This window comes from Bufo gargarizans, chromosome 6, assembly GCF_014858855.1.
Source record: "Bufo gargarizans isolate SCDJY-AF-19 chromosome 6, ASM1485885v1, whole genome shotgun sequence".
Classification (NCBI taxonomy): domain Eukaryota; kingdom Metazoa; phylum Chordata; class Amphibia; order Anura; family Bufonidae; genus Bufo; species Bufo gargarizans.
In genome coordinates, this window is record NC_058085.1 from 60,469,415 (window position 1) to 60,757,772 (window position 288,358).

At 45.6% G+C, this 288,358-nt stretch overlaps 3 protein-coding genes and 1 long non-coding RNA gene across 7 annotated transcripts; 2 read left to right on the plus strand and 2 right to left on the minus strand.

Annotated features, from left to right (window-relative positions):
* The first annotated feature begins 32,181 nt into the window (after window positions 1-32,181).
* On the plus strand, window positions 32,182-202,595 carry ACSF2 (acyl-CoA synthetase family member 2). Its single transcript, XM_044300135.1, has 16 exons — window positions 32,182-32,310; window positions 106,142-106,337; window positions 107,565-107,693; window positions 110,964-111,017; window positions 124,400-124,518; window positions 139,686-139,848; window positions 155,978-156,076; window positions 156,158-156,306; window positions 160,265-160,353; window positions 168,068-168,144; window positions 192,408-192,515; window positions 193,130-193,281; window positions 194,233-194,374; window positions 194,458-194,568; window positions 196,760-196,828; window positions 198,648-202,595. The coding sequence occupies exons 1-16, from the start codon at window positions 32,219-32,221 to the stop codon at window positions 198,696-198,698; spliced, it is 1,800 nt and encodes a 599-aa protein (XP_044156070.1). The 5' UTR covers window positions 32,182-32,218; the 3' UTR covers window positions 198,699-202,595.
* On the minus strand, window positions 177,658-186,515 carry CHAD (chondroadherin). Of its 2 annotated transcripts, none has more exons than XM_044300138.1 (4): window positions 185,482-186,515; window positions 184,461-184,624; window positions 183,890-184,016; window positions 177,658-178,333 (listed from the first exon to the last, which is right to left on the minus strand). In XM_044300138.1, the coding sequence occupies exons 1-4, from the start codon at window positions 186,256-186,258 to the stop codon at window positions 178,310-178,312; spliced, it is 1,092 nt and encodes a 363-aa protein (XP_044156073.1). In that variant the 5' UTR covers window positions 186,259-186,515; the 3' UTR covers window positions 177,658-178,309. The 2 variants fall into 2 exon arrangements, with proteins under 2 accessions (XP_044156073.1, XP_044156074.1); XM_044300139.1 differs by having other exon boundaries at window positions 177,660-178,333; window positions 183,831-184,016; window positions 185,482-186,506.
* A 44,122-nt stretch (window positions 202,596-246,717) lies between the features above and the next one.
* Window positions 246,718-248,650, minus strand: LOC122941809. 2 transcript variants are annotated; one of them, XR_006390524.1, is made up of 3 exons: window positions 248,531-248,650; window positions 247,937-248,032; window positions 246,718-246,983 (listed from the first exon to the last, which is right to left on the minus strand). It is a non-coding gene; the product is annotated as an uncharacterized LOC122941809 (long non-coding RNA). The 2 variants fall into 2 exon arrangements; XR_006390525.1 differs by lacking the exon at window positions 248,531-248,650 and adding an exon at window positions 248,206-248,515.
* A 20,167-nt stretch (window positions 248,651-268,817) lies between these two features.
* RSAD1 (radical S-adenosyl methionine domain containing 1) lies at window positions 268,818-284,988 on the plus strand. Of its 2 annotated transcripts, none has more exons than XM_044298875.1 (9): window positions 268,818-268,988; window positions 269,759-269,892; window positions 270,838-271,042; window positions 271,807-272,172; window positions 276,378-276,441; window positions 280,978-281,125; window positions 281,583-281,637; window positions 283,002-283,105; window positions 284,230-284,988. In XM_044298875.1, the coding sequence occupies exons 1-9, from the start codon at window positions 268,872-268,874 to the stop codon at window positions 284,357-284,359; spliced, it is 1,323 nt and encodes a 440-aa protein (XP_044154810.1). In that variant the 5' UTR covers window positions 268,818-268,871; the 3' UTR covers window positions 284,360-284,988. The 2 variants fall into 2 exon arrangements, with proteins under 2 accessions (XP_044154810.1, XP_044154811.1); XM_044298876.1 differs by having other exon boundaries at window positions 268,858-268,949.
* Window positions 284,989-288,358: the final 3,370 nt, after the last annotated feature.

Here is a 288,358-nt window from a genome sequence, read left to right on the forward strand (position 1 = left end):
GCCGGAAAGGAAAAGAAAAACGCTAGTGTGAAAGTACCCTAATCCAGCAAAATCCCTGTTTAAAAAAATTCTTGCGACAATATCCTTACAGTTGAGTTGGAGGCTTTGTGTTAGAGTCAAAAAATGGTAAGATGACAGATACCATTGTAAGTCAATAGGATATGCTATCCTGCGCATCAAAGAGAACTGCATACTTGATAGCATGAATCTTAACACAGCCTAAGGGCTCATGCACACAAACGTATTTATTTTTCACATCCGATCTGCATTTTGTGTGGGTCGGATGCTGACCCATTGACGTTGTCCGCATTCGTAAGTCCTTCCCGTGGCATGTTTAAAAAAAACTAACATGTTCTATACTTGTCAGTTTTACGGACAAGAATAGGACTGTTCTATCAAGGGCAGGACGTTCCATTCCACAAAATGCGGAACACACACTGCCATTATCCGTGTTTTGTGGACCGCAAAAGAGGCTATGGTCATGTACATACTGAAAAACGTTTGTGTTTAACAGATCCGGCAGGGTGTTCTGGCAGACAGAGTGTCGGAGTTCACGGGATCCAGTCAGGCCCCCAATTTACCTTCAGGCCCCAGTGAATATAATGGGATCTTGGGAAAGGGGTGGGGATACGGGCACTTTGTCGCATAGGTGTTGGGTTTTCAGACGTAAAAAAATCATTGCATTTTTAATCCCAAGCTTGTAAATTTACGCAGTGGATTTCCAAAACGGATTTCGCTCTTTGGAATTTCCACTGTGGATTTGCAGTAAATTCTTCAGCTGTAGAAAATCCACATCGTGTGGCCTAGCCTTAATAAAAGCATTTATTCATTTCAATCCAGTGAGTACAACAATCATAGCAACTGTACCCTGTGAATGTACGGTTCATATAATGACTCTCCAGCTTTATGGTGACATTGGCGTGTTGTTGTTGTCGGTTTGAACGTGCATTTCCCCTTTAAGGTGTGTCTCCCTGCGGTTTGGTGAGCAAGGGGTTAATCCTCTAGCTAGTGGGGATTTAGGCGTGTCCTGGGTGTGGCCACTAGCTTGACTTTATCTGTGGCTTCCTGGCTGGGGGCAGTGGTACTCCAGCCTTGTTTGGTGTTGGAGTTCTGCTCCTTTCCGGGGTGATTCTGCCCAGTCCTTGAGGGCCACCTTGTTGGACATAAATTGTCTTTCTTTTGTATGCTCCTTTTTCCCTACCTCACTTGTATGTTAGGTGTGGGTTTCTGTTCAGGGTGTATTGTACGTCTTGATTGTTGTTACATGTCAGGGCTGTTGATGGTGTTTGTCCCTGCCTGTATGTAAAACATTTTTCCTGAGTATTCTGTCCTCCGGAAGGTGGTTGGTTTCTCGGAGGGGTGAACCACAAACCTGTATGCAGCGTTGCCTCGGGCTGCCATGCACCTTGCGGCATGGGGGTCCTGGCGGAGTCTGGTGTGCTGGATACCTGTCTTAGTTGGTGATATGACGTCCTGTTTGGTGTTAGGGCTCCTGTATGTATGCACGGGTTCCAGTCGTGGAGACTTTGGCAGGTTAGTGTGTTGTCTTGTGTTCTTACCTGCCGATCCTCTTGCTGTGTATGGTCTCTCCTCTTCCCTGCTACTAGGTCTTTAGAGACTCCTGTTCTTCCGTGTCTTGGATAAACAGGAGGTCTCTCCCCTGCTCCTATGTGAGGGATTATCAGGGCAACTCAGGGTCCCAGGTTCCCAGGGTATGAGCCGTCCTACCATCGGGGTCTGCTCATACGGTGAGGAGTTAGGGAGAGGATTAGGGACTCTATAGGAGGTGACCTGCTTCCGTTTTCCTGGCTTCTTGGCCTAGCAGCTATCCTTTATCCTGTTACATTGTATGGTGGGGGGTTTTCCCCTACTCCCCACCGTGACAGGAAGACTGTCATTAGTTTGGTCACCTTTGGAACGGGACACCCACATGTGCTGTTGCAAGGTCATAAAAGGACGGAGCTTTTACCTGCCAGTCTGGTGACGTGACAGGACAGTAGTGGACATAGACAATTGGCCATGGGCAGCCAGTGGGATCGGGGGACCTGCAAGAAGGTGGAAGAAGACAAACGAACTCCTAGAGTCTGAGACTTTTGTACTGTTGTCATAGATGAGGCTGAAATTTCTTGAGCACAGATAGTTTATTGTAGACTCAATTTCTGTTTGGTTTCAGCGGTGTAGTGGTTCTCCTCCGGTGACGAGAGGCCCTTACATACTGTATGCACAGTCAATTATGTAATGAGTATATTATGCCTGCCTATCAGGGCCTCATAGGCTCTCATACTTGGCAGACCCAGAGGCCTTTGTTTGACCTCCGACTGCCATAGCAATGAATTGGCACGTCTCGAGTGGGGTGGATGCAGGGTTGGACTGGCCCTGACCACCAATGGGCCCAAGCTCTGACAAAATAATGTGCTCCTTATAATACAGGGCTCCTAAGGTCTAGCAGAAGATAAAATAATTTAGGACTGACTTTGGGAGCAATAACCATAAGATATCTTATCAAACCTTATAGATGATAAGTCCTGAATATGCAGTGATAATAAAAATTACTTAAAGGTTAATCTGGATAGGTCCTGTACTATGTGCTGCAAGCATGCAGCTGCTTAACCCTGACTGTGACATCACTGTGTATACCCTGTACTGTGATGTCACTCACTGTGCATGTTAACCCTGTACTGTTAGTCACAGTACAGGGTTAATATGCACAGTGATGTCACATACAGTACAGCCAGGGTTAATCTTTATTATCGCTTGCATATCTTGTGTTCTAGGGGGCCTCATGTTCGAGTTTCGCCTAAGGCCTCACAAAGTCTAGAGCCGCCTCTGGTGTCACAGTTGAACTCAGGAGGGGACCTGTGGCTGCTGGCCAGCTACATAAGTACCTGATTAATCAATGCCGAGAGCATAATATCATTGTGTACCCGGCCCGTGGCTGTGAGGAGGGCTTGGGGGCACCTGAACATCGACCCACCAGGAAACTACAGAAAGTCACAGAGGAGTAACTTGAATCTTCTACGGCTCTACGCAATGTAAAATATGTTACAGGGCCCCCAGGTGCCATTGATAATACAGGTGTCTTCCTGAAGGCTCATTTAGACGAGTAGATAATGCAGGCGACCAATGACATGAGTGACCTAACGACACAACACCCATGATAACGAAAAGCATTTACATGCAGGGAGTATTGTGCCCAAATTCCTTCATATTTGATCATATACTCACTTAAATGATGATCATTGACTGTGTTCATACAGGTCTAATCATCAGCGGAAGGTCGCAAAATGCACATTAACAGTACCACAATTCATTAACGACAAACGATAATTTACTTATTCAAATGAGCCTTAGGGCTCATGTGTCTGTTCCGTTTTTGTTTTTTTTGCAGTCTGTATGCAGAACTATTCTCTTAAACGGGGCCACAAAAAAAACCTCAGAAATGACCCAGTGTGATTTCCGTGTCCGTATGTCTGCATGGCCGTTCCTCAAAAACGTGTGCATGAGCCCTTAAGTGCACAGGGACCTATAAGTCTTCTGAGACACAAAGGTCCGGGGGCAAATGCTCCTCTGTTCCCCCTATAGCTATGGCCCTAATCACAGACTTTAGCATGACCTTCTATACACGGATCTGATTTACAAGATTATTTTGAGTGCATTTAACCCATTCTCTACCAGTGCTGTACATGTACGGTGCTGGTGCGATGTGCGAACATGGCGCCCGCTCGCACGTGCAGCGGGCGTCATGGCTGGCAGATCTTTGCTGTTTCATACAGCAGAGACCTGCGGCTAATTACCGTGACCAGCAAAAATGCTGATCATGGTAATTAAATGGTTTAGATGCCGTGACCAAGTGAGGTCACGGCATCTACAAGTTCGCGCTTCCAGGCTTGCTACCGATGCCCCGTGTGGCCAAATGGGGTATCAGTACTTGCGCTGAACACCTTCAGCCTCGCCACCAGATGGCAGGCCAGGATAAGAAATTAGCAAAATTGACTTTCAATGGCAATGTAAAAATCCCTGAAAAAACTAATTAACTAATAAGCTCATATATGAGCCACAGAATTATCACAAAAAATAAAAATATTAAAAAATATATAAAAATATATAAAAGTTTAAATCACACCCCTTTTCGTATAATTAAAAAATAAATACCTAAATAACAATAAATATAAACATCATGGGTATCACCGCAACCGAAAATGCCCATACTATTAAAATAGATATTTTTTTTCCAAAACAGCGAATGACGTAACGGAAAAAAGGGTCAAAATGGCTGATTTGTCATTTTTTCATTGCTTCTCTTACACCAAAAATGTAATAAAATGTCATCAAAAAGTCACGCACACACCAAAATGGTATCTATAAAAATTACAAGGGGGCGTGGCCATATTCCGGGAGAGGAGGACGTGTCATCTGGAAGCTCCGAGCCCGTGATCACAAGCAGCCCACAGCAATCCATTAAAAGCCTCAAGATTACACTTCAAAGTGTTCCTAAAGTCTCCACAAACTCTAGATGTCCCAGAAGATGACAAGAGGGAGGAGAAAGGGTACAAGTCCTGCAAAACTCACTGCCTTTTTCACCCATGTGCCTCCAGCACCTCAAGATGGCGCCGATTCCCACCAAAGCAGTCAATCTCCACCGGAGTCAGCCAGCTACAACAGACAGAAAAACAGCTCTCCAAGCAAAAGAGCTCCGAAACCCATGCCTGGAGTTTCCTACCACAACTCTCCCATGGTGGCTAACGCTCAAAATCTGGTGAGTACAGCTACCTCACCATCGCTACTAATCTCATTAATATTACCAATCTCAATACCGCCATCTCCAGAGCAGACCTTCAGCTCATGTTTAACAATCTCAAAGACTCTATACAACATGACATTAAGGAGGCAATAGTGTCTCTCTACACTGACATAACAGCTATAGAAGAACGCACCCGGCACTTAGAAGACAAAATGGAGGAATCTGTAGTGGCGCACAACAGCTTAGTTAATGGCCACAATATAGTTGAGGATGACCTAGCAAACATCAAGCTAAAACTAGCAGACTTAGAAGATCGGTCTAGACACAATAATGTTTGTTTTAGAAATATCCCTGAAAACACCACAGACTCTGAACTGAAAGAATTCATTACAGATTTGCTGGTTGCTTATCTTCCTGACACTCCCAGCTCAGACCTGGTCATTGACAGGTCCCACATGGTCCGCAAACCGAAATCACTGCCTGATAGCGTTCCACGAGATGTATTAGCCAGGCTTCATTTCTATCATTTGAAAGAAGCTGCTATGAAAGCAGCAATGAACAAACCAGAGGTTCCTGATAGATTTAAACAAATCTTGCTCTTTACAGACCTCTCTCCAGCAACTCTCTCAAGGAGACGAGAATTCATATCCTTCATCAAAATTCTCAGGATGAATAACATTCCATACAAATGGGGTTACCCTGTAAAACTACTAGTGGCACTTCACACATCTTCAATTCTCCAGAAGACGTTAAAAAGGCTCTCTGCAAATGGAACATCTTTCTACCACAAGATGGCGCTCAAGACAAAGATTCCTCTGGTTCACCTCCAAGGAAGAAACCAACGCTGTTGTCCCAAGAATGGTCCAAGGTTCGACCCAGCGCCGCCCAAGACATCGTTTAGAACTGAAAAAAAAAAAATAACCTCCTGCTGCTGTAAGATCTCGCGCGTGCGCACAGGGCTCTGAGAGGCTTGCGCCAGAGTGCAGGTCATACCTGGGTTGAGCGAAGTGCCGGCGCATCCGCACTTCGCTTTTAGAATCCAGATCGAGAAGTCCGCACGGGCGCATCAGGCAGAGCCCTGTGGGCACGCGCGAGATCTTACAGCAGGAGGAGGGGGGAGGGAGGGAGAGCGAGAGGCGGCACAGAGGATTAGGAGGCGGTGCAGAAGTCTGGAAAGGCGGCGGAGGGTGCGGCCGGCACCTTGCATCCCTCGACATCCCCTTGGGCACCTTATTTCTTTGAGTGACAGGTTAGTAAAACCTGTTTTTTAGCAAAATAAGGCTACGGATCACATTTAGAAGCCCACATTAGGAATCCTGATGAGGCCCTGAACATCAGCCTATGTTTAGCTGACAGGGGTGAAACCTGGTGACAGAATCCCTTTAAATATATGTTACATTCTGTCACCATATTTCAAAGCACATTTCTTATTCTTTGTTATGGTACTTAAGATACTGTCCCTCAATGTGAAGGGTTTTAACAACCCCTTGAAGCGCTCTACATTGTGGGCTGAAATAAAAAAGCAAAAATGTGACCTTTTTTATATTGAAGAATCCCATCTGATCCAATCTGACTCCCACAGGTTTCACCATCAATCCTTCACTAATATATATTTTACTCATGCTAAGCAAAAGAAAAAGCGGGTTATAATTGGCTTTAAAAATACTTTAGCCTTTCAATGTCACAATACACTCATTGATGAAGAGGGCAGATGTATCATCTTGGTATGTTCTATTAACAATGAGCTATACACTATATTTAATCTATATTCTCCAAATAGTCATCAGATTCATTAAATAAGTACTTCAATCAGCTCTCAATAACAAGGTTCTTTCTTAATATGCAGAGACTTTAATATATCCCCCGACCCCATGATAGATAAGAATCCCTCCCCCGTTCACCAATCTGGTAGAGCAACCCTTCGGGACCTTCTCTTCCAAGAAGGGCTTCACGATATATGGCGAGCTCACCACGCCAACGAAAAAGACTTTACCTTTTTCTCCAACACACACAAGTCTTGGTCTTGCATAGACCTTTTTATTTCTGATAGATGGCTTTTGCAGAGGGTCTTGAGTGTTGAGATACTTGGCATATCCTGGTCGGCCCATGCGCCAATTCTACTAACCCTATCCGAAACCACAAATACTCCCTTTTCTGGATGTGTGCTGTCTGAAGGTGATTAGTACGACAGACTAATCACAGGGAATCTGTCACCTGGTTTGAGCATATTAAGGTGTTACTACTGCCATGTACAATGCGATACCTTATTTTTTGCTGTAGTCTTCATTTTGTGTTTCGTGGTTTCATTAGTGATAAAATCCGTACTAATGCCAGACACCTCATTATGGTGTGCACATAAAGCCTACATTAGAGGTCACTTTCTAAAATTAGCTGCTACTCAAAAGAAAACTAGAACGGCAGCAGTCAATGACCTATTACAATACATCCAAAAATTGGAGGATGAACACAAAAATTCTCCCTAAGCTGAAAGAAGCTAGATACCGCCTATATCTTCTTTTACAAAATAAATATGAACTTCACTTTAGGAAATTAAAAATTCATTATTATTGGCAAGGTAATAAAGCATCTAAATTATTAGCTAACAGAATTAAAAAGAAAGAAGAAAAATCCAGGATACAGTATTTACTAAACAAAAATAACAAAAAGATAATTAACCCTAAAGACATTTCAGAAGAATTTGCTAATTGTTATTCCTTCTCTGATTTAAACCTAAATTATCTGTCATGGCTAGGAAGATCAGCAGCAATTAAGATGACTATTCTGCCCAAGATACAATATATCATGCGTAATGTTCTACAGTCTATCTTAATCCACCAATTATGAGGGAAAAGGAAATCAAGAGTCAAAGCCTCAATCTTATTTAAACCCCTAGCTCAAGGAGGTATTCATTTTCCTTCTATTAAGCACTATTACAAAGCCATCATATACGACCAATACAGGTATCTATCTAGCAAAGACACATCCAGAAAATGAGCGGAAATAGAATCACACTATATAGGTCCCAAACCCATAGAAATGCATCTCTCCGCCCACTCCTTTACCAACACTACATTCAGACAACCTCATTTGTTTGCATTCCTTACCCAAGATTTGGAAATCATTAACCATTTTAGAGAAAGCATTTCCATTATCTCTTACCTCAGCACCTCTAGAAATATGTGAATTATTCATTCCAAATCTAAACATTAAAAACTGGATCGAATCAGTCCTATATTCAATCTCCCAATTATGGATCAACAATTCACTTGTGGATTTGAACTATATAAAACAGTCTTTTAACATACCCAACAAGGACTTGTACAAATTTCTCCAAATCCGTCATTTACGTCTCTCCTCTAAAACCCCTGATGTTACTCCTATCTCGCTCTCCCTATACGAATGGAGTAACTCTAAGAAACCTTCTGATAATAGTATTACCAAAGATTACCAAATTCTTAAAACCCCAACTCAAGACCCACTATCCCAGCTAATGGACTTGTGGCAAGCAGATCTAGGTAAACAATTCTCCGAGGAACAATGGAAGGTCTCCTTTACGGTAACCTGAAAATTCTCCAAATGTGCGGGCCATATAGAAACGTCCAGGAAAATATTACCGTATATAGATGGTATTGCACTCCACAATATCTTAACAAAATATTCCCAAAGAGTCCTTCAACCTGTTGGAGATGCAATAATTCAGAAGGTTCCTTCATTCACATTTGGTGGGAATGCACTAGAGTTCGGAGGCTGTGGGAGGGGGTTTTCCATCTTATCTCGGTGGTCTGTCAGGTCTCAATCTCCCCTACCCCAGAACTGGCATTATCAATGGGCCTAGAGGACTTCCCTTATGATTTCCAAACAGTAATATTACATTTTCTAATTGCTACCAGACACACAATTGCAAATTTGATACTTTGCTAAATATTAAAAGGATCATAAGATGAGTAAATAACAACTGCTGGTATGAAGGATCTTGGGCTTCATCCTTGAACTCCATAAGGACCTTTGAGAGGAGATGGAAAATCTGGATCTCCAATAGTTACTGCAACTTACCTGCTCCATTATAACTGCTGTTTGGGCCTGATGCAATCATGCTTCCGGTTGGGCAGCCTCTCATACAGACTTATTTTGTGAAGAGGAATTCTTTATTCTTCTATTCTCAGTTTTTGTATGCAGGGTTGCTTGTCAGATAGGATGACCTTTTATTAGTATAATTTAGACACTTTTACAAAGTCTATTTAGGATGTCAAGCTTCATCTACATTTACATTGTATTTTAATCCTTGACCTGTGATGTTTTTTCCTTCCCTCCCCTTCAAATTCCTTACACCCCCCCCCTTATTCCTTATTTTATCTTGTGTTATCACATGTTTGCATAGTAAACAATTGTACCTACCATATGGTGTAATAATGTTTACATCTCTGTATTATACTTTTGAAAACTTTTCAATAAATACGATTGTTAAAAAAAAAGTACAGATTTTTCCTAAAAAAATTAGCCCCTATACATCTCAGTAGACATAGGTATAAAATAGTCATGGGGGTCAGAATATGGTGATGTAAAAAAAATATTTTTTTTAATCAAAGTTTAAATTAGTTTTTACACTATTTTAGACATGAAAAACCTATACATCAAGGAGGGTAAGGACCCGGCTGCCTGCACTAGTTACCGCCCCATCTCATTACTTAATGTTGACCTTAAGTTATTTGCGAAGGTACTGGCCACACGTTTAGCCCCTTTACTACCTGATCTAGTACACACCGATCAGGTAGGTTTCATTCCTTCAAGGGAGGCGAGAGACAATACCACAAAAGTGCTGAACTTGATCCATCACGCTAAGATACAACGCTCTTCCCTTTGTCTCCTATCCAACGACGCCGAAAAGGCGTTTGATAGAGTGGGATGGCCTTGGTTACTTGCAGTGCTGAATCATGTGGGCATTGAGGGTCCGTTGTTGACATGGATCCAGTCTCTTTATTCCTCTCCCTCGGCATCCACAAAGGTTAATGGTGTGCTCTCGTCCCCCTTTGATATCAGGAATGGAACCCGCCAAGGGTGCCCTCTATCACCCTTGATTTTTGTTCTTACCCTAGAACCCCTACTTAGGACGATCAGGAAAAATCCTGATATCTCGGGTCTGGTAGTGGGCGATCAGGAGTTCAAGATAGCGGCATATGCAGATGATTTGATATTTATGATTACCAAACCCCTAGTGGCATACACACAATCCATGGGGCCCCGGCGCGAAACTGATCCATGGGGCCCCCTCCCAACCTGCCTCCTCCGCTGTGCTGGCCTGTAAGACTGAGCCATGCCAATGTATAGCAGGGAAATCTAGGACATTTCCCCTAAGTGCTACCACACAGTACTAATGCCCACCTTGTGGCCCCTCACAGTCGTTATGCCCAGATATGTGCCCCATCATAGTAGTTATGCCAGATTATGTGCCCCTCACAGTAGTTATGGTAGATTATGTGCCTCTTCACAGTATTTATGCCCAGTCATGTGCCCCCTCAAAGTAGATATGCCCAGATGTGCCCCCTTAGAGTAGGTATGTCAGATTATGTGTCCCCTCACAGTAGTAATGCCAGATTATGTGCCCCTCACAGTAGTAATGCCAGATTATGTGTCCCTCACAGTAGTTATGGCAGATTATGTGCCCCTTCACAGTATTTATGCCCAGTTATGTGCCCCCTCAAAGTAGATATGCCCAGATGTACCCCCTCAGAGTAGTTATGCCAGATTATGTGTCCCCTCACAGTAGTAATGCCAGATTATGTGCCCCTCACAGTGAATATGTGCCCCTCACAGTATTAATGCCAGATTATGTGCCCCTCACAGTAGTTATGGCAGATGATGTGCCCCTTCACAGTATTTATGCCCAGTTATATGCCCCCTCAAAGTAGATATGCCCAGATGTGCCCCCTCAGAGTAGTTATGCCAGATTATGTGCCCCCTCACAGTAGTAATGCCAGATTATGTGCCCCTCACAGTAGTTATGGCAGATGATGTGCCCCTTCACAGTATTTATGCCCAGTTATATGCCCCCTCAAAGTAGATATGCCCAGATGTGCCCCCTCAGAGTAGTTATGCCAGATTACGGTATGTGTCCCCTCACAGTAGTAATGCCAGATTATGTGCCCCTTACAGGATTAATGCCAGATAATGTGCCCCTCACAGTAGTTATGGCAGATTATGTGCTTCACAGTATTTGCGCCCCCTCAAAGTAGATATGCCGAGATGTGCCCCCTCAGAGTAGTTATGCCAGATTATGTGTCCCCTCACAGTAGTAATGCCAGATTATGTGTCCCCTCACAGTAGTAATGCCAGATTATGTGCCCCCTCACAGTAGTAATGCCAGATTATGTGCCCCTCACAGTAGTAATGCAAGATTATGTGCCCCTCACAGTAGTTATGGCAGATTATGTGCTCCTTCACAGTATTTATGCCCAGTTATGTGCCCCCTCAAATTGGTTATGCCAGATTATGTATCCCCTCATGGTAGTAATGCCAGATTATGTGCCCCTTACCGTAATTATGGCAGATTATGTGCCCCTTCACAGTATTTATGCCCAGTTATGTGCCCCCTCAGAGTGGTTATGCTAGATTATGTGCCCCTCACATTAGATATGCCCACATATGTGCCTCTCACAGTGGTTATGCCAGATTACGTGCCCCCTCACAGTAGTTATGCCTTCATATGTGCCCCCCCTCACAGTAGTTATGCCAGATTAGGTGCCCCCTCCAATTAGTTATGGCAGATTAGGTGCCCCTCAGTAGAGATGCCCACTTTTGTGCCCTCTCACTCCAGTTGTGCCCATCAACCCCCCCCCCCCCCCAGTCTGCAGCGTTAGGAAAACAAAAAAAACATACTTACCTTCTTCCCTGATGACAGGAGGCAGATTTCAGGGTTTTCAGGTCTCCTCCCACAGCCTGTAGCGCGATGTGGGGCCAGCAGGGGGAGCTCCTGAGCTCTGAAGATCAGTGAAGCAGGGAGGAGAGAGGTTTCCCTGCTTCACTATGGAAACGTGTAGTGTACGGGAGGGTAATACCCCGTCACTACAGAAGGGTCACTTGTGTGCTGTCGTTCCCCCTGTATTTATGGGGAGGTTGGTATAAAACATCTTGCTAATGTAATGCTATGTACTTCCTGTTACTGTGAAATGTGCATGTGCAGGCCGGCTAGGGGTGTTATTCCAGCTCTGAGTCACTAGAGGGAGCTAGGGAACCCTAGTTTATATAAGGCCCAGTCAGGGAGTAGAAAGCAGCAGACAGTGGGAGAAGGAGTAAGAGATGATACTGTGTCTGAGTCAAGGCCAGGCCATGGGCCTGTGAGAGTAAAGCAGGCCTGGAGCCTGCCGACTAGGAGAGGGTAGTATAGGCCCTGTAACCGGGTTCCGGATCCAAGGAAAAGGTTCCCCTCCTGAGTCATTAGCAGTTTTAGCCGAAACATCATATTTAACCAGCCGGGACACAGAATAAGACAGAGGCCAACCTGATGAAGCAAGAGGTACTCAAGGTAACAGAGGAGGTACTCGATAAAGACAGATTCAAGGATACGCCAGAGATAGGGCATCAGACCTTGGAGAATAAGTCACATGTTTCAGGACCAGTCAGGAAAAGAGTGCAAGCCGCCTGTACTGCAACTCCTGTAATTAACACTCTGAAATGCACCTTGCTATAACCAGCCAGTCTGTAACTTCTATGAATCAACTGTCTTCATATGCAAACCAACTGTCTTCAATGGAACTGCGCTTCCAATTATGTCCATGCATGATTATTACTGAAAACCAGTAAAGTTCCAGTTTTGGTTGGCTATCACGTGGTTACTCCATTATTCCACATAACCTTACACGGCGTGTCACCGTTTAATTGACACTGGCGTCACGAAGATTTACGTACTGCCTGTTCCAGTATCTGCCCAGATTGAAGACGACAGTGAATCCCAGGTTAGTGGGTTACTCTGCACTACAAAGCCCAGCATACCCAAAGCTACACTACTGACCCCCTGGGACACTGCAAACGGAACTGCCTGGCCGAGTGTCAGTGAGTGCGCGCTCCCCCCCACCCCCCGCACACCCATATTATACATGTAATGGAGGCATGGAGCGCTCTGATGGGGCCCGAAATTGCCACTGTACTTTATGCTGGGCCCCATTAGAGTGCTCCACAGGCGACCGGGCCCTCTGGAGTGCCGGGCCCGGTCGCAACTGCGACCCCTGCATGTATGCCAGTGCAAACCCTGGATCACCTTCCCTAACCTAATAGCTGAATTTAAGGCATTCCATAACCTATCCAATTTGAAAATTAACTTACAGAAATCTGAGGCTCTGAATATATCCTTACCAAACTCCCTTGAAACCGACCTAGCGACTTTCTTTCCGTTCAGATGGACAACGGGCGCCATTAAATACTTGTGTACAATGATCCCCAAAGATCTGAAGGAGATATATTGCAGGAATTACACCCCTCTCTTGAGTCGGATTAGGGAAGACCTTAAGAGATGGTCCAAGGGCCTATATACTTGGTTTGGTCGTTGTGCCATCTTTAAAATGAATGTTCTCCCGCGTCTGTTGTATTTATTCCAGACTCTTCCCATTTACGTACCAGCTAGTTTCTTTGATACTACACATCGTGACCTTTTTAAATTCATTTGGGCGGGAAGGAACCCGAGACTGACCAGATCACTGCTCCATGTTCCGAGGGATAAGGGAAGGTTAGGGATACCTGATTTACGGAAATATTACGCTGCTTCTATGCTTCAACGGGTAGTAGACTGGTGCCGACATGCTCCATTCAAACAATGGATCCCCATTGAACAGCTTTCATCCCAGACCCCTCTGGCTCACTTACCATGGACTGATAGAAGAACCCCCTCTACAATCTCTATTCACCCTATCATTGGGCCAACTTTAATTCAATTCCACAAATACCAACATGTCCCCATGATCCTTCCAAAACCATCCCCAATGTTTCCTATCCTGGAACACCCAGACTTCCCTACAGGTTGTTCGGGGGGCCCATTTGTACAATGGCGATCGAGTGGTAGATGTCGTGCACCTTTCTTTAGAACCTCCGGACGGTGGTTCACATACGCTGAATTGTCGGTACTGTCCTACCCCTGTGCCCTCGGACCATGGAGATCTAGGCAACTACATCACTTTCTCTATCCCCAGGTTTTGATAGATCTCTTACGCAATTTGAAAAAACGTGCATAGGCTTAGGAGTATTCCTCCATTCTCTCTCAGAACTTTCTAAAGCACTAGTATTACCCAAAGCGGATTTCCGCCCTTCCTACACTGACAAGTGGACTCAAGATCTGCAAGTTGATATCTCCTCCGACCAATGGTCCAAACTGTTTCAATTGGCTCATAAATCCTCCATTGCCAGTAAGTACCAAGAAGCCACTTATAAAATACTATCAAGATGGTATTATGTTCCGACCCGTCTCCAGAAAATGCTGGCGTTATGAGACATCTCAAGGCTCGTTGCTTCATATTTTCTGGCAATGTGAAAAAATCTAACGTTTCTGGGAATCAATCCATAAGTCCTTGGCAACAATTTTTTCTTTTTCTGTACCAAACACGCCAGTTTTTTTCTTATTATTTCTTTCGGACTTACCCCCGAGCTTACTCCGCCAGTTCTGCTTGCGCCATTTGGTCATTGCGGCTAGGTCCTGCATCCCAGCGAAATGGAAATCTCCTGTTCCACCATCCACTGAGCTCTGGGTACAGAAAGTGAAAGAGATCCGGAGAATAGAGGAGCTAACGGTGTTCTTGAAGAACAATCATAAAGCTTTTATTACTACTTGGACTTGGTTTGTCTTCCAAGACTCCTTGGAATACCAATCCTTGCTGGCTTGAAGGGGTTATTTTTACTACTGTTATCTGCTTCGTCTCTTACCTTATGTGCCCTACCTTTCCTCATGTGTGTTAGTCTTGTTATCCCCCTTTATCTGTTCAGTTATTTTTATGATTCTTTCCCTTTTTTGTCGGATTAAGTTCTGATGTTTTGTACTGCTCATAGAGTGGTTGTATTTCTTTCTCATGCTAGTCCTTTAATATGACGGCTGTCATACCTTACATACATTTAGACCTTGACGACAGGATGTAAATGTGTTACTATAATTTTTTGCTGGCCAGGTGCCAACATATCTATCCTGTTATATGTGGATTAACATGATGTTACCTTAACCATATTTCTGAAAACACACAAATAAAGAAATAAAAAACAAACAAACAAAAAGTATACATATGGGGTATCGTTGTAATCGTACTGACCCAGAGAATGAAGGGCATGGGTAAGTTTTGCCGTAAACAAAACGTTGTGGGAACGAAACCCGTAAAAGGGTGGAGGGATTGCGTTTTTTTTTACAATTCCACCCCCATTTGGAATCTTTTTCCCACTTCCTACTAAATTTGGTGCCATAATTATGGTGGCATTAGAAAGTACAACTTGTCCCGCAAAAAATAAGCCCTCATACAGCTATGTGACCAGAAACATAAAAAAGTTATGGCTCATGGAAAATAGGAAAGAAAAGTGAAAATGCAAACACGAAAAAACCTCCGGTATTTGCTGACTGTTGCTTTATGTCATATAATTTCCTGAACATCTTAACATAGACCAAAACTAGTCTCCTCCCAAAGGCGGCTCACAAGGTGATAAGGGAGGGTTGTCACGGTCAGGTGAGGCCTGGCTGTTGTAGGTTAAAGGCGATATGGCATAACGTCTGTAGTTCTGTGTAATAGGTAATCTGGATTTCTAGAAAAAGATACAGGTCAAGTGCACATTACCTGTCATATAGTCCATGGAGTGCAGAACTTGGGTGCTATTACATGGAGATACATAGCTGTATAGATCATGGAGTATATCTGCTGAGTGTTATATACTATATCGGGATTCACACTGGTAGGCAGGGTAAGCGGACGCAGTACAGAGACAAAAACCAGTTTGTAAAGCAAAACTTCAGTGTTTATTCACACATAAGCAGTGTCGGACTGGGGTACCTAGGGCCCACCAGTAAAATTTATTTTGGGGGCCCACCATACGGATACATTCAAATATAATAAATAATTTAACAAGTTTTTTATATGAACATAGACCGGTTGAGGTGCTGTACATTGAATATATGTATGTAGGGCAGTAAGTCTACTGTGTTATGTGCCACTTGTGTAGGGGGTGGGAGACTAGGGGCCCACCCTGCTCAAGGGCCCACCGGGGGATTCCCCTGTACCCCTGTGGGCCAGTCCGAGCCTGCACATAAGGTATAGCACAAGATACAAGTCACTTTGCAGTCTTGGTGTTTGTTCACACACACGAAAAGTTCACAAGCAAGAAAGTCACCTTATCTCCTGGGTGTTAGCTCACACCCTGCTGGCAGTTCTGCCTTGTCAAGTCCATAAGCAGGCTTTAGGGGGCCTGTTTCCCCTACATCCGGGTCTCAGCCCTCCAACTTGGCACAAGCCTCAGATCCCAACACAGAGATCCCCTCTGCTGATCCCAGCTGTCTTTTAAAGGCAGCTAAGTTTTGCCAAAACCCTGGACCAGCACCTGAGATCCAGTATGGCATTTGACCCCACCTGGCCGCCAATCAGTCCAGCAGCACACACTGGGAGGAAAATACCTGTTTTCCCAGACAATACCCTTCACTGTGTCACAACTACTACTAGTCTATTACATGGGGATACATAGCAGTATAGATCATGGAGTGTATCTGCTGGGTGTTATATACTACTACCAGTCTATTACATGGGGATACATAGCCATATAGATCATGGAGTGTATCTGCTGGGTGTTATATACTACTACCAGTCTATTACATGGGGATACATAGCAGTATAGATCATGGGGTGTATCTGCTGGGTGTTATATACTACTACCAGTCTATTACATGGGGATACATAGCAGTATAGATCATGGAGTGTATCTGCTGGGTGTTATATACTACTACCAGTCTATTACATGGTGATACATAGCAGTATAGATCATGGAGTGTATCTGCTGGGTGTTATATACTACTACTATTCTATTACATGGGGATACATAGCAGTATAGATAATGGCGTGTATCTGCTGGGCGTTATATACTACTACCAGTCTATTACATGGGGATACATAGCAGTATAGATCATGGAGTGTATCTGTTGGGTGTTATATACTACTACTAGTCTATTACATGGGCATACATAGCAGTATAGATCGTGGAGTGTATCTGCTGGGTGTTATATACTACTACCAGTCTATTACATGGGGATACATAGCAGTATAGATCATGGAGTGTATCTGCTGGGTGTTATATACTACTACCAGTCTATTACATGGGGATACATAGCAGTATAGATCATGGATTGTATCTGCTGGGTGTTATATACTACTACCAGTCTATTACATGGGGATACACAGCAGTATAGATCATGGAGTGTATCTACTGGGTGTTATATACTACTACCAGTCTATTACATGGGGATACATAGCAGTATAGATCATGGAGTGTATCTGCTGGGTGTTATATACTGCTACCAGTCTATTACATGGGGATACATAAAGTGTAGATCATGAAGTGTATCTGCTGGGTGTTATATACTACTACTAGTCTATTACATGGGGATACATAGAGTATAGATCATGGAGTGTATCTGCCTGGTGTTATATACTACTACCAGTCTATTACATGGGGATACATAGCATATAGATTATGGAGTGTATCTGCTGAGTGTTATATACTGCTACCAGTCTATTATATGGGGATACATAGCAGTATAGATCATGGAGTGTATCTGCTGGGTGTTATATACTACTACCAGTCTATTACATGGGGATACATAGCATATAGATAATGGAGTGTATCTGCTGGGTGTTATATACTACTACCAGTCTATTACATGGGGATACATAGCAGTATAGATCATGGAGTGTATCTGCTGGGTGTTATATACTGCTACCAGTCTATTACATGGGGATACATAAAGTATAGATCATGAAGTGTATCTGCCTGGTGTTATATACTACTACCAGTCTATTACATGGGGATACATAGAGTATAGATCATGGAGTGTATCTGCCTGGTGTTATACAGGGAGTGCAGAATTATTAGGCAAGTTGTATTTTTTGAGGATTAATTTTATTATTGAACAACAACCATGTTCTCAATGAACCCCAAAAACTCATTAATATCAAAGCTGAATATTTTTGGAAGTAGTTTTTAGTTTGTTTTTAGTTTTAGCTATTTTAGGGGGATATCTGTGTGTGCAGGTGACTATTACTGTACATAATTATTAGGCAACTTAACAAAAAACAAATATATACCCATTTCAATTATTTATTTTTACCAGTGAAACCAATATAACATCTCAACATTCACAAATATACATTTCTGACTTTCAAAAACAAAACAAAAACAAATCAGTGACCAATATAGCCACCTTTCTTTGCAAGGACACTCAAAAGCCTGCCATCCATGGATTCTGTCAGTGTTTTGATCTGTTCACCATCAACATTGCGTGCAGCAGCAACCACAGCCTCCCAGACACTGTTCAGAGAGGTGTACTGTTTTCCCTCCTTGTAAATCTCACATTTGATGATGGACCACAGGTTCTCAATGGGGTTCAGATCAGGTGAAGAAGGAGGCCATGTCATTAGATTTTCTTCTTTTATACCCTTTCTTGCCAGCCACGCTGTGGAGTACTTGGAAGCGTGTGATGGAGCATTGTCCTGCATGAAAATCATGTTTTTCTTACCTTGCAGACTTCTGCCTGTACCACTGCTTGAAGAAGGTGTCTTCCAGAAACTGGCAGTAGGACTGGGAGTTGAGCTTGACTCCATCCTCAACCCAAAAAGGCCCCACAAGCTCATCTTTGATGATACCAGCCCAAACCAGTACTCCACCTCCACCTTGCTGGCATCTGAGTCGGACTGGAGCTCTCTGCCCTTTACCAATCCAGCCACGGGCCCATCCATCTGGCCCATCAAGACTCACTCTCATTTCATCAGTCCATAAAACCTTAGAAAAATCAGTCTTGAGATATTTCTTGGCCCAGTCTTGACGTTTCAGCTTGTGTGTCTTGTTCAGTGGTGGTCGTCTTTCAGCCTTTCTTACCTTGGCCATGTCTCTGAGTATTGCACACCTTGTGCTTTTGGGCACTCCAGTGATGTTGCAGCTCTGAAATATGGCCAAACTGGTGGCAAGTGGCATCTTGGCAGCTGCACGCTTGACTTTTCTCAGTTTATGGGCAGTTATTTTGCGCCTTGGTTTTTCCACACGCTTCTTGCGACCCTGTTGACTATTTTGAATGAAACGCTTGATTGTTCGATGATCACGCTTCAGAAGCTTTGCAATTTTAAGAGTGCTGCAAGATATCTCACTATTTTTGACTTTTCTGAGCCTGTCAAGTCCTTCTTTTGACCCATTTTGCCAAAGGAAAGGAAGTTGCCTAATAATTATGCACACCTGATATAGGGTGTTGATGTCATTAGACCACACCCCTTCTCATTACAGAGATGCACATCACCTAATATGCTTAATTGGTAGTAGGCTTTCGAGCCTATACAACTTGGAGTAAGACAACATGCATAAAGAGGATGATGTGGTCAAAATACTAATTTGCCTAATAATTCTGCACGTATTGTATACTACTACCAGTATATTACATGGGGATACATAGCAGTATAGATCATGGAGTGTATCTGCTGGGTGTTATATACTGCTACCAGTCTATTACATGGGGATACATAGCATATAGATCATGGAGTGCAGCTGCTGGGTGTTATATACTACTACCAGTCTATTACATGGGGATACATAGAGTATAGATCATGGAGTGTATCTGCTGGGTGTTACATACTACTACCAGTCTATTACATGGGGATACATAGCATATAGATCATGGAGTGTATCTGCTGGGTGTTATATACTACTACCAGTCTATTACATGGGGATACATAGCAGTATAGATCATGGAGTATATCTGCTGGGTGTTATATACTGCTACCAGTCTATTACATGGGGATACATAAAGTATAGATCATGAAGTGTATCTGCCTGGTGTTATATACTACTACCAGTCTATTACATGGGGATACATAGCATATAGATTATGGAGTGTATCTGCTGGGTGTTATATACTACTACCAGTCTATTACATGGGGATACATAGAGTATAGATCATGGAGTGTATCTGCTGAGTGTTATATACTGCTACCAGTCTATTACATGGGGATACATAGCAGTATAGATCATGGAGTGTATCTGCTGGGTGTTATATACTGCTACCAGTCTATTACATGGGGATACATAGCAGTATAGATAATGGCGTGTATCTGCTGGGCGTTATATACTACTACCAGTCTATTACATGGGGATACATAGCAGTATAGATCATGGAGTGTATCTGTTGGGTGTTATATACTACTACTAGTCTATTACATGGGCATACATAGCAGTATAGATCGTGGAGTGTATCTGCTGGGTGTTATATACTACTACCAGTCTATTACATGGGGATACATAGCAGTATAGATCATGGAGTGTATCTGCTGGGTGTTATATACTACTACCAGTCTATTACATGGGGATACATAGCAGTATAGATCATGGATTGTATCTGCTGGGTGTTATATACTACTACCAGTCTATTACATGGGGATACACAGCAGTATAGATCATGGAGTGTATCTACTGGGTGTTATATACTACTACCAGTCTATTACATGGGGATACATAGCAGTATAGATCATGGAGTGTATCTGCTGGGTGTTATATACTGCTACCAGTCTATTACATGGGGATACATAAAGTGTAGATCATGAAGTGTATCTGCTGGGTGTTATATACTACTACTAGTCTATTACATGGGGATACATAGAGTATAGATCATGGAGTGTATCTGCCTGGTGTTATATACTACTACCAGTCTATTACATGGGGATACATAGCATATAGATTATGGAGTGTATCTGCTGAGTGTTATATACTGCTACCAGTCTATTATATGGGGATACATAGCAGTATAGATCATGGAGTGTATCTGCTGGGTGTTATATACTACTACCAGTCTATTACATGGGGATACATAGCATATAGATAATGGAGTGTATCTGCTGGGTGTTATATACTACTACCAGTCTATTACATGGGGATACATAGCAGTATAGATCATGGAGTGTATCTGCTGGGTGTTATATACTGCTACCAGTCTATTACATGGGGATACATAAAGTATAGATCATGAAGTGTATCTGCCTGGTGTTATATACTACTACCAGTCTATTACATGGGGATACATAGAGTATAGATCATGGAGTGTATCTGCTGGGTGTTATATACTACTACCAGTCTATTACAAGGAGATACATAGAGTATAGATCATGGAGTGTATCTGCCTGGTGTTATACAGGGAGTGCAGAATTATTAGGCAAGTTGTATTTTTTGAGGATTAATTTTATTATTGAACAACAACCATGTTCTCAATGAACCCCAAAAACTCATTAATATCAAAGCTGAATATTTTTGGAAGTAGTTTTTAGTTTGTTTTTAGTTTTAGCTATTTTAGGGGGATATCTGTGTGTGCAGGTGACTATTACTGTACATAATTATTAGGCAACTTAACAAAAAACAAATATATACCCATTTCAATTATTTATTTTTACCAGTGAAACCAATATAACATCTCAACATTCACAAATATACATTTCTGACTTTCAAAAACAAAACAAAAACAAATCAGTGACCAATATAGCCACCTTTCTTTGCAAGGACACTCAAAAGCCTGCCATCCATGGATTCTGTCAGTGTTTTGATCTGTTCACCATCAACATTGCGTGCAGCAGCAACCACAGCCTCCCAGACACTGTTCAGAGAGGTGTACTGTTTTCCCTCCTTGTAAATCTCACATTTGATGATGGACCACAGGTTCTCAATGGGGTTCAGATCAGGTGAAGAAGGAGGCCATGTCATTAGATTTTCTTCTTTTATACCCTTTCTTGCCAGCCACGCTGTGGAGTACTTGGAAGCGTGTGATGGAGCATTGTCCTGCATGAAAATCATGTTTTTCTTACCTTGCAGACTTCTGCCTGTACCACTGCTTGAAGAAGGTGTCTTCCAGAAACTGGCAGTAGGACTGGGAGTTGAGCTTGACTCCATCCTCAACCCAAAAAGGCCCCACAAGCTCATCTTTGATGATACCAGCCCAAACCAGTACTCCACCTCCACCTTGCTGGCATCTGAGTCGGACTGGAGCTCTCTGCCCTTTACCAATCCAGCCACGGGCCCATCCATCTGGCCCATCAAGACTCACTCTCATTTCATCAGTCCATAAAACCTTAGAAAAATCAGTCTTGAGATATTTCTTGGCCCAGTCTTGACGTTTCAGCTTGTGTGTCTTGTTCAGTGGTGGTCGTCTTTCAGCCTTTCTTACCTTGGCCATGTCTCTGAGTATTGCACACCTTGTGCTTTTGGGCACTCCAGTGATGTTGCAGCTCTGAAATATGGCCAAACTGGTGGCAAGTGGCATCTTGGCAGCTGCACGCTTGACTTTTCTCAGTTTATGGGCAGTTATTTTGCGCCTTGGTTTTTCCACACGCTTCTTGCGACCCTGTTGACTATTTTGAATGAAACGCTTGATTGTTCGATGATCACGCTTCAGAAGCTTTGCAATTTTAAGAGTGCTGCAAGATATCTCACTATTTTTGACTTTTCTGAGCCTGTCAAGTCCTTCTTTTGACCCATTTTGCCAAAGGAAAGGAAGTTGCCTAATAATTATGCACACCTGATATAGGGTGTTGATGTCATTAGACCACACCCCTTCTCATTACAGAGATGCACATCACCTAATATGCTTAATTGGTAGTAGGCTTTCGAGCCTATACAACTTGGAGTAAGACAACATGCATAAAGAGGATGATGTGGTCAAAATACTCATTTGCCTAATAATTCTGCACGTAGTGTATACTACTACCAGTCTATTACATGGGGATACATAGCATATAGATCATGGAGTGCAGCTGCTGGGTGTTATATACTACTACCAGTCTATTACATGGGGATACATAGAGTATAGATCATGGAGTGTATCTGCTGGGTGTTACATACTACTACCAGTCTATTACATGGGGATACATAGAGTATAGATCATGAAGTGTATCTGCTGGGTGTTATATACTACTACTAGTCTATTACATGGGGATACATAGCAGTATAGATCATGGAGTGTATCTGCTGGGTGTTATATACTACTACCAGTCTATTACATGGGGATACATAGCATATAGATCATGGAGTGTATCTGCTGGGTGTTATATACTACTACCAGTCTATTACATGGGGATACATAGCAGTATAGATCATGGAGTATATCTGCTGGGTGTTATATACTGCTACCAGTCTATTACATGGGGATACATAAAGTATAGATCATGAAGTGTATCTGCCTGGTGTTATATACTACTACCAGTCTATTACATGGGGATACATAGCATATAGATTATGGAGTGTATCTGCTGAGTGTTATATACTACTACCAGTCTATTACATGGGGATACATAGAGTATAGATCATGGAGTGTATCTGCTGAGTGTTATATACTACTACCAGTCTATTACATGGGGATACATAGCAGTATAGATAATGGCGTGTATCTGCTGGGCGTTATATACTACTACCAGTCTATTACATGGGGATACATAGCATATAGATTATGGAGTGTATCTGCTGAGTGTTATATACTACTACCAGTCTATTACATGGGGATACATAGAGTATAGATCATGGAGTGTATCTGCTGAGTGTTATATACTACTACCAGTCTATTACATGGGGATACATAGCATATAGATTATGGAGTGTATCTGCTGAGTGTTATATACTACTACCAGTCTATTACATGGGGATACATAGAGTATAGATCATGGAGTGTATCTGCTGGGTGTTATATACTGCTACCAGTCTATTACATGGGGATACATAGCAGTATAGATCATGGAGTGTATCTGCTGGGTGTTATATACTACTACCAGTCTATTACAAGGGGATACATAGCATATAGATCATGGAGTGTATCTGCTGGGTGTTATATACTACTACTAGTCTATTACATGGGGATACATAGCATATAGATTATGGAGTGCAGCTGCTATGTATCACAGATACCCACCTTTAAAACTGCCCAGAATAGTGCTATACACTGCCCATTTGTGCCAGTGACATCATCGGGCTCACTGCTAGGTAGAAGTCTCGGCCTAGCACACTGATGTGAAGCCTGGTACGTCACCGGCTCACAACAAACAGACCTTGCCCTGCGAGATGCAGCACAAGGCAAGGGGAGCATCGAAGCAAGGAAATGCTCTGATACTCTACTCCTACATGGTAAAGGAGTGAGGGGAGCTTATATCCAGCATGAGCCCTGAACCCGGACAACCCCTTTAAGGGTTTATCCAAATTATAAAAGATCCCCTCCAATGTCTGGGCTCCTCGTATGCATTATACTTACCTGCGTCACTCCACACGTCGATCCCTGCACGGCCGCCGCTGCATCTCTCCGTAGCGCGGATCAAAACATCTCACTTTTACGGCCTATTTGCTTTTATTCACCGGCGGCAGTGTAGGGATCTAGAGCGACACGGGTACCGGGGAGAAGATAAGAGTAATCCATACAAGGGGCCCAGGCATTGGGGGGATCTTTTAGAATTTAGATAACCCCTTTAAGGTTTACACAGTTATGGAGACCATCTGCTGCAAAACACTCAATAGCCTTTGGAAATCTGCCATAAAACTGCAGTCCTGCCCCTTCTGCGTCTTCATAAATCAGTGAAGTGCCAAGAGTGTAGAGTTACAACGCAGCATACCTCTGCCTTCCTCCCTTTCCTGGTGGCCTCCTCGAGTTTACATAAGATCAGTGTAAAAATGCCAGAGAGCTGCAGTAAAGGTCCTTCCTCGCTGTTAATCTGTCATGGAACTGACTATCGCTTTGGCCTTGCAATCTGTTGAGGAAGTCGAGCAGTCGGCTCTTGTGCCAGTGCGCAGCAGCCATTCTCATGGGAATAATCAGAATTCAGTGAGTTTAGATTGTAACTGATCAGTAATGAGACCAGAACCAGGAAGCCTGAGACATCAAGTTACATAGCAGTAATCGTTTAAAGGTCTATTCCAGGATTTTACATTTTGATCGTCAGGATAGGTAATCAATATCTGATCGGTGGGGCTCCTACCAATTAACTGATGAAGAGGCTGTGGTGCTCCACTGAGTGCTGTGGCCAGTGACATCACATCCATCGGTCACAGTCCCATTCAAGTGAATGGGTCTGGGCTGCAATACCAAGCAGAGCCACTATACAATGTACAGCGCTATGCTTGGTGTGTTGTGGCTTCTTCAAACTGCAGATCAGTGAGGGTGCTGCAAGTCGGACCCCCCCCCCCCCCCCCAATACTTTTTTAAGGTAGGGTTCCCACAAAGATTTTTATTCTCTAACCTGTTAGGTACATGATGTAATCTTTTTACCGGTGACTGTATTTGTGAGTTATAACCTCCCTTCTGATCCTCAGCTGTGTCATGTGACCAGCACTCTGACTCTCCAACTGACACAGGACAGGAAGTCAGTTACTTCTCTATTCATTCCTATGAGACGGACATTGAGGCTCTCCTAGAAATACCTAGAGAAACTGACTTCCTGTCCACATTTAAGATGCTGTGTTATATGGAGCTCAGAATGCTGGTCACATGACACAGCTAAGGATCAGAAGGGAGGTTATAACTCACAAATACAGTCACTGACAAGAAGATTACCTTTTCTACAGTTTACACCTATCACCTTTCTAACAGGTCAGAGAATAAACATTTTTGCAGGAGTGCCTCTTTAAGACTGTGTGTCACACCTGTGTCAGAGGCTCCACTAGGAGCCCCCGTGGCAGATTCTGCCACAGTCATGTGTTATAAACAGAAACCGCGACAAACATGTGATCAGAGCCTGACTCATCTTCTAAGAAGTGCTGACATGGGCAGAACCACCATCAGGGCCCCAGGCATTAAGGGGCCCACACTCAGGCAGGACCAGGTAGGACCAAAAGGGAGGCAGCAGAAGGTCCATGGGCAATGAGCGCTTTCATTGTGGCCAAGGGGTAAGGTTAGGAAATTGTCATTGGGGTGGGGTGTGGGGTGCCGGTTTAGTTTTCGTCTAAGGCAACAGAAAGGCTAGGTGCACCCCTGGGCTCTATCAACGTACAATGTGGGTTCCCAAAATGGTTGCCCTATGGTGCCATATGATGTGGGCCTTAGTGGCTGAAAAAGATCATATCATCCTCCTTCATTTCAAAGCCATTAGGTGGCTATGCTTGAGAAGGAGCACAAGAGCCTTCTTCAGGCAGTTCACAAATGTACACAACAGGGTATAAGATGGAGGATGATATCCTACTGACTTCAAAGGCCTCAAAATGTTCTCGTATGGGGCCTAGGATGAAGCTGTAGTTCTGATGCCCACTTCCAGCACCGGAGCTACTACCGAGTAATTGATCTGCAGGGGTGTGGGGAGTCGTACCACCGCCGATCATTTCGATGGGCTAGCCTCACGGTAGGCATTAATATAAAAGGATTGGAAAACCCTTTTTCAAGGCTCATGCGTATCCGCAAAACACAGATACTGGCCGCGTGCGTTCCGCATTTTGCTAAAAGAACAGTCCTATCCATAACGGGGATAATAATAGGACACGTTCTATTTTTTTGCGGAATGGGACTGGACACAGAATGTACGCAGAGTCATTTCCGTTTTTTGTGGATCCATTGAAGTGAATAGTTATGGAAAAAAAATACGTCTGTGTGCAGGAGCCCTAAGACAGACTGAAGTGCCCGTGTTTATTGCCGAGGACCGTTTTACACGCGGCATGTTCTGCATGTGCCACTTGTTTGTATTCAATGCGGCTTCTTCAATGAAAGATTTGGCGTAAAATGTGAAGGACTTTCCAAATATTTGCTGATTACTGACAAAGCCAGAAATGAGAACCTCTGCACTTCAGAAAAAAAGCCACCAGAAGAATTTCCGAGGCCTTCCGAAGGCGGGAGCGTCCAGTCAGCGTCCTGAGGGAGCGTGGACAATATACGTGACGCTTTCTGATTACAGTCACATAGATTATAACGTCAGGTATATTCCTTCCGATATGGGAATGCGTCAGTATCTGTTCAGGGAAAACTGATGGTTTTACACGCAAGTTCAATCAGTTTTTTCGGTTATTGCATTCAGTGTGATCATTTTTTCAGTCCGGATTGCCTGCATTCTTTAGGCTACTTTCACATCTGCGGCACAACGATCGGGCAGAGAATGCCGGGAATCGGCCGGACACAAACAGCAGCGCCGTTTATCACGCATCATGTCCGCGTTCAGGAAAAATCGCAGCATCTTCTATATTGGTCCCAGCAGAACCAAATACCACAGTGCAGCACAATATACCGCCCCAGCAGAGCCAGATACCACAGTGCAGCACATAATACTGCCCCAGCAGAACCAAATACCACAGTGTAGCACACAATACCGCCCCAGCAGAACCAGATACCACAGTGCAGCACAATATACTGCCCCTTCAGAACCAGATACCACAGTGCAGCACAATATACTGCCCCTGCAGAACCAAATACCACAGTGCAGCACATTATACTGCCCCAGCAGAACCAAATACCACAGCGCAGCACAATATACTGCCCCAGCAGAACCTAATACCACAGTGCAGTACAATATACTTCTCCAGCAGAACCAGATACCACAGTGCAGCACAATATACTGCCCCAGCAGAACCAGATACCACAGTGCAGCACAATATACTGCCCCAACAGAACCAAATACCACAGTGCAGCACAATATACTGCCCCAGCAGAACCAGATACCACAGTGCAGCACAATATACTGCCCAGCAGAACCAGATACCACAGTGCAGCACAATATACTGCCCCAGCAGAACCAAATACCACAGTGCAGCACAATATACTGCCCCAGCAGAACCAAATACCACAGTGCAGCACAATATACTGCCCCAGCAGAACCAAATACCACAGTGCAGCACAATATACTGCCCCAGCAGAACCAAATACCACAGTGCAGCACAATATACTGCCCCAGCAGAACCAAATACCACAGTGCAGCACAATATACTGCCCCAGCAGAACCAAATACCACAGTGCAGCACAATATACTGCCCCAGCAGAACCAAATACCACAGTGCAGCACAATATACTGCCCCAGCAGAACCAAATACCACAGTGCAGCACAATATACTGCCCCAGCAGAACCAAATACCACAGTGCAGCACAATATACTGCCCCAGCAGAACCAAATACCACAGTGCAGCACAATATACTGCCCCAGCAGAACCAAATACCACAGTGCAGCACAATATACTGCCCCAGCAGAACCAAATACCACAGTGCAGCACAATATACTGCCCCAGCAGAACCAAATACCACAGTGCAGCACAATATACTGCCCCAGCAGAACCAAATACCACAGTGCAGCACAATATACTGCCCCAGCAGAACCAAATACCACAGTGCAGCACAATATACTGCCCCAGCAGAACCAAATACCACAGTGCAGCACAATATACTGCCCCAGCAGAACCAATACCACAGTGCAGCACAATATACTGCCCAGCAGAACCAGAATACCACAGTGCAGCACAATATACTGCCCCAGCAGAACCAAGATACCACAGTGCAGCACAATATACTGCCCAGCAGAACCAAATACCACAATGCAGCACAATATACCGCCCCAGCAGAACCAATACCACAGTGCAGCACAATATACTGCCCCAGCAGAACCAGATACCACAGTGCAGCACAATATACTGCCCCAGCAGAACCAATACCACAGTGCAGCACAATATACTGCCCCAGCAGAACCAAATACCACAGTGCAGCACAATATACTGCCCCAGCAGAACCAAATACCACAGTGCAGCACAATATACTGCCCCAGCAGAACCAAATACCACAGTGCAGCACAATATACTGCCCAGCAGAACCAATACCACAGTGCAGCACAATATACTGCTCCAGCAGAACCAATACCACAGTGCAGCACAATATACTGCCCCAGCAGAACCAAATACCACAGTGCAGCACAATATACTGCCCCAGCAGAACCAAATACCACAGTGCAGCACAATATACTGCCCCAGCAGAACCAAATACCACAGTGCAGCACAATATACTGCCCCAGCAGAACCAAATACCACAGTGCAGCACAATATACTGCCCCAGCAGAACCAATACCACAGTGCAGCACAATATACCGCCCCAGCAGAACCAAATACCACAGTGCAGCACAATATACTGCCCCAGCAGAACCAAATACCACAGTGCAGCACAATATACTACGCCCAGCAGAACCAAATACCACAGTGCAGCACAATATACTGCCCAGCAGAACCAATACCACAGTGCAGCACAATATACTGCCCCAGCAGAACCAAATACCACAGTGCAGCACAATATACTGCCCCAGCAGAACCAAATACCACAGTGCAGCACAATATACTGCCCCAGCAGAACCAATACCACAGTGCAGCACAATATACCTGCCCCAGCAGAACCAAATACCACAGTCGCAGCACAATATACTGCCCCAGCAGAACCAAATACCACAGTGCAGCACAATATACTGCCCCAGCAGAACCAAATACCACAGCTGCAGCACAATATACTGCCCAGCAGAACCAATACCACAGTGCAGCACAATATACTGCCCCAGCAGAACCAAATACCACAGTGCAGCACAATTATACTGCCCCAGCAGAACCAAATACCACAGCGCAGCACAATATACTGCCCCAGCAGAACCTAATACCACAGTGCAGCACAATATACTGCCCCAGCAGAACCAATACCACAGTGCAGCACAATATACTGCCCCAGCAGAACCTAAATACCTACAGTGCAGCACAATATACTGCCCAGCAGAACCAAATACCACAGTGCAGCACAATATACTGCCCCAGCAGAACCAAATACCACAGTACAGCACAATATACTGCCCCAGCAGAACCAAATACCACAGTGCAGCACAATATACTGCCCCAGCAGAACCAATACCACAGTGCAGCACAATATACTGCCCAGCAGAACCAATACCACAGTGCAGCACAATATGCCCAGCAGAACCAATACCACAGTGCAGCACAATATACTGCCCGCAGAACCAATACCACAGTGCAGCACAATATACCGCCCAGCAGAACCAGATACCACAGTGCAGCACAATATACTGCCCCAGCAGAACCAAATACCACAGTGCAGCACAATATACTGCCCCAGCAGAACCATACCACAGTGCAGCACAATATACTGCCCGCAGAACCAATACCACAGTGCAGCACAATATACTGCCCCAGCAGAACCAATACCACAGTGCAGCACAATATACTGCCCCAGCAGAACCAATACCACAGTGCAGCACAATATACTGCCCCAGCAGAACCAATACCACAGTGCAGCACAATATACTGCCCCAGCAGAACCAATACCACAGTGCAGCACAATATACTGCCCCAGCAGAACCAAATACCACAGTGCAGCACAATATACTGCCCCAGCAGAACCAGATACCACAGTGCAGCACAATATACTGCCCCAGCAGAACCAAATACCACAGTGCAGCACAATATACTGCCCCAGCAGAACCAAATACCACAGTGCAGCACAGTATACTGCCTCAGCAGAACTAAATACCACAGTGCAGCACAATATACTGCCCCAGCAGAAGCAGATACCACAGTGCAGCACAATATACTGCCCCAGCAGGACCAAATACCACAGTGCAGCACAATATACTGCCCCAGCAGAACCAAATACCACAGTGCAGCACAGTATACTGCCCCATCAGAACCAAATACCACAGTGCAATATAAAATAGCACCGCCCGTGCCACAATGTGAAACTGTATAATTGTCCTGATGACAGCAATACAGTTGCGGCCCCTGGCAGGGTGCACAAGTGCATGTAGATCCTACATGAATTAAAGGGGTTGTCCTACTCCCATTTTCACCCAGGCAGCCCCATTGATATGAGAATCGGAGCATTTCATGAATTTCGCAGGGCAGGGACTTTTTCTGGAGATCCGGTGACGTACCAGGCTCTCATTAGGACTGTTAGCCGGGGCCTGGGTAAAAAAAAAATCTGACACCCTAACGAAACCCAAACAAATCCCATTAAACTCAATCTGGACTGTTCGGCTCTGTTGTATTTGGCTATGTGCCGAATCCAGCACTTATTTCCCCAATTTATCTCTTATATCTTTGGATGGATTGGAGAAGGCATTTGACAGAAGCATTGCAACCAACTCCATCACTCCCCCATCCAACATTATACAGAAAGACCCAAAAATAATAATAATTCTTAAATTGCTCTTTTCCGTTGATCCCATCTCCTAGAAAAGAAAAACTTACCAAAACAGTACCAATGATCATCCCTGTCGCTGCAGCCCTTATGTGCCTGTATACCCTGGACAGGATCGGTCACTGTCCTTGGCAGTATACAGCACACGACCACTGAGGCCAGTGATTGGCTGCAGCAATCACATGGAGTATGGGGGCACAAGCAAAGCCCGGCAAGGGGGACTGCGTATCGGGGTTGTAAGTAGCGGTAATAGGGGAGTATATGCTATTTCATGTTATTTCCCCCCCTTTTTCACGTTTTCTGTCATTTTGCATCCAATTTTTCAAAACGCTTGCCTGTTTTTTTAATTTTGTCAATTTTATTAGAATTTTTTTTAATGACCTCAAGCGGAGTGATTCTGTGCAAATATTTGCAACTTTTTAAGAAGATGCGGGTCATAAAGTTGACGAAAACACACGCATCACTTTAAAATCATGGCGGTTTCATCCAGACGATACAAAAAATCAGCGCAGATGAAAAAGTGGCACAAATATTAAATAAACAGTACACATCACATGTAAAAAAAAAACTGAGAAAAAAGTAGCGCTGGAAAAAAATGATAGCAATAATAAACGGGCGCCATAGTTTTTCAAGGCGCCATCCATGTATGAAAAATTTCTCAGATGTCAACTCCTTTACTGCAATTACTTTTCCCTTTTTAGTCATTTAAAATTAGTTTATTAATAATTATTGAATGTACTCATCTTGTGTCATTTATTAACACATTCATCACGTGACAGGAGCATAGCAAACACTAGGTCCCTACTCTGAAAAATATAGGGTTAATCAGCGCCAGAGCCTAGCCTGGACGCTTGCCCGCACTGAGCTCCTGCCAACCGTCTCTCCCATTTCGGATCCAAACTTTTGAGACGGTCCCTAAGTGACCTCTAAAAGTAAGGTAACCCAACAAGGGGGCGGGGTTATTCAAATAACTCCTCCTTATACAACAATCAAGAATCCGTCCAGGTAACGCCCACTGTGGGCGGTGTTAGCGAGTTAAGGGTCTGGTTTATTTAAAGGCACCGAGGGCGTTTTCTCTGTGGATAACCTGCTGGGCTCGGTATACGGGTCTGATGGCGCCCTTATGGTTGATGCAGATTCTGAGTCGGAAGGCTCTGGGACTTGGGGTGAAGAGGGTGTGGTGTCGGGGTATTCACCGGGGAAGGTAAGTGAGCAGCTGATCCTTGAGGACCCTGGAGTTTGCAGCTGGCGACCCTTATAATGTATTGCTTTACCTTGACAGTGGGGTTTCCATGTAGTTTTGCATTTATAGCTGATAGCTGTACAGGAGCTGTCCAGGCTATGCCATAGCGGGATCAACATGACGATGAAGGCTGGCACCATAGAGAATAGATGGCAGAGTGGGCACTGTAAAGAGTAACTGGCAGCGTGGTTACTGTAGAGAGTAGATGGTAGAAAAAGTAGATGGCAGATGTAGAGAACATCTGGCAGAGAAGGGGGGCTATAGAGAATACATGGCAGAGAATGGGCACTGTAGAGAGTAGCTGGCAGAGAATGGGCACTGTAGAGAGTAGCTGACAGAGAATGGGCACTGTAGAGAGTAGCTGGCAGAGAATGGGCACTGTAGAGAGTAGCTGGCAGAGAATGGGCACTGTAGAAAGTAGCTGACAGAGAATGGGCACTGTAGAAAGTAGCTGGCAGAGAATGGGCACTGTAGAAAGTAGCTGACAGAGAATGGGCACTGTAGAAAGTAGCTGACAGAGAATGGGCACTGTAGAAAGTAGCTGACAGAGAATGGGCACTGTAGAAAGTAGCTGACAGAGAATGGGCACTGTAGAGAGTAGCTGACAGAGAATGGGCACTGTAGAGAGTAGCTGACAGAGAATGGGCACTGTAGAGAGTAGCTGGCAGAGAATGGGCACTGTAGAAAGTAGCTGGCAGAGAATGGGCACTGTAGAAAGTAGCTGGCAGAGAATGGGCACTGTAGAGAGTAGCTGACAGAGAATGGGCACTGTAGAGAGTAGCTGGCAGAGAATGGGCACTGTAGAGAGTAGCTGGCAGAGAATGGGCACTGTAGAAAGTAGCTGACAGAGAATGGGCACTGTAGAAAGTAGCTGGCAGAGAATGGGCACTGTAGAGAGTAGCTGACAGAGAATGGGCACTGTAGAGAGTAGCTGGCAGAGAATGGGCACTGTAGAAAGTAGCTGACAGAGAATGGGCACTGTAGAGGAGGGGTGCACAACCTGCGGCCCGGGGGCCACGTGCTGCCCCCAACTATCTGGTAACAGACATGTATGTCTATGTCTTGTGGCTGCTCACATTCATTTTTCATGTATTCTGGAGGTATAACTAGATATTTATGATATATACTGTGTGTACAATTCACCATACATACAGTATTTCACTTGTTAATACCCCTTTAACTTTTATTTTCAGCCCTTGGGGTTCCTTCAGTCTGACAATGTGGCCCCCACCCAGAAAATGTTGTGTACCCCTGCTGTAGAGAGTAGCTGGCAGAGAATGGGCTCTGTAGAGAATAGCAGGCGGAGAGTGGGCACTGTAAAGAGTAGCTGGCAGAGAATGTGCACTCTAGAGAACATCTGGCAGAGAATGGGCACTGTAGAGAGTAGATGGCAGAAGAAGGGCATTGTATAGAACATGGGTCAGAGAAGGGACACCATAGAGAATAGCAGTCAGAGAGTGGGCACTGTATGGAGTAGCTTATGTAGAGAACATCTGGTAGAGAATGTGCACTGTTGAAAGTAGCATGCAGTGAATGGGCAGTGTGGAGAAAAGCTGGCATAGATTGAGCACTATAAAAAGTAGCTCGCAAAGAATGGGCACTGTAGAGAGTAGCTGGCAGAGTGGTTACTGTAAAGAGTAGCTGGCAGAGAATGGGCACTGTAGAGAGTAGCTGGCAGAGTGGTTACTGTAAAGAGTAGCTGGCAAAGAATGGGCACTGTAGAGAGTAGCTGGCAGAGTGGTTACTGTAGAGGGTAGCTGGCAGAGTGGTTACTGTAGAGAGTAGCTGGCAGAGTGGTTACTGTAGAGAGTAGCTGGCAGAGTGGTTACTGTAGAGAGTAGCTGGCAGAGAATGGGCACTCTAGAGAAGAGATGGCAGTAAAAGGGCAGCTCATAAAGGGCACTGGCAAAAGGAGTACTGTAGAGGAAAGGTCGCAAAGAATGGTCACTGTGTAAAATAGATGGCGGAGAATGGGCACTGTAGAGAGCAGCGGGCAGTAAAGTACAGTGAATGAGTCGTCTCTCTTATTGTGATATTATTCCTGTGTTGTCTGTGAAAGATTATACATTATGGACGTCCCGACTGATGCATCATATTGGTTAACTTTGAGAAATTGAGTTTAACTCTGGTAAACGTAGGGTTACACATGTTATACTGTATGCATGCCAGGATGACCTGACGGGAAACCACTGGGTAAAATGGCAAGTGGTTCGCACTAGTGCCTTGCAGCGCTGGGGTCCTAAGTGCGGATCCGACCAAGCACAACATCTGCATGTAGTCTGTATGTTCTCCCCGTGTTTGCGTGGGTTTCCTCCGGGTTCTCCGTTCTCCTCCCACACTCCAAAGACATACTGATTGTGAGCCGCATTGGGGACAGTGGGATGCTAATGTCTGTAAAGTGCTTCGCAATATAGTAGTGCTATATAAGTGCATAAAAAAAAAAAATAATAATAATGGAAAAGGTTTTATTGTAGTAACCCGTGTCAGGCAGCTGTTGCAAAGGCTAGTAGGAATATGGGGCTGCAGATTTGTATGACGAGAACATAGTTCTATCGCCTCACTATTTAAACACTACACACTGGGGGATTTTATCAAAGGCCATACGGGTGGAAAAGTCACACAAGTGGCTTGTTGCATAAAAAATGTGTAACTTTGTGTCATTTTACCACAGTCTCATTGTTTCTGAAAAGGTGGTCAGAGCACATCTATGGCAAGCTCATTAGTTGGTAGATCTGAAACAAGGTCTTCAACTGTCATGCGTCATTCATAGTGCCGGTCTCCTCGTATTGACGGAAGAACGTTTTGGGCCCCCGATGCCTCTTTTATTTTACAGTATTAAAGCAGAATGCGTAAAAAGGGCACAAAAACAAGAGCGGAAGCCGGTAAGAAAGCCGTGGACTTTCCATGGTAATGACTCCTTAGAGAAGCCTTCACTCTCCCTGGTGATTACTTTCACATTCTCGGTGTGATAATATGCGGCACGGTTATGTTTGGGTTGTTACTTAGAAACGAGAAGCCACAGACGGTAGGTGACACTTCAGATATTGGTGACGTCACTCACTGTATTAGATAAGGGTTGGTGGTGGACATAGATGTGTGCCAGAAAATCTTCCGCTCACTTTGCAGGCGAGGATACAGGTCCCTGGTGCTGATCAGGGATTTCCTAATGTTTTATGTGTTGGGCTTTATATTATTATTTTTCATGTGTTGGATGTGATATTATTATGTTTGATGTGATAGTTACATAGTTAATACAGTTGAAAAAGGCATAAATCAATCAAGCTCAACCAAGGGATAGGTGGGGACGCGAATCCCAGAAGAAGAGCTAGGACAGACAAGGTCTCTTCTATGTCCTCTAGAACCAACATATAGTACACTAGTGAGACTCAGATTTCTACACGTTTTCATAAGCATTAGTCATTTACTTTTAAGAATTCGTCTAAACCCTTTTTAAAACTGTCCCCTGTTCCTGCTGTGACCACGTCCTGAGGAAGTCTATTCCACACTTTCACAGTTCTTACAGTAAAGAAGCTTTGACGCTTCTGGAAACTGAACTTTTTCCTCTCCAATCGGAGGCAGTGCCCCCTTGTCTTTTGAGGAGATTTTACAGTGAACAGTTTTTTTCCCGTATTTTTTGTATGGCCCATTTATATATTTGTATAAGTTAGTAATGTCCCCCCCTTAGACGTCTCTTCTCAAGACTAAATAAATGTAATTTTTTAAATCTTTCTTCATAACTAAGACCCTCCAGGCCCCTTATCAGTTTAGTCGCTCTACTCTGTACTTTTTCCAGCTGCAGAGCATCCTTTCTATGGATTGGTGTCCAGAACTGGACTGCATATTCCAGATGAGGCTACACCAACACTTTGTAAAGTGGTAATATTACATCCCTGCCCCGCAAGTCCATGCCTCGTTTAATGCATGACAATATCCTGGTGGCCTTAGAAGCAGCTGATTGACATTGTTTGCTGTAATTTAAGGCTACTTTCACACTTGCGCTTGATCGGATCCGCTCTGAACGGATCCGATCATATTAATGCAGACGGAGGCTCCGTTCAGTACGGATCCGTCTGCATTAATAACTTAGAAAAATTTCTAAGTCTGAAAGTAGCCTGAGCGGATCCGTTCAGACTTTCAATGTAAAGTCAATGGGGGACGGATCCGCTTGAAGATTGAGCCATATGGTGTCATCTTCAAGCGGATCCGTTCCCATTGACTTACATTGTAAGCCTGGACGCAAGCAGCGTTCAGCTGTCCGCCTGGCCGTGCGGAGGAAAGCGAAGCGGAGGCTGAACGCCGCCAGACTGATGCAGTCTGAGCGGATCCGCTCCATTCAGACTGCATCAGGGCTGGACGGAAGCATTCTGCTCCGCTCGTGAGCCCCTTCAAAAGGAGCTCACGAGCGGACAGCAGAACACTAGTGTGAAAGTAGCCTAATCTACCATCTGAAAGGACACCTACATCCTTCTCTATAAGTGACTCCCCCAGTGCTACATCCTCTAGGACATATGATGCACAGAGATTATTACTACCGAGATGCATAACTTTACATTTATCCACATTGAACCTCATTTGCCAAGTTGATGCCCAATCACTCAGAGTGTTCAGGTCAGCTTGTAGTTTATGGACATCTTCCATAGGGTTCATGCACACGACAGTCTTGCTTTTTCAGTGTTTTGCGGTCCGTTTTTTTTTACGGATCCGTTGTTTTGTTTTTTGTTTCTGTTGTGTTTTCGTTTCCTGTCCGTTTTACTGTTCCGTTTTTCCGTATGCCATATACAGTATACAGTAATTACATAGAAAAAATTGGGCTGGGCATAACATTTTCAATAGATGGTTCAGCAAAAACGGAACGGATACGGAAGACATACGGATGCATTTCCGTATGTGTTCCTTTTTTTTGCAGACCCATTGACTTGAATGGAGCCAAGCACCATGATTTGCGGACAAGAATAGGACATGTTCTATCTTTTCACGGCACGGAAATACTGAAACGGAATGCGCACGGAGACACTTCAGTATTTTTTGCTGAACCATTGAAATAAATGGTTCAGTATATGTTCCGCATACTGAACTCCAAAAACGTCCAGTATACTGAACTCCAAAAACGTCCAGTATACTGAACGCAAAATACTGTCGTGTGCATGAGCCAATAGACTGTACAGTTCTACACAGCTTAGTGTCATCTGCAAAATATGTTTTACGTGTTGGGTTTGATATTATTGTTTTATGTGTTGGGTTTGATATCTCTTTTATCTGATTTACTAGGTCATGGGGCAATAAACAGTAGCTCTCTGGTGTCTCCTTGACATCATGGCAGTAACTAGTCAGTATAGGATTGCAGGAGGCTGGTGCATCGGCAGTTTTATATAATTTACATAAGTGCTTGTACTGGATCGTAAGCAAACAGAAAAGCTCTCCTCCTGTCGGTGCACGTGTCTGTAGAAGCCTCCGGAAGCATTAGCAATCTATTTCAAGGAAAGATCAGCACCAGGTTACTTTAACTTTTTTAATTGACCGCCAATGGTTCTTGATAACACTCTCTCACGCGTTTCAGACCTGTAGGTCCTTATTCATATCCTGAAAACTATAGCCTAGCTCGGCCAATAACCTCACTTGTCCCAGATGTTAAAACGTAACTTTTACTGTCTATATTTAAGAATCCTAATAAAGTGAATGTGAGCTAAAGAGGGTTAAAACTATCTAATGCCTTGTTGGTTATGGGACTGGTATGTTGTGATAGCAATTACCAACGGGGGTGTTGGTCACACACTGGATCTTGTATAAGCAAACAGTGCAGCACCGTCCTATGTAGTTTGGTGATTCTATGTATTAGCCACTGTTCACTCTTTAACAGGTATCGCTGACGCTGTGCTGCATTACTAACTCTAGCCAACAAGTACATCCGAGGCTAAACTCTGCCCCCCCAACATGTTTCGCCAGCTAATCTGGCTTCATCAGGGGTTCCGTACAGCATTGAATTAAAACGCTGCTCCTGAACCTTATAAAGGCTGACTCCACCTTAACAGCAGGTTGGAGAACCAATGAGTGCAAAGGATAGAAAGAGGTAAGTTTATCATGTATCATCCTGCCAATTAGGGGCCTAAACGTCGCAATGACACCCACCGCCGTCATCCAGGTGGGTGTATTGTCGGTGTGCTGATGCGCGCCCGATATCTGCGTCTGGACTTACCTAACCCAAGCGCCAGTATATTACTGCGCAAGAACTTTAAAGTGCCCTCGGAGTAAATGCTCACAATGCGCCTGCGTGAACACTTAGTCTACAAAGGAGCTGCGCTTGGACTTACCTACTTCGAGCGCTGATGTGTTGAACTGCGGCTGCACAAGAACTTTGGAATGCCTCCGATCTCAGTGCACCTGCGTACACACTTAGTCTGTAAGCGCACCGCTCCACCTCAGTGCGGCTATATACTTTCCCTCCCTATATGCTATATATAATAATGTGGTATGTAGATGTATGTTTTATTGGCTCCGCTTTATTTATATCCTACTTTGTTTACGGGAAAGCAAATAGCTCTATCTCCTGATTAAGTCCCGCAGGTGCGAGGCTGTTTAGATTATAAATACAGTTACTCTCATTTCTGGACATGAATTTGATGTAATCACCCAGTTTTATTTGTTCAATACCCCCAAATTTCCCTCCATGTTTTTCTCTAAAATGGCGTGAAGGTGGGTGACCATCAAATTTTTTATTTATATTCCTTATATGTTCACTTATTCTGATATATAGTGGTCGTTTTGTTCTTCCCACATTATAATTTCTCACCGGGGCATTTAATAAAAAATAACTTCACTTCAATGACATGTAAGGTGACTCTTGATTTTATATGTTTTTTCTGTTGATTATTAAATTCCATAATGGGTTTTTTACGTTTCAAAAGTTGGCATGCTTTACACATTTTGCAGGGAAAACTTTTTTTTTTTTTTTTTTTTAATAATTTGGCTATTTTGGTTTCCACCCATAATTCATTTTAATGGAAGGAGCTATTAGGTTCCCCAGATTTTTTGCTTTCCTAAAAATGAAACTAAGGTGTTGGGATAATTTATTTCCCTACAACTTTATCTTGCTTCAAAATGTCCCAATGATGTTTTTAAAAAAAAGTTTCTCCTTTTCATGATATTGAGTAATTATAGGGACTTTGAAATCAATTTCAGGCTTTTCTTTACTTGCCTTATCTCTAGTCACCTTTTGTAGAAGCGTATTGCTCTCAATTGGCTTTACTGCTTGTTTTTTTTTTTCTAGTTCATTTATTTTGTAACCTTTTTCTTCAAATTCCATGTGAAGACTACTTGCCTCTTTTTCAAATTGTTCTACTGTTGTACAGTTCCTCCTCAATCTAATGTATTGGCTGCAGGGGATATTGGTAAGCCATATGGGTAAATTACAAATGTCTAATGAGATAAAGCGATTTGGTTTGGAGTATGTGTGGGTAAATATTAGATTATTCTGAATCATTATGGTTAGGTCTAGAAAATGTACTTCCTTCTTGCTAAAAGTAGGCGTGACTTGTAAATAAGTCATTTTTATTTATATCCATAAAAAATTCCCAAAGTGAATCCCCCCTCTCCATATAAAAACAATATTGTCGATGGACCTCTTACAGAGGACCAGATTTGCGCCCCCACCTTCCCATATAGAGATTAGCAAAACTCAGCACGAATCTGGTCCCCATAGCGGTCCCCCACGTTTGCAAATAAAAAACATCCTTAAATTAAAAAAAAAATATATGATTTAAAATAAACATTATGCACTCCCCAATGAATTGGATTTGTTCCAGTGGTAATGTATTCTCTTTATAAAAAAAATATTCAGTGGCTCCCTACCTTTATTATTTTCTATTATAGTGTAGAGGCATGTGACATCTAAAGTGCCTGAGATGTATTCAGGTTTGCACTCTATGGTCTCCAAAATGTGTAAAATATGTTTGGTTTCCTTAAAACAAGCTGGGAGTTTTTGGACGTGGTTTTGAAAAATAACGTCCACATATTTGGACAAGTTTGAAGTCAGACTTCCAATGCCCGATATTATTGGTCTCCCTGGCGGGTGGCGTCCAGATTTGTGTACTTTTGGCAAATAAAAAATATTGATGTTCTAGGATGTTGGATATTAATATAATTTGCCTCTTCTATAGTTAAAATGCCCTTTTTCTTCCCATTCCATACCAATTTATTCAATCCTATACTATATTGCTGTATTGGATTTGATGTTACTTTTTCATAAGGTTTTTTGTCACTCAACAGTCTCATAGATTCATTATGGTATTGTTCATTGTATAAAAAATGCAGGGCGGAGAATCACACCATTATTCATCGGTAACATTCTTATACTTTTCTGTTCCTATTTACTCAAATTATGAGTAGCTGTCCTTTTTTTTTTTTTTATATATATTTTCCTTAGATCCCTCAAAACCAGAGTATTAAAAGCTCTTAAAGCGTCAGAATATTAATTTATCGGATTAAAATTTGATTTAATCTTCAGGTTGGTGTGCAAAAAAACCCATCATTTTTCTCATTTTTATTCTTATTTTTATTTTCATCGTCTTTATTATTTTTGATCTTGCTTTTTTCATTTTTCTTTATATAGAAATATTTCTTCGGAGCAAGATTACGTAAGAATTTTTTCATACCTATAAATGCATCAAATGGACGAAATTGGGCAGATGGTGCAAATTTTATTCCTTTTTGTATTAATTTGGTGTCACTTTTGGTTAATACATATTTACTTAAAAGGAACTTGTCATCAACTTTATGGTGACCTCACTGAGGGCAGCATAAAATAGTGACAGAAAAGCTGATGTCAGAGGTGTGTCACTCATGAGCTAAAAGTAAGTGGTTGCTGAGAACCAGCATCATAATCATTGCAGCCCGGGCCTTGAGAAGTCAAATCTACCTGAGAAGAGTCCTGGTTATACATAATCTCCTGCTCTCTCACCCATCTGCTGATGACTGGCTGTTATCTCCTAGAGAGGAAGGGAGAAAACTAGGTAGAAGATGTCAGTCATCAGCAGGTGGGCAGGAGAGCAGGAATTCATGAATAACCAGGACTCTTCTCAGGTGGCCATGACGCTTTTCCAGGCCCAGTCTGCAAGGATTGTGATGTTGGTTCTCGGCAACCACTTACTTTTAACTTATAAATGACAGACCTCTGAAATCAACTCACCTGTCTTTACTTTATTCTGCTGTCAGTATGTGGGCAGCATAAAGTTAATGACAGATTCCCTTTAAGTTATATTTTTTTTGTCCAGTTACTTCAATCTCCTTTTTGGAGATTTTCTTTCCTCTTGTCCCTCTTTTTGTTCTTTTCTTGACGGTCTAGCCTGAAAAAACAAAAATTTAACACTTTTTTTAAATCGTGATTCGGGTCTATTCATATTCCTTTTAGGTATAGGAGTTTTATTTCTAACTTTTCTCTGAACTGCAGCACTATACCTTCAACTACCTCTGGTTTTAAATTTATCCCTTCCTGATTTTCCTGTTCATTCATGGACATACTTTCCAGTGGACTAAATTTATTAGAATTTTCCAGAAGACTGTTCTATTTATTGTTTTATCACAAATATAATAAGTGGATACGATTCGACATAACTGACATTAAGTATGGAGAATCATAGATAACTAATAATGACATCAAGAACAAAGTCTCCTTCCCATCCCCCTCCCTCCCCCCAAACCTGTGCGCCTATCCCAAGAACATGACACCCTGTGAGAACCTCAAATGCTAGCCAAGACTTGAATGGATGTGCGTCCATGAAGAACTTCGTACAAATACCATGTAGTCTGCTCAAAATGTGAGATGAGTTTAGATTTGATGGAAGTGGAAAGAGTTTTCATAAATAAAGACCATTTTTCAAAAAAAGTTTGGTCAGTTTTTCCTTATCTGATAAAGTGAATATCCAATCCATATTAAACAGAAAGGTTATTTTAGCTTGGATGAAGGGGATAGAGGGTATTTCAGGATTAAGCTATTGATGTAAAAGGCTTTTTCTAGTAGCAGCCGCCCAAATGTGAAGTAGAGCTTTATCTTGTTTGGCAAAACCATGTTGTTCAGATAAGATGTTAAAAATTGCCCACTAAGGAGTTGCAGTAAAGGTTATAATGTAAGTTATCAATAAGTGAGATTGAACTTGCTCCCAAAGATCTTACTTGTGTGCAACCCCACAAATGATGGTATAAATCAGTATTGGGCTTATTACATTTAGAGCAGGAGTAAGGTACCGTCAGGAGACATCTTATTTTTAGTCCTTGGTGTTATATACGCCCTATGAAATATCATAAGAGCCATATCCGTATAGCTGCTGACTGGGGGGTGTTTGTGTGTTTTCAACGTGGCCTATATTAATGTTTTGACTTCCAAGTGTGGGAAGTCTTTGATCCATTTCCCCGGACCTGTGGTGGCTACGTCCCAATCTATTAGAGGTCTGAGAAATCTGTAGATAGTACTAGTGGAGGAGATCTGAGATCAAACTCTTTTAAGGAAAGTGTTTAGGCATGCCCGTCTTGAGTCTCCTGGAATATTGTTCATAGAACGTTGAACAAAACTATGTGTTTGTAGATATATAAATTTGTTATGATTAAATGCCGGGAACCGTTGGGAGGCTTCCGTAAAGGAGAGTATAGCGTGGTTAGAGTTTAACATATCGAGGATCCAAATACATCCCTGTGATGCTAGGGTGGTACATATCCTGGGCGGTTTACCCCTTAGAAATCCTAGATGACGCAAAAAGGGTTGAAAGAATGTGCGTGTACTATCTAATTTGCTAAATTTTCATACTTTGTGCCAGGCCTGTATAGTGTTCCATAGAACAGGGAAATATCTTATATTTGAAGGAAGTGCAGCTATTGGAGAGTGCATGAGTGCCAAAAGGGAGATGTGAGGAAAAAATTGTTTTTCCATACCTACATCGCATCCAATCAATAGCATATCTAAAATTTTTTACAAAAATGGAGTGGCTCTACTACTCCGTAGGATGGAAAGGTGCTCAGTATCTAGGTGTGAACTCCAAACACCAGAAAGTAAAGGATTTCAAATAATATTGGAGATATGGCACTCAGTATCTGGGAATTTTGCTCAAAACAAGTCGCTTTATTGATGCAATAAAATACTTAAAATGTCATACAAAGTACGTATTTTGTACAGAAATTAAATAACATAATAATAAAAAGTCACAATTGACAATATAAAAATCACTTATAGTGTATATAAACACACATCAGACAGCAAATGGGTACTTGTCTGTAATCTGATTGAATGGGTCCAGAGAGTTAAATTCTCAGCACTAGAGCACTGAATGTGTTATTGCTCAATAATTTTCAATGAGAAATTGATCGAATGTCACCATTCATTCGGTATAAAATAATCACCGATTATCATTAATGTAGTGCAGTCGCAGGATTTTCGGATTTAATAGTAGAAGTTATTCCGAATATGCATATATCACAGTTCATAGAACTTATCGGATTAGAGTTCAGAAGTTGTTAGCTCTAGGTGGCGTCCCACCTTTTTTCAAGCTATTTAAATCCCTTACCTCCACTTCTCAATACGGTTTGTTCAGTCACCGTTTCCTCAGCGTCCCAAATATTCGATTTCTCCTTGCTTGTAAATCAGAGTGTATCACTCTGAGGAGTTTTCGAGCTTGATGTAGGACGAGTTGATCACTTAGGAGGTTATTGGTAAGGGAGGTGTAGCTGTAGATCTCCTTGCGTACGCCAAAAATGGTGGTAATGTGGGGTCCAGGTTCCTCCCAGACGCGTTTCGAAGTCCCAAGGGGTGCTGACTTCTTCCTCACTGAGGAAGAAGTCAGCATATCTAAAATTGGTAGCCAAGTTGTATAGTGAAATGTCTGGGAAGTTTAGACCTCCCAATATTGGAGGTTGTTGTAGTTTGTAAAGGCTAATATGATTTCTCCATCAAGAATTCCAAATAGATCGTCTAAAAGTTCTTTGGAGAAATGTAATATCTGATGCGAGGAGTAGTAGGGGGAGAGTTTGAATCAAATAGAGTAGTTTAGGGAAGGCTTCCATTTTAAGAAGGTGACAGCGACCAAAAAAGGATAGTGTAAAATGTTGCTAGGATTGAATTAAGGAAGTGATTTACTCAATGAGAGGACAGTAGTTCAGCTTATAGTGCTGGGTTGGCTGTCAATTTCACCCCTAGGTAGTAAGGGATTCAGGATGCCATTGAAATGGGAATGAGTTACCCCAATAGTTTCTTGCAGTGCCAAAGATAGGAAGTGCTTTCCGATTTATGGAAATTAACTTTAAATCTGGAGATAGCACCCAAAAATGCTATAATTAGCATTATCTCCGGGATGGCCTGACGTGGGTTTGAGATGAATAATAGTATGTCATCAGCAAAAGCTAGTAATTTAGTTTCAACTATTCCTGTACAAATACCATCAAAAGAATGAAGAGATTGTAGGACTCGGAATAAAGGGTCTAGGGCTATATTAAATAGTAGTGGAGATAATGGGCATCCCTTCGCCTGCCCACTTCAAATGAAGAGGAGCAAACAGAGTTGACCCAAATTGTCGAGCGAGGGTTATAATACATAATCCGGACAGCCGTGCAGAATATGGGGCCAAAAAGTCGTAGCTGAAGGATTTCCTGGAGATATCCCCATGACACTCGATCAAAAGCCTTGTCAGCATCCAGGCTGACTAGGATATTCTTAGTTTGTCGATGTGCTCTGCTTGATGATATCGCCAAAATTGCTGTTCGGATGTTGTAAGTAATAGATCTCAACACAAAGCCAGTTTGTGAAGGGTGAATGATCTCCGAGAGGATTGTTTGAAGTCTGTTAGCCAAAATTTTAGTTAATATTTTAAAATCTGTATTTAAAAGCGAAATGGGACGGTAAGACTTTACCAGTAGGGGATCTTTACCCGGTTTAGGGATGACCATTATGCAGGTATCCTTAAATCCATCAGGAATATTGCTCGAAGTGGTAATGTGGTTATACAGTGAGCCGAGGTGTGGGCTCAGGGTTGTATTTAGTATTTTATAATATTCATTCCCAAAGCCATCGGGACCAGGTGCTTTAGAAAGTTTGAGAGATTTAATAGTGGCTGTAATTTCTTCGTGACTAATAGGGGCGTTTAAAATCAGTTGATGGTCATCTGACAGAGCGGGCAAAAGATTAGTGTTTAGAAAAGCGGACCCTGGGGGAATATCGTCTGAGGGTGCAGAATATAAAGATTCAAAGAAGGATTTAAATTGTTCTCCAATTTCCATAGGATGAGATATGAAAGAGCCCATATTTAACTTCAATTTGGAAATTCTGTTAGCAGTACGAAAGGGTTTGATGAGGGAAGCTAACAATCTGCCAGGTTTATTACCCCAATGGAAAAATCTGTGTATTTGGTAATTTACATCTAATAATGCTCGCTCATGGGCAACTGCCTCTATTTTAGCATTTAAATATTGTTTAGTTTCAGGAGTATTACAGAGCTTAAATGTTTTGTATGCCTGAGTAAGGGTTTTCTGGGTGGAGGTCAACGAGGCCATTAGTTTTTTCCTTTTATGAGAGACATAGGAGATGATCTTTTCTTGAATAACTGCCATAGAGGCGGCCCAAAAATGGGTAATATCTTCCCTGTGACCCTCATTGTCTGAGGCATAAGTTGACCAAAAAACAGAAAGCATAGCTTTAAAATCTTCAGAGTGAAATAGGTAGGAAGGAAAGGGGCATTTTTTGGAATGAGGGATAGGTGTAGTTAGGGTTGATTAAAAAATGACCGGTGCATGGTCTGAGATATAGATATCCATAATTCTGACTGATTTCAAAAGGTGTATGTAGGTGTCTGGGATCAACCAATAATCAATTCTTGCATGGGAGTTATGGACATGTGAGTAATGTGTGTAATCAGTATCTGTGGGATGTAGCAATTGCCAAGGGTCTACTTGATCTAAATGATCAATGAGTGTTTGGATAGCACTAGTAACAGTAGTGGGAGAAGATGTATTCTGCTGAGATCTTTCTAGTATGGCATTGTGAACATCATTGAAGTCTTCCTCCCTACTATGACGTTATTAACATCCCAGCCGGCTATAGCCATCAGCAGTGATGCAAAGAAGGCCCTATTGGAGGTATTAGGTGCATACACATTTACCAGACAGTAAGTTATACCTTCAACAATAACCTTTACCAGGAGGTACCTGCCCGCTGGGGCCTCAATAGCCTCTAGTATTGCGTGTTGAATTAGAGAGCTGAATAAGATAGCCACGCCCCTCATTTTCCTAGAGAAGGAAGCTTCAACACAAGTTGGGAATCTTTGGTTTCGTAAAGGGGCATGTCCCCATTTAACCCAGTGAGTTTCCTGCAAAAATACAATGTGTGATTTGAGTTTATTTAGATGGCTTAACACTTTTTTACACTTAATTGGTGTATTGAGGCCATTAACATTCCAGGTACACAAGGTTAGGGTTGAAATAATGGACGCAGTAATATTGGTAGTACTGGTCATTTAACCAATTCCAAGAAGCGTCCAGAATTGGTATAAATATAATGAGAAGGAGAGGGAAGAACACCCGTCCCAGCGAGCAGGCATCCCCCCCCAGCAACCTATGAGGTCCCCGCAAAGTAAAGCGCACAGGATTCCCCTCTGAATGCCCAATAAAAAAACAACAAACTATCATCGCGCTGCACATCAACTTGCAGGAGCAGCACCGTGGTAACAGATAACAAAACATACAGTATTACCGACTCCATAACTGGTGTAGATTAGATAACCTAGGTAAAACAGGCAAAATATTAACCTTACTTCAAAAGTCCCTTATGGCCCCGCTGAGGTAGGTGCGGCAGGAGAAGCAGGTATAGCTCAACCTGAGGTATGGATGTGGGCGAGAGCCTTCTGGGGGTCGTTGAACACCTACATCTTGTCGCCCATGGAGAAACGGAGGATGGCAGGACATTGAAGGTCGAATCGAATTGATTTATCCAGTAGTCGCTTACAGACCGGATTGAAAGCCCTGCTTTTTTCTGCCACTGTTGAAGAAAAGTCCTGAAATGGGCGAAGTTTGGAATTTTCGTAGCTAACTGTAGATGCTTGGTGGAAGGCTGCCATAATACTAAATTTATCCTAATAGTTGAGGATCCGAAAAATGCCAGGACTTGGTTTTGAGGAGTTGTCATCACGTGAGGGTGCCCACTCTGTGGTCGCTTTTCACCGGTATTTTTAAAGAGGAGCTTCCCAACTTAAGTTCCTGAGGTAGCCATTCAGATGTGAACCATAAGAGTTCGTTGGCACGTAGGGATTCAGGAACTCGAATGAGCCACAAATTGTTACGCCAAGATCGGTTTTCAAGGTCGTCCACCTTGTTTTGTAGGGTAACAAGCAGTTGCTCCCTTTCCTCCATTTGTTCACGACAAGCATGGACCGTGTCCTCTAAGGCTACTTTCACACTAGCGTTCGGCTGTCCGCTTGTGAGCTCCGTTTGAAGGGGCTCACGAGCGGACCCGAACGCTTCCGTCCAGCCCCAATGCATTCTGAGTGGACGCGGATCCGCTCAGAATGCATCAGTCTGGCGGCGTTAAGCCTCCGCTTCGCTCAGCAGGCGGACACCTGAACGCTGCTTGTAGCGTTCGGGTGTCCGCCTGGCCGTGCGGAGGCGTGCGGATCCGTCCAGACTTACAATGTAAGTCAATGGGGACGGATCCGTTTGAAGATGACACACTATGGCTCAATCTTCAAACGGATCCGTCCCCCATTGACTTTCAATGTAAAAGTCTGGACGGATCCGTTCAGGCTAATTTCACACTTAGACATTTTTTGACAATATAATGCAGACGGATCCGTTCTGAACGGAGCCACCGTCTGCATTCATATGAGCGGATCCGTTCAGAACGGATCCGACCGAACGCTAGTGTGAAAGTAGCCTAAGTCAGAGACTCTCTGCTTAACGTCGGATAGGCGAGTATTATGAGCCGTTACTTGAGATACAATAAGGTCCAGAGAAGACTGGAAGGCCGCCAGCCTAGTATCAATAGTTGGCATTAGTAGTTCAGAGATGGCTTTGGCTGTCGCCTTTGAAGTATCCATAATGGGGTCTGGAGTGATATTTACTGGAAAGGATGGAGTTTGACTGTGGGCTAGAGTCCAAGAACCTTAAGTAGTAGCTGAATTTTTCCCCACGAACTTATCCATGTGTCCACAGAGTAGCGAATACTCACTGTAGAGGTCGAGCTTTAATGTGAAAAAAATATAAAAATCTGGGGGAGTCGCGGGATAAATTGTATTACATGAAAAATAAACAAAAGCTCCAAGAGCGAGAGGTTGGGTGCTGAGTACATAATGTTAATGGCTGATGCAAGTAATTCCCTCAAAAAGAGGATCTAAGAATGGGCATGGTAGTAAAGTCACGTCGATTTTGTAATATGCTGATAAATAAGCCCCACTATAATGTCAGAAGGGTTTCCTGTAGCTCATCTCCAGTTTATTCATATTTGAGACATACCCTGGGTAAGGTTTATCAAATTGTTTATTTACAGATGCCTATGCAGGCGTTGAACCTATCTTGTCCCAGGTGAAAATTTAATACTTCACTTTTATTATTATTTGGGTTAAAATACGTGCTTTATACCTTTATTTAATTTTACTTGATGAACCAAATAATAGAAAAAGATTAAAAATACAGTAAACACTCCACTGCGTGGTCAAATGATGCTCGGTGAGTCAGGAGGGAGAGCACGTGCACTATCTCTCACCCCTCTCACTTCATATCGCTTGCAGTGACACCTTCATCTAGGCGAAGTTGTGGGAGCTGAACTCACTCTTCCCACTTCTAATACAGCACATGGATAATACCATATGTTAGCTGACCTCTGTCTATCCCTTTGGTGGTGCACACTGCGTACATAACATTCACGGTTTGAATACCGTATCACACTGCTAAACTACTCTAGCTTTGATAAGTAGGCTGGCCGGACTACTGCTAACTAACTGACAGTGGAGTGGATCGCTGATTTAAAAGCTAAATCTGCCCCCCAACATGTTTCACCAGATAACTGGCTTCTTCAGGGGATTTGGGCAGCAATGAATACCCTATCAGACTGAAAGTTTATATAGGGGTACTGTGATTGACAGACTTTGCACCCAGTACAATGAGTGACTGAGTACCTGTCATCTGCCTGCGACTGTAACCACATCCCCATGATGAGGTCAACTACCAGACTAATAAAAAAATTAAAAAAATAAAAATAAAAAGTGACATGAGCTACATCATGTGTCTGTAACTACACCCCCATGACGAAGTGAGCTACCAGTCTGCACCATCTACCTATATAATCATCCCTGTGTGCCATCGTCCAAGTCGCTTCCTGAGAGCGTCATCGGTGACGTCTTGCCCTTCCAGTAGCTGCGCCGACACTTAGAACGTAAAGCCTCGTTTTATTGGACTGCGCCTACGCGCAGGCTTCAATTCTAAATGGGGAGATTACTGCACGGACAGCGGCACTGTAAATTGAACCGCGCATGCGCGCAGACTTTGATTCTCAGCAAGGAGAATACAGCGGCTGCACAAACACTTAAAGGGGTTGTCCGGGATTGGGGAGATTGGAGTATGTGTAGAACAATGCCCTAAATGTTACAATCGTACCTGTCCTACCTTTACCCGACATTTCTAATGCCCAGTTTTCAAATCTCCAACTCTCAGCCGGAAGCGCTGTTTTTCCAAGACTCGGTGACGTACCGGGTCCCTTTCTGCCGAGTGAAGCCTCTTCTTCCGCTTCCCAGGGAGCCCGGTGACGTCACCCTCAGCCACATGAATTATTCAAAGTGCCTGGATGGGCGGTAACAAGGCGGCAACCAACCGCGCTAAGCCACGCCCATCCGGTCGGGTGACGTCACCAGGCAGGGCACTTTATTATGAATGAAAGAGGCAGAGCACTGAATATTAATTAGGGGGTGGAGTCACGGCGGAGATGAAACCACGTGATACCGCGCTGTGCTGGGAACCACAGTGCAGTGCGGCAGGAAGGTAGGAAAAAATAAACATAGGTGTAAACAAAGCGTGGGGGAACTGTATGAGCCATATAGAAATTGTGAAAATACTTAAAAACATATGGGGGGACCTTGATTCAGCTGTTAATAGGGAGTACACAAAAAAAAAAAAAAATTTGATCCCGGACAACCCCTTTAACTTTATGGTTATACTTATAAAGTTATGGATTGAGAGCAATAATAAAATCATGATACCAACCGACCTGGAGGGAACGACCTAACGTCCATTTCGTAGTTGCTTCTTCACAGGGCACACCCACCCATCAAATCAACCCCCCTTATAATATATCATTGCTGATTAACATACGTTTAAGACCACTTAAAGGGATTCTGTCACCTCCCCTAAGCCAAAAAACAATTTTAAAGCAGCCATGAAGCACAGCTTACCTGGATTAGGCTGTGCTCTTTTATCTTGAAATCCGTCCAGCAGTTACTGCAAAAAACGACTTTGATTGATATGTAAATGTGTCCTGAAGGTGCCCAGAGGGGCGTTTTTTTCTTCTTAGAGAGCCCAGTACCACCCCTCTTTCAGTGCCCAGCCCGCCTTCCTTGTACTGTCTAACCGCCCCCAGCCTGCCACAGCCTCTCCTCCCTCTCCCCCTCCCTCACGCCAAACGAACTCTCGCACAGGCGCAGTACCCACTGAGGGCTGCGCCTGTGCAATCAGCAGGAGACTGAGGGCAGCAGCTTCATCTTCGTCTGCTGACTGAGGGAAGAGCGAGCATCGGACGTCACTGGGCTCGGCCCATGCCCAGTGACGAGGATGAAGCTCCTGCCCTCAGTCTCCTGCTGATCGCACAGGCGCAGCCCTCAGTGGGTACTGCGCCTGTGCGAGAGTTCGTTCGGCGTGAGGGAGGGGGAGGAGAGGGAGGAGAAGCTGTGGCAGGCTGGAGGCGGCGGTTAGACAGTACAAGGAAGGCGGGCTGGGCACTGAAAGAGGGGCGGTACTGGGCTCTCTAAGAAGAAAAAAACGCCCCTCTGGGCACCTTCAGGACACATTTACATATCAATCAAAGTCGTTTTTTGCAGTAACTGCTGGACGGATTTCAAGATAAAAGAGCACAGCCTAATCCAGGTAAGCTGTGCTTCATGGCTGCTTTAAAATCGTTTTTTGGCTTAGGGGAGGTGACAGAATCCCTTTAAAAAATGGCAAAAAATCATATTTTACATTGTTGGATCTTAACAAGGTTCCAAGTAGAGCTTCAACAAGTAACAAGAAGAAATGAGAGGGAGACAAAACATTTTTTGAGCACTCGATTAATAAAAAATAACTATTAAACTGAAATAGGCTGTTTTTCAGCTGATCAAAAGTTTAGGACCACATGCCTTCAAAAGGCCAAATCTGTGCAAAGATGTGGATTCATTGTCATTTTCTGTCAGGTAGTCACACGTTGTGATGGCAAAGGCAAAAAAACTCTACCTTTTTGAACGTGGTCGGGTTGTTGAACTGCATAAGCAGGGTCTCTCACAGTGCTCCATCGCTGCCGAGGTGGGACGCAGTAAGACATACTGAGGGTTATGTAACAAAAAAGTTAAGTGGAAGACCCAAAAAAATTTCATCAGCACTGAGCCGTAGGATCCAATTGACTGTCCGTCAAGACACTGGACGATCCTTGACTCAAATTAAGGCCCTTACTGGTGCTGACTGCAGCCTCAGACCAACAGACAGCATCTGAGACTGAAAGGCTTCAAAAACAAATAACGTCTTTAAAGACCTCGTCTCCTTGAAAGCCACAGAACTGCTCGTTTGGACTTTGCAAGAGAGCACCAAACATGGGACATTCAAAGGTGGAAGAAAGTTTTATTCTCTGATGAGAAAAAATGTAACCTTGATGGTCCTGATGGTTTCCAACGTTACTGGCATCACAAGCAGATCCCACCTGAGATGTTTTCTACGTGCCACAATGGAGGGGGCGCCATAATGGTCTAGGGTGCTTTTTCCTTCAGTGAAACAATGGAGCTTCAGGAAGTGCAGGGGTGTAAACCGGCCGCTGGCTATGTCCAGATGTTGCAGAGAGCATTCCTCATGACTTAGGGCCCTAGTCTGTATGGTAACGACTGGGTTTTTCAACAGGACAACGCTACAGTACCCAATGCCCGCAGGAGAAGTCCCTTCTTCCAGGAGAATAACATCACTCTTTTTGCCTACCCTGCGTGTTCCCCTGATCTAAATCCAATTGAGAACCTTTGGGGATGGATGGCAAGGGAAGCTTACAAAAATGGACAACAGTTCCAGACAGTAGATGGCCTTCCTGCGGCCGTCTTCACCACTTGGAGAAATGTTCCCACTCGCCTCATGGAAACGCTTGCATCAAGCATGCTGAAACAAATTTTTGAAGTGATAAACAATAACGACGGAGCTACTCATTACTGAGTTCATGTTTGGAAGTTGGATTTCTGTTTTGGGGGGGTTTAGTTTTATTTTGAAGGTGTGGTCCTAAACTTTTGATCAGCTTAAAAACAGCCTGTTTCAGTTTATTCATTGTTTTCATTAAATTGAATGCTCAAAAAATGTTTTCTCTCACTCCCATTTCTTCTTGTTGCATGTTGAAGCTCTATTTGGAACCTTGTTAACCACTTCAGCCCCGCTAGCTGAAACCCCCTTCATGACCAGAGCACTTTTTACACTTCGGCACTACACTCCTTTCACCGTTTATCGCTCGGTCATGCAACTTACCATCCAAATGAATTTTACCTCCTTTTCTTCTCACTAATAGAGCTTTCCTTTGGTGGTATTTTATTGCTGCTGACATTTTTACTTTTTTTGTTATTAATCAAAATGTAACGATTTTTTTGCAAAAAAATGACATTTTTCACTTTTAGCTGTAAAATTTTGCAAAAAAAAATGACATCCATATATAAATTTTTCGCCAAATTTATTGTTCTACATGTCTTTGATAAAAAAAATGTTTGGGCAAAAAAAAAAAAATGGTTTGGGTAAAAGTTATAGCGTTTACACACTATGGTACAAAAATGTGAATTTCCGCTTTTTGAAACAGCTCTGATTTTCTGAGCACCTGTCATGTTTCCTGAGGTTCTACAATGCCCAGGCAGTAGAAAAACCCCACAAATGACCCCATTTCGGAAAGTAGACACCCTAAGGTATTCGCTGATGGGCATAGTGAGTTCATAGAACTTTTTATTTTTGTCACAAGTTAGCGGAAAATGATGATGATTTTTTTTTTTTTCTTACAAAGTCTCATATTCTACTAACTTGCGACAAAAAATAAAAAATTCTAGGAACTCACCATGCCCCTCACAGAATACCTTGGGGTGTCTTCTTTCCAAAATGGGGTCACTTGTGGTGTAGTTATACTGCCCTGGCAATTTAGGGGCCCAAATGTGTGAGAAGAACTTTGCAATCAAAATGTGTAAAAAATGACCGGTGAAATCCGAAAGGTGCACTTTGGAATATGTGCCCCTTTGCCCACCTTGGCAGCAAAAAAGTGTCACACATCTGGTATTGCCGTACTCAGGAGAAGTTGGGGAATGTGTTTTGGGGTGTCATTTTACATATACCCATGCTGGGTGAGAGAAATATCCTGGCAAAAGACAACTTTTCCAATTTTCTTATACAAAGTTGGCATTTGATCAAGATGTTTATCTCACCCAGCATGGGTATATGTAAAATGACACCCCAAAACACATTCCCCAACTTCTTCTGAGTACGGCGATACCAGATGTGTGACACTTTTTTGCAGCCTAGATGCGCAAAGGTGCCCAAATTCCTTTTAGGAGGGCATTTTTAGACATTTGGATCCCAGACTTCTTCTCACGCTTTAGGGCCCCTAAAAAGCCAGGGCAGTATAAATACCCCACATGTGACCCCACTTTGGAAAGAAGACACCCCAAGGTATCCAATGAGGGGCCTGGCAAGTTCATAGAATTTTTTTTTTTCCGCATAAGTTAGCGGAAATTGATTATTTTTTTTTTTCTCACAAAGTCTCCCTTTCCGCTAACTTAGGACAAAAATTTAAATCTTTCATGGACTCAATATGCCCCTCAGCAAATACCTTGGGGTGTCTTCTTTCCAAAATGGGGTCAGTTGTGGGGTGTTTGTACTGCCCTGGCATTTGAGGGTCTCCGCAATCATTACATGTATGGCCAGCATTAGGAGTTTCTGCTATTCTCCTTATATTGAGCATACAGGTAATGAGATTTTTTTTCCTATCAGCCTAAGGCTACTTTCACACTAGCGTTCGGGTTTCCGTTCGTGAGCTCCGTTTGAAGGAGCTCACGAGCGGACCCGAACGCAGCCGTCCAGCCCTGATGCAGTCTGAATGGAGGCGGATCCGCTCAGACTGCATCAGTCTGGCGGCGTTCAGCCTCCGCTCCGCTCGCCTCCGCACGGACAGGCGGACAGCTGAACGCTGCTTGCAGCGTTCGGGTGTCCGCCTGGCCGTTCGGAGGCATGCGGATCCGTGCGGATCCGTCCAGACTTTCAATGTAAGTCAATGGGGACGGATCCGTTTGAAGATGCCACAATGTGGCTCAATCTTCAAGCGGATCCGTCCCCCATTGACTTTACATTGAAAGTCTGGACGGATCCGTCCCAGGCTATTTTCACACTTAGCTTTTTTTTGCTAATATAATGCAGACGGATCCGTTCTGAACGGAGCCTCCGTCTGCATTATTATGAGCGGATCCGTTCAGAACGGATCCGCCCGAACGCTAGTGTGAAAGTAGCCTTAGGGGGGTTAATTCAATTGTACAGAGCCAATTGAATTAAATATACAGACACCTTCTTATACCAGCGTCTGGTTCTGCGGGAAACTAAATACGGAGACAACATCTGGTCATTGAAGTCCACCCCTCCCATGTGAAGGTTATAGTCGTGGACTGAGAGGGGCTTTTCAATGCCACGGGTTGCTCGCTCAATTTGTATTGTCGTGTCTGCGTGAATGGAGAGCATGTAAACGTCACGCTTGTCTCTCCATTTCACCGCGAGCAGTTCTTCGTTACACAGTGCGGCCCTCTGCCCCCTTGCAAGACGGGTGGTAACGAGCCGTTGGGGTAAGCCCGCGCGACTAGTTCGCGCGGTACCACAGGCGCCAATCCGTTCTAGAAACAAATGCCTAAAGAGGGCCACACTTGTGTAAAAATTGTCCACATAAAGATGGTACCCCTTGCCGAATAAGGGTGACACCAAGTCCCAAACTGTCTTCCCACTGCTCCCCAGGTAGTCAGGGCAACCGACCGGCTCCAGGGTCTGATCTTTTCCCTCATAGATCCGAAATTTGTGGGTATAGCCTGTGGCCCTTTCACAGAGCTTATACAATTTGACCCCATACCGGGCGTGCTTGCTTGGGATGTATTGTTTGAAGCCAAGGCGCCCGGTAAAATGTATCAGGGACTCGTCTACGCAGATGTTTTGCTCTGGGGTATACAAATCTGCAAATTTCTGGTTGAAATGGTCTATGAGGGGCCGAATTTTGTGGAGCTGGTCAAAAGCAGGGTGGCCTCTGGGACGGGAGGCGGTGTTGTCACTAAAGTGCAGGAAACGCAGGATGGCCTCAAAACATGCCCTGGACATGGCAGCAGAGAACATGGGCATGTGATGAATCGGGTTCGTGGACCAATATGACCGCAATTCATGCTTTTTTGTCAGGCCCATGTTGAGGAGGAGGCCCAGAAAAGTTTTAATTTCGGAAACTTGGACTGGTTTCCACCGGAAAGGCTGGGCATAAAAGCTTCCCGGGTTAGCGGTGATAAATTGTGTGGCATATCTGTTTGTTTCGGCCACAACTATGTCTAAGAGCTCCGCAGTCAAGAACAGCTCAAAAAATCCCAGGGCCGAACCGATCTGAGCTGTCTCAACCCGAACTCCAGACTGGGCAGTGAAAGGGAAAACTACGGGTGCGGCTGAAGTTGGGGAATGCCAATCAGGGTTTGCCAGCACCTCTGGGATTCTAGGGGCTCTACGGGCACGTCTTTGCGGTGGCTGCGACGGGGTCACTACTGCACGTGCCACCGTACCAGCTTCAACTGCCCTTCTGGTGCTCGCTACTTCACCAGGTTGTACGGCAGTGCTGGTACTAGGTCCAGGGAGGGCTGGGCTGCTGGTGTATGCCTCACCACGTAATCCGACAGCACCAGCCCCACTCTGCTGCTCTTGAAGCGGATCCTGCGCAACCTGTGGTCTAGCGACACGGGGCCGGGTACGCCTGGTGGTATCAGGGACCACCTGAACTTTGGGTCAGAGAGCCACTGCTTTCTACAGGTTCGTATTCTGACCCGCTGGATTCATCAGATGAGGGTTCCCACTCCTCATCCGACTGGGTCAGAAGCCTGTAGGCCTCTTCAGAAGAATACCCCCTGTTTGACATTTTGGGCAACTAAATTTAGGGGTATTCCCTGAGACTACCCAAGAAAAAAAAAAGCAAGCCTGTCTTACAAAGGGGAGGCTAGCGAAGTACCGGAGGCCGCTGCGGTTGATAAAAAATATCAAAACTGATTTTTTTATCGCCGCAGTGCGTGTAAAGTGATTGTGCAGTGATCAAAAAAAAAATTTTTTTTTGTCACTGCGGTGGGGCGGGCGTGGGCGAACGCACGTGTGGGCGACCGATCAGGCCTGATCGGGCAAACACTGCGTTTTGGGTGGAGGGCGAACTAAAGTGACACTAGTACTATTATAGATCTGACCGTGATCAGTTTTGATCACTTCCAGATACTATAAAAGTACAAATGCTGATTAGCGATACGCTAATCAGCGAATAACGGACTGCGGTGCGGTGGGCTGGACGCTAACTGATCGCTAACTACCTAATCAAGGGGCCTAAACTATACCTAAAACCTAACGGTCAATACCAGTGAAAAAAAAAGTGACAGTTTACACTGATCACTTTTTTCCTTTCACTAGTGATTGACAAAGGGGTGATCAAAGGGTTAATTGGGGTTCAGGGGGGTGATCTGGGGCTAAAGTGTAGTGTTTGGTGTACTCAGTGTGAAGCCTGCTCCTCTGCTGGATCCAACCGACGAAAAGAACCAGCAGAGGAACAGGCAGCCATATAACAGATCATATTTACAAATATGATCTGATATATGGCTCTGTGATTGGCTTTTTTGAAAATCATCAGCTTGCCAGCCGCGATCATTGGCTGGCAAGCTGATGACGAAATGGTCCTCTTCGAAATGCCGGCGCGAACTGCGCATGCGCGGGCCGCATAGCGCGTCATCTCGCGTCTCGCGAGATGACGCGTATATGCGTCGTTGTGCGCAGCGCCGCCGCCTCCGGACCGCACATCTGCGTTAGGCGGTCCGGAGGCAGTTAAGATTCAGCCATGCTAAATAAGATTTTTTGCAATTTTTCAAGTGGTCTTCAACATTTGATCAGGACTGTATAATAAGTCCACCGGCTAGTCAGGTGCGCATCCTAATCAAATAAACACGCACCTGGACGTCTACAAACACCGCAATATCGCGGTGCCCCATGAAGAACCCATCACCTGAAATCTCGCGGCAATACACCAAACACCGCGATGACATGGCGCTATGTGAATGATCTATCGCCCGAAATCTTGCGATATTATGCCAGACCTCAGTGTGGGGCATATCACACGTGGCACAGCCCGTCAAACTCCGAGCCAGGTCTCACGACCATCACATGATCAGCCCGGATAGGTATGTTAACTGGACAATAACCGGAAGAAATAAGTTAACCCCTCCCCCCCGTTAACCCCCAAAAAGTCCCAACAAATAATATATGGTACATATAAAAGACCACTAATTTCATGTGCTTTTTAAATTGTTGTATGTGAATATTGTCCTGATGAAGGAGGCTGCAAGCCCTTGAAAAGCGTTGACCAAAATATACCTTGTGTGAAAAGACAAGTCCTGCCTACAACACAGCGCCGAAACAAGTGGTTCCAATACCTCCGGATTTTCCTCCTCATTTCGTCACTGCACAAAATCCATAGGATAGTGCAGTTGGGAACCAGGGCTGCAGTCACGTGAACCTCCCAGATGCTGGTCGGGATCCCAAAAAATTAATTTAGCAGTTGTGACTCTATCACAACACCTTTTTGGTAAGCGCAATCTATTACCTCCATTTTACCTATTTGTGAAACAACACCACACATGAGGAGCTGCCTCCTCTCTTTATCTTTTTTATTTGCAGTTATCAGGACTTGAATCGCCTCCGGTGCCAGGCAGGGATAGCGTGAGGCAGTGGTCTTTAGATGGAAGGTCCGGAGCTCTGCTAAGATGCGGCCATTGCGAAGCGCCGCCTCCCGAAAGTCAAGCTTTCCTATGATTCTTATTAATATGTACTATTGGGGTGAGGGGGATATGATCAGTTCTATCTCTATGATCCTCTTGTGTTATAGCTGTTTCTAAACTCACGTTGTGTATAGTGAAATCCCTACTAATCTCTTCTGTGTCTTCACATACAATTTAATACCGTGGATGAAAGGGAATCTGTCACCGGGAATTTGTGTATAGAGCTGAGGACATGGGTTGCTAGATGGCCGCTAACACATCCGCAATATCCAGCCCCCATAGCTCATCTCAGGTTAATTTGCATATGTTTCAAATCAGTTTTTTTACACAATAGAAGCACGGCCATCTAGCAACCCATGTCCTCAGCTCTATACACAAAATCCCGGTGACAGGTTCCCTTTAAATGTAGATTTTTCTTTCATGTAACTATACCCTTCTCCTATTGTGAGTTGTGGCATTGAGTCCCTCTCAGATTTTAGTTTCTTTTTAATTATTATTTTATCCTCTTTTATCTTGATCCTATTCTTAATGGATCTTGATAATTGGATACTATCTGGATAATCCTGAGTCAGGGACAGGACTCATCTCAGGTTAATTTGCATATGGATCAAATAGTTTTTTTGACACAATAAAAGCACACAGAGCTATGGGGACTGGGTATTGCGGATGTGCTAGCGGCCATCTAGCAACCCATGTCCTCAGCTCTAGACCCAAAATTCTGGTGACAGGTTCCTTTTAAAGACCGATCCAACCAATATATAGAAAGCACAGTCAGTACTTGGCGTTGGCGATGGGAAGTAGATCCTATCCAAATAGGTTTCTCTTTCACTATCGGTGTAAGGCAGGCATCCTCAAACTGCGGCCCTCTAGCTGTTGTAAAAATACAACTCCCACAATGCCCTGCTGTAGGTTGATACCTGTAGGCTGTTCGGGCATGCTGGGAGTTGTAGTTTTGCAACAGCTCGAGGGCCGTAGTTTGAGGATGCCTGCTGTAAGGGATGGCTTTTCCTTAAAGTAGGATATAAATAAAGTGGAGCCAATAAAACATACAGTACAGACCAAAAGTTTGGACACACCTTCTCATTCAAAGAGTTTTCTTTATTTTCATGACTATGAAAATTGTAGATTCACACTGAAGGCATCAAAACTATGAATTAACACATGTGGAATTATATACATAACAAAAAAGTGTGAAACAACTGAAAATATGTCATATTATAGGTTCTTCAAAGTAGCCACCTTTTGCTTTGATTACTGCTTTGCACACTCTTGGCATTCTCTTGATGAGCTTCAAGAGGTAGTCACCTGAAATGGTCTTCCAACAGTCTTGAAGGAGTTCCCAGAGATGCTTAGCACTTGTTGGCCCTTTTGCCTTCACTCCGCGGTCCAGCTCACCCCAAACCATCTCGATTGGGTTCAGGTCCGGTGACTGTGGAGGCCAGGTCATCTGGCGCAGCACCCCATCACTCTCCTTCATGGTCAAATAGCCCTTACACAGCCTGGAGGTGTGTTTGGGGTCATTGTCCTGTTGAAAAATAAATGATGGTCCAACTAAACGCAAACTGGATGGAATAGCATGCCGCTGCAAGATGCTGTGGTAGCCATGCTGGTTCAGTATGCCTTCAATTTTGAATAAATCCCCAACAGTGTCACCAGCAAAGCACCCCCACACCATCACACCTCCTCCTCCATGCTTCACGGTGGGAACCAGGCATGTAGAGTCCATCCGTTAACCTCTTCTGCGTCGCACAAAGACACGGTGTTTGGAACCAAAGATCTCAAATTTGGACTCATCAGCCCAAAGCACAGATTTCCACTGGTCTAATGTCAATTCCTTGTGTTCTTTAGCCCAAACAAGTCTCTTCTGCTTGTTGCCTGTCCTTAGCAGTGGTTTCCTAGCAGATATTCTACCATGAAGGCCTGATTCACACAGTCTCCTCTTAACAGTTGTTCTAGAGATGTGTCTGCTGCTAGAACTCTCTGTGGCATTGACCTGGTCTCTAATATGAGCTGCTGTTAACCTGCGATTTCTGAGGCTGGTGACTCGGATGAACTTATCCTCTGCAGCAGAGGTGACTCTTGGTCTTCCTTTCCTGGGGCGGTCCGCATGTGAGCCAGTTTCTTTGTAGCGCTTGATGGTTTTTGTGACTGCACTTGGGGACACTTTCAAAGTTTTCCCAATTTTTCGGACTGACTGACCTTCATTTCTTAAAGTAATGATGGCCACTAGTTTTTCTTTGCTTAGCTGCTTTTTTCTTGCCATAATACAAATTCTAACAGTCTATTCAGTAGGACTATCAGCTGTGTATCCACCTGACTTCTCCACAACGCAACTGATGGTCCCAACCCCATTAAGGCTACTTTCACACTTGCGCTTGATCGGATCCGTTCTGAACGGATCCGATCATATTAATGCAGACGGAGGCTCCGTTCAGTACGGATCCGTCTGCATTAATAACTTAGAAAAAATTGTGAAAGTAGCCTGAGCGGATCCGTTCAGACTCTCAATGTAAAGTCAATGGGGGAGGGATCCGCTTGAAGATTGAGCCATATGGTGACCTCTTCAAGCGGATCCGTTCCCATTGACTTACATTGTAAGTCTGAACGGATCCGCTCGCCTCCGCACGGCCAGGCGGACAGCTGAACGCTGCAAGCAGCGTTCAGCTGTCCGCCTGTCCGTGCGGAGGCGAGCCGAGCGGAGGCTGAACGCCGCCAGACTGATGCAGTCTGAGCGGATCCGCATCCATTCAGACTGCATCAGGGCTGGACGGAGGCGTTCGGGTCCGCTCGTGAGCTCCTTCAAACGGAGCTCACGAACGGACCTATGAACGCTAGTGTGAAAGTAGCCTTATAAGGCAATAAATCCCACTTATTAAACCTGACAGGGCACACCTGTGAAGTGAAAACCATTTCAGGTGACTACCTCTTGAAGCTCATCAAGAGAATGCCAAGAGTGTGCAAAGCAGTAATCAAAGAAAAAGGTGGCTACTTTGAAGAACCTAGAACATGACACATTTTCAGTTGTTTCACACTTTTTTTGTTATGTATATAATTCCACATGTGTTAATTCATAATTTTGATGCCTTCAGTTTGAATCTACAATTTTCATAGTCATGAAAATAAAGAAAACTCATTGAATGAGAAGGTGTGTCCAAACTTTTGGTCTGTACTGTACATATATACATACCACATGCTATTAAATATAGCATATAGGGAGGGACAGTATATAGCCTAAAGGGAGAGATACAAAGCGCTTATGGGTAGCTTATGCCAGAATGGTATTCATCTCCTATTTAATGGGCTGGTTACCATGGAGATGGATGCCTATAAAACCCCAAGTAGTAAGAACTACACTTATCCCTGATGAAGGAATTTGAGGATTCCGAAACTCGTTGGTAGTGTGGACTCAGGAGGCATCCGTAGACATGCGTGTGTGACCTCACACTAAAGGTCCGTTCTCCTGGAAACAACAGCGCGGCTTCCCCTCGTGCGCACGAGCTACCGGCCGGAGCCTTGCGCTGGAAAAGGAAGCTGAAGACTGCGCCATCCCTTACAGCGAAAGTGAAAGTGAAACCAATTTGGATAGGATCTACTTCACATCGCCAATGGCAAGTACTGACTGTTTTCTATAATTTAGTTTGATCTGTCTTTAAGTCAGCGCGGGTTCAGCTTTCTCAACCATTAGCCTTATGCAATTTTAGGGGCATTGGCGGTTAAGCCTCACAAACCCAGCAGCGACGAAACCAACAGATCGTAACCTAGTGAAGTTTTTACGGCGGCAGCGCTGGTATCTATTGACCTTTTTGTAGTATAGCTATTTATAGCCTGATCACCTACTTCACACGTTTTAGACCAATACAGTCCAGAATTGTTGGCTCAGCATTATGTGTTTCAGACCATGGCAGCCCTTATTCATACCCATAGCAATCAATTTGCGTATTTCAGACCAGTACGGTCCTTGTTTGTAGCCTGAGCACTCATTCTTTCAGACCAGTATGGTCCTTATTCATAGTCGGAACGCTCAACTTATACATTTCAGGCCGTTACGGTCCTTACTTATAGCTTGAACACTCAGCTTACATGTTTCAGAACAGCAGGTCCATATTCATAACCTGAGCATTGAGATTCCAGAGTTCCAAACCAGTATGGTCCTGAGCACTCTGCTAACACACTTCAGACCAGTATGGTCCTTATACATGGCCTGGGCATTCATTTTTTACGTGGCAGACCAATATAGTTCTTATGCATAGCCTTAGCCCTCAGCATTTCAGACCAGTACAATCCTTATTCATAGCTTGAACACTCAACGTATGCTATTGTCCTTTCTCATGGCCTGTGGATTTAATAGGGACTGCTTTGAAACGCGTGAGGTGAGTGCTGTCTTTTTACCATTGATATTGCTATCTGTAAGTTTTTACTGGAGTCCGATAAAGAAATGTTTTTGAAGCAATCGGCGGCTGGTCTTTTTTCTCCCTTTTCCTTAAATTGCTTGTTGCCGCTTCCTTAAGGATAGAGAGATACTGACTGTCGCCAGTAGTAGTGACTTCAACAACAAATGAGTAATTTGTAGGTATTACTACTAGTGTACTGTAGTTTGGTCCTAGAGGACATAGAAGAGACCTTGTCCTAGCTCACTTTAGTTCGGTATGTTGCATATTCCTGTTTCTGGTGTGAATTGCAGCAATAAACATATTTTAACCACATCAATAAAACTCCGTAGCAATGCCAGAAGTGAAGTTTCTTCATAAAAGATAACGCTGCATAATAAAGAAGCCATGCAATAAAGAAGCCATGCTAGTACGGCAGGAGTAACTTGGAGCTATGGTGTTGGAAGAAGGGGGTCTTCCCATTTCCCCTGTTTAATAAATACCTCAAAATGTAATAGTTGCATTTCTTGATGTCCTCCATGTTCCTGCATCATAACTTCTCCAAAACATTCCCACTCTGGGGTGTGGGCGTCACTAAAGCCTATACCCACGTGACTTTGCTGTGGCGAGGTGCCTGATCTGTGCACATTTATTCAGAATAACAGCATCAGGATAAATCACAAAGAGAGCTCTGGATCGCGCAGGTCAAGGGCTCTTTTATTTATAATAACACACTGCCGGGCAGAGGCTTCCGCCTAGCAGTGTGTTCAGTGACATCACCGGCTCTGATGGGCGGGCTTTAGCGCTGCCCTAGCGGTTTTACAGGCTAGGGCAGCGCTAAAGCTCACCCATCAGTGCCGGTGACATCACCGGGCTCACTGCTGGGCGGAAGCGTCCTCCTGGCAGCCCTAAGGACCTAAGGAAAGCTCGGTTTGTCACCGGAACTCCAGAAAATGCCTTTTCCCTGCGCGATTCAGCGCAAGGCAAAGGAGAGCATCAGAGCATGAACTGCTCTGTTGTTCAAGACAGGGAGGCTGCCTGGGTGAAAATGGGGATATGTCTGGGTTCAGCTCTGAACCCGGACAACCCCTTTTAAGGGAGGACTCCCTTTTAACAGGGTCTTCTATATTGACGACCTATCCTCAGTCTCCGACTCCAGTCTTGATGATTTGAGGAGGCCGTGCCACTCCGATGAGCACCATGTCCTCCTCATAGTTTACCAAGCACAGCACTGTCCATTGGATAGTGGCTTTGTCTGGTATTGCAGTTCAGCCCCATTCATGTGTTGTGTGTGTGTGTGTGTGTGTGTGTATGTGTGTGTGTATATATATATATATATATATATATATATATACACCCCAGATTACTACAGCTTCTAATTCAGTCAATTGTAACAGCATTAATTCTTATTCACTGAGCTCCCTCTAGTGGTGGCTGCAGGCAGCCAGCTTTGTAATAGAAGAGAAGCAGGAGATTGACAATGTATTTATGCCAGTTATCTGGTGTGAATACATTGAGAAACATGGTGTTCAGAATGAGGTTCATATTTATGAACGCACTTGTTCCACTTTTTCTGACATGACGGGGGGATGCTGGGAGTCGGACCACCACCGGTCCGATATGCTAAGGATAGGTTGAAAAAAAATGTGATGATTGATTTTACATTTTTTTTGTAGCCATAAAATGGAAATGAATAAACCTGTATCGCTGATGGTTTTTCTTTCCTTCTACTAAACTGTTGCTGTACTGTCTGCATTATAAGTTTTCTAGAGTATAGTACACAATATAAAAATATATACCGTACCTATATGCAGACCTGGTGAAATGTGTTACTATTGTAAGGTGGGCAGTAACTGTGACAAACTCCCCTCTTTTGAGGTTGCCACGAGTGCTTGGAAAGGACTACTTGCCAGCCTCTTACCATGCGATTATGGTCCCATGTTGAATGCACCGGTTTTGTGCAGAAAAGCTATAAGTACATCCAGGCCAAAGAGACTTGTACTAACTTTTAAATTCCTGGTCTAATTCGTGCCATTTTGGGATGTGTTAAATGTCTATGTGTATTGTAAAGGGTGGGACATTGTATGTTTGAGTAAGTGATGTCTGTTACATTGTCTCTCTGTGTGTATTGGCGATTGTCCTCTGTCCTGGAGACAACCGAGTTGTAATTCGATTGTCTCTCAGGACAAAGGGCAATGTGTATTCTCCTGATTATGTTAACCATGGTGTCTATGTGGGTTGTAAACTTTGTGTTATGGGTTAATGTATGGTTGTTGTGGGTGTCTCCCTTGCATGGGAGCAGGGGATAAAAGCAATTGTATTTTTCAATGTGAGGCCTTCCAGTAAAGTATTTCTAGCATTCAGCTTGGGCTAATGTATAGACTTATTTGGCGATACCGGCGATACTAGCGATAATAGCGATTTATTGCTCTGTGGATTACTTGGCTGTGCTATTTCAAGGGGAGAAGGGAATACTAGACGGTGACACGGATGATACCGTCACAACTGGTGGCAAGCAGCGGGATTTTCCCTTCTTTTTCCCTGCACAGAGGATTCAAGGAAGGCACTAGTGTATGGTGCATGAAGGGCAACTCTGGCACTCGTGCAGCGACCCTGGCTATGAAGGAGCTCAAGGCTCAGAGATAGCTACCGGGCAGCGTTCCTATCCACAGCAACATGGAAGAGGAGTTTAACTGGAGGTTGCAGCAGTACTTGGCCCAGCAGGATGGGCCTTTATCAGAGGAGGGCATACTGGACTACAGAGATGCCACTCGAAAGGGGCTGTGGTATGACGCTTTGGAGGAGGTACAGTGGCAGTGCAGAGAGAGTCTTCCCAGTGAGGAACAGAGGCTCCAGGTACTCGTGTCCCTGCGGTCACCCTTCCTAGGAAAGCAACCCTTGGCTGAGTGGGTGACAGAACTGGAGACCCTGAGTTGGAGGGAGTTGTGGCTGGACAAAGTGTACCGGGCACTAAAGTGGTATGCCACCCAGCGCAACCCATGGATGACTAACCACTATCTGCCGGAGGGAGAGGATTATAATGGTCCGGGCTTACTGTGGGAAGCCTTTGATGAGGGCGATGACTTTGGATGCCCCACAGAATGTCGGTTCTGGGACACCCACGACATCAGGGAAACCGAGCTGGACCTTCCCCGAGCGGATGACCTGGGGCCAGACCTGATTCATCTAGTCACCATGGAGTGGGAGCTGGAGCAGAGCTACCGTCAACTGTTCAACCTAGCTCAACCACCATCCCTCAGCCCAGAGGATTGCCTGGAAATTATACCCTCGTTTGCCCAACCAACCTCAGAGGTGAGCAACCTCATAGACTTGTCCTGGGAGGACCCACAGATGGCAGGTGGAGATTGGACCGAGGTCTCTCTACCGGCCCTACAGGGATGCTGGGCCGCCTGCCCAGATCTCCAGCGGCAGTGCATATCACAGGGAGAGGAGACAACCGGTCTCTCTCCCCAGCGGCAACCAGAGTTCCAGGGGGAGGTGATGCTGGGTCCCTCTGCCCTACAGCAACCAGAGTCCTGGGGAGGAGAGGCAACCGGCCTCACCTTCCAACAGCAGCCGGAGATACCGGGAAAAGGGGAACACAAACCCCTCTACACGGGCGCAGATGAGACCGCAGGCTCGGTGCCAGTCCTACAGGGATGCTGGACGGTCGGTCCAGATCCCCAGCCATCTCCGCAGGGATACCAGGAGGAGGAGGTAAGCGAGCCCTCCCCTTCCCAGCTACTTCCCAACCGAGTTCTGGGGGCAGGGGATGAGCCTGCGATACCCACTGATCCCTCCAATCGAGTTCTGGGGGCAGGGGATGAGCCTGCGATACCCACTGATCCCTTCCCAGCAGAAGAGCTGGCATCCGGGCAGAGCGCCGCTAGCCTCTGCTCCACCGACCCCCTTGTTACAGGACTGGCTTGCACCCCCCTCGCCCCAGAAGTGCTGGCATCAGTGCAGAACACCGCTGGCCGCTGTTCCCCAAGTAGCCCCAGCGGTTTGCCTAGCTGCACCAGGGAGACTGAGGATGCGGAACTGTTTTACCACAACCTGGGACCTACAGACCAGTACAGTCCCTGGTGGGTGAGCTACCCTGTTAACTATTTACCGTGGGTGGGAAACTCTGCTAATGTTTCTGTGTGGGGGAGCTTCCCGACTAATCTAGGTACTGACCGACAGGAGGTCAGGTACCTGTTTAGTCTTAACCCCAAAGGGAAGATATGTGACAATCTCCCCTCTTTTGAGGTTGCCACGAGTGCTTGGAAAGGACTACTTGCCAGCCTCTTACCATGCGATTATGGTCCCATGTTGAATGCATCGGTTTTGTGCAGAAAAGCTATAAGTACATCCAGGCCAAAGAGACTTGTACTAACTTTTGAATTTCTGGTCTAATTCGTGCCATTTTGGGATGTGTTAAATGTCTATGTGTATTGTAAAGGGTGGGACATTGTATGTTTGAGTAAGTGATGTCTGTTCCATTGTCTCTCTGTGTGTATTGGCGATTGTCCTCTGTCCTGGAGACAACCGAGTTGTAATTCGATTGTCTCTCAGGACAAAGGGCAATGTGTATTCTCCTGATTATGTTAACCATGGTGTCTATGTGGGTTGTAACCTTTGTGTTATGGGTTAATGTATGGTTGTTGTGGGTGTCTCCCTTGCATGGGAGCAGGGGATAAAAGCAATTGTATTTTTCAATGTGAGGCCTTCCAGTAAAGTATTTCTAGCATTCAGCTTGGGCTAATGTATAGACTTATTTGGCGATACCGGCGATACTAGCGATAATAGCGATTTATTGCTCTGTGGATTACTTGGCTGTGCTATTTCAAGGGGAGAAGGGAATACTAGACGGTGACACGGATGATACCGTCACAGTAACTAAGGGGGCTTTACTATTGTAAGGTGAGTGCTAACTGTAACGGATCTCCTGGCACCCCGACCGGGTACCTCCGTCGATAGATGCTCCTAGTGCTTTCCAAGGACTCCAAGCACTCCACTTGACACCGTACGCACTGCAGACTCAACATGATGAAGGATAAAACAGGAAGACTTTATTGAGGGCTACTCGCCCGTATTTATGCAGGTCCCCATCTGGTGGACACGCCCATAGGGGACCAGAAGGGAGACTGTGACACAGGACAGATATGCAGCAATTCAGGATACACAGACACAACACATCGCCACAATGCATCATGGTTTCCTCCTCTCTGCCCTGGAGACACCCGAGGAGCAATTCAATTATCTCTCAGGACAAAGGGAGATCGCCAATACACATGTGGAGACAACAGGACAGAATTTACCATTTAAACATACAATGTCACACCCTTAAAGTAAACACAGACATTTAACACATCCCCAGATAGCTCAAGTCTGAGTGTATATAATTAGGTGAATAGCACTCAGAATACACGAATACAATAAAATTAGCTATCTGGGTACCCTCACATAACATAAAATACAATTCCAAAGACAGATTTAAGCTGAGTGGCCGGTCTGTCTTCTCCTTTAAAGTTAGTATGGGCCATTATTCTGAGGCAAGAGGCTGGTAAACAGGCCCCTCCAAAACCCAGTGGCGAGGTTGGTTTCGCCACATTAACTAAGGGGGCTTTACTATTGTAAGGTGATACTAAGTAAGGGGGCTTTACTATTGTAAGGTTAGCCCTAATTAAGGGGGCTTTACTGTTGTAAGGTAAGTGCTGACTAAGGGGGCTTTACTATTGTAAGGTGGGCAGTAACTAAGGGGGCTTTACTATTGCAAGGTGGGTAGTAACTAAGGGGGCTTTACTGTTGTAAGATGGGCAATAACTAAGGGGGCTTTACTGTTGTAAGGTGGGCACTAAGGGGGATTTACTATTGCAAGGTGGGTAGTAACTAAGGGGGCTTTACTGTTGTAAGATGGGCAATAACTAAGGGGGCTTTACTGTTGTAAGATGGGCAATAACTAAGGGGGCTTTACTGTTGTAAGGTGGGCAATAACTAAGGGGGCTTTACTGTTGTAAGGTGGGCACTAAGGGGGCTTTACTATTGCAAGGTGGGTAGTAACTAAGGGGGCTTTACTGTTGTAAGATGGGCAATAACTAAGGGGGCTTTACTGTTGTAAGATGGGCAATAACTAAGGGGGCTTTACTGTTGTAAGGTGGGCAATAACTAAGAGGGCTTTACTGTTGTAAGGTTGACTCTAACTAAGGGGGCTTTGCCATTGTATGGTGGGCACTAACTAAGGGGGCTTTACTATTGCAAGATGAGTCCTAACTAGGGGGCTTTACTATTGTAAGGTGGGCACTAAAGGGGCTTTACTATTGAAAGGTGACTGCTAACTAATTTTGACGCAGATTCGCCCCATCATCTCATTGCAAACCTGTACTATTGTGCAGGTAGGCTTAGAGTGCATTGAGCTATGGCCAAAAAGCCTCGCGTTCAGGCGTCCTGCCAGTGAAATAGTGCGCTAATTGGTACAAACAGTACAGACAGCTCGTACGTGTTATGTATCTTTCCAGGAGTGGTAGAAGATTTTAGACTATGTTCACATAGTGGTTACGGCTCATGTTACATGCGTGCAAATGGAGTTTCTGCAACCTCATTTACAGCTAGAAGAAAACTTCTGCCTAGATTTCTCTCAGTGCAGCAGAAAAAAAAATGAATGGAAATACTTGGCAAGTCACCTATTTTGGGCAGAAAATGCAAGGATTAGCCTGCTGAATGACAATGGGGCGAATACTCGCGCCGACAGCAGAATCTATATTTTAAATCCCTCATGTGCACATAGCTTTGGCCTCATGCACACGGCCGTTGATTTGGTCCGCATCCGAGCGGCGGAGTTCTCTTCAATGGGGCCGCAATAGATGCGGATAGCACTCCATGTGTTGTGCGCATCCGTTGCTCCGTTCTGTGATCCACAAAAAATATATAACCTGTCCTATTCTTGTCGTCTTGTCCGCACTTTGCAAGAATAGGCAGTTATATTAAAGGCTGTCCGTGCCGTTCCGAAAATTGTGGAACGCACACTGACGCCATCCTTGTTTTGTGGATCCGCGATTTGCGGACCGCAAAACACACCACGGTCGTGTGCATGAGGCCTTAGGAGGAGATTATGAAACTGTAAGATGAGTAGGCCAGAGGTCGGCAGAGTAGGAAGCGTGTCCGTGGGAAATAAGGCAGTAGTCGCACCTGAAAGAACACCTGATTTGATATGCTTTTTTTTGGTAGACTCTTTTAGGCATTTATGCCCATATAAGTGTGTTTTTAACACCTGGCGTTTTTGATCAATTGCCGCCAGTCTCGATATCACCTGCGCCGCCAGCAGATGCGCCTAATTTATGACGAATCCAAAATACTTTGACCCCAAAAGTGACCCAGGGTTATCAAGAGCGCTGTGTTCAATAGCCAAAGGCTATACAATCTCCGTTTTAGGTCATTTTCCATTTTATTTAAAATATAACATTTATTCTTTTTTTTAAGACCTTTTTAAATTGCCCAAAAAATTAATACAAAATTAAAAGTGACCATATGAGTCTTTTTACTATAAATTATTTTCATGCATTTGAGACATCACTGGGGATATTTACTTCATATCCCCTTGGAGACATGTGCAGTGGCTGTACTAGATTGTATCATTATCTTATTTAGCAGTTAGGCTACTTTCACACTAGCGTTAAAATTTTCCGGTATTGAGATCCGTCATAGGGTCTCAATACCGGAAAAAAACACTTCGGTTTGGTCCCCATTCATTGTCAATGGAGGCAAAACGTAACTGAACAGAGCGGAATGCTCCAAAATGCATTCCACACCGTTCTCATACCGGAGAGCAGCATGCTGCGGTTTGCTTTCTGTCCTGGGATGCGGAGCAAAATGGATCCGTCATGACCAACAATGCAAGTCAATGGTGACAGATCTGTTTTCTCTGACACAATCTGGCACACTAGAAAATGGATCCGTCCCCCATTGACTTTCAATGGAGTTCGTGACGGATCCGTCTTGGCTATGTTAAAGATAATACAACTGGATCTGTTCATAACGGATGCAGATGGTTTATTATTAGGGATGAGCGAACTCGAACTGTATAGTTCGGGTTCGTACCGAATTTTGGGGTGTCCGTGACACGGACCCGAACCCGGACATTTTCGTAAAAGTCCGGGTTCGGGTTCGGTGTTCGTCGCTTTCTTGGCGCTTTTTGAAAGGCTGCAAAGCAGCCAATCAACAAGCGTCATACTACTTGCCCCAAGAGGCCGTCACAGCCATGCCTACTATTGGCATGGCTGTGATTGGCCAGAGCACCATGTGACCCAGCCTCTATTTAAGCTGGAGTCACATAGCGCCGCCCGTCACTCTGCTCTGATTAGCGTAGGGAGAGGTTGCGGCTGCGATAGTAGGGCGAGATTAGGCAGATTAACTCCTCCAAAGGACTTGATTAACTGATCGATCTGCAGCTGTGGATCATTGAGCTGCTGATCCTCAATTGCTCACTGTTTTTAGGCTGGCCAGACCGTTTGTCAGTCACATTTTTCTGGCGTGATTGGCGGCCATTTTGTGTCTTGTGGTGCGCCAGCACAAGCTGCGACCAAGTGCATTTAACCCTCAATGGTGTGGTTGTTTTTTGGCTAAAGCCTACATCAGGGTGAAGCTGTCACACCAAGTGCATTTAACCAGCAATAGTCTGTTTATTTTTTGGCCATATACTACATCAGGGGCAAGCTGCGCCTGTCACCAAGTGCATTTAACCCTCAATGGTGCGTTTGTTTTTTGGCTAAAGCCTACATCAGGGTGAAGCTGTGACACCAAGTGCATTTAACCAGCAATAGTCTGTTTATTTTTTGGCCATATACTACATCAGGGGCAAGCTGCGCCCGTCACCAAGTGCATTTAACCCTCAGTAGTGTGGTTGGTCAAGCTATCACTCCAATTGCATTTAACCAGCAATAGTCTGTTCATTTTTTGGCCATATACTAAATCAGGGGCAAGCTGCGCCCGTCACCAAGTGCATTTAACCAGCAATAGTCTGTTCATTTTTTGGCCATATACTACATCAGGGGCAAGCTGCGCCCGTCACCAAGTGCATTTAACCCTCAGTAGTGTGGTTGGTAAAGCTGTGACACCAAGTGCATTTAACCAGCAATAGTCTGTTCATTTTTTGGCCATATACTACATCAGGGGCAAGCTGCGCCCGTCACCAAGTGCATTTAACCAGCAATAGTGTGGTTATTTTTTGGCCATATCCCAGTCTAATTCTGTCACTAAATCCATACCGGTCACCCAGCGCCTAAATACTAGGCCTCAAATTTATATCCCGCTAAATCTCTCGTTACCGCTGTCCTGTTGTGGCTGGGAAAGTTATTTAGTGTCCGTCAAAGCACATTTTTTGTTCTGGGTTGAAATACAATTCCCAATTTAGCAATTTCATAATTTAGTGGTTTCTGCTATATCAGAGCTATTTGAAATCTATCCCTAAAAGGGTATATAATATTCAAGGTGCACATAGGGTCATTCAGAATAACTTCACACACACACGCTACTGTGCATATCCCAGTCTAATTCTGTCACTAAATCCATACCGGTCACCCAGCGCCTAAATACTAGGCCTCAAATTTATATCCCGCTAAATCTCTCGTTACCGCTGTCCTGTTGTGGCTGGGAAAGTTATTTAGTGTCCGTCAAAGCACATTTTTTGTTCTGGGTTGAAATACAATTCCCAATTTAGCAATTTAAAAATTTAGTGGTTTCTGCTATATCAGAGCTATTTGAAATCTATCCCTAAAAGGGTATATAATATTCAAGGTGCACATAGGGTCATTCAGAATAACTTCACACACACCCGCTACTGTGCATTTCCAAGTCTAATTCTGTCACTAAACCCATACCTGTCACCCAGCGCCTAAATACTAGGCCTCAAATTTATATCCCGCTAAATCTCTCGTTACTGCTGTACTGTTGTGGCTGGGAAAGTTATTTAGTGTCCGTCAAAGCACATTTTTTGTTCTGGGTTGAAATACAATTCCCAATTTAGCAATTTCATAATTTAGTGGTTCCTGCTATATCAGAGCTATTTGAAATCTATCCCTAAAAGGGTATATAATATTCAAGGTGCACATAGGGTCATTCAGAATAACTTCACACACACACGCTACTGTGCATATCCCAGTCTAATTCTGTCACTAAATCCATACCGGTCACCCAGCGCCTAAATAGTAGGCCTCAAATTTATATCCCGCTAAATCTGTCGTTACCGCTGTACTGTTGTTGCTGGGCAAGTTATTTAGTGTCCGTCAAAGCACATTTTTTGTTCTGGGTTGAAATACAATTCCCAATTTAGCAATTTCATAATTTAGTGGTTTCTGCTATATCAGAGCTATTTGAAATCTATCCCTAAAAGGGTATATAATATTCAAGGTGCACATAGGGTCATTCAGAATAACTTCACACACACCCGCTACTGTGCATATCCCAGTCTAATTCTGTCACTAAATCCATACCGGTCACCCAGCGCCTAAATAGTAGGCCTCAAATTTATATCCCGCTAAATCTCTCGTTACCGCTGTCCTGTTGTGGCTGGGAAAGTTATTTAGTGTCCGTCAAAGCACATTTTTTGTTCTGGGTTGAAATACAATTCCCAATTTAGCAATTTAAAAATTTAGTGGTTTCTGCTGTATCAGAGCTATTTGAAATCTATCCCTAAAAGGGTAGATCATATTGAAGGTGCACATAGGGTCATTCAGAATAACTTCACACACCCGCTACTGTGCATTTCCAAGTCTAATTCTGTCACTAAACCCATACCTGTCACCCAGCGCCTAAATACTAGGCCTCAAATTTATATCCCGCTAAATCTCTCGTTACCGCTGTCCTGTTGTGGCTGGGAAAGTTATTTAGTGTCCGTCAAAGCACATTTTTTGTTCTGGGTTGAAATACAATTCCCAATTTAGCAATTTCATAATTTAGTGGTTTCTGCTATATCAGAGCTATTTGAAATCTATCCCTAAAAGGGTATATAATATTCAAGGTGCACATAGGGTCATTCAGAATAACTTCACACACACTCTACTGTGCATTTCCAAGTCTAATTCTGTTAGTAAATCCATACCGGTCACCCAGCGCCTAAATACTAGGCCTCAAATTTATATCCCGCTAAATCTCTCGTTACCGCTGTCCTGTTGTGGCTGGGAAAGTTATTTAGTGTCCGTCAAAGCACATTTTTTGTTCTGGGTTGAAATACAATTCCCAATTTAGCAATTTAAAATTTAGTGGTTTCTGCTGTATCAGAGCTATTTGAAATCTATCCCTAAAAGGGTAGATCATATTGAAGGTGCACATAGGGTCATTCAGAATAACTTCACACACCCGCTACTGTGCATTTCCAAGTCTAATTCTGTCACTAAACCCATACCTGTCACCCAGCGCCTAAATACTAGGCCTCAAATTTATATCCCGCTAAATCTCTCGTTACCGCTGTCCTGTTGTGGCTGGGAAAGTTATTTAGTGTCCGTCAAAGCACATTTTTTGTTCTGGGTTGAAATACAATTCCCAATTTAGCAATTTCATAATTTAGTGGTTTCTGCTATATCAGAGCTATTTGAAATCTATCCCTAAAAGGGTATATAATATTCAAGGTGCACATAGGGTCATTCAGAATAACTTCACACACACGCTACTGTGCATTTCCAAGTCTAATTCTGTCACTAAATCCATACCGGTCACCCAGCGCCTAAATACCAGGCCTCAAATTTATATCCCGCTGAATTTGAATACAATACATTGGGCCAAATAATATTTTTGTTGTTGTGGTGAACGATAACAATGAGGAAAACATCTAGTAAGGGACGCGGACGTGGACATGGTCGTGGTGGTGTTAGTGGACCCTCTGGTGCTGGGAGAGGACGTGGCCGTTCTGCCACATCCACACGTCCTAGTGTACCAACTACCTCAGGTCCCAGTAGCCGCCAGAATTTACAGCGATATATGGTGGGGCCCAATGCCGTTCTAAGGATGGTAAGGCCTGAGCAGGTACAGGCATTAGTCAATTGGGTGGCCGACAGTGGATCCAGCACGTTCACATTATCTCCCACCCAGTCTTCTGCAGAAAGCGCACAGATGGCGCCTGAAAACCAACCCCATCAGTCTTTCACATCACCCCCATGCATACCAGGGAAACTGTCTCAGCCTCAAGTTATGCAGCAGTCTCTTATGCTGTTTGAAGACTCCGCTGGCAGGGTTTCCCAAGGGCATCCACCTAGCCCTTCCCCAGCGGTGAAAGACATAGAATGCACTGACGCACAACCACTTATGTTTCCTGATGATGAGGACATGGGAATACCACCTCAGCACTGTCTCTGATGATGACGAAACACAGGTGCCAACTGCTGCGTCTTTCTGCAGTGTGCAGACTGAACAGGAGGTCAGGGATCAAGACTGGGTGGAAGACGATGCAGGGGACGATGAGGTCCTAGACCCCACATGGAATGAAGGTCGTGCCACTGACTTTCACAGTTCGGAGGAAGAGGCAGTGGTGAGACCGAGCCAACAGCGTAGCAAAAGAGGGAGCAGTGGGCAAAAGCAGAACACCCGCCGCCAAGAGACTCCGCCTGCTACTGACCGCCGCCATCTGGGACCGAGCACCCCAAAGGCAGCTTCAAGGAGTTCCCTGGCATGGCACTTCTTCAAACAATGTGCTGACGACAAGACCCGAGTGGTTTGCACGCTGTGCCATCAGAGCCTGAAGCGAGGCATTAACGTTCTGAACCTGAGCACAACCTGCATGACCAGGCACCTGCATGCAAAGCATGAACTGCAGTGGAGTAAACACCTTAAAACCAAGGAAGTCACTCAGGCTCCCCCTGCTACCTCTTCTGCTGCTGCCGCCTCGGCCTCTTCTGCTGCTGCCGCCTCGGCCTCTTCCTCCGCCTCTGGAGGAACGTTGGCACCTGCCGCCCAGCAAACAGGGGATGTACCACCAACACCACCACCACCTCCGTCACCAAGCGTCTCAACCATGTCACACGCCAGCGTTCAGCTCTCCATCTCACAAACATTTGAGAGAAAGCGTAAATTCCCACCTAGCCACCCTCGATCCCTGGCCCTGAATGCCAGCATTTCTAAACTACTGGCCTATGAAATGCTGTCATTTAGGCTGGTGGACACAGACAGCTTCAAACAGCTCATGTCGCTTGCTGTCCCACAGTATGTTGTTCCCAGCCGCCACTACTTCTCCAAGAGAGCCGTGCCTTCCCTGCACAACCAAGTATCCGATAAAATCAAGTGTGCACTGCGCAACGCCATCTGTAGCAAGGTCCACCTAACCACAGATACGTGGACCAGTAAGCACGGCCAGGGACGCTATATCTCCCTAACTGCACACTGGGTAAATGTAGTGGCAGCTGGGCCCCAGGCGGAGAGCTGTTTGGCGCACGTCCTTCCGCCGCCAAGGATCGCAGGGCAACATTCTTTGCCTCCTGTTGCCACCTCCTCCTTCTCGGCTTCCTCCTCCTCTTCTTCCACCTGCTCATCCAGTCAGCCACACACCTTCACCACCAACTTCAGCACAGCCCGGGGTAAACGTCAGCAGGCCATTCTGAAACTCATATGTTTGGGGGACAGGCCCCACACCGCACAGGAGTTGTGGCGGGGTATAGAACAACAGACCGACGAGTGGTTGCTGCCGGTGAGCCTCAAGCCCGGCCTGGTGGTGTGTGATAATGGGCGAAATCTCGTTGCAGCTCTGGGACTAGCCAATTTGACGCACATCCCTTGCTTGGCGCATGTGCTGAATTTGGTGGTGCAGAAGTTCATACACAACTACCCCGACATGTCAGAGCTGCTGCATAAAGTGCGGTCCGTCTGTTCGCGCTTCCGGCGTTCACATCCTGCTGCTGCTCGCCTGTCTGCGCTACAGCGTAACTTCGGCCTTCCCGCTCACCGCCTCATATGCGACGTGCCCACCAAGTGGAATTCCACCTTGCACATGCTGGACAGACTGTGCGAGCAGCAGCAGGCCATAGTGGAGTTTCAGCTGCAGCACGCACGGGTCAGTCGCACTACAGAACAGCACCACTTCACCACCAATGACTGGGCCTCCATGCGAGACCTGTGTGCCCTGTTGCGCTGTTTCGAGTACTCCACCAACATGGCCAGTGGCGATGACGCCGTTATCAGCGTTACAATACCACTTCTATGTCTCCTTGAGAAAACACTTAGGGCGATGATGGAAGAGGAGGTGGCCCAGGAGGAGGAGGAGGAGGAGGAGGAAGAGGGGTCATTTTTAGCACTTTCAGGCCAGTCTCTTCGAAGTGACTCAGAGGGAGGTTTTTGGCAACAGCAGAGGCCAGGTACAAATGTCGCCAGCCAGGGCCCACTACTGGAGGACGAGGAGGACGAGGATGAGGAGGAGGTGGATGAGGATGAAGCATGGTCACAGCGGGGTGGCACCCAACGCAGCTCGGGTCCATCACTGGTGCGTGGCTGGGGGGAAAGGCAGGACGATGACGATACGCCTCCCACAGAGGACAGCTTGTCCTTACCCCTGGGCAGCCTGGCACACATGAGCGACTACATGCTGCAGTGCCTGCGCAACAACAGCAGAGTTGCCCACATTTTAACGTGTGCGGACTACTGGGTTGCCACCCTGCTGGATCCACGCTACAAAGACAATGTGCCCACCTTACTTCCTGCACTGGAGCGTGATAGGAAGATGCGCGAGTACAAGCGCACGTTGGTAGACGCGCTACTGAGAGCATTCCCAAATGTCACAGGGGAATAAGTGGAAGCCCAAGGCCAAGGCAGAGGAGGAGCAAGAGGTCGCCAAGGCAGCTGTGTCAATGCCAGCTCCTTTGAGGGCAGGGTTAGCATGGCAGAGATGTGGAAAACTTTTGTCAACACGCCACAGCTAACTGCACCACCACCTGATACGCAACGTGTTAGCAGGAGGCAACATTTCACTAACATGGTGGAACAGTACATGTGCACACCCCTCCACGTACTGACTGATGGTTCGGCCCCATTCAACTTCTGGGTCTCTAAATTGTCCACGTGGCCAGAGCTAGCCTTTTATGCCTTGGAGGTGCTGGCCTGCCCGGCGGCCAGCGTTTTGTCTGAACGTGTATTCAGCACGGCAGGGGGCGTCATTACAGACAAACGCAGCCGCCTGTCTACAGCCAATGTGGACAAGCTGACGTTCATAAAAATGAACCAGGCATGGATCCCACAGGATCTGTCCGTCCCTTGTCCAGATTAGACATTAACTACCTCCCCTTAACCATATATTATTGGACTCCAGGGCACTTCCTCATTCAATCCTATTTTTATTTTCATTTTACCATTATATTGCGAGGCTACCCAAAGTTGAATGAACCTCTCCTCTGTCTGGGTGTCGGGGCCTAAATATATGCCAATGGACTGTTCCAATGTTGGGTGACGTGAAGCCTGATTCTCTGCTATGACATGCAGAATGATTCTCTGCTGACATGAAGCCAGATCCTCTGTTACGGGACCTCTCTCCTCTGCCTGGGTGCTGGGCCTAAATTTATGAAAATGGACTCTTACAGTGGTGGGTGACGTGAAGCCTGATTCTCTGCTATGATATGAAGACTAATTCTCTGCTGACATGAAGCCAGATTGTCTGTTACGGGACCTCTCTCCTCTGCCTGTGTGCTGGGCCTAAATATATGCCAATGGACTGTTGCAGTGGTGACTGACGTGAAGCCTCATTCTCTGCTATGACATGCAGACTAATTCTCTGCTGACATGAAGCCAGATTCTCTGTTACGGGACCTCTCTCCTCTGCCTGGGTTCCGGGGCCTAAATATCTGAGAATGGACTGTTCCAGTGGTGGGTGACGGGAAGCCAGATTCTCTGCTATGGGACCTCTCTCCAATTGATTTTGGTTAATTTTTATTTATTTAATTTTTATTTTAATTCATTTCCCTATCCACATTTGTTTGCAGGGGATTTACCTACATGTTGCTGCCTTTTGCAGCCCTCTAGCCCTTTCCTGGGCTGTTTTACAGCCTTTTTAGTGCCGAAAAGTTAGGGTCCCCATTGACTTCAATGGGGTTCGGGTTCGGGACGAAGTTCGGATTGGGTTCGGATCCCGAACCCGAACACTTCCGGGAAGTTCGGCCGAACTTCTCGAACCCGAACATCCAGGTGTTCGCTCAACTCTATTTATTATCACTGAAGTGTCTATCGGTGAAATATGTTGGGGGAGCTGCGTTCACACGGTTTTTAATGTGAAGTGACTATGTTAATATTTGAAGTAGCGCTGGGGTGTGCTGCAGGCCCCCTGCTAGCTCAGGCTAATATTCAATTGCAAGGGAAACATTAGCGATGAGGGATAGAAAGTGATAACATCTACAAGCTTAGGTTTAGTAATATAAGCTCAGAATCAGTAGTACTAGCAATACCAGCACCATTAAATAGTAGTCCACTCTACCCATCGATAAAAGAGAATGTGCAAATGGTAATAACTGAACAACAATCATTAAAGGGGTTGTCCAGGTTCAGAGCTGAACCTGGACAGCCCTCCATTTTCACCCCGGCAGCCCCCCTGACATGAGCATCGGAGCAGTTCATGCTCCGATGCTCTCCTTTGCCCTGCGCTAAATCGCGCAGGGCAAAGGCATTTTTCAGAGTTCCGGTGACGTACCGGGCTCTCCATGGGGCTGACAGGAACCCCGGTGACGTCACCGGCACTGATGGGCGGGATTTGGCTCTGCCCTAGCCAGTAAAACGGCTAGGGCAGAGCTAAAGCCCGCCCCTCAGAGCCGGTGACGTCACCGAACACACTGCTGGGCGGAAGTTACCGCCCGGCAGTGTGTTATTAAACACAAAAGAGCCCGTGCCCTGCGCGATCTAGCGCAGGGCACTGGAGCGCATCGGAGCATGAGATGCTCCGATGCTAGGCTCAGGGGGGCTGCCGGGGTGAAAATAAGGGTATGTCCGGGTTCAGCTCTGAACCCGGACAACCCCTTTAATTTACAACAAAGTTGTTAGCTAACTGCTAAATAAGATACTGATACAATCTAGTACAGCCACTGCACATATCTCCAAGGGGATATGATGTAAAATAATTTATAGTAAAAAGAAAAGACTCATAATGGTCACTTTAAAATTTTAAATCCATTTTTGGGGCAATTTAAAAGGTCTTAAAGTAAATATTGGTTATACAGTCCTGATCAAAAGTTTAAGACCACTTGAAAAATGGCAAAAAATCGTATTTTACATTGTTGGATCTTAACAAGGTTCCAAGTAGAGCTTCAACATGCAACAAGAAGAAATGGGAGTGAGACAAAACATTTTTTGAGCATTCAGTTTAATGAAAACAACGAATAAACTGAAACAGGCTGTTTTTCAGCTGATCAAAAGTTTAGGACCACATGTCTTTAAAAGGCCAAATCTGTGCAAAGATGTGGATTCATTGTCATTTTCTGTCAGGTAGTCACACCAAAGGCAAAGACAAAAAAAACTCTCCCTTTTTGAACGTGGTCGGGTTGTTGAACTGCATAAGCGGGGTGAGGTGGGACGTAGTAAGACAGTCATTTGGAATTTCTTAAATGATCCTGAGGGTTATGGAACAAAAAAGTAAAGTGGAAGACCCAAAAAAATTTCATCAGCACTGAGCCGGAGGATCCAATTGGCTGTCCGACAAGACGGACTGGACGATCCTCGACCCAAATTAAGGCCCTTACTGGTGCTGACTGCAGCCCCATAACCGTCAGACGGCATCTGAGACTGAAGGGCTTCAAAAACAAAAAACGTCTTCAAAGACCTCGTCTCCTTGAACACCACAGAACTGCTCGTTTGGACTTTGCAAGAGAGCACCAAACATGGGACATTCAAAGGTGGAAGAAAGTTTTATTCTCTGATGCGAAAAAATTTAACCTTGATGGTCCTGATGGTTTGCAACGTTACTGGCATGACAAGCAGATCCCACCTGAGATGTTTTCTACGCGCCACAGTGGAGGGGGCGCCATAATGGTCTGGTGTAGATTCAGGAAGTGCAGGGGCGTCAAACGGCCGCTGGCTATGTCCAGATGTTGCAGAGAGCATTCCTCATGACTGAGGGCCCTCGTCTGTGTGGTAATTGGGTTTTTCAACAGGACAATGCTACAGTACACAATGCCCGCAGGACAAGGGACTTCTTCCAGGAGAATAACATCACTCTTTTTGCCTATCCTGCGTGTTCCCCTGATCTAAATCCAACAGTTCCAGACAGTAGATGGCCTTCGTGCGGCCATCTTCACCACTTGGAGAAATGTTCCGACTCACCTCATGGAAACGCTTGCATCAAGCATGCCGAAACGAATTTTTGAAGTGATAAACAATAACGGCGGAGCTACTCATTACTGAGTTCATGTTTGGAAGTTGGATTTCTGTTTTGGGGGGGTTTAGACTTTAAACATTTTTTGGGAGGTGTGGTTCTAAACTTTTGATCAGCTGAAAAACAGCCTGTTTCAGTATATTCGTTGTTTTCATTAAATTGAATGCTCAAAAAATGTTTTCTCACTCCCATTTCTACTTGTTGCATGTTGAAGCTCTACTTGGAACCTTGTTAAGATCCAGCCATGCCATTTTTCAAGTGGTCTTAAACTTTTGATCAGGACTGTATTTTAGGCTACTTTCACACTCTCGTTTTGGGCGGATCCGTCATGGATCTGAAAAAATGGATCCATTACAATAATACAACCGCATGCATCTGTCATGAATGGATACGTTTGTATTATCTATAACATAGCCAAGACGTCATGAACTCCATTAAAAGTCAATGGGAGACGGATCAGTTTTCTATTGTGCCAGATTGTGTCAGAGAAAACGTTTGGCTCAGTTTTATCAAGCGGACAGCAAAACGCTGCAGGCAGCATTTTGGTGTCTACCTCCAGAGCGGAATGGAGACTGATCGGAGGCAACTGATGCATTCTGAGCGGACCCTTTTCCATTCAGAATACATTAGGGCAAAACTGATCCATTTTGGACCGCTTGTAAGAGCCCATGACTGATCTCACAAACGGAAAGCCAAAACGCGAATGTGATGAATACTACGCCTCATGCCCGCTTGAAGTCACCGCAAATACAAAAAAATGAGATATACCACGACACTCTCGTGTCTTCATCATTCCGAATGTTTAATCACCAAATCACAGCTCGAAAAAGACCACACCAGTCAAAACGTCGCTGTGATTTGGCGATTAAACGTTGGAATTATGAAGAAACGAAAGTGCCGTGGTATATCGCTTTTTTTTGTATTTGCTGTGGCGGGGTGCTACGGACTGGCACCTGTGACCGCGGACACCACCACTGAAGGATCCAACTGTTGTGCTGCTACATCTGCCTTTCTGGTTTCTTCGCTTGAGGTCACCTACGTCGAGCTCACGAGACGCTGTATGGTCACGGGTTACCAAAGCGTGACGTTACGCCCTCCAGAGGAGCAGGTAAGGTCAGCTTGGTACAGTTTACAGAGACACCTGCTGTCCACGCGGGTACAGAGAGGCAAGTAGCTGAGAGCCTTTTCACTGCTGCCGTGAAACAGCGCTTTCTCAACCCGGGAAATCTGCCACCAGCTCTCTCGTTTGATATAAGCCCGGTCCGCTAACCGGATTATATAGGGTGAGAAACCAACCCGCGGTAGCTTATAACTATGCCGAAACACGGACGTGGGGATTCGTGATCGAGATACAAGATGGAACAAGATTAAATTATATATTTAATCACCTTAAGGGTGCACTAGATATAACCCAATATATACAGAGAATATATACAGTGGTCTGAGGTTACAGATACAGGTTATATAGGTACAACAGGGTTAAGCAGAGCATAAGTCAGTTACCGGGTAGATGAAAGTTCCTTTGGGTTTTGAGGGTGGAATAGTCCTTGACTGCAGTCATGTGGGGGCAGTGATGTCAGCTGGTTCCCGGTCTCTCCAAACACATTGGCACGATGTGACCCCCTTCAAAAAAGACACTACCCGCTGGCTTGCATGGGCTTATGACCTGTAGCCGGCCACTCCCCTCCCCGCCTATGGGTAGGGTCCACTCCTCCTTCCCTGGTGCTGGCAGAAAATGACCCATAAAACCCCTTAGGGCTCATAGCCCCAGAATGGCGCAGGATGATGGTTCCAAGCACAATTGATCCGCCTGGGTTCCAGCTACAACTAGAGTCCAAGCATGGTACCGTTATTTGGTTTCTGTGGGGAGATATGAGGCCTGAGGCCTCCTGCTGGGGGTTTTCCTGCAGGATTAGCTTGCCTCCAACCTGGCTGGTTGAGGTGTGACTTTTTCCACTTAGGGCCTCCTTGAAGCCTGGACCCCTGGGGCTTCCTCCCTTGCTAACTGACAGCAGATGGCTGGGGGGGTGAGAACATATTTTGCATGTACAGTGACTGTGTACATGCCAAAAGGTGAATCAAATGACAATCAGGGCTGCCAATAAATGATAATACATATTCCTCACAGCAAGTGTGAAAGTAGCCTTAGGGTACTTTCACACTTGCGGCAGGACGGATCCTTCCTGCCGCTATTTCGCCGTGCCGCCGGACCGCCGCTTCGTGCCCATTGACTATAATGGGGGCGGAGCTCCGGCGCAGCACGGCGGTGTACGGCGAAATCCGCCGGACTAAAAAGTCCTGCATGTCCGATGTGACGGTAGTAGAAAATATCCCCGTCAAGCATTCCCTTCTTCCCATGAAAGAAAATCACCCAATATTCCACGAGTAGGAATATCCCTGGAATCACCGAATAATCCACACATGAGTCAAAACTTAATGTTGGAAACACGAGACTAACTTTACTGGCACACAGAACTCACAATTTATGCAGCATAAAACTCCTCCTCTGGGCCCGGCTAGATAATTGAGTTTTAACAATACACACAGCTCAATTGTCTGCTGGCCAGAACATTTACAACTTTTAACACTTTTCAGAAAAGTACTTTCCATCCCACATACAAACATAATTTCAACCTCCCTGTTCGGTACATGAATACATTCATTCTTGACATTTGGAACCGAACAATATAGACCTTAAAATAGCAGGGAGAGAATTAAACTGAAGCATATAGGCAATTGCATCAAAGTCCTTCACAATGGCCCCTCTTTTTCTCCCTGCTCCGGCAACTCGGTTGGACCTTTCCTGGTCCAGTAGGGTTGACGGGTTCAGAGCTTTTAGTCCGAGGTTAAATCCATTTGGCGTGACAATCCATCGGCATTCCCGTTTTGCTTGCCTGGGCGATAATGAATCGTAAAGTCATATGGCTGTAAGGCCAAGCTCCAGCGTAGCAAACGGGCGTTGTCCCCTGAAACCCGGTTAAGCCACACCAAGGGGTTGTGATCGGTGATGAGAGTGAATGCCCGGCCATAAAGGTAAGGTGTGAGCTTTTTGAGTGCCCACACCAAGGCCAAACACTCTTTTTCAATGGTGGCATAGCTGACCTCCCTTGGCAACAGCTTCCGACTCAGGTATGCCACCGGGTGCTCACCTCCATCCTCCCCGATCTGGCTCAGTACTGCCCCCAGTCCAAACATTGAAGGGTCTGTGTGGACAATAAATCTTTTGTTAGGATCTGGGGTAACCAACACCGGAGCATTAACCAGAGCAGTCTTTAGTGCTTGGAAAGCCACCTCGCATTCCGGGGACCACAGGACTTGTCGGGGTAGCTTCTTTCAGTGTATTTCTTTTAAGCAGGGTGTACCAGCCTTCCATTCACTGTTCCCAGTGTCTGCTTGGAATCCTGGTGTAAAGGAAAGTAGAAGGGAAAATCCCGCTGCTGCCAACCAGTTGTGACGGTAGTAGAAAATATCCCCGTCAAGCATTCCCTTCTTCCCATGAAAGAAAATCACCCAATATTCCACGAGTAGGAATATCCCTGGAATCACCGAATAATCCACACATGAGTCAAAACTTAATGTTGGAAACACGAGACTAACTTTACTGGCACACAGAACTCACAATTTATGCAGCATAAAACTCCTCCTCTGGGCCCGGCTAGATAATGGAGTTTTAACAATACACACAGCTCAATTGTCTGCTGGCCAGAACATTTACAACTTTTAACACTTTTCAGAAAAGTACTTTCCATCCCACATACAAACATAATTTCAACCTCCCTGTTCGGTACACGAATACATTCATTCTTGACATTTGGAACCGAACAATATAGACCTTAAAATAGCAGGGAGAGAATTAAACTGAAGCATATAGGCAATTGCATCAAAGTCCTTCACATCCGACTTTTTAGTCCGGCGGCTTTTGCCGTGCTGCGCCGGAGCTCCGCCCCATCCCCATTATAGTCAATGGGGACGGAGCGGCGGTCCGGCGGCACAGCGAAATAGCGGCAGGACGGATCTGACATGGTGAACAGCCTGTCGGATCCGTCCTGCTGCAAGTGTGAAAGTACCCTTAAATAAAAGGGAAAATGACCTCAAACAGGGATTAGATAGCCTTTGGCTATTAAACACAGCATAATTTATGACGAGGTGCAGGCTTCGTTAAGAATTAGATGCATCCTCCTGCAGTCCGTACGCCTAATCAGAAATCTACGACAGCTCAGAGCTGCAGTAGATTTCTGGCTTTATTTACAGTGTAAATGATGATAAATATGTTGGGACAGCTGGTCACGCCACCTTCCCCGTCCTTACGACGCCCCCGCTTCAAAGGTGTTGAAAAAGTGGGAGATAAAAATAAATAAAATAAAAATAATAAATAAATAAATAAATAAAAATTAAAAAAAGTTGGACCTGTGACTTTTAAACACCATTTTTTTAGGCGCAAAGAAGATGTTAAAACTTTCCTATAGTGTTTTTGTTTTTTGTATTTCTTTAAAAAAAATATAGGAATCAGTCATCAATATAGGGAACATCAAACTGTGTAAGGGAGGGCACTAAGAGAACATCACTTTGTGTTAGGTGCACTTAAGGGGGCCTTAATCTGTGTGGGGGGCACTTAAAGGATCATTCTTTTTTTGAATCGGATCATTTTTAGTAATACATTTTTTCCAGTGACAAGCAAATTGCACATCAATTCCCTCAACAGCTATTCCCCCTGCCCCCCCCCCCCCTCCGAGACAGATAACAGATCATCTTGCGTAAACCCAGGCATAAGTAGCAGCAGTACCTACTGTAATGGCATTTAACTCTTTGTCCATTGAGAAGAAGAAGAGTAACTGATACTCCCCAGGGGCAGCGACCGCAGAATATCAACACCAGACATCCATCCAGCATTCAACCAATTACTGTATATTTCCCAAGCTCCTATCAAGAGCCAGCCAAGGGCTGCACACTCCGGATCTATCTATCCATAGGCCCCAAATAGCCTCAAATTTCGAGAGACAGTTTCTTTTATGATAAACCCCCTTTTCCAACCAAATCACTACATTCCACTTTGCTGCCAATGTTTTAGGTGCCTGATATAGCATTCTATTTATTCCTGTAATAACAGGTGACTGCAAATTATCCGCATCAAAAATGCCAAGCAGGCTCATTTTGGGATCAGGAGAGAAATTTGCACTATATACAGTATTTCTCAAATGTAATATGTCATGCCAGTACGCTCTCAAGGCTCCATAGCAGCCTCCGCCTCCCCACACTTTGGACAGCAGGAATTTCTTCTATACCCGGTTTTAAAGAGGAATATTGGAGTCTTGTATACTCTATGTATCATGAACAGCTGTGACAATCTAGCTGCTTCACTAAGGGACAAGTTTGGAGTTAGCGCTAACATTTCTTCCCATTAGTTATCAGTTATTACTCCAACATCCTTTTCCTATTTCATTTTAACCTTAGTCGTGAATTTTTTCAGGAATTCCTCATGTAATGACCTGGTAGACTTTCGAGAGAGCTCCCTTTACTGCTTCCTATTGCCACCACAGTATTAAGCATCTGATTAGTTGTGTACTGTAGCGATGATAATTAGGTTTCCCTGCATATCCCTGATAGAGGTCACACAGGATGGACCATATTGTGTGTTAATAACAGTGGCTAGTAAGTGACCGGCACTCTCACCTTCAGTAAAATACTTCTGGCTCCTAAAAAATTGTTTATCCCCAACTAGATGTTCCTTTAACAGGCCTTGAGCTTCCTTCCAGTTATCAGGCATTTTCCTGCGATGGATTTGCTATATATTTAGATTCAGTGCTCAACACCCTGTTGGACAGCTCTACCCAGAAAGCCCTCCTTTTTGTCTTGTGCTTACTAATACTCTTAATATACACGCCTGTGATAAATACCAGACCTCGTGCCCGCTTGACGTCACCTACGTCAAGCTCACGAGACGCGGTATGGTCACGGATTACCAAAGCATGACATTACGCCCTCCAGAGGAGAGTTCACCCAGACACCCCCTGTCCACGCAGGTACAGAGAGGCAACAAGCTGAGAGAGCCTTTTCACTGCCGCAGTGAAAAGCGCATCCTCAGCCTGGGAAATCTGCCACCAGCTTCTCAGTTTGATATAAGCCCAGTCCGACTGACAGGATTATATAGGGTGAGAAACAAACCCGTGGTAGCTTATAACTAGGCCGAAACATGGACGTGGGGATTCGTGATCGAGATACAGGATAGCACGATGTGATCGCTTTTCAGAAAGGACACAGCCTGCTGGCTTGCATGGGCTTATGACCTGTAGCTGGCCGCTCCCCTCCCCGCCTATGGGTAGGGTCCACTCCTCCTTCCCTGGTGCTGGCAGAAAATGAACCATAAAACCCCTTAGGGCTCATAGCCCCAGACCAGAATGTTGCAGGAAGATGGTTCCAGGCCCAATTGATCCGCCTGGGTTCCGGCTACAACTACCTTTGTAGCTATGTAGTTTCTGTCGGGCGTTATGTATATCTCGCCTCCCGGGCAGCCTAGCATCAGCTAGGACCACGTGGATGTTTGGCTTTGCCCCAGGATCGCAAAAAGAAAACCAAATTATGGGTGGACGGACGATTCATAATTCCGTATGAAATGTAGGTGCCAAGATGTCTTGGAGGTATCATTGATCCTGGGCAAAGGTTGAGACCCCCTGATGGGAGCTTTCCTGCAGGATTAGCTTGCTTTCAACCTGGCTGGTTGAGGTGTGACTTTATCCACCTGGGGCCTCCTTGAAGCCTGGACCCCTGGGGCTTCCTCCTTTGCTAGCTGACAGCAGATGGCTGGGGGGTGAGAACATATTTTGCATGTACACTGACTGTGTACATGCCAAAAGGTGAATCAAATGACAATCAGGGCTGCCGGTAAATGATAATCCAGATTCCTCACAATGCCTCTCATATACGCCTTCATTGTGTCCCACACTATTTTTACATTGGCAGACCCTATATTGGAGTTAAAAAATTCCACCAGCGCATTGAAAATGGTATTGCCCATGTCTACCAACTGGAGCCAGAATAGGTTTAGACGCCAAATAGGTTTTGATTTTTGCTCTAGGTTTCCCATTCTCAACTGGACCAAAATGGGGGAATGATCAGATACACTCGCAAAACACTTACCCCCCAGGCCTAGAATGATTTACAGGAGAGCCCCTACGTTTAAGAACCTCCTTGCCCCCAGCAAGTCGAAACAACACAAAAAAGACATTTCTGCTGGCCCACCCTTACCACCTAAAAAAAATAGGCAGCTACAAATGTGGAAAAAGTCGGTGCCTATGCTGTAAGACTATAACCAATATTTTTTGTCTAATAAAAATGGGACCACCTTCACGATAAAGCATCATTTGACATGCCAATCTAGCTATGTAATCTATTTAATTGAGTGTAGCTGCGGGCTTCAATACGTAGGCCGCACCACCCAGGAGCTACACTGTAGGCTAAACCAGCATAGGCACAACATTCAAAAACATTACCAAAAACATAGTCTCTCCAGACATTGTGCCTCTACATCAGAGAAAGAAAAATACCCGTATCAGGATTACACCAATTGATTACATACCAGAAAACCCATACAATCGGTTCAGTACTTTACAGCGACGTAGAAGTCTACTGGATATACCAACTGGATACCCTTGCGCCACAAGAGTTGAATGAAATAAATGAGACCATTTTTTAGTGTAACCCTTTTTTTTTTTTTCTCTTCTCTTTCTCTTTTGGACATCCTCTTAAAAGAATCTACATCTCGTCGCCTGATATCCCACCAAGAATATTTAATGTTTTTTATGCAATAGGCCCATACACCACAATACTTTAGGCCACTACATCTATGCACTTCTTTGATTGCTGTAGTAGTAGGGTTAAGTGTGGCCCCAGTGTTATATTCCTAATACTATCCCTATGTAACAAACATCTGCAGTTTTACATTACCACCTAAAAGAACTCTGCTAGCTACATTTGTCAAAACTGTGTCTATGACAATCATCCGATACAGTTTCATAAAATAATTGCAATATTGTATCAGTAGTCACTATCCTTGGATTTTAATGAGGTTGATCTCCTGTTTTTTTTTTTTTTCTCCCATCCAACACACACAAAAAATATTTCCTTTTCATTAATATTAAAAATCAGCCAACATCTCCCCCCCCCCCCTCTTTTATCTACTAGTATATGTAATTTTTTTTATCTACTAGTATAGGTAATTTTATGCAACAGTAGGACTTTTATATATATTTATATATTATTACATATATATATATATATATAAAAATATTTTTTTTATAATTTATCAAGATATACATACTTTTTATCTTCTATTTTTAAACCTCCTTTCAACCAGAACACAGAATAGAATAAATCAATATAACCACAATGCTTTACACTACCCCCTGCCCGGTCACTGTTTTTTAAAAAAAAAATCATGAATATGAGACTTATCCACTCGCAAGCATTTTAAAATACGGTGATATTCAACCATTTCAGCACTGCTATATTCCAAAGCACCTTAGAATATAAAATTTTGTATACGAAAAATGGGTTGGTAAGGAAATTTAATGCCTGTTGACAGCTTTCCATTACTTTAGACACACTCCTACTCCCCGCCCCTCTCCCCTCCCCTTGCTCCACCTTGCTTGGCCTCACGCGCCTTTTTTGAGCTTAAATAACCGCTACATATGAATGCTGTTTTATGTTGTATATTGTCCTGATGAAGGGGGCTCTCCGCCCCTGAAACGCGTTGACTGTAAATAAAAAGTATTGTGTTATCAATACTTACCTGCTTCTGACTCCTGCTGACAGCACCATCCTAAAGGTTCAGTTTCTTTTTTACTTCTGCACAGATACACTGCGCAGGAGATAGGATACCTCTCGTATCATGTCCAATAAGGACAGGGATCCCAACGCTAAATCGATTCTGGATAATGAGTTATGTGAGGAAGAGTTACATAAATATTGCCGCTCCTCCCTATGCTTAATCCTACAAAAGGTCCCCCATATCAACTTCCTTTAACAATCTAGCCAGTGAGGTGGGTGAAGAGCCCGGTGCCTGGAGTGAACTTATGAATAGACTTATCCATACACATATTAAAAGTCTGCCATCATTATTACCGGAACACTAGGAAATCTGGCTGTGAACGCCAACACTTTTTTCAGAATCTCGCTGGAGTAAGGTGGGGGGATATATTTTGCTACGAGAATCAACCTGAATTGAAAAATTGAGCAATTAATACATACAAATCTTCCCTTATTATCAATACATGTCTCTAGCCATGAAGGGAATGGTTCTATGGACGAGAATACTAACTCCACGCGTGGGTGGTATATGTGGAATGAAACTCATGCTCCATCCACGCTTTATGTATCAGGTGCGTCCTATCTAGAGTAAGGTGGGTCTCAGATAGATAGAGGATTGCAGGTTGGTATATTTGTAGAGCATGGAAGACAGTGTGTCTCTTAGAGGACTAGCCCATTCCACGCAACAATTTTAAGGGTACCCATCATTAAACCACTTCCACAACTTAATTCTCACGCTGCTGCCTACCCCTGGGGAGCCACAATATGGCCCAACATCAGTCCTATACTCTCAAGTCCCCCACCCCACATAAACCAAAACAGAAAAAATGCATTTTTCTCTATGATAGAGAAAATGGGGTACAAAAATTACCTGAACCTTAGTATAGACCAGGGATCAGCAACAGCACTCCAGCTGTTGTCAAACTACGACTCCCAGCATGCTCCATTCACTTCTCTGGGAGTCCTGAGAACAGCCAAGGAGCTGTGCATGCTGGGAGTTGTAGTATCACCACAGCTGGAGTGCCGAAGGTTGCTGATCCCTGGTATAGACCACAAAGACTGACAATGGATCTGTTTCTGAAATACTACTTGACTTCAGGCCCTGACTTTCCTTAGTATTGTTGTAACCCCGGCATATTGTAGAACAACCTTAACCTGTCAAGGCCGAGGATCAATGGGGGGGGGGGGCCCCCGAACATAAGAGCACTCCCCAAACAAGATATATACTGGACTGAGAATGCCTTTGTGTATTTAAATTCATATTTAACTTTTATTTGTGTCTTCTAAAATATATGAGACAGCGAATGTAGTAGAATCCTGCACTGTAAAAAGGAGGGGGCACACAGGGTCTATAGTTGCAGACAAGGCCTAGTTAGTTACCTAGTCTGTTGGGGGAATATTGGGGAGGAGCCTACTAATGAGGACAGTATCTCACCCTAAGTGCTCACCCTACTTGGCCTAGTCTACTGAGTGTAGATACCTCAGTGGCTGTAGTCGGGGCACTCGTCCCTAGAAGGACGACCCCCAGCCTCAGGAACCTCGGGCCTGTGCCATGAAGCCCTATGCTCTTACCTCCCTAGTAGATATCTTCTATACCATGAACCAACGCGTTTCACCAAGTGTGGACTCGGCTCATCAGGGATATTGGTTAACAGTGCACCGGAAGCAGTGGCCGTGCAGCTGTTATCTTCTCGTGGCAGTGGCCACTCCCCACCCATTCTCAGCAAGAATATAACTATAAGGAACTAGTACATGTCCCTTTTGGTCCTCAGAAGCGCAGATGACCTTCAGATACTATGTAGAAGACAGTCTTTTTTTAGGTGTTGCCACGGGGATCCTTCTCGTGTGCATCGAGCCACTGACACGCCGCATCTGGATTGTCGAACATATGCGTCTTCCCTTTCGCCACCACTCTCAATCTGGCAGGATAGATCATTGAGTAAGGTAGTTCTAGGACTCTCAGCCATTTCTTGACGTCTAAAAAGTGCGCTCTTCTTTTCTGGATTTCCGCAGAGAAGTCAGTGAATAGGGAAATGCTATTTCCATTTATAGTAAGATCTGCACAGTCTTTTGCTCCTTTTTAAAATTGCATCTTGGTCTCTAAAGTGCAGGACTTTAATCAGCAGATGCCTTGGTGGTGCCCCTGGTGGAGGAGGGTGGAATGGTATGCGGTGAGCCCGATCAATAGCGAGTAGAGTTTTTCTCTACCAATTTTCTCAGCAAGCCATTTTTCCATAAATGATACAGCATCTGTTCCCTCCGTTTTTTCAGGCATTCCAATTATTCGGACATTATTACGCCTTAGCCTGTTTTCCATATCATCGGATTTGGATATGAGTAGAGTGACATTGTGTATTACACGCTACAGATCATTCTTCACTGGCGACATTTGATCCTCCACAGCGCTAATTCGACTTTGCATTTCACCCATACGCTCCTTCACTTGCCTTATATCTTGCCTTATAAGTATAACGTCCTCTTTGAGGCTTTCCATGTGGCTATTTACTGAGTTCAGCGACATATTGCACTGCGCCACCGCTGAACACACATCTTTAATGGTGGGTCCCGCCTCTGAAGTAGCCCCTCCATCCACCAGTGCACTAACCTCCTTTTTCTCCACTGGTGCTGAGTATGAGCTGACAGTTTCAGCGGCCCCTAAAAGTCCATGGCTTTGGCATCATCTGGGTCCAGAGCGGTTAAAGGCGGAGTTGAATAGCAGGCACATTTCTCCAGCCCAGCGGCCACATCAGATGACTTTGCAGTCTGCGTGGCGCCTTTTTTCTTTCATTGGCGTGGCGAGAACGCACTCCTTCCCCTCCTTCTCCTTGGTCTTCTGGCGCATCATTTAGCTGCTGAAGGATGGCGATTCACCAGGGGAACAACTACTCTCCCTGGAATGTTTTTTGCGCCTCCACATTTGACCACGGCATCTGAGGGGTTAAAAGTCCACAATCAGCATTACCGCCGGTCGCTGATATTAGGCCTGGTTGTCTGCTGTGTGAGACAGCAGACATTTGGTTGCTATGGTGCCCACTCCACTCCGGGCCCCATTTTTTAAGACCCAACATGTGACGTACTAGGACTTCACATGTCGGGAAGAGGTTAAAGGGGTTGTTCAGGAGTTCACTATTGATGGACTATCCTCAGGATAGCTCGTCAATATCAGATCATGGGAGGTCCGACTCCCGGCACCCCACCAATCGTCTGTATGAAGAGGATGCAGAACTCCAGTGAGCTCTACAGCCTCTTCCTAAACCAGTGAGATCACGTTCATCGGTCACATGGCCTAGGCGTGGCTCAGTCCCATTCAATTCTTTATTATTATTATTATTATTTTTTTTTTTACAATAAACCACACTTCTAATCCCACCTATCCCTTTTATGCCGACCACACAGTATGAATGTCCTCTATAAATGTGCCCTCTAACAATAATGATGCCCCTTAGTGCCCTTCGGACAGTATGATATCCCTTTAGTTCCCCACCCCACACACATACACAGTAGAATGATCCTTTAAGAGGGGGGGCATGGCCTTACCGGGGATGTGAACAGACATGCAGCGCAGAGCTCCTGGATAAATCTCCTGTGCTATCCTTAAAGGGTTTCTACCATCAGAAATACTGTTATGTAGCTGACTGACATTAGTGATGTGCTAATGTCAGCACTACATAACAGTATGTTTTTTACATTTCTCCCTGCAGCCATTCTGCTAAAATACACACTTTTATAATATGCTAATGAGCCTCTAGGTGCTATGTGGGCGTAGATTCAGCACCTAGAGGCTCCATCTACTCACCCTTTATCCTCAACGATGCATGGTACTTGGACATTAATCAAGAGGAGTGGTGCGGGCAGAACGGAGGACCTGGGCTGGATAAAGGGTGACTAGACCGAGCCTCTAGGTGCATAGAGGACATTCATACTGTGTGGGGAGGCACTATTACTGTGTGGTCGGCATAAAATGGATAGGTGGGATTAGAAGTGTGGTTCATTTTAAAAAATAAGAAAGAATTGAATGGGACTGAGCCATGCCCAGACCATGTGACCAATGAACGTGATCTCACTGGTTTAGGAAGAGGCTGTAGAGCTCACTGGAGTGCTGCATCCTCTTCATACAGACAATTGGTGGGGTGCCGGGAGTTGAACCTCCCATGATCTGATATTGACGCGCTATACTGAGGATAGTCCATCAATATTGAACTTCTGGACAACCCCTTTAACCGCTTCCCGACATGTGAAGTCCTAGTACATCACATGTCGGGTTTTTAAAAATGGGGCCCGGAGTGAAGTGGGCACCATAGCAACCAGAGGTCTGCTGTCTCACACAGCAGACAACTAGGCCTAATGTCAGCAACCGGCGGTAATGCAGATTGCGGACTTTTAACCCCTCAGATGCTGTGGTCAAATGTGAATATAATTTTTCCGTGCAACAGTTGGCACTGTGTAGGGCTGCAGTAAACAATTATTTGAGAAATCGAGTACTCTACCGATTATTTTTACGATTAATCGAGTACTCTAATAAGAAAAAATGAATTAATAGACTGTTTTCCTTTATAAAAACTCATCAGTCCCCAACCCCTTTGTTCCCCCCTGTGCAATCAGCCCAAGTGCATCAGTACCCCCTAGTGCCATCAGCTCCGTTCCCCCCAGTGCCTTCAGCTCTCCCCCACCCTGGTGCCTTCAGCTCTCCCCCACCCTGGTGCCTTCAGCTCTCCCCCACCCTGGTGCCTTCAGCTCTCCCCCACCCTGGTGCCTTCAGCTTTCCCCCACCCCGGTGCCTTCAGCTTTCCCCCACCCCTGTGCCTTCAGCTTTCCCCCACCCCGGTGCCTTCAGCTTTCCCCCACCCCGGTGCCTTCAGCTCTCCCCCACCCCGCTGCCTTCAGCTCTCCCCCACCCCGCTGCCTTCAGCTCTCCCCCACCCCGCTGCCTTCAGCTCTCCCCCACCCCGCTGCCTTCAGCTCTCCCCCACCCGCTGCCTTCAGCTCTCCCCCACCCCGCTGCCTTCAGCTCTCCCCCACCCCGCTGCCTTCAGCTCTCCCCCACCCGCTGCCTTCAGCTCTCCCCCACCCCGCTGCCTTCAGCTCTCCCCCACCCCGCTGCCTTCAGCTCTCCCCCACCCCGCTGCCTTCAGCTCTCCCCCACCCCGCTGCCTTCAGCTCTCCCCCACCCCGCTGCCTTCAGCTCCACTCCCCCTTGTGCCATCAGCTCTCCCCCCTTGTATCATAGTCTCTGCTCCCCCTTGTGTCATAGTCTCTGCTCCCCCTTGTGCCCTTCTGCCCTCCTCCTGACACCCAGAGTGCACAGCGTCATTGATTGCTATGACGCTGTGCACTCCGGGCGCCCGGCCATAGTTGCACCCCCACCCCTCAGTGTCACCAACTTACGTTTCCAGCAGGGGCGCCACCGACACTCCATCGTTCCGCGCTGCTCTGGGCCTGACGCCACACAGTGCTTCAGGTAACGGCGTGCGTACGTCAGGAGGTCAGTGCAGCGCGGGACCATGGACATGCTGTGAGTGTCCGGGGGCCCCCTGCTGGAAAGGTGAGTATTCTGAGTGCATTGCAGGCCAGCGGGAGACCACGGAGCGGGAGTAATAGTAAGAGCTTCAGTCCGTCGTGGTCACATGACACAAACGAATCCTTGTGTTGAATTACTCGATTTAATAGTGTACTCGTTGTGGCCCTAGCACTGTGCACACTAGTGCGCTGTAAACCTGGGCTGAGGGTTTATTTTTGCGGCCTGTTAGAGGGGCCGGCCATTAGCGGGCTGTTACACATTTATATCTGTTCTGGAATTCTGAGTCATTTCCTTTCCTAGGCCATTGTTCTCCTCTAGATACTTACTGTGTGGGTGTAACAGACAAGGAACAAGGAGACGATACTGAAGTAACGTGTTTCTACACTGGAGGAAACTTACTTGTGTTGGGTTTTATATTGGGCAGCAGTATGGGGACAGGTCCGCTCCCTTATTAGCCAAAACAGGAAAGAAAACATGGGGCAAATTTAGGAAAACCGTCTAAAATTGGCTTTATTGCCCATAGCAACCAATTACAGCTCAGCTTTCATTTTTTTTTTAGGGCAGAATAAGAAATTAAAGCTGCATCGGGATTGGTTGCTATCGGCAATAAAGACAATGAGACACTTTCATAAAATTCTGTTGCTACTTATTTACTACGAACCAGATTTATGTCCCTATAGGGTCCTCAGGAGACTGTAACAAAAATCAAACCACGGTCACCTGACCAAAAACTCCTTTTAGGGGTCCTATCTATATGTTAAAACTTATTTACTACCATTCAAAAAGAAAAAACTGAGAGAAAAAATTGGACATTTAAGCCCACCCCTTGAACCACCTGACCTGACAACACCCCCATGCTGGTGAAATCAGGACTGTTGGAAAGTATGAAGCTATCAAGGACTACTGTGATATCAAGGACTACAGAAATTCTGTGATATTTTAATGGCATCATAGGGGCGGTTTTAAAGCGATGACTGCTTCTAAAACAAGGGCCGATACACTCCACAAAGTCATCATCTGAGCATGTACCGTTTGGTGAGTCTTATGAACTTCACATCCCCAATGCACTAGGCTAACAGTAGATGCTGAAGGGTACTTTCACACTAGCGTTGTTAGAATCTGGCAGGCAGTTCTGTTGCCGGAACTGCCTGTCGGATTCGGCAAACCGGTTGAAATACCGGATCCGTCTCATCCGTTATCATCTTATTTCAAACGGAATAACGGAGCCAGTATTTGCATTTTTCATAGATCAAAAGAATCAATTTCAGATGCAAATGGTACAGTGGCTATAAAAGGCAACCGAAGGTCACATACCCCTCAGATGCTGCCTCAGAAGATAGCAAAGATGATGCCGGACCACATTCAGTTTGGCTTTCAGGCTCTAATCCTTGTTTTCCGCTGAAGAAGAAGTCTTTGAGACAGACGGCGCCATCGCTATTGGGTGCATCCGATCACTACTGCCAGAATGAGAAGAGGAGCATTCGAAGTTCTGTTTCTCGAACTGCGGAATTATCCGGACAAGTTTCTTAACTACCTACAGATGAGCGTCTTCAATTTCGAGGATCTGCTACAAAGGGTGTCTCATCACATCAAAAGACAGGACACCATTTTTTGTCAAACTATTTCACCTGCAGAACGGTTAATGCTTACCATAAGGTAATTGATTCTGATAGATTTCTGGCAACAGGAGAAAGTGTGATGTCTCTCTATTATCAATTTCGTCTAGGAATATCAACAATTTCCTTGATTGTGAAGGATATGTGCCATACTTTGTGAGAGCAGTTGCATGCAGAATTTATACCACATCCAAGTAGGCAACAGTGGATCGAAATTTCAGAAAAATACCAGTTTCCTTATGGTCTTGGGGCAGTGGACGGGAAACATATATACGTATTATCAAGTCCCAAGGCACTGGTTCAGAGTATTTTAACGACAAAAAATATTTTTCAATTATATTAATGGCCATTGCTGATGCCCAGTACTGTTTTGTGGCAATCTATGTTGGGGCTTATGGTCGAACCAATGATTACATGGTCTTAAAAAATGCTGACATGGGTCGAAGGCTATACAATAGACAATTTGATTTTCCACCACCTCAACCTCTACCAGGTACTGATGCTCCCCCAATGCCCTTTGTGTTGGTTGCTGATGAAGCGTTTCAGATGTGTGGCAATCTAATTGCCGTATTTTTCGCTTTATGAGATGCACCTGATAAGACGCACCAAGGTTTTTGAGAAGTATAATAAGAAAGAAATACATTTGACCAAAAGGTGTACTTTTGGTGGGTTTTCAACTAAATTGTTTCTTATTAAGTGCCAATTTTCAATGAAAAAAAGGAAGTCGACTGCAGCTTCTTTGAGACACTGCCCTGTACAGGTTCATGAGACAGAGCTAAATCTAAGTATCTGACGCCCCAGACTTACTGTCACAAGTATCAATATGAATTTAATTGCACAGACAGTAAGCACACAAAGTAATAAAATACATAAGAGGGATCAGGTAAATAAATGCATTTTTTAAATGTTGGAACCCCAGGCTAAGACATGACATGAGCCTCCCAAGTGCAGTCATATACAAAGACATGCGGTAAAGACTCCTGAAGACAATGAAGAACTCACCTTTCTGTGCTCACAGCCCTCACAACCTGCTGCAGGCGACCAGCACTTGTCATCTGCTGTCCCAGCTGCAGACAAGGACTCTGAGGACAGAAGTCACATGCAAGGACCTGCTATTAATGCCTAGTAGACGAAAGGTTTCAGCAGGGTAGGAGCCAATGGCCGTGTCATCTGCAGAGAGTCACCCCATATGCAGAGGGTAACATCCTTGACACAATGGCATGAATACTGGTCATAATAACAAAAGAGCAACTGGCATAAGACAGACATTCATTCACAACCCTAACTTTCTGCTGGCAGAGAATGTTAACCCTTTTCGAGCACGGTAGAGGTCATCTGTCCTACAGGAAGGAGAGTTCACATAGTGACTATCAAAACGGCTGGCAGGCCGGCAGCGCAACGTCACTCACTCAGTAACGCTCGTAAAGACTACTGTGAGCGGGGCCTGGTGTAATGGAATACAGTGACTGCATTGGGCCCCGCCACGAGTGCAACAGCATTTGATGGCCTCCAGACCCTCCTCCCACCCCGCATGATAGAGGTTTACTGTAACTGATACATCACAGGCCGCACTGAGCAGCATAGCGGCCGGTGATGTATCAGTGTAAGACATTTATAAATTGCACTATTCGCTTTATAAGACGCACTAATGCCACCGCCCCCCCCCCCCCCCAAAGTGCGTCTTATAAAGTGAAAAATGCGGTAAACCTTATTGCAGCCGCGGATTAAATCAGAGCAAACACATATTCAACTACCGCCTGACTAAGGTCAGAAGAATGGTGAAATGCGCATTCGGCATTCTGGTGGCTAAATGGCGGATTTTCACCAAACCCGTTCAACTAAAATTAGAAACTGTTGATGAGGTAGTAAAGGCATGTGTGGTGTTACACAACTACCTACTCATAAAAGAACCGCTACATGTTGAGCTTATCCCTGAAGACAGCGATTTTGCCAGTATTGAAAGTTTTGGACCAAGGACCACTGTAGCAGTTTTCAGGATGAGAGACTCCTTTGCTGAATATTTCTGCTCCGCTGCAGGAAGAGTGGACTGGCAGGACCAAATCATTTAAATTATTAGTGGTTTTTTTCATGAAAAATTTATGTAATTTGAATATCTTCTAGATGCAGTTTGGTTGCGTGGTTATGTGGGTGGGGGGATACAGTAGTGTGTTTATTGATTTTCTAAACCTGTTTTGCGTTGGGAGATTATGTCAGGCCTCTCTTCTCCACAGTAGTCTTCAAAATATAGTGTTGGGAGATTATGTCAGGCCTCTCTTCTCCACACTAGTCTTCAACATACTCTCCCCACGCTGGAGGAGCGACAAATAATTGTGACGCTCTGCCAGAGTTGGGAGATTATGCCAGGCCTCTCTTCTCCACACTGGCGCTAGGAACGGAGCGACGACCTCAGCCCACTGGTCTTGGGGTAACTTCTCCCTCGCGGCCACCTTTTTGAACATCGCCATATAGGTCTCGACATCATCCGAGGGGGACATCTTAGGGATCACCGCACGGACAGCTTTCCGGGTATCGTGGATGTTCTGGGACACTCTGGCCGCTTGCAACATCATGACATGTTGTAATAGCAGCTGGTTAGTTTCCTGCTGCTGCTTGTTAGCCTCCCGCTGCTGCAAGTTAGCCTCCACGAGGGCTTTAACGACCGCCTCCATTTTGTTAGGGTACATAGGTCGTAACCTTGCCGGCTTAAAGTTGGACCTACACTTTTGCCCGGGAAAAAACTAAAAACTTTTCGGCCTTCGGGTCTGCCTCACTGCATTTGCCCGCATCCGACACCAATTGTGGGGTTTTGCTCTGGTAGACAAGCTAGCGGACGCAGTATAGAGGCAATCACAAAGTCTTTAATTTAAACAGTTCGGTGTTTATTCACACATAATGAAAAACAAAATGACCGTTCACAGTCTTGGTGTTTGTTCCCACCATGCAAAATAGAACAAAATCTTCACCTGGTTAGCAGTTTTCTATTTGCAGTCCACAGCAGGCTTCAGGGGCCTGTTTCCCGGCATGCGCCTCTCAGCCCTTTAGCATGCCACAAATTCACAGGTCCCAAAACACAGAGACTCCCCAGCTTCTCTGTCAAATGGAGACTGCTGGCTGGGTTTTATATAGACCAAAAAAGACCTGGCCTGGAGCGCGGGGAGAAGCCACCCACCCAGCACTTTGGCTACTCCCAGTAGGAGCCGGCCGAGATCGGCTTTACAGCCATACTAACAACAAAACAGTGTCAGTCAGCACTAGCTGCCGCTGACACTTAAAAATACCGGATCTTACCTCACCGAGGCCAGGAATCTCGGTGACACATACCTTCCATCAATGACGGCCCCTTGCACTTTCCTACAATGGTCAGCTCAGCAGCAGACCCTCACCCCTAATGTTTTAGAGGGTCACCAGCAGGCCCTCGCCGATAATGTTTTAGATGGTCAGATCAGCAGCAGGCCCTCGCCCACAATGTTTTAGATGGTCAGATTAGCAGCAGGCCCTCGCCCCTAATGTTTTTAGAGGGTCAGTTCAGCAGCAGGCACTCGCTCCTAATGTTTTAGAGGGTCAGCTCAGCAGCAGGCCCTCACCCCTAATGTTTTAGATGGTCACCAGCAGGCCATCAATCATAATTTTTCAAGGGTGTGTATGATGACCTCCTTTATGTGCAATAAAGGGTGTATTGGAGTGCCGGTCCCTTGTAATTTTTGGCAGCCCTTTCACTTAGTGCATAGGCTTTATGAGGGTAGGAGTCCTACTACCTGAACAATTGTACCACAATGTGAATGAGGTCCTCCTTTATGTGATATACAGTTTGTATCGGAGTGCCTCTTCCTTGTAATTTTTGGCAGCACTTGCACTTTATATACAAGTAAATATACAGGAAAAAATGTTTCCTAACAATTTTTCCTCTAAAATCGATTTTATCTTCAGTTTTGTGCTTATTATTGTCAGTCTGTAAAAGTGGCGCACTACTCGGACAATATCGTTCCCAGCAGCGACCTGGGAGTCCAAGACATCCTCCCCATGCTGTTCCCGAACTATTTCAGTGAAGTTTCCATCTATTTCTGACCTTTTCCTAAGAACCAGACACCCTTCCCTCTTCAGAGCAGGGGGTGCCTGGTTTAATGCTCTGTTTCTCCCATTGACTTCCATTGTGTTCGAGCACCAGAGCTCTCGATCAACACTATTTGCCGAGCTAGGGTAGAGGGAGTGGTGAAAGCGGTTGGAGGATAGTAATGAAGAGGAGAAGGAGAAAAGAGGTAAGAAAATAGCCCGGAGGTTTGGATTGGGATGGGGTGAGACTGGGATGGGGGATGGGTTGGATAGGAAGGGGGATGGGGTGACTGGAAAGGGAGATAGGTGTGGGAAGGGGGATAGGTGTGGGAAGGGGGATAGGTGTGGGATGGGGGATAGGTGTGGGATGGGGGATAGGTGAGTGGCGGTGTTGCACTTGCCACAAGGTGCAGTCCACTAGTCTTCTGGCCTCAAACAATTGGCCAGGCGTAAACTGTTCCATCACGGGGACTAACGAATTCAAATAAAGTTGCGCCGGATTCATTTGCAATGTCAACATCGCCCCCTCCTGAAGACGACGCAAATTGTCCTCCAATCTGGCAACTCTATTTGTGAATCCCATCAAGGACTCGTAAACGAGTCCACCTGACGGCTCCTACCTGCCCTCTGGCGACGCATGATGACCTCAAATAATTGGGCTAATTGGGCGATTGTTGCGTCGCCAGGGGGTGGAGGTAACGGAACATCGGAGTTCTGACCAGTTGCTTGAGCAGGACGAGGGGGAACCACTTCTGAGCAATAAAACATATGTGTATGCAATCTACAAATGAAGTACTGTATACTTATAGCACTGCTCCAATTGCCTGTCTCCGAGGTCCTCCCAATTCGACACAATTGCCTCACCGATTTCTTGCCAGAGGAGCCGGGTTGCGTGATGGTCTGTGTGGCAATGGTTAGTGTGGTCCCACCATCTGGATGAGGAGGTTGTTTTCTATCAAAAAAAGCAGACCTCTTCCTCGTCCATTCTGGTTGAGACTCTGGAACCCTAAAAAACTAAGAAAAAAAAAAGTTAAATACAGTTTGAATTTTTTTTTAATTTAAAACACTGATTGCAAATACTCACAATAACCCGACCGCCGTGCGCTCCCCGACTTCCTCTGGCAGAGGCTCGAAGGCCTCTCTGAGAGGCAACAGGACGAGATGGCTGTAAAATAAAATAATTTTTTTTTATTTCAGAACATACAATAACATTTATTTTTGGGGAAAAAATAAATAAAAGTAAACATCTACCATTTGCTGACCTCCACCTCCACTTTCACCATCTATAGTTTCTTCTTAGCCGGGATGCAATTCCTCCACAGACGATGACTGCGAGAAAAAATAAAAAACATAATTAGAATAATGGCAAAATATTACAGTGGGGCTTGCTATAATCCGACATGCCGTATCATATAGGCGAGGAGTGCTCTCGACATCACTTGAAGAAGATATGTCTATTAAATTTTTTTTTTAGATTTGAACATTACACACGACACGCACACCCACGTAAATATTATTTACTTTCCATTTCTGGAACTTTTTTATTGTCTGTGGGCCTGTGTGGCGGGCTGGCGGGCTGTGTGGCGGGCTATCTGGCGGCCTGTGTGTTGGGCTGGTGTCCTGCCCGGAAGGGTGATGTCTGCTGGTAGGCAGAACTAAAAAAATATTAGTTATATTCTTGTACCTATGACTACTACACCTAGCACCCCCTATGTACTTATACTACCTGCAGTCTCTATACAATAGTACAAAGGGACTGCAGATAGTATAAGTACATAAGGGATGCTAGGAGTAGTAGTCCTAGGTACTGCAACTGCTAGCATCCCCTATGTACTTATACTCCCTGCTTTTTCCATACAATAGTACATAGGGATTGCTGGTAGTATAAGTACATAGGGGATGCTAGGAGTAGTATTCCTAGGTGCTGCAACTCCTAGCATTCCCTATGTACTTGTATTGGAACTGCAGGTAGTATAAGTATATAGGAACTGCTTACATTAAAAAAATTTAATGTGGCACAAAAAAACAACAACAACTTTATACTCACATTCAATGGCGTGCTGCCTTCTCCTACGCAGGCTGGAGCAAAGACGCCAAAAGGAAGCTGCGAAACCAGCTCCTCCTATATTCAGGCGCAGACAGGAAAAACGAATTTGGTGACGTGGCAATTTCCGGGAACCCTTGGTACTGGATCCAACATTAATACAGGGAGTGCAGAATTATTAGGCAAGTTGTATTTTTGAGGATTAATTTTATTATTGAACAACAACCATGTTCTCAATGAACCCCAAAAACTCATTAATATCAAAGCTGAATATTTTTGGAAGTAGTTTTTAGTTTGTTTTTAGTTTTAGCTATTTTAGGGGGATATCTGTGTGTGCAGGTGACTATTACTGTGCATAATTATTAGGCAACTTAACAAAAAACAAATATATACCCATTTCAATTATTTATTTTTACCAGTGAAACCAATATAACATCTCAACATTCACAAATATACATTTCTGACATTCAAAAACAAAACAAAAACAAATCAGTGACCAATATAGCCACCTTTCTTTGCAAGGACACTCAAAAGCCTGCCATCCATGGATTCTGTCAGTGTTTTGATCTGTTCACCATCAACATTGCGTGCAGCAGCAACCACAGCCTCCCAGACACTGTTCAGAGAGGTGTACTGTTTTCCCTCCTTGTAAATCTCACATTTGATGATGGACCACAGGTTCTCAATGGGGTTCAGATCAGGTGAACAAGGAGGCCATGTCATTAGATTTTCTTCTTTTATACCCTTTCTTGCCAGCCACGCTGTGGAGTACTTGGACGCGTGTGATGGAGCATTGTCCTGCATGAAAATCATGTTTTTCTTACCTTGCAGACTTCTTCCTGTACCACTGCTTGAAGAAGGTGTCTTCCAGAAACTGGCAGTAGGACTGGGAGTTGAGCTTGACTCCATCCTCAACCCGAAAAGGCCCCACAAGCTCATCTTTGATGATACCAGACCAAACCAGTACTCCACCTCCACCTTGCTGGCGTCTGAGTCGGACTGGAGCTCTCTGCCCTTTACCAATCCAGCCACGGGCCCATCCATCTGGCCCATCAAGACTCACTCTCATTTCATCAGTCCATAAAGCCTTAGAAAAATCAGTCTTGAGATATTTCTTGGCCCAGTCTTGACGTTTCAGCTTGTGTGTCTTGTTCAGTGGTGGTCGTCTTTCAGCCTTTCTTACCTTGGCCATGTCCCTGAGTATTGCACACCTTGTGCTTTTGGGCACTCCAGTGATGTTGCAGCTCTGAAATATGGCCAAACTGGTGGCAAGTGGCATCTTGGCAGCTGCACGCTTGACTTTTCTCAGTTCATGGGCAGTTATTTTGTGCCTTGGTTTTTCCACACGCTTCTTGCGACCCTGTTGACTATTTTGAATGAAACGCTTGATTGTTCGATGATCACGCTTCAGAAGCTTTGCAATTTTAAGAGTGCTGCATCCCTCTGCAAGATATCTCACTATTTTTGACTTTTCTGAGCCTGTCAAGTCCTTCTTTTGACCCATTTTGCCAAAGGAAAGGAAGTTGCCTAATAATTATGCACACCTGATATAGGGTGTTGATGTCATTAGACCACACCCCTTCTCATTACAGAGATGCACATCACCTAATATGCTTAATTGGTAGTAGGCTTTCGAGCCTATACAGCTTGGAGTAAGACAACATGCATAAAGAGGATGATGTGGTCAAAATACTCATTTGCCTAATAATTCTGCACTCCTTGTACATCTCAATGGAAATTAATGCTGGATCCGGCAAGTGTGGCATTGTTCCGGTATTTTGGCCGGGGAAAAAAACTCAGTATAATGTCTCCTTGTGGCCCCCATACAGTATAATGTCTCCTTGTTGGATGGGTATTTATCGTGATATATATCATTATCGCATCATCGCCCAACCCTAGTATGATCTGCTTTAATATACTTAATAAACCACTGAAATTATTCCTTTAAAACCAGATTGGCGTAAAAAATGGAAAAAGGGATATTGATCTTATTTATCTATTTTTCATGGATATCTGTATGGGCTGGAACATCTTTTAGCACAAAAATCATCTGAATAGACATATATTTCAGAGTACATTCACACGACAGCAACAAAAAAAAAGAAGCCCATTAAAATCAGCTAAACTGTCAGTTTTTCATAACCATTTTGCATCATAGTCTGCATCCATTTTCTGATTGGCTTTGCATCCTTTTTTAACAACCATTAAAAATGGATGAATTTCATTGGCACTTTATTTTTCCATCCAAACCCCTGCAGTATACATAATGCCTTCCATAGAGCCCCCTGCACATCCATTGGTCCCCATAGTGCCTCCCAGTATAAGTATTGACTCCCATAGTGCCTTCTAGTATATGTAATGTGCCCTCAGTTTAAAAATAAAATAAAATACTCCTCTCATCCACTTGATCACCTGCTCCGTACTGGAGGCACCAGGACCTGACGCCTCCAGCATCATGTGACATCATGACATCAGTCAGATCATGTGACATCATGGCGCTGGGAATATCAGGTACTGCTGCCTCCAATTCGGAGCAAACTTTGAGTTTCTAGGCTGTAATGAGCCAGTCACGTGCCCTGCACTGTACTCTATTGTGAGGGAGCTGAGATATGAGGGATGTTTTTAGGGTCTCTACACTGTCGGGCGTCTGCCTGTGGAGTGTCTCCATTGAGTCTCTTTCCCTTGCAAAGAAAATCACCACATGTTCTCCTCCAAGTCAGGGTGCAAGCGGCACTCCTTATCTCAGCTTCCTGAACTCCTATGTATTCCGAATAACAAATCTACAGTATATAAAAAAAAATAGCTTTTTAGTTTATTTACTGCCATACCGATTAATGCCTTATTATTTCCTTCACAGCCGTCTCCTCGCCGATCATCCTCCTGCAGAACCAGTCACCTCCATTAGTTATGTCCATGGAACGAGCGTTCTACCATTGACCAGCCGGACTGTGCAGCAGTGTCTGTGGGACACAACCCAGCGTATACCCGATGAAGAAGCCGTTGTAGTTGTCCATTCTGGTACACGGAAAACCTTCAGCCAAATGAGTAAAGATGTATGTGAAGAGTAGACAGAAAATGTGCCAGGGGATGTATGATGGCTGGATGAGAGAGGACTAGATTTGGGAGGGTGGCAAACTGGGCAGTGGCCTGAGCCCCGATCTGCAATCGGGTCCAGTATAACGCAACGCAGATACCACACTGAAAACCTCATCAAATCTGACAACCATCCACACTCCTTGTACGTGAATGGGGTTCACATGCAAAGGAAATTTTCCAGGAGGATTGAATAACCATGGAGCTAATCCTTGGGCGGACCTGCTGCACAACGTAATGTGATGGAGCTGAGACTAAAAGTATAGACTGCTGGTGGTGCTTGGTCACACAACTAAGGTGGTGCCCCCTTTATTACACTTCGGTAATGAAGTTTTTAAATAAGGTTGTGGCAGCTGAGTGCCAGCAGTGGAATTGAAACCCATCCAGTCGTCTGCTTTGGCATGCTGTTAGTTCTATAAAAGTAGTGCATATAAAAAGAACTGCTGTCATGGCTCTTATCATTCATAAATGTGAGTGTTCCTTCAGCTTGTCAGCTATGAGAAATAGCTGAAACCAGAGAGCAACAGCTTCCACTGTAAAAGGAATCATTAGGGGAGATTTATCAAAGGGAAACTGGCTTAGTTGCCCATAGCAACCAATCAGATTCCACCTTTCATTTTCCAAAGGAGCTTTGAAAAATGAAAGGTGGAATCTGATTGGTTGTTAGGGGTAACTAAGCCAGTTTCCCTGTTGCAGCAGTGTTGATAAATCTTCCCCCAAATGTCTTTCTCCTTCACTTGTGACACTAACAAGGTATAACTGGTTTTAGGCGAGGGCTGCATGGTGACAAGTTGTGCAGTAAAAAGGGTTACGGCTACAAGGCGACATTTGTTGCGTGATATTTTACGTAATTTTTGTCAATGGTGTCTTAATACCACATGTGACGTGCTGCTACTGCGACCCATTGTAGTTATTGGGGCCGGACGGCATTCCATCAGCGTCTGGCAATGCCGGATCCGGGAGGCTGTTCCTGGGCCAGAACATCCACAGTACCAGTCGTTTGCTTAAACTTTTGACATGCTGTACTGACATCCCTAAGGTTTCATCAGTGGGGGTCTTGAGATCAACTACTAAAATGAAGGGGGAGAAGCACCCAGCTGAGGGTGGTGTCACTTTGGCGGGCATGCGGTGTACGGATGGATGCTATAAATGCAAAAATGACCTCACTGAGTGTTTTCTCTCTTCAGGTAGAGACCCTCGCTGCAGGACTCCTAGCTCTCGGCTTAAAGAAGGGAGAACGCATAGGCATGTGGGGGCCAAATTCTTATGAATGGGTCCTTATGCAGTATGCAACAGCTCAGGCCGGACTTATTTTGGTAAGATGTCTCACTCCCCTTCTCCCCCTGCCCCAGCAACAATGGGTCCCCCAACGCTCTTTGTGTCACATCACGGCAGCGCTATTGCACCACATGATCGCTGCAGCCAATCAATGAGAGCAGCAGGGGTGTCAGTATGTATGGCTCGTGACCATTGCGCCAGTGTTTTCATGTTGGTACTGCAACGTTGTAAACAGGGAGGGGGATTTAAAGGGGTTGTCCTATGACAACTTATCCTATACACACAGGATTTTATGTAACGAAAAGTAAAAAAACAAACAAAAAAACAGTCACAAGAACAGATGCTCTAGAATGGTAATTTCACGTGTTATGCACTATTATGCAGGAAAACTGAAAAATTTTCTAAAAACTGTTTAAATGGGTTTTCCCGGCAAAAGATACATAAAACTGCTCAGAATCTATGCCTGCTCATAACGCAGACAGCCAAAGATGCACCAAGTTCTGCCCCTCTTAATAAATTGGACACATCTTACGTGCAGTATTTCAGTTTAAAAACCATAGAACAACCCCAATTCCAAAAAAGTGTAAAATGTGAATATCGTATTTTTCGTTTATAAGACACACCCGATGATAAAAAGGAGGAAAATAAGAAAAACATTTTTTTCATCAGACCTCATATCAGGACATTAGATCAGACCCCTATAAATATAAGGACATCACATCAAACACCCCATAAATATCAGGACATCAGATCAGGTCCCCATATCAGCCCTTCATGTCAGACCCCCATCAGACCTTATATCAGCCCTTCATGTCAGACCCCCATCAGACCTTATATCAGCCCACATAGTGAGACCCCCATCAGACCTCAGATCAGGTGAAAATAAAAACCATCTCTTACCTGTCCTGCGCCACGGCTCCTCTCCACCTCCGGCAGAAGTCGTGCTTCCCGGCCTGTGCTGCTCTGTCACCTGACTGCGTGCAGCGTCAGGTCATAGTGCGTGCAGCGTCGGCGTGTAGCGTCGGCCCCAGCAAGAAAGATCGGGGAGTGTGAGTACTACAAGCACTTGCGGCGCTTTGCTCCCCTCTCCCAGCACCTAATTCATACTAGTGAGCGCTAAAAATACGGTAAATGTAAATAAAAACAGAATGCAATGATTTGCAAATCTCACAGGCCCATATTTTATTCACAATAGATCATACACATAGCAGATATTGAAAGGGAGACATTTTACCGTTTCATGAAAATATTAACTCATTTAGAACTTGATGGCAGCAACGCATCTCAAAAAAGCTGGGACAGGACATAACTGCCATTGTGTAGCATCCCCTCTTCTTTTAACAACAGTCTGTAAACATCTGGAGACCAATTGCTGGACATTTGGAGAGGACTGTTGTCCCATTCTGGTCTGATGTAGGATTCTTGCTGCTCCACAGTCCAGCGTCTTCTTTGCCGTTTGTTTCTTTTCATGATTCGCCAAATGATTTCTATGGGTGAAAGGTGTGGACTGCAGGCGGCCAGTTCACCACCCAGAATCTTATGTGAAGCCATGCTGTTGTGAGGGATGCAGTATGTCCCTGAAAGTGACGTTCTCTGGATAGAGCATGTGTCATCCGAAAACCTTTGTATACTGTTCAGCATTGATGGAGCCTTTCCAAGTGTGTAAACTGCCCACACCATAGGAACTAATGCAAGCCCATACCATCTGATAACAAGCTGGATGGTCCCTCTCCTCTTGAATCCTCAGACCATGGCATCTGTGGTTTCCAAAAAGAAGTTCAAATTTTGATTCATCTGATCACAGAATTGTTTTCCATTTTGCCTTAGTGTATTTTAAATGAGATTTGGCCCAGAGAAAATGGCAGAATTTCTGGATGGTGTTCACATGTGGCTTCTTTGTATGGTAGAGGTTTAACTTGCATTTGTGGATTGCACGGCAAACTGTGTTTCTGGGAGTGTTCCATTACAGAATCCTGCCTGGATTTAATGCAGTGCCGTCTGAGTGCCCATAGATTATGAGCATCTAATATTGACCATCGGCCTCGTTACTTGTGCACATGGATTTCCCCAGAATCTCTGAATATTTTGATGATATTATGTACAGTAGATAGTGGGATATTTAAAGTATTTGCAATTTTATGTTGCAGAACATTTTCTTCTGAAATTGTTCCAACATTTTTAGACACAGTTCTTAGCAAATTGGTGAACCTCTTTCCATCTTTGCTTCTGAGAGACTCTCCCTCTCTAACACGCTCTTTTTATACCCAGTCATGTGGCTTAGTTGCAAATTGCCCCTTCTGATATTTTTTTTATTAGTATCGTTTACTTTTCCAGCCTTTTGCTGCCCCTGTCCCAACTTTTTTCCGATTCGTTGCTGCCCTCAAGTTTTAAATGAGTTAAAAAGGTTGACCCATCTCAAACATTGGTAGCATATCACTTGGATATGCCACCAACGTGTGACCTCTGGGACCTGCTCCTATCTCTAGAACAGTACCCGCAAAGTGAAGGAGTGCGGACGGCTCATGAGCAGCCATCCTTAATTCATTTCTAGAGTGGTGAAAATGTTCCACCAATAGCAATATTCATACATGTGTGCTAGCTACAGTGCCCCTATACCCCTTCAGTGCCTCTGTACTCCATCAGCGCCCCTATACTCCGTCAGCGCCCCTATACTCCGTCAGTACCCCTTCAGTGCCCCTATACCCCTTCAGTGCCCCTATACTCCGTCAGTGCCCCTTTACTCTGTCAGTGCCCCTTTACTCCGTCAGTGCCCCTTTACACCGTCAGTACCCCTTTACTCCGTCAGTGCCCCTTTACTCCGTCAGTGCCCCTTTACTCCGTCAGTGCCCCTTATACTCCGTCAGTGCCCCTTATACTCCGTCAGTGCCCCCTATACTCCGTCAGTGCCCCCTATACTCCGTCAGTGCCCCCTATACTCTGTCAGTGCCCCCTATACTCCGTCAGTTCTCCAGTACTCCAACATACTTACTTCCTCCATGTTTCTACCTCTGATTCTTCTAACAGGAGTTTTTATCGTCCTATCAGAGACTGGCACTGGAGCAGACAATTTAGACAGAGAGGATACCAGATATGCTGCATCCAGGCATAGTACCAGGACTCCATCAGGGGTTTCCTGAATCTAGGACTTGGTATGGGGATAGCTATAGATATGTAACATTGTAAGTCTTTCAAAGTTCAGGAATGAACTGCCCACTCTTCTCAATCTAGTACAGAATCTGGTAGGGTGAAGCCTATTCATATTATTAGCTGTATCTCCTTCGTGTATAATCATCTTGTGCTTTTTCCAGGTCTCTGTGAATCCTGCGTATCAAGAAAGTGAGGTGAAATATGTGCTGAAGAAGGTACCGTATATTAGACTTCTCATTTCTTGTATTTTCTTCCAGTCAAATGTTCATGATCCATATCAGATAGCGCTGCTTGTCGATAGGGTTAACAACTTGTGGGAAAAAAACTGATGTGTATACAGAGATACTGTAGGTGATAGGACTGACTCCTGGACTTCAAAGTCCACAATGAGCAGAGATTTAAATGAATGAAATACAAGTTTTACTGAATATTTTTTCACAGAACTATATAATAGCATTCTGCTCAGCTCATCCTGGTCTACAACATGCTGCCTGCAGATTATTTAGCATTTTCATGGTAACAGGTTCCCGGCACTAGCTTGAGTGCTGTGACCTCTTTAAAGGGGTTGTACAAGAATGGGGGGTTTTGGCAATCCTGCCACACTTACCTGTATCGGTAAAGGAAAGCTTACTTACCTGCTTCTTGGTGCTGGCTCTCCCTCCTGGGCTGCGACACTCCGTTGTAAACATCCAGTTTGACATCAGTGATTGGCTGTGGTGGTGAGCGGCTTTTCTTGCGTAATGACAAATGGTCATATGACACAAGGGGATCCGGTCACCTCCACGGCCAGTGATTGGCTGTGACTATGTCAAACGAGATTTTTTCGGTGAGGGAGACCAGCAGAGCATCACAGGTTTGGAGGAGAAGGGGAGCCAGCTTCGGGAAGCAGGTAAGTAATCCTCCCTTTACAGGTCCGGCTAGTTCTTGCACAACCCTTTTAAAGAGGTTGTCTGGCATTTTGATACTCGTGACCTGTCCTCAGAATAGGATCAATGGGGTCTGGCTCCCGGCACCCCATTCATTCAGCTGTTTGAAGAGGCTTCGGCGCTCCAGTGACTTCTGGAGTTTCTTCCTAGGCCTGCAACATCATGTTCATGGGTCACCTGGCCTAGTCGCAGCTCAGTCCCCTTCAAGTGAATGGGTCAGAGGTGCAATACCAAGCACAGCCGCTATATGATGTACAGTGCTGTACTTGGTGAGCTATGAGAACGCTGCGGTGGTCACCAGAGTGACGCAGCCTTTTCAACAGCTGATCCACATGGGGTGCTGGGAGTCGGACTCATAGTTCTATAGTTAATACGGTTGAAAAAAGACATAAGTCCATCAAGTTCAACCAAGGGATAGGTGGGGACGCGAATCCCAGAATGAAGTGAGACTCAGATTTCTACACATTTTCATAAGCATTAATGTCATTTACTTTCAAGAATTCATCTAAACCCTTTTTAAAACTGTCCACTGTTCCTGCTGTGACCACATCCTGAGGAAGTCTATTCCAGAGATTCACAGTTCTTACAGTAAAGAAGCTTTGACGCTTCTGGAGACTGAACTTTTTCCTCTCCAATCGGAGGCAATGCCCTCTTGTCTTTTGAGGGCATTTTACATGGAACAGTTTTTTTCCGTATTTTTTGTCTGGCCCATTTATATATTTGTATAGGTTAATCATTTCCCCTCTTAGATGTCTCTTCTTAAGACTAAATACATTTAATTATTTTAATCTTTCTTTATAACTAAGACCCTCCAGGCCCCTTATCAGTTTAGTCGCTCTCCTTTGTACCTTTTCCAGCTGCAGTGTGTCCTTTTTATGGACTGGTGCCCAGAACTGAACTGAATATTCCAGATGAGGCTGCACCAACGCTTTGTAAAGTGGTAATATTACATCCCTGCCCCGCGAGTCCATGCCTCGTTTAATGCATGACAATATCCTGGTGGCCTTAGAAGCAGCTGATTGACATTGTGTGCTGTTATTTAATCTACCATCTACAAGGACACCCACATCCTTCTCTATAAGTGACTTCCCCAGTGTTACATCCTCTAGGACATATGAAGCACAGATATTATCACTACCAAGATTATTTACTAGTTCGTGGGGCAATAAACAGTAGCTCTCTGGTGTCATCTTGACATCATGGCAGTAACTAGTCAGTATAGGATTGCAGGAGGCCTGTGCATCGGCAGTTTTACCTAATTTACATAAGTAACATATGGTGCTGTTAATCCCATCCTCAATATGATTAATTAATAAATTAAATGATAGAGGACCCAGCACTGAACCTTGGGGTACACCACTTATCACCTGGGACCATTCTGAATACGAATCATTGATGACAACTCTCTGGAAACGGTCCTTCAACCAGTTTTCAATCCAATTACAGACTATACTTTCCAAGCCTATAGACCTTACTTTACCTATTAAACGTCTATGAGGGACAGTATCAAAAGCCTTTGCAAAATCCAGAAACACTACATCCACAGCCAACCATCTGTCCAGGCTACTACTCACCTCCTCATAAAAACAAATCACGTTAGTCTTACAACTTCTGTCCATTCACTTCTATGGAAGAGGCGGGGATTATTTCTTGGTGGTGGACGGACCCCGGGAAATCTGGGGTCCTCCAGCCACAGCGCTCCTCGCTCAGTTCTCGATATAGGTGCGGGTCCCAGCGGTGGGACCCGCACCTATCAGACAATGGGGGCATATCCTAGCGATATGCCCCCATTGTCTAAGATGAGAATACCCCTTTAAGAGTCCTTCAAACATTTTTCCCCACAACAGAAGTTTAACTGGTCTATAATTACCTGTGGAGGACCTAGATCCTTTTTTGAATATGGACACCACGTTTGCCTTGCGCCAATCACTTGGCACTGTACCAGTCCCTAGAGAATCTTTAAAAATTATAAACAGAGGCACAGCAATGACTGAACTGAGCTCTTTAAGCACTCTTGGGTGTAATCCATCTGGACCCGGAGCCTTGTTCACATTTACCTTATTTAACTTATCTTGGACCATATCTACAGTTAGCCAATTGAGTATATCACTGGATGTACTAACAGCCCTAGCACCATAAATATCAGCTCCTTTCTCTTTTTTTATATATACAGAGCTAAAAAAACATTTAGTAATTTTGCCTTTTCGTTATCTTCAGGGACTAACACCCCCTTTACCATTATTTAGGGGACCTACCTGGTCAGACCTTGGTTTTTTAGCATTTACCATATATATTTAAATAATTTTTGTGGCTTTATTTTGCTCTCTTTTGCTACCTGCTGTTTATTTTGTATTTTTGATCATTTTGTCTCCTTTTTGCAGATTTTATTAAACCCTTTGTAAACTTCAAACGCTACAGCTGACCCCTCAGATTTGTATTTTTTTAAATGCCCTTTTTTTGTCTTTTATTGCTCTTTTTACAGTAGCTGTAAGCCATGGGGTGTTTAATTTTAGAAGTTTATACTTGTTACCTAAAGGAATACATTTTTTGTGCAATTACTCAATGTGGATTTGAAGCTCTCCCATTTATCCTCAGTATTATTATGTGACAGTAGCTGCTCCCAGTCTATGCCCTGAAATGCTGCCCTCAACCCAGGGAAATTGCTTTTGAAATTTCGTGTCTTTGCTCTGCCTGACAGAGTTTGCTTTTATAGTTTAGGGGGAATATAATTATATTGTGGTCACTATTACCTAGTGTTTCGCGAACAGTAACATTACCAACAAGCTCTGCATCATTAGAAAGTTACCAGATCCAACAGAGCATCGCCCTAGGGGAGCTTCTACAAACTGGCCCATAAAGTAGGTCCTGCAGCAAGTTGAGGAATCTTCTTCCCTTTGGGGTTGAGGCAGAACCATGACCCCAGTCAATGTCTGGAAAGTTAAAATCTCCCATTATGACCACTGTACCAGCCTGTGCCGCCCGCTCTATTTGGTTATACAATTGAGCTTCTATCTCCTCTGTGATGTTAGGGGGTCTATAGATTACACCAAGTATTATTTTTTCAGTGTTTGTATCTCCTTGAAATTCCACCCTTATGGTTTCCACATCCTCACCATCCTCACCCACAGTTGCCTCTTTCACACTTGTCTTCAGATCACTCCTCACATACCGGCACACACCACCACCTTTTCTATTGATCCTGTCTTTCTGTCACGAGGGTGTCAAGAGCCACGTCTGACTCTGTTATACCCGGGGTCAGGAAGTCGCAGCGGGTGGCTGCGCGCTCTATGTCTAAAGATCACGGTGTTTCTTAGTGTTTGTTTTCTGTGTTTGCCTTGCTATCCTTTTTGTCTCACTCAGGGATCCGTAGCTTCTCCTCCTCAGCTGTTTCTTGTCTGCCACTCCCAAACTCCTTATATTCTCCTCTCACACTTCTCTTGTTGCCAGTTATAGAGCTTCCTGCCTGGACATCTATACTGACCCACTGGAGCTGAGAATCTGGTTGTTGTTCCAGAGTGCTACCCTCCGGATCCCTGTTGGGCTTTTGTTGTCTCCTGTTGTTGCCCACCTGGGATTATATGTTTAGTTTGTATTGTCTGTCCTCCCCTTGGTGTTTTCCTCTAGAGCTAGTGGTGCGGACTAGTGTTCCCACCGCCCTGTTCACTATCTAGGGCTCATCCTAGGGAAAGCCAGGGTTTTAGGCACGTGATCGGCGTACGGGTGAGGAACCCGTCTAGGGACGACAGGGCAGCCAGGTGCCAGACGCAAGGTGAGTCAGGGGTCACCACCTTCCCTCTCACTAGGGCAGGGCCTCCCTCTGTTCCTCCCTCCGTGTCACGTATGTGACAGTTACGCCGATCGTGATATTATAACTGGCCCTTATTTTTTGAGAAAAAAAAAAAAAAAAAATATTATTTAAATTTTTTTTTTCTCTACTTAGAATCCAATATGGATCCTATTGCTGCTTTGGCAAAACAGCTTCAAGGCCTGTCTTTGGAGGTGGCAGGATTGAAGGCGTCTGTCCTCCAACAGCAGCAGCAAATGCAGCAGACCGTAAGCCCAGCGGTTGCTATGGGTAACCAGGTTGTTACAGAACCCAAGGTTGTTCTTCCTGACAGATTCTCTGGGGGAAGGGACAAATTTGTGTTGTTCCGTGAGGCCTGCAAATTATATTTTAAGCTGCGCCCTTACTCCTCAGGTAATGAAGAACAGCGGGTGGGGATTGTTATTTCCCTGCTTCAGGGGGACCCGCAATCCTGGGCGTTCTCGTTACCCCCTGGTTCCCAGGCTCTCCGGTCAGTGGAGGGATTTTTTGGGGCTTTGGGTCTCATATATGATGACCCTGACCGTGTCGCCCTGGCTGAGTCGAAGTTACGGAGACTCCTACAGGGAGATCGGCCAGCAGAGGAATATTGCTCAGAGTTCCGCAGGTGGGCTACGGATACTCAGTGGAACGACCCGGCTCTCAGGAGTCAGTTCTGCTCTGGGTTATCTGAAAGGGTTAAGGATGCGCTGGCGCTGTATGAGACCCCCCTTTCCCTTGATGCTGTTATGTCCCTCTCTATCAGGATAGATAGACGTCTTAGGGAGAGATCGAAAATTCCTGAGCAATCGGTAACCTCTCCCAAGCAGCAGTTAGTCTGTACGGACTTGGATGAGCCTATGCAGCTAGGAGGAACTTCTCGTCAGGTCCGTCCTCCTGAGGTTCGCCGTAGGTGGGGGGCTTGTTTTTTCTGTGGGGGGAAGGGTCATTTCATTAATGTCTGTCCCTCCTTTCCCAAAAACAAAAGACCGTCGGAAAACTACTAACCCCAGGCTGTGCGGAGGATGTCAGCCGGGGGGTATACGTTTCCTCCATACGAACATCTCAATTTGTGTTGCCAGCGGTTATTGTTTTTGGTGTTAAGACGGAGTCTATTTCTTTTTTTCTAGACAGTGGTGCAGGGGTAAATTTGATAGATGCCCATTTTGCCCGCACTATGGGTTTGTCTCTCTGTACGCTGCAGAGACCCATTCCCATATTCGCTATTGACTCTGCTCCTCTGTCTCAGAGAAACCTCACTCACGTTGTCCATAACTTACATCTTCGGGTAGGGGACCACCATAAGGAGCGTCTTTCATGTTACGTTCTGGAGGGCCTTCCCTCTCCTGTGGTATTGGGTCTTCCCTGGTTGGTAGCGCACAATCCAGTGGTGGATTGGCAGGCCAGGGAGATATTGGAGTGGAGTGAGCATTGCAGAGAGAATTGCTTAAATAACAATTGCTTAATCGCCTCCATAGCTTCCCTACCTACATTTATTTCGGACTTTGAGGACGTTTTTTCTGAAAAGGGTTGTCAGAAGCTACCACCTCATCGTCCTTATGATTGCCCGGTTAACCTGATTCCCGGTGCAAAATTACCCAAGTCCAGGTTGTATAATCTTTCGGGTCCCGAGAGACAAGCCATGAAAGATTATATCTCCGAGAGTCTGGCCAAGGGACACATCAGACCCTCTTCTTCACCCGTGGCTGCAGGGTTTTTCTTTGTTAAAAAGAAAGATGGGGGCCTGCGTCCTTGCCTAGATTTCCGTGAGCTAAACCGGATAACCGTCCGAGACCCATACCCTCTTCCTCTCATTCCTGACCTTTTTAATCAGATTGCGGGTGCTAGGTGGTTCTCCAAACTTGATCTTAGGGGGGCCTACAATCTGATTCGTATCAAGGAAGGGGATGAGTGGAAGACAGCTTTTAACACCCCTGAGGGGCATTACGAAAATTTAGTCATGCCTTTCGGTCTGACCAATGCCCCTGCTGTCTTCCAACATTTCGTTAATGATATTTTTAGTCATCTCATCGGCAGGTTTGTAGTCATATACCTAGATGATATCTTAATTTATTCGGCTGATCTGAAAACACATGAAGTACATGTCAGGCAAGTACTGCAGGTCCTACGGACGAATAAATTATATGCGAAAATTGAAAAATGTGTCTTCGCCGTTCAGGAAATACAATTCCTGGGATATCTATTATCTGCTTCAGGTTTCCGTATGGATCCTGGGAAGGTCCAGGCAATTTTAGATTGGGATCTTCCTGAGAACCTTAAAGCTCTACAACGGTTTTTGGGTTTCGCAAATTTCTACAGAAAGTTTATTAAAAATTATTCAGTGATCGTTAAACCCCTTACTGACATGACTAGGAAGGGGACTGATTTTTCTAAATGGTCTGACGCCGCTAAAATTGCATTTTCCTCTCTAAAAGAGAGATTTACCTCGGCACCTGTTCTAATTCAACCTGATGTCTCCCAGCCTTTTATTGTTGAAGTTGATGCGTCGGAGGTGGGAGTGGGGGCTGTATTGTCTCAGGGTCCGTCTCCTGGCAAATGGCGTCCTTGCGCTTTCTTTTCCAAAAAATTATCTGCAGCAGAAAAGAACTATGATATTGGAAATAGGGAACTGTTGGCGATTAAACTGGCGTTTGAAGAGTGGCGTCACTTCTTAGAGGGAGCAATCCACCCCGTCACGGTAATTACGGATCACAAAAACCTTCTGTACCTAGAATCGGCTAAGCGTCTCACCCCTAGACAAGCTAGGTGGTCGCTATTCTTTACCAGATTTAACTTTGTAATCACCTATCGTCCTGGGGCAAAAAATACCAAGGCAGACGCATTGTCTCGTAGTTTCCCTGGAGGGGGTAATGTTAGTGATCCGGTACCTATTTTACAAAGAGGAGTGGTTGTCTCGGCTGTACACTCTGTTCTAGAGGGAAAGGTGTTAGAGGCCCAGGGGGACGCCCCGGCCTCTTGCCCCTCAGAGAAATTGTTTGTACCGTTAAACCTGCGTCTTGAGTTATTGAAGGAACATCATAATTCGGCACTTGCTGGGCACCCAGGGTAGTAAAGCAACCTTGGAGCTATTGTCTCGTCGTTTTTGGTGGCCAAGGTTGCGTCAGGATGTAATAGATTTCGTGTCTACTTGTTCTACTTGTGCACGCGCGAAAGTCTCTCATACACGTCCAGCAGGGTCTTTATTGCCACTTTTCATCCCCAATAGACCATGGACACATCTATCAATGGATTTCATCACTGACTTACCTTTGTCTGCGGGTAAAACAGTTATCTTGGTAGTAGTAGACAGGTTTAGCAAAATGGTACACTTTATTGCGCTACCCGCACTTCCTAATGCTAAGACTCTTGCTCAGGTGTTTATCAGTGAAATCGTGAAGCTTCACGGGGTCCCTTCCGATGTGGTTTCGGATCGGGGAACCCAGTTTATTTCTAAGTTTTGGAAAGCTTTTTGTACCCGTTTAGGGGTACACTTATCCTTTTCCTCAGCTTTCCATCCTCAGTCGAATGGACAGACTGAGCGTACCAACCAAAACCTAGAAACATATTTAAGGTGTTTTGCGTCTGAAAACCAAGAGGTGTGGTCATCATATTTACCGTTAGCCGAGTTTGCCATAAATAATCGCCGTCAGGAATCCACTGGCAAGTCACCATTTCTTGGTGCATACGGTTTTCATCCCCAATTTTGTACTTTCAAAGAGGGGGGGTCTTCTGGGGTTCCCGAAGAGGAACGGTTTTCTTCATCTCTTTCATCGGTATGGCAGAAGGTGCAAGCTAACTTGAAAAATATGAGTGGTAAATACAAATGCATGGCCGATAAGAAACGGTCGCCAGGTCCGGACCTAGGAGTGAATGACTATGTGTGGTTGTCTACTAGGAATATTAAGTTGAAGGTTCCCTCTTGGAAACTGGGTCCTAGGTTCATTGGTCCTTATAAAATTGTAGCCGTCATTAACCCTGTGGCTTTTCGCCTGGAGCTACCTCAGACTTTTAAGATCCATAACGTCTTCCATAAGTCGTTGCTCAAGAAGTATGTTCCACCTCTAGAACCATCACCGCTGCCACCTCCTCCTGTTGTTGTGGATGGTAATCTGGAGTTTCAAATATCCAGAATTGTTGATTCTCGTCGGGTCCGCCGCTCTCTTCAGTATCTGGTGCATTGGAGGGGTTACGGTCCCGAGGAAAGAATGTGGGTTCCAGCGTCAGAGGTAAACGCCAACAGGTTGATTCAGGCTTTCCATGTCTCTCATCCGGAGAGACCTGGTCCTGAGTGTCCGGAGGCCCCTCGTGAAAGGGGGGGTACTGTCACGAGGGTGTCAAGAGCCACGTCTGACTCCGTTATACCCGGGGTCAGGAAGTCGCAGCGGGTGGCTGCGCGCTCTATGTCTAAAGATCACGGTGTTTCTTAGTGTTTGTTTTCTGTGTTTGCCTTGCTATCCTTTTTGTCTCACTCAGGGATCCGTAGCTTCTCCTCCTCAGCTGTTTCTTGTCTGCCACTCCCAAACTCCTTATATTCTCCTCTCACACTTCTCTTGTTGCCAGTTATAGAGCTTCCTGCCTGGACATCTATGCTGACCCACTGGAGCTGAGAATCTGGTTGTTGTTCCAGAGTGCTACCCTCCGGATCCCTGTTGGGCTTTTGTTGTCTCCTGTTGTTGCCCACCTGGGATTATATGTTTAGTTTGTATTGTCTGTCCTCCCCTTGGTGTTTTCCTTTAGAGCTAGTGGTGCGGACTAGTGTTCCCACCGCCCTGTTCACTATCTAGGGCTCATCCTAGGGAAAGCCAGGGTTTTAGGCACGTGATCGGCGTACGGGTGAGGAACCCGTCTAGGGACGACAGGGCAGCCAGGTGCCAGCCGCAAGGTGAGTCAGGGGTCACCACCTTCCCTCTCACTAGGGCAGGGCCTCCCTCTTTTCCTCCCTCCGTGTCACGTATGTGACAGTTACGCCGATCGTGATATAAGGTTTCCACATCCTCACCATCATACATCTATGTGTTCTTCTAGTACCATAGCCTCCAGCTGCCCCATTTTGCTAGCTAGACTTCTGGCATTTATGAAAAAAACATTTTAAATTACTATTATTTGTAAAGTGATTATCCGGGATTTTTTTATTACCTTGGTTGATTTTTGTATGTAACAGGTTCTTGTTACCAGCAGTTTTATTTTTTATAAATGTATAGTTATGCCCAGTCTTCTCCCTATTTTCCTCACTAACCCCAGCCCCCACTAAATCCCCACTGTCCCCTTCTATATCCCACTCTCTATCTACACTATCTACCCCCTTATTAGTATGACACCTCCCCCCCCCCCAGATCCTAGTTTAAAAGCTCCTCCAGCCGTCTAACCATTTTCCCCCCAGAGCAGTTGCACCCTTCCCATTAAGGTGCAGCCCGTCCCTACTGTAGAGCTTGTAACCAACCGAGAAATCGTCCCAGTTCTCCATGAACCCAAACCCTTCCTTCCTGCACCAGCTTCTGAGCCACTTATTTAACTCCCTAAGCTCCCGTTGTCTCTCTAGTCACGCTTGTGGCAATGGTAGTATTTCTGAAAACACTTGGACTTGAGCGTCTCTCCTAGTTCCCTAAAATCATTTTTAAGGACCTTCCATCTCCCCCTGACTTTGTCATTGGTACCAATGTGTACCATGACCGCCGGGTCTTCCCCAGCCCCACCCAGCAATCTGTCAATCCGATCCGCAATATGCCGAACCTGAGCAACCGGCAGACAACACACTGTTCAGCATTCACGGTGTCGGCGACAAATGACCCTGTCTGTCCTCCCAATAATAGAGTCCCCTACCACCAGCATCTGTCTGACCTTTGCTGCACTCCTTTCCCCATCCTTCCTGCAGTGGTCATCCTCCTGGGTGCTAGGAGAAACGCCCTGCTGCAGTATGGCTGGCCCTGGGCTTTCATCCCTAATATCAGCCAAACAGGCATATTTACTTGGGCGTTCCAGCTCAGGACTAGCCTCCCTGGCACTTTTCCCTCTACCCCTTCTTCCTACATTAACCCAACTGCTGACCTGATAGTCCTGATCTTGCCCTCCTCCTCCTCCCACCTCCATTTCACGGACCCCAGTCAGTGCCTGCACAGTGAGGTCTAAGGCTGGTTTCACACGGGCGTTGCGGAAAAATGTGCGGGTGCGTTGCGGAAACACCCGCGATTTTTCCGCGCGAGTGCAAAACATTGTCATGCGTTTTGCACTCGCGTGAGAAAAATCGCGCATGTTTGGTACCCAAACCCGAACTTCTTCAAAGAAGTTCGGGCTTGGGATTGATGTTCTGTAGATTCTATTATTTTCCCTTATAACATGGTTATAAGGGAAAATAATAGCATTCTGAATACAGAATGCTTAGTATAATAGCGCTGGAAGCGTTAAAAAAATAATAAAAACGTTAACTCACCTTATCCCCATGATCGTGTAGTTCCCGGTCGGTCTCTTCTTTAGCTGTGGGCTTGGGCTGAATGACCTTTGGTGATGTCAGATCACATGCTCCAATCACATGGTCCATCACCATGGTGATGGAGCATGTGATCTGACATCACCACAGGTCCTTTAGTCACAGCTAAAGAAGAGACCGACCGGGAACTAGGCGATCATGGGGATAAGGTGAGTTAACTTTTTTATTTTTTTTAACCCTCCCAGCACTATTATACTAAGCATTCTGTAGTCAGAATGCTATTATTTTCCCTTATAACCATGTTATAAGGGAAAATAATACAGTGAATAGACTGTCACCTAGAACCCATGCGTGGAAATCGCACCGCATCCGCACTTGCTTGCGGATGCTTGCGATTTTCACGCAACCCCATTCATTTCTATGGGACCTGCGTTACGTGAAAAACGCAGAATATAGAACATGCTGCGATTTTCACGCAACGCATAAGTGTTGCGTGAAAATCACCGCTCATGTGAACAGCCCCATAGAAATGAATGGGTCAGGATTCAGTGCGGGTGCAATGCGTTCAACTCACGCATCGCACCCGCACGGAAATCTCGCCCGTGTGAAAGGGGCCTAAGCCTCTCTCCAGGTCTGCAATGCCCCTAGGTGTTTCAAGCTGCCTTTTTAGATCCAAGATCTGGACTTCCAAATATGCAACATGCTTGCATCTAGTGCAAATGAATGGCTCTTCAAGGCACGCATACATTACACAGGACACACACTTGGTAGCATCGTCCATGGAGCACATGTTTAAATGGGGATGAACAGTAAAGAAGGAAAACAGTAAATATGGGTTACAATTAGACCCTGTTTGCTGTAGTTGGTTGACTCGCTAGAATCAAGCCAACAATACACAAGGAGAATCTAGCAAACCTTAGTTTCTTGCTCCTTGTCTTAAACTCCTTTTCTTTAAACTCCACTTATTCACAAGCCACGTAGTACAGCAAGCTCAGTAGAGCGACTCCCCACCTTTCAGATCAGACCCTCCAGACATCCCTTTTAATATTTGCCTACATGCCATCTACATAACAGTGGCCATTGCAACCTACTGATATGCTAGGGTAAGAAGTGTTAGACCCCCCACCCCACTAATGTTGGTGGCCTATCCTGAGGAGAATCCTCCAGTAATCCCCTTTAAAATGCAGCTCACATTTCCGTTAACAACCGCAGATGGAGTGAGTCTGGGTGCCATGATAGCATTAGCACAGAAATTGTCTGTTCTTGCCACAGCAGCCACCGTGGGAGGGGGAAAAGGTGGTTAATATTGGAGGGCTCGATAACAGAGCTGGTGCGGAGAGGGGGAGGGAGGAGAGCGGAAAAACACAGCATACCGTGCTTCCTGCGCTTCCAAGGCTCCTGTCATTACCAGCAATTAAGGGAGAGTTCACATCTCTGTTTCATTTTCCGTTCTGATCAGTCAGAAGAACAGAAAAAAACTGATCCTGTAAAAAAAAATATCCTTTGCATCACTTATGCACATTTGGCATCCATTCAAGCTATTTCCATCTGAGATCTGTCTTTTTTAGACAGAAAAGAAAGTTCTGCATGCAGGAGTTTTTTCCTTCTAAAAAAACGGATCTCAGACGGAAATGGCTCCAACGGATGCCAGATGTGCATAATTGATGCCGAAAAATTTGCGAACGGGACGGACAGCCTTTACATATAAATGCCTATTCTTGTCCGCAAAGCGCGGACAAGAATAGGACATGTTCTATTTTTTTTTTGCGGGGCCACAGAACGGAGCAACGGATGCGGATAGCAAGCGGAGTGCTGTCCGCATCTTTTGCGGCCCCATTGAAGTGAATGGGTCCACATCCGAGCCGCCAAAACTGCGGCTCGGATGCGGACCATAACTACGGTTTGTGTGCCTGAGGCCTAAGTTATACTTTCTTGTGGTCAATTGTGATTAGTTATAAATTGGAGAAAAGATGAAGGAATTTCCTGCAGCGGTACTGCAGTGTAATACGGTAGTAGCAAAGCGGATACAATTGTAATTGAATCTGCATGACCTTGACCTGCGGCATGGATTTCTCCCTTTGCAATGCAGAGAAATGAAAACTGCTGTAACCCTGTAGCATTAAAGGGGTATTCCGTGTATATAGAAAGGTGTTTTAAGGTAATATTAAAAGAAACCTGTCATATGATTTGAGACACTAAACTTCCACCACCATTTTATTCTTGTATTTTTTTTTACTATCTGTCTAGTTTTAATACTATATATATATATATATATATAAAAAGCAAATTTTTTGAGGTCCACAGATTCAGTGATATACATTTTAGGGGATATAGGGAACCGTCTGATTTTATACACTCTGGAAATTCTGATGATGTATACATTATAGGTGAATCACGTCATTGCATAGGACTGCCTCTGGTTCTGACTTTTGGGTTATATTCCAGGTTGGCTGTTCTGCCCTTGTGTTTCCATCAGAGTTTAAAACTCAGAGATATTATGAAATTGTAAAGAAGCTTTGTCCAGAGATCGATCATTCTCCAGCTGGGGGAATCAAGAGCAAGACGTAAGTGTGCCATACCATGCGGGCATTGTGTCCGTCAGGAGTCACTTGTGTGTTATCTTCCATTGTATTACAGAAACAGAGAGGTGACTTTATCCTGTGATGGTGCACCTGTGTAATCCTGCGGTAGTTTATTTATATAATCCTGACATGGTGCACTTGTATGTGCACCTGTATAATCCTGCACAGTGCACTTGTACAGTATTATAGTAGTGCACCTGTATAAGTCTGCATAGTGCACCTGTACAGTATTATAATAGTGCACCTGTATAATCCTGCATAGTGCACCTGTACAGTATTATAATAGTGCACCTGTATAATCCTGCATAGTGCACCTGTACAGTATTATAGTAGTGCACCTGTATAATCCTGCATAGTGCTCTTGTACAGTATTATAGTAGTGCACCTGTATAATCCTGCATAGTGCTCTTGTACAGTATTATAGTAGTGCACCTGTATAATCCTGCACAGTGCACTTGTACAGTATTATAGTAGTGCACCTGTATAATCCTGCATAGTGCTCTTGTACAGTATTATAGTAGTGCACCTGTATAATCCTGCATAGTGCTCTTGTACAGTATTATAGTAGTGCACCTGTATAATCCTGCATAGTGCACTTGTACAGTATTATAGTAGTGCACCTGTATAATCCTGCATAGTGCTCTTGTACAGTATTATAGTAGTGCTCCTGTATAATCCTGCATAGTGCACTTGTACAGTATTACAGTAGTGCACCTGTATAATCCTGCATAGTGCACCTGTACAGTATTATAGTAGTGCACCTGTATAATCCTGCATAGTGCTCTTGTACAGTATTATAGTAGTGCACCTGTATAATCCTGCATAGTGCTCTTGTACAGTATTATAGTAGTGCACCTGTATAATCCTGCACAGTGCACTTGTACAGTATTATAGTAGTGCACCTGTATAATCCTGCATAGTGCACTTGTACAGTATTATAGTAGTGCACCTGTATAATCCTACATAGTGCTCTTGTACAGTATTATAGTAGTGCACCTGTATAATCCTGCATAGTGCACTTGTACAGTATTATAGTAGTGCACCTGTATAATCCTGCATAGTGCTCTTGTACAGTATTATAGTAGTGCACCTGTATAATCCTGCACAGTGCTCTTGTACAGTATTATAGTAGTGCACCTGTATAATCCTGCACAGTGCACTTGTACAGTATTATAGTAGTGCACCTGTATAATCCTGCATAGTGCTCTTGTACAGTATTATAGTAGTGCACCTGTATAATCCTGCACAGTGCACTTGTACAGTATTATAGTAGTGCACCTGTATAATCCTACATAGTGCTCTTGTACAGTATTATAGTAGTGCACCTGTATAATCCTGCATAGTGCTCTTGTACAGTATTATAGTAGTGCACCTGTATAATCCTGCACAGTGCACTTGTACAGTATTATAGTAGTGCACCTGTATAATCCTGCATAGTGCACTTGTACAGTATTATAGTAGTGCACCTGTATAATCCTACATAGTGCTCTTGTACAGTATTATAGTAGTGCACCTGTATAATCCTGCATAGTGCTCTTGTACAGTATTATAGTAGTGCACCTGTATAATCCTGCATAGTGCTCTTGTACAGTATTATAGTAGTGCACCTGTATAATCCTGCATAGTGCTCTTGTACAGTATTATAGTAGTGCACCTGTATAATCCTGCATAGTGCACTTGTACAGTATTACAGTAGTGCACCTGTATAATCCTGCATAGTGCTCTTGTACAGTATTACAGTAGTGCACCTGTATAATCCTGCATAGTGCTCTTGTACAGTATTATAGTAGTGCACCTGTATAATCCTGCACAGTGCACTTGTACAGTATTATAGTAGTGCACCTGTATAATCCTGCACAGTGCTCTTGTACAGTATTATAGTAGTGCACCTGTATAATCCTGCATAGTGCTCTTGTACAGTATTATAGTAGTGCACCTGTATAATCCTGCATAGTGCTCTTGTACAGTATTATAGTAGTGCACCTGTATAATCCTGCATAGTGCTCTTGTTCAGTATTATAGTAGTGCACCTGTATAATCCTGCATAGTGCTCTTGTACAGTATTATAGTAGTGCACCTGTATAATCCTGCATAGTGCTCTTGTACAGTATTATAGTAGTGCACCTGTATAATCCTGCATAGTGCTCTTGTACAGTATTATAGTAGTGCACCTGTATAATCCTGCATAGTGCTCTTGTACAGTATTATAGTAGTGCACCTGTATAATCCTGCATAGTGCTCTTGTACAGTATTATAGTAGTGCACCTGTATAATCCTGCATAGTGCTCTTGTACAGTATTATAGTAGTGCACCTGTATAATCCTGCTTAGTGCTCTTGTACAGTATTATAGTAGTGCACCTGTATAATCCTGCATAGTGCTCTTGTACAGTATTATAGTAGTGCACCTGTATAATCCTGCATAGTGCTCTTGTACAGTATTATAGTAGTGCACCTGTATAATCCTGCATAGTGCTCTTGTACAGTATTATAGTAGTGCACCTGTATAATCCTGCATAGTGCTCTTGTACAGTATTATAGTAGTGCACCTGTATAATCCTGCATAGTGCTCTTGTACAGTATTATAGTAGTGCACCTGTATAATCCTGCATAGTGCTCTTGTACAGTATTATAGTAGTGCACCTGTATAATCCTGCATAGTGCTCTTGTACAGTATTATAGTAGTGCACCTGTATAATCCTGCATAGTGCTCTTGTACAGTATTATAGTAGTGCACCTGTATAATCCTGCATAGTGCTCTTGTACAGTATTATAGTAGTGCACCTGTATAATCCTGCATAGTGCACTTGTACAGTATTATAGTAGTGCACCTGTATAATCCTGCTGTGGAGCACTTTTATAAAGATATAGTTATACACCTCTAGAGTCCTACCTTGGTGCATCTCTATAACCCTTGTGTCTGTGGTGGTGCACATGTACAATTCTTCAATGGTGTACGTTTGGTATATAAACCTGCCATGATGCACCTGTATAATCCTACCATGATCCATCCTGCTGTGGCGCACATGTATAATCCTGCCACGGTGCACGTGTATATTCCTTCTTTGGTGCACCTCTATAATCATGAGATATTTCACCTGTATAATCATGTGGTGGGACATTTCCAGAATTCTGAGATATTGCACCTGTATTATCCTTTGGTGGTGCACCAATATAATCATGAGATTTTGTACCTGTATGTGGTGCACCTCCATGAGGGCTCATGCACACGACCGTACTGACTCAGTGACCGAAAATGGGTCCACGATCCGCAAGCTATGGCCAAAGATAGAACATGCTTATCTTTTTGCAGTGTAGAGGCAGAGACCTGAAAGCCCTTCCCTGGGCTTCTGATCTGTGCCTCTGCTCCGAAAAAGATATGTGAAGTCCTATTTTTGGTCGTATCTTCCGGATTGCGGACCCTTTCAAGTAAGTGGGTCCGCATCCACACCAAGGAGTGCGCAGGCCAGTGCCGCCAGCCGACCGGCCGTTTATGGTCCACAATACGATCACCACGGCCATACAGTCGTGTGCATGAGCCCTAATCCTGGGGTGGTGCATCAGTACAGGGAGTGCAGAATTATTAGGCAAGTTGTATTTTTGAGGATTAATTTTATTATTGAACAATAACCATGTTCTCAATGAACCCAAAAAAACTCATTAATATCAAAGCTGAATATTTTTGGAAGTAGTTTTTAGTTTGTTTTTAGTTTTAGCTATTTTAGGGGGATATCTGTGTGTGCAGGTGACTATTACTGTACATAATTATTAGGCAACTTAACAAAAAACAAATATATACCCATTTCAATTATTTATTTTTACCAGTGAAACCAATATAACATCTCAACATTCACAAATATACATTTCTGACATTCAAAAACAAAACAAAAACAAATCAGTGACCAATATAGCCACCTTTCTTTGCAAGGACACTGAAAAGCCTGCCATCCATGGATTCTGTCAGTGTTTTGATCTGTTCACCATCAACATTGCGTGCAGCAGCAACCACAGCCTCCCAGACACTGTTCAGAGAGGTGTACTGTTTTCCCTCCTTGTAAATCTCACATTTGATGATGGACCACAGGTTCTCAATGGGGTTCAGATCAGGTGAACAAGGAGGCCATGTCATTAGATTTTCTTCTTTTATACCCTTTCTTGCCAGCCACGCTGTGGAGTATTTGGACGCGTGTGATGGAGCATTGTCCTGCATGAAAATCATGTTTTTCTTGAAGGATGCAGACTTCTTCCTGTACCACTGCTTGAAGAAGGTGTCTTCCAGAAACTGGCAGTAGGACTGGGAGTTGAGCTTGACTCCATCCTCAACCCGAAAAGGCCCCACAAGCTCATCTTTGATGATACCAGCCCAAACCAGTACTCCACCTCCACCTTGCTGGCGTCTGAGTCGGACTGGAGCTCTCTGCCCTTTACCAATCCAGCCACGGGCCCATCCATCTGGCCCATCAAGACTCACTCTCATTTCATCAGTCCATAAAACCTTAGAAAAATCAGTCTTGAGATATTTCTTGGCCCAGTCTTGACGTTTCAGCTTGTGTGTCTTGTTCAGTGGTGGTCATCTTTCAGCCTTTCTTACCTTGGCCATGTCTCTGAGTATTGCACCCCTTGGTCTTTTGGGCACTCCAGTGATGTTGCAGCTCTGAAATATGGCCAAACTGGTGGCAAGTGGCATCTTGGCAGCTGCACGCTTGACTTTTCTCAGTTCATGGGCAGTTATTTTGCGCCTTGGTTTTCCCACTCGCTTCTTGCGACCCTGTTGACTATTTTGAATGAAACGCTTGATTGTTCGATGATCACGCTTCAGAAGCTTTGCAATTTTAAGAGTGCTGCATCCCTCTGCAAGATATCTCACTATTTTTGACTTTTCTGAGCCTGTCAAGTCCTTCTTTTGACCCATTTTGCCAAAGGAAAGGAAGTTGCCTAATAATTATGCACACCTGATATAGGGTGTTGATGTCATTAGACCACACCCCTTCTCATTACAGAGATGCACATCACTAATATGCTTAATTGGTAGTAGGCTTTTGAGCCTATACAGCTTGGAGTAAGACAACATGCATAAAGAGGATGATGTGGTCAAAATACTCATTTGGCTAATAATTCTGCACGTAGTGTAATTCTGTAATGGTGGACCTATGGTATATAAACCTGCCATGGTGCACCTGTATAATCCTTTCATCATGTACATATATAATCCTGCCATTGTGCACATGTATTATTCTGCCACGGTGTACCTGGATAGATTTTCTCTGGTGCTCCTATATAATCCTGCTGTGGTGCATCTATATACTCCTGCCATTGTGTACCTGTATATTCCTGTCATGGTGCACATTTATAATCCTGCCATGGTGCGCCTGTATAGTTTTGTGGTTGTGCACCTGTATAATTTTACCATGGTGATGCACCTTTATATTTTTGCCATGATGCCCGTTTATAATTTAGCAGTTGTACCATGACGTGCCTGTATAATCCTGCAGTGTTACACCTGTTGTCTCTCCTTATAGTGGGAGTTCCATCCCGTGAGGACTTTCTAGGTCACCATGACATTTTCTGATCATCTGCCCAGTACATGAAAATATCTCTCAAATGGCCAAAATACTTCTGTAATAAACTGTATGCTGTTTAACAGTTCCTCAAAATAAAATACCTCCCCTGCAACCGGTCTACCCAATTTATACCCTTTCAAGGTGATCGTGTGTAAGATGAGCTGATTAACTTAAGAGGTTGATAGAAGTTCATGTGATAACAAATTCTAAATCTTCTTTTGGCAGCATTAGACCAGCAAAATAAAGCCTGTTTAGGCCAATAACCTCACTGGTCCCAGATAATAAAACTTAACCTTTACTACCATTAGTTAAAACACTTTACTAAATATAAGTGGATGTGAGCAAAAAACTAGGTTAAAAGTATCTCATGCCCTGTCAGTGCTGAAGCTTATTTCTGCGTCTGCGATGTCAATCGGGGGTGCCCCCCCCATGCCTTCACATGCTTGAACTCTGCTTTAGCAGGCCGGTGCAGCACCGTCCTATATGTAGTGAAAGGAATAGTGGCAAACAATGTTTACTCTAGGATAGCTTCACTAGTGATTTGCTGCACTAGTTGCCAGAACTGACTCGGACATAGGAATCTAAAAACACTGATTGCTGTCCCCCAACTGGCTTCATCAGGGGTAACGGACAGAGTTGAATAAAGACGCCATCCTTGAACCTTATAAAGGCTATCTCCACCCTAACAACAGGCTGGAGAGCCAATGAACACATTGAGTGTGGGAGGGAGGGTCATTTCCTAAATTGTCCTGCCAATGGAAAGGCCAAAAGTCACAGTGACTCGTATCACCGTCATCCAGATGGGTGTGACTTTGAGATAGATGAGTCCAATACCTGCGCAGAGACTTACCTCCTGCCAACACCGTTGTACTGCCCTGCAGCTGCGCAGGAAATCCAAAACGAGCCGCTCGTCCCAGTGCGCATGCGCCAACACTTAGACTCAGGGCGCACGGACTTAGTCTTGAGCCTCACAGACGAACCGCTCGTCCCAGTGCGCATGCTCGTCCCAGTGTTCCGCTCATCCCAATGCGCGTGTGCCAACACTTAGACTCAGGACGCGCTCCTCCGCCCCAGTGCGGCTGCGCACAGACTTAGTCTCTCAGCGTGGACTATAGGGTTGTGCGCCTGTGTCAACACTTAGGCTGTGGGCGCATCCTTCAACCTTCGTGCAGCTGCGCACGGACCTAGTCTCCCGGCGCGCAGTACTGCTACTGCCGTAGGTCACCCATCCTCAATCCTAACTGGCAGATTTATCTTGGGGCTTGCTGTCATATATACATAGGATGCGGGAAACCATTGCCTATCGTACCCTTATATATAGGATGTGGGGAAACATTCCCTATAGTGCCCTTATCTTCAGGGAATGAACATTGTCTCTATATAATCCAAGGTTCAGAGGCTGGTATATAACCAGACATACAGTACTCAACCTGGCAAAGTCATAGACATACATTCTTCCTGTGTGCTCTTAGCTCTGAAGGAGGCTTTGTGTAGGGTCTTTTTAGGATACCCCCTTTGGTGGAACCTTTCAAACAGAGTATTGCATTCCCTGAGGAACGAAGAGTCATCCGAGCAGTTACGACGTGCCCTAATATACTGCCCAGTGGGTATGATGAGTCTGTCAATGTAGAAGGTTATTGGTAGACGTGGGTTTCCGATATACTTCAGTGTTGATGTGGCCACCAGAGTCAATGGAGATTCTAAGGTCAAGAAATGTTAGAGTGTTCAAGTATCTCTGAAGTGAACGTCATGCCTATATCATTTGTGTTTAGACTGTGCCACTGTGCCGTCCCATAGAATCAGGACGTCATCTATGAAAAATAAAAATAAAATGTGCTCAGTGTATTGTTGAAAGTGTTCAGTGAAAACAATAGTGTTCTCCCACCACCCTAAAAAAAGATTTGCGTAATTTGGTGCACACTACTCCCCATTGCTGTGCCAATTTGCTGTAAATAAAAATAACCATTAAATAACGTAATAGTGTAAGTACCAGCTCACTATGAGCGTGAAATTGAGTGCCCTTTGTGAATAAAAAGGAGGCTGCTGCCTGTATTCCCAGATCATGCCTACTGTTTGTGTATAATGCCTCGATATCCAGGCTGGCAAGATAGGTGTGATCTCGAACCTGAGTCTCCTGTAATCTGGTGCCCACATGCTTGGTATCTCTAATATAGGACGGTAAAGAGGGAACAAAGGGTGAAAGGAAAAAAATCTACATATTGACTGAGTATTGTTCCCAGATACAATGGGTCTACCTGGTATAGGCCGTCTCTGCTTGTGTATCTTGGGAATTGCATACAGAGTTGCAATAGTTGGACAAGGATTACACAGGAATGTGTGTTCATCCTTTGAGATCATATTATCCCTCTTAGCTGCTGTGAGGATGACTCTGAGCGCCTCCTGGTAACGCGCCCTGGGGTTAGTGTCTAATTTTTTTGTATCTCTGAGTTTCCTTTAGCAGCGTCATGACCATGTCCTCATACATTTGTCTCTCCGTAATTACTATATTGCCGCCTTTATCAGGCGGTTTTATTACCAGCTCACTATTAACCCTTAGTTCTGCAAGAGCTGTTATTTCATCCGGATCAAGCTTGTTGTTAACTACAGATCTAGGTGTCTTAATGGTTCTAAGGTCATTGGTCACCAGATTTACGAACGTCTCCCAACTGTGAGAACGGTGGTGTAAATTTGGACCGTGGTTTGAGTGATGACAACGGGGGGGTCTATACACTCAGGGTTGTATTGGTTCTCACAGTCAAGGGATTCTAGAATTGAACTTTATGCAAAGGTAATTCTCTTGCAAAGAGGTTCACATCCTTCACCCAAGAAAAACACTCAAAATTTGGTGTTGGGGTGAGACCTCTTTTAAGTAGCTAATAGTGTTTGTCCTCTAAGCTAAAACTAGAGAGATTAATAATTTGCGAATTATCTGGTTGCATTAAGTTCTGACACTGTAGGCCCACTTGTCCCTGTCTCTCAATTGCAGCTGCACGAAGGTTGAAGGATGCGCCCAGAGCCTAAGTGTGGACACATGCCCATACACTCCATAGCCCACGTTGAGAGACTAAATCCTCGCGCAGCAATCCTCGCGCAGCCGCATAAAGGGTGAAGGATGCGCCCAGAGCCTAAGTGTGGACACATGCCCATACACTCCATAGCCCACGTTGAGAGACTAAATCCTCGTGCAGCAATCCTCGCGCAGCCGCATGAAGGTTGAAGGATGCGCCCAGAGCCTAAGTGTTAACGCAGGCGCACAACTCTATAGCCCATGCTAAGAGACTAAGTCTGTGCGCAGCTGCACTGGGGCAGAGGAGCGTGCCCAGAGTCTAAGTGATGGCGCATGCACACTGGGATGATCGTTTGGTCCTGGGCATGCTAGACTATGGTTGTGTGCAGCCGCACTGGGGCGGAGGAGCGCGCACTGAGTCTAAGTGTTGGCACATGTTCACTGGGACGAGCGGTTCAATTTTGGAGTTTCAGTGTTGCCGCATGCGCACTGCAACGAGCGATTCGTCTGTGAGGCTTAAGACTAAGTCCGTGCGCAGCTGCACTGGGGCGGAGGAGCATGCCCTGAGTCTAAGTGTTGGCGCATGCACACTGGGACGAGCGGCTCGTTTTGGATTTCCTGCACAGCCGCAGGGCAGTACAGCGGTGTTGGCAGGAGGTAAGTCTCTGCGCAGGTATTGGACTCATCTATCTCAAAGTCACACCCATCTGGATGACGGTGATACGAGTCACTGTGACTTTTGGCCTTTCCATTGGCAGGACAATTTAGGAAATGACCCTCCCTCCCACAGTCAATGTGTTCATTGGCTCTCCAGCCTGTTGTTAGGGTGGAGATAGCCTTTATAAGGTTCAAGGATGGCGTCTTTATTCAACTCTGTTCGTTACCCCTGATGAAGCCAGTTGGGGGACAGCAATCAGTGTTTTTAGATTCCTATGTCCGAGTCAGTTCTGGCAACTAGTGAAGCAAATCACTAGTGAAGCTATCCTAGAGTAAACATTGTTTGCCACTATTCCTTTCACTACATATAGGACGGTGCTGCACCGGCCTGCTAAAGCAGAGTTCAAGCATGTGAAGGCATGGGGTGGGCACCCCCGATTGACATCGCAGACGCAGAAATAAGCTTCAGCACTGACAGGGCATGAGATACTTTTAACCTAGTTTTTTGCTCACATCCACTTATATTTAGTAAAGTGTTTTAACTAATGGTAGTAAAAGTTAAGTTTTATTATCTGGGACAAGTGAGGGCATTAGCCTAAACAGGCTTTATTTTGGTGATTAAAAGAAACCCTTCCCAGATAGGGCCGCGTTTGTTTATTGTGAGCTGCATTACATCAGGAGGCATATACGGTATATTGTTTTTGTCTCTATGAGAACAGGAAAGCCTCTCCAAAACAAGGTAGATGTACAGTATGGGGTATTATGTTGATCTGTGATCGGTTCAGTAGATCCGTGGATGGTCTGGGTCTCTTATGAGTGCTTAACACTTTTGAACATGTAAAGGCATATTTTATAATTATCAGGTTCTTGCCGCCTGAACTATGAGCTGCAATGTTTAGAGAACACATTATTTAAAAAGAGCTGGGAATTGGGAGAAGAGTCTGCCGTTAAAGCTTCTCCCTTTTGTGCTTTGCTAGATTGACAGGTCGGTCCCTATATGCTAACGGGTTGAGACTTGTCAATCAAGCAGAGTAGGGCGGGGAGAGGTCACACAGCAGACTCTTCTCCCCGTGCCTAGACTCTTCTCCCTCTGCCCAGACTGTTCTTCCTGCACCTGGATTCTTCCCCCAGTGCCCAGACTGTTCTTCCTGCACCTGGATTCTTCCCCCAGTGCCCGGACTGTTCTTCCTGCACCTGGATTCTTCCCCCAGTGCCCAGACTGTTCTTCCTGCACCTGGATTCTTCCCCCAGTGCCCGGACTGTTCTTCCTGCACCTGGATTCTTCCCCCAGTGCCCAGACTGTTCTTCCTGCACCTGGATTCTTCCCCCAGTGCCCAGACTGTTCTTCCTGCACCTGGATTCTTCCCCCAGTGCCCAGACTGTTCTTCCTGCACCTGGATTCTTCCCCCAGTGCCCGGACTGTTCTTCCTGCACCTGGATTCTTCCCCCAGTGCCTGGACTCTTCTCCCTGTGCCTGGTCTGTTTTTCCTGCACCCAAACTCTTCTCCCTCTGCCCAGACTATTATTCCTGCAACTGGACTCTTCTCCCTGTGCCCAGACTGTTCTTCCTGCACCTGGATTCTTCCCCCAGTGCCCAGACTGTTCTTCCTGCACCTGGATTCTTCCCCCAGTGCCCAGACTGTTCTTCCTGCACCTGGATTCTTCCCCCAGTGCCCGGACTGTTCTTCCTGCACCTGGATTCTTCCCCCAGTGCCTGGACTGTTCTTCCTGCACCTGGATTCTTCCCCCAGTGCCTGGACTGTTCTTCCTGCACCTGGATTCTTCCCCCAGTGCCTGGACTGTTCTTCCTGCACCTGGATTCTTCCCCCAGTGCCTGGACTGTTCTTCCTGCACCTGGATTCTTCCCCCAGTGCCAAGACTGTTCTTCCTGCACCTGGATTCTTCCCCCAGTGCCTGGACTGTTCTTCCTGCACCTGGATTCTTCTCCTAGTGCCTGGACTGTTCTTCCTGCACCTGGATTCTTCCCCCAGTGCCCGGACTGTTCTTCCTGCACCTGGATTCTTCCCCTAGTGCCCGGACTGTTCTTCCTGCACCTGGATTCTTCTCCTAGTGCCTGGACTGTTCTTCCTGCACCTGGATTCTTCCCCCAGTGCCCAGACTGTTTTTTCCTGCACCTGGATTCTTCCCCCAGTGCCCAGACTGCTCTTCCTGCACCTGGATTCTTCTCCTAGTGCCTGGACTGTTCTTCCTGCACCTGGATTCTTCCCCCAGTGCCTGGACTGTTCTTCCTGCACCTGGATTCTTCCCCCAGTGCCAAGACTGTTCTTCCTGCACCTGGATTCTTCCCCCAGTGCCTGGACTGTTCTTCCTGCACCTGGATTCTTCCCCCAGTGCCTGGACTGTTCTTCCTGCACCTGGATTCTTCCCCCAGTGCCCAGACTGTTCTTCCTTCACCTGGATTCTTCCCCCAGTGCCCAGACTGTTCTTCCTGCACCTGGATTCTTCCCCCAGTGCCCAGACTGTTCTTCCTGCACCTGGATTCTTCCCCCAGTGCCCAGACTGTTCTTCCTGCACCTGGATTCTTCTCCTAGTGCCTGGACTGTCCTTTCTGCACCTGGATTCTTCCCCCAGTGCCCAGACTGTTCTTCCTGCACCTGGATTCTTCCCCCAGTGCCCAGACTGTTCTTCCTGCACCTGGATTCTTCCCCCAGTGCCCAGACTGTTCTTCCTGCACCTGGATTCTTCCCCCAGTGCCCAGACTGTTCTTCCTGCACCTGGATTCTTCTCCTAGTGCCTGGACTGTCCTTTCTGCACCTGGATTCTTCCCCTAGTGCCTGGACTGTTCTTCCTGCACATTGACTCCTTTCCCTGAGCCCAGACTGTTCTTCCTGCATCTAGACTTTTCTCCCTGTGCTCTGACTATTCTTCCTGCATCTAGACTGTTCTCCCTATGCCTGGACTGTTTTTTCCTGCACCTGGACTCCTCTCCCTATGCCTCGACTGTTCTTCCTACACCTGACTTTTCTCCCTGTGCCTAGATCCCCCCTCCTTTCCCTCACATAGCTCTCTGTCATGAAGGACCCTGTTGATCTTTAACTTCTGAAATCACCTTTTACCTGGAATGAGTCTGGATGATGAGTCCAGCTCTTGCACAGAGGAAGCCGAGGACAGTACGCCTCGCTTCACTACGTATACCATGAAGTGACCTGTAGTGCCCTTGGCTTCATGTGCGCAAGGCCGCCAGACTCATCTGAGATGATTTCTTTAGCTATCACAGTGACATCTTTAAAAAGCTAAACCCCAGCTGTATAAGAACATGGTGGTGGTTTGGTGGCCTAAACCCAGTGACAAGTTCCTTTCAGATATTTGATGCCATAAACGTTATTACTTCTACTGATTCACCCTTTACTTGTTGGCATCCTGTAGTCCTTCATGACTGGCAGATAAGGTAGATAACTATAACCGAGGTCAATACAGAGGAGACACGTTACTAAGACTAGATTATCATCTGTATTAGTTATATCCAGTAATCTGTTCCAGCCGAGGAGCAGACTACCAGAATTACCATATCTAGCATAGCCAGACACCACGCCGGATCCCTATTCACTGTAATGGGATTGTTGGGTTTCTGGCATGAATGCTGGCTTTCTGATAGAAAAATATTACTGCATGCCACAGCCGTGTCTGACTATGCCGGAAACAGTAGTTCTGGAAGCCTGCTACTCTGCCAGAACAGACTATTGGATTTACTGAATGCAGATGTGGACATAGCCTTACACATTACTTTCAACTTAGGGAATGTTCACACAACAAATTTTACAACTGAATTTTGGCGTGGACAGCCACGCCGAAATTCCTCAAAAAACCCGCCCACGTCTTTTCTGCCTTTCATACACCTCAATCGCAGAACAATGGCTAATAGGTGCACCGCGGCTTTAAGCCGCCGCTCCATGAGCCTCAGTGGTGCCTCCCATTGAAATGAATGGAAGGCAGAAAGGCCGTGGCCGTGGCCCTGCTGTACATGCCAAAATTCTGCTGTAAAATCTGTTGTGTGAATGTCCCCTTACAATTCACATATCAAAATGTCCGTAGAGAGTTATAAGAACTCCTATCAGACACTACGGGCACTAGATGGATCAGTATTACTGAGGGCAGAAGCATGGTGGTATTACAGATGAGCAAAACTAGGAGTCGCATCATCTCTGAGTCACCCTTGCATCATCTCTATGAGTCACCCTTGCATCATCTCTATGAGTCACCCTTGCATCATCTCACTGGATGACGTGACGCAATGGGTGATACATTGCAGCTGCAGGCAGTCACTGGCTACAACAGCCACGTGACCCGTGTCAAACTGAATGTTCATGCAGGAGACCCAGGACCTGAAGAGAAGGAGCTGGAACCTAGCGGCAGGGATCAGGTAAGTATAATTTCCACTGCTGATCTAGCCATGTTGGAGGAGGGGGGTCTCCAGAAAAGGTCCCTATTAGTGAACAACCCCTTTAATGCATTAGAGCTGAGATTGAAAAAGTATAAACTGCTGGTGGTGCTTGGTGGTGGCCCCTTTATTTTGGGTTCTTCAGCAGGGTATATGGTGAGACAGGGTCACATTAATACTGGGTGGTATCTCCCCTTGCTGCAATACAGGGGACCACTCTGGCATGGTAATGGTCATACAGATGCTAGATATCTTCCTGTGGTCATTCCAAGCTCTTTCATCTTAAAACCGTAGTTCAGCCAAGGTGGTTGTTGGCTGCTGTGTATGGGAGACCCATCACCCCACTCAGTCCCAGACATTCTCGAGGAGAGAGATCTAGTGATGGAGCGGACTAGGGGAGCTGCTGCATACCCTGAAGAGCATGTTATGTAGCCCGGGCAGTGTGTGTGTGTGGGGGCGTTATCTTGTTCAAAAACCTCGTCAAGAGTAAAAAAAGTCTGTAGGACTGGTTCTATGATGTCCTGGACATACCAAAGGCTGGTGGCCCCCTGTATCGCAGCAAGGGGGGATACCACCCAGTATTAGTGTGACCCTGACTCAACATATACCCTGCTGCAGAACCCAAAATAAAGGGGGCAACACCTTGTGTGACCATTGACCAAGTACCACTAGCAGTTTATACTTGTCAGCCAGTATATAATCTCAGTCTCATCTCTATCACATTAAGTTTTCCAGGTGCTCTTTTTCATTTTCTACTAGTGTATTGCTGCATAACTACAGTTTTATCATTGTGCAGTATTATATTATGTACTGTATGTTTATATCATAACTATTCCTACATGAATACAGTTTTATCATTGTAGGGTATTGTATTCTGTATTACAAATAACAAGGACGTAATGACCACCACTGCAAGAAAGCCTCTGATTTCTTCTCCTCTGGGGACCCCTTTGTTCTCTTTATCTTCACGATAGGCAGTCGATGTATGATCCTCCTGATCACCACCAATCATAAATTTATAGCATATCACAGGGATCAGCAACCTCTGGCACTCCAGCTGTTCTGAAACTACAACTCCCAGAATTCTCCTTTCAATTCTTTTGGAGTTACAAGAACAGCCGAGTAAGTGTACATCCTGGGAGTTGTAGCTTCCCATCAGTTGGAGTGCCGAAGGTTGCCGATCCCTGGCCTATCGTTTTTCATAGAAAAAAAAACTTTGAAAGGTCTGATAAAGAAAATCCCTGTTAATGTGCCCTGATAGGATGAAGACATGATAGAGTGTGGACCTATTCTAGAGTCCACCTATTATTGGTAAGCTAGAGCTGGAGAATGTATATTGGTCACCACCATCTAGTACAGGGATGCCCAATCTGTGGCCCTCCAGCTGTTGCAAAACTACTACTCCCAGCAGGCCTGGACAGGGCATGTTGAGAGTTGGAGTTTTGCAACAGATGGAGGGCTTCAGGTTGGGTATCCCTGATCTAGCAAATGTCTGGTTTTGATTCTGTGTTATTTGGTGTTTTTCAGACTTCCCGACCTGAAGACTGTTATAGTCTTGGATAAGAAGTTTCCAGGTGCATTTCAGTTCCAAGAAGTAATGGATGCTGGGAGCACTCAGTTTGTTCAGCAGCTGCACAACTTACAGAAGAAAATATCCTGCGATGATCCTGTCAACATCCAGTTTACATCTGTAAGTGAACATATAAGCTGTATGTATCATTGTAAAGACTGGCCATGAGAAGAGTTCACCATCTGGTGGCTGCTTAGGATTGGGCTGAAACCTGTGGGACCCCCATGTATCCTGAGAATGAGGGGGTTGCAGTGCTAAATTCTACATTTTCCATGCACTGGTTTGCTGATCCTGGCCACCCTGCTGAGCAGGAAACTGCAACACAACCCCATTCACTTGAAGAAAGGTGATCGAGATGCCTTCAGTTTTAGGATTCCAGAGGTTGCATTCTCACCGATAAGAAAGTGACAACATATTTGTGCCATCAAGCTGGTGTACATGTCTTTCTCCAGGTTTATTGTTTTTTTGTCTTGCTTGACAAGGGGCATAACTTAGAGGAAAAGGGAATGTGGTCCAGTGGGAAGGGGCATAGCTTTAATTTTCAATATTTCACCAAAGGTTTGGTTCAAAAATTGGTTGAAAGTAAGCCAACCAGGGGGCATAAAGTTAGACAAGGGCATCTAAAGATGTCTGAACTAGATGAAAAACCATAAGCGCTTCATAAAAAATCCACTACTTGCCAAATCGTTAAAAACGTAGCAGGCCACAGCTGAAAGCTGCTTACGCGTTTCGAGCGAGAGCATCAATGTTCTTATGATGCTGCCACATGTGCAGGTTTGGAGCCAAAATCAGGTGTGGGTCATAAAAGGAGAGATAGTATTAAGGGCCAATATTACTTTTCTTTGTTTGAATCGACTTCTGGTTTTGGCTTCAAAAACTGCATGATATATCTGAACGTGTGGCAGCACCCTCAGTGACACCAAAGCCTTGCATTTAAAGGGGTTATCCAACCCTTATAATGCCCCCCAAAATGGCCGGGCCCCTCCTACTGGTTATACTTACTGGATTGACCCCCGCCAATCAGCTGTTTGACAAGGCACCTGCGCTCTGAGTAGTGCCGCTGCCTCCTCGTAGTGACAACACGTTCCTCGCTCTAGTGGCCTAGGTGCAGCTCAGCCCCATTAAAATGAATAGGGCTGAGTGCAATACCAAGCACAGCTGCTATACAATGTACGGTGCTGTGCTTGGTAAGCACAGAGAAGGCAGCGGCGCTCACAGAAGCGCCGGTGTCTCCAGAGGATAGGTCATCAGTATTAAAATCTTGGCAAACCCTTTTAAATGGCCAACTACTTGTAATCAAATTATAAACGTTCCAGTTGGGAGACTGGTATCCAAATTTAGGATCCAGAAAGCCTCCCTGGTATGCAGTTTATGTTCCCAATTGTGAATGCCGCGCCTTGGCGGCTTTCTGTAGTACATCAAGGTTATGTCTATACATTACAGGTAATGAGGTCGGAGAAAGCTTCCCAAGTAGAGGTGGTGATTGGGAACATAAAATTGCATACCAGGGAGCTTTTCTGGATCCTACACTTGGATATCGGGTACGGATACACTTTTGTACTTTCTATATTTTTATTGATTATCTGATATTCAGTATGTAGTTTGCCAATTAAGTATGGATTTAAGAGGTTTGTTCATCTCCCAGGAGTCTTTCAGCAGACCCTCTTATGGTCATACTTACTGGCTCCCCACCTTTGGGTCCTGGCTCCCTCTCTTCCCCCCTGCTGCAGTGCTCAGGTCCCCCTCTGTCAACATCCGGTTTGATGCCACTGCAGCCAGTAACTGGCCGCAGCAGTGACCTGCATTCACCAATTGGGGGCAAATCACCGCTGCAGTCAGCAATTGGCTGCAGCAGTGTTAAACCGTATGTTGACAGCAGGGGAGCAGATAAGTGTGCTTCCCTCTGCAGGTCCGGCTACAAGGGGGGAGGGGGTCTGCCAAAAAAGATGAACCTCTTTTATAGCATTTTGTATTGTGAGAATGTCTCTAAGGCCTCATGCACACGACAGTTGTTTTTTGCGTCCGCAAATTTTGCGATCCGTTTTTTTCCACAGATCCCTTGTAATAAATGCCTTGTCCGCAAATGTGAAAAAAGTAGGACATGCACTATTTTTTTTTGCTGAAGGGAAACACAGACAACAAACGCAGAACACAAACGGATGAACTATCAGCATTTTTTTGCTGACCCGTTGAAATGAATGGGGCCCCATCCCATCAGCAAAAAAAACGGAACGGAGGCTGAGAAAAACAACTGTCGCGTGCATAAGGCCTAATATGTATTTTGTCTTGTATTAGCTGTTACTTTTGGTTTAGAGAGGGTTAAGTAGATGTAATCAGGCCCCGACACCTGGAGCAGGATGTGGTTTGTAATGCACATTGTAGACAACAAGCCTCTGCTATCACTAAGAAAAACGTAGAAACATAAGATTGACTTCAGAAAAAAGACCACCTGGTCCTTCCAGTCTGCCCTTATATTATTTCTTTTTATTTCTTTTTTATCTTAGGCTAGACGTATGTTTAAATTCACTTACTGTAGATTTCCCAGCCACATCTGCTGGAGGTTTGTTCCCTCGGCCTAGGGAAAGCAGTGAGAAGGCCGCAGCGCTACTGCATAAATCAGCGCCTTCTCAAACAACTGATCGGCGGGTGTCCCGGGTGTCTGACCCCCACTGATCAGATACTGATGACCTATTGGGAGGTTAGGTTGTCAGTATTAAAATCTCGGAAAACCACTTGACCTCCCAGTTGCAGGCCTGCATGTGATGGTTTCTGGCATTTCAATTTGATTTACCGTATAAAGCCACATTCACACGACCATATTTTTGCTCCATGTTCGATCCACATTTTTTTCAAATAGGATGCAGGCCCCATTCATTTCAATGAGGCCCAAAAAATGAGGACAAAACATTGTGTGCTGTCTGCATCGAGTATGTCCGTTCCGCTCTCCTGCAAAAAAGATTAAGCATGTCCTGTGGACAAGAATAGGCCTTGTTACAATGGGTCTGCAAAAAAAAATAAAAGCGGATGCAACACGGATTTCACACTGACATGCTCTGTATTTTTTGTGTGGACTGCAAAATACATACAGTCGTCTGAATTCACCACAGAATGTCCATGTTGCATGTTTTTTCTGGGTGGATCCATTGTAACAATGCTTATTCTTGTCCACCAAACGGCAAGAATAGGACATCTTCTGTCTTTTTTGCAGGGCCGTGGAATGGACATATTGATGCGGACAGCAGTGTTTTTTTTTTTTAATATATCCTCTGCACCCTAACTGCCATTTTTTTGCGGTTCTGATGCGGACTCATTAATTTCAATAGGACAGCAAAAAATCTGCGCACTCTCCGCAGCCATGTGACCGTTCCGAGGCCTCCCAAATACGATAGAACAATTCCTATCCTTGTCTGTTTTGCAGTTAAAAAAAACTGTCACTGGAGCGTCCGTTCCAGTGCTGAGCTCCATTCTGTTCCGCTCTCGGGCCCTTTTACACCAGAAGTGTCTACACGCACAACACCTCGGCTGGCCTCAGCGGTGACATGTGACCACTGCCACGAGACCATTCGTTGTAGACTGCATTTTTCTTTTCTTTTAATCCCTGCTTGCACGTATGAAAAAGGATTCCTGTTTTTAGAGAACCCCTTTAACCACTTTGCCCTCCTGCGGGTATGTCGACAAATGTTAATGACTCTTAGAAGGCGGGGCTGAAAAAATTACAAAAAGTGCCTGGGGTGCCAAGGGGTTAACAGACAGAGGAGTCGGTCACAGTAAGCACACCACCATGTAGGGTAGGTGCCCCAAAGCATGATCATATCTTTTCTTGTGAAATCCGGTCCTCTAATCCTGGGAAATTCTTTTTATTTTTGTGCAGATAAGGTTTTCGGTGCACTGTGGGCGGGGCCACTCCGTTCGGTGCACCTGGCATCTCCTTTGTCATTTCTATCAGCTCTGAAAATCTGAAGGGGCTGTCAACAAGACAAGAGTGGGAGGTGCTGGGTGCCATTACTGTTGAGCAGCGGTGCACCAAAAGGAGCAGCCCTGCCCACTGTGCACCCAAAAAGGTATTTGCATGAAAATGAAAAAGAAGCATTTCTCGAGATTAGATCCAGGTTCTACAAGAAAGCTCTTACGAAGCCGATTTCGAGGTGACAGACTCCCAGCTAGTTGCTGGACACCCCATTCATAGACTGTCATGGAGGAAGGTTCTGCAGGAGTTTCTCCGCCGATATAGATTCATCTTTTTGCATGAGAAGCCATTTAGGTTTGACCTTGTCTCTCAGCCGCTGGCAGCAGTCCGAGCGCCAGCATTTGGTAAGTGACTGTAGATTTCTCGTTCAATCATTACTCAGACCCCTGCAGCCTTCCAAGGTCAGGAAGGATCGTTTTCTTACTAAAGTTGGCTTATGGCTGGAACTACGTTCAATTATTTACTCATTAATTGGCTCTGGTCTTCATTAATGCTGGTGGGGAATCTGTATCTCGCAATCATAAGGTTACGCAGACCCAGCACATCTGTCGCTGACCCTTGGACTTTTTACCATCGCCACCATCCGCTCATGCAGTGTTGAGTTGAGTGCAAATTTCTCATGGATTTTACAGCGGATTTGCCACCAAGTGCACCCTCTGTTTATTTCGACATAGAACCGCGCTACTCCAAACTTCCAGTTGGTATCCCGCTTATGAACCAAAATCCACACTTAGTCTACTTTCACACTAGCGTTCGTCTGTCTGCTTGTGAGCTCCGTTTGAAGGCTCTCACAAGCGGCCCCGAACGCATCCGTCCAGCTCTAATGCATTCTGAGTGGATGCGGATCCGCTCAGAATGCATCAGTCTGGCAGCGTTCAGCCTCCGCTCCGCTCAGCAGGCGGACACTTGAACGCTGCTTGCAGCGTTCGGGTGTCCGCCCTGCCGTGCGGATCCGTCCAGACTTACAATGTAAGTCAATGGGGGACGGATCCATTTGAAGATTGAGCCATATTGTGTCACCTATCTTCAAACGGATCCGTCCCCCATTGACTTTCAATGTAAAGTCTGGACGGATCCGTTCAGGCTACTTTCACACTTAGAATTTTGTTTAACAATATAATGCAGATGGATCCGTTCTGAACGGAGCCACCGTCTGCATTATATGAGCGGATCCGTCTCAGACGGATCCGCTCTGAACGCAAGTGTGAAAGTAGCCTTAGATATACGCTAGATGAACATCGTGGCCTAAGGGATTTCTTGATTCCAAATCCATCCTTCTGTGAAGGCCAAAATTGCGCAAATAGTGAAGAACCACCACCAAAAATAAAATAAATGAATGGTTTATTATACTCAGAGACGTAGCAGAGTATTATGCATATCACAAAACCATATCAGTCCTTGTGTGTCCACACGAGGACTGATATGTTTTTGATATGTTATGGGGGGTTTTTTCCGCTAAAAAAAATGGAACGGACACAGAAAGAAAATACGTTCCTGTGCATGAGGCCTAAGGCCCTATTCACACTGTTTGAATTTTGCATAGTTTTCTGCACCAAAATCTGAGCAGAATTTTGATGGGAAATCCACGCATATTGAAAATGCACGTTGTGGAGGGGAAAATGTTCAGAGTACCATTGAAATTGATGGGAGGCCAAAAAACCACATTAAAGGGGTATTCTGGTAGGTACAGGGTATCCCCCTATACACAGGATAGGGAATAACTATCAGATTGGTGGGGGTCCTGCCGCTGGGAACCCCACCGATCATGAGAATGGGGCCTTGTACCCTCTGCAGGCCCCTTTTTGCTTTCCGCACATGTGCACAACCGCTCCATTCATTTCTATGGGAGTTCCGGAGATAGGAGAGCGCTGTACTCTGCTATCTCTCTGCTACCACATGTGCGACCGACCGCTTGGGTCATTTTGTGTGTTTACACAACTGTGAGCACACATCCATAGGACTCGTTAACATTTGTCCGTATTTTATCCATGAAGGATCTGTGTTTCCGTACTTTTTGTCTTCCGTGTGTCATCCGTATTCCACGAACACTGTTAGGGCTCATGCACACAACCGTATATATATTTTGCGGTCTACAAAAAATACAGATGATGTCCGCGTGTATTCCGTATTTTGCAGAACGGAACAGCTGGCCCCTAATAGAACAGTCCTATCCTTGCACGTAATGCGGACAATAATAGGACATGTTCTACTTTTTGGCGGAACGGACATACGGAAATGGAATGCACATGGAGTAACTTCCTTTTTTTTTTGCGGACCCATTGAAATAAATGGTTCCACATACAGTCCACAAAAAAAACCCGAAAGGACACGGAAATAAAATGGGCCAGATTTATCATTAGCTCAAGTCAGAATAATGGAGTGAAAAAGTCACAAGTTTTTGCGCAATCGCTTAAACTGTGCAAAAATTTGCGACTTTTATTGGCTCTGCGCTATGCTCGCCAGTTTTCTGAAAGTGGGCGTGTTTTCTTATGTAAATGAATCTCTAGACAGATTTACTATTGCGACCATTTAAAAAGTCGCAAAAAAATGTGCAAAATCACTCCAGTGCAGACTATGCTTATCTTATGCGACTTTTTACAAGAACATGCAACTTTTTCGTAAAGACGTGCGACTTTTGTAAAGCTGCTTACGGACGGATAAACTGCTACCGTCAAACCACATTTATTACAGTCTTAAAAGGCCGATCATAAATCTGACTTGGCTAAAACTGACTTTAGCCATATGTGAAAGTGGAGTGAGCTGTCAGTCATGATAAATCTGGCCCTATAAGTTTGTGTGCATGAGCCCTTAGGCTGAAAATTAATTTCCAGAGCATGTCCTATCAGTGGTCAGTGAAAAGCAGACCAAACACGGACACAACACTGATGTAGTCAGGCCGGACAGGAGCGCAGCGGTGGGGGAGGACGCGCATGAAGAGGCGTGGCGGCGAGGGAAGGTGAGGTAAGGGTTAAGAGGTGCGGGGGGCGGTATCCAGCGGAGGCGCGAGTTGCCGAGGCAGCGGGGGGCGCGGCAGGAGCAGGGAAGGAGGAAGTGGGCGGAGCAGTGTTCAGTGCGGCCAGGGGAGCGAAACGGACGGCAAGATGTCGGCGCCTGTCCTATCAGTGGATGCCATGCTGGAGCGGTTGCGGCGTGAGGCGGAGGTGCGGGGGCCTGGCTGGCTGCAGGAGCAGGTTGGTGCCTGTTTGGTGTCCCCTGCTCCTGAGATTTCCCCCACAGTTCGGGCTGCCCGGCCGCGGCGTGGGGTTCCGCCGGCGCGCCTAAGCCCTGAAGTCACCCCACGGGCCCGGCGCCGAGTAGGGAGCCCCTCTGTGGACCCTTCGCGGCGGAGAGCGGCCGCTCGGCCTACTGCGAGTCGCTCACGCCGTGGAAGGAATCCCGTCACGCGGCGGGGCCCTGAGCGGAGCGGGACGCCCCTTCCCCCGCTCCCTGCGGCGGTGCTGGTGGATTCCGGACCGGGAACGGCGGACCGGCCCTGTCCCTCCTTAAGCGGGCGGTCCGCTCGGCTTCTGGACGATGTCGTGGTTCCTCGGGCTGCGCTGGGTGGTGACGGATGCCGGCGCAGGTCCAGAGAAGATGGGAGCAGCGCGGATGAGGATCCCCTTGCCGTGGGGGGCGCCGAGGTCTTCGCCCGGGGCCCGTCCAGTGTTGTGCAGAGGGTCGTGCAGGTGGTCCGGGATGAACAGCCGTCGACGTCCAGGATCCAGGACGGTGAAGTGTCCGGTCGGCGGGAGTCAGGATCTGCGGCAGCGGGAGTCACAGCGCCCGCGGTGCCTGGTGAGATTGCGTGGGGCTCCATGTTAGCGCAGGGTTTCCCGGTTGCTGGGGGGGGGGGGTCCATGGGGGAGTTTGGTAGGGGTTTGGGGCAGTTGTTGGGGGGTCTGGCGGGTTGGTTATCGGGTATAGGGGCGGGTGCGGGGTCTCCGTTGCCGGGGTGGGGGGGTGGTACCGGGGTCCGTGGCAGGGTCGCCGGGGGTTGTGGGGGGGTCGGTGTCAGTGGAAACGCAGGCGGGGGGAGAGGAGGAAGTGCAGAGGTTGGATGATAAAGCGCGAGGGGAGGTGTACGTCTGCTTTGAGGGGCCGTTGGGGGCTCATTTGAAACAGGAGGTGAGGGAGAGGATTTGGAAGGGGGAGTATGTGGAGATATTCTCGCTGCTTCCGTTGGAATGGTTTAACCTGGATAGGGGTAGGAAGGATGAGGGGAAGAAGGAGGATGAGGATAAGCGGCGGCATCGGTTGATCCCGCGTACTTTTGCTAATTGGTTGCAGGCGTTTGCCATATTGGCGAGTGTCATTGGGGAGCGGTCGCCGGATTGTTGTTCGGCGCTGTTTTGCTACCAGGACGCGATTGGGGAGGCGTATAGGGTTTATGGGGGTATGGGTTGGCTCCGGTATGATGAGCAGTTTCGGCAGCGGAAGGCGGTTAGGCCCGATATCCGATGGGATCATAAGGACATTGGGTTGTGGTTGAGGGTGACGGCGGCTCCCAGGACTGGGCAGTCCTTTCGGGGGGAGTCCGGGGGGTCTTCCCCGGGTGCCTTGGCAGCGGCGTCGGCAAAGGGGTTGTGTTTCCTATTTAACGAAGGAAATTGCAGATTTGGGGCCAAGTGCAAGTTTAAGCACGAGTGCACGGGGTGTGGGGGGGCCCATGGCGCCAACCGTTGCTTCAAAGGGGGCAGGAATAGGGGCGGGGATGGCGCTGGAAAGGGGACGGACGCCGGTGCGGTTGGAAGAGATGCAGGTGTTCCTAGATAGGTACCCGGATCGGGTTGCGGCTGTTTTGTTGGGGGATGGGTTTAGTTTTGGTTTTCGGATTCCGTCGGTTGTTACGGCGGGGCCTATGGTTCATAAGAATCTTAGGTCCGCGCTTGATCATGCGGATGTGGTGACGGAGAAGCTGTGGAAGGAGGTGGAGTTGGGGCGGATGGCGGGTCCATTCAAGGAACCGCCGATCCCGGGGTTGAGGGTGTCTCCGCTGGGAGTGGTGCCGAAGAAGGAGCCGAATAAGTTTCGGCTCATTCATCACTTGTCTTACCCGAAAGGGGCGTCGGTCAATGATGGTATAGCTCCTGAACTTTGTTCGGTGGTCTATACGTCCTTTGATGCGGCTGTGAGATGGGTAAGGCGGTTGGGGCGGGGGACGTTGATGGCTAAGGTTGATGTGGAGGCGGCATTTCGTTTGCTGCCGGTGCACGTGGAGAGCATGGGTTTGTTGGGCTGTTTTTGGGATGGGGAGTATTTTGTGGATCGGTGCTTGCCGATGGGGTGCTCTCTCTCATGTGCATATTTTGAGACTTTTAGCTCGTTTCTGGAATGGGTGGTGGTGGAGGTTTCCGGTTGTTCATCTGTTATCCATTACTTGGATGATTTTTTGTGTTTGGGGGCGGCGAATTCACGGGTGTGTTCTTTGTTGCTGCACACGGTGCAGTCAGTTTTTGCGCGTTTTGGGGTACCGTTGGCGCGGGAGAAGACAGTTGGTCCGGTGACGGAATTGTGTTTTTTGGGGATTGTTATAGACACGGAGCGGATGGAGTGCAGACTTCCCCAGGATAAGTTGGTGGATTTGCGTCAGGAGATTGACAGGGCCATAGGAGGGGAGAAGATTAGGTTGCGGGCGTTGCAGTCATTGTTGGGCAAATTGAACTTTGCTTGTCAAATTATGCCAATGGGTAGGATTTTTTGTAGACGGTTGGCCGCGGCTACGGCAGGGGTGTCAGCGCCGCATCATTTTATCAGGTTGCGTAAGGAGTTGAAAGGGGATTTGAGGGTGTGGGCAGGAGTTTTTAGGTCAGTACAATGGTAGGTCGTTGGTCATGGAGGAATTGTGTGATAGTGTGGAGTTGGAGTTATATACTGACGCGTCGGGGGGGGGGGGGGTGGGTTTTGGGGCTTATTGCCAGGGTCAATGGTGCGCAGGCGTGTGGCCGGACTCGTGGGTCAGTCGGGGGTGGGTGAGGAATGTGGCTTTGTTGGAGCTTTTTCCCATTGTGATGGCGGTGGTGTTGTGGGGGGAGAGATTGGGGAACAGGAAGGTGCGCTTTCATTGCGACAATCTGGGGGTGGTTCAGGCTATCAACAGTTTGTCCGCATCTTCTCCGCCGGTGGTGCGGCTGTTGCAGTTTTTTGTGTTGCGCTGCTTATCTATTAATGTGTGGGTGGTGGCGGAGCATGTGGCTGGTGTGTCTAACTCAGTGGCGGATTCTCTTTCTCGTTCACAGTGGGAGCGGTTCCGGCTTCTAGCGCCAGAAGCGGAGGCGGTGGGTCTGGAGTGTCCGTCGTGGCTGTGGGGGATCTTGGAGGAGAGGTGATGGGGATGTTGAGGGATTCGTTGAGTCCGGGGACGTGGAGGGAATATGGTAAGGCGTGGGCGATCTGGGAGTCTTGGAACGGGGCTTGGGGGGCTGGGGGCGGTGATGGGGATGTGAGGTTGTTGATATTGTTGGGACAGCTGAAGGGCGAGGGGTGGTCGGTGTCGAAGGTGAACCATTTTATTGCAGGGGTCGCGTTCGTTTTCCGGCTGCGTGGGCTGCGGGATTTGACGAAGGAATTTTTGGTACGGCAGGTTTTGAAGGGTTGGCGGAGGGGCGCGGGCAGGGGGCCGGATTGTCGTAGGCCGGTGTCTTTTGAGTTGTTGGGGCGGATGGGTGACCAGTTGAGTGGGATTTGCAGTTCCGGGTGGGAGTTGGGGCTGTTTAGGGGTGCGTTTGCGTTGGCGTTTTTTGGCGCCTTTCGCTGGGGGGAGTTGGTGTGTGACAGTGTTCGTCGAGCTGGGGGGGCTGAGGAGTGAGGATATCGAGTTGTTGGGGGACAGGTTGTCCGTTCGGATTCGCAGGTCGAAAACGGATCAGGAGGGCAGGGGGCGTCGTTTCATGTTGTTTTCGGTTCCGGGGTGTATTATGTGCCCAGTTCGGTGTGTGCGGTCTTATGGGGCGGGCCTGGTGAGGGACGGGGTTCCTTTCCTTAGGCATGAGGATGGTTCCTTTTTGTCTAGGTTTCAATTTCTGACGGTCTTTCGGAAGTGTTTGAGGGCGTTGGGGGTGCCGGTCAAGGATTATTCTGGGCATTCGTTCCGGATTGGTGCGGCGACTGAGGCCGCTAGGCTGGGCGCCAGTGAAGAAGTGATTAGGAGGATTGGGCGGTGGGAGTCGGTGCGTTTTAGATCTTATGTGCGGCCTGCTTTGTTGTAATGGGATTGGGGTGGTGGTTTGGTGTTAATTATGTTCTTTTGTGTTTACAGGTCGGACGGCGGCGGCGTTGGTGTGGATTTTGGGGCACTCTTATGTGTTTTGGGGTGCGATCAGAGCGGATGTGCGGCCGAGTGGGCGACAGTTGGGTTTCAGTCCGGAGTTGGCTACGGTCCGGTGGTTAGGGGTGAGAGGTATGTTGTGGGGCGGGGTGATGAGGGAGGTGCATCATTTTGTGCGGTTGGACCGTCCCCCGGACGTGTTGGTTTTGCACGTGGGGGGGAATGACTTGGGTAAGCGGCCTTTTAGGGAATTGGTTCGTGATATTAAGTTCGACTTGCTCAGGATTTGGGCTTTGTTTCCGGGGGTGATCACGGTCTGGTCTGACATTGTTCCGCGGAAGGTTTGGAGGGAGGCGAGGTCGGTGGAGAGGCTTAATAAGGCGCGGATGAAGGTGAATAGGGCGGTGGGCCGGTTTATGGCGCGTAATGGCGGGGTGGTGGTGCGGCATGAGGTGCTGGAGAAAGGTAAGGGTGCATTTTGGAGGGCTGATGGCGTGCACCTGAATGCGGTGGGGACGGATCTGTGGTCTCTGGGGCTCCAGAGTGGTGTGGAAATAGCGTTACGTATGTGGGGGGACGCGCAGGGTTGAGGTGGTCAAGCTGCGCGTTGTTGGAGGCGGGGGAGGTCCTTGAAGTGGAGGAATATGGTGGTACCTGAGGATGGGAGGGCCCCGCGGGAGGGGCTGGACTCTCATTGAGGAGCTGGTAGGAACTAATTACGTGGCCATCAGTTGCTGCCTCCGAGCTGGGTTCAACGGCTGGGGGTAAGATGGTGACGTAGGTGTTCCAGTGTTATTAAGTTATTGGGGCTTCTAGGACCTCCCTCGTCATTGGTTAACTTATGTTATTTAATTTGTATGTATTTAAATAAACGGCTGCTGTGGCCGATTAAATCCAAGCAGTGGTGTGGTGTGTTTATTTCTTTGGGGTTTGGGGGGAGGGGCTCGGAGTATGGGGTTAGGTAATTGGGGAGGACCGAGCAAATAGCCAATGCCCTCTTCAAGTCAGGCCGGACAGGAGCGCAGCGGTGGGGGAGGACGCGCATGAAGAGGCGTGGCGGCGAGGGAAGGTGAGGTAAGGGTTAAGAGGTGCGGGGGGCGGTATCCAGCGGAGGCGCGAGTTGCCGAGGCAGCGGGGGGCGCGGCAGGAGCAGGGAAGGAGGAAGTGGGCGGAGCAGTGTTCAGTGCGGCCAGGGGAGCGAAACGCCCACCCACCCTGCCCTGTTGGAGGTGGGGGTAGGGGAGGTGTTGATGTTTGTTGTTTTCTGTGTCGTAGCAGTCGTGGAGGCGGGGGAGGTCCTTGAAGTGGAGGAATATGGTGGTACCTGAGGATGGGAGGGCCCCGCGGGAGGGGCTGGACTCTCATTGAGGAGCTGGTAGGAACTAATTACGTGGCCATCAGTTGCTGCCTCCGAGCTGGGTTCAACGGCTGGGGGTAAGATGGTGACGTAGGTGTTCCAGTGTTATTAAGTTATTGGGGCTTCTAGGACCTCCCTCGTCATTGGTTAACTTATGTTATTTAATTTGTATGTATTTAAATAAACGGCTGCTGTGGCCGATTAAATCCAAGCAGTGGTGTGGTGTGTTTATTTCTTTGGGGTTTGGGGGGAGGGGCTCGGAGTATGGGGTTAGGTAATTGGGGAGGACCGAGCAAATAGCCAATGCCCTCTTCATGTATCCGTTATTTTCACAGACCCATAGATCATAATGGTCGTGTTTGGTCCGTCTGTTTCACAGAAGTAGTGCATGTCTCCGTGATTTGTTTTCACTGACCAATGTGAACAGACACATTCAGATCATTGGGTACGTGCGCTGTCCGCGGAAAATGCAGCTGCTGCAAAAACCACCTGGGAAATTCTCTGTGTGAACGTAGCCTTACATGTGGATTTTGCTGAGGATTGTGCAGCAGTACTACACTAATAACACAATATAGTATTCCAAGGCAGGCATTCATTTTCAAGGGGTTGTCCAAGGCAGTATATTCTCATCTCTTTCTGCTGCGCCATTTTCACGCAGCTGGTCCGCCGTGTTCTGTTTGTTTACAAGCTGCTGCAGTAACATGCAGGTATATGGCACAGTCCTTCATCTCTTGTGCTGTAGACGGCGATGGCCGTATACCAAAAGTGCGCCACAATTCTGACATAAATATCAAAGAAAGCACATTTATCATCCCTGCAGCACATTTATCCTCCAGCCTGAGCCCCTGTGATAAATCTGGTGCGGGTCTAGATGGCCGGATTACAGGACTAGTAAATCCGGGCCATTGAGCTAAATAGTAAAACCAAATGTACCGAGCGCCCTCTAGTGAAAGCTGCAGGCAATAACAACGTTATGTTTTAAATCAGGGATGCCCAACCTGCGGCCCTCCAGCTGTTGCAAAACTCTAACTCCCAGCATGCCTGGACAGCCTACAGCAGGGCATGGTGGGGGTTGTAGTTTTACAACAGCTGGAGAACCACAGGTTAGGCATCCCTGTTGACACGGTCTTGTTCTTCTGCCTTATACTTAAAGTTTTCGCTTGCTACCCAGTGTCAGAACTGTGCATAAGGGCTCGTTCACACGACCGTTGGTGTCCCGTTCCCGTATTGCGGACCGCATTTGCGGATCCGCAGTGCACGGGCTCCGTTCTGTTGTCTCTCCGCATCACGGATGCGGACCCGTTAATTTCAAAGGGTCCGCAAATCCGGAGATGCGGAACGGAAGCATGGAACGGAACACTACGGAAGCACTACGGAGTGCTTTCTGGGGTTCCGTTCCGTGCCTCCACACCACAAAAAGATAGAACATACTCTATCTTTTTGCGGAACGGTGGGATCTTCGATCCCCATGCACCTTCCCCACGGAAGGTGCCCGTGCATTGCGGACCGCAATTTGCGGTTTACAGCACAGGCACGGGACACCAACGGTCGTGTGAATGAGACCTAAGGGTGGTTTCACGTGTGTTTTTTTTGTTGTTGCATTTTACTTCTGGAACAAAAACTGCAGTGTCTGATATGCTGGCCAATTGGAAATCATAAACCGCCCTACACTTCTTTTTTTCCCCATATTTTGTTACTCCCTTGATATTTTATTAAAATCGCAGCATGCTGTGAGTGTGCCTATAGGAGTAAAAAAGTATTTAAAAAATCGTGTGTCTTAAAAAAAATTATTTTTACGAGTCAAGAAAAAGATGTAGTGTGGCAGCACCCTTGTACAACCCAAATCTCTTCTTCCTGGACCACTCTGAGCATGAATAGGTTGGGGGTGGGGAGGAGTAACAAATGGTGAGTAACTCTTATTTCCGGGTTGACTGGAGGTTGACCCTAATATTATTATCAAATCATAGGAGAGAATTTCTCGACTAGTGTTTTATACGCTTGTCTTGCTCTACTTTATTCTGCAGTGAGATGCAATCCTCTTCCTGCCAAGCTCTGCCCTTGTCAGTCTCCCTTTTTCTAGCGTAAAACCACAAAAGGTTGCGTGGTATTTGTGCAAAAAGTTGACACCACTTTACTGGTGACCTGGGGTTGATAAATGATCATTGCTCAATGCAGGAATCCAGTGGAAAAAAAGAAGACTTTTATCCAGCGCTTCCTCCAAAGATTTTCCACTCTATTAAAACCACTTCAGTGGATACATAAAAACAGTAAAGTCCAAATAACCCGTTTCGGGGCTATGCCCCTTCTTCAGAAAATGGACCTTCAGTCCACAGTGGGATGGCGTAAGCTTAGACCTGCGCCAGATTTATCACAGGGGCTCAGGCTGGATGGTGAATGTGGTGCAGAGACGGACACTTTTCTCTAAACCTATACCAACCATTGGTCAGCTTACTTGTAAAACTAAATTTTACACCGGAATTGTGGTGCAATTTTGGCGGACGGTTTACCCACAAGCCACGCCCCTTTTCCATTAAGCTATGCCCTCTCTTTGGACTAGGAAACTTTTGTCTAAACCTAGATTTGCCAATTTTTTCCACTTTTTGGTGAAACTGTCCACTTTTTGGGCCAGTGTCTATGACTCAAACCGAACAAACAATTAGGGCTCAATTCGAGTAAACTATAGGCAGATATGTACGTTTTAAGCAGGTGTGGAAGCGCTGTGCCTACTGAACAGATTTGGCTTACCCCTAAGGGTGTTACTCTGGTAGTCCCCTGCCCTTCACCCTTTAACCTGTATACGGGGATCTAGACTTCGCTGCAGGGGAACCACCAGGCAGCTACCTCCTGGAGTAGTATCAGTTAAGTAGATTGCTGATCCAAGTGGGTCACAAGACACCGGTACAAAACACCAAGGGGTTGTGCAGTGCTACTATTTTGATTATCTAGTATCATAAGACTGGATTAACACAGAGCATTTTACATCATTTTTTTGCTGCAGTTTCGTTGGCTTTTTATAGAGGAGCTGTCCCCTCTCCTGACCTTTTATCTTTTAGCAACTACTTGCATTCTCAATGTAATAACAATTCCGAAACATCTATTTTTATGACTCTGTGCTATACCATTCCTTTATTATTCCTTCTAGAAGTTATGAATTAATTGCTAGCAGTTTACAGTGAAGGTCCTGTTGGGTGTTACCAGTTGGGGGGAGGGAGTCCCTGAAGTTCAACATAGAAGTTCAAAGGAATGGCACAACATAGAGTCATAGGTATAGGCTTTAATTACATGGGGAATTAGTAGGTGATAAAACAGACATGTTAGAAGAGGTGACAGCTCCTCTTTTAAGTCAAAAACATTGCAGCCAAAAGTCTCTAGGAAATTATCAAAAAGTCTACATACATGGCATTTTTTATTTTTTAAAATGAGTATATATATTATTATTATTTTATTTTTTTCTCTCCTTCTTCTCTGTTAAGCTTCTCTATAATGCCAAAAAGCATGTTACAGATGTCACCATTTGAAAATTGCCACCAAAACCAGAGGTTGCGTGTGTATGGGGGCGTCGGGAGGGATAGCTGTTGGACGAACTAGCACTTGGTTCACAGTTGTGTAATGTTTACAACCAGCTTAACCCACTTGTCCTTGGTTTTCATTTTTCGTTTAGGGAACAACTGGATATCCTAAAGGAGCGACCCTGAGCCACCATAACATTGTGAACAATGCGGCTATGATAGGGCACAGGATTGGCTTTGACTGGAAGAAGGTAAGTTAGAGGAAGCGCATGTTATCTGAAAATGTGTTCACACTAACCTACATTCTGACAGTTTCCCTTATCCTTCCCAAGGGACAACGGATAGCGCTTCCTGTGCCTCTCTACCACTGCATGGGCTCCGTTTTAGGCAGTCTTGTAATGGCTGTGTATGGTCCAGCGGTGGTTTTTCCATCTCCAACCTTTGAGGCTCGTGCTTTATTGGAGGCTATTTCACGGGAGAGGTACGTGTCTTTATTTAGACTTTTCTGTCTTATTTGCCCTTTTATTTTACTTCATGCAGTTTATCTGTGTACAGTTTATAAGATTATTGATATATATATATATATATATATATGAAGATTAATCCAAGTAGGGTTGATCCTGCTGAGTAAAACGATTTATGTTCCTGTGTTGCACTGTTTCTGAGAAAAACAACTTTTTATTAATATGTAAATTAAAGGGGTTGTGTCTCTTCAGCAAGTAGCATTTATTATGTAGAGAAAGTTAATACAAGGCACTTACTAATGTATTGTGATTACCCATATTGCCTCCTTTTCTGTCTGGATTCATTTTTCCATCACATTATACACGGCTCGTTTCCATGGTTACGACCATCCTGCAATCCATCAGTGGTGGTCGTTCTTATACATTATAGGAAAAAGCCCCGGCCTCTTTGGTGGGAGTGCACACAGGCTAGTGCTTTTTTTCTATAGTGTGCAAACACGACCACCACTGATGGATTGCAGGGTGGTCGTAACCATGTAAACGAGCAGTGTATAATGTGATGGAAAAATTAATCCAGCCAGAAAAGGAGGCAACATGGACAATCACATTACATTAGTAAGTGCCTTGTATTAACTTTCTCTTCGTGATAAATGCCATTTGCTGAAGTGAGACAACCCCTTTAAGCCTCCGGTGCGGTCCTAAGCCCCTCTGCTCTCCACTTAGAAAGAATTCCGCCGTCCCCTTGATTGACGCGGACCAGGAACACACCCTGTAATCTCACGCCTGCACCTCTGTCTACAGAGATGATTGTGCAGGAACCTGGCTCGGTCAATAAAGGAGAGGGAGGCGCTGGCAGAGAAAGCAGGAGATGGGGTGCCCACAGGGGCTTGAGCCCACCCTCGGTGCACTTAACTGCTTATCTGCGTAGGCATTCAAGTATTTTTTCTGCAGAGTGAATCAACGGATCACTAAGTCAAAGGTATGATTGTATTCAGCTGAGCGAGCCCTACGAGGCATTGTGCCTGGTGTAACTGGTGTGAATTTCTTGGTGACCGATTCCCTTTAAAAAGGATCGGTCCTCTCTCCTGACATGTCGTCTGTCTTAGTAACTAATTGCATCCCCATGTAATAACAATTCTGGAGCATGTATTCTCATGACTCTGTTGTGTTATTCCTCTATTATTCCTAGGATAAGTTATTCATGAACTTCCAACAGTTTGCAACAAAGGTTCGACTGGGTGTGTCCCTGCAGAGTCTGACACTGGCAGCACTGATTGGACAGTGTTATCTTGGGAAGGGACGCACCCTCAACTGGATAAGCCAGCTGGACCTTCGTTCATAACTTCTAGCAGGAATAATATGAGAATGGGACATCATAGAGTCATAAGAATATATTCTCCAGAAATTACATAGGGCAAGTAGTTACTAAGACATGTCAGGGAAGGGGACAGTTCCTCTTTAAAGGGCATCTGTCAGCAGTTTTGTACCTATGACACTGGCGGACCTGTTGCATGTGCTCTTGGCAGCTGAAGACATCTGTGTTGGTCCTATGTTCATATGTGCCCGCATTGCTGAGAAAAATGATGTTTTAATATATGCAAATGAGACTCTAGAGGCAACGGGGGCGTTACCATTACACCTAGAGGCTCAGCTCTCTCTGCAACTGCAGCGCCCTCTGCACTTTGATAGACTGGGCCATTTGCGATGACGTTTACCCTGCCTGGTCCTGTCAATCAAAGTGCAGAGGGTACGGCAGTTGCAGAGAGAGCAGAGCCTCTAGGTGTAACAGCAACGCCCCCATTGCTCCTAGAGGTTCATTTGCATACATTAAAACACAGTTTTTCTCAGTAACGCAGGCACATATGAACATGGGACCAACACAGATGCCTTCAGCTGCCAAGCGCATATGTAACAGGTCAGCCAGTGTCATAGGTACAATTCTGCTGACAGATGCCCTTTAAGACTGGGGCTACATGGCAACATGTGTCATGCAACTAAAATAAGGGTAAAGCTACATGGTGACATTTGTTGCGCAACAAGAAAGTCTCATGACATTTCATGTAAAGTATTTCAATGGTGTGGCAGTGTGACATGTTGCTGCTGCAACGCGACAGTCGCAAAAATATCCAAACTGGATGGATTTTTTTTGCAACTGTCACATCACAGTCACAGCATGTCACACTGCCACACCATTGAAATACATTACGTGAAATGTTGCCATGTAGCACTAGCTTAAGGGTCCATTCACACATCCGCAAAATGAGTTCGGATCCATTCCGCAACGTTGCGGAATGGATCCGGACCCATTCATTTTCAATGGGGCCGCAAAAGATACGGACAGCACACAGTGTGCTGTCCGCATCCACACTTCCGGATCCGCAATTCCGTTCCTGAAAAAAAATTGAAAATGTCCTATTCTTCTCCACAACTATTATAGTGACGGCGAAGTGCGGTCCTCGAAATGCAGAACGCACATTACCAGTGTCCGTGTTTTGCGGACCACAAAACACCTAGGGACGTGTGAATGGACCCTAGATCTGCAGCATGTCAGTTTATACTGCGGATCTCCACCACGGATTTCACTATTTGCAATGCAGTCATAGAGAAAAAGCAGGAATGTAAATGAATAAAATTGTCACAATACCAATTGTCACAATACCAAGATTTTGATTGGAAAAGTATTGTGATACTTGATACCACACAAAAAAACACACAAAAAATACCCACACTTTTTTTTTAATGCAAAATATTGATTGCCCTCCTCACATAATGGACAACATGGAGTTAATGTGAAGTACATGATGGGGTTACCTACTGTTAATGAGGCACATGGTTTTATCAATTTGGACCTCTGTGTCTCCTATCAGAGTAACCTCATCATGTACCTCACATTAACCCCATGTTGCCCATTGTGTCAGGAGGTAGTTGGCAGGGTTACTATTAATGTGCGTTATTAATTTGGACCTCCACATGCTTCACAATAACAGTAAGTGACAGCATCATTAACCCCATGTTGTCCATTATATGAAGTACGTGGCGGGGCCACTGTTGCTATTAGGCCTCATGCACACGACCGTTGTTTTGGTCCGCATCCGAGCCGCAGTTTTTGCGGCTTGGATGCGGACCCATTCACTTCAATGGGGCTGTAAAAGATGCGGACAGCACTCCGTGTGCTGTCCGCATCCGTTGCTCTGTTCCGTGGTCCGCACAAAAAAAAATAACCTGTCCTATTCCTGTCCGTTTTGCGGACAAGAATAGGCAGTTATATTAATGGCTGTCCGCGCTGTTCCGCAATTTGCACACAGACGCCTTCCGTGTTTTGCGGATCCGCAATTTGCGAACCGCAAAACACACAACGATCGTGTGCATGAGGCCTTAATGTGAGGCACATGGAGGTACTAAAGTAATAAGACCATGTGCCTCACATTAATACAGGCATATAGCATGAAGCACCTACCCGTAAAAACAGCAGGAAACATCTCCTGCAGCAAGATCCGTCTGAATGTTGAAGGATAAAGGACCTGTGATGATGTCATGGCCGTGTGACCAGTAACAAGTGCACGGCAATGACATCATCACAGGTCCTTTAACTATCAGCATCCAGCACTGCGAGGACCGTGGTGAGTTACTCTCTCCCATGCCGTTTTATGCTCCCTGATACTCCCCCATAAGGCTACTAAGTGTTTTCATTGCTGGCAGTGGCCGGCCACGTCACAGTGAGGAGGGAGGGAAGCTCTCCCTCCTTCTTATGAGGACATCGTCTCTGGTAGAGACTGATACTAAGCTGTACAATGGCACAGCTTTGTTTAGAAAAAAGGCCAATCCCAGTATCAAATCGAACCTGGTAAAAAAAAAATGTGATACCCGGTGCAACCCTAATGCTGGCTGCACTTCTTTTCATGGTGACAGGTTGCCTTTAAGCCACCTGTGTGCTGTAGGAGACTGTTGACATGTGGTCCTCCTTATGTCTTGCAGATGCACGACGATGTACGGGACTCCGACCATGTATATAGATCTTTTGGCGCAGCCAGACTATGCTTCTCTTACTTCTCATCTCACCCATGGTGTGTGGATTTCCACTTGTAATTAGAGGGCATTTGCTCTGCCGTTTGTTGGCCGTTCTAGTGTCTCCCTCAGATATTTGCGGGGTCCATGTCTGTGGCGCAGCGCCTGGTATTTCTTGCATGTTTTCTTTGGAAAAACTGAATGTAGACTCATCATCATTATGTGCCCTTGTTCCAAAGTTTAAAAGCAGCTCCATCCAAAATACATAGTTCCCGTGTCGCCTTCCGTTTAGACAGGCGGTTTTCTAGCAGGCGCTTTGTAAATAACAGTGAAGACGGCCATCTTATATAAGGCTGTTATCAGAGGTCGCAATAAAGCCTGTACAAGTGTCAGACGCCTGTTCAGGACATTTTACTCCTCAAAAAAATATTGAGGCGTACCAATACGCCTTTAGACCTCATGCATATGCCGGCTCTTCCGTGCATTGGGGACCGCAATTTGCGGTCCCCAGTGCATGGGCAACGTCCATGCATCGGCTGGGACGGATCGAGACCCATTCAACTTAAAAAGGGTCCGTGATCCGTCCGCACTGCAAAAAAATAGAACGCGGCCGTGTGCGTGAGGCCTTAGACCTATTCCTGACATACAGTGAACAGCACAGGCAGAGCAGCTGCGTACAGTAAGGAGCTTTGTTATTGGTTTATTTGGCCGGGTTGCCGGAGCATCATCGTGTCCTGCATCTGGCGGGAGCTGTAAGGAGGAGGGGCTAGCTCCTGGGCCAGAGTAGGGAAGCAGTGCGCTGTCCCTGAGGACAACTGTGAACATAGCGTGGAGTTTTGGAGTGGTGGAAAACTACAGCCCGGACATCCAGTTTGACATGCACTAGGTGACAGCGTGTAATGTGTATAGTGCAGAGTGTGATGTATGTGGTGCAGTGTGTGATGTCTGGAGTGCAGTGTGTGTGTAGTGCAGGGTGTGATGTATGTAGTGCAGGGTGTGATGTATGTGGTGCAGGGTGTGATGTATGTGGTGCAGGGTGTGATGTATGTGGTGCAGGGTGTGATGTATGTGGTGCAGGGTGTGATGTATGTGGTGCAGGGTGTGATGTATGTGGTGCAGGGTGTGATGTATGTAGTGCAGGGTGTGATGTATGTGGTGCAGGGTGTGATGTATGTGGTGCAGTGTGTGATGTATGTGGTGCAGTGTGTGTGAAGTGCAGGGTGTGAAGTATGTAGTGCAGTGTGGCCCCTGGCCACAAAGCACTGAGGGAAGGGGGCCCAAGCTGAACTCTTACACCAGGGCCCATGAGCCTTTAGCTACGCCCCTGATGTATGTGGTGCAGTGCGGGATGTCTGTGTCGCAGTGTGTGACATCTGGAGTGCAGTGTAGGATGTCTGTGGTGCAGTGTAGAATGTCTGTGGCGCAGTGTGTGACGTCTGGAGTGTAGTGTAGGATGTCTGTGGCGCAGTGTGTGACATATGGAGTGCAGTGTGTGACATCCGGATTGCAGTGTGTGAAGTCTGTGGTGCAGTGTAGAATGTCTGTGGCGCAGTGTGTGACGTCTGGATTGCAGTGTAGAATGTCTGTGGCGCAGTGTGTGACATCTAGAGTGCAGTGTGTGATGTCTGGAGTGCAGTTTGGGATGTCTGTGGCGCAATGTGGGATGTCTGACGTGCAGTGTGGAATATCTGTGTCGCAGTGTGTGATGTCTGTGTCGCAGTGTGTGATGTCTGTGTCGCAGTGTGTGATGTCTGTGGCACAGTGTGTAGTGAATGCAGGTGCAATATTATAGCCAAGTGATAAAGTACAGGTAAGATGCAGCATATTGGACTGTACTTAATCACTTCACTATAATTGCCTGCATAAATACTCACCTCTTAGGCCACATCCACACCACCGCTATTTATTTCTGTTCTGCTTCGTTAGATGAGTAGAACAACGAAAATAACGGATCGGGCACACTGACCCCCGAAAGGAGCTGAGCAGACCCCATTGACTATAATGGAGTCTGTTCAGTTTTCGTTACGGATCCTGCCTTTTTACCAGATAAAAAAGTCCTTTCAGGTCTTTTTTACAGAATCTGCGAGAGAGCCCCCAACGCAGATGTGAAAGCCTACATATTATCTATTTGTGGTCATGGCTACGGACAAAGAGAACCTGGATCCCTAACAAATAACGACCTAACTGACCTATCCTAACTAACGGCTTGCTTACCTGACTGGAAAGCTGGTGGGGTGCCCTTAGCCATGTCGTGGGTAGGCCTATAAGGGGGCAAAAACCAAGCCATGTAGTATAAGGAATAACTTTATTGAGTATGTACAACCAAATCATAAAGCCTCAAATAGTTCAGCGTGAGAATTCAGGATATATCGAGCAAAACACAGAGTGCCAACGACCCATCTTGCGAATGATATGGCCTGGGACATTATGTGTCATGCCCCACTCTGACGATGTGCGGAGGTCGGCCAGGATAGCAGCACGAGTTTAGTATTTGTTTTGGTGCCGTGCTGGATCCGCCTCTCATCAGGTGCACTGGGTGGAGTCATTAGTTTAAATGGCCTCCAGCTAAGTGCTCTGAGCGGATTATACTCATCATTGTGGTCTGGGAAGCTTGGAGGGAAGGTTCCTGCTCTCTAAGATAAGTGTCATTTCTAGTTTGGTTGTTTGTGTCATCTATCCCATCCAGGTTCTGTGCGAGCAGGCTGCTCCTTTTTCCCCACTTCACCATCTCAGGGAGTTCAGGGTTTTGTCAGCCCAGGCTGGAGGACACAGCACACCTACCTTCAAGGTCTGCATGTGGGCTGAGCAGTGCAGGGAAAGAGGTCAGGGATGAGCTAGGAGGTGACCCTTCCCCTGTCTCTCGTCCAGAGCCTGGTTGGTGCGTTATCTTTTATACTGAGTGCACGTCCGCCGTGACATTATGCTTTGAAGCCGCGAATGCAGCCCCAATGCGGAAAGAGTGCACCGAAATGGCTTTGGGATCAAAACCCAACCCAGTTACTAGGGTAGGGATATGGGAGATGAACTGAGATGAACTGATGGCCCTGACCCTAAATGGAAGCAATAGGCTGTCCGGGGCGGAGTCACCTAAACCCAACAATAATTTCTTAAAATCCTGAACTGGGCACCATTCATTGAATGTCTGAAAGTACTTGACCTCCACCGGTGGCCCGACTCGAGACGTTTTGGAAGACGTGAGATATAATGAGAAATGGTCATTGCACCATACCACCTGACTCCTGGTTAAGCTTTTGGCTTTGGCGGAAATACTGGTGAATTCCCCTGGCCTCAAGAACCTGTAAAAACTGAGGTACATGGCCGCTTTTATGACTATACTAGAATGGGGCCCGAAAGGATGACCATCTAGGGAGGTGGAAAGTTTTCTGAATAGTTCCCCTGATGCCGGCTGTCTGCTTGGGACCGTTCCCCCGCTACTCCTCTGTACGCCTCTGAGAGTGGCTTTGATTGCCTGGGACGTAAAAACCGACTTGCTATCTGGGTCTTCTAACATGGAAAAATGCTGAACCCTGGCCAAATACAATTTAATTGTGTGGTAGGAAAGTTTAAGGTCAGTGTGGCAGTAAGCTATGAAAGCCATAAAATACGTGGTCTTGTCGGTGTTCTCCCTTGGTTGTCGGTGTTCTCCCTTGGATGACGGAGTACGAATCTGTTAAAAACGTTCCAGGCGGTTTTGTAATTCCTGGCCATGTTAACAGACGGAGACTTTTGCACGAGAGACCTGGCTGAATTGCTGTATGGTTTTAATCCATGATTAGAGTTTGGAAAGCTGCAGGGGATAGTCCCACTTGTTTCGCCTCTGGCATAACCTGAAAAAAGGCATGAAGATTAAAACGCAACAATGCATCTGCAGCAACATTTCGTATACCCTGAATGTACCTACATGACACATAAAAAAATGTGCTGCAGGGAGAGCCAGACCAGCCTGTGGAAAAAAGACATGATTCAGGGTGCCCTTGATCTGCCCTTAGTAATGATCTCTACCACCGCCTGATTATCGGTAATGAATGCCACCAAAGAATCGGCCCATTGTCTGCCCCAAACTTGGGCGGCCGCTACGATTGGGTAGATCTCCAATAAAGGAGAAGACTTAAAAAAATCTCTGGCTGAAGAGATTTCTAAGGGCCAGGAACCTGCGAACCACTGATTCCCGCAAATTGCCGCGAAACCCCTGGAAGAGGCGCGTCCGAGAAAATCACGGCAGATGCGGGACCCAATTGCAGCACAAACAGGGAGACTCTGTTCCAATTGGCCAGGAACGTGTTCCACATAGAAACATAGAATGTGTCGGCAGATAAGAATCATTTGGCCCATCTAGTCTGCCCAATATACTAAGTACTATGGATAGCCCCTGGCCCTATCTTATATAAAGGATGGCCTTATGCCTATTCCATGCATGCTTAAACTCCTTCACTGTATTTGCAGCTACCACTTCTGCAGGAAGGCTATTCCATGCATCCACTACTCTCTCAGTAAAGTAATACTTCCTGATATTACTTTTAAACCTTTGCTCCGCTAATTTAAAACTATGTCCTCTTGTAGCAGTTTTTCTTCTTTTAAATATTCTCTCCTCTTTTACCTTGTTGATTCCCTTTTTGTATTTAAAAGTTTCTATCATATCCCCTCTGTCTCGTCTTTCTTCCAAGCTATACATATTAAGGTCCTTTAATCTTTCCTGGTAAGTTTTATCCTGCAATCCATGTACTAGTTTAGTAGCTCTTCTCTGAACTCTCTCTAGAGTATCAATATCCTTCTGGAGATATGGCCTCCAGTACTGAGCGCAATACTCCAAATGAGGTCTCACTAGTGCTCTGTAGAGCGGCATAAGCACCTCCCTCTTTCTACTGGTAATTCCTCTCCCTATACACCCAAGCATTCTGCTAGCATTTCCTGCTGCTCTATGACATTGTCTGCCTACCTTTAAGTCTTCTGAAAAAATGACCCCTAAATCCCTTTCCTCAGATACTGAGGTTAGGACTGTAGCACTGATTTTATATTCTGCTCTTGGGTTTTTACGCCCCAGGTGCATTATTTTGCACTTATCCACATTAAATTTTAGTTGCCAGATGTTTGACTATTTCTCTAGTTTTCCTAAATCCTTTTCCATTTGGTGTATCCCTCCAGGAACATCAACCCCGTTACAAATCTTTGTGTCATCAGCAAAAAGACACACCTTACCATCGAGGCCTTCTGCAATTTCGCTGATAAAGATATTAAACAATATGGGTCCCAGAACAGATCCCTGTGGTACCCCACTGGTAACAAGACCTTGGTCTGAATATACTCCATTGACTACAACCCTCAGCCACTGCCTAATCCATTCAACAATATGGGAGTCCAAGCCCAAAGACTGCAATTTATTGATAAGCCTTCTGTGTGGGACAGTATTGAAAGCCTTACTAAAGTCTAGATAAGCGATGTCTACTGCACCTCCACCATCTATTGTTTTTGTCACCCAATCAAAAAAATCTATAAGATTAGTTTGACATGATCTCCCTGAAGTAAACCCATGCTGTTTTTCATCTTTCAATCCATGGGATTTTAGATGTTCCACAATCCTCTCCTTAAGTATGGTTTCCATTAATTTCCCCACTATTGATGTCAGGCTTACTGGCCTATAGTTGCCTGATTCCTTCCTACTACCTTTCTTTTGAATCGGCACAACATTTGCTAATTTACAATCTTCTGGGACGACTCCTGTTGCCAGTGATTGGTTAAATAAATCTGTTAATGGTTTTGCTAGTTCGCCGCTGAGCTCTTTTAATAGCTTTGGGTGTATCCCATCAGGCCCCTGTGACTTATTTGTATTGATTTTAGACAGCTAACTTAGAACCTCTTCCTCTGTAAAGACACATGCATCAAAAGATGCCACAGCAGCGGACAGACATGGGGGCAGCACGGCTCCTGTGCATGCAACGACCGGACGCCCCCCCCCCATGTGCAGCAGATTGAATCCCCCACGCGCAATGCCCGGTGCACCAGGAGGACACCATCCGTTATGCCGCCTATGACAACCCTGCACAAGTGCATGCAGTGGCCCCCAGCACAGCCGTCTCCAGCCCTCGGTACACACCACTTCGGCGCGTATGGTACGAATCCGGACGCGAGCCGGTCCTCCCGCACCGATGGCATGCGCCAGCGATGACGGACCCCATGGTGCAGCTGCGCCATGACACAAGACGCCCTGCAGAGGGAGCCCCCATGCAACGGCCGCTGCGGGCAACACATTTGTGTTCCCTGTACTGCCTATTTTTACCTGTGCTTAAATTAGGGTTGCTAGGCATGGTGCGTCTATGTGTTGATAGACGGAGCACGCAGAAGCAAGGCTGTGTGCAGGCTCACATTACTGACGGCCAGGGACTGTAAGTAAATGATTAAAGCCAGGTCCTCCCCAGCAGCTGATAACAGTGCCTGGGCTGTGTGCACTTCTCCCTGTCCCTGCGCTTGGCAGACGCTCCCTCACTCAGAGCTGGAGAATGCAGAGTTGGAGCAGCGCACACCAGGGAAGGGAGATCTGCCATCTGCTCAGTGTATAAAGGAAAGCAACATGTGGTAAGAGGACCCCTTTGTGCTGCAGGAGATTAACCCTTTAGGGGGGGAGAGCTCTGGTTACTGACACTTTTGGGGGCTATTGTTACTGGCTAGTGCATGTGATGCGCTCAATGCATTGTGGGTATTGAGGGCAGGCGGGATTAGCCTCAGGGTGAGGGAAGTGGCGGCCATCTTAACTGAATAGAGAAATTGCAGTTTTATGCAGACTGGTTGCTAAGGGCTGAATCTTATTAAATATGGGGTAAGTCAGTCTAATAGTAACTGATTCTGGAATATCATGTTATTAGTAACTACATATATGAAAATTGAAATTAGGGTCTAAGTGTGACAGTTATCCTTTAAGGCATTCAGTAGAAGTCTAAGGCCTCATGCACACAAAAAAATAACACAAAATACCTACAGGTGTTTTCAGCCTTAGGGTCCATACACACACAAACTTATTTTGCTTTTTTTCCTGATGTTTTTCACACACACTGTCTTACCACTAGCGTGGCATTTTTCCCCCAGAGAAAAGGTGATTTGAAAACGCCTTAAAAGAAAAAAACAAGGTGCAGCATGCAGCACGGAACGGAACCCCATGAAAGCACTCTGTAGTGCTTCCGTTCCGCACCGCATCTCTGGATTTGCGGACCTGTTCAAGTGACTGGGTCCGCATCCATGATGCGGAATGCACATGGGCGGGTGTCCAGTGTATTGCGGACCTGCCATATGCGGGCCGCAATGCAGCCGCGGGGGACACGTGTGCAAGAGGCTTTAGACTTGTGATACAGCTGTAATAAGTCTGCATTTTAACAGTCCAGAGATCTGCAATTAGAGTTTGGAGGGGGAGACTCAAAAAAAAGTCCCAAGCAATAGACTACATACTGTGGTCCAGTGAAGAAAAGTTATCTCAATCAATGACCATAGACAGTGTGAACAGGTGACCCCCCTGAGGGTCTTAGCGGTGAAACATTGTCATTTACAGGACCTCATGTTGCTGAGCCCTGTAGTCCTGGACAGGATGAACTTAGGTCAGCAGATGATCATGGAGGATACTGTGACATTGTGCTCTGACATTACCACTGTCACTCCGGGTCTGTTCAGTCCAGTGCAGTCAGCTTTATATTATATTTCGTATGGATGATTTCCAAGATTTTGCAGAACGAGGAATGAGATCTGCTACAAAACTAGTTTCTGATAAATTGTCTGTGACCATTTTTGTAGGAGTCATTGCTGGGTCCATCGCACCGCCTGAGATTGTGAAGAAACTTGCCACCGAGACTGCGATGAGAAATATTGTGGTGAGTAGCTTCCATGTACTGCTGTCATAAGGGTGCGGCCAGACTACACTTTTGGAGTTGTGTGTTTTTTTGTTTTTTTTTATAGTCGTTTTATTAGCGTATTTTTATGGCCTTTTTGCCCAAATAGTGTATTTGAGCATACGGCATGGTTTACAAGCCATGCATTTTTCTGCGGGAAAGTGTGAGCCCCCCTCTAATGTCCCTTCTGTAGATCTGTATGGAAAAAAGACTTTAGAAAGAAAACGCCTTACAAGAACATAATATAAAAACACAACCCTCTTTACCTCTTGCGTTTTTTAAAGCAGGGCCCAAAAAAAAAAAAAATGGGACAAAATTGAAAGATAATGAGGAAAAAAATGCCTGACCCCAAAACACACACCTCAAGTAAAAAAACCACCGCAAAAAAGAAAAGAAAGAAAATGTGTGTTCTGTTTTTTAATAACTCCCATAGACTTCCACCCAACACCTAAAAATTGAATTTTTTTTGTCATAAAAACTGTTAGAAAAATCAAATGCACCAAATGTAAATGCACAGTGTGCTATAAGGCTGAGTTCACACAGAGCCCAGATTTACTAATCTTATAAATGGTATAAACTTAGATCGGCCGTCTAGACCTGCCCCAGATTTTTCACAGGGCTCAGGCTAGATGATAAATACGGTGCAAGGATAGACACTTGTTTTGAACTTTCTACCATTTGTTGGTTGGCTTACTTTTAGACAATTTACGCCGGAATTGTGGCATAATTTTGGTGCAAAACGGAACACCCTTTCCTATGAAGCTCCACCCATTTCCACTAAGTCCCAACCCCTTTTTGAGCAATTCAGAAAAAAGTAGAGAAATCCCACTTGTGCCAAATCCAGCCCAAGATGTTCCTAAATATACCCCTCTCATCGGTTCCTGTCCTTATTGGACCTGTATGTTTTTGGAGTGTGGGAGGAAACCCATGCGAATATTGGGAAAGCATACAAACTCCATACACATGTTGTCCTGGGTCAGGTTCGGACCCAGGATCTCAGCGCTAATGGTGCTAACCACTTGGCCACTGTGCTGCAGTGCTGATTTCCATATAAAATAGGGCAATCCTTTAATAGTCCCACCATAGGGACAGTCACAATGTTACAGCAGCACAGAAAGTACAAAAACTCCATAATAAAGGCATTACAGTACAGGGTACAGATAACAAAAAAGTAAAAGATAAGGGATATAGATATAACAGCTTATAGAATTCAGTCTCTGGATGGAATGATATCCGCAGGATCCCAAATATCTCCGCTTGGGTCAGTGTTGTACAGCCTAACAGCAGCAGGGAGGAATGACTTCCAATAGCGCAACTTCTCACAATTGGGGTGAAGCAGTCGGTCACTGATGGTACTGCCCAATGCTATCACAGTCTCCTGCATGGGATAGGAGTTATTCTCCAGCATGGAGATCAACTTGGACAATATCCTTCTCTCACCGACCACTTGCACTGGGTCTAGGGGTCTCCCCAGGACGGAGGTGGCCCTTCTAATCAGTTTGTCAAGTGTCTTCCTCTCCCTGGTTGAGATACTGCTACCCCAGCAGGCCACTCCAAAGAAGATGGCTGATGCCACTAAAGAGTTGAAAAAGGCCCCAAGAAGTGTCCTCTGCACTCCAAAAGCTCTCAGCCTTCTAAGAAGGTATAGCCTGCTGTGACTCATGTCCAAGTTATTTGCCCTGTCTAGCTTATTATTAAGGAGCAAACCTAGGTACTTATAGGTGTTGACTATCTCAATGTCCGTCCCTTTGATGTCCATTGGTTAAGGAGGATGTCTGTGCTTGCGGAAGTCCACCACCATCTCCTTAGTCTTCCCAGCACTGATCCTAAGGTGGTTCAGCCGGCACCAATCTACAAATTCCTGGGTCAGTTCTCTGTACTCCACTATCAGTGAGGTTCTGACTGTTAGGACTCCATCAGTCCTGATAATAAGGTGCCTCATTCACATACACTACTAGAAAAGGATAAAAACACCTAGAAAACTTAATATGATTGTGCTGAGATGAACAGAGCATAAACTCCTAGTGGAGCTTCGTCATTGATCACAACAGCCAAGGAAGTGCACCCTTTTTGAGTTCTGCAGCAGGGTATCTGATGAGGCAGGCATGGACATCACTTTATCCAGGATATTGTGGATCCAGTCCTACTGCATTATTTTAATTCTGTTAGGAGACATGATGTTCTAACGCCCCCCCACACACACACACTGCCTGTGGCAGGCGCAGCACTATGAAGTGCCTTTTGCACTGTGGCATTAGAAGAATTTTGATATCTCTGACTTTTTAGTCTAACCAGACTGTCTGGTACTCTGTAATTCCTTTAGCGCCGTTCTATGGAAGCAGTAGGTTTAAAGAGCACATTAAATGCTTGAAATTACTTATTTATTAACTTCAACTGTTCTTCATCTTTTCTTCATATATAACACGGCCGCCTCCGCAACAGATAGTCCATGTACATAACACGTGTTGAATAAAGTATCATAAAATGGCGGTATGCATAAGATGGTGTTTCAACTGTTCAATCTTGTCATTCAACATCAAATGGTGGATATATTTCTCTCTTCAGTGTCTGTACTCTCACTTTAAGTTATTTAAGCACTTTATGATCTCTCTGAGAGGTATATCTGAGGTTAACCAATAGTTCACTTGCTCTACCTGGTTTGCAGTTTGCTCTATACAATTGCTTATGATCTGGTATGAGCAGTTCGCATTTGTATGCAATTTGTTTGGTTTGTATGGCTCAGTAGTTCGTTTGTATGCAATTGAATTTGTGGTTTGGTGGAACTGTAAGTAAACACACATATAACCAGTTCCGTATACCGTTCTAATCACTATATTAACAGTAGGAACATTGCATAACTGTTTTAAATATCTATTTTGGCCTCATGCTTCCATATAACACAGCTCTTAGTGGAGTGTGTGTCTGTTCAGCTCCTCTCTCTGGTGAATAATAATTCCAGCAGCTCCTGCTAGGGGAATTTCCCACACAAGCTGTGTGTGAGGCTGGCTGTGATTGGTCAAAACACCTGCTGTGTGAGGCTAGCTAGGATTGGTCAAGACTCCTGCTTAGAAACAACAGTTTAACTCTATGCTTTCTGTTGTATCTGCTGTGTCATTGAGCTTACCTTACATTATATAATGAATCTTAAAGGCATATTATCTTTTTCTGCTTATGTGGACACAAATATAACTATTACATGACATCCAAACATGAAGTCACTGTAAATAACTCTGCTTTTGTCTTTAACACACAAACATAGGAACTGTATTAAGGTTATTGGCAGGTCTAGCTGTGTAAACATATACGCTATGTTAGCAACCTAGGACAGGTCTTAGCTGGCCAGCTACACTGCCATCGCCACACAACGTACTCTTTAGGGTATCAAGCAGCTCCCTTGGCCAGCTCGATCTCGCCCCCATCAAGAATGTCTGGGACTGGATGGTGCAATGGGTCTCCCATGCACAGCAGCCAACAACCACCTTGGATGAACTACGGGTGCATGATGACAGAGCTTGGAATGACCACAGGAGGATATCCAGCATCTGTATGCATATTCAGGAGGAATAACAGAGGAACAATACAGAGTAAGGGCTCATGCGCACGAACATATTTTCTTTCCATGTCCGTTACGTTTTTAGTTTTTTTTGCGGACCGTATGTGGAACCATTCATCTCAATGGGTCCGTAAAAAAATGGAAGTTGCTCCATGTGCATTCCATTTCCGTATGTCCGTTCCCCCAAAAAATAGAACATGTCTTATTACTGTTCGCATTGCGGACAATGATAGTACTGTTCTATTAGGGGCCAGCTGTTCCGTTCCAGAAAATACTGAATGCAAACGGACTTTATCTGTATTTTTTGCGGACCGCAAAATACATACGGTCTTGTGCATGAGCCCTAAGGGTGCATTCACACGACTGTAAGTGTTTTGTGGTCTGCAAATTGCGGAAAAACACAGATACCGGCCGTGTGCGTTCCAAATTTTTTAGACCACACATGACCAGCGCTATGAGAATGCTTATTCTTGTTCACTATTGGGAACAAGAATAGAACATGCTGTATATTTTTTGTGGGGCCGCGGAACGGAACTACGGATGCGGACAGCACATGGGTGCGCTGTCCACATCTTTTGCGACCCCATTGAAATGAATGGGTCCGCATTCGTCCCGCAAAATTGTGGAACGAATGGGGACCCAGAATTACAGTCATGTGAATAAGCCCTTATGAAAAGAGATGTTCCAGGATGGTTATCGCATGGAGAAGTTGAGTATTCACTCAAACGGGCACGTCAGGAGTAGTAATAGAAGTAGGTCCTCTTGAATGAACTTCACTCCATCCACCATGTGCTTATATTTTATCTGTCGCCCTTTAATGGCTTTTCCCTCCCAAAATTTGTGGCATATTGCTAGGACTGATACATGCACATCCTACATCTAGGACCCACTCCTAGATGTAGGACCTCGGAGCTTCGGAAGTAAAGGGAGAGCACACTGTGCATGTAAGACCACCCTCCTATAGGAGTTCCAAGCTATTTTCGGCAGTCCTATAGTGGTACATGGAGAGGTGGCCATGTTTGTGCAGCTTTCTCTCAACTCACTGCTATGGGACCTCCGAATATAGACGAGCGTGCTCTTTTTGGAAGTCTCATAACAGTGAATGGAGAGGACACCACACATCACAATGTGTTCTCCTTCACTTCGGAGCCCCGTTCTGTAGACAAGACCCTCATCTGTCTGACTTTGTGCCGTATAATACCGACATGCCAGAAATGTTGACAGGAATACCCCTTTAAGACTGTTTGCAGCTGATTGCTATGGAGAACAGAGAACAATCGTGCAGAGGTTTCTTTTATTCCCTGTACAGGCCGGGGACAGTACGTTCTAGGTGGATTATTCTGATGGCATTATTACAGGAGCAGCTCTGTAATCCTAGTGTTAGTTCAGGTTCATGAAACTATGTTTACAGGAAGGGTTGCTGGTGCTGGTAATTTTTTTGTACCGGCAATGGTAAAAATAAATAAAGCACTCACCTCCTCCATTTTCTCATGCTGCTGACTGCAGGACCGGACCTGCGAGACGTCACCACGCTGGAGCGCAGGTCCTGCACTGAGCTTCCTGTCAGCCGCTGGCGTTCACCGCAGCACAAGCAAATGGAGGAGATGAGTGTTGTTGTTTTTTTCAGACGCAAACAGGGGGCACTAACGGGGGCATTATTCTAACTGGGGGCACTAATGGGGGGGCATTATTCTAACTGGCAGCACTAATGGGGGGGGGCATTATCCTAACTGGGGGCACTAATGGGTGGCATTATTCTTCCTGGGGGGCATTATTCTTCCTGGGGACACAAATGGGGGGGGGCATTATTCTCCCTGGGGGGGCACTATTGGGTGGCATTATTCTTCCTGGGGGGCATTATTCTTCCTGGGGACACAAATGGGGGGGCACTAAAGGGGGGCATTAATTCTGGGGTGCACTAATGGGGCATTATTATTACTGGGGGTGCTAATGGGGACATTACTATTACCCCCACTAATGGGGGCATTATTAATTCTGGGTGGCACTAATGGGGCATTAATTTTGGGGTGCACTAATGGGGCATTAATATTACTGGGGGCACTGATGTGGACAATATTAATTCTGGGTGGCGCTAATGGGGGCATTAATATTACTGGGGGCACTAATGTGGACAGTATTAATTCTGGGGCGCTAATGTGGACAATATTGATTCTGGCGGGCGCTAATGGAGGCATTACTATTACTGGGGGCACTAATGAGGGCATTAATATTATTGGGAGCCACAGTATAATAGCGATTTAACACCCTGTGTTAAGCCACGCCCCCAAAACCACACCCTATTTGGGGTGTGGCTTAGCTTGGTTGGTATTTTTTGTTGGGAAAGGTGGCAACCCTATTTACAGGCGCTGGTAAGGCTACTGCATTGCATGTGTACTGAATGAACTCGGAGACACTTACCTTAGTCCAAACTCAGAGCAAAATATTGAACAGTCACACATTTCAGGTGTTAAGGTCGGACCATCATAGCTTATCCCGGGACAGGTGCTGAAGCTTTGTGGGGCCACCAGTAGGAAAGGAAATCTGTCAGCAGTTTTCTGCTGCCTGATGAAAACGCAGGGTCGCTTTCTCAAACTGACACAGATGTTTTGCTAAAAGAGTCCACTCTTTATAAAGCGCACACTAGTGAGTCCTCATATTCATGAGCTTTTGGCTCTTCCAGACCCCATGGACATAATATAGGAACAAAGTTGCCAATCGGGTACATTATAAACCCAACAAAAGGAAAAAAAAGTCATGCTGCATCGGATGTCATATTACAGAGAAATTGTCATTTAGAAGCATTGTTCATAGGGGAGAATGTCTCCATAATACAGCACCGTATGGATGCATCATATGGCAGCACACGTACAGAGCTGTAGGGATTCCATGCGCCACCATACAAGCTCCATCACATAGTGCTGCCATGTGTATGAGACCTAAAGGACACGACTAGATGATAGATTTTTCTGGGTGGTCAGAAATCTTCAAATCCCATGAGCCAAAAATCATTTAAAAGGAGTTGTCCAATCTCCCATCCTAGAACGGGACCCCCGAAGGGAAGGGAGAGCAGCTGCGCAGCCATGCTGGTTCGGCTATTTCCAGTATTTCTGTAGCGGTGAACGAGTAGGACACTGCACATGTGCTTTGTGCTTTCTTTCACTTCAGGGGTCCCGTTCTGAACATAGGAGCGGGTACTAGAGGTGAGACATTTATGGCATATCCTAGCAAAATGCCATAAACGTAGAGATGGTACAACCCTTTAAGCTCTGTTTGATCATGCCCTTTAAAGGGGTTGTCCGACATTATATCAAACTTAACAGAGTGGCCGATCCATGGTGCTGATTATACTTACCTGGTCCCCGCCGCTGGGTTCAGCCTCTATCATTCCATGGCCTGCTCTTTATCTCCCTGCTGTGCTGATATCAACTACCTGTTGATGGGGGGGCGGCAGTCACTGACCACAGTGGTGAATGGCTCGCCTTGTGTTATGACAAATGGTCACATGATGCTAAGGGACCAGGTCACCGCTGGGGACAGCTATTGGCTGCAATGGTCACGTGCCTACACTCCATCATCATGATGATATCAGCACACCAGGGAGATGAAGAACCAGCCATGGAATGATAGAGACTGAACCCAACAGCGGGGACAGGTAAGTACAGTAAGATCGCCACAGTGGGTTGGCCGCTCTGGGAACTTTTATAGTCTTGAATAACCCCTTTAATCTCTAAATATTCCAAAATTTGAATTTAGGAGGACATTTATTATCCTCTGTGGGCTTGAAAACTGGTGCCAACAAGTGGCAGAGGTTGGTGAGCCAGTTTGCAAAATTTTGCAAACTTTTTTTGAGGTTTGCAAAAAGTGGGCTGTGTAAGGCTGACTAGATTATGGTGGAGATCTACACCAGCTCCCTTGCTGTCTAGATTTCCATTCCATGGACCTGCGCACCACAATTAAGAGGAGTGTGCCTCTTACACAGTTATTACTAAATGTCTCCTTTAAATCTTTTCAATGCATTACAAACCAAGGTAAACATTTATTTTATTTGAAAGCTTATGTTTTTATGTCATTATATTTTCATTTTTAGTTTTTTTAGTTTTTTTTTTAATTGAGAAAATGGCCAGGAATAGTATAAACACCAGATTTTCTCCCCCCCCCCCCCCCATTTTTTATGCAATAAAAAATCCTCTTACTCTTCCACGTATAAGATACCCAATATTTTTACATTGTTTAATCTACATCATCACTGTAATATCTGAGAACAGTCCACCTTTTTTATTCTTGCGCACTACAGTCCACACATTTTATAGCTGAAAGGTGATCATTTCCACCTTCTTCCTCTTCAGTAGGAACAGACCGACAAATTGCTGGCCCACGCTGCTCTACTCCCCTTTCCTGGCAGCCCAGACTGCCTACCACTGTCGCCTTCTTTCTGGCGGGGCTGGCCTGCTCGGTCCCTCCACGCAGGCTGCGGTCTGCTTGCCAGAAAGGCCTCTCCTCCTCTGCCCGTAAGGCTCATGCACGTGCTCCCTTAACCACTTACAGTAAAGTGCCAGAGTGCCATATATTCACCAGCCAATAGTGCTTCTGTTGCCTGACCTCTATTGTCGCTCTGCTGCCAGCCCTGACCTCAGACCGTTTTCCATGTAGCATGTACTCTGCTTGCCCTGAACTCAGCCTGTCCCTTACCATGTTCTTTGCTTGACCTCTCGGTGTCTCTGACCCCTGTGGGTCAGCTGTCAGTCACACAGAGACAACTCCAAGCGGTAGCAGCCTAGTGGTTTTCCCTGTAGCAAAGTCCAGATCCCTGTACATGAGTTAAAGGATGAAAACCAAAGGACTTTGAGGATAACACTCTTAGGATTAGCCCTTAGTCAAATGTTGCATATTTATTCCCAGAATTTTTTGTACAATCACTCAGAATTGAGAAAGCTCGTTGGAAGAACGTCCAGTTGCCTTGATTTATTCTTTACAGATATATACCATGACCTGGATAAATGAGAACCTTCACAGACTTAGTCAAATGTTGGTTGACTCACGTACTTACCTGTATGCAGTGAGCCCAGCCTCTCTATGGTTGCACAGGAGCGTGGCATCATTGTGGTATCATTGCCTATCAATGATCAAGACCACTGCACCATTAAGGCTTAGCACTGGCGTCTTGTGTGTGTGCCGACAGCAGCACTGTTCAGATTGCAGGGATATTGGTCCAATCAGGCTCGACACCGCATCCCGTACTTCCTTGCAGTGGGATATTTTAACAGGAGACTGTTCTTGGTCCTCCTGCCTCACAAGTGTGTTTTGTTTAAACTCTCAGATTCCTGGATCTCTGACCTTTGGCTAGTTTGTGACTTCGCCTCTGGCTGAAGATTGTACCATTGACGTTATCTTCTGGTGCTAACCCTGTCTGGTATTTGGCTCTGTGTTTGTCTCTCATTTTGTTTCTTGTGACTCTCTGGTTTTGACTTAGGCTTGTTATTAGCTTTGCTCTATGATTCTGATTTGGTCCTAGTTGTGATCATCTGGTTCTGACCCAGTCTGTTTGACTACTCCTGTGCACTTAGCCAGGTTAGGGACTGTTGCTCAGTTGGGGACCTCCCTTTAGGCCGGATCATCCAAGTAGGTAGGGACAGTAGTTTGGGTGGAACTTAAGGCTGTACTGTTCCATACCTAAAGTGACACTCACAACCCTGCACAACCCTATTTGTGCTCAGGTCTGTCGATTTTGTGCCTCCCTCTCGTGTGATCCAAACCTGTTTGTGGCACAAAATAAATGGACTTCCCATGCACTGCAAATATGGGCATATAAATGCAGCCGACTTACTGTGCAGAATTTTTTTTTTCTTGAAGTCTAATAAAAAATTATATGTTCTCCAGTAAATACTCTTCCAGGTAAGTTAGGGGAGAAAAGCAGAATCTCCATCCACCTGCTTCGCATAATGTAGAAATATAGTTTATTCCTAATAACACAGACAGATCCAGTTAAGAAAAGACACCTTGTAACATTTCATGTGTGCGAAACATAAGACAGCAACTTTTTGGATTTCAGTTTACTCTTTTTTGTTTTCTGTTATATTGAACAGCTTAACATTTTACGTATACATATACATTTACATACATTTTATATATATATATATATCATATAACTCACTGTACATCATCTAGCAGTGGAGCCACCCTTACATTTAAGGGCTCTCGTCAGTCTTTGCACTAATGATGACGAATGGACGTTAACTGTGTTACTTGTTGATGTGTTATAGTGTATTTGGCTTATATATGGCACACGTGTGCCAGCACTATTATATTCTTTATATATAATTATTAGCAGATAGGTTTATTTTTAGTTTGCTAGACTTTCTCTATGTTTTTATGTTGTATAAGATGTATGTAGTACATGTACGTATGTACCTAGTAGATCACATCATTAGAAGTGGGAGAACTTTTAGCTGATCACATTAGTACATGCATACAGGATGGTGTGCCTTGGTAAATGCAGATTCAGAATGTAGACCTATGCGAAGGCTTGAATCAAAGGGGGGGAAATCTTCTGGAAGGTCCTACAGGTCAGTAGTTTGCAGGTCGACAGCGTCACAGTTACCGAGTCTGTTTAGTAGGTGCCTGTTTAAATGGGACAGGTGTTAGAATTTGAGTCACTAGAGATATTATTAGCTTATATCAGCCAAACTAGAGGCACCTCTTCTGTGGACATCACCATAGTGGGACTCTTGCCTGTTCGGCTAGAAGAGATGCCTTAGATTCAGCATGAGCAAGTGGGGTACTGGTTTTTATTGAAGAGACACATCTCTATATGGAGACTTATTTTTTAGGCAGTTCTGCATGGGAAAAAAGCTTGCCAATTTGGTATGAGATGGGCTAATTTGCATTGTTTTTTTCCCCATGGAGCATAGCCTGTTGTGTCTCTTCAAGAAGAACATACACTGCTGTGTCTCTTCAATAAGAACTGTGATCCCCTCATCCAACCAACCAATATCCTGTTCTGTACTGATGAGGAGCAAAAATCCTGAAACAGTGCTGTCTACAGTAGGCCACCAAAAATGTTTACCGTGCAGTATACTCTTTTATATAGTGCCATTCTTGGGGCTTTACGTTTGGCATATACGAAGTGGAATCTTCCTGACATATATGCCAAACGAAGCCTATAAAAATTATGTGAAAAGAGTATTATTTAGAAGAAGAAAAAAACATGGCTAAAATTAAATCTCCACCTTGATTTTATTTCCAATGCTGGAGCAAAAAGTTGCATCTGGTGGGTTTTTTCTTTACATGTTGAACAAGGGGATGTGTGGGAACAGAGGTGTGGTCTAAAATGTGACCTGGCACCATAATGTGCCAACATTCCTGATGTAAAAATCTGAAAAAAGGAAGACAACTAAAAGTTGGCTTAAACTTTTAGACATGCAGCCTACAGAGGCTCCAACCTGAACCACTGTGATAATTCTGGAGCATTTAAAAACCTTAACAATATGCCACCAATGTTCGAGGTGGGGACAACTCCTTTAACATAAGAGAAATAATATACCCAGGTACAATATCAAGATTGAGTAGAAAAAATTCAGAGGGGGCATGGCCTGACCGGGCATGTTAGCAGATGCATGGTGTTGAGTTCCTGGCTAAGTCTCCTGTAAATTCTCTGTTTACTTGCTGTTTTACTGGACAACTTACCACTAGCCTGTGTGGAACTGCTTACCCTGCGACCTTCCAGCGACAACATGACATGCCAAAAGTCCAAAGAAAAGGAGGGGAAGGAATGCAGCCTTGTTACGTTAGCCAAACAGGGCACCGTGCAAGCTGCGAAGATGTCAGAAATGGCTGTGCGGCTAGAAAAGTTTGCCTGCTCTTCGACACTCTCGGCAAACACCCCAGATCTATAGGTAGACAAGGCATCCGAACTTACAGACGCCACTGGGAATGCCGGATCCTGCCCTATACCATTAACAGAGACTGAGGTCAATACACTACTGGACATGGGGGCTGCTCCTGAGATAGAACCCACCATCAAAGACGTTTTTGCAGCAGTGGCGCATTGCCACCTCGTTTAATACGCATATGGGGGGTCTCAAGGAGGAAATTTTACTTATCAGACAAGACATGAGGCAAGTGAAGGAGGGGATTGGTGAGATGGAGGGCCGACTAAGTACAATGGAGGATCAGGTACGCCTGTAAAAAGAGACCTTCAGCGTGTAATACACAATGTCTCACTGCTTATATGTAAATCTGATGATCTTGAGAATAGACTGAGACGTGATAATATCCGAATAATTGGTGTGCCTGAACATGCTGAGGGAGCTGATGCTGTTACGTTTATGGAGAAATGGCTTGCTGATAAAATTGAAAGAGAGAGACTGTCCACTATTCGCTATTGAGCGGGCTCACCGTGTACCATTTTGCCCTCCACCCCCAGCGGCGGCGCTGACACCTCTTCTGATCAATATTCTGCATTTTAAAGATCGGAATGCGATTTTGAGAGGCGCATGAGACTGTGCAGATCTTACTATCAATGGCAATCGTGTATTCTTGTTTCCAGATTTTTCTGCGGAGGTACAAAAACGAAGAGCACACGTCCTGGATGTCATAAGCTACTAAAGCTACCCTATTCAATGATCTACTCCACCAGATTGCGTGTGGTGGCAGGAGATAGAACGCATATGTTTGATAATCCAGCAGCAGCATGTCAGTGGCTAGACACTCATGAGAAGGATCTGCGTGGCAACACTTGAGGACACTATGGACTCTATGTGGTACTTGAGCTGCGTCCAATACTTTGTGGGTTAGCTGGTTACATACCAGTTCCTAATAAGACTCTCTGTTGGATAAATGTAACACTGGGCAGGGGGAGTTTCTTTATTACCTTCCTTTCAGCATTTAGTTTTATCATTTTTTTGTTGTTCTGTACTGCGGCAGGTTACAATATTGAGATATTGAGCGCCAAAGCAGCACTAGGCAGATCCTATTCTAGTTTTGTTAGTCTGTATGTACCGTACATTCAGGGATCAGGAATTTCTTTTACCCCAGCTTCTCCACTGCAGGGAGAAATGTCTGTTTTGTTAGCGGGTTTATTTCGGTGGGTTTAGGGGGTACCTGAGAAATTATGTATGTTTTTCATTGGGCTGTGCGATGGCTCCCTCGGGGTAAGTGGCACTGGGCTGGTTCTTTTCTGGAGTTGGTTTGATAATGGGTACCCTTAAGATTATTGCTTGGAACGTGAGGGGATTAGGCCAGACTTCTAAACGACATGCTGTCTTTCACGCTTTGCAAACACACCAACCAGCAATCCTCTGTCTTTCTGAAACACCTCTTACTCCCGATAAAATCCATCTGATTCATAAGGCATGGATGGTGCATGAGTTCCACTCTACCTATGCCACACATGCGCGAGGAGTTAGTCTCCTGGTACATAGAACTCTTCCCTTTGCTGCTAGAGATACCTGTATTGATAGTGAGGGATGGTTTGTATGTGTTGACTGCTCCATATTCCACTTTAGGCTGATATTGGTGGCGGTGTACATTCCCCCACCGTTCTCTAGTGAGATTATGAAAACAATTCTAGCATTCGCAGCTAAATTCCCTAATGTACTCATTTTGTTGATGGGAGACTTTAATATGTATTTGGATAGGTTCCTTGATAAGTTTGACCCAGCTGCCTGTGGCCCGGGTAGCTTCCCCACCATACTGGCTAGGTTGCTATCGGAGATTGATTTATGCGACCTATGGAGGGTTATGCACCAGGGGGAACGGCAGTTTTCGTGCTACTCCTCCTCACATAACTCGCTGTCCAGAATAGACCTGGTGATTGGATCTCTATCCTTAATGACTATAACTCAGGAGGTCACTTACCTTCTCTGCAGCATTTCTGATAATTCCCCAGTTATGTTACAGCTGCGTCTAGGGACTTTGGAGCACAATCCGAGGCCCCTATGGTGTCTGAACCCGTTCTGGCTTCATCTAGTGGACACGAGTACTGCAATTTCTAGTGCCATTGTAGACTTTTTTTAGTCACAGTATAGGGTCTGCATCTGAACCCATGGTATGGGACGCTATGAAGACATATGTTAGAGGATTGTATATCAAAATTATTAGTGTGCACAAGACCAAAAGCAAGGCTCTTACAGCGGAACTCTCTAATAGGGTTTTGTCCACGGAGTGTAAATATATCGAAAGTCCCTCACCGGAGAATTCAGCTAGTTGGAAGGAAGCCCAGGGTTTGTTGAAAGAACATTTGCAAGTTAATTTTTTAAGACCCAGTTTTTCACTCAGGGGGAGTGTGCTGGTCACTTACTGGCTACTGTCATCAAAACACAATCTGGCCCCTCCTGTGTGACCTCTATTAGAAATATACAGGGGGACCTGGTTACTGGGGGATAATGATATCTTGGGAGTCTTCCATGCTCATTTCAAGGTTGTATATAAGTCTAAGCTGATGGTTGACTCGACAGACAGAGATGATTATTTATCAGCCATATCTATGCCTACTCTCTCTGTGGAGCATAGACAGCTGCTTGATGGGGAAATCTCGCTGGAGGAACTTGAGATGGCGTTGAGGTCTCTCCCTAATGAAAAGGCACCCGGTGGGGATGGCTTGACAGGAGAATTTTACAAGAAGCTCCAAGAGATCTTACTCCCCCATCTTAATGTCTTCAATGACTCTCTTCGGACTGGCATTCTTCCCAGCTCGATGAGAAAGGCAATTGTGGTAGTGATCCCAAAACCAGGTAAGGGTCTTACACAGGTGGATTCTTATCGGCCTATTTCCCTGTTGACAGTGGACATTAAAGTACTAGCCTAGGTCCTAGCTAATATAGGCGTCATTAATACTGTTATTCATGAAGATCAATCTGGCTTTATGCCTGGGAAATCCACATCCTAAAATCTGACGCCTGTTCCTTAACCTTCAGTTGGGGGGCGAAGGGGATGGATGTAGTGCTGTGTTCTCACTTGATGCGGCCAAGGCTTTTGATAGTATAGAGTGGGAGTACCTTTGGGCAGTTATGGCAAAGATAGGGTTTGGCCCAGTTTTCCTAAAGTGGGTGAAACAGCTTTTTAATGAGCCTCCTGTTATAGCAGAGTACATAGCAAGACTGAATGTTATAAGACTGGAAAGGGGGGTCTATCTCAAGCGAAACTGCCTCTCGAAATTTGAGGCTATTTGGGGTCCCTGGATTGATAGATCTGGAATCTGTAGTCCGTGGTTGGCACTTACTAGGTGACTCATTCATCCGTAATTGAGGGGGAGTATAATACTAGGGAACCTGGAGTTATGATATTGTGGTGTATGCCTAAATCTAACTAAGGATGTGTGCTGATGATTAGGCCTTGCTGCTACCCCGGTGGAGCCACTTCGCTCTCCTTCTCTTCAGGGAACCAACCCTGAATCTTTACTTCTACTCTTCTTCCTTTATATCTGGCAGCCAATTGTTACTGTGATTGTCTTGTGAGGGGGGGGGGGGGCGAGTTAGTTGTGGGCTTGCACTTGAGTACTACTTATTGGTCAATTATGAATGTCGTATCAATACTATATCCTAATATGTCTGAACTGTTTTAGACACTGTAAACATGATGTGCATTTTGTTTGTTTTTGGATAAAACTTAATAAAAAGGTATCTGAAAAAATAATAATTCAGAGGGCATTGAACAGTTGGGTATATTTATAATCTAACTAAAGACTAAAGGGGTTCCTTACCAAAAAAAATGCTCACGTGTCATGCTCACTTTAACAACTGTTGCTCCTCCTGTTCCAGTGCTTCCTGTTCTTCATTGGTCTCCCCTTTCTAGTCCCTCGACACCACAGGAAATGACCACTTGTCCAATAACTGACCACAGCAGTGGCCCTTCTGAGCCAGTGATTAGATAAACGGTTATTTCCTATGTGTAAAGAGGGACCAGGAAGTAGAGACTGACAGAGGACTGTGAATTGTTGGAAGAGGAATAGCAAAGTTTGGAGATAATTGTGAACCAGGAAAAATATCTGACTTACCTTGTAGGGTTAGAAAATAATTTCCTTAGAGAGGTAAAATTGGTCATTAGTACCTAAATGTACCTAAAAAACATTTCTCAACATACAGTGTAGAGGTAATGCCAAGTATAACTAACCACATACCATTTAATCTAGATGTCCTCTAGCCATACAGTCAGGATACCACTTTAATGACGGTGTACCTTTCGAGATTTCTTTGTTGGTTGCTTACAGGTTCGGAAAGCTCCTGTGTCTCTTATCTGTTGACCACGGTACTGAGATGGGCTTGCACAAGTGGCATCTGGACGGGAGCGGCTATTGTCCATCCATCTGTGTCCAAATAAATACCATTAGGTTTGGATAAGGCTGCTGTCAGAGTGCATGTTACAGTTTATGTTTGCCGTATGTGCATGGAAAGCACTCGGAAGACACATCAAACATATCACTAAAGAAGAGTCTTCTTTTGACCTCTGTTGGGCTGGAATAGGTGGTATTGCATTTTTCCCACTGTAGTTATAGAACAGTCTGCTGTACTATTCCTTGCAGAGGCATCCAGTGAAAAAACATTTCTACGAGTTTATATATTTTTTCTAACATACGAGAATATGGGTGACAAATGTAGTAGGCCTTTATAATGACATCTCTTGCAGGTATATATTAGGACTTCTTCCCGATGTATACCTGATCAACACCGCTAATTGTAGTGCAAAAGCACAGTTTGATATTTTAGAATGATGGTATTTTAATAGACGCATGCATGTCAAGCAGACCCACCTTCTAACTGCTGCCAGTTGGCAGGAGCAGTGCCAAGGATTATTTGCCAGTGTCAAATTTTGCATGCCCGAAAATGGGACGTCGGAAGGAAGCTGGTTTAGCTTGTTTCCTTCAATATTAAGCTTCTTCAGGGCTGTAACTCCAGCAAAAGCTTTTTCTGAAAACTAAAACGAAAAAAATATGTGGGTTTGGCGACAAGTTGAGGAACAAACATTCCCTACGAATTTCCCTACGAATGCTCACATCCTCCACTCCAACTCTCTCACGCATTCCTTGGACTCCCTTCTCTTGCCTTTGACTGGAATCTCACTGGAAATTTCCACCTTTCATTTGTGCACTGCCGTATGATCTTACGTGGAGGCTTCAAGTAAACTAGTTAGAGAAGGAAATGGTCCTACATCAACCTACCCGCTCATAATTGGTGGATGTCTCTTTCCCTGACATATCATGTTGTGGAATTTGGTAACTTCTGCTAAGAGCTGCTCTATGTTCCCCTCATTTTTTTACTAGTTTGAAGTGAGCGGTGAAGGTTCCCTCCTCCTAGCCTTGGAGTCACAGACAGGCATTGCTTTGTGAATTGCAGAGACGGCCAGTTGTGAGAAATCTTGTCAATAAACGTTCTGTTATTGAAGGCAGAGAAATGTTCTTTGGTTTGCAGTATGAAGGAGAGGGTGTATAGTTTGGTAATTCAATGTCAACTCTTTCTTGACCTCTTAGCAGCTCAGTTTATAGCTTTCTTTCTGCTTAAATGTCATGTTCATATGTTTTTTGTGACCTACGTAATGGATCTCAGATAATATTATGTACAGATGTGTCCTTCCTTACCTTTCCTCTTGGCTCACAATAGTCCAATGATAACTTAGAAAATTATGTTACTCTATTGGCCTTTGTTTATGCTATATGTAACCCAATAGCAAGAAATTGGAGTCCTTAACAAAAAAGGAACGGTGGACACATCTGTAACATAGACATCGGTCTTAACAACTAATTCTGCAATAACTTCTCAATATTGAGTACCCACCTTCTCCAGACTCATGTGGTCCAAGGACAGAGACTCCATGTATCGGCCAAAGGACTGGAAGGCATAGTCAGGGATGACTTTGATTGGGTTTTGGGATATCTTGAAGTCCTCTACTACCCTTAGCTTGCTAAGGGCAGCTAGTGGGTAAGTACTCAGCTGGTTTCCCTCTACGTGGAAGATGGCCAAGTTTTCCACTTCATCCAGAGATCCTGGATGCAGTGTGGTGATCTCATTCTCAGCCAGGTACAACCACCGCAAGTCTTTGGCACCACTGAAGGTCCCTGCTTTCACTTCACGCACCTTATTGTTGTTCAGTTGAAGGATGAATAGGTTTAAAAGCGGTGACAAGAGTCCCTTGGGTATCTCGAGGATTTTGTTGTGATCCATGTATAAGTAAGTTAGCTCAGACAGTTCATCAAATGCTCCAGAACCTATCACACTGATATCATTGTGGGATAAATAGAGGTAGACGAGTTTCTTAAGACCTCGAAACGCCCCATTTGAAACTTCTCGAATTTGGCAGTGCTGCAGGTGCAGGGACACCAGACCTTTCATTTCTTTGAATGAATTAGGAGCCAGGACTGGAAATAAATTTTTCTGTACGTTGAGCAGACGAGTTTGCTCCGATATCTTTGGAAGCTTAGTCAACCCTGCGTTGTAGCAAATCACATGCTGCAGGTCTCCTCCATGACAGTGACAGTTTGTGGGACATGCCTTCAGAACTGGGCATGCCGTTGCTAGTACGCTTAGGATGAGAAAGAAACCAAAGTGTTCCATAGCGAGCACAGAGCACGGGCAGTGTGAGTGAGAGCTTCACACACAGACCTATTTATATCATATTAAATAAGAAAAAAAAAAATATAGACCGCGCCAAATGTGGAAATGTGGAGGAGGCAGATTTTGGGAGGTGTGTGCGAAGTTAACCCACTATGAGAAGCAGAATCTGACTCTTTTTAAATCCCAAGGTTGTGAACTGAGAAGTACCTGCTAAGTGAAGTTAGCTCCAAGAAGCATAAAAATGTTTGAAGAATTTCAGCATTGCAGAGCTAACAACGTTCAGAGTTTGTTCCTCCCCACCCTTTCCTCTGGATATATGATCTCTGGTCTGCTTTTCACCTCAAACTTGTCGAAAAATATACTAGAGATTTTTTTTTTTTCATGTATTATAGCATGGTTATGGTCCTAACGGTAAGGCATCTGCCCAGTATAAATCTAGGTGCACCAGGCTTTTTGATTTTAAAGGGAGTCTGTCACCAGGAAATTTACTGATAAACTAGGCACAATGCCTTGTAGCGTTAGTTCAGCTGAAAACAATAATACCTTTCACTTAGTCATCCATTGCTTCATTTTGAATCTATACACAAACAAGCACTTAAATGGGACATATCCCTGTCTTCACCCGGGCAGCCCCTCTGAGATGAGCATCGAAGCATTTTGTGCTCCAATGCTCTCCCTTGCACTGCGCTGAATCGCGCAGGAAAGGGCTTTTTCAGCACATCCGGTGACGTACCAGGTCTCTGCTAGGCGGTGTTCTCGTGACGTCCCGGCACTAATGGGCGGGCATTAGCACTGCACTAGCCTGTAAAGCCTGCCCATTAGTGCCGGTGAGGTCACCAGGAACACTGCTAGGTGGAAGCCTCTGCCTAGCAGTGTAAGTTTGTGAACAAAAAAAGCCATTGCCCTGCGCTACCGCGTAGGGAAAGGGAGAGCATTGGAGCAGGAAATGCTAGCTAGCTATGCCAGGCCTCACATCGACCACTCCCCACCCTTCTCTGACCACTTTGGTGCACATGGTGTGTACAGTGGTTGATACATTTCCCCCCAAATCATTTGTTTTTACACAGGGTCTTTCATAATTTTTCCTTCATTCCCCGATTGTAAGAGGATACTGGCAGCATCACCATATCCCATGCACCATTTTGATTGCTATTCGGCATATACTACAACTTTGGTCACACAACATGAAAATCAGAATTGATGATAGAAGGCAAAACAAAATCCTCTCTCGAACTCTGTGAAACATGTCTGACAAATGGGAAAAGACTGCAGGACACAGGATGTGAGTTCACAGAAGAGGAGGAGTTACAAGATGAATAACATAAGGAATTACAACCATAGATAACTTCATAAAACCGAATATAACAATGACCACTAGATAGCAGCACAGTACACTAAGTATAGGGGTTAACAGATATAATGCAGCATACAATATAATGGATTCCTGTTGAAAGCCATAACTCGGACAGCACAACACATGCACATGACAATGTAGTTTATATGGATTTTCTGCACCGTGTAGATCTAATTAGGTAAATCTTAACTACTTAACTAGTACTGTATTACTCTGCAGATGTTCCACATGAAAATATTCTCATAATATTCACCATATGTATACACCCATAGATATAAAGTACCAGTCAGAAAAATCTGACGTGCATTTCGATGGAATCCGCAGAAGAAATCCAAGACTAGGCCGACTATCAGATTTCTTTCACTGATTTGTAGTGTGTAATTCAATAGGGGGTAATCCTCGTGGGAATACCAGGCCTTGTATTTGTCCATCTTGATGTGGATTTCAGATACAGACAGAAAATGGAAACAACGGGACCCAGATTTGCCATGGATTTCGGTGCAGAATAAACAAAATATATGTGAATGTAACGGCACCGTTTCAGCAGACAAGGGGCTAAAATCCGTTTAGGCGATATGCCCCTTTCCGAGAGACAGGCACAGCTACTGCAGAACACCAACCTCCCGAACTGGATACAAAATAGCACTCCAAACTGGAACCTCGCAAGTAGCTGTCAGCAGACGAACAGGAAAAGCGTATCAGTCAGCTTACACTCCTGGCAATCAGTCTCTAACAGCATACAGGGAATCCCCCCAATAACGAGACAAGGCTCCATCTTGAGGGTCAGCAGTAGTCTGACTGTACTTCAAGTACAGCCTCTTTTATTGATAAAAACCAAACATAGTACTGCCCACAGGGTTTTGAAATCCAACCAATCAGTAATTCACAACACACACAATGTAAATACAGCAACCAATCGTTCCCGTCCCCTAGAGGACCAGAAGGGAGACTGCGACACAGAACAGATACAACATATCCCCACAATGCATCATGGTTTCCTCCTCTCTGCCTGGGAGACGACCGAAGACAATCCAATTATCTCTCGGGACAAAGGGGAGATCACCAATACACATGTGGAGACAACAGGACTGACATCACCATTTAAACACACAATGGGACAATAGAACCACACCCAGCATATTCCTCCCAAGCTGACAAGTTACACTTATTATAAGTTGTTATAACTTTGTGAGGTTACATTGTCCATACATATAACTTACCTCAATTTAAACAGTATAACTTGGGGGACAAACCTATCCAAAATTCCCTGGAATAGGTTCAGGGGTTTAAAAGTTACTATGGGCCATAATCCTGAGGCAAGAGGCCTTCAAACAGCCCCCTCCAAAACACCGTGGCGAGGTTGGTTTCGCCACACATCTCCCCCCCCCCAGGGAAGACTAACCAGATACCTGACCTCACGCCGGTCGGTACCTGAGTTAGTCTGGCAGCCCACCCACAACCCAATACTGGACCTGTTGAATTTAGTAGGCTGTCTCTGTCCAGTGAATCCACCAAGGTTATATTGGTAGCTGGTACTCCCGGTCTCTTGAGTTGCTTCCTGGCTTGGAGTGGAAGTTGCTTTGTGGGCAGGGATCAGCGGGACTCTGCCCTGGTACCAGCGCTACCATGGAAGAAGCCTGGTTGGAGTCTGGTTGTTGGAGGGGGAAACCGACTGTCTCCCCTTTGGCTAAACTTCCCTGTTGCTGGGGGGCAGGAACAACTGTCCCTACCCCCTGTGCTGTAAGTGCAGAGACCACGGTCCCATCTGCACTGTTGTGGGGCTTACTGTCTCCCCTTGGTGCGTTAAGCTGCCGCTGGGGAGAGGGGGTATCGATCTCCTCTCCCATACATACTTCCAGCCGCTGGGGAGGGCGACCGACCGCCTCCGCTCCCAATACAGTGTCCTGCTGCTGGGGAAAGGAGACTGGGCTCTCTATTCCCTGTAGGACACTCTGCCGCTGGGGGACAGGACCGACTGTCTCTGCCCCCTGTAACTCCGTCTGCCGCTGGGGAATGGAGACTCGGCTCCCAATTCCCAAAAAATCATGCTGCTGCTGGGGGGCAGGAACAACTACCTCTGCCCCCTGTAACTCAGCCTGCCGTTGGGGAGGGAGGCCGCTGCTCTCCCCTCCCTGCACTTCACACTGCCGCTGGGGAATGGAGACTAGGCTCCCAATTCCCAAAAAATCATGCTGCTGCTGGGGGGCAGGAACAACTACCTCTGCCCCCTGTAACTCAGCCTGCCGCTGGGGAGGGAGGCCGCTGCTCTCCTCTCTCTGCACTTCACACTGCCGCTGGGGAATGGAGACTGGGCTTCCACTGTCCCGCAACCGTAACTTCCGATGGAGGTCCACCCAACGTGGCAGCTGACCGTCATTTTCTGCCCGGTATAGTAGGGTCTTAGACACTAGATTCCTCACGAACTTCACGTATTTCTCAGCTGGATTGGGTCCGAAGAAGTTCAGCCGCAACCACATCATACGGTCAAATTCCTCCACAGAGTATCTGTACTCCACTGCTGGTTCCATCCTGGTGCTTTTAGGGTCACTGTACTGAGACATGCGTTGCCCTTAAGTTGTAAAATCCAAAGAAATGGTGTCTCCTGTAGCTGTCCTTCTGGCTGTAGGAACGATCCCGCTGCTTGCCACCAATGTAACGGCACCGTTTCAGCAGACAAGGGGTTAAAATCCGTTTAGACGATATGCCCCTTTCCGAGAGACAGGCACAGCTACTGCAGAACACCAACCTCCCGAACTGGATACAAAATAGCACTCCAAACTGGAACCTCGCAAATAGCTGTCAGTCAGACGAACAGGAAAAGCGTATCCGTCAGCTTACACTCCTGGCAATCAGTCTCCAACAGCATACAGGGAATCCCCCCAATAACGAGACAAGGCTCCGTCTTGAGGGTCAGCAGTAGTCTGACTGTACTTCAAGTACAGCCTCTTTTATTGATAAAAACCAAACATAGTACTGCCCACAGGGTTTTGAAATCCAACCAATCAGTAATTCACAACACACACAATGTAAATACAGCAACCAATCGTTCCCGCCCCCTAGAGGACCAGAAGGGAGACTGCGACACAGAACAGATACAACATATCCCCACAATGCATCATGGTTTCCTCCTCTCTGCCTGGGAGACGACCGAAGACAATCCAATTATCTCTCAGGACAAAGGGGAGATCACCAATACACATGTGGAGACAACAGGACAGACATCACCATTTAAACACACAATTGGACAATGGGACAATAGAACCACACCCAGCATATTCCTCCCAAGCTGACAAGTTACACTTATTATAAGTTGTTATAACTTTGTGAGGTTACATTGTCCATACATATAACTTACATCAATTTAAACAGTATAACTTGGGGGACAAACCTGTCCAAAATTCCCTGGAATAGGTTCAGGGGTTTAAAAGTTACTATGGGCCATAATCCTGAGGCAAGAGGCCTTCAAACAGCCCCCTCCAAAACACCGTGGCGAGGTTGGTTTCGCCACAGTGAAATTTAACGGGTCACTTTCTAGAACGAGGGGAGAGAAGCACTCGCTTAGCTCTCTCCTCGCTGCAGGTTAGGAAGCGCGACGGACTGAATAGAAAGCCTATGGGTCCCTTCAGCTCCCATCTCGTATAGTGAGGAGAGAGAGCTGCTAAGCGAGCACTTCTCTCCTCTTGTTCTAGAGATTGGTGAAGGTCTCAGCACTCAGACCCCCACAGATCTAAACTTTTGATATGTCCCTATCACATATCAAATGTTTACTGAAATTTCAGTGCCATTTTAAAATTTCACATAGATTTCGTTCTGAGTGCTGAGACCTCCACCAATCTCTAGAATGAGGGGAGATAAGCGCTTGATAAGTGTCCTCTCCCTCCTTGCTATGCGATGAGAGCGAGGCGGGCACATAGACTTTCTATTGAGTCCTGTCCTGCAGCGAGTAGAGAGAACATGCCAATCGAGAGCTTCCCTCCCCTCGTTCTAGAGATCGGTAGGGGCCTCAGATCTTCACCAATCTAAACTTTTGATCTGTACCTACGAAATATCAAAAGTTTACTGAAAGTGCAGTACCACTTTAAGCTTTGTGAACATACACTAAAAATTATTTTTTTGTTTTGTTAGTAACACATCCTAATGAGAGAGAAACTTTTACGGACATGGCGCTCAGGACAGGGGCTGTCAGAAGGCCCTGATGCATGGCTGTACCCTGGCAAGGATTCTACGTGCTGTTTATGTAGCTGCCGGGTATTGCCAGTGGTCGGGCAGCAGGAGACACTTTCTTGGCACAAGCAGTATTTATATTCTCTATTAAAGGCAGCTTGTGGCTAGCTGTCTGACTCTCAGGGTTTAGACAACTGGCTCAGTGACTCTTTTTTTTAATATTGACTTCATTTTGGTCAGAGCTTATACCTGCTAAAATCTACCTTCCTACATTTCTGTAGGTCTATATGTTTTAATACCCAAGTGTCTCTTGGTTGACCCAAATGTCTCACCTAAGTTCCGCTCATCTCAAAATCTGGCAGCCTAGTTGTATTTTGGAAAATCACATAGACCTCTCGTGAAGCTGCCACATGTCTCTTGCTTATGAGACAAAGGAGGGGCATGTGGAAAGCAGCCAGGAATATGTATTTGGAGCAAAAAGGAGCAGCCCCTGAAATATGCACAAACACGGTTCCTGGGCAGACGTTTAACCCCTGCAAGTCAGGGCTGTTCTGGTTTCAAAACTGTTCTCCTTCTTCACTTTGATGCTTATGGGATCTCAATGACGCCCTTGTGTTGTTCTTTCTTACAGATTGGATATGGCACGACAGAAAACAGCCCGGTGACTTTTTCAGGCTTTGCCTATGATGACATTTTTCGAAAATGTGACACTGTAGGATCTGTTATGCCCCATACTGAGGTGAGGCTGTGGACGTTCTCCTTAACGTACAGTATTAAAGGGGTTGTTTCATCTCAGACAATGGGGGCATATGGCTAGGATATGCCCACATTGTCTTATAGGGGCAGCTGTATCGGGAACGGAGCCCCGCAAGGTGGTGGCTGGAGGACTCTGGTCCGGCCACCACCAATCGCTGTCCCCATAGAAGTGAATAAGAGCGCACCTCGCATGACCGGCCACCGCTCCCATTCACTTCTATGTGCCGAACTAAATTGCCGAGCCAGCGCTTGGCTATTTTCGGTGGCCCCATGAATGAGCTTAGTGTGCTCTCCACCACTTTCGGGGCTCCGCACCTATAAGACATTGGGGGCAAATCCTAGCGTTATGCCCCCATTGTCTGTGATGAGACAACCTCTTTAATGTGAACCTTCTCTCCACTAACCCAGATATGACTTCCAGGGGAGCTACCTCTAGGTGGCGCTAGAGAAACAGCTTTCTTGCCTCTGGAGGAGAGCTAATTTGCGTACTTTTCTTCCCAGAGAGCATTGCCTGGGAGACTCCCTACAGCAGCTGGATCTCTGCAACCCCCCATCCTCCAGAGCTACACTAACTCCAGTTTTTTGTATTTTTTTTAGGCAAAAATAGTAGACACCAACACAGGTTGCATTGTACCATTAAATAGCCCCGGTGAGTTGCAGATAAGAGGTTATTGCGTCATGCTGGGCTACTGGGCAGATGAAGATAAAACCAGAGAGACAATTACTTCCGAGAAATGGTACAAAACTGGGTAAGTGATGGCTTCTGGATTACTACTGAACTAGAGGACATGTTAGAGTTTTAGATTCTCCATAATTTATATAATATACAGTGTTAAAGGGCATAAGATTTGTAAATTGGCTCACCTGTTATATATGCACTTGGCAGCTTAAGGCATCTGTGTTGGTCCCATGTTCATATGTGCCCGCATTACTGAGAAATATGATTCCTTAATATATGCAAATGAGCCTCTAGGAGCAATGGGGGCGTTGCCATTACACCTAGAGGCTCTGCTCTCTGTGCAACTGACGCACCTTCTCCGCTGTGATTGACCGCACCGACAGCGTGAAAGTGATCATGCCTGGCCCTGACTTCTCCTAATGATTTGCGCTGTGCCGTGCACTTCAGTATCCTTCGCAGACGCAGTACAGATACGAGGCCTGATGGTAGTTTGTTACTGCAAGTATCTTTCCTGGACTGCACCTGCGCTGGATACTGAAGTGCACGGCACAGCACAAGACTTAAACCGTAAGAGGCTACTAAAATCCTAAATTCAGCTACAGATGAGAATATGCTGTCAGATATGTTCTTCAGAATGAGAAGACCCAGGAGAGGACAGTAAGGGCTCATGCACACAAACTTATTTTTTGTTGCGACCCATATGCGGAACCATTCATTTGAATGGGGCCGCATAAAAAACAGACAAAAAAATACTCGTGTGCATTCCATATGTCCACAAGTCAAAAAAATAGAACATATCCTATTTTTGTCCGTTTTGCGGACAAGGACAGGCATTGTTACAATGGATCCACAAAAAATACAGATGTAACACACATTTCACATGGATTTCATCCGGTTTTTTTTTGCGGGCTGCAAAATACAAATGGTCGTGTGCATGAGCCCTAACCATTATGGTGGCTCTATGAAGTCAGGTCATGTAGCAACCGATGGTCTCAAACAATGTTGTGTCCCCCCCCACCAGAGATTTAGCCACAATGGACGAGTATGGATACTGTCGGATTGTTGGGCGCTGCAAAGATATGATTATCCGAGGGGGTGAAAATATATATCCAGCTGAAATAGAACAGTTCTTGCACACTCTTCCCAAAGTCATGGAAGCGCAGGTAAGTGGTGGGAATGGACAAGTAATGGTCATGTGCACGGGCTGCAGTATGTCAAAGGGTCACATTTTAACGTGTTGTTATAGGTGATTGGAGTAAAAGATGAAAGGATGGGAGAGGAGATCTGTGCCGCCATCAGAGTCCGTCCAAATGAAGAATGTTCTGCAGAAGAGATCAAAGAATACTGCAAAGGAAAGGTGAGCGGTGGAATCGACAAAGCACCTCAATATGGAGGCTCTGCTGTGTATTCTAGAATAGGGGAACACAAATCAGCAAAGGCATGTCCAGCTTCTTAACATATTACATTCACAAACATTGTATGTGAATAAAGTGCTGGTGCGAATGCGTGACTAATGCTCTATTCACCACTGTGGGACTGGCGGAGATAGCTAAGCCCTGTTCTCATAGTCAGATAGGGTCCCAGCAGTCATCATATATTTATCACTTATCTCTTGGAGAGATGATAAATGTTGTTAATCGGAAAACCCCTTTAACCCCTTCCCGACATCTGCCGTACATGTAGGCCAGAGGTTGGGTCTTTAAAGAGTAGAGCGCCATTGCCACCAGATTTCTGCATTTTTACATAGGGAGCTAATCGGTGTTATCGCCGATCAGAGACATTTGCATTGCCACATCCCAAAACACTGTACTATTAAAATAGAAATGGATTTATCCCATGTGGTGAAAGCCGTAACAGAAAAAAAAAGTCTAAATGGCCAATTTGCGTTTTTTCTTTTTGCTGCTTCACCTACCCAAAAAAGTTAAGTAAAAAGTTATGAAAAAAACCTACTCCAAAATGCCATCAACTGAAAAACACCCTGCAAAAAATTAGCCCTCACACAGCGCCATGGACATAAATATTAAAAAAAAGTTTTATGGTGAGGAAAAGAAAAAAACAATTTCCAGATTTTTTTTCCAGTAAAATACACAAAAAACTATTTAAATGTAGTATTACTATAAGACCGGAGAATGAAGGGAACTGGTGGGTTTTACTGCATGGGGAATGCTGTAAAAACTAAACCCATAAAACTGTAGAGTTTTTTTTCCAGTTACAGCCCATTTAGATTTTTTTCCAGCTTTCCAATACATCATGTGCAATATAAAACGTTTGTCATTAGAAAGTACAACTTGTCCCGAAAAAAACAAGTACTCATATGGCTATGGGAACAGAAAAATAAAAACGTTATGGCTCTGGGAAGACAGAGAGTGAAAAACAAACAGGCAGATTACGGAAGCCAGTTAGACCAGTGTAGGAACCAGTGTCATTATGTCATAGACAACTTTAGAAAACCACTAAAAAAGGTTAGGCATCAGTGGTGATTGCAGTTTTCATTTCCATAAGAATGCAGCTAGTTTTTGCCTTAAAGGGATAGTCCAGGATATTGTTTTTGATGGCCTATTCCAAAGATCAACATCAGATTGGTGGAGTTTCAGCACCCCACACCTTGATCAGCTGTTTCCGAGAAGCTCTGGTGGTGGAACTACACAGCTCCATCCACTATGTAGTGGATGGAGCTGGTTACTGCAGCATTGCTCCCATTCAGTGGAAGCAGTACTGCAGTTACCAGCTGTGTACTTCCGGTTCCGTCTTTTGATGCCGGAGCTACAAGATAACAGTTGATCTGGGGGAGTGTGGGGGTGTTGGACCCCCACTGATATCATATTGATGGCTAATCCTGAGGACAGACCATCAATATGAAACTTCTGGAAACCCTTTTAAGGAAGCAACAATTGTCTGTACTTTTTTTATGTTAACATATATATATATGAGGGCTTATCAACTGGAAAGGAGTGGGGGGAGCGAGTTGTAATGTACCATTTTGAGGTATAATTTTTTTTTACCATTTTTGTAGTCCCACCATGGGATTTTGATCACTTCTATAATACACTGACTTACCTATGTATTGCATTGGATTATGCTTATAAATGTATTGGGCAGAAGTGTAAGTGTTTAATGGGGTTTTCGAGGATTTTTGAACTGATGATCTAGGTCATCAGTATCTTATTGGTAGGGGTCTGACGCTGGGAGCTCCTCCGATCAGCTGTTTGAGAAGGAAGTGGTGCTCGTAGTAGCACCGCGACCTTCTCTCAGCTCACCAAGCACAACGCCTTCTCAGACAGCTTATCGGCAGGGGTCCCTGGTGTCGGACCCCCACTGATCAAATACTGATGACCTATCCAGAGGATAGATCACCAGTATAGAAGTCCTGGAAATCCCTTTTAAAGTGAATCTGTCACGTGAATAGACTGCCCTATTTCACGGATATTGTCTGCTCTCCTATAAGGAGAATATCAGACCTCGCTAATAAATCATAAAGTGCTGCATAAAAACATGTTATATAGTAAAGTAAATTTCATCCGTCTGCTTTGTTGTTTTCTACTCAACAGATATCTCATTTTAAGATTCCTCGTTACATTGTCTTTGTTAATGACTATCCTCTTACAATTTCTGGAAAGGTAAGTGAGTACGAGAATTGCCCTGCACCAAAGTGAGGCTCACATGGGCAGTTGTGTTGAGGACAGATACAGATGTAGTTGGGTTAAAGACCCATCACCGCTCCTGACATGTCTGTTTTAGTAACTACTTGCATTCCCCAGGTAATAACAATTCTGGACAATCTACTCTTATGACTTTATGTTAAGCAGTTCCTCTATTATTTCTGCTAGAATTTATGGACCTTCAACAATAAAGGTCCAGATGGGTGTTACCAGTTGGGGTGTGTCCCTGCACAGACTGCCACTATCCAATCAGTCCTGCCAGTGTCAGACTGTGCAAGGAAACACCCCCAACTGGTAACTCCCAGTATGGACCTTCATTTCAAACTGCTACCAATACATTCATAACTTCTAGCAGGAATAATAATGGGACGGCACAGCATAGAGTCATAAGAATAGATGCTCCAGAATTTGTAATAACTTGGGAATGCAGGTAGTCACTAAAACAGACATGTCAGGAGCGGTGAGAAGCTCCTTTTCATATACGTGTCCAGGTTTAGAAAAGGGGCCGGTCATACATATAAGATTAATGTGGGCCAAAGCTGCAGATTTTGGCAAGCCCGGCCGCCCATCTAATGTGTATGGGGGTCCCCTGTCTTTCCCTTTTTGATGTGGGGGGAAAGAAAGATGGGGCATGTTGGATCACAGGCTCACTAGGGCAAGCCGGCAAAATACGTCCTGTCCTAGTGTGCACACTACACCCTGACGCTGTGCGCAGTCAGGACAATGCAGCTCAGCGCCAGGAGGAAGACCAGGGAGCAGTGAGTGCAGCGCAACCGTCACCGCATAATGGAAGCGCTCAGTAGTGTGCGCTTTATAAGTCACAGTGCCATTTTGTCTGTCTAGAGATCTATCTATCTGTCTATCTCCTATCTATCTATCTATCTGTCTATTCTATCTCCTAGCTATCTATCTATCTATCTATGATCTATCAATCTATGATCTATCTATCTATCATCTATATATCTATCTATATATCTCTACTATCTATCTATCTATCTATCTATATGTTTGTCTGTCTAACCATCTATCTGTCTATCTGCCTATTTATCTATCTATCTGTATGTCTATCTATCTACATATCTATTATCTATCTATCTATCTATCAGTCTGTCTATCAATTTTTTTTGGAAGGGGAACGGTTAGAATAATTAAAAATAAACCTACCGGCAATCCTCCATTCCAGCGCTGCTGCCTGCTACCTGCAGCCATGAGGTAATTTGGCTGTAGTGATGACACGTGATCGCAGTAGCCGATCACCGGCCTCAGCGGTATACTGCACCACTGACAGCAGTGATTGGCATTCAGGACAACAAAATCCAGTGGGGAGAAGGGATCAGTGGCACTGGAATGTAGGGAGTTTGGGATGGTGAATATCATTTTCTTTTAACAGTGGTTTAAAAAGTTTTGGTTTAAAAAATAAATAAAATCTTGAACATCCCCTTTTAAGGCTGCAAAAACGGGAGTGAATACAACAAAGAGGAGATATCGTTTCTTTGCACTCTTCCTTCCTTTCATACTCACTCCTGGCTTTGTCTCCAAAAACGGTATAACAAACTGAATGTGTGAATGCAGCCTCAAGGAGCCCTCCCGGTGTAACTATTGCAGGACCTGAGATGGTGGTGGATGACTGACCTAGAGAGAACTCTTGTGTCATGCACCTGACCCCAGTTCCTGCACTAGTGTATCGGTTTTATCAAGACCGCCCCTTTAAATTTTTATTTTATTTTTTCTTAGATCTCCGATCATATTTTTCTGTTCTGTCTGCTCTTCATTTCAGGTCCAAAAGTTTAAATTGAAAGAAATCATGGAGAAACAGCTGAAATTATGAGGAGAATAGAAAAAGGAGCTGGAATGATGAAGAACACGTAGCCGTCCACTTCTCTTCCTATCACTGTCCTTACCTTCCGCTTCCTATGACCACATTCATACACTTTGCCTTTTCTTTAACATATAAGATACAGGATAGATTTGGTGCTCGGCTAGAAATAAGATTTGCGGCCAGATAGTAAAATAGTCCAGTAATCCACTTCTTTTCTCATTGAGCTATAACTTACGCCAGTTTCTGGCGAAAGTTATAGTGAATCCAGTGGGCTCTGCTAAGCCCCACCACTCCTCTGAGCCGCACCTCTTTTTTTGCTATTTTAAAAAAAAATTGCAAAAACCTCTAAAAGGCACAAATATAGAGCGCGCCATAATGTGCTACTTTTTTTACACCCCATTGAATTTTCTTACAAGAAAATGTTTTCTTTTGGAATGTACTAGTTCTCCTTGTGGAAATCCAGCTGGTGTAGAGAGCCTTACTAGTAATGCTCCTATGGAGAAGTATGCAAATTGGCTATCCAGAAGAAAGAAAACTGCCCATAGTGTAAGGGGTGCCTCTCTCTCAGGGGGTCGCAATCACAGACATCTCGTCAGACAGTGGGGTTAAAGTCTATATGATGCTTTATTTTCGCACCCACACAAACATAAATAGAATGAAATAACTCCTGGCAGTCTGTACTCTAACTAATACACAGTCCTTTTCCCTGACTCACCTCTAAGCACAGCTTATACACAGGGTCTCAAGTTCCAACTCATCGAACACAAGTCCATACAGGGAAGAGATCTGACTTTACACAGCCTCGTGGCCCCTCAGCCCTCCTTGCTGAGACCACCCAGAGGCTCTGTAGGCCTCTGATTCCAAGTCCTCTCTTTTCACCGACTGACACACAGAGGGTTGGTTTTATCCCTTGTTGATTACAGCAGGCCTCATCTCTGATGACCTCGGGATAGGGGAAAACATGCCCTGGAATGGAGGTGGACTGGGGAGGTCCCACTACCAAACCTACCTTCCCAGTCCAAATAAAATCCAGCCCTTGTACTTTAATAAACAAATAGCTCCAGCAACTATGTTTGCTGAAGCCAGCGCCATCTTCCTGGACTTTACTTATCTCACCCAGTTGAGGAACCTGGGTGAGATATACACCCCTTCCAGGATTTTTACTGTACACATCACCACAATAGTTAGCCACCCCGTAAATCAGTGAAACAGCATTGAAACATGACATGAGCCAAACCATAGACAACCGTCTGTAGAAAGCTATTTCTACTCGTTGGTAGGTGGCACTAGAGGAACAGTTTCCTTCCACCTGGAGTAGAGCTAATTTGTATAGAGACATTTATAGAATATTATTAGGATGTGCCATAAAGGTCTGATCTTTGCAGTCCAGCCGCTAGAGAAGTGACCAGTAATTGATTATGGCATTGTTCACATGTACCAGTAGCTGTGTTGCAGTTTTCCACACTACACTTCCACACTACAATTATTTCTAAGAAATGTTTCTAGAACTGGTTCTTTACAAAGACTGTGACTACCATATTACAGCTGTTTTACATACGGTTCCCGATGCCATGTTTTACCCAGTTCAAGCTGAGGGGTTGTCTGGGAGTTAGGGCTCATGCACACTGCCGTTCCCGTTGTTGCGGTCCATGGTTATCTCCCATCTCCCCTCCTTGATGTATGGTTCGTGGCTCTCCTACTCCTGTTTCTCATGCTGGGCAGCCTATTGTGTAGTGAGCAGCAGAACAGTTTGTCAGTAGCAGATCTATGAAGTGTGTGAGGACAGTGAATAATGACATCACTACCTACATGCCTTGTAATACAAGGGCATGAAGTAAGCTGTATATAGAAACAATGCTTGTGATGGGGGAAAATAATCATGGGAATTCTAGTAACTTTATGCGGTAATTCCAACCATAGCAAGCCCTTGCAATATCAAAACAAAGGTGCGGTACAAAGCTGGACAAGATCATTAAAAATTTTCATTTCTGAGTTATTTTGGCATCAGATTGATTTTGGTGCTTTTCTGTATTTTTTATAAGCTCGGAAAAGCCTTTTAGATCTGCAAGGAATAGGCCATGTTGTGGTCGTTCCAAACACACTACAGAATCCTTATACCTGTAATCTCCAGTCATATTGTGTGCACAGATTTTTTTTCCCCAGGGTAGGTCATTATTATGAGAGCGAGGGTCCGACTCCTGGCACCCCCACCGATCTGCTGTTTGAGGAGGCCGCAGTGCTTACCAAGCACAGCGCCATACATTGTATAGTGGCTACGCTTGGTATTGCAGCTCAGCACCATTTCCTTGAATTGTTCTGAGCTGCGTCTAGGCCATGTGACCAATGAACGTGACATCACTGTGGCTTAGGAAGAGGCCTAAGCGCTCATGGAGTGCTGCGACCTATTCGTACAGCTGATCGGCAGGGGTTCCAGGAGTCGGATAGGCCATCAATATGAAAATCCCGGAAAACCCCTTTAACAGTGAAAAGCTAATGAAGATTAACCTTGAAAAGAGTTACATTATACACTTTCTGACTACAGAGCCGGTGTTAAAGATCTGAAATCCCTGTAGCTTCCCTGTCTGCCTCTCAGCATCCACAGATGTTTTCTCCAGCCTGCCCTGCCACTCCATATACCGAATACCAGGCAACAGCAGGAAATGTGAACCCTCTACAGTCATGTGGGCAAAGGGAATGATTCCAACAATAAGTGTACATTAGGAAACAGCTGGTTAAGCGATTCTTTATTATATAAGAGTAGGTTCACTGAAGGTGAATTTGTACTTTAGCAGTTTAATGTGAAGTCCCCTTTAAACATTATTTGGTATATTCTGGTAAATAGACCCTATGCATCAATGCATGCACCGGAAAATTCTTCTCACTTTAGTTTTAATTACTTAAAAGGGATTTCCGAACACATGCCAGATTGCTTTGAGAATGTCCCATGCCCCGCTTGCTCAGCTATTTTTGTATCTCCCATAGACTTATAATGAAATATGCTGCCAGGGTGTAACAGTTGCATGAGATGTGGAGATGCTTGGGAGATGTCTATTCCAAACACATGATTGCCCGCTTTGGTGGTACAGTGTGAGGATGCCATCAATCAACCCCCTGCCTCCACCTTGACATTCATTGAGTCATGCGCAGCATAAACCCTCCCATCCTCTTTGTGGCAAGAAAGTATCATCTGAGATGGCCATCTAGTGAAAGTGCTGGATAGTTTCATTTGTGCAACCAAAATAATGTTATAGAAGGGCCTGTTTAGGGTCTAAATACATTTTAATGTGATCTCGGAGAACTCATGGTCTAATTGATGGGGGTTAGGATTCAAAAGCAAAAACGAAAATGTCATCGGGGTGTACGTTGTCATGGGCCATTCCTCCACAGATCACCCTGAGAGTATTGATTGACCAGCATGTAGATGGCAGGTCATGCTTCCGGTCTCGCTGGGACTGCAAGCGGTAAAGACAGGAGCTCGGCACTGAAACTGGAGTGCCTGTGAAGATGAGTCTTTTTTATTTTATTTTATGTTAATAAAACTTTTTACCTTTGCTTCCTGTCTGCCCCCTGACCATTGCTTCCCAGTCTTGGAGAACCTCTGAGTCTGCGGTCAGAATGCTCCCTCTTTTAGGATAGGGACAAGACCAAAATTTACTATGGGGTCTCTAAGTCATTGCTTTCTGCATCTCCTCCATCTGCTTGGGTTTAGAGAATAGGAGACACTGGACACCCCCATGTTTGGTAGGGGTCCGGGCAGTGGGCCCCAATCTAATAGTTAAAAGGGTTGGCCACTTTTTGGTTTCTGTTGACCAATGTGTTTGTAAGATGATTATATGGCACTTTGTTGAAATTCTGCACCATTTTCCATATTTCATAAGGCATGGCCCCTTGTATACAAAGTCATTTCTGCTGTCCACACAGAGGTCTTGTCCATAAAATGGCTGCTAATGGAGGGACATGTGACCAAGCAAATCAGCTCTATGTGATGTCTCCTCTGTTCAATTATACTGCACCTGCCATCTGTACTTGCACAGTTGGGAGTTTAGAGCAGATGCAGTGTGTTAGAATGCAGAAGACGTCACATGGAGGTGATTTGCTTGGTCACATGACCCTACATCAGCAGCCATTTTATGGACAGGACCTCTGTGTGGACAGCACAAAAGACTCTGTAAACAAGGAGGCATAACTTATAATATCTAGAAAATGGTGCAGAATTTCAACAAAGGCTATATTAGTAAGTGTCATGTAATCATCTTGCAAACACATTGGTTAAGAGTACCCAGAAAGTGGCCAACCCCTTTAATTGATAAATGTTCCACGTGTACTTATGTCTAATGCAGAAATGTCCGTAATTGCTGACACCTCATCCTCCAATATTAGTCTGCAGGACACCAACAAAAGCCAAACATATCTTAGTCGGGCACTATATGACACGTATCAGTATATTAATCCAATAAATTCCTTATGTTACATGTTAGTCCTCATCTGCCATTAAGTCTTCCATTTAACTTTGTACTCCACACTTTCTCTCTCCGTGAACCTGATTGTTATCTATCTTTTAGCTTCGTAGGGTGCTTAAAGGGGTTATGTCAGGATGAAGACCTTGGTCTATATGTGCTAATATGACATATAGATGTCTGTGAGCTGCACAAAGAGTGCCTCTTGCCCCAGCAGAAATGACTGTTTTAGTTACTGTTAAAGGCATAGGATAGGTGATAAGTGTCTGAATGGTGGGCATCGGGATATCCATGATTTCAACACTGAAACCCCAGTGATCACTTATCACCGATCCTGTGATATCACCCCGTTATATAGCCAAACATGGCTTCCCCTGGCAATAACAGCTGATTGAAAAGAGAGAAGCTGAATCTTGGGCCATAAGTTGGTTGCCAGCTTCTCTTCACAAAGGCGAGGTCTTCAAGTGACAACCCTTTTAGGTACACCTAAGTGCCTTATACTGTGAAGACCAGGTCACAAACCGGTGGCTTCATGTTTTGAGCAGAACAATATTCCTTACCTACAATAGGCTTATGTCTCGGGCTTCTAAAGAAGTGCCTTATACTGTGAAGACCAGGTCACAAACCGGTGGCTTCATGTTTTGAGCAGAACAATATTCCTTACTTACAATAGGCTTATGTCTCGGGCTTCTAAAGAAGTGCCTTATACTGTGAAGACCAGGTCACAAACCGGTGGCTTCATGTTTTGAGCAGAACAATATCCCTTACCTGCAATAGGCCTATGTCTTGGGCTTCTAAAGAAGAAAACTCTCTCATGGATGTGATGTGTAACGCAAGTCTACTATGGTAGCAGCACGAGTATGACATCTGAAAACGATTTAACACTTCTCTTTCCAAAATGCACAAGACAGAGGAAAATTCCCCCGCTGCCTACTCCGGAAAAAAAAAAAACTTTTCCTGCCATAGACTTATTATTGGCACTAGGTCAAATTTTTATTGGACTAGAAGTAAAATACCAGCGCGATGGCAACCGCCAAAGGAACAACCATCTGTATCTGGCACCGATGAGTAATAACTAACTGTATTTTTAGAACATTTTTAATGATTCATATGGCCCTCAATAAACGTTCTCCTTGAATGTGAAACCTTGCAATAATGTTGTTTGTCCTGGTTAATCCATGATGGTGAACAAATGTGTTTTAATGGAGCATTTCCAATATTAACGAGCGCTTTACACAGTCTGTGCAGCTTCTGAGGCTAAAGTTGTAATGCAGACGGTTCAGGAGGCCTGTTTTTAAAGTGGCTGCTGCACCCCTAGCATCCCTGTCAACTGCCATAGACCCTACAGGGAAAGTTCCCGGTGGGCCAATGCCCAAGGGGTGGGGGCCGCCTGAGCCCTCTTCATGGCTGATGGACAGGTAGATAATGATGTGATGCTTTCAGCATTAATTAATGCTAGGACCATCAGATATTTATGCATCTGGGCAAATGCCCTCCTGAACTCAACTATATCACTGTCCTGTGGACAGTGATGCAGTTGAATACTGTGGTGAGGGCAGCAGTATTTTGTGCTGCACTGTGGTATTTGGTTCTGCTGGGGCGGTATTTTGTGCTGCACTGTGCTATTTGGTTCTGCTGGGGTGGTATTTGTGCTGCACTGTGGTATTTGGTTCTGCTGGGGTAGTATTTAGTGCTGCACTACTGTATTTCTGGCACCACTTACTTGTGCTGGCCCTTTCTACTTGTGTTTTCCCACCATGGACAACCCTTCAACAGGGGGGTCAGTTCTGCAGTACAGAATTGTTGTGTACTGTATATTATGACTGAGTAAAGGAGTTTTCTGGGAGTACCACATTGAGACCTGTCCTCAGGATAGATTGTCAATATAAGATCGGTGGAGGTCCGACTCCCAGCACCCCCATCAAGCAGCTGCTTTAAGGGGCACTCCGGAGAGCCCGGTGGCCTCTTCCTAGGCCAGTGACATCAAGTTCATCAGTCACATGGTCTATCTCAGTCACACATTCAAGTGAATGGGCCTGGGCTGCAATGCCAAGCACAGCCACTATACAGTGTACGGTGCTGTGCTTGATATGCTGCAAGGAGGCCTCAGCACTCACCAGCCTCTTCAAACAGCTGATCGGTGGGGAGCAGGGTGTCGGACCACACTGATCAGATATTGATGACCTATGCTGAGGATAGGAAATTAATATTAAACTCACGGAAAACTCCTTTACTGGGGTTGTCCCATCTTGGACATTGGGGTGATATGCTTCCAATGTCTGATAGGTGCAGGCCCCAACTCTGCACAGCCACTCTTCATTCATTTCAGAAGTCCTATCAAAATTAATGGGAAGTTCACCGCATGAGCGCAGCCACCGCTCCATTCACTTCTATGGGGTTCACGGAAATAGCCGAGCCAGCTCTCTGTTATTTTTGGCAGGCCCAAAGAAATGAATGGAGGGTGGTGCGCCCTCCTCCACTTTACGGGCTCTGTTCTAAAGATAGGATATTGGGGGCCTTTCCTAGTGATATGACCCCAATGTCCAAGAAGGTACAACTCCTTTAAGTCAACTAGTAGGCAGCACAGTGACTCAGTGGTTGATACTGATTTCTTGTAGAGCTGGGGGGGGGGGGGGTCCTAGTTTTGAATCTAAACCAGGACAACTTCTGCATGGAGTTTGTATGTTCTTCCCTTGTCTGTGTGGGTCTCCCCCAGGTATTTAGGTTTGTGAGCTCTACTTGGGACAGAGTGATGATAATTAGGCTTGAGCGAATCGGGTTCAGATTGATCCGACAACCTGGTCCGTGCGTCAGCCCACACTGGAGTAACATGAGCAGTAATGCCCTCTCAGAAGTAAGTTAATGTAGAAGAGGAGCAGTTTCCATAGTTGCCCACTACTTATTGGTGCCTGTCTGTATTTACTTATCTACTCTACTAGAAAATCGCCACCTGACTGGTAAACTGCTGGCCAAGCTGGCATTTCTCTTGCACTGGCTACGATAATTTTAATATTCTTTTAAGTAGTCAAGAAGGTATTGCCTTGTCTCAAGCTATATGTCTTGTTTTAAAGGGGACCCATAACCCCTCCTGACATGTCTGTTTTGGTAACTACTTGCAACCCCTTGTAATAACAATTCTGGAACATCTGTTCTCATGACTCTATGTTGTACAATTCCTTTATTATTCCTGCTAGAAGTTCTAAATGAATTGCTAACTGTCTTGCAATGGGTGTTACCAGTTGAGGGTGTGTCCCTGCACAGTCTGACATTATCCAATCAGTGCTGCCAGTGTCAGGTTGTGCAGGGACACACCTCCAAACTGGTAACACCCAGATGGACCTTCTTTGCAAACTTCTAGCAATTCATTAATTTAACTTCTGTCAGGAATAATAAAGGAACGGAACAACAGAGAATCATAAGAATAGATGCTCCAGAATTGTTATTACATGGAGGATGCAAGTAGTTACTAAAAAACAGACATGTCAGGAGAGGGGACAGCTCCTATTTATAGCTGAAAATCTAAGCTTAAAAACAAGACTGGGATCGCTACAGTAATAGTGGCAGTGATTATCACTGGAGAGAAATATTTCTGACAGATGTAAAATATTTTTGCTCAATGACTGCTGCCATTACAAATTGCTTTTAAATAATTTTACAAAACAAACCAGTATAGCAAACTGGGATCCAACATAAGGCTGCACGGTTCAAGGGACAGCGCTGAAATTATTGTAGGAGCACATTTTTCCTGGCTTTGTGGTTATTTGCTTTTCGATAAAATCTCATTCAGTGACACCTGTTCACAAATCATGTCTTCGCATCATGTGTGGATGCATGCATTTTATTTTAAAAATGATAGCAAAAAAAGATTTTTTTTTTATAAAAAAATAAAAATACTACAATAATCAACGTATGAACAAACTATTGGTGTCAGATAACAACCCATGTTTACCCATGCCCCAAAGCAACACCTCCTTTTTACCGGTGTAAACTTTTTTTGTGTTGGGAAAAGTGGCAATCCTACTGTCAGCAGTGGACTGTCCTGCAGAAAGAACCACGGGGGAAAGCTTTGTACAGTACAAGCAGGGGTGGAACTGAAAAATCCTCACAAAGGGGTTGTGTCACTTCAGTAAATGTAATTTATTATGTAGAGGAAATTAATACCAGGCACTTACTAATGTATTGGAATTGTCCATATTGCCTCCTTTGTTGGCTGGATTAATTTTTCCATCACATTATTCACTGCTTGCATACAGGGGTTACGGGCACTGCTGCAGCGCAGATATGAGGTGGCCGGGATGGGAGCTGCTGCGCATGCATGCCTATGTGTGATCCCATGGTCCTGGCCACCAGAGAGGCCAGTGCTTTTTGCTGTAGTGTACAAGCACGACCACCGCTGCTGAATTGCAGGGTGGTCGTATCTTCTGGTAATGCCTGGGGATTACCATTGTCGCTGCAGTCAGAAAATGCCTGGGGATTACCATTGTCCAGCGACAATGCCTGGGGATTACCATTGTCGCTGCAGTCAGAAAATGCCTTAGAACCCCTTTCTTAATTTGAGCCAAAGAGCCCAGTATAGGGTACTTTCACACTAGCGTTATTCTTTTCCGGCACTGAGTTCCGTCCTAGGGGCTTAATATCGGAAAATAACTGATCAGTTTTATCCTAATGCATTCTGAATGGAGAGTAATCCGTTCAGGATGCGTCAGGACGTCTTCAGTTCAGTCTTTTTGTCTTTTCAGAACGGAGATAATACCGCAGCATGCTGCAGTTTTATCTCCGTCCAAAATTCCGAAACACATCCCATTTTCCCCATTGACATGCATTAATGCGCATGCTCAGACCGCAAAAAATATGAAAAAAATAAATGCCGGATCCGTTTTTCTGGATAACACTGGAGAGACGTATCCGGCATATCAATGCATTTGTCAGACAGATCAGGATCCTGCTCCATCTGACAAATGCCATCAGTTTGCATACGTTTTGACAGATCCGGCAGGCAGTTCCAGCGAAGGAATTGCCTGCCAGAATCCTCTCCCGCAAGTGTGAAAGTACCCTAAGAGAGAGTAGGGTTCCTTGAGGAGTATTTGAAATCTTCTTACCATAATATTTGGCATATATGTGTAATACTCAATCCCAAAAGGAGCAAATTGCAGGGCAGCTCCACCAAATATGTAATAGAGAACCCCATACCCTCTCGCATCGCCAACACAAATCCGACACTGAGGGTAACATATGGTGCAATAGTACCAACCTAGATAGACAATAGTACCACCTACATAGAATTTTTTTATTCTTTTGTTTAGCTTGTGCCGCCAGCGATATTCCATTGGAGAACGTACATATTTTGAGAACATCTTCTGAGAATTGGACCTGCAAATCATATTCCCACCTGTCAAAAAATGGGGCCCTGTCCACGCTGCACGAGTCTAGGAGAACCTGATACAATACGGACAAAGTTCCCCTTCTACCCCCTGATTGCAAGTACACCTTGTCAAACCCCATCAGAGGACCAGTCGCTGTGTTAGAGGATGTGGCTCCAAAAAAGGAGCACAGCTGAGCGTATCCTAACCACAAGACCCGACAAAAGGTAGAGCTCGTACACAAGGCTTCAAATGAAGCCAACTTCCCTGATGTTAGGACATCCTGTATTCTCAGAAAACCTTTGTTCACAGTTTTTTGCAAAAACGATGAGGGATCTAATACAGACTAAAAGCTGGGTTGCAATGTAATGGAGTCATAGGTCCACGTCTATACCAGATCTGTGATTTTGAGATCCAATCATCCCAGACTGCTAGGACATGTCTCACAAGATATGGCCAATCAACTCTGGGTGGTCTGTCTATTAAGGTGATCCAAGGAGCAGCTTTAAGAGATAGTGGAGAAAGGGATTGTTCTAGGGAGACCCACAACTTCTGTGAACCCTTATGCGTCCAGTCTAGTATCCTAGAAGGTACTGCTGCATTGTGATAAAGGTGAAAGTCTGGGAGGCCAAATCCTCTGAGGGATTTATGTTTAATTAGAACCCGTTTGTTTAACTTAGGCTTACTGGTATGTCATATAAACCTGGTAAGGGCCTTTTGTATGGCTGAAGAATAACTCCTCGGAACACAAATAACTACAGTCTGAAAGAGGTAAAGGAATCTCGTAAGGATATCCATTTTAACAGTATTAGTACAGCCTAACCATGAAAGATGTTTCAATTTATACAACCGCAAGTCCTCAAGAATCCTCCTCTGCAGTGGCAAGTAGTTCAGGAGAAATAGTAAATGTAATTGCGCTGGAATTTGAACGCCCAAATATGTCAGACTTTGGTCTTTCAATTGAAAGGAAAAGTTGCTTTGGATGGATAAAGCCTCTGTCTGGGAGAGGGAGACATTTAATAGTTCTTTTTTTTAGCAAGGTTCACCTTAAAATTGCTAAGAAGACTAAACCTGTCAAATTCCTGAAGTATAGATGATATAGGGAGAAGTCACATAAAGGAGAAGATCTCTGACCTATGATTCCCAACTCTACTCCTTTAATATTAGGGTTATTACTGAGAGCCATAGCTAGATATTCCATTGACAAGACATAAAGGAGAGGGAAAAGAGGATATCCCTGATACCTTCTCATTCCCTTTTGTGTTTGATGTGGAGTTCCCCTCCCACACCACGTCGTGACAATTTCCTGGCTGCAGAGAGCCTTTATAGTGATGTAGAAAACTGTGCCTTACAGTAACACACATAGGGAGTCTGCTGTGGTAGTGAAACAATACTATGGGTCAGTATGACAGGTGTCGCTCTTAGAATCACTGCACACTTCACTTATTTGGGCAGTCACGGGGCCAAAACTGACCAAATAACTCAAGTATGAACTCAGCCTTACAGGTCGATGTTAGCGCCAAGAAGAAGTGCACTCCTTTTACATTGTCGGCAGCTGATTCCACATACCGTAGATGTCTACAGAACCTGCTCTATTAAACGCTTTTACAAGTCTATACAGAGGGGAGAGGGTGTCAGCAGTAAGTTTGTGTTGATGTCACTGATTATTTTGCCCTTCCTCTGATCCACTTAGTCAATATATTTTGATCAAAACAAATCTAAGCCCGCCTACCGAACGTCAAGGTGGTCTCAGGTCAGGCGGGTCCTACGCTAAACCTACCTAAGCCGTTGGGCTTCTATGTTTAGGAGCGCAGGCGCCGCACATATGGTGTGCTGCTCCTAGTAACCTCCATGTGCATCAAGCAACCAATGGGAGGAGGAGCAAGCACAGCCATATGTACCACCTAATTAAGGCGCTCATTGGATAGGGGAGGGGGGCAAAAGTGCAGAGGAATGCTACTCCCAAGATACTAGGTGCGCATTCACACTTGAAGGTGCCACTCCCTCAAGCAAACACTACATAAACAAAAAAATCACAGAAAAAACTAAGATAAAAACATCCTGCACGATATGATACAAATTTGCGGATGTCCCTGGCCATATTATTGAAGAAAACCACAGAAATAAGATAATAATGCACTTATTAAAGCAGATGCAAGCACTATATATGGACTAAGTCCTCACTCTGATATGATCATGTCTGAGACACTTAGTCAATATATTTTGATCAAAACACATCTAAGCCCGCCTACCGAACGTCAAGGTGGTCTCAGGTCAGGCGGGTCCTACGCTAAACCTACCTAAGCCATTGGGCTTCTATGTTCAGGAGCGCAGACGCCGCACATATGGTGTGCTGCTCCTAGTAACCTCCATGTGCATCAAGCAACCAATGGGAGGAGGAGCAAGCACAGCCATATGTACCACCTAATTAAGGCGCTTATTGGATAGGGGAGGGGGGCAAAAGTGCAGAGGAATGCTACTCCCAAGATACTAGGTGCGCATTCACACTTGAAGGTGCCACTCCCTCAAGCAAACACTACATAAACAAAAAAATCACAGAAAAAACTAAGATAAAAACATCCTGCACGATATGATACAAATTTGCGGATGTCCCTGGCCATATTATTGAAGAAAACCACAGAAATAAGATAATAATGCACTTATTAAAGCAGATGCAAGCACTATATATGGACTAAGTCCTCACTCTGATATGATAATGTCTGAGACACTTAGTCAATATATTTTGATCAAAACACATCTAAGCCCGCCTACCGAACGTCAAGGTGGTCTCAGGTCAGGCGGGTCCTACGCTAAACCTACCTAAGCCGTTGGGCTTCTATGTTCAGAAGCGCAGACGCCGCACATATGGTGTGCTGCTCCTAGTAACCTCCATGTGCATCAAGCAACCAATGGGAGGAGGAGCAAGCACAGCCATATGTACCACCTAATTAAGGCACTCATTGGATAGGGGAGGGGGCAAAAGTGCAGAGGAATGCTACTCCCAAGATACTAGGTGCGCATTCACACTTGAAGGTGCCACTCCCTCAAGCAAACACTACATAAACAAAAAAATCACAGAAAAAACTAAGATAAAAACATCCTGCACGATATGATACAAATTTGCGGATGTCCCTGGCCATATTATTGAAGAAAACCACAGAAATAAGATAATAATGCACTTATTAAAGCAGAAGCAAGCACTATATATGGACTAAGTCCTCACTCTGATATGATAATGTCTGAGACACTTAGTCAATATATTTTGATCAAAACACATCTAAGCCCGCCTACCGAACGTCAAGGTGGTCTCAGGTCAGGCGGGTCCTACGCTAAACCTACCTAAGCCGTTGGGCTTCTATGTTCAGGAGCGCAGACGCCGCACATATGGTGTGCTGCTCCTAGTAACCTCCATGTGCATCAAGCAACCAATGGGAGGAGGAGCAAGCACAGCCATATGTACCACCTAATTAAGGCGCTCATTGGATAGGGGAGGGGGGCAAAAGTGCAGAGGAATGCTACTCCCAAGATACTAGATGCGCATTCACACTTGAAGGTGCCACACCCTCAAGCAAACACTACATAAACAAAAAAAATCACAGAAAAAACTAAGATAAAAACATCCTGCACGATATGATACAAATTTGCAAATGTCCCTGGCCATATTATTGAAGAAAACCACAGAAATAAGATAATAATGCACTTATTAAAGCAGATGCAAGCACTATATATGGACTAAGTCCTCACTCTGATATGATCATGTCTGAGACACTTAGTCAATATATTTTGATCAAAACACATCTAAGCCCGCCTACCGAACGTCAAGGTGGTCTCAGGTCAGGCGGGTCCTACGCTAAACCTACCTAAGCCGTTGGGCTTCTATGTTCAGGAGCGCAGACGCCGCACATATGGTGTGCTGCTCCTAGTAACCTCCATGTGCATCAAGCAACCAATGGGAGGAGGAGCAAGCACAGCCATATGTACCACCTAATTAAGGCGCTCATTGGATAGGAGAGGGGGGCAAAAGTGCAGAGGAATGCTACTCCCAAGATACTAGGTGCGCATTCACACTTGAAGGTGCCACTCCCTCAAGCAAACACTACATAAACAAAAAAATCACAGAAAAAACTAAGATAAAAACATCCTGCACGATATGATACAAATTTGCGGATGTCCCTGGCCATATTATTGAAGAAAACCACAGAAATAAGATAATAATGCACTTATTAAAGCAGATGCAAGCACTATATATGGACTAAGTCCTCACTCTGATATGATCATGTCTGAGACACTTAGTCAATATATTTTGATCAAAACACATCTAAGCCCGCCTACCGAACGTCAAGGTGGTCTCAGGTCAGGCGGGTCCTACGCTAAACCTACCTAAGCCATTGGGCTTCTATGTTCAGGAGCGCAGACGCCGCACATATGGTGTGCTGCTCCTAGTAACCTCCATGTGCATCAAGCAACCAATGGGAGGAGGAGCAAGCACAGCCATATGTACCACCTAATTAAGGCGCTCATTGGATAGGGGAGGGGGGCAAAAGTGCAGAGGAATGCTACTCCCAAGATACTAGGTGCGCATTCACACTTGAAGGTTCCACTCCCTCGAGCAAACACTACATAAACAAAAAAATCACAGATAAAAATAAGATAAAAACATCCTGCATGATATGATACTAATTTGCGGATGTCCCTGGCCATGTCCCCTATCCAATGAGCGCCTTAATTAGGTGGTACATATGGCTGTGCTTGCTCCTCCTCCTATTGGTTGCTTGATGCACATGGAGGTTACTAGGAGCAGCACACCATATGTGCGGCGTCTGCGCTCCTGAACATAGAAGCCCAACGGCTTAGGTAGGTTTAGCGTAGGACCCGCCTGACCTGAGACCAGCTTGACGTTCGGTAGGCGGGCTTAGATGTGTTTTGATCAAAATATATTGACTAAGTGTCTCAGACATTATCATATCAGAGTGAGGACGTAGTCCATATATAGTGCTTGCATCTGCTTTAATAAGTGCATTATTATCTTATTTCTGTGGTTTTCTTCAATAATATGGCCAGGCACATCCGCAAATTTGTATCATATCGTGCAGGATGTTTTTATCTTAGTTTTTTCTGTGATTTTTTTGTTTATGTAGTGTTTGCTTGAGGGAGTGGCACCTTTAAGTGTGAATGCGCACCTAGTATCTTGGGAGTAGCATTCCTCTGCACTTTTGCCCCCCTCCCCTATCCAATGAGCGCCTTAATTAGGTGGTACATATGGCTGTGCTTGCTCCTCCTCCCATTGGTTGCTTGAAGCACATGGAGGTTACTAGGAGCAGCACACCATATGTGCGGTGTCTGCGCTCCTGAACATAGAAGCCCAACGGCTTAGGTAGGTTTAGCGTAGGACCCGCCTGACCTGAGACCACCTTGACGTTCGGTAGGCGGGCTTAGATGTGTTTTGATCAAAATATATTGACTAAGTGTCTCAGACATTATCATATCAGAGTGAGGACTTAGTACATATATAGTTCTTGCATCTGCTTTAATAAGTGCATTATTATCTTATTTCTGTGGTTTTCTTCAATAATATGGCCAGGGACATCCGCAAATTTGTATCATATCGTGCAGGATGTTTTTATCTTAGTTTTTTCTGTGATTTTTTTCTTCCTCTGATCCGTCAGAACAATAACCCCCAAAAAACGGATCCTGTCTGTGGAGCATCCGCCTTCACTCGGTCAGCATTTGGTCAGTAATCCATCAGTATTGCTAAAACAAACAAAAAAACAGGAGTGGATCCAAAACAGAGATGACCCGTGAATGGAATATTTGCATGTCTTCTGTGTTTTGTACCCACTCCTGCTTTTGGCTACCAAATCATAAGCCAATTCTGATGCAAAATAGGGACCATACAGACCTTACAGCTGTTACATAGACAGGATCCTTTGTGCGTCTAATTTTTCCTTCCTTCTGACAGATCAGAAGAAGGGTCAAATAAATGATGATGTCAGCCAGGGCGAAAGGCAAAATAGTTGGCCAGTCATGAAGTGGGTAGGGTGGGAACAGCATGAGACATCCACAGAGCGGCCCTATGACATAGTGGTGTGGTAGAAGCAGCATGAGGAGACCACAGAGTGGCCCAATGACAGTGTGGAGGTGGCAGCAGCAGCAGCAGGAGGCCACAGAGTGACACAATGACAGTGTGGAGGTGGCAGCATCAGGAGGCCACAGAGTGGCACAATGACAGTGTGGAGGTGGCAGCAATATCAGGAGACCACAGAGTGATGTGATGACAGAGTGGGGAGGTGGGTGGCAATACCAGTACCAGCTGAAGATGGTGGGCGAAAGGAGCACTCGGCACCAGATGTGTGGCCTCAGGCAGGTGTCACCACCAGAGATCTGAGAAGCTCTGACAGACATTCTTCAGTACCTGTTGCTTGAGGTTCTTTTGTTTTGGTTTCGTTTTGTCATCTCGTTTCCCTCTCTCAGCTGTCATCTAGTTGCACTGATTGCATCCCTCTATATCCCCTCCCATACTGCATCACTTTGCGGTTTATACAACTTCCTGGATGGTGCTCACTGCTAGATGCTGCAGTTGCTGCAACTGCTGGTTCTTCAGATAAGTCTGTTCCTCAATTTGTGTTTTCCTGTTGGCTTGATCCTAGGTGACCCTGACTCCCTCCGTATTAAGTGTAGGGAGCCGGTGGTCGTGTCCCCTCACTATTATAGGGTTTTCAGGTGTCACACAGTCTAGGTACGAGGGCATGCGATTTTCTATCATAAAGATCTTTGCATGGGCTGAGCAGTTAGGGAGAGCTCTAGGGCTTTTATAGGGCTCACCCTTATGTTCCTTAGTTTGGGATCAAGTCAGTCGGATCTTTATTTGTGTCTTCTAGTTTTCTGCAACACCATCCATGACATTATAAACCGCCAAAACCGTCTTAAGCATGGATCCGGTTTCACTTTTGACTGAACGCATGCAGGGTCTTGGACGTAGCAGATCTCCGTAAAACTGTATCTCAGTTTCAGGTGACCGGTTCAGCTTGCGTTCATGGAGTTTGTTCTGAGCCTAAGATCTCGCTCCCGGATACGTTCTCCGGGGGTAGTGAAAATTTTGTTCGTTTTAGAGAGGCTTGCAAACTCCATTTTTACCTACTTCCCCATTCCTCTGGTGATGAGGAGCAGAGGGTGGGGATCATCATCTCGCTGCTCAGGGATAACGCTCGGTCTTGGGCCTTTTCGCAGCCGGTGGGGGCACGGCCCCTCCGATCGGTGGGTGAATTTTTTGCAGCCCTGGGTCAGATATATGATGACCCGGACCGTATTGCTCTGGCTGAATCTAAACTGCATCTTTTATGCCAGGGTAAACAGTCCGCTGAGATATACTGTTCAGAATTTCGGAGATGGGCAGCTGATACTGGTTGGAATGATGCTGCACTCCGAAGTCAATTTTGCTATGGTCTTTAGGAGGGATTGAAAGATGCATTTGCCTTTCATGAGAGACCTGCCTCCTTGCAGTCTGCCATGTCTCAGGCTGTTCGTATTGGCAGTTATCTTAGAGAGAGAGGAGAGATCACTCCTTCCTGTCATATTCAGTCCAAGGACAGTGGGCGGTCTCATTCAGTGCGTAGGGGTCTCAGTCTCTCTCAATCCCCTCTGAGCAGGAGACCATGCACATGGGTTTGCTTGCCTCTGATAGTAGAAGATTCAGCTCTCAGGGCAGGGTTTGTTTCTGTTGTGGAGGTATAAATCATTTGGCAAATGTTTGTCCCTCTAGAAGATTCAGGGAGAGTTTTGAGGGTAATAAAGAAACTAAAAGAAATAATCCTCTAAAAACTTTCCATCTATTACCATTGGCAAGGTTGATACGGAAATTGAAGCTTTTCCGTTTGCTTGAAGTCCCCGTTTTGTCCTACCTGCCAGGGTGGCGCTAGAGAGCAAGAACATTTTTTGTGAGATTTTTGTAGATAGTGGAGCAGCTGTCAATCTCTAGTGTTGGGGCTACCCTGGCTCACTAAACATAACCCCACCATTGATTGGCAAGCAAGGCAAATAAATGATTGGAGTGACTTTTGCAGAGAGAATTGCCTCTTTCAGAGGTTTCTACCAAGACTCTACCATCTTTTCTCTCTGAATTTTCGGATGTGTTTTCAGAGAGTGGTGTCCAGGAGCTGCCCCCTCACCGGGAGTACGATTGCCCTATTAATCTTATCCCAGACGCCAAGCTGCCTAAATCTCGTTTATACAATCTCTCCCAACCTGAAAGGGTCGCTATGCATACGTATATCTCTGAGAACCTGAGATAGGGACACATCCGACCCTCAAAGTCACCTGTTGCCGCTGTTTTTTTTTTGTTAAGAAAAAAGATTCTTTAAGACCATGTCTGTATTTCAGGGAGCTGAACAGTATCACAATTCGTGACCCTTATCCGCTTCCTCTGATGCCAGACCTGTTTAACCAGATTGTTGGGGCTAAAGTTTTTTCTAAGTTCGATTTGAGAGGGGCATACAACCTGGTCAGGGTCAGGGAAAGGGATGAATGGAAGACGGCCTTCAATACTCCTGAGGGCCATTTTGAGAAATTGGTTATGCCCTTTTGTTTGATGAATACTTCAGCCGTTTTCCAACATTTTGTGAACAGCATTTTTTACCATGTAATGGGGAAATTTGTACTAGTGTATCTAGATGACATTTAGATTTTTTCTCCTGATTTCAAAACTCATAAGGACCACCTACGTCAGGTCTTGCTCATTCTGCGGGAGAATAAATTCTACACTAAACTGGAAAAATGTGTGTTTGCGGTTCCAGAAATGCAATTTCTGGGTTTTCTTCTCTCAGCTTCCGGTTTTCGCATGGACCCTGAGAAGGTCTGCGCTGTGCTTGATTGGGAGCTTCCTGAGAATCAGAAGGCGCTGATGCGCTTTTTGGGTTTTAGCAATTATTACAGGAAGTTCATTTTTAATTATTCCTCTGTTGTTAAGCCACTCACTGATATGACTAAGAAGGGGGTAGATTTTTCCTCCTGGTCGGTAGATGCGCGTAAGGCCTTTTCTAGTATCAAAGAGAGTTTTGCTTCCGCTCCCATCTTGGTACAACCTGATGTGTCTCTCTACCTTTAATTGTTGAGGTGGACGCTTCTGAGGTGGGTGTGGGTGCGGTCTTGTCTCAGCGTCCCTCTCCTGCCAAGTGGCGACCATGTGCCTTTTTCTCTAAGAAACTCTCCTCCGCAGAGAGAAATTACGATGTGGGAGATAGGGAGTTGATGGCCATCAAATTAGCTTTTGAGGAATGGCGCCATTGGCTAGAGGGAGCCAGACACCCTATTACCGTGTTTACCGACCATAAGAATCTGGCCTACTTGGAGTCAGCCAAGCGTCTGAACCCGAGACAGACCAGATGGTCTTTATTCTTTTCCAGGTTTAATTTTGTTGTCATGTTCCGCCCTGGGGTTAAAAATGTGAAGGCCGATGCCCTGTCACGTTGTTTTCCGGGAGGGGGGAACTTTGAAGACCCGGGTCCCATTTTGGCTGAAGGGGTGGTCGTCTCTGCTCTTTACCCTGATTTGGAGGCAGAGCAGGGCCGGCGCCACCCATAAGCAGAGTAGGCCACCGCGTAGAGCGCACTCTGCCTGGGGGCGCCGGCGCTCTGGAGTCCGAATCCCGAGTTCTATTAGCCGCCGCCATGCCACGCCCCCTACTTGTGAGATCCATCTAATTTCCTACTAGCCGCCGCCCGCGCCACGCCCCCTACCTGTGATCCATGTCTGACATCATCTGACTGCTGCGCCTGCTCTGCAATAATGACCTGCGCCGCCCGGCTTCTTGACTCCTCCTCCTGTTCGGCTGTTCCTTTGCCGCCGCCGGCATACATCGAGCGACACAAGTATGTACGGGGGTGGGGGTGTTTTTTTTTTTTGGCGGCAATTTCAAATTACATAATGGAGTCTGACTCTGTGCACTGTCTGTGGGGGCAGTTCAGTATTGGGGGCAATGTGGGGGCAATATTACTGTATGTGGGGGCACTGGGGGACAGTATTACTGTATGTGGGGGCAGTATTACTGTATGTGGGGGCAGTATTACTGTGTGTGGGGACAGTATTACTGTGTGTGGGGGACAGTATTACTGTGTGTGGGGGACAGTATTACTGTGTGTGGGGGACAGTATTACTGTATGTGGGGGACAGTATTACTGTATGTGGGGGACAGTATTACTGTATGTGGGGGCAGTATTACTGTATGTGGGGGCAGTATTACTGTATGTGGGGCAGTATTACTGTGTGTGGGGGACAGTATTACTGTGTGTGGGGGACAGTATTACTGTGTGTGGGGGACAGTATTACTGTATGTGGGGGACAGTATTACTGTATGTGGGGGACAGTATTACTGTATGTGGGGGCAGTATTACTGTATGTGGGGGCAGTATTACTGTATGTGGGGGCAGTTGCAGTATTACTGTATGTGGGGGCAATATTACTGTATGTGGGGACAGTATTACTGTATGTGGGGGCAGTTGCAGTATTACTGTATGTGGGGGCAATATTACTGTATGTGGGGGCAATATTACTGTATGTGGGGGCACTGGGGGGGCAAATTACATAATGGAGGGCACTGTATGTGGGGGCAATATTACTGTATGTGGGGGCAAATTACATAATGGAGGGCACTGTATGTGGGGGCAGTATTACTTAGTGGGGGCAAATTACATAATGGCACTGTATGTGGTGGCGATAGGTGGCCGAAAAAGAGGGCGGGGTCAATGGGCGGAGTCAAGGGGCGGCAAAATTACCTCTTGCCTAGGGTGGCAAAAATCCTTGCACCAGCCCTGAGGCAGAGGTTTAGGCAGCCCAGGCAGAGGCTCCTGATCTTTGTCCTCCTGGGAGGTTGTTTGTGTCTCTCGCTTTACGACACAAGGTTTTTAAGAAGCATCACGATACTGTCCTTGCTAGGCACCCGGGGAGCAGAGCCACTGTGGATCTCATTGCTCGGAGATTCTGGTGGCCGGCTCTTCTCAAGATGGTTCAGGGTTTTGTGGCAGCCTGCGAGACCTGCACTCGTGCCAAGGTCCCTCATTCACGGCCATCGGGTCCTCTCCTCCCATTACCCATTCCTTCCCGTCCTTGGACACATCTGTCAATGGACTTTATTACGGACCTGCCTTGTTCCTCGGGAAGACTGTGATTTTGGTAGTAGTAGACCGTTTTAGCAAAATGGCGCATTTTACTCCTTTTCCTGGGTTACCCAATGCTAAAACGCTGGCGCATGCATTTGTTGATCACATTGTCAAACTGCATGGCATTCCTTCAGACATTCCTTCTCGGATAGGGGCACGCAGTTTTTTTCCAGATTCTGGAAGGCTTTCTGTTCTCGCTTGGGGGTTTGATTGTCGTTCTCTTCTGCTTTCCACCCACAGTTGAATGGCCAGACAGAGCGCATCAATCAGAATCTGGAAACATATCTGCGCTGTTTTGTGACTGAGAATCAGGAGGATCGGTGTTCTTTTTTGTCCTTTGCAGAGTTTGCTTTAAATAACCGTCGCCAGGAGTCCTCAGATAAGTCACAATTTTTTGGTGCATATGGGTTTCATCCGCAGTTTGGGACATTCTCTGGAGAGGGGTCTTCTGTTTTACCTGATGAGGAGAGATTTTCCTCGTCTTTGTCATTTATTTGCAAAAGATTCAGGGTAATCTGAAGAGCATAAGTGAGAGATATAAGCGTGTGGCGGATAAGAGACGTGTCCCTGGTCCGGAGCTGAATGTTGGTGATCTGGTGTGGTTGTCTACTAAGAACATCAAGTTGAAGGTTCCCTCCTGAAAATTGGGTCCTAAGTTTATTGTGCCTTACAAGATTCTGTCCGTCATCAATCCCGATGCCTTTCGTCTTGATCTTCCTCAGACTTGGAAGTTCCATAATGTTTTTCACAAGTCCCTGTTAAAACCTTATGTCCAACCCACTGTACCCTCCTCTTTGCCTCCTCCTCTGATTGTGGTTGATGGTAATCTTGAATTTCAGGTCTCTAGGATTGTGGATTCTCGCATTATCCGCGGTTCTCTCCAGTACCTCGGGCTTATGTTCCTGAGGAGAGGATGTGGGTCCCAGTGACAGACATTAAGGCCATTTGTCTCATCAGGGCTTTCCATAGGTCCCATCCTGAGAAGGCTCTGAGTGTCCGGAGTTCACTCGTAGAAGGAGGGGTACTGTCACCGCCAGAGATCTGAGAAGCTCTGACAGACGTTCTTCAGTACCTGTTGCTTGAGGTTCTTTTGTTTTGGTTTCGTTTTGTCATCTCGTTTCCCTCTCTCAGCTGTCATCTAGTTGCACTGATTGCATCCCTTTATATCCCCTCCCATGCTGCATCACTTTGCGGTTTATACAACTTCCTGGATGGTGCTCATTGCTAGATGCTGCAACTGCTGGCTCTTCAGATAAGTCTGTTCCTCTATTTGTGTTTTCCTGTTGGCTTGATCCTAGGTGACCCTGACTCCCTCCGTATTAAGTGTAGGGAGCCGGTGGTCGTGTCCCCTCACTATTATAGGATTTTCAGGTGTCACACAGTCTAGGTACGAGGGCATGCGATTTTCTATCATAAAGATCTTTGCATGGGCTGAGCAGTCAGAGAGAGCTCTAGTGCTTTTATAGGGCTCACCCTTATGTTCCTTAGTTTGGGATCAAGTCAGTCGGATCTTTATTTGTGTCTTCTAGTTTTCTGCAACACCATCCGTGACAGCAGGTGGCAGTTCAGGTCCTTCTCCAGGTCTAGCTGCTGCTGCTGGTGAGTAGTTTCTTCACTAGGCAGGTGAATAAAGCTGCTCATCAGCGACTCTAGACTCAAGTTGCTGCTGATGAAGCTGGAACTGCTCCTATCCCCCCCCCGCTCCGCTACAGCAGCCATGGCAGAGGAACATGAGCGCAGAGGGCCCACCTGGTCAGACCTGCGAGAGGATGGACGATGGTGCAGATAGGCAGCGGCCAACTGACTACATAGGATGTCTCCATAGTAGTTCAGTTTGTCCTCCCTCTCTGCGGGTATAAAAAAAGGCCCCCATTTTGGACCGGTAGCGAGGGTCCAACAAGGTGGTGAGACAGAAGTCATCCCTCTGCCGAATGGTGACAATTCGGCTATCACTACGCAAGCAAGTGAGCATGCATCGGGCCATTTGTGCAAGTGACTTGGAGGGACTCCCTGCCTCCGTCTCCATTGCATACTGCCATGGTGTGTCTGGGTCCTCTGCCTTGTCTTCCTCATCGCCCTGTAGCTCCTCTGGCTGCTCCTGCTCATCCTCTCCTGTTACCTGTGTAGAAAAACAACCCATTACATTACACATTGCTTGTGCTCCAATGTCCTCCTCCTCCAGTTCAGCCCCCCACAGGGCTCATGTGGCCGTGAGATCTAGGTGCCACTTCTCCAGTCCCCTGACCAGACAGATTTACCAGCATCTGTTCCAGGACATGAAGCAGTGGAATGACATTGTTCAACCCGTAGTCCTGGCGACTGACAAATAACGTGGCCTCCTCAAAGGGCCTGAGCAAATGGCAGGTCTCACGCATGAGCTACCACTGGCTGACATCGAAGTTACACAGGGGAGTACTCCTGTCCGCTTGGATCTGTCATGCCCTGCTCAGGTTATGTGTGCAGGTCTGCCAGGTTAGCAGCACGTGTGTAGCCTTTTGTTTTTGTTTTGGAGTTGAGCTGTATCCCCCTCCCTTCAGGTGCACTGGGTGGGGTCGTTGGTATGAGTTTAAATTACGCCCACTCCCAGTGTCCTGTACAGGTTATAGCTTCTGTCTTGCTCAGAGGAAGGATGGAAGGATTTGCTGTTCCTGCTTAGTAACAAGATAAGTTGGTTTTGTTTTTCTTGTGGTTGTCTGTCTAGGCTGTTAGAGAGACGCCTGCCCCCTCCAGGTCCTGAGGGAGTAGGCTGCCTCTTTCCCCCTTTCACCATCTTAGGGATTTTAGGGAATCTTCAGCCTAGGCACGGGGACACGTTCATTTCCACCTTTAGGGTCTGAACGTGGGCATAGAAGTCTAGGGAGAGCTGGTAGGGATTTGTCAGGAGGGGACCTTTATCCCCAGCTTCTTGCCTAGACACTTGTTTGGTGGTATTCTGTGTATCTTGTATCCTGTCCACCGTGACAGGATCATCAAGAAATCGTTTATGGCCTTTTATCTGTTCGTATAGTTGGTCCAACATATGGAGGGTGGAATTCCAACGGGTGGAAACGTTGCATATCAGCCCATGTTGGGGGATGCCATTCTGCCGCTGCAGCTCAAGGAGGGTGTTCTTTGTGGTGTACGAGTGGCTGAAGTGCATGCAAAGTTTCCTGGCCATTTTTAGGATGTCTTTCAGATGGGTGGAAGACTTCAAGAATCGCTTGACAACCAGATTGAACATGTGTGCCATGCAGGGCGCATGGCCCAGCCCTCCTTGACGCAGCGCTGAAACAATTTTCTTCCCGTTGTCTGTCACCACGGTTCCGATTTTGAGTTGTCGTGGAGAAAGCCAAGATTCGATTTCTAAATGAAAGGACACGGCGCAGTTACTCCCCTGTGTGACTCCGTTCACCCAGGCAAACGAGGTGCAGAAAAGTGTGAAACCGCCATGCCCTGCACATGTGGCATGCTAGAGGGGCACTGGGAATTGTCCCTGCAGTGGAGGCTGAGGACACGGTTCAGAATGAGGAGGCAGAGGCGGACATTGTCGCAGGACCAACGGCGTGAGAATGTGGAGGTGGCGTCACCTGGCCAAGTTGCTGGTGTGGCTGTGCAGGAACCACATTCACCCAGTGGGCCGTAAAAGACATGTATTGTCCCTGACCGTAGTTACAGCTCCACACATCGGCGCTGCCATGCACTTTGGCAGACACCACCAGGCTCAAGGGTCGGCCCACCTTTTGTTCTACATATGTGTGCAGGGCTGGAACTGCCTTTTTGGCAAAGAAATGACGGCTTGGGGCTCTCCACCTCGGCTCGGCACAAGCCATCAGTTCTCTGAAATGTACAGAGTCCACCACTTGGAAAGGAAGGGACTGCAGCACCAGCAACTTCGCCAGGAGCACATTCAGCTTCTGCGCCGTTGGATGAATGCATGCATACTGTTGTCTCTTGGCAATCGCTTTGGTGATCGATTGCTGATGGAATGACTGACGAGGAGTAGGTTGAGCAGCAGGAGCATCAGGACCAGCAAATTATGGGAAGGACAGACAGCTCCCTTCGGCTGAGGTGGTGGAGCCTTGACTGCCTGAAATTGGGCGCGTGCCACTGGGTGATGTAGCAGTTGCTGCGGCAGGCTGGACCGCCACATCGGAGCCAGGGTTCTCCCAGGCCACCTTATGGTGATGCTGCATACAGTACAGACAAAAAGTTTGGACACATCTTCTCATTCAAAGAGTTTTCTTTATTTTCATGACTATGAAAATTGTAGATTCACACTGAAGGCATCAAAACTATGAATTAACACATGTGGAATTATATTCATAACAAAAAAGTGTGAAACAACTGAAAATATGTCATTCTAGGTTCTTCAAAGTAGCCACCTTTTGCTTTGATTACTGCTTTGCACACTCTTGGCATTCTCTTGATGAGCTTCAAGAGGTAGTCACCTGAAATGGTTTTCACTTCACAGGTGTGCCCTGTGAGGTTTAATAAGTGGGATTTCTTGCCTTATAAATGGGGTTGGGACCATCAGTTGCGTTGTGGAGAAGTCAGGTGGATACACAGCTGATAGTCCTACTGAATAGACTGTTAGAATTTGTATTATGGCAAGAAAAAAGCAGCTAAGTAAAGAAAAACGAGTGGCCATCATTACTTTAAGAAATGAAGGTCAGTCAGTCCGAAAAATTGGGAAAACTTTGAAAGTGTGCCCAAGTGCAGTCACAAAAACCATCAAGCGCTACAAAGAAACTGGCTCACATGCGGACCGCCCCAGGAAAGGAAGACCAAGAGTCACCTCTGCTGCGGAGGATAAGTTCATCCGAGTCACCAGCCTCAGAAATCGCAGGTTAACAGCAGCTCAGATTATAGACCAGGTCAATGCCACACAGAGTTCTAGCAGCAGACACATCTCTAGAACAACTGTTAAGAGGAGACTGTGTGAATCAGGCCTTCATGGTAGAATATCTGCTAGGAAACCACTGCTAAGGACAGGCAACAAGCAGAAGAGACTTGTTTGGGCTAAAGAACACAAGGAATGGACATTAGACCAGTGGAAATCTGTGCTTTGGTCTGATGAGTCCAAATTTGAGATCTTTGGTTCCAACCACCGTGTCTTTGTGCGACGCAGAAAAGGTGAACGGATGGACTCTACATGCCTGGTTCCCACCGTGAAGCATGGAGGAGGAGGTGTGATGGTGTGGGGGTGCTTTGCTGGTGACACTGTTGGGGATTTATTCAAAATTGAAGGCATACTGAACCAGCATGGCTACCACAGCATCTTGCAGCGGCACGCTATTCCATCCCGTTTGCGTTTAGTTGGACCATCATTTATTTTTCAACAGGACAATGACCCCAAACACACCTCCAGGCTGTGTAAGGGCTATTTGACCATGAAGGAGAGTGATGGGGTGCTGTGCCAGATGACCTGGCCTCCACAGTCACCGGACCTGAACCCAATCGAGATGGTTTGGGGTGAGCTGGACCGCAGAGTGAAGGCAAAATGGCCAACAAGTGCTAAGCATCTCTGGGAACTCCTTCAAGACGGTTGGAAGACCAATTCAGGTGACTACCTCTTGAAGTTCATCAAGAGAATGCCAAGAGTGTGCAAAGCAGTAATCAAAGCAAAAGGTGGCTACTTTGAAGAACCTAGACTATGACATATTTTCAGTTGTTTCACACTTTTTTGTTATGTATATAATTCCACATGTGTTAATTCATAATTTTGATGCCTTCAGTGTGAATACACAATTTTCATAGTCATGAAAATAAAGAAAACTCTTTGAATGAGAAGGTGTGTCCGAACTTTTGGTCTGTACTGTATGAAATTGGCACCCTGGCCACGCTTCACCTTCTGCCCACAGATTCTACAAATGGCCATGTTCACCTCCTCCGGCAGCTTAAAGAGGACTTTTCACTAGTTTAAAAACTAAAAACTAACTATATCAGTGGGCAGAGCGGCGCCCAGGGGTCCCCCTGCACTTACTAGTATGTCTGGGCGCCGCTCCGTTCGCCCGGTATAGGCTCCGGTGTCTGCAGCTCCCTCTGTTGTACTGGACGGATTTTTTGTATTAGGCGTGTCCCTTGCTGCAGCGCTGGCCAATCGCAGCGCACAGCTCATAGCCTGGCTATAGTTCGTTTTTAGTTTTTAAACTAGTGAAAGGTTCTCTTTAACAAAAAACTGCCACACCACTGAGTAGGTGATTTTATCCCTAACACTGCTCACTGACTGACTGCTACCGCTGCTGCTTACGTGAACACCTGCACCGCTACTTTCCGGGCAGGTAGGCTCCTGCTAAGTGGGTGGTCTACCCAGGGAACGTTTGGCTCCCGACCTCCCACTGCTGCCACCCTGCTGACTCCTGGCCACTCTAGTGACTTGCTGGTTCCGCCGGCGCCTCACAGGCAAGCTGCCACCCTCTTCTCCCGATGATGATGATGAAGCCCCTAATTCATCCGGCTCCCAAGTGCAATCAGCTACATCATCATCATCGAGTACTGTCTGCACGTCACTGATGTCCTCTTCAAGGGTCTCTGGGTCAAGAGCCTGAGCCCTTGTAACACCAGCTCCCACGCCACTCTCCTCATTACTACTTGCCCGCCTACCGGAGGAAGCGGCGGATGTCTCCTTCACATCTTGGCTGGCCAGTAACTGCTGACTGTCCTCTAGTAGCTCGTCCTCGCTGTATAGAGGAGCTGAGCCCACAGCATATAATACTTCTCTAGCTGAGGGAACAGAAAAGGACAGAGGCAGGTTGAGGACAGGTGAGGGCACAGGGCCTGCTCCCGGGCCATGCCAACTAAGGGTTGTGTCTTCAAACCCACCGACTCTTGGCTGGGGGTGTCTGATGTCACCTGGGATGAAGTGGGTGACCGAGTCAACCATTCAAGAACCGCTGGGTTGCTGGTCAAGACACGACCGCTAGATGACACCGGGAGCTCAGGCCTCTCGCTGCAACTCCTGCTGCCATGCCCCCTTACTCCCCTTACCTGTGCCTGCGCTACAAACATTTAGGCCTCTGCCACTCCCCTGTGGAGGGCCTGGCACTTCTCTGTCTGACATACTGTAAGATCAAATAAAAAAAAAGGAAATTAAAACACATCAAAAAAGTCTGTAATTTTCTCACTTGACCACACAACAGCTAATAAGCCCCTTTTTTTCCCACTAATACACGCCAAAATGGGCTTTAGAACATATAACTGCACCGCTGAATGGCAAATAATATACAGTTGCAAGAAAAAGTATGTAAACCCTTTGGATTTTTTGCCACTAATACACACCAAAAAGGGCTGTAATTTTCTCACTTCACCACACAACGGCAAATACTTTTTTTGTGCCACTAATACACACCAGAAAGGGCTTTAGAACGGCAAACATACCCTTATTTTTTTCCACTTATTCATTCCACAAAAGGCTTTAGAACATATAACTGCACTGCTGAACGGCAAATAATATACAGAAAAAGTATGTAAACCCTTTGGAATGATATGGATTTCTGCACAAATTGGTCATAAAATCTGATCTTCATCTAAGTCACAACAATAGACAATCACAGTCTGCTTAAACTAATAACACACAAAGAATTAAATGTTACCATGTTTTTATTGAACACACCATGTAAACATTCACAGCGCAGGTGGAAAACGTATGTGAACACTTGGATATAAAAACTGGTTGAACCTCCTTTGGCATCAATAACTTCAACCAAACGTTTCCTGTAGTTGCAGATCAGACGTGCACAACGGTCAGGAGTAATTCTTGACCATTCCTCTTTACAGAACTGTTTCAGTTCAGCAATATTCTTGGGATGTCTGGTGTGAATCGCTTTCTTGAGGTCATGCCACAGCATCTCAATCGGGTGGAGGTCAGGTCTCTGACTGGGCCACTCCAGAAGGTGTATTTTCTTCTGTTTAAGCCATTCTGTTGTTGATTTTACTTCTATGCTTTGGGTCGTTGTCCTGTTGCAACACCCATCTTCGGTTGAGCTTCAGCTGGTGGACAGATGGCCTTAAGTTCTCCTGCAAAATGTCTTGATAAACTTGGGAATTCATTTTTTCTTCGATTATAGCAATCTGTCCAGGCCCTGACGCAGCAAAGCAGCCCCAAACCATGTTGCCCCCACCACCATACTTAGCAGTAGGGATGAGGTTTTGATGTTGGTGTGCTGTGCCTCTTTTTCTCCACACATAGTGTTGTGTGTTTCTTCCAAACAACTCCACTTTGGTTTCATCTGTCCACAGAATATTTTGCCTGTACTGCTTTGGAACATCCAGGTGCTCTTGTGCAAACTGTAAACGTGCAGCAATGTTTTTTAGACAGCAGTCGCTTCCTCTGTGGTATCCTCCCATGAAATCCATTCTTGTTTGGTGTTTTACGTATCGTAGATTCGCTAACAGGGAGGTTAGCATATGCCAGAGACTTTTGTAAGTCTTTAGCTGACACTCTCTAGGATTCTTCTTCACCTCATTGAGCAGTCTGCTCTGTGCTCTTGCAGTCATCTTTAAAGGACGGCCACTCCTAGGGAGAGTAGCAGCAGTGCTGAACTTTCTCCATTTATAGACAATTTGTCTTACCGTGGACTGATGAACAGCAAGGCTTTTGGAGATACTTTTAAAACCCTTTCCAGCTTTATGCAAGTCAACAATTCTTAATCGTAGTTCTTCTGAGAGCTCTTTTGTGCGAGGCATCATTCACATCAGGCAATGCTTCTTGTGAAAAGCAAACCCAGAACTGGTGTGTGTTTTTTATAGGGCAGGACAGCTGTAATCAACACCTCCAATCTCATCTCATTGATTGGACTCCAGTTGGCTGACACCTCACTCCAATTAGCTCTTGGAGATGTCATTAGTCTAGGGGTTCACATACTTTTTCCACCTACACTGTGAATGTTTACATGGTGTGTTCAATAAGAACATGATAACATTTAATTCTTAGTGTGTTATTAGTTTAACCACTTCAACCCCGCTAGCTAAAACCCCCTTAATGACCAGGCCACTTTTCACACTTCTGCACTACACTACTTTCACCGTTTATTGCTCGGTCATGCAACTTACCACCCAAATGAATTTTACCTCCTTTTCTTCTCACTAATAGAGCTTTCATTTGGTGGTATTTCATTGCTGCTGACATTTTTTGTTATTAATCGAAATTTAACGATTTTTTTGCAAAAAAATGACATTTTTCACTTTAAGTTGTAAAATTTTGCCCAAAAAAACGACATCCATATATAAATTTTTCGCTAAATTTATTGTTCTACATGTCTTTGATAAAAAAAATGTTTGGGTAAAAAAAAAATGGTTTGGACAAAAATGTGAATTTCCGCTTTTTGAAGCAGCTCTGACTTTCTGAGCACCTGTCATGTTTCCTGAGGTTCTACAATGCCCAGACAGTACAAACACCTCACAAATGACCCCATTTCGGAAAGTAGACACCCTAAGGTATTCACTGATGGGCATAGTGAGTTCATAGAACTTTTTATTTTGTGTCACAAGTTAGTGGAAAATGATGATTTATTTTTTATTTTATTTTTTTCTTACAAAGTCTCATATTCCACTAACTTGTGACAAAAAATAAAAAATTCTAGGAACTCGCCATGCCCCTCACGGAATACCCTGAAGTGTCTTCTTTCCAAAATGGGGTCACTTGTGGGGTAGTTATACTGCGCTGGCATTTTAGGGGCCCATATGCGTGAGAAGTAGTTTGCAATCAAAATCTGTAAAAAATGACCGGTGAAATCCTAAAGGTGCTCTTTGGAATGTGTGCCCCTTTTCCCACCTAGGATGCAAAAAAGTGTCACACATCTGGTATCGCCGTACTCAGGAGAAGTTGGGGAATGTGTTTTGGGGTGTCATTTTACATATACCCATGCTGGGTGAGATAAATATCTTGGTCAAATGCCAACTTTGTATAAAAAAATGGGAAATGTTGTCTTTTGCCAAGATATTTCTCTCACCCAGCATGGGTATATGTAAAATGACACCCCAAAACACATTCCCCAACTTCTCCTGAGTACGGCAATACCAGATGTGTGACACTTTTTTGCAGCCTAGGTGGGCAAAGGGGCACACATTCCAAAGAGCACCTTTAGGATTTCACCAGCCATTTTTTACAGATTTTGATTTCAAACTACTTCTCACGCATATAGGCCCCTAAATTGCCAGGGCAATATAACTACCCCACAAGTGACCCCATTTTGGAAAGAAGACACCCCAAGGTATTCCGTGAGGGGCATGGCGAGTTCCTAGAATTTTTTATTTTTTGTCACAAGTTAGTGGAATATGAGACTTTGTAAGAAAAAAAAAAATAATCATCATTTTCCGCTAACTTGTGACAAAAATAAAAAATTCTAGGAACTCGCCATGCCCCTCACGGAATACCTTGGGGTGTCTTCTTTCCAAAATGGGGTCACTTGTGGGGTAGTTAAACTGCCCTGGCATTCTAGGGGCCCTAATGTGTGGTAAGTAGTTTGAAATCAAAATGTGTAAAAAATTACCTGTGAAATCCTAAAGGTGCTCTTTGGAATGTGTGCCCCTTTGCCCGGCATGGGTATATGTAAGATGACACCCCAAAACACATTGCCCAACTTCTCCTGAGTACGGCGATACCACGTGTGACACTTTTTTGCAGCCTAGATGCGCAAAGCGGCCCAAATTCCTTTTAGGAGGGCATTTTTAGACATTTGGATCCCAGACTTCTTCTCACGCTTTCGGGCCCCTAAAATGCCAGGGCAGTATAAATACCCCACATGTGACCCCATTTTGGAAAGAAGACACCCCAAGGTATTCAATGAGGGGCATGGCGAGTTCATAGAAATTATTTTTTTCTGGCACAAGTTAGCGGAAATTTTTTATTTTTTTGTATTTTCTCACAAAGTCTCCCTTTCCGCTAACTTGGGACAAAAATGTCAATCTTTCATGGACTCCATATGCCCCTCACGGAATACCTTGGGGTGTCTTCTTTCCGAAATGGGGTCACATGTGGGGTATTTATACTGCCCTGGCATTTTAGGGGCCCGAAAGCGTGAGAAGAAGTCTGGAATTGTCATGGTCTTACCTCCTTGCTGTTCCCTTCGTTTGACATGTGCTGGCGGCCATCTTGGTTTCTGGGTTTTCTTGTAGCCTCCCACCCTGCGGCTCCTCCTTCCCACTGGGAGGAGCTGGATGCCTAGCTCATATATATAGGAGGTCTGTGGCTTCAGTTCCTTGCTTGGTCCTCCTGTGTTCACATGCTTCCAAGACTGCTGCTGCTTCTGGTTCCTGAGCCTGGCCTCGTCTGACTACCCCGTTGGTTCCTGATTCCGGCTTCGTCTGACTACCCCGTTGGTTCCTGATCCTGGCTTCGTCTGACTACCCTTCTGGTTCCTGACCTCTGTCTCCGCAAGACCCTGCTTCGGTTTAGCCATCCGTTTGGACTTTGCTTAAGGCTTGCTCTTCAATAAAACCTTCTTATTTTCCACTTATCTCTTGTTGTACGTCTGGTTCATGGTTCCATGACATTAGGACCAAGCCATGAATTCTGACGGTACAGGGCCACCCTCGCTACCTACGCTGGTTGCCAGACTTGATCAGCAGGATCACCTGTTGGGTCGGTTCGCTGTGGCGTTGCAAACCCTGCTTGAACGCACGGCTCATTTAGCTTCCGTTGCCGATGGGTCGGTTGTCGCTCCTGGGCCCGCTCCTACTGCCGCTCCGGTTGTTGCACCAGAGTCTACCCTGACACCTGTTGCTGCGCCTGTGGTGTTTCAGGGTATGACCGGTTCTGCCCCCCTTCCACAGCGCTTTGGGGGAGAGCCAACTCAGTGCCGAGGTTTCCTTAACCAGGTGGGCATTTACTTCGAGTTGCTGCCACATGCCTTTCCTACTGAGAGATCAAAGGTGGGCTTCTTGATCTCGCTGCTCTCGGACAAGGCCTTGGCCTGGGCCAGCCCTTTATGGGAGAACAACAATCCGGTGGTTGCCGAGTTTTCCGGTTTTGTTGCTTCTCTTCGGAAGGTATTCGATGTGCCGGCTCGTGCTGCCTCTGCTGCGAAGCTCCTTATGTCCATCAGACAGGGTTCACGATCCGTAGCTGAATACGCCATTGAGTTTCGTACCCTGGCAGCAGAGGTGGGCTGGAATAATGAGGCTCTGGTCGCTGCTTTCTCTCATGGTCTCTCGGATGCCTTGAAGGATGAGGTTGCAGCTAAGGACCTACCAGTGGAGCTCGAGTCTCTTATTTCTTTCCTGATTTTGATTGACACCAGACTCAGGGAGAGACCTTCCTTTAAGGAGAGCCTGCGGAGACCTTCTAACAGATTGGCACCTACGTTTGCTGTCCCACCCGTGCCTCCCTCTCCTCCCACGCCTCCTGGGGATGACTTGTCTGGGGGTGAACCCATGCAGCTGGGGTTTGCTCGCCTGTCCGAGGGGGAGAGGGTACTCCGGAGACGCGAAGGCCGATGCATGTACTGTGGTCTCGGTGGGCATTTTTGGTTGGCATGCCCGAACCGTCCGGGAAACGCTCGCACCTGAGATCCTGTCGGGGGCAGATCTTGGGTGGAGTCTCCTCGTCCCCGGTTTCCCGTGTTGACAAACCACTGATTACTGTTGTCCTCTCCTGGGTCGGGGGCTCGGTGACGACCCAGGCGTTGGTGGACTCTGGTGCTGGTGGTTTGTTCATTGATAGTGTGTTCGCTGCCGCCAATTCCATTCCTCTGCAGCCTCGAGGTTCCCCACTGGCTCTTGAGGCGATAGACGGCAGACCCCTTCTGCCGCCACACGTGACTCATGAGACCCTTCCAGTGGGGATGGCCATTGGTGCCGTTCACAGAGAGTCGGTCTGTCTCCAGGTTATTTCGTCTCCACACTACTCGGTGGTCTTGGGGTACCCCTGGCTCCAGAAGCATAATCCGACTTTCGATTGGAAATCGGCCGAGATCCTCTCGTGGTCACCGCAGTGTGGGGCTAGTTGCATCCATGGGCCTGTCAAGTTGCTGAGTACTTCCTCGGACTCTCTGTTGCCTCCTGAATACGAGGAGTACCGGGATGTATTCGATAAGGTGCGTGCGGTTGCCCTACCTCCGCACCGCCCATACGATTGTGCCATAGAGTTACAATCTGGTGCCGTTCCTCCTCGTGCAAAGTCTATCCACTGTCGGTAGCGGAGAATGAGGCCATGGAGGAGTACGTGAGGGAGGCGCTTTCACGCGGACACATTCGCAAATCCTCGTCCCCGGCAGGGGCTGGATTTTTCTTTGTGAAAAAGAAGGGCGGTGAATTGAGGCCTTGCATCGATTACAGGGGTCTCAATCGCATCACGATAAAGAACGCTTACCCGATACCCTTGATTTCCGAGCTGTTCGATCGCCTCAAAGGGGTTACGGTCTTTACCAAACTCGACCTGAGGGCGGCATATAACCTGGTAAGGATCAAGGCGGGCGATGAGTGGAAGACCGCGTTTAACACCAGGACCGGTCATTATGAATCCTTGGTTATGCCCTTTGGGTTGTGCAATGCGCCCGCAGTCTTCCAGGAATTCATCAACGATGTTTTCCGTGACCTGTTGCAGCAGTGTGTGGTGGTCTATTTGGATGACATCTTGGTATATTCTGAATCCATGGAGGCCCACGTTCTGGATGTCAGACGAGTGTTGCAACGGTTACGAGAGAACAAGCTGTTCGGTAAGCTTGAGAAATGCGAATTTCACCGATCCCAGGTAACCTTCTTAGGTTACATCATTTCCGCTGAGGGGTTCTCCATGGATCCTGAGAAGGTTTCGGCTGTCTTACAGTGGCCCCAGCCCAGTGGTCTTCGTGCCCTGCAGCGCTTTTTGGGCTTCGCCAATTATTATCGGAAGTTCATCAGGGACTTTTCCATGCTAGCCAAGCCTCTCACGGATCTGACCAGGAAGGGCAGTAATCCCCAGGTCTGGCCGCTCGAGGCCATCCGAGCTTTTGAGGCTCTAAAGTCCGCCTTTGTGTCGGCTCCGATTCTGTCGCATCCCAACCCTGGGTTGCCGTTTGTCCTTGAGGTGGACGCGTCTGAGACGGGAGTAGGCGCCCTCCTGTCTCAGCGTAGAACACCGGAGGGTCCTCTGCTTCCTTGTGGGTTTTACTCCCGGAAACTGTCTTCCGCGGAGTGCAACTATCAGATTGGTGACAGGGAGTTATTGGCCATCGTGCAGGCCCTTAAAGAATGGAGGCACTTGCTCGAGGGCTCGGTGGTTCCGGTTCTCATCCTGACGGACCACAAGAATCTGACCTACCTCTCTGAGGCCAAGAGATTGACACCACGTCAGGCCAGATGGGCTCTGTTCTTGTCACGTTTTAATTACGTGGTCTCCTACCTACCCGGTTCCAAGAACATCAGAGCGGATGCCTTATCACGGCAGTACTCCGAGCTGTCCGGGGAGGAGTCGATTCCGACTTCGGTCATACCTCCGAATCAGATCCTGGCCGCCATTCGCACCAGCCTGACCTCTCCCCTGGGTGAGCAGATTTTGGCGGCTCAATCTGGTGCTCCCTCTGGGAGACCCAACGGCAGGTGTTTTGTGCCTGAGGAGTTGCGCACTCGGTTGTTGCGAACCTACCATAACTCCAAGGCCGCGGGGCATCCTGGAAAGAATCAGCTGTCCTGGGCTGTTTCACGTCTGTTCTGGTGGCCTTCCCTACGTTCCGACATCACCGCATATGTAGCGGCATGCTCCGTTTGTGCCCAGAGTAAGTCCCCTCGGCACCGTCCGTTGGGCCTTTTGCAACCCATAGCCACCGGGGAGCGTCCATGGTCACACCTGGGGATGGATTTCATTGTGGACCTCCCTGCATCCCGAGGCCATACGGTCATTCTCATGATAGTGGATCGGTTTTCCAAAATGTGCCACTGTGTTCCTCTCAAGAAGTTACCCTCTGCACAAGAGTTGGCCTCGATTTTTGCCAGGGAGGTCTTCCGGTTGCACGGTTTGCCCAAGGAGATTGTGTCGGATCGGGGGAGTCAGTTTGTGTCCAGGTTCTGGCGCGCCTTTTGCTCCCAGTTGGGGATTCATCTCTCTTTCTCCTCGGCCTACCACCCTCAGTCCAATGGGGCCGCAGAACGATCCAATCAGGCCTTGGAGCAATTCCTTCGTTGCTATGTCTCCGATCACCAAGACAATTGGGTTGACCTCCTGCCTTGGGCTGAGTTTGCCAGGAACACGGCGGTGAACTCTTCCTCTGGGACGTCTCCCTTCATGGCCAATTATGGGTTCCAACCTGCCGTGTTACCGGAGGTATTCTCTCCCCAGGATATTCCGGCTGTGGAGGATCACCTTTCCGTCCTACGTGCTTCTTGGGTACAGATCCAGAGGTCCCTTGAGGTCTCTGCGCAGCGCCAGAAACTCCAGGCTGATCGCAGACGAGCGCCCGCTCCTTCCTACCAGGTCGGAGACCGCGTATGGTTGTCCACCCGCAACCTCAACCTTCGAGTGCCCACTCCCAAGCTGGCGCCTCGCTTTGTTGGTCCCTTCCGAGTGCTTCGCAGGGTAAACCCGGTAGCCTATGCCCTTGCGCTTCCTCCTGGCATGCGGATCTCCAACGTGTTTCATGTCTCCCTGTTGAAGCCACTGGTGTGTAATCGTTTCACTTCCTCGATTCCTCGGCCTCGTCCGGTCCAAGTGGGCAATCGTGAGGAGTATGAGGTGAGCAATATCCTGGACTCACGCCTGGTCCGCGGCCGGGTGCAGTTTTTGGTCCATTGGCGTGGTTATGGTCCAGAGGAGCGTTCCTGGGTTCCCTCCGCAGATGTCCATGCTCCTGTCTTGCTCCGAGCTTTCACGCACGCTTCCCTCAGAAACCGTTCCTTACTCCGCGGAGGAGGGGCCCTTGAGGGGGAGGTACTGTCATGGTCTTACCTCCTTGCTGTTCCCTTCGTTTGACATGTGCTGGCGGCCATCTTGGTTTCTGGGTTTTCTTGTAGCCTCCCACCCTGCGGCTCCTCCTTCCCACTGGGAGGAGCTGGATGCCTAGCTCATATATATAGGAGGTCTGTGGCTTCAGTTCCTTGCTTGGTCCTCCTGTGTTCACATGCTTCCAAGACTGCTGCTGCTTCTGGTTCCTGAGCCTGGCCTCGTCTGACTACCCCGTTGGTTCCTGATTCCGGCTTCGTCTGACTACCCCGTTGGTTCCTGATCCTGGCTTCGTCTGACTACCCTTCTGGTTCCTGACCTCTGTCTCCGCAAGACCCTGCTTCGGTTTAGCCATCCGTTTGGACTTTGCTTAAGGCTTGCTCTTCAATAAAACCTTCTTATTTTCCACTTATCTCTTGTTGTACGTCTGGTTCATGGTTCCATGACAGGAATATAAATGTCTAAAAAATGTTATGCATTTGGATTCCGTGAGGGGTATGGTGAGTTCATGTGAGAAAAATAAAGTAAAAATAAAATATCTATTTCCGCTAACTTGTGCCCCAAAAAATGTCTAAATGGAGCCTTACAGGGGGTGATCAATGACAGGGGGGTGATCAGGGAGTCTATATGGGGTGATCACCCCCCTGTCATTGATCACCCCCCTGTAAGGCTCCATTCAGACGTCCGTATGTGTTTTGCGGATCCGATCCATGTATCCGTGGATCTGTAAAAATCATACGGACGTCTGAACGGAGCCCTACAGGGGGGTGATCAATGACAGGGGGGTGATCAATGACAGGGGGTGATCAGGAAGTGTATATGAGGTGATCACCCCCCTGTCATTGATCACCCCCCTGTAAGGCTCCATTCAGACGTCCGTATGTGTTTTGCGGATCCGATCCATGTATCCGTGGATCCGTAAAAATCATACGGACGTCTGAATGGAGCCTTACAGGGGGGTGATCAATGACAGGAGGGTGATCAGGGAATCTATATGGGTGATCACCCGCCTGTCATTGATCACCCCCCTGTAAGGCTCCATTCAGACGTCCGTATGTGTTTTGCGGATCCGATCCATGTATCCGTGGATCCGTAAAAATCATACGGATGTCTGAACGGAGCCTGACAGGGGGGTGATCAATGACAGGGGGGTGATCAATGACAGGAGGTGATCAGGGAGTGTATATGAGGTGATCACCCCCCTGTCATTGATCACCCCCCTGTAAGGCTCCATTCAGACGTCCGTATGTGTTTTGCGGATCCGATCCATGTATCCGTAAAAATCATTCGGACATCTGAATGGAGCCTTACAGGGGGTGATCAATGACAGGGGGGTGATCAGGGAATCTATATGGGTGATCACCCGCCTGTCATTGATCACCCCCCTGTAAGGCTCCATTCAGACGTCCGTATGTGATCCGATCCATGTATCCGTGGATCCGTAAAAATCATACGGACGTCTGAATGGAGCCTTACAGGGGGGTGATCAATGACAGGGGGGTGATCAATGACAGGGGTAGATCAGGGAGTGTATATGAGGTGATCACCCCCCTGTCATTGATCACCCCCTTGTAAGGCTCCATTCAGACGTCCGTAGGTGTTTTGCGGATCCGATCCATGTATCCGTGGATCCGTAAAAATCATACGGACGTCTGAACGGAGCCTGACAGGGGGGTGATCAATGACAGGGGGGTGATCAATGACAGGGGGGTGATCAGGGAATCTATATGGGTGATCACCCGCCTGTCATTGATCACCCCCCTGTAAGGCTCCATTCAGACGTCCGTATGTGTTTTGCGGATCCGATCCATGTATCCGTGGATCCGTAAAAATCATACGGACGTCTGAACGGAGCCTGACAGGGGGGTGATCAATGACAGGGGGGTGATCAGGGAGTCTGTATCGGGTGATCAGGGGTTCATAAGGGGTTAATAAGTGACAGGGGGGTGTAGTGTAGTGTAGTGGTGTTTTGTGGTACTTTACAGAGCTGCCTGTGTCCTCTGGTGGTCGATCCAAACAAAAGGGACCACCAGAGGACCAGGTAGCAGGTATATTAGACGCTGTTATCAAAACAGCGTCTAATATACCTGTTAGGGGTTAGAAAAAATCGCATCTCCAGCCTGCCAGCGAACGATCGCCGCTGGCAGGCTGGAGATCCTGTCTCTTACCTTCCGTTCCTGTGAACGCGCGCGCCTGTGTGCGCGCGTTCACAGGAAGTCACGGCTCTCGCGAGATGACGCGTATACGCGTCACTCTGCGCAGAGCTGCCGCCTCCGGACCGCAGATCTGCGCTAGGCGGTCCGGAGGCGGTTAAGCAGACTGTGATTGTCTATTGTTGTGACTTAGATGAAGATCAGATCACATTTTATGACCAATTTGTGCAGAAATCCATATCATTCCAAAGGGTTCACATACTTTTTCTTGCAACTGTATATATTTTTGGCCACTAATACATGCCAAAAAGGGCTTTAGAACATATTACTGCACCGCTGAACGGCAAATAATATATATTTTTGTGCCACTAATACACGCCAGAAACGGCTGTAATTTTCTCACTTCACCACACAACAGTTAATAAGCCCTTTTTTCCCACTAATACAAGCCAAAAAATGCTTTAGAACTTATAACTGCACCGCACAAGGGCAAATAAGACGTAGAAATATTTCCTTGTAATAAACCCTGTTAATGGCTGCAACACACAGCACTTGCAGCCCAATAACAAGAACGATTTGCTGGAATTACGGAGCTGTATAATGGCAAGTTGGATCCCCAGTCAGTGCAGCAAGGTGTAATAGGAATTTTCCTATTACCCAGGCTGTAACCTCCCCTACTTAACCCTGTTCTACACAAATGCTGTGGAATGATTCCTCTCTGTCCTTTCCCTGAACTTCTATACAGCAAAATAAAAGTTTGAAAGTCTTTTCTACCACTGTCCCTAGCGCCTGCTGATGTCTCTCCCGGCACTAAGTACACTGGAAAATGGCTGAATCCAAGATGGCTGAGGCTATTTATAGGGTGGTGACATCACAGGGCTGGATGGCTGCTGATTGGCTGCATGCATGGCATTGTGGGTGATCCCAGAGTTCCTTGCTCCATGTCCTGAAACATGCAGCAGCCATTTTAGTAAAAAGAAAAAGTGATTCGTTACCACGAAGCGTGAGGAAATTCTGATTCGGTGCGAATCGAATTTTTCCCGAAATTCGGATCGAATTCCACTTCATCAACTTCGATTCGCTCATCTCTAATTATAGTATGGATATACGTGAGAGCTACGAAAATGTCACCAGAGATCCGCCAGAGAAACAGGAAAGAGCAAAAAACAGGATCCTGTTGCATGGATCCTGAGTCATTTTCATCTGAGATCCGTTTTTTTTGTCTGAAAAAATAGATCTCAGACAGAAACGGCTAAAACAGATGGCAAATGCGCAACAGGATCCATTTAAATTTTTACAGGATCCTGTTTTTTCTGTTCTTCTGATGGATCAGAAGAATGGAAAATTAAACAGAGATGTGAAACCTCCCTCAAAGGGGTATTCCGATAGGTAAAAGTTATCCCCTATCTGCAGGATAGAATACCCCTTCAACAGATAAGGTTTTGTATATGAGGTTGTGACATGAAGTTTGTTGATGATGTTCAGCTGCCACCTAGTGGTTGAGAAGTGCTCAAAAATCACTTTGGAGCAATTCACAATGTGAAAGAATATAACACAAAGCAATACAGGCCTCCAAACCATCCCTGATCTAGCCGGACAATCTGAAATTCCAGCCGCCATCCTGGGACAGATGCTGCACGTCACAATTTCAACTCTATCTGCATCCTCGATAGACTCTTCCCCACCGATCAGAAAGGGACAGCATATCCTTGTGAAAGTCCATCACTTTATGTCATGGGAATACGCCTTCAAAGAGTTCAAGTAAAATGGTGGCCATTATATTAATACTCGATTTTACATAGTAACATGGTTTATAAGGCTGAAAAAAGACATCTTTCCATCCAGTTCACATACCGGCGAACCTTGCAAATGAACAAAGAGGGACACATTGTGCGGCGGCGCGCTTTGCGAGTTTTTTCTGCACTAGGTCGCGCTTCTAACTCCACCCAAAACATAGCTATACACCTAATCCCACCCAGTCCCCTTAATGCCCCCACATAGTAATTATTCCCCCTTCATGCCACCACACCTGATGCCTACATTGTGTCTTCAAAGAATTATGCCCAGCTGTACCCCGAGTAATATGACCAGATATGTGCGCCTAGTAATATGCCCAGCTGTGCCCCCATTAATATACCCACATTGTGCCCCCAGTAATCTGCCCAGCTGTGCCCACCGTAATCTGCCCACATTGTGCCCCCCAGTAATCTGCCCACATTGTGCCCCCCAGTAATCTGCCCACATTGTGCCCCTGACAGAAAGTAAAAAAAAAATAAAGAGTATTATAGTGGCTTGCTGACTCTATCAGCATAGAAATGGTGCTCTGACCTAAGTGACTCACCCAGTCACTGAAAAACAGGAAAAATCTAAACAATATAATAGGCAGGCACTCAACATCTGTTATACAGTACTTAAGTCAGATATGAATTGCTGTATACAAAATCCTAAAAATTCTAATTTATTCTGGGATGATCAAATACATATCAACTTAAAACCCCGTCATAAAATACATAAATAATACAATCCCCAATTTTTTTTTAAATTTTAAAAATTTAATGTGGTTGGATCCATATAGTTTTAAGGCATATATAGAATCGCAGGTTCAACGTGCCAAAATGTAGGTTTAAAAGAATATGTTGACTTCCAAAAATCTTCCTTGATGTACAGTATACATATATGAGACAGGGTGTACAGTTCTTTCTGATTATCCCCACAGTCCGGTATAGGTTTTAATACACATCCATATACATATTGTTAGTTTCAGCAATTCATTCACTCAAACAACTTGTTCGTTTTAGTTGTAAGGTTTCCGCATAAAACTTTGTTGGTGAGATCTGTGCAAAATGATGTAACAAAACACCTGATCCTCCAAGGAATGTATTATATGGTATTGTTAATATACTCCTTCCATGAATGATCACAAACTGAAAAATGCGGCTGGCTTTCCATTATATTCATACATATGCAGTATTATGGAGCAAAGTGTATTGGTGGGAGCGGGTGGTTAGTTTGGTTATCGTACTCACTATTAAGTTGTCCTTTATATTGCTGATTTCGGTGGCGTCCCACCCGATAATCGGCTCACTCACCCCCGCTTCTTTCAATGGCTGTGTCCTCCGCAGCGCCGGCTGTTGAGTCCCGAGGTTGGCGTCCCACGTGATGTGGGTTGTATCACATGACTGTTTTACCTTCGGGTCAGCCGTTCATATACTTTCAATAGTTATGTCCTCCATAGCACCGGCTGCTGGGTGCCAAAGTTGGCGTTCCACGTGGTGTGGGTTGTGTCACGTGGCTGTTTTGCCCTTGGATCAGCCATTCAGATGCTGCGCTGCCCCTGTAGTCCAAATGTAATAAGCATTAGTGTTTATCACGAATATTCGAATTGCAAATTTATATCTCGAATATCGGCACTTCGAGAATTCGCAAATATTTAGAATATAGTGATATATATTTGTAATTTCGAAATATTTAAGATTGTTTTTTTATCAGTACCCATGATCCCTCACTGCTTCTAGCTTGTGGGCCAATGAGAAGGCTGCAATATATTTAGGAGTAGTCAATATCTGACTTTAGGAGTAGTGTTGATTGTGAATTTTTATAATGCAAATTTTCATATTGAGAATCAAAAAGGTCATGAAAAATCAGATCCGATTGTATATTCTAACCCCCAGGCATTCCCATGGTGACGGGACTCTTGTCGGGGAGGAGTATGCCAAAGTGCAACAACTGTATAGATTTTAAAAAAATATAGAATATTCTAAAAAACAAATATTCGTTTTTTCGAATATTCATAATATTCAAAAACAAGAATATACAGCAATATAGCGAATATTCGGGAAAAAAACGAATCTAGAGCAATTTAGCTAATATAGTGCTATAATCTTCTTTGTCTTATGGTTCTAATTTTTTTCTCATTTGAAGCTCAGATTGGAAAAAAATTACAACTATTAAAAAAAAGATTGTAGCACTATATTAGCTAATTTGATCTACATTCGTTTTTTTCGAATATTCGCTATATTGCTATATATTCATGTTTTTGAATACTACGAATATTCTAAAAAATGAATATATTTGTTTTCTAGAATATTCGTCTTTTTTTTTATCTGTTCCACTTTGGCATACTCCTCCCTGACAAGCGTCCCCATCACCATGGGAACGCCTGGGGGTTAGAATATACCATCGGATCTGAGTTTTCACGATTTCATTGATTCTCATTATGAAAATTCTCATTACGAAAATTCGCAATCAACACTACTCCTAACAAATATTCGAATTTGCGAATATTTGACGAATATTCTACAAAATATTCGTGAAATATTGCGAATTCGAATATGACGCCTGCCGCTCAGCACTAATAAGCATAGGACCTTTAATGGATTAAGTTCTTCTAAATCAGATGTGGGTATTGGTGGGAGTCTGAGTTATTTTGCCAGACGTGTTTCGAGATATTCCAACCTCTTCCTCAGTGGCCATATTCTAAAATGCAAGACTTCCCTTTTTATACCCACACAAAACCCCACCAAAAACCCAGCATGGAATTCCTTCATCAAAATGTTCGGCATTAAAGTTGGGCACATATTGGCACAAAATAAAGTATCAACAACATTCTCTATATTCATACCACTAGTATATACTCATATATTTCATCTATTCCATATTGCTGATACAAAACGCATGTGTTTTCTATGCGTTTTTTATGCGTTTTTTTATCTACATGCTTTTTTCTTATTCAGTCCTGTTTTGTTTGTACCTTTCTATTGCATATGTTCTTATTTCTAAAAATGTGTAATAAAATACAATAAAATACAATAAACTAAAATACATTTTCCTTGAGTTATATAGATCTGTGACCCTATTAAATATACTTAGATACATTTCCATTAACTGGGATATTGGATAAGCGTATTCTTACCATTAAATTGACTTATTATTTATTCTTATTTTATGGAATCTGTCTAACTGGCTCCAATCTTATCCGGCTGTATTCCTTGACAACAAGTATGTCAGTAGATGTAATGAGGGTGGGGGCCTCCTGCCGAGGGGAGATCGGAGTGCTGGTAAACAGCCTGACGCCGATGTCCCGTCAGTGAAAGGCACCCATCCCATTGTCTTATAGAAAACCGAAGAGTTCAAAGTCAGCATTTAGACCATCGGGTAACAGTGTATCAAAGTCATAAATACGTCTACATTCTTGTCTTGACATACGTGCAATGTGGTCACCCCCTCTCCACATCTCCGCTTCTCAAAGGCTACATATATTAATTTACTCAGATCTTTATCATGATACTGTTTACAATGTTTAGATAGTGAATGTTTTTCATAGCAGTTTCTGATATTGGTCATATGTTCGGAAATTCTTTTTTTCAGTGATCTTTTGGTTTTCCCTTTTTTTTTGCAGGGGCATTCAATTAAATATATGACATTAGATGACTTACAGGACAGAAAATCATTAATTTCATAGGTTTTTCTTGGAAAATTATTACATCTGTAGAAACCTTTCAGATTAAACCAATTATGAAGGGTCCCATCTTTTTGTGCTTTTGATTTAGTCTTTATTGTAGGTGCTACTTTCAATGCCAAATTAGGGGCTTTTGTGTATGTAATTTGAGGTGTATTACTTAGAAGAGGGCCAACTAGTTTGTCTTTTAGAACATGGTGCCAATGTCTTTTTATAATTGTTTCAACATTTTTGTGTTGGGCATTATATGGTAAAATAATTCTTATGGGATCTTCCTTTTCTTGATCTGTCTTTGTCATATTTTCTTCTGACTTGAAGAAAAGGTCCCTATTCATATCTCTAACTTTGGCCAGAGATGTATTCAAAAGGCGAGATGGATAGTTTTTAACTAGGAATTGTTCCTTCATATGTAAGGCCTCTCTTTCGAAATCTTCCTCTATAGTGCAGTTTCTCTTTAGACATCTGAATTATCCCTTAGGGACATTAAGTAGCCATTTTGGTAGGTGGCAGCTAAAGTGGAGTATATGGCTATTTTTTTTACACAGATTTTAGATGGTTAGTTTGTGTTTTTATGGTTAAATCAAGGCATTCCATCTGATGTCTACTAATGTTTGATGTAAATTTTAAGTTATTTTAATTCATCTCATTTAGAAAGGCACTTAGTTCACTTTCCGTTTTTTTGCCAAATAAATATAATATTGTCTATATACCTGTGCCATAGCACTAGGTTCTCCCCCAGTTTAGGCGCAATATATTGGTCTTCCCACTGCACCATAAATAAATTAGCATAACTGGGGTGAACCTAGTGCCCATGGCGGTTCCTTTTACTTGGAGGTAAAAGTCAGACTCATATGCAAAATAATTATGCATTAAAATGAATTGAACTCCTTCGGCTATGTATTCTATTTGTTCTTTTTGTAAATGACCATGTATTTCCAGTTGTTTTTTTAGGGCCTGTATTCCTTGTTCATGATCTATTATTGTATATAAAGAGTTTACATCTAGGGTACCTAGTATCCAGTGAGGTTTGTACTGTAGATTCTCAATTATTCCAATTATTTCTGTAGTGTACTTAATGTATGAAAAAGTTTGTTTTACTGTTGGTTGCAATAGTTTGTCTATATATTGAGACAGATTAGACGTAAAGGACCCTATCCAGAAATTATTGGTCTGCCTGGGGGATTTATGAAATCTTTATGAATTTTCAGGATACAATAAAACATCGGTAATCGTTGTTGCGTTCCCAATATGAATTTATACTCTTGTTCTTGTAAGAGACCCATATCCAATCCTTTTCTGGCATATTCCTTAAAGGGATTCTGTCACCTCCCCTAAGGCAAAAAACGATTTAAAACCAGCCATGCAGCACAGCTTACCTGGATTAGGCTGTGCTGTTCAATCTTGAAATCCGTCCAGCAGTTAGTTCAAAAAACGAGTTTGATCAATGAGGAAATGCGTCCTGAAGGTGCCCAGAGGGGCGTTTTTTTCTTCTGAGAGAGCCCAGTCCCGCCCCTTTTTCAGTGCCCAGCCCGCCTTCCTTTTACTTCCTAACCGCCGCCCCCAGCCTGCCACAGCCTCTCCTGCCTCTCCTCCCCCTCCCTCTTGCCGAACGAAGTCTCGCACAGGCGCAGTACCCACTGAGGGCTGCGCCTGTGCGATCATCAGGAGACTGAGGGCGGCAGCTTCATCTTCGTCACTGGGCATGCGCCGAGCCCAGTGACGTCCGATGCTCGCTCTTCCCTCAGTCAGCAGGGAAGAGCGAGCATCGGACGTCACTGGGCTCGGCGCATGCCCAGTGACGAAGATGAAGCTGCCGCCCTCAGTCTCCTGATGATCGCACAGGCGCAGCCCTCAGTGGGTACTGCGCCTGTGCAAGACTTCGTTCGGCAAGAGGGAGGGGGAGGAGAGGCAGGAGAGGCTGTGGCAGGCTGGGGGCGGCGGTTAGGAAGTAAAAGGAAGGCGGGCTGGGCACTGAAAAAGGGGCGGGACTGGGCTCTCTCAGAAGAAAAAAACGCCCCTCTGGGCACCTTCAGGACGCATTTCCTCATTGATCAAACTCGTTTTTTGAACTAACTGCTGGACGGATTTCAAGATTGAACAGCACAGCCTAATCCAGGTAAGCTGTGCTGCATGGCTGGTTTTAAATCGTTTTTTGCCTTAGGGGAGGTGACAGAATCCCTTTAAGTGTGTTACTATATTCCTTGATCGTCTATTTGTAGTTGTGTCTGATAGTTGTTTCACACATTCCATAGTATATTGTTGTGTGTCTAAGATTACAATAGCCCCACCTTTGTCAGCTGGTCGTATAATAATACTTTCTTTCTGTTGTAATTCTTTGATAACCTGAATTTCCTGTGCGGTAAGGTTGTTTAATTTCCTTGACCTTCCTCCTAATTTCTTTATGTCAGTTTCCACATTTCTCCGATAAGTCGCAATTTCTTGTCCGATTTCCTGTCTAGGATAGATTTTGTTTTTTTGTTTTAGATTAGTGTGTTGATATGTATCTTTTTTAACATCATTTCTTATTATTGGATTTTTTTTAAATATTTTTTTAAACATAATTTTCTTATGAATTTTTCTATTCCAATAAGCGTGTCAAATCTGTTCAGGTGAGTTGTGGGTGCAAATTTTAATCCTTTATTAAGTAGACTAGATATTGGTGCGGTGTAAGCATAATTGAGCTTAAATTTAGTCCTCGCTTGCTTTTATCTCGGTCTGTAGTTTCTTCTTTCTCTATTTTCCCTTTCCTCTTCCGTTTTTTGAATCCTGTGCCTGTGTCCCTTTTACATAATCCTGATGTGAATCCCTCGTGTGATATATTTTCTGTGTGTGCTGATTCAGATTTTTGATTGCCATCTCTGTATCTTAGGTTGTATTTGTGACCCACCGGTGACGACTGTTGATATCTTCGATCTAGTGGTGATTGTCGTGTTGAACGAGTCCTTATCCTGTGGTGTGGGAATATTATATCGTACATGCTCCTGATTATCATTATGTTTTTGAGTGTGTGCATTGTTCTGCAGTTCTGTTTGTTGTACATTATTGTGTTTTTTGTGTTTCATTTCTGATGAGATTTTTAATCTTTTTACTTTTTTGGGTAATAATCTCCTGTTCTACTGTTCCTAGGTTATTGAAAATGTTTCTTGCCAACTGTTATACTCATCGGGAATTTGTCTATTATTTCCTTTATTTGGTTTATTTTTTCTGTTGTTTCCTGTACAATTTGGGTCCTCCTTTCCATATTTAAGACTTTCATACACTGACACCAGCAGTGCTCTCCCTGGACTGACATCCCCCTTATCTGCCTCCCTGGCACTCTTCCCTCTACCCCGCTTTCTAACTGTTACCCAGCTAGCTACCTCCCTTTCCTGAGCCTCCTCGCTACCACCCTCCCCCTCATCTACCCCATAGAGTGCTTGCTCAGTGAGCAGCAAACTCCAAATTGCCAACGCTTCTCAGTGTCGAAACTCGCCCGGTTAGATACACGATGTGCGAGTCCAAACAGGCAATTTGCTCACAAAGATATGCACCCTCAAACGGATTTTGAAGCCTGGACGCCATAATGGCAACAGTTGATAAATATGAGACGCCCGGAGGAATAAGACATCAGACACAGAATGCAGATGATTCTTTATGATCAGTAGAACCGCAGGCTCAGGAAATAACGTCTAATTAATAATCCTGATTATTTTCACGGGAGTGCAAGGATGACACATTCCCAACCATGACGGCTAAGCATGAGGCTGGCACCGCATACTGAACCAAAGTCCTAGCTTCGCTGTCCACTCTTGGGCTCCACAAGATCTTTCCTTCATAGCCTAGTGTCCATACGAAGAAGGTCTACCCATGGAAGTAGATTGTGCAAAGCTTGACCATTGACACACCTGAAAATTAGAAATGGAATAGCAATTATCATTACAAAGGTTTCTTAAAGGGATATTCTCATCTCAACATTTAAGGTACAGTATATCCACAGGGGGTGGGACCCGCACCTATTTCAAGAATAGTGGATCTCCAACCCTCCTCTCTTGACTGCTGTGAGTGGAGAGGTGGCCAGTATGCAGGGCTTTCTCCATTTACTTCTTTGGGAGTTTATGAAAATAGCCAAGGATGCTTGCTAGGCTTATTTTGGAGGGGAGAAGCACATGCGCGGCCACCTCTCCATTCACAGCAGGTGCGCCAAATTTAATAAACAATGTGTGACATTTGATAAATGTGGTGCAATTATGGCACTGCAGACTCCTGAAAAACTGACTTCGAAAATTTCCCTCATGATAAATCTCCCCCAATCACTGCCAGACCGGACTGTTTTCAGCATTAGTGACGGAATTTGGCCAGACTAAAAAAATCTTGCTTGCACTAGTTTTTGTCGGACCGAACCCCGGCACTCATGCCGCCAACCGTCCGGATCCCATTATAGTCAATAGGCTCCAGTGGTGAACAGCAATATCCAGTTATGCTGGATAGGATGAACTAAAAATATTTTGTGGAAATAGCCACATATGGAGTCAGGCAGCGAACCCCAAAGCAGAGCAGGAGGGGATAGGATGTTCTCAGTAAAAAAGAACATTGGCCCACCGGGAAAATTCCCGGTAATTTTCGTTGCCAAATCTGCCCCTGGGAGGAGGGACAGAGGTGGGATGAAAAATGGCAGAAGCTGGGTGAAGGGCAGGATAGATGCAGTAGGTGGACAGGGGTTCTGTCAGGAGGCAAGAGAGAAACTAGGTGGCAGGGCTCTGGGTGTAGGAGGAGAGGGCAGGTGGAAGGGGAGGTCACAGGTGGAGACAGTAGGTGTGCATGGGGACAATGTAAAAAATCATTGCATTGAATGTGCTACCTGACTACTTATGGTTCCAGGTTTTAAGATCTTCCATTTATGCAGCATGCCTGGATAAAGTCTCCTTCTCCTCTTCATATATGTCACCCACGTCTCCTGTACAGTCCCCAGAAAAAGATCAAGTAAAATTAATTCAGATCCCAAACCAGACCCCTAAATTTATTCATACCCCTGAGAAGTCCCTCCAGTTCTCTTAATAAATTACGACCTCTGACACAAACCCAAATTGAATTACCACCTCAGACAGATCCAAAAATTAATTTACATACCTGACCAGACTCCAAAATTGATTTAGATGCCCCTCCTCCCCTCTGTACACAAGGTCATGCTGAAATCATATTGTGGTGGACATCAAGAGGTCAGCAAACGGGACACTTTTTGAAAAAAAAAATAATTCTATCTGGGGCCACTATCTCCAGTACACTTCTGATGATGACCCTGCTTGTAAATCCATAACTTTTCAACAAGCTGCACTCACAGCAGATGCTGTATACCGGCTGTAGTACATTACATTGGTCAGCATAGAAATCCAGACTGATTTTGTAATGAAGTGATATTCTGCATAGCACGGTGCAGATAAGTCCTGCTACTCACCCGCCGATTGTGTTCCACCGCATGGCTGTAGTTCTTCCTCTAAACTTCTTCTAATATATAAGGCAGTTCTTCCTGGAAACCCCGGGGACAGCTCATGAAATACCCAGATGGATTGTGAAATTCAATGACGGACAGAAATTTTTATTATTGACTCTTCTTTCTTCCTGATTTGGAGGTATAACTGAGTAGCTGGTGGAATTTACATGGCTTGTCATACCAGGCATTGGGCAACATGACAACTTGAGAAGCCTTATTATTATTACTGAGTCAGCTGGATCCCCAATCCCCCGTGATGCTAGCCGGTCAGCACGGTGGGGGGGATTTATCAAAACTGGTTTAAAGGAACTGGCTTAGTTTCCCCTAGCAACCAATCAGATTGATCTTTTAATTTTCGAAAGGGGCTCCTATAAATAAAAAGGCGGAATGCTATGGACAACTAAGCCAATTTTCCTTTGCATCGGTTCTGATAAATCTCCCCCTGTGTCTTGTTCACGTACAGCGCTACAACAAGCTTGATGGTTACAGTGCTCAGATGAGGCACAAAATCTTTACAGTTATATTACACTCCAATGGACACAAATGGACTATAACAAATGAGTCAATTTCTAACTTATGTGTAGACTGGCCATAGACCCTACAGGGAAACTTGCCCAGAGGACCACTCAAGCCGGTCAGCTGGATATATAATGATCTCATGCTTTCAGCAGCAATAAATGCTAAGAACATCAGGTACTTATGCACTTGGCTGGTGCCCTCCTGAACTCCGCTGTATTGTCCTCCTCAGGACTGTGATACTGCGGCGGGGGGTTGGTTCTGCAGGGGTGGTATTTTGTGCTGCACTGTGGCATTTAGTTCTACTGGGGCAGCATATTGTGCTGCACTGTGGTATTTAGTTCTGCTGGGGCAGTATATTGTGCTGCACTGTGGTATTTGGTTCTGCTGGGGCAGTATATTGTGCTGCACTGTGTCATTTGGTTCTGCTGGGGCAGTATATTGTGCTGCACTGTGGTATTTGGTTCTGCTGGGGCAGTATATTGTGCTGCACTGTGGTATTTGGTTTTGCTGGGGCAGTATATTGTGCTGCACTGTGGTATTCAGTTCTGCTGGGGCAGTATATTGTGCTGCGCTGTGGTATTTCGGTTCTGCTGGGGCAGTATATTGTGCTGCGCTGTGGTATTTGGTTCTGCTGGAGCAGTATTTTGTGCTGCACTGTGGCATTTAGTTCTACTGGGGCAGTATATTGTGCTGCACTGTGGTATTTGTTCTGCTGGAGCAGTATAGTGTGCGGCGACTGTGGTATTTGGTTCTGCTGGAGCAGTATATTGTGCTGCACTGTGGTATTTGGTTCTGCTGTGGTGTATATTGTGCTGTACTGTGGTATTTGGTACTGCTGGGCCGTATATTGTGCTGGCGCTGTGGTATTTGGTTCTGCTGGAGCAGTATATTGTGCTGCACTGTGGTATTTGGTTCTGCTGTGGTGGTATATTGGTGCTGTACTGTGGTATTTGGGGTACTGCTGGGGCAGTAATATTGTGCGGGCACTGTGGTAATTTGGGTCTGCTGAGGCAGTAATATTGTGCTGCACTGGGGGTATTTGGTTCTGCCTGGGGTGGTAGATTGGTTCTGTACTGCTGGGGCAGTATATTGTGTTGCATGGTGGTATTCGTTCTGCTGGGGCAGTATATTGTGCTGCACTGTGTATTTGGTTCTGTGGGGGCAGTATATTGTGCTGCACTGTGGTATTTGGTTCTGTTGGGCAGTATATTGTGCTGCAACTGTGGTATCTTGTTCTGCTGGGCGGTATAATTGTGCTGTACTGTGGTATTTGGTTCTGCTGGGGCAGTATATTGTGCTGCACTGTGGTATTTGGTTTCTGCTGGGGCAGTATATTGTGCTGCACTGTGGTATTTGGTTCTGCTGGGCAGGTATATTGTGCTGCACTGTGGTATTTGGTCTCTGCTGGGGCAGTATATTGTGCTGCACTGTGGTATTTGGTTCTGCTGGGAGCCGTATAGTGTGCTGCACTGTGGTATTTGGTTCTGCTGGGAGCAGTATATTGTGCTGCTACTGTGTATTTGGTGCTGCTGGGGCAGTATATTGTGCTGCACTGTGGTATTGGGTCTGCTGGGGCAGTATATTGTGCTGCACTGTGGTATTTGGTTCTGCTGGGCAGTATATTGTGCTGCACTGTGGTATTGGGTTCTGCTGAGGGCGGTATATTGTGCTGCACTGTGGTATTTGGTTCTGCTGGGCAGTATATTGTGCTGCACTGTGGTATCTGGTTCTGCTGGGCAGTATATTGGTGTGCACTGTGGTATTGGTTCTGCTGGGGCAGTATAATTGTGGCTGCACTGTGGTATTGGTGCTGCTGGGGCAGTATATTGTGCTGCACTGTGGTATTTGGTTCTGCTGGGGCAGTATATTGTGCTGCACTGTGGTATTTGGCTGCACTGTGGTATTTGGTTCTGCTGGGGCAGTATATTGTGCTGCACTGTGTATTTGGTTCTGCTGGAGCAGGTATATTGTGCTGCACTGTGGTATTTGGTTCTGCTGGGGCAGTATATTGTGCTGCACTGTGGTATTTGGTTCTGCTGGGGCAGTATATTGTGCTGCACTGTGGTATTTGGTTCTGCTGGGGCAGTATATTGTTGCTGCACTGTGGTATTTGGTTCTGCTGGGGCAGTATATTGTGCTGCACTGTGGTATTTGGTTCTGCTGGGGCAGTATATTGTGCTGCACTGTGGTATTTGGTTCTGCTGGAGCAGTATATTGTGCTGCACTGTGGGATTGGTTCTGCTGGGGCAGTATATTGTGCTGCACTGTGGTATTTGGTTCTGCTGGGGCAGTATATTGTGCTGCACTGTGGTATTTGGTTCTGCTGGGGCAGTATATTGTGCTGCACTGTGGTATTGGTTCTGCTGGGGCAGTATATTGTGCTGCACTGTGGTATTTGGTTCTGCTTGGGCAGTATATTGTGCTGCACTGTGGTATTTGGTTCTGCTGGGGCAGTATATTGTGCTGCACTGTGGTATTTGGTTCTGCTGGGGCAGTATATTGTGCTGCACTGTGGTATTTGGTTCTGCTGGGGCAGTATATTGTGCTGCACTGTGGTATTTGGTTCTGCTGGGGCAGTATATTGTGCTGCACTGTGGTATTTGGTTCTGCTGGAGCAGTATATTGTGCTGCACTGTGGTATTTGGTTCTGCTGGGGCGTATATTGTGCTGCACTGTGGTATTTGGTTCTGCTGGGGCAGTATATTGTGCTGCACTGTGGTATTTGGTTCTGCTGGGGCAGTATATTGTGCTGCACTGTGGTATTTGGTTCTGCTGGGGCAGTATATTGGGCTGCACTGTGGTATTTGGTTCTGCTGGGGCGGTATATTGTGCTGCACTGTGGTATTTGGTTCTGCTGGGAGCAGTATATTGTGCTGCACTGTGGTATTTGGTTCTGCTGGAGCAGTATATTGTGCTGCACTGTGGTATTGGTTCTGCTGGGGCAGTATATTGTGCTGCACTGTGGTATTTGGTTCTGCTTGGGGCAGTATATTGTGCTGCACTGTGGTATTTTGGTTCTGCTGGGGCAGTATATTGTGCTGCACTGTGGTAGTTGGTTCTGCTGGGGCAGTATATTGTGCTGCACTGTGGTATTTGGTTCTGCTGGAGCAGTATATTGTGCTGCAACTGTGGGTATTTGGTTCTGCTGGGGCAGTATATTGTGCTGCACTGTGGTATTTGGTTCTGCTGGGCAGTATATTGTGCTGCACTGTGGTATTTGGTTCTGCTGGGGCAGTATATTGTGCTGCACTGTGGTATTTGTTCTGCTGGGCAGTATATGTGCTGCACTGTGGTATTTGGTTCTGCTGGAGCAGTATATTGTGCTGCACTGTGGTATTTGGTTCTGCTGGGCAGTATATTGTGCTGCACTGTGGTATTTGGTTCTGCTGGGGCAGTATATTGTGCTGCACTGTGGTATTTGGTTCTGCTGGGCAGTATATTGTGCTGCACTGTGGTATTTGGTTCTGCTGGGCAGTATATTGTGCTGCACTGTGGTATTTGGTTCTGCTGGGGCAGTATATTGTGCTGCACTGTGGTATTTGGTTCTGCTGGGGCAGTATATTGTGCTGCACTGTGGTATTTGGTTCTGCTGGGGCAGTATATTGTGCTGCACTGTGGTATTTGGTTCTGCTGGGGCAGGTATATTGTCTGCACTGTGTATATGGTTCTGCTGGAGCAGTATATTGTGCTGCACTGTGGTATTGGTTCTGCTGGGCGTATATTGTACTGCACTGTGGTATTTGGTTCTGCTGGGACAGTATATTGTGCTGCACTGTGGTATTGGTTCTGCTGGGGCGGTATATTGTTCTGTACTGTGGTATTTGGTACTGCTGGGGGGCAGTATATTGTGCTGCACTGTGGTATTTGGTTCTGCTGGGCAGTATATTGTGCTGCACTGTGGTATTTGGTTCTGCTGGGGCAGTATATTGTGCTGCACTGTGGTATTTGGTTCTGCTGGAGCAGTATATTGTGCTGCACTGTGGGTATTTGGTTCTGCTGGAGGCAGGTATATTGTGCTGCACTGTGGTATTTGGTTCTGCTGGGGCAGTATATTGTGCTGCACTGTGGTATTTGGTTCTGTCTGGGGCAGTATATGTGCTGCACTGTGGTATTTGGTATCTGCTGGGGCGAGTATATTGTGCTGCACTGTGTATTGGTCTGGGGCATATATTGTGCTGGATTTGGTTCTGCTGGGAGCAGTATATTGTGCTGCACTGTGGTATTTGGTTCTGCTGGGCAGTATATTGTGCTGCACTGTGGTATTTGGTTCTGCTGGGCAGTATATTGTGCTGCACTGTGGTATTTGGTTCTGCTGGGCAGTATATTGTGCTGCACTGTGGTATTTGGTTCTGCTGGGGCAGTATATTGTGCTGCACTGTGGTATTTGGTTCTGCTGGGGCAGTATATTGTGCTGCACTGTGGTATTTGGTTCTGCTGTGGGCAGTATATTGTGCTGCACTGTGGTATTTGGTTCTGCTGGGGCAGTATATTGTGCTGCACTGTGGTATTTGGTACTGCTGGGGCAGTATATTGTGCTGCACTGTGGTATTTGGTTCTGCTGGGGCAGCTATATTGTGCTGCACTGTGGTATTTGGTTCTGCTGGGGCAGTATATTGTGCTGCACTGTGGTATTTGGTTCTGCTGGGGCAGTATATGTGCTGCACTGTGGTATTTGGTTCTGCTGGAGCAGTATATTGTGCTGCACTGTGGTATTTGGTCTGCTTGGGGCAGTATATTGTGCTGCACTGTGGTATTTGGTTCTGCTGGGGCAGTATATTGTGCTGCACGGTGGTATGTGGTTCTGCTTGGGGCGGTATATTGTACTGTACTGTGGTATTTGGTACTGCTGGGGCAGTATATGTACTGCACTGTGGTATTTGGTTCTGCTGGGCAGTATATTGTGCTGCACGGTGGTATTTGGTTTCTGCTGAGGCAGTATATGTCATGCACTGTGGATCTGGTTCTGCTGGGGCGCTATATTGTGCTGCACTGTGGTATTGTGTTCTGCTGGAGCTAAGTATATGTGCTGTACTGCTGGTATTTGGTTCTGCTGGGCAGATTGTGCTGCACTGTGTTATTTGTCTGGCTGGGGCAGATTTGTGCTAACTGGGGTATTTGTGGTTCTGCTGGGGCAGGTATTATTGTGCTGCACTGTGGTATTTGGCTCTGTTGGGGCGGTATATTGTGCTGCACTGTGGTATTTGGTACTGCTGGGGCAGTATATTGTGCTGCACTGTGATATTTAGTTCTGCTGGAGCAGTATATTGTGCTGCACTGTGGTATTTGGTTCTGCTGGGGTGGTATATTGTGCTGTACTGTGGTATTTGGTACTGCTGGGGCAGTATATTGTGCTGCACTGTGGTATTTGGTTCTGCTGGAGCAGTATATTGTGCTGTACTGTGGTATTTGGTACTGCTGGGGCAGTATATTGTGCTGCACTGTGGTATTTGGTTCTGCTGGGGCAGTATATTGTGCTGCACTGTGATATTTAGTTCTGCTGGAGCAGTATATTGTGCTGCACTGTGGTATTTGGTTCTGCTGGGGTGGTATATTGTGCTGTACTGTGGTATTTGGTACTGCTGGGGCAGTATATTGTGCTGCACTGTGGTATTTGGTTCTGTTGGGGCAGCATATTGTTCTGCACTGTGGTATTTGGTTCTGCTGGGGCAGTATTATGTGCTGCACTGTGGTATTTGGTTCTGCTGGAGCAGTATATTGTGCTGCGCTGTGGTATTTGGTTCTGCTGGGGCAGTATATTGTAGGGCAGTATATTGCAGGGCCCAAGACAGCTGCCTCTTAAGCCCTGCTAGCTACTGCCCCGGGTGTCAAGCTGGCACTGAGTCCAGGCATCACGATCATACTGTGTTAAAGTTTTGATCTACGACCTTAATGACATCATCACCATGTGACCAGTAACCTAGCAATTGCTGGTCACATGGCTATGAGGTCATCACAGGTCCTGTGGAGTGTTGCAGAAGTTAACTGTGGAGCTTTTTGTGTGAAGATTACATCAGAAAAAGGTGACAGGGGCTGTTATGTTAATATACTGTAAACTACTGTATAGTGGGGTGCTGTATACTGTGGTGGGCTGTATACTGTGTGGTGGGCTGTATACTGTGGGGGCTGTATACTGTGTGGGACTGTATACTGTGTTGGGGCTGTATACTCTGTGGTGGGCTGTATACTGTGGGGGGCCTGTATAGTGTGTGGGGGGGGGGGGGGGGCTATACTGCTGCACTGTGGGGGTCTGTATACTGTATACTGTGGGTGCGGTATAGTGTGAAGTGCTATACTGCTGTACTGTATAGTGTGGGGGGCTGTATTGTGTATAGATTAGGGTGCTGTATACTGTGAGGTGTTGTATACTGTGGGGTGCTGTATACTGTGGGCTTCTATACTGCTCTACTATATAATGTGGGGTACTGTATAGTGTGGGGTGCTAAACTGCATACTGTGGGGTGCTGTATACTATAGGGTGCTATACTGCATACTGTGGGTGCTGGGGTGCACTGTAACACTAGGGTGAGCCGAGCCCTGGTCTCCTTCCTGCAGAGCGGTGCCCACTTCCAGCCTGAGCCCAGCTACCCAGAGCACTGATCCTGAGCCGCTGGAGTCTTCAGAACTGGAAGTATTTACAGTCATTCACAGGGCGTGATTGCCTACTAAGGTGTGGGAAGGCGGGATTCAGGGGGCCCAAGTAAATTTTTGCCCAGGGTCCAATCAATATTAAAGACGGCCCTGCCTGGACATAACGTGTGCTGGGCGCCGGGAACCTGGGCATAACGTGTGCGGGGCGCCGGGGACCTGGGCATAACGTGTGCGGGGCGCCGGGGACCTGGGCATAACGTGTGCGGGGCGCCGGGGACCTGGGCATAACGTGTGCGGGGCGCCGGGGACCTGGGCATAACGTGTGTCGGGCGCCGGGGACCTGGGCATAACGTGTGCGGGGCGCCGGGGACCTGGGCATAACGTGTGCGGGGCGCCGGGGACCTGGGCATAACGTGTGCGGGGCGCCGGGGACCTGGGCATAACGTGTGCGGGGCGCCGGGGACCTGGGCATAACGTGTGCGGGGCGCCAGGGACCTGGGCATAACATGTGCGGGCGCCGGGGACCTGGGCATAACATGGGGCCACTTTTAGGTTTTTTCCAGGTTCGGTCTGCCTCTGGTTCCAGTTCACTCCACAAGAGCCCCACCCCAAAATGTTATGTCACACAGGCCTCTTCTGGATGCTCCTCACCGTATGACTGGTGGATGGTTCTCAGTAACCTAGGCCCTGCTCCTAAGGCCCCTTTCACACGGGCGAGTGTGACGGTAGTAGAAAATATCCCCGTCAAGCATTCCCTTCTTCCCATGAAAGAAAGTCACCCAATATTCCACGAGTAGGAATATCCCTGGAATCGCCGAGTAATCCACACATGAGTCAACTTAATGCTGGAAACACGAGACTAACTTTACTGGCGCACAGAACTCACAATTTATGCAGCATAAAACTCCTCCTCTGGGCCCGGCTAGATAATTGAGTTTTAACAATACACACGGCTCAATTGTCTGCTGGCCAGAACATTTACAACTTTTAACACTTTCAGAATACACACAGCTCAATTGTCTGCTGGCCAGAACATTTACAACTTTTAACACTTTCAGAAAAGTACTTTCCATCCCACATACAAACATAATTTCAGCCTCCCTGTTCGGTACACGAATACATTCATTCTTGACATTTGGAACCAAACAATATAGACCTTAAAATAGCAGGGAGAGAATTAAACTGAAGCATATAGGCAATTGCATCAAAGTCCTTCACAATGGCCCCCCTTTTTCTCCCTGCTCCGGCAACTCGGTTGGACCTTTCCTGGTCCAGTAGGGTTGACGGGTTCAGAGCTTTTAGTCCGAGGTTAAATCCGTTTGGCGTGACAATCCATCGGCATTCCCGTTTTGCTTGCCTGGGCGATAATGAATCGTAAAGTCATAGGGCTGTAAGGCCAAGCTCCAGCGTAGCAAACGGGCGTTGTCCCCTGAAACCCGGTTAAGCCACACCAAGGGGTTGTGATCGGTGATGAGAGTGAACGCCCGGCCATAAAGGTAAGGTGTGAGCTTTTTGAGTGCCCACACCAAGGCCAAACACTCTTTTTCAATGGTGGCATAGCTGACTTCCCTTGGCAACAGCTTCCGACTCAGGTATGCCACCGGGTGCTCACCTCCATCCTCCCCGATCTGGCTCAGTACTGCCCCCAGTCCAAACATTGAAGCGTCTGTGTGGACAATAAATCTTTTGTTAGGATCTGGGGTAACCAACACCGGAGCATTAACCAGAGCAGTCTTTAGTGCTTGGAAAGCCACCTCGCATTCCGGGGACCACAGGACTTGTCGGGGTAGCTTCTTTTTGGTCAAGTCGGTCAGGGGTTTGGCCAGGGCGCTATAGTCGGGTACAAAGCGTCTGTAATAGCCGGCTGTGCCTAAGAAAGCCATGACTTGTGTCTTGGTGTGGGGAGTGGGCCAATTGGCAACAGCCTCGATCTTAGCCGGCTCCGGCCGTTGCTTACCACATCCTACTCGGTGGCCCAAATATTGTACCTCCGCCATACCCAAGTGACATTTGTCGGGTTTCAGGGTCAGCCCGGCCCCCCTGATCCTATCTAATACTACCCCTATGTGCTCTAGGTGCGCCTCCCAAGTATCGCTATGGATGGCGATGTCATCCAGGTAAGCGCATGCAAAGCTCTGGAGACCCCCAAGTAACTGATCCACCATCCGTTGGATGGTGGCCGGGGCGTTCTTCATCCCGAACGGCATAACCCGGAATTGGTATAGGCCGAACGGGGTGATGAAGGCCGACTTGGGTATGGCATCTTCTGCTAGGGGAATCTGCCAATATCCCTTGCATAGGTCTATTGTGGTCAGATACTTCCCTGCAGAGATACGGTCAAGCAGCTCGTCCATCCGTGGCATCGGATAGGCGTCCGTAACTGTCTTGTCGTTGAGGCGCCGGTAATCTACACAGAAGCGGGTTGTCCCATCCTTCTTTGGCACTAAGACTACCGGCGAGGCCCAAGGACTTTCTGAGGGCTCAATTACGCCTAGCCGAAGCATCTCATCTATTTCCTTCCGCATCCCTTCCCGGACTGCTTCGGGGATACGGTAAGGGGGCTGTCTCAGGGGTGCCTGTCCTGGAGTCTCTACCTTGTGTATGGCTAGGAGGGTGTATCCAGGCTCCTGAGAGAATGTGGCCTGTTTTGTTTCTAGTAAGCGGGCAGCTTGAGCCCGCTCTTGCGGCTCCAGCTGTTCACCTAGCTGGACTTTCTTTATCTGGGTCATCCCGTCGTTACTGCCCAATAGGTCGGGAAGGGGTAGGGTCTCTGTGTCTTCTCCTGCTGGTGCACAGATAGCGGCTACCTCCTCTGCCCGTTCCTGATAGGCCTTGAGCATGTTGATGTGAAAGGTTCGTTTCACATCTTCATCCTCGCAGCTGGCTATCGTGTAGGTCGTGTCGCATATCTGTCCTATAACTTTATAGGGGCCCTGCCAGGCGGCCTGGAGCTTGTCTGTTCGGACCGGTCTTAATACCATGACCTTTTGGCCTATCTGAAAGCTCCGCTGCCTAGCCCGTCGGTCATACCATACCTTCTGGCGCTGCTGGGCCGCCCGGAGGTTCTCTCGCACTGTCTGGGCTAATTCCTCCATGCGGTCCCTCAGCTCCAGGACATAAGGTACAACCGGGGTCCCCTCAATCTCTGTCTGCCCCTCCCAGTGATCCTTGATGAGATCTAAGGGCCCCCTCACCCGCCTCCCATAGAGAAGTTCGAAGGGTGAGAATCCGGTCGATTCCTGCGGCACCTCTCGGTAGGCAAAGAGAAGGTGTGGCAGGAATCGCTCCCAATCCTTGTATGCCCCCGTGAACGACTTCAACATTTGCTTTAGCGTTCCGTTGAAGCGCTCGCACAGGCCGTTAGTCTGGGGATGGTATGGGGAGCTAGTCAGGGATTTAACTCCACAGGTTTTCCATATCTGCTGGGTTACCTCGGCCGTGAATTGGGTACCTTGGTCGGACAGAACCTCCTTGGGAAAGCCTACTCGGGAAAATACTTTAACTAGGGCCTCTGCTACGGTCTCAGCCTGTATGTTAGAGAGAGCTACCGCTTCGGGGTAACGGGTGGCGTAGTCTACTATGGTGAGTATATACCGCTTGCCGGAACGGCTAGGTTGGGCCAGGGGCCCTATAATGTCCACGGCTACCCTTGTGAACGGTTCTTCAATAATGGGCATGGAAACTAGTTTAGCCTTTGGGTGGTCTCCCTTTTTACCTATACGTTGGCATACCTCGCACGTTTGACAATACGCCCTGACGTCGTCAGATACCCCAGGCCAGAAAAAGTTCTGAGTTACCCGATACCCTGTCTTGCGTATTCCCAAATGGCCTGCCAAGGGTACGTCGTGCCCAATCCTCAATAACTCCTGCCGGTATTTCCGGGGAACTACCAGCTGGCGTTTTTGCTTAGGCCCTGGTGCATTACCCCGGGTCTCGGTGAGCCTGTACAAGCGGCCGTTCTCCCAGATAAATTGCTCCTTCTCTAATCCCCCTTGGCCCCTCCTGGCTTTCTCTCGATATTTTCTGAGGGAAGGGTCTCCGGTCACCTCCCGCCCAAAGTCCTCTGGGGTGTCCCAGGGTAGGGGTTCTACAGTCAAGGGTAGGTTGGGTTGGCTTACCTGGGTCTCAGTAGGAAGTGGATGGCTCTCGGCAGCGCGACTTTGTGCTCTGGTGGTTACTGCGTGGGCCTCCTGAGCGGGGGTAGAGGCGAACGCCGAAGTCAGGGGGCCAATGTCGTTGCCCAAGATGACTTCAGAAGGTAAGTCTTTCATGACGCCCACATGAACAATGCCAGCTCCCGCCCCCCAGTCTAGGTGTACCTGTGCAGTAGGGATACGGTATACTGCCCCCCCTGCCACTCTCACAGCAATTGATTTCCCCGGTTTCTCTGATGCCTTAATAAGGTGTCTTTGTACCAACGTGATGGTTGCCCCACTGTCTCTTAATCCCCGGGCGGTTTTTCCATTAACCATGACCAGCTGACAATGGTGTTTCCTGTTGTCCGTAATAACAGATTGTACCATGAGGGCTTCGTAAAGGGTGCCCAATGGTTCTTCCTGACCCAGTTCCTGGGGATCCCAAGCCGAGTCTACACAATGGGCTGCTGCTGGGGGGCGGTACCCAGGTCGAGACCAATTTGACCTGGTGTTGTTGTCCATGGGGCAATTCTGCTTGTAGTGACCCAGCTGTTTGCACCGGAAGCAGCGTTGTTCATTGCCCTCCTGGCGTGGATAGCGAGGGCTAGATGTCACCGGTCTGTTAGGAGGTTGGTATCTAGCGGCGGGTGGGTATGAGGGCACCGTTGGTCGTGGAGGTTGTACCCGTGGTGTGACCGGGTTTGTCTTGCGAGTATCCGCATATTCATCCGCCAACTTCGCGGCCTCTGGTAGAGTCATGGGCCGGCGATCTCTCACCCAGTCTTTGACATCCGTCTGGATGTGCTCGTAAAATTGTTCCAGGAGCATTAGTTGCAAAATGTCCTCTGCGGTGGTGGCCTGGCTGCTGTTGACCCAGTTAGAGGCCGACAGGGATAACTGGCATGCCCATTCCACGTAAGAGTCTTTCGTGGTTTTGCGTGAGTCCCTGAACTTTTGTCGGTAGGACTCCGGGGTTACTGCATAACGAGCCAGGAGCACTTCTTTAACCCTGGCGTAGCTATGGATCTCCTGCTCTGGCACGGTCCGGAAAGCATCAGAAGCTTTGCCTGACAGTTTGCCTGACAATATTGAGACCCACTCTCCTCTATCTATTCGGTGCAGGTTACATTGTCGCTCAAAATCTGCCAGGTAATTATCAATTTCACTGTCTTTTTCATCAAAAGCTTTAAAAGCGCTAAACGGAATCTTCCTTGTGTCTGCTGTACTGTACTCACTGTTTGGAGAATGTGCGGCTGCTTGTTGGACTGCTGCCAGTTTTAACTGTAGCTCTGCGTCTCTTATTTGTTTAGCCTCCTCCGCTAACAGGTTCATCACTTTCAGCACCACATCCGCCGTTGGGTTCGGACCGAACCATGCTAGCTTCTCTCTCATTGCCTTGTTGGCTGGTGATTCCTCCTCCTGAATCACTGGTGTCCCCATCTCTTGTACTGCTGGCGTTGCTGCAACCAAGTTCTCCTGGTCTAGCTCCATTAATTCTGCTATAATGACCCGCTTGGTTTTGTTGCTAGCAATCCTTCCACGGACTTCCAGTAGTTCTTTCAGTGTATTTCTTTTAAGCAGGGTGTACCAGCCTTCCATTCACTGTTCCCAGTGTCTGCTTGGAATCCTGGTGTAAAGGAAAGTAGAAGGGAAAATCCCGCTGCTGCCAACCAGTTGTGACGGTAGTAGAAAATATCCCCGTCAAGCATTCCCTTCTTCCCATGAAAGAAAGTCACCCAATATTCCACGAGTAGGAATATCCCTGGAATCGCCGAGTAATCCACACATGAGTCAACTTAATGCTGGAAACACGAGACTAACTTTACTGGCGCACAGAACTCACAATTTATGCAGCATAAAACTCCTCCTCTGGGCCCGGCTAGATAATTGAGTTTTAACAATACACACGGCTCAATTGTCTGCTGGCCAGAACATTTACAACTTTTAACACTTTCAGAATACACACAGCTCAATTGTCTGCTGGCCAGAACATTTACAACTTTTAACACTTTCAGAAAAGTACTTTCCATCCCACATACAAACATAATTTCAGCCTCCCTGTTCGGTACACGAATACATTCATTCTTGACATTTGGAACCAAACAATATAGACCTTAAAATAGCAGGGAGAGAATTAAACTGAAGCATATAGGCAATTGCATCAAAGTCCTTCACAGCGAGATTTCCGCGCGGGTGCAATGCGTGAGGTGAACACATTGCACCCGCACCGAATCCAGACCCATTCACTTCAATTGGGCTGTTCAGATGAGCGGTGATTTTCACACATCACTTGTGATGAGCGTGATGATGTCACTGAAGGTCCTTTTCTAGCCAGGTCCTGCAAGAAGAAGAAGAAAGAAGATGAACGAGCCCGACTGCACGATCAAGTGGATGAGGCGAGTTACATTTTATTCAATTTTTTTTAACCCCACAATGGACCTTTTACTTAGCATTCTGAATTAAAGAATGCTATTATTTTCCCTTATAACCATGTTATAATGTAAAATAATAAAATATACAGAACACCGATCCCAAGCCAGAACTTCAGTGAAGAAGTCCGGGTTCGGGTCTGGGTACCACAGTCAGTTTTTTATCACGCGTGTACAAAACGCATTGCACACGCGCGATAAAAACTGAACATTGGAAGGTAATAACAGTCAAAACTGACTGCAATCGCGTACCTACTCGCACTATTTTCCCTGATCGCAGACGCAACGCATCCGGACATGCTCATCTGCAAGGGGCCTAAGATCCCTCACCACGTCACTCCTTCCACTAATGATTCCTTTCAGTCCATTGTACCTCAGGCCTGAACTGACCAGTCCTCTCCTTAGGCCTCAGGTATTCTCGCACAGCCCCCAACTCTTCCACGGTCATCAAGTGGTCACTTGTGTCACCATGTTCTCTCGAGACAACCTTCCAGGCCTTCTACAGTGAAGCTCCTCTACAGACGCTCCCCCAAGCTGACCTGACCACCCTCCGCACAGCTGTCTTCAGGCCTGTGCCGGTCTAATGGGACTAATCCTTGTGCAGATCTCCTGGCAGAAATCAAAGTGTCCATGGATAGATTTAATGAAGGATACCCCTTGGCAAATCCTGAATGTGTGAACATAGCCTTATGGCTGAACTGCAGAAGGTAGAAGAAAGGGGCAGAGGCTGGTGGTCTCTGTGCTACGGTGATTATGAACAGCACATTTACCGTACATAGTCTTACACACATCCGCACATTGACATATATACTACTGTACATACCTACACACATCTACACAAATGTACACGCTGTGACGCATGTATACTGCGCATAGATTCATACACCGTGACACAGACATATACACTGTACATACAGTCATACACACTGACACAGACATATACACTGTACATACAGTCATACACCCTGATGCAGACATATACACTGTACATACAGTCATACATCCACACACTGACACATATACACTGTACATACAGTCATACACACTGACGCAGACATATACACTGTACATACAGTCATACACACATCCACACACTGACACATATACACTGTACATACAGTCATACACACTGACGCAGACATATACACTGTACATACAGTCATACTGACACAGACATATACACTGTACATACAGTCATACACACATCCACACACTGACACATATATACTGCACATACAGTCATACACCCTGATACAGACATATACACTGTACATACAGTCATACACACTGACACAGACATATACACTGTACATACAGTCATACTGACACAGACATATACTGACACATATACACTGTACATACAGTCATACACACTGACGCAGACATATACACTGTACATAGTCATACACACATCCACTCACTGACACATATATACTGTACATACAGTCATACACCCTGATACAGACATATACACTGTACATACAGTCATACACACTGACACAGACATATACACTGTGCATACAGTCATACACACACTGACACATATACACTGTACATACAGTCATACACACTGACGCAGACATATACACTGTACATACAGTCATACACACTGACACAGACATATACACTGTACATACAGTCATACACACATCCACACACTGACACATATATACTGTACATTCATACACCCTGATACAGACATATACACTGTACATACAGTCATACACACTGACACAGACATATACACTGTACATAGTCATACACACATCCACACACTGACACATATATACTGTACATACAGTCATACACCCTGATACAGACATATACACTGTACATAGTCATACACACTGACACAGACATATACACTGTACATACAGTCATACACACATCCACACACTGACACATATACACTGTACATACAGTCATACACACTGACGCAGACATATACACTGTACATACAGTCATACACACATCCACACACTGACACATATACACTGTACATACAGTCATACACACTGACGCAGACATATACACTGTACATACAGTCATACACACTGACACAGACATATACACTGTACATACAGTCATACACACATCCACACACTGACACATATCTACTGTACATTCATACACCCTGATACAGACATATACACTGTACATACAGTCATACTCACTGACACAGACATATACACTGTACATAGTCATACACACATCCACACACTGACACATATATACTGTACATACAGTCATACACCCTGATACAGACATATACACTGTACATACAGTCATACACACTGACACAGACATATACACTGTACATACAGTCATACACACACTGACACATATATACTGCACATACAGTCATACACCCTGATACAGACATATACACTGTACATACAGTCATACACACTGACACAGACATATACACTGTACATAGTCATACACACTGACACAGACATATACACTGTACATACAGTCATACACACATCCACTCACTGACACATATATACTGTACATACAGTCATACACCCTGATACAGACATATACACTGTACATACAGTCATACACACATCCACACACTGACACATATATACTGTACATACAGTCATACACCCTGATACAGACATATACACTGTACATACAGTCATACACACTGACACAGACATATACACTGTGCATACAGTCATACACACATCCACACACTGACACATATACACTGTACATACAGTCATACACACTGACGCAGACATATACACTGTACATACAGTCATACACACACTGACACATATATACTGCACATACAGTCATACACCCTGATACAGACATATACACTGTACATACAGTCATACACACTGACACAGACATATACACTGTACATACAGTCATACACACATCCACACACTGACACATATACACTGTACATACAGTCACAAACTGATGCAGACATATACACTGTACATACAGTCATACACACTGACAGACATATACACTGTACATACAGTCATACACACATCCACTCACTGACACATATATACTGTACATACAGTCATACACCCTGATACAGACATATACACTGTACATACAGTCATACACACTGACGCAGACATATACACTGTACATACAGTCATACACACTGACACAGACATATACACTGTACATACAGTCATACACACATCCACACACTGACACATATATACTGTACATTCATACACCCTGATACAGACATATACACTGTACATACAGTCATACACACTGACACAGACATATACACTGTACATAGTCATACACACATCCACACACTGACACATATACTGTACATACAGTCATACACCCTGATACAGACATATACACTGTACATAGTCATACACACTGACACAGACATATACACTGTACATACAGTCATACACACATCCACTCACTGACACATATATACTGTACATACAGTCATACACCCTGATACAGACATATACACTGTACATACAGTCATACACACATCCACACACTGACACATATATACTGTACATACAGTCATACACCCTGATACAGACATATACACTGTACATACAGTCATACACACTGACACAGACATATACACTGTGCATACAGTCATACACACATCCACACACTGACACATATACACTGTACATACAGTCATACACACTGACGCAGACATATACACTGTACATACAGTCATACACACTGACACAGACATATACACTATACATACAGTCATACACACATCCACACACTGACACATATCTACTGTACATTCATACACCCTGATACAGACATATACACTGTACATACAGTCATACTCACTGACACAGACATATACACTGTACATAGTCATACACACATCCGCACACTGACACATATATACTGTACATACAGTCATACACCCTGATACAATCATATACACTGTACATAGTCATACACACTGACACAGACATATACACTGTACATACAGTCATACACACATACACACACTGACACTTATACACTGTACATACAGTCATACACACTGACGCAGACATATACACTGTACATACAGTCATACACACATCCACACACTGACACATATACACTGTACATACAGTCATACACATTGACGCAGACATATACACTGTACATACAGTCATACACACATCCACACACTGACACATATATACTGCACATACAGTCATACACCCTGATACAGACATATACACTGTACATACAGTCATACACACTGACACAGACATATACACTGTACATACAGTCATACACACATCCACACACTGACACATATACACTGTACATACAGTCATACACACTGACGCAGACATATACACTGTACATACAGTCATACACACTGACTCATACACACTGACACAGACATATACACTGTACATACAGTCATACACACATACACACTCTGACACATATACACTGTACATACAGTCATACACACTGACGCAGACATATACACTGTACATACAGTCATACACACTGACACAGACATACACTGTACATACAGTCATACACACATCCACACACTGACACATATATACTGTACATACAGTCATACACCCTGATACAGACATATACACTGTACATACAGTCATACACACTGACACAGACATATACACTGTACATACAGTCATACACACATCCACACACTGACACATATATACTGTACATACAGTCATACACCCTGATACAGACATATACACTGTACATACAGTCATACACACTGACACAGACATATACACTGTACATACAGTCATACACACATCCACACACTGACACATATACACTGTACATACAGTCATACACACTGACGCAGACATATACACTGTACATACAGTCATACGCACTGACGCAGACATATACACTGTACATACAGTCATACACACTGACACAGACATATACACTGTACATACAGTCATACACAATGACACAGACATATACACTGTACATACAGTCATACACACATCCACACACTGTGACACATATACACTGTACTTACCTACACACATACATACCTCCCAACTTTTTGGACATTCAAAGAGGGACACTTATGGTTCATAGTGTGAAAGATGCATTTTTCCTGTATATTTATGCCATTCAATAGTTATCTCTTACGAAATAGCACAAAAATCATCTGAATATAGTAATTTCTAAAATTCTAATTGCATTAAATAATAATATACAAGGTGGGCTCTAATATACAGAGAGGAACCAGACAAACACTTTCTGGATCAATATTGTAAATGCAATCATGAAAATCTATACCTCAGATCAAAAAGAGGGACTGTTTCTATGCTACACACTGACATATATACTGTACATACACACATGTACACAGACATATATACTGCACATACCTACACACTGACACACATGTACACACTGACATATATACTGTACATACACACATGTACACAGACATATATACTGTACATACCTACACACTGACACACATGTACACACTGACATATATACTGTACATACCTACACACTGACACACATGTACACACTGAGATATATACTGTACATACCTACACACATCTACACACTGACATATATACTGTACATACCTACACACATCTATACACTGACATATATACTGTACATACCTACACACATCTATACACTGACATATATACTGTACATACCTACACACTGACACACATGTACACACTGACTTATACTGTACATACCGACACACATGTACACACTGACATATATACTGTACATACCTACACACAGCTACACAAATGTACACACTGTGACACATGTATGCAGTACATATATTCATACACACTGACACACACTATGAACACATATACACTGCACATATGTTCATACACACATCTACACACTATGGCACAAGTATATCATACATATATTCAAACACGTGTATACAGTACATATATTTATACACACAGGCACACACGTATATTGTACATACACACATGTACACACTGACCCACATGCCTACGCTTTTACATGGGCCGGTGCCTGGCAATAGATTAGGGATGCCTCCCATACACAATAAAGTCAGTCGATCGGCGCTCGTTTAAAGGGGCTTCACACCAGCCAAAGCAAACTGAAGGAGGGACAGGTGATCATTAGTACGATCATTCATCCCTACTCTTCTTGCATACTCAGCAGCACGCTCCAGGTTTATGTTGGACATCGTGCTTCTGACCAGCGGCCATTTTTATGCCGACCTAAAGGTTGTGATCAGCTGAGCGTTTCTTTTATGAACGCTCCTTTAGCCAATCATTGGCTCATCTAAAAGAGCACTAAAGTAGCAGAAGCATCGCCCCCTGCCCCCTGGCAGTGCAGCTGTGGACATGCTCTTCTTTCTCCACCCAACAGTGGTACAGGGGCTCAAAATACGATCCCTCCCCCTCCCACCCGACTACAGCCAGTATGTAATGCCACCATGTAATGTTCTCCTTCCACCAGCAGATGGCAGCAAGATAGTTAGGACTGGCGGAGGCGAGGAGTGCTAGGCAGGGAAGCGGTCATGTTTCCACATTACACAGCGTGCTGCTATTACCTCTAACGTCCAGCAGGGGGAACGCCGGAAGTAGCGCAGGTTGACGCTGCTTTCCTATGAAATGAGGAGGTCAGGCTCCGGTCATGCTGCGCTCCCGTGTGTCTGCACCTGCGGTAGCGGCTGCGATAAGGAGTGTGTGCGCCCGGTCTTATAACCAGGAGGTGTGTAGTGCAGAGGAGGCTGCGGCCGTATACGTGCATGTAAGTAGTGACCGCTGCTGGCAGTATACAGGGAGAGCTCTGCAGGGACCTGGGCATAACGTATGCAGGGCGCCGGGGACCTGGGCATAACGTGGGCAGGGCGCCGGGGACCTGGGCATAACGTGGGCAGGGCGCCGGGGACCTGGGCATAACGTATGCAGGGCTCCGGGGACCTGGGCATAACGTGGGCAGGGCGCCGGGGACCTGGGCATAACCTGGGCAGGGCGCCGGGGACCTGGGCATAACGTGGGCAGGGCGCCGGGGACCTGCTGGGCATAAAGTGGGCAGGGCGCCGGGGGACCTGCTGGGCATAAGTGGGCAGGGCGCCGGGGACCTGCTGGGCATAAAGTGGGCAGGGCGCCGGGGACCTGCTGGGCATAACGTGGGCAGGGCGCCGGGGACCTGCTGGGCATAACGTGGGCAGGGGCGCCGGGGACCTGCTGGGCATAACGTGGGCAGGGCGCCGGGGACCTGCTGGGCATAACGTGGGCAGGGCGCCGGGGACCTGCTGGGCATAACGTGGGCAGGGCGCCGGGGACCTGCTGGGCATAACGTGGGCAGGGCGCCGGGGACCTGCTGGGCATAACGTGGGCAGGGCGCCGGGGACCTGCTGGGCATAACGTGGGCAGGGCGCCGGGGACCTGCTGGGCATAACGTGGGCAGGGCGCCGGGGACCTGCTGGGCATAACGTGGGCAGTGTTACCTGCACATGGCAGTACCCTATAGATAAGCCGTGTAGACCTCCTCTGGACTGTCCCCTCTTTCCTCAGTGGCCGTACTGTGAGAAACGCTGCACTTACTGTAATTTCAACAAATACATTGCTCGCTCTGACAACGAGGACGCCATCCGCTCCTGCCTGGTGCAAGAAGCTCACACTTTGATCCAGCTCAGCCAGGTGCGCAGGTGAGAGCTGCTCCGAAGCGGGGACATCTGGGGGTATGAAGGGCGGCAGGGTGTAGCGTTAAATTGATATTTTATGTCCACAGGATATGTCCTAAACGTCCCCACATTTATCTCTAGAAGGTCCCCCCCCCCATAAATTCAGTCTCGCCTGGATTCAGTGGCCAAAGGTGGTCGGCACTACAGCACAGCCCGCATGACTGTTTCTCTAGTTCCCACCACCTCAAGCCACCGCATCTAGGCAGGATGAAATTAGAGGAGCCCTCTTCTGAAATGGAAGTGCCCTTTTAAAGGGGTTGTCTGGAGATACATAAATTCTGAAAGGATCTTACCTGCTCCCTGCCGGCTCCGGTCCTCCGCGCTGGCTCCCGCGTCTCCATCTTTTGGTCTGGGGTTTATTTTCTTGCTCCCCAGCATGGTCACCTGATCCTCTTCAGTGGTGACATGTCTCCTTTGGACGCATCACCATTGAAGCCAGTGTTTGGCTAAAGAGGATCAGATGTCAGAGCGGAAGAAAACAAACTGAAGACCAGAAGGACTAGCATGGAAGGTCGGAGCGGTGGGAAGCAGGTATGTGTCATCCTTTCAGTAGGGGAGGCAGACTGCCAGCACCTGTTAGAAATTATCTTCGAACGAAGGAGAAAAACAAAACGAGCCGCACTCACCAATTGTAGAAAGGTACACTTTATTCCTGTTAGAAATTATGCATTGACACCCATCATCAGGAACAACCCTGTAAGACCAAGGATGCATCGGCTAGAGGTAGGAACAATGTAACAGTAGGAGGTAGTAAAATATCCGCTGTATGCTCAATATTGGTGGGCTGCAACGGATGAAATACTGTGGTGCTCGCAGGGTTAAGCAGCCCTATAAAATCTAGTAGTAATCCAATGAATGGAGTGTTAGTAAGCATTGTGTTTTTTCCTTTCTATATTTTCTGACATACAGAGTACCCTCAGTATTTTTCGGTGGGGGAACACCAAGCCTTGCCAGTCCGTCCACCATAGGTGCTGTTTTGGAGGCGATCGCTAAGTATGCGGACTTGCCAGCGGATGCTGAAATCAGCCTGGAGGCAAATCCTACGTCATCCAGGAAGAGTAAACTGCAGCAATTCCGGGATGTCGGGGTGAATCGCCTCTCTATTGGGGTCCAGGTAAGTACATTATATGATCATCAGGTAATATTGTAGATCCTATTAAGACACTGTGTGGAAGACGCAGGACTTATCCTGGATGTCTCTTAAAGGGGTTGGCCACTTCCTGGCTACTTTTGACCAATGTGTATGTAAGATGACTATTTGACACTTACTAATATAGTCTTCGTAGATTTTCTGTACCATTTTTCTTTATTGGTCTCTCCTCCTTTTTCCCGCTCGCGATTCGTCTCTCTCCTCTTTATCCCGCTCGCGATTGGTCTCTCCTCTTTATCCCGCTCGTGATTGGTCTCTCCTCTTTTTTTCCCCGCTCGCGACTGGTCTCTCCTCCTCCCTTTCCCTTCCGCTTGGTCTCTCCTCCCTTTCCCTTCCGCTCGCGCTTGGTCTCTCCTCCCTTTCCCTTCCGCTCGCGCTTGGTCTCTCCTCCCTTTCCCTTCCGCTCGCGCTTGGTCTCTCCTCCCTTTCCCTTCCGCTCGCGCTTGGTCTCTCCTCCCTTTCCCTTCCGCTCGCGCTTGGTCTCTCCTCCCTTTCCCTTCCGCTCGCGCTTGGTCTCTCCTCCCTTCCTTCCGCTCGCGCTTGGTCTCTCCTCCCTTTCCCTTCCGCTCGCGCTTGGTCTCTCCTCCCTTTCCCTTCCGCTCGCGCTTGGTCTCTCCTCCCTTTCCCTTCCGCTCGCGCTTGGTCTCTCCTCCCTTTCCCTCCCGCTCGCGCTTGGCCTTTCTTGTATATTGAATTTTTATTCTGTTCTACTTGTGCTTTGTTTCAAGTCCCTGAATGATCATGACCTCCTGCTCCTTGGAAGGACACATACAGCCTCAGATGCACAGCGCACATTAGAGGAAGCAAGCAAGATCTTTCCTGGTCAAACTTCAGTGGATGTAATGTTTGGTCTTCCAGGTCAAAGCCTGGGATCATGGCACAGCACATTACACAGGCTCTTGGAACAGTGTGATGACCACGTGTCTCTCTATCAACTCACCTTGGAGAGGGGAACCATGATGTTTAAATGGAAGGAGAAAGCCCAAGTTACCTTTCCTGATCAAGAACTTACTGCTCAGATGTACGATGATGCCAGGTGGATTCTACAACAGGCTGGATTCCAGCAGTATGAAGTGTCAAATTTTGCCAGAAACGTGAGTGTTATATATATTTTTTGGTTGAAGTTAAACTGCTTTATGAGACCAATATGAATTCGAGGTATCAGTAGGTCAAGTTATTTCTACAGCTTGGTCACAATTGGTGACTACCGTTCCATCCAAAACTGGGCACTGTTCATGCTGGGCCAGTGCGTATCGGCGTGTCTCTTTTTTTCACTGTATAGGAAAGCTTAGACTTCCTATAAAGTTGGGCACAGTGAAAAGATTTTATACCATGTACTGTATTTTTTTTTTTGGTGGAAGTCAATGGCCGACATTTGGCACTGTTTTCTTGTACAGTGGCATACATTGGAGGCTTCCATCAGACATACAGTACAGACCAAAAGTTTGGAGATTGAAATTGTAGATTCACACTGAAGGCATCAAAACTATGAATTAACACATGTGGAATTATATACATAACATAAAAGTGCGAAACAACTGAAAATATGTCATATTCTAGTTTCTTCAACGTAGCCACCTTTTGCTTTGATTACTGCTTTGCACACTCTTGGCATTCTCTTGATGAGCTTTAAGAGGTAGTCACCTGAAATGGTCTTCCAACAGTCTTGAAGGAGTTCCCAGAGATGCTTAGCACATGTTGGCCCTTTTGCCTTCACTCTGCAGTCCAGCTCACCCCAAACCATCTCGATTGGTTTCAGGTCCGGTGACTGTGAAGGCCAGGTCATCTGGCGCAGCACCCAATCACTCTCCTTCATGGTCAAATAGCCCTTACACAGCCTGGAGGTGTGTTTGGGGTCATTGTCCTGTTTGAAAAATAAATGATGGTCCAACTAAACGCAAACCGGATGGAATAGCATGCCGCTGCAAGATGCTGTGGTAGCCATGCTGGTTTACTATGCCTTCAATTTTGAATAAATCCCCAACAGTGTCATCAGCAAAGCACCCCCACACCATCACACCTCCTCCTCCATGCTTCATGGTGGGAACCAGGCATGTAGAGTCCATCCGTTCACCTTTTCTGCGTCACACAAAGACAAGGTGGTTGGAATCAAAGATCTCAAATTTGGACTCATCAGACCAAAGCACAGATTTCCACTGGTCTAATGTCCATTCCTTGTGTTCTTTAGCCCAAACAAGTCTCTTCTGCTTGTTGCCTGTCCTTAGCAGTGGTTTCCTAGCAGATATTCTACCATGAAGGCCTGATTCACACAGTCTCCTCTTAACAGTTGTTCTAGAGATGTCTGCTGCTAGAACTCTGTGTGGCATTGACCTGGTCTCTAATCTGAGCTGCTGTTAACCTGCGATTTCTGAGGCTGGTGACTCGGATGAACTTATCCTCCGCAGCAGAGGTGACTCTTGGTCTTCCTTTCCTGGGGAGGTCCGCATGTGAGCCAGTTTCTTTGTAGCGCTTGATGGTTTTTGTGACTGCACTTGGGGACACTTTCAAAGTTTTCCCAATTTTTCGGACTGACTGACCTTAATTTCTTAAAGTAATGATGGCCACTCGTTTTTCTTTACTTAGCTGCTTTTTTCTTGCCATAATACAAATTCTAACAGTCTATTCAGTAGGACTATCATCTGTGTATCCACCTGACTTCTCCACAACGCAACTGATGGTCCCAGCCCCATTTATAAGGCAAGAAATCCCACTTATTAAACCTGACAGGGCACACCTGTGAAGTGAAAACCATTTCAGGTGACTACCTCTTGAAGCTCATCAAGAGAATGCCAAGAGTGTGCAAAGCAGTAATCAAAGCAAAAGGTGGCTACTTTGAAGAACCTAGAATATGACATATTTTCTGTTGTTTCACACTTTTTTGTTATGTATATAATTCCACATGTGTTAATTCATAGTTTTGATGCCTTCAGTGTGAATCTACAATTTTCATAGTCATGAAAATAAAGAAAACTCTTTGAATGAGAAGGTGTGTCCAAACCTTTGGTCTGTACTGTATATAATGAGGAATACTCATTTTGTATCCAAAACCAAGATGTGAACAGAGCCTTAATTCTTACTGCTGCATGGCGTGCAACATATCTTCCTTAAGGGTATGCCCAGGCAGTACTAGTATCTATCTCTATGGACTGAAAATCTAGATGCTTTAAAGCAGGGGAGCAAAACCTGCGGCCCCCAGAGCCATGGTTTGCGGCCCCCGTCCTGCTGAGCAGAAACACATATGATCCTGTGATCGGTTGTGTTTCTGCCTGGAGCGCCGCACAGCGATGGATGACAGCTCCTGCTCTTCTACTGTAGCAGAAGCGGAAAGGGTCCCCAGCTGTTAGTGAGAGCGGGGAAGGCGAGGAGAAGAAGGAAGCACTTTATCGGCGCTTCTGCCTTCTCCTCTATGAGCGCTATGCAGTGTGGACTCCTCTATCACATGATCGCTGGGTGTCTCAGGGGCAGAGGAGTGCAGAGCTGCAGGGTCAGTAGACCCTGACCAGCTCTGCCCTGTACAAAGCCCCCCCCCCCCCCCCCCAGCAGACTGGTTTCCCTGTAACTGGGGCTCCTTTTCGATGCTTCAGTTACAGTGGAAATAGTACCAAAAAAGTCACTTATAATCTCCCAAAGGTCTTTCAGTGACCTCTTGGGGACAAATTATGTGGTAAAAAAATTGAAAACTAAATAAAAATATATAATAAAATATCAATAAAAGAAAAGAGAAATAAAATATGAAAATAGATATTTATAAAAAAAAAATTAAATACAATGAAAAGGAAAAAGTGCTAAATAAGAGTGTTCACTGTCCCGCAACAGTCTTTTGATGACTCCTTGGGGACATATGTGGCAAAAATATATTTAGAAAAATAGAAAATTCTAAAAAATACAAATAAAATAAAATATATATAAAAAAGTAATGAACCAATTATAAATAAAATATTAATAAAATACAAATAAAAGTAAAAAAATAAATACATTTGCAAAATTTAAAAAAGTGACTGTGTCCTCCAAGGTCTTTTAATGACCTCTTGGTTGACATATTATGTAGAAATATATAAAAAATTAAGTTAAAAAAAGAAAATCCATAAAAGAAAAAACACCCACACCAACCAAAACCGTCACCATTTCCCCACCCCATTCATGTAAAACTATACATATTATATAACAAAACAAAACAGCCTACACAAAATAGGGAACAAATTATAATTTATTTTGGTGTCAGTTTGCATATTTAAAGAATAAGGAGCTATAGTTTGAAAAAAAAAAATTTTTTATACGTTTTGTACAGTTTCCCCCAAATAAAACATGCAAAAATTATTTTGTAGTCCAACAAATAGATAATTACAACCGTTTGAACCACCACACGCGCTAAATCACAAGTGTCTGGTCATTTAAGCCTTTTCAGGCCTGGTCATTAAAGCGTTAACCAATGAGTGTTTTCCCCACTAGCAAGGTAAAGTGGTTACTGCAGGGCGCCTATAACTGGGGGCAGGAGATGGTAATAACCAGTGAGCTCCGTCCTCTGCAGTTCACACAAACGTTTTTTGAGTCCCGTAAACGGTCCGTAGACGGAGCCATTCATTTCAGTGGTTCCGCATAAAAAAGGAATGTACTCCCGTATGCATTCCATTTCCGTTTTTCCGTTCAAAGATAGAACATGTCCTATTATTACTCGCAAATCACGTTCCGTGGCTTCATTCAAGTCAACGGGTCCGCAAAAAAAAAGGAATGTACTCCTTATGTCTTCCGTATCCATTCCGTTTTTGCGGAACCATTAATTGAAAATGTTATGCATAGACCAATTTTTTCTATGTAATTACTGTATATGCCATATGGAAAAACGGAAAAACTGAATGGAACCGGAAACACTTCTGAAACGAAAAATGGATCCGTTAATAACGGCCCGCAAACCACTGAAAAAGCCATACGGTCGTGTGACCAAGCCCTTATGAATAGGAGGCAGGATGGAAGGAAATGTCGCCACTGTTCTGGTAAAAATGATTTGTTAACCACTTCCTGCAGCATGGCCCCTGAAATAGAAGATTCATACTTACCTGCTCCACGACGCTTCGGCCCTCTGCGCTGCCCCCGCTGCCTCCATCTTCCAGTCCCCGTGCTGTTTACACCTGGCAGTGCATGGCCATGGTCACTGGCACGGCTCCAGTCAATGACTGGCTTCAGTGGTGACATGCCGCTTGTGGCCACATCACCGCGTAAGCCAGTCATTGGCTAGAGTGGTGTATGACCATGGCCATTTGCATAGCTTTTGTTGTATTCTAACCACTTTTACTTTTTGTAGGGCGCAGTGAGCAAACACAACCTCACATACTGGCTTGGAAAGCAGTACATTGGTATAGGACCAGGTAAGCCTGTAGGGAAACCACAGGATGACAAAGTGCACGGGTGAGGATGGCTTTACTTAAAGGGGTATTCCCATTTTAAGAAGTGATGGCATATTGCTAGAATGATCGATGGTGGCCCAAACTCTGGGACCTCTATCTATCCTGAGAATAAGGCCTCTTTTACACTACCGTATAGCTATTTCAGTGTTTTGCGGTCTGTTTTTCACGGATCCGTTCCATTTTTTTTGTTTCCATTGTGTTTCCGTTTCTGTTCCGTTCCGTTTTCCCGTATGGCATATACAGTAATTACATAGAAAAAATTGGGCTGGGCATAACATTTTTAATAGCTGGTTCAGAAAAAACGGAATGGATATGGAAGACATACGGATGCATTTCCGTATGTGTTCCGTTTTTTTTGCGGACCCATTGACTTGAATGGAGCCACAGACCGTGATTTGCGGGCAATAATAGGACATGTTCTATCTTTCAACGGAACGGAAATACGGAAACAGAATGCATACGGAGTACATACATTGAAATGAATGGTTCCGTATACGGAACGCAAAAAACGGCCCGCAAAACGGAAACAAACGGTAGTGTGAAAGAGGCCTAAAGGAGCTGCAGTGCCTGGGAGACCCAATAGCTGGTCTAAAAGAAAAATGGATGTGGGAACTTTAACTTCTAAGCAGTGGCAATCCGTCCTGGAGAATACACCTGTATTGTCTATTAGTGAGGCTCAACATCGATCACAACTGTTCCTGTTGTATAGAATGTACAGAACGTCCCTAAGGCTACTGTCACACTAGCGTTTTTACTGGATCCGGCAGGGTTCAGCAAAAACGCTTCCGTTACTGATAATAAACCATCTGCATCCGTTATGAACCGATCCGGTTGTGGCCAAGACGGATCCGTCGTGAAAGTCAGTGGGGGACGGATCCATTTTCTATTGTCAGATAACACTTGCTTCACATCCCATGATGGAAATAAAACGGCAGCATGCTGCGGTTTGCTCTCCGGTATGAGAACGCAACTAAACTGAATGCATTCTGGAACATTCCGTTCCGTTCAGTTACATTATGTCCCCATTGACAATGAATGGGGCCAAAACTGAAGCGTTTTTTTTTCAGGTATTGAGCCCCTATGATGGATCTCAATACCGGAAAATATTAACGCTAGTGTGAAAGGAGCCTAATGCTCCATAAGGTGGGAATCCGATCAAGCGCTCAGTGCCCTCGCTGTACAGAGGCGGAGGCAGGCCTTATCCATATGATATGGTCCTGTAGAGGGCTGGGTACTTATTGATCTGAGGTGTATAATATTCCAGTTCCTAGAACCCCAGGGATTCGATTCAAACTGACGGTCCGAACCAGCAGGAACTGATGGGGGCTGGAAATCACCTGGTCCGCTTAGAAAGGGGTATTTACTTAAGAAGAGGAGAATTGGATTGTAGGTTCTGGTTTAGGCTCCCAGGATCTGACGAGAACATGGCTGGTAGATAATGAGAATATCTGTCCCAGGTCGGAGAAGTAGGAATGCCAAAAGATGATCATTGGACGTAGATGAGGATGGAGTGGTTAACTTTTGTTAGGAATTGGGTAAAGAAAATGCTAAGGGGAGGGAGGACACTGCATGGGGGAGGGGAGTAATATTTTGGACAAGACAAATAAAAAATGATCTGATTAAGGGTCCATTCACACGTCCTGTTTTTTTTCATCCTGAAAAACGGTCCGTTTTTTGCGGATCCGTTGTTCCTGAAAATGTTTCCGTATGTCATCCGTATGTCATCCGTTTTTGCGGATCCGCAAAAAACGGGAACATGTATACATTTCAATAATCAAATAAAGTTGTTTGGATTTCTTTGAAAAAAAATTGAAAAAAAAAAAAAAATTTGTTATGTGTTTCCAGGAACGGAATCCGCAAAAAACGGATGACATACGGAATGACATCCGAATGTCATCCGTTTTTTGCGGATCCATTGACTTTGTATTGTACCAGGATCCGATTTTTCAGGACAAGAATAGGACATGTTTTATATTTAAACGGACATGCGGAACGGAACAACGGAAACGGACAGCACACATTGTGCTGTCCGATTTTTTCCAGGACCCATTGAAAATGAATGGGTCCAGATCTGTTCCTGATCTGTTCCTGAAAAAACGGAACAGATCAGGAAAGAAAAAACGGACGTGTGAATGGACCCTAAAAAAAAGTGCTGGTGTAGGTAACTGCATTTGAGCCAATTTCAGAGTATAGGTCATAAATATCTATAAGGTGGAAGACCCCCTATAAATCTGTAGTAGAGGTCGTTACAGATGGGGCATGTTTAAAAAAACAAACAAAAAAAAAACCTGTAATTAATTAACTTTTTCTGTGAAATCATTTGGGTGCCACAGTTAGCACTGATGGCAGCATCTGAAGGGTTAAATAGCTAGTTAGATGTAGAGGAGTGATTACATGAGCAAGTGCTCATCTTTTCACTCCTTTTCTGAAGAAAAAAATTGACCCCATCATGTGCGACGTTCAGAGAGCGGTTATGGGGTGAGATAACATGAACAGTTAAATAGCATTTATCATGTAGAGAAAGTTAATACAAGGCACTTACTAATGTATTGTGATTGTCCATATTGCCTCCTTTGCTGGCTGAATTAGTTTTTCCATCACATTATACACTGCTCGTTTCGATGGTTATGACCACCAATCCAGCAGTGGTGGTCGTGCTTGCACACTATATGAAAAAGCACTGGCCTCTTTGGTAGCCGGGACCGTGGGAGCACACATGGGCTAGTACTTTTTCCAATAGTGTGCAAGCACGACCACCACTGATGGATTGCATGGTGGTCGTAATGTGATGGAAAAATGAATCCGGCCAGCAAAGGAAGCAATATGGGCAATCACATTACATTAGTAAGTGGCTTGTATTAACATCATCTACATAATAAATGCCATTTGTGGAAGTGACACACCCCATTTAATGTCATTCCTTTGCCTGGGGTGATCTGAACCCATACAGGGAGAGGAGGAAGATCTTTGATTCTCCTCTCTCTGCTACCAGCCCCAGTCTCCTTCTTCACACAGGCTACCGGTATATGCAGCCCTCACTCCAGCCTGCTCTAACTCGGGCTGGATTGTGACTACAGCTGCAGCTCTAGCTGCATGCTAGCCTTAGACCAGGCATCCTCAAACTGCGGCCCTCCAGCTGTTGTAAAACTACAACTCCCAAAATTCCCTGCTGTAGGCTGATACCTGTAGGCTATTCGGGCATGCTGGGAGTTATAGTTTTGCAACAGCTGGAGGGCCGCAGTTTGAGGATGCCTGCCTTAGACAGTGCCCTTCTCCTCTGCAGTCACGCAGCCCAAGTGTATTTTCCTATTCTGTGTGAACAAATCCGGCTCGGGCCAATTAGTTTGTGTGGGGTGTTTTAAAGGGGTTTCCAAGCATATAACCTATGCATGAGACAGATTATACCGCTGCACGGCAACACTGGTTGTGGCCAGGATCGCAGAGTAGCGGTGATCCCATTTAAGTGAATGGGATCACTGCGCAGGTCGCAACAAATCCAGCAGTTTTGTATTTCTTGCGACTCATTGCCATAGGGATCACCACTACTCTGTGACCAGTGTAGCCGTACCCTAAGTGTTTGTTTGGTGGAAGTCTGACTGCTGGGAACCCACCAATCTCCAAAGCGGAGGTCTGTGTCCCATTCTATTCAAAGTCTATGGGACCGACAGAGTCCAGTCATGCGCCTCATCATAAATTTGGGTAATCTAAGGCAGCCGTGCGCCTGGCGAGAAAACTATGCTAGGCCCAGGGTTTCCAGGCATACATGTTAGTACATTTGCCAGGGTCAGAGTCCCGGCTCTGACATGCCCCTGTCCCACCCAACTGTTAAACTTTTTAACACCAGCCATGCGACTTAATATTGTTGCACGGCCAGTCAAAAAAGGGGACTTGTGGCTGTTTTTACATAATAGTCACAAGTCCCTTAATAAATAACCCCCAATAAGAAGTGGTTTTGGGGACAATCCTTTATATTATTTATATTGATGACCATCAATTTAAAAAAAAAGAGACAACCGCAGCGCTCATATTGAGCGCAGTCTTCTCTTATCTGATTACCTGTTCGTCATCGGCACTGCAGCAGTGAGCAGTTTATAGCTCAGCGGTCCCATGCACTTCTATTCACTTTGCGACAGTGAGCAGTTAAACAATGAAGAGAAGGCAGTGCTTGTACGGGCGCTGCTCTCTCTTCAAACAGCTGATGAGCAGGGGTGCCAGGAGTCGGACCCCCTGCCGATCAGATATTAATGACCTATCCTGAGAATAAGTAATCAATATAAAAACAGTTGAGTTAGACTCTCCCAGAAACCTACTGGAATCCATGCAAATTTTCCAAAATAGGAAACTCCAAAGAACATGGATCTTTGAGGTTTGCCCAAAAGATACAAGCTAGTCATGTTTTTATAAAAGGGATATTAAAATTCTATAAAGTAGAAAAACACGATGATACATCTGACTGGTAGTGAATTGGGGGTCTCATTCACCTCTTTATCGTCCCAGGAGCCCACGGAAGGTTTGTCGTCCACAGTAGTCGGGGTAAACGGAGGCAGGCGCGAATTCAGACCCTAGAACCAGAACCGTGGATGCAGGAAGTGATGAGCTATGGACATGGCACTCGGAAAGTGACTGAGCAGAATGACTTTGATATGTGAGTATTCTATTAGAATGTGTGGCTTGTTTTGCACATTGCATCTTCCATTTCTTAGGGTCTGTTCACATGCTGTTTATTTTTTCCCTTTTATTTGACAAAGGCATTGGGAAAGCTCCCGGCGTACACGTATCCATAGGCCCACTGCACCCAGCATATGCGAAAAGCGTGTCTGATAACAGCGTGGGAGTAATGGAGGATTTTATTAATTTATTGACATATGGGAATGTTTTAAAAAAAATATAAAATCTGATGACCCCTTTAAGGTTTATTAGAGAAAAGTCTCGAGCCAGTCAGGATGTACGCAGCCAGTGATGTGTATGGCGATTTTCAATCCTCTTGACCTCTGACAGCAATGACCGGAAATGAAAGGCAGGGTATTAAAAATGTTCTATGTATTTTGGTGTCTGCAAACTGTGCCGTCCTCTGATGTCATCTGGCACTTTCTTCTTTCCAGATTATCAGAACTGCTAGTGCTGGGCTTACGGACAGACATTGGAATATCGCATAAGGTGAGGACAATGCAGAGATTATTGGGGATGGAGTTGGCGTCTGTAAGGGTGGCCATACACCTAAAGCTTCATTCACACGTCCGTGTCTGTGCTAAAAATCCGTGAGCAGGTGGTCAGTGATGCAGCCGTGAAGGATCCGTGTGTCTGTTTTTTTGCTGTCCGTGTTCCACTGAACCTGCGCAGGTGAAATTTTTTTTCAAAGCATCTCCTCCTATTGATCTGTGAAATACAGATGCAACAATGGATGGTGGCGTGGCTTTCGTGGACCCATAGACTATAATGGGTGTGATGGATCCGTGAACACTGACAAAATAGAGCATGTATCCGTGCTAAAAACACTGAAGTGTAAATGGGGACATGTGCTGTCCGTGGAGAACCCTTTAGATAGATGTTGCCACCCCATGTACATGCATGCTTGTGTGTTCTGAACAGGGGGATATGGATCTGGTGGCTGCTTATCTCCCCTGAGAACAAAAGGATCAAGGATGTTGAAATCCAACATGTCTGGTCTTTCTTTCCTGGCATCTGCCATCGGGTAATGTCAGACACCCCCATACACGTTAGATGTCAGCGATCCTACCAAAATTGTCTGGTTCAGCCCCTATTCTAGGCCGCCGTAAAAAGGCAAGGGTGTCCTAGAATAAAGCCCATTAATGAGCACTGTAAAAACACGTATACGCGGTCATTAAAGAATCAATTATTTGAAAAAACTTCTGACATGTCAGAAGCTTTGATTGGCGGGGGTCCATGTGCTGAGAACCCTGACGATCAGTAAAATGAAGGCTTATGGTCCATTCAGACGTCCGTAGTGCATTGCAGATCCGCAATACACCCGGCTGGCACCCCAATAGAAATGCCTATTCTTGTCTGCAATTGCGGACAAGAATAGGACATGCTCAAGATAGGAAGATGGGGGGACCGCGCTCCGGAAATGTGGATGCGGAGAGCACATAGTGTGCTCTCCGCATCCATTCAGTCCCCATAGAGAATTAATGGGTCCGCACAATTGTGGAACAGGTGCGGACAACACTTGCGAACGTGTGAATGGAGCCTTAGAAGCGCTCAGCTGTCTTTTGTCAGCTAAAGAACAGAACGGAGTGCCACTGACCCATCATTTTAGCGATTGGTGGGTGACTCGCGACTCGGACCCTCACTCATGAAAATCTGTGACATGTCACTAGGAGATGTGAGTACATATTTGTACATATTTCTGATGAGCATTGGGTAATATGTGCTGATGTTGCCAGGAAGCTCCAGCATTGGGTGGGCATGTGTAGAAAGAGGAGATGATTAATGTATTCTCATGCTTGTGGAAAATAAATTCTTAGTCAAAGGTTTCCCTGTCTGTACTTCCTATTGCACAGCGCTGGCACGCGCTCTGCCATGCGGTCAGCTTACATGGCTTATTTGAAGCATCACAGGAACTGAGGGATCTTCAGGAGAATGGACTTCTGGTGCTAGATCACACGTAAGTAAAAAAAAATCACATGCAGAAGATAGAAGAAATCTTTAGTCACCCGCACTCTGGTTCAGTGGTCTTTTTTTAAGCCCTTAAAGGGGGTGTGCCATGAAAAATTGTCGACATCTTTTAAACCAGCACCTGGATATGAATACTTATATTTGCATGCAGTTAAAAATTTTGTATCGCCAGTGAGCTATTCAATGAAATCTATCTGTATAGCGCCACCTGCTGTTTGTTCTTTTCCTTATTATTTGTCCAGCTCACTGAGCTGGTCGCACATGCTCAATTGAAATCTTTAGCTGCCACCAGCCATATGTTCTGTTAGAAGCTGTGGCAGTTACAGGGAGAGAGCTGCAGCAGAAAGGACACACGCTCTGAGCTGGTAGCCCGAAATACATCTAGTAGAGCAATGAATACAGAGATCTCTGGATCCATGTGAGGTACAGAGCTTTGTTAGAAAGAGATTGTCATGTACTATATGACGTCTGATTTTTCACTTTTTACATCCGTCATGCCGTAACCCCTTTAAAGGGATCTTCCACCCTTGATGACCTGTTAACCTCAATATCGGATCATAGGGGTGCGACACCCTGCACCCCTCACCGATCAGCTGTTTTTGGCAGGAGCTAGAAATAAAGCTGAAGACTCCATCCAGTGTGCACCGAGTACTGTTGCTCAGGATTTGTTTATCGTGTCGCAGGGGTAAAGGTGGAGTGATAGGAGGACGCTTTCCTTCTGTTACACTCCTTAGATGCCATGGTCCTTATTGTCCACCGACATCTAAGTGGTTAAATGGTGGGATCAGAGTTATTACTGATCCTGGCCTTTACAGTGGGATGTTGGGAGAAAAGGGCTTGTGTCTTGGGTACGTGCTGCTGATCCCCTTATCTTAGGTCCTGCAGTGCAGTGCCCGATCCATTGTACGACAGATACCAGCAGGGCCCATTGAATTATAATGTGGACCGTTGGTTCTGTCATTGTGACAGGAAAAATAGTGCTGCATGCGCTGCAAATCGGACGGAATCTGCGTTGTGGTATCCCACTGCACAGATTCCATTTCTCTTGAGCCCGTGGGGTCCAGGATTATGCTGATTTATAGAAGTGATCCTTGTTTTCTCTCTCCTGTTTAGTGGTCTTCGCTGCACGTGGAGGGGGCTCGCTGTGTTAGACGGTCTTCTGCCGACGCTCTTAAGCCAGTTTCAGGATTCTTGGGCTCAGTCTGAGAACATAAAACCTCATCGGCCACAGACTACTGCGTAGAAATGATGTCCCAGGCTGTATCCCATGAGAATACTGCACATACCTGTAGTCTCTGGTGTAGAGACCCGCTGCCGCCAGTTCTATGGTGGGACTGTGTTTAAAGGGAGTCTCTCCACACGATTTTGCACATTAAACCAGAGCTTGCTGAGAGTAGTGTAACTGCACCTTTATTATGCAAATTAGCTGTTCGGTGCACTGAGGGCAGGCCCTAACACCTCAGTGCACTCTAGCTCCACCATTGTACAAAGGAAGTCCCTCTTTTCTTTGGTGGATTGATAGGGCCAGGTGTCTGAATTCTGTTCTTGCCTGGCCCTGTAATATTTCCCCTGCACCATGCATCACAATGAACTGTACTGTGCATGTGCTGAGGTTGTGGCGAGGCCAAGGAGGCACTCGCTGTGTGCAGCAGCGGAGCTAGGGTGCACCGAACAGCTCATTTGCAGATTGGAGCAAAGTAGTTTTTTTTGGGGGGGATGCAGGAATGGATTACAACAATATCTCAATGGGAGAAAAACAGAACTGGATCGCACATCCACAATGCTATGCTTAGATCTAATTAAACTCTCTTCTCAGCGCAATATTAAAGTGTGCAGCCCCCCATACTGCATGCTGTACAAGAGGCATTAGTGTACATTTTGATCAAAAGGCATAAGCCCACTCACCACGCCAAGGTCGCCTCTTTGAGTGGGACCTACTCTGACAAAAAGGCACAGTGACAAAGCGGCACTGCCCTAGTAGGCGGCAGGACCCAGGAGTCATACAGCAACCCTGCTGTCTGACAATGCCACCCATGGCACTGGGTCCCACCAGCACAGCGCCACAAAAACAGCGGCCACCATGCAGTACTGCACCATGTGAACAGTTGTCTAACACAACATGTCCATTGCCATCAGGAACTACAGGTCAATTACCAATTATATGCAGACTTCTGTGAAATTAAAACCACCTGTGCTGAATGGGAGGAGTGCTGATACCAGTAGTAAAGAAGAAAGATTCAACATGCATATATCAAGGGGAGAAAAACAGAACTGGATCGCACATCCACAATGCTATGCTTAGATCTAATTAAACTCTCTTCTCAGCGCAATATTAAAGTGTGCAGCCCCCTATACTGCATGCTGTACAAGAGGCATTAGTGTACATTTTGATCAAAAGGCATAAGCCCACTCACCACGCCAAGGTTGCCTCTTTGAGTGTGCTGAGAAGCAAGTTTAATTAGATCTAAGCATACAATTGTGGATGTGCGATCCAGTTCTGTTTTTCTCCCCTTGATATATGCATGTTGAATCTTTCTTCTTTATTACTGGTATCGGCACTCCTCCCATTCGGCACAGATGGTTTTAATTTTGCTTTGTCACTGCATTGTGCTGTGCCTTTTTGTCAGCGTAGGTCCCACTCAAAGAGGTAACCTTGGTGTGGTGAGTGGGCTTATGCCTTTTGATCAAAATGTACACTAATGCCTCTTGTACAGCATGCAGTGTAGGGGGCTGTACACTTCAATATTTTTTTTCTCCCTTTGATATATGGATTACCACAATGAAGGCTTTACCACGCCAGGCATTATGTCTGGTTTAAAGGGGACGCCCCATTAAAGTGGTTGTTCACTCAACCTTGGGCCTTATGGTCCAGCGGCTCCCCCTCCCCACCATGACCCAGTGACATAACGCATGCGGGTTACGTCACTGGCTGCAGTGGCCACGTGACTCGCTTCAACCCAGTTGTTGATGCAGGGAGATTGGTGATCTGCAGTGAAGGGGATCAGATGACTCCCTCTGCAGGTCTGGGAACGCAGAGGGTCTGTCTGAAAGTCTGCTGGGGATAAGGAACCCCTTTAAGACAACTTATCCATTCTCCACAGGATAGGGGATAAATGTTTGATCGGCAAGGGTCCAACCTCTGGAGTTCTGCTGATCAGGAGAATGAGGGCCTGTGCTCTCTGTTTGAATGGAGCGGTAGACATGCATGCACACTGCTGCTCCATTCAGCTCGGAGATGGTGGATAGCTATCTCTGGTAGACCCATTTAGCTGGATGAAGCAGCAGGGAGCATGCAGGACCGCCGCGCCGCATTATTCACACTGGCATAGGCCTCCATTCTCATCAGTGGGGGCCCCAGCAGTTGGACCCTCGCCGATCAGACACCCATCCTGAGGAAGAGTTTGCAGTGGGAGAACTCCTTTAATATGGAAAATCAAGCAGGCAGATTCCCTTTATCTTGTTGTACATGGTTTTGTATAACCTTAGACATTTATTTAATATGAATAAAGCATTTTCTAGATTTGTGTTTTTTTTGTATTATCTGACCATGGAGCCTATTGTACATTTATAAATACATTGATTTTCTAGAGTTCAGTGGCAGACTGTAAATCCAACATGTTCCTTCCCTGGTATACACAGAGGAGTCTGTTCATACCCTCTCACTGTGAAGTTTCTAGTTCCAAAATACACCGTTGTGATGACCTCAGTGACAAGGTGGTTGTTGGTTCATTCGTGAAGATGTCCATGAAAGATCTGTGCTTGGCCTTTCTGTCCTCTGTGTGTTATCCTTTTCACCACGTACACTACACACATTAAAATCAATGGAAGGGATATGAAAACCAGGTCCTCCAGTTATTTGTCAGACGTTTGGAATATGAGGGCAGTGACCTGACTGGGTGTCTTGGGAAACTACTCCATCACCAGTGCTGATACCTGTCCAGCAATACTGTGCCTCATTAAAGGGGTCATCCAGATGGCCAGTAACAAGACAGGCCCTCAATAGATTATGGTTGGGATCTACTAAAATACAGTAAATAATGAGGTAAAATTTGCAATCTTGCTAAATCAGGCAAGTGATATGAAAGGTGTGCGTGGTGCTCAGAGACCTAGTGAAAAAAGGGGTCAGGATGGCAATTCCCCCCCCCCCCCAAGTGCAAAGAGACACAACTACAAGGCAAGTGTCTGGCTCCCAGCTAGTATCACGCGCGCATCCGATCAACCATCTGGTGCCCAGCACCTTGCATCCAAGCACTGCCGTTCCTGTGCTGTCCTCAACATCTTTCTTCGGTCTCAACACATGGGAAATAGCTGGAGATGCCCATTCCACCACTCCCTGGCTGAGGCAGGTCAACGCAGCTTTAGAACAGCGAGGCCGGGGCATCGGAGAGGTCATGATTTTTTTTTTTTTTTAACCTATTCTGCCCCATTTGGAAACCCCTTTAATGTCTCTGAGAACCCCGCACATGGCATTTTTTTTTTACACTTAAAAACATTGTCTAGATATGATCCTACAAGCTGTTTTGTGGCGATTGTCTTCACGTTTGGGCTTGTGTTTTGGTTTTGTAGTGTGCTTATTTTGCTGGGGGGGTTTAGCCCAAAAAATCTGCTCCAGACGTTGCACGGTGGTCTATAGGAAATATTTAAAGGGAATCTGTCACCTGCTTTTAGCATTTTAAGCTTTCAACATTGCCCTGTTCAATAAAGTACCCTTTTTCCTGCAGTGGTCTTCTTACTTTATTTTGTTTTGTCATTTTGTTAAAAAAAACAAAAAACTCTCTTTCTGATATGCTAATGAAGCTCCAAGGTGCCCAGAGGGGCGTTTTTTCCCCTCTCTGGAGCCCAGTGACGCCCCTCCTGCAGTGCCCAGCCCGCCTTAATTTGAAGCCCAAGAACGCCTCCTGATCCCGAAATAACCTCCCACAGCCGAGGGAACTGGTTCCGCCCCTCGCCACATCATCTTCTACCTTCAGAAATCTCGCGCAGGCGCAGTACCGCCTGTGGCCTGCATGATCATCAAGCTCCTGAGGCAACAGCGCTCAGATTACATCACTGGGCTTGGCGCATGCCCAGTGAGACTTTTGAGGCTGTTGCCCTCAGGAGCTTGATGATCGCGCAGGCGGTACTGTGCCTGCGCGAGATTTCGAGCGGCCGACGGGAAGAACGGGGCATTTCTTGAAGGTAGAAGATGAGGGGGCAGAACCGTCTGCCGGGGCTGTGGGAGATTATTTCAGGAACAAAATAA

What these genes read in the sequence shown, in the direction of transcription:
- RSAD1 (XM_044298875.1), top strand. Translation starts at nt 268,872, where the DNA reads ATGCTGCGCTCCCGTGTGTCTGCACCTGCGGTAGCGGCTGCGATAAGG. An exon ending in TGTCAAATTTTGCCAGAAAC is followed by an intron (nt 272,173 to 276,377) that starts GTGAGTGTTATA and finishes TACTTTTTGTAG; the next exon opens with GGCGCAGTGAGCAAACACAA. An exon ending in ACATTGGAATATCGCATAAG is followed by an intron (nt 281,638 to 283,001) that starts GTGAGGACAATG and finishes CCTATTGCACAG; the next exon opens with CGCTGGCACGCGCTCTGCCA.
- CHAD (XM_044300138.1), bottom strand. Translation starts at nt 186,258, where the DNA reads ATGGAACACTTTGGTTTCTTTCTCATCCTAAGCGTACTAGCAACGGCA. An exon ending in ACCACATGAGTCTGGAGAAG is followed by an intron (nt 184,625 to 185,481) that starts GTGGGTACTCAA and finishes TTTTCGTTTTAG; the next exon opens with TTTTCAGAAAAAGCTTTTGC. An exon ending in CAACAAAGAAATCTCGAAAG is followed by an intron (nt 178,334 to 183,889) that starts GTACACCGTCAT and finishes CCATTTAAACAG; the next exon opens with GCACCTACTAAACAGACTCG.
- ACSF2 (XM_044300135.1), top strand. Translation starts at nt 32,219, where the DNA reads ATGGCGCCCTTATGGTTGATGCAGATTCTGAGTCGGAAGGCTCTGGGA. An exon ending in TGAAATATGTGCTGAAGAAG is followed by an intron (nt 111,018 to 124,399) that starts GTACCGTATATT and finishes GTTATATTCCAG; the next exon opens with GTTGGCTGTTCTGCCCTTGT. An exon ending in TACTTCTCATCTCACCCATG is followed by an intron (nt 160,354 to 168,067) that starts GTGTGTGGATTT and finishes CCATTTTTGTAG; the next exon opens with GAGTCATTGCTGGGTCCATC.